Here is a 253,346-nt window from a genome sequence, read left to right as displayed (position 1 = left end):
GGAGATGAAACAGCATACAAGGGAGATGTTCAAAAATTATCCTCATGGTGCCTAGAAAACAACCTGAACCTGAACATCAGCAAGGCATAGGAGATGGTGTTAGACTTCTGGAAGAAGAGAGAGGAACCCGCCCCACTTTACATCGAGGGGGGCTGTGTGGCGAGAATTTCCTTCTTTAAATTCCTAGGAGTCTACCTCAGTGAAGATCTCACCTGGAAAACCAACACAACCCAGGTGGCCAAAAAGGCCCAACAGAGACTCCATTTCCTTAGGGTCTTGCGAAAGAACAAAGTGGAACAATGACTGATGACCTCCTTTTACCGGTCCATAGTAGAAAACGTCTTCTGTGGTGTGGTACGCTGGCTTGACAGCCACAGATAGAAAGACATTACAGAGGGTGGTGAGTACAGCACAAAACATTGTGGGATGTTCCCTGATACCACTAGATGACCTCGCTAGGCCCACAATGTTTTGTGCTGTGCTCACCATCTTAGGGCTCACTGCCTTAGAAGAGTGAGGAAAATCCTCAGGGACGACTCACACCCCGGTGGTCAGCCCTTCTTCACTCTCCTGCCATTGGGTAGGAGATAGGGAAGCATAGCCAACATTTTCAATTTCATATACTTCTTTACTTGCAAAACCTTTGGGTCTCATTCAGAGGTGGCACAAAGTGTGCTAGTCACCTACTAAGAGCTGTTCCTTTTCAGGGTCCTATTAGCGACCGCAGAGGCCAGGAGGTTTTGCCTCTGTTGGTCCTCATCATAATACCTCCTCTTTTGTTTCATAAGAGAAAACCAGCCCATGACTAACAGGTGAAAGAGAATTTCAAGAGTGGGAATAAAAAAAATACCTCACACCCATCTTGCTTCTAGAATGTGGGTGGAAAGAGAAGGTAGCTAACGTAAGTAGGGTGAGTCAAATACTCTTGTCTTTGTATCATCATATTTACCAAGTGGCCAAGACATTTCTGGCTTTTAGCTACAGGGCATTATGATGCCTCTCCTGCAGATGCCAAGCTGCCATTGTTACCCTTGTCTTTGAGAATATCAGTAGAGGGTCAATATGGGCAGGCAATATGAATTTTGATGGATGAAACCAGGAATTCCCACAGGTTAGGGTGCTCTCATAGGAGAGAGAGTGGAGAGCATGCTGGGAGGCTAGGAGTGAGGCTTAACTTATGGTGAATTGATACTTTCCAGACTTGAGAGAGACTTGAATTTGCCTTTGCTCAGCGAAAGGTGCTTTTTCAAGAGGCATTGGCTGCTGTCACCGGAATTAAACCTTTCCACAAATATATCTACAGGAGAACCTTCACGCTAATCACAGACCACAAGCCACTCCTGGGCATAATCACAGAAAACAAAGCTACACCTAATATATTGTCACCATGAATGACAAGGTGGTCAGAATTCCTGGCTCGCTATAACTACAGACTGACCTACCGACCTGGAAAAGATATAAATCATGCTGACGCGCTTAGCCGTTGCCCTCTACCTGAGGTAGAAGACAACCCAGCACCAAGCACATCTACACTACAAATAGAGACATTAGAAAACCTACCCGTGACAGCAGCAGACATTGCTAGGGAAACAGCTGGAGACAAAACCCTGGCTAAGATTTTAAATTGGATAGGAAAAGGATGGCCAGAAACTGAGAGTGACGAGACTGCCAAACCGTTCTGGAATAGACAAACAGAACTCTCAATGCTAAAGAGGTGTGTACTATGGGGGGATCAGGTGGTCATATCAGACGTTTTAAGGAAATGCATACTTGAATTGTTACATGAGGGACAGACACCCGGGTATTGTAAAAATGAAATTCCCGGCAAGAAGTTATGTATGGTGGCCAGGGATGGATATGGAAATAGGGGACTAGGTGGCAATGTGTAAACTCTGCCGGGAATCTAGGCCAACACCCCCCACAGCACCAAAACACGAATGGGAAACACCAAGGGGACCATGGTCAAGACTACACATTGATTTTGCAGGCCCAACCAAAGGACATACATTTTTAATAGTCGTAGACGCTTACTCCAAATGGTTAGAGGTAAGCATCATGCACTCCACCACAACAGAAGCCATCATTAGACAGCTCAGGAAACTTTTTGCAACACATGGCTTGCCAGATCTAATTGTATCTGACAATGGGCCACAATTCACAGCAACAACATTTGAGGAGTTTTCAGCACAACATGGGATAAGGCACGCACTGACCTCACCAGGACACCCAGCCACGAATGGACGGGTGGAATGCATGGTATGTTACATGAAGGAAATGTTACAAAAGCTGGGGCCTGGGGACACACAAGAAAAGATAGATAAGCTACTAAGCATTCAGCACATGACACCCAGTGCCACAACAAATAAAAATCCAGCAGAGTTACTAGTGGGAAGGAAACTAAGATCACACCTAAAGAGACTACACTCCACATATAACCCAGAAAAAACAGCAGACTCCTCCAGTAATTGCTGCACATTTCAAACAGGGGACCCAGTATACACAAAAAATCTCATGGGGGAACATTGTGGATACCAGCAAAAGTGACCCAGATAATCAGATCCTGTTCATACAGGGTAGACACCGAGGATGGGAGGAATTGGAGGAGACACATAGATCAGCTCAGAACTAGAGCCACGAAGGGAAATCTAAACAGACCCATGGAGGAGGGGGGAGACCCCTCAAGCAAGCAAAACACAACCAGAAAAGAGAGGGGAGACCCCTTAAACAGACAAAACACAAGTAGGAAGGGAGGGGGAGACCCTCCATGAACAAGAGAAATAACAGAACAAACCTTCACAACTACACAACAACCACTACTAACACTAGCCCCAGTTGGGAAATAGAAACACGTACCTGAGGCCAGGGAAGAAGGCAGGTTGGGGAGACAGGAACAGGTCCAGAAAGATAATAGGAAAGCAGCCCGTGGTGGGAATGGCCGGGCCGACTGAACCAGCCAGGAAACTCCTGGCGGGAGCGGCATGGCCGACTCCACCTTCCAAGAGCTTCCAAGAAAATGGACAGAAGGAACAACAGATCCGTCCAAACAGTCCAGAGGCCAACCCGTGACTGAGTTGCGCAGGTCCAGTTGAACCATAAAAGCCCCGCCTACCTACATGATTACATACTGTAGGGCAAGATTCAGATTGGTTGGACCAGACCAGGTGGGGAGGGGTGTTATGTATTAGCATACTTACCTGCAATTAGTCGGTCTGTGGCGGGCGGAATTTTGAAGGTCCGTCACTGGCCACAACCGTGAGCAGCCCAACTATAACAAGGGCTGCCGCAGTTTCTTCGGAGCTCAGTTCTATGCAGAAGTAAAACAGATTGGAATCATGCTGGTGTCCTGAGTCTCATTCCTGCGATATAACATATCTCATTTTCATCTATCCCTCTGCCTGGTTCCTCTCTAAGGCAGTGCTCCTAACCTTAACAGGATTAAGACGAGTGGGCTTTAAATTCACAGGATTCCCTACCTGCATGGTTGGCTGAGGAACTCTGGGAACTGAAGTTCACACATCTTTAAGCTGTGGAGGTTGAAAAACCCTACTATAATTTCAGGTGTTCAGTGGCCGGTGCTAGTGGGGGCCATGAACATGCTAACTTGGCAGGAAGAACGTGCAGCCTTCTGAAGATCTCTTTGGAACTTTGCTCCTGTGGTTCTGCTGAAGACAGTTGGATATAATAGTTAAGGGCTAGAAACCTGGAGGCTGTGAGTTCTAGTCCTCCCTTTGTCACAACGTCAGTTGGGTGGCCAGTCATTCTCTCTCATCCCTAGGAAGGACTCTAACATTTACCCTCTCACCACCAACATAAGGTATTTCCCCATGGCACCAGACCAAGTCATAAACATGCCTTCAGAACATGTCTTTGTGATGTTGCCTTCATCACATCTCCTCACTAGATATTTGGGTTTCTAATCTACAAGTGACAGAGCTAATAACAGAACATCCTGTCTACTTTCCACAGATTCCTATCGATGCACAAGATCTTTCTTCCCAGCCTCAGCATAAGCCCTTCATCTAGATTTGTCGAAGAGGAAAACACATGCATAATACTATCAGCTGAGGTCACTGAACCCTGTGTAGGATTTATAAAACTGGTGCATTTTGAGCTGAGTGCATGCATGCAGATGCTTCCGTGCCTGTTTTTTTTTTAACTGTAGCCACTAATTTTTCCATCTTCAAGTACCAACTACTTTCACTTGTTGCTTTTAGCATTTACAGCCCAAAAGGCTCCATCAATATCTATCTCCTCTGCTACTTAATCAATAACGGACAAAAGTTATACTGGGATCCATTAGTAGAACTTGCATTGTGTGCAATTGATTGTTGACTTCCTTATCCTGACTTAAATAAATCTTTCTAAAGTAGGCAGCTGAGATAGAAAACACTTCAGCGAAAGACAGGAGCAAATGTCTGCAAATGAAAAGACTTTTTGGAAATTAAAACCAAACAATCAAGATAAACATATGAGGGACGTTTCGCTCATTTGGAGCAGGAAAAGTATATGATTCTTAACAGGCTTAACAAGAACCCTCAGAGTTGAACTCCCCGAAATCGAAAAGTCTGAAATACACTAGGTGGCAGAACAGCTAGCAATTTCCATAACTCCTTGTTGTCCCCTTATGGTAACCTGTGGTTTTGCAGCCCAAACCTGGTAGTTCTAATTGAATACTCTTCCCCCACACGCACACACACCACAAAACTGAATGATGACACCAGAACAAATTACTGGGAACAGAGCTGTTTTTCTACCACTACAGAATTGGACAACCATTTGTACCTTTGGAGAGCAATGAGTAGGCCCGGTGGAGTACCAGCCTTATTCCATCATAATGTGAATTATAGTAATAATTCAGATACCATTTAAACCTGTTCTCCAACTTCAATTTTTTCTAATTAAACATTTCAGGGAACAAACATCCAAATTATCTAAATGGTGTTTATTTCCTTACTTGAAGAGTAAATGTAGTTGTAGAATTAGAAATTCTGAGAAAACATTACCCCTTCTCAGGATTTTTCAACCATATTCCTTTATATAATTAGATAAAATGTGCTTAAATTGCCAGCCCTCTATTATAAAATCTCTGAAACAGTGACCTATGTAATAGAACATTTTGGTCTGAACAATGAATTAACTGCATAAATGGAAGTAAAACCACACAATACATTACAATACAGCTTAGAACAGTACAGTGCAATGTTATTCCAATAGCAGCCACAGGAAACTCAGCATGTTCTGAATTGTGTATGTGGGGAGTTATATCCTTCCCTCCCTCCCTCCTTCCTTTTCCATACAAATGTTAATGTCAGTGGTGGGATTCAATTTTTTTTTTACTACCGGTTCTGTAGGCGTGGCTTGGTGGGCGTGGCAGATGAAGGATACTGTAAATTCTCCACTCAGAGGTGGTATTTGCCAGTTCTCCAAACTACTCAAAATTTACGCTACCAGTTCTCCAGAACTGGTCAGAACCTGCTGAAGACCGCCTCTGGTTATTATTCTGGAAGTCTTTTGCATTTTAAGGGGACAATAGCAACTCAATGGAGAGATGTATGAATGTCCATGTTTAACAGCATCAACTTCTCTGGGTTGAGTTGCAACTTCTACAGTTGTTAAATCCCAATGGAAATTTTGGGAAGCGGCACTGCCTGTGGATTTTGTTAGTAGTGCCAGTCTCTCTGCCAACACATACTGAAACAAGAAGAGCAACTAAGATGAGTAAGGGCCTGGAGACAAAAACGTATGAAGAATAGTTGCGGGAATTGGAAAAGAAGGACCAGAGGTGACATGATAGCAGTCTTCACAAAGAACAGGAGTTAGGGTTAGGGTCCAGATGATTAGGAAAATAACTCTATGAAGTGCCTTCAAACAAAGGAGAACTGAATCTCTCCTGTTAACAGGCAGGCTAATGAAAAGTGGATTCATTATTAAATATTACTTTTCCTCCCATAGATCCTCCCCTCTCCCTCATTTGTGAGGTCTTATTACCATTTTCTTTTTCTGTGTTTCCTGCACACTTTAAGTATTGTACTGAAAGGATTCCATTTCTCCTGCTCGGTTCCTTCAAGAGGCTATTTAAAAGCTTTTAAAAATATTGGACTTTCTGTTCTTGTGTTCTATTTTACCCTCCACAGAAAATTGCATTCTTGTGTGAAATGCTTTTTTGCTCAAGAGGGAACAGCCAAATAGCAATTTCTTCTTTTTTCCAACCTGAGTCAAAATGGCCTCTTCAGCATCTTCTGCCCTGTTTCATCTACTTGGAGAACGGATGGAAGGACCCTCCAGCCAGAACAAATGCAAGAAGAAGACAGATTTTTCCAGTTGAGACACGCAAATGGGCGAGCACTTCAGGTTTCCTCAGGTACACAATTTCATTTTTTCTGGTTTTGTAATATGGGCATTTGATCTGCGATTAAAAAAAACCCCACATATTCTATATAGCCCGATGCTACTGTTTTATTTTGTTTTCCAAGAGTTGGGTGTTGGTTTTTTTTTTAAATAAAGTTTTATTGAGTTTTAATAAAGCAAATAAAACATCTTATTTGAGTACAGCATGGTTCCGGGTTATCACATTTCCATACAGACACAATTTCATATGCATATTCATCTTATATATTTAACTTCATATCTTATTACTCTTTTTCCATCTTCTCACTATTTCTCCTTTTACTTCTCTTAATTTTCTTTTATGGTTATCTCATTTTCTTCTTATTTAATTGTATTTCTTTTACCTAAATTTCTATATCTTTTTATTCATTGTACTTATACTTTCTTTTTTTAAAAAAACAAATTTTATTAGTTTTTACAAAACAATACACAAACAAACAAAGCATAGAATATAATAACATAAAGGATCTTTTCTGGAAAGACCAATAGAACCTCTTATTTAAAAACAAAATAAATCCAAATTATCACATACAAACACAATTTAATATATATATTTACATTATTTGCTCAACCTCATATCTTATCCCAACTTCTCATTGTTTCTCCCTTTCATTCTATTATTCAAATTATATTTCTTACTAAAAAAAAAAATTAATTGCTTCCCAAGGACAATACACAAACAAAACATAAAACATAAAACATCTTTTCTGAAAGTTGCTTGATCCCGGGTTAAAACTCTTTGTACGGACACAAATTCAAAAATCATATTCATTTTATATACCATTCCATATCTTATTACCATTTTCAATTTTCTATATAGCTTCTTCCCTCTTTTAACTTTCTTAGTTTTATTTTATTTATCTCATCTCAGTTCAAATCATAATACTTGTCATTCTTTGTTCTATTTCCAGCTATCCATTCATCTTTTCTCTTTAAACAAAACTTCTCCTGTACACTGATTGGAGTATGACGCCTTTAACTCTTTCCCCATCCACCTTTCAACTCATTTTTATCTTTTTTGGTGGTTTTTTCAAGTCTTAAAGTCCCCTTTTTCTTTTCCTCTTTCTCCTCCTCCCCAAATAGAATCACTTGTTCATCAAAGATGGCTTCTTCTTTATCCCAATCGTCCTGCTGCGCAATCAATTCTCCATAAGTACATACCGCCATTTCTAGAAATTGAAAAAGAGTGCCCAAAGTATCTTTCCATTCTTGTTCTTCTTTTTTATATTTTTGATATTCAATTTTTAATTCATCCACAAACAATGCCATTATAAAGAGAAAAATTTTTTCCAAAACAACCACCCAAACGCTTTTAATCAAGAATAATTCCCAAAGGTTCCAAAGTCACCAAACAATCCAAATAAACTATTTCTTTTAGCACTTTTTTCTTTCTTCCATTTCCTTTTCTGGGGTTGCTGTTTAATCACAAAGTTCCAATTAAGATATATCTTTTTGAAGTCTTATTAATGTTCAAATAGCTCTTTAGGCAGTCTCCTCCTTGTTTTCAAATTCTACCCCAATTTTTTTCCTCTCCCTTCCCACTTACAGCAAACAAGATTTTTCTTTAAATATTCAGAAATCCATATCCCTTTAGCATTAGCATTTAGCCTTTAGCATTTAGCATACCTCCAATGAGGGTTTTCCGATTTCTCATAAAGTTCTATCGCTGTTACATTTGGAAGGAGAGTGAAAAGAAAAAACGTTTTCCGTTTAATTTCCATTCGCCACTTAGCACCGTCTGGGAACGATGTATCTTTAGTAAATTTTAAATTCCAGAGTACTTTCACTGTTACTTTGTCCCGGTCAGCAAAGATCACTTTCATTTTTCACAGCTCCTCCTGCACTTTCTTTTTTCGGCTGAGCTCTTCTATGTGGCGGCCATTGCTGACCGCCGCTCAGCTGCCTTTGGAAAAGGGGGTTTAGCCGGCTAGGGAAGAGAGGTGCAATGTCTCTCGACCCTGCCAGAGCCCCCCTATCTTCGCCACCTTCTACGGAGGTGGCTTAGCCCCGAAGCCGGATGGCTCGGGACACTCGGGCAGTGAACACAGGCAGAAACCGCGTACAGTCGCAGATTAATGCCTGCTCCGAAGCACTGCAGACCAGAAATCCCCATTGTACTTAAACTTTCGTCTGTCTTGTTTACAATTTCATATGTTCTCTTCCAACATTCTTAAGAAGCAAAATTCCCCCTGTGATTGCCAATCGAAGTGCAACACCTTTAAATCTTATTGTTATTATCAGATGAAATCTCATTAAACATTGAATTTGTGCATTCTAAAATTATAACATTCAAATTTCTAATATCTATTTTATATCATGTAGATCTCATCATTCAGACTCTGCTTGGTACTTCCCCTTGAAAATGTAAAAAGAAAAATTCTAAAAACATAGCAAAAACAATATATATATGTGTGTGTTTTTTCTGAGGTTCTTGCGGGTATTTGTATGTGGATCTTTGGTTGTTCGGGTTTTCTCCCGCGTAAGATTCGAAGTATCTAGGCACAGAGCCGAAGACAGAAGCCTGAAGATGATGAATGAGACTTCATCGAAACGTTGCCTAGATACTTCGAATCTTACGCGGGAGAAAACCCGAACAACCAAAGATAGATAGATAGATAGATAGATATATATATATATATATATATATATATATATATATATATATATATATATATATATCTTTTCAATATCTATCAATCTTTGAGAACAATTGAAATGTTTCCTTCCCTTCTTCATTATTACTTAACTGTTAATAAGCATACCATTGGATAGTCATACAGTTTCATCTTAAGCGCTGCGCCAAATGCCACACCATTGCTCTAAACGCCACGGCAGCACTGGGAGAAGGGAAAGCAACGGTGGAAAGTCTCCTGATACGAAGTGCCCCACCAACGCTAAAGTCAACGCAGGCAGCACCTGGGGATGCAACAAAAGTACTTCCTAACAACAAGCCCCCCTGCCATTCCCCCCCCCCCCCATTTTGCATGTTTAATATAGGCCTTAATTTGGGGGAGGGGCTTAATTTGATTTTATGTTGATAAAACATGCTGGGACTTCCTATTGGGGGAGGCCGTATTGTTGGAGAAACACGGTATATACACAGTGTTTTTCAACCTTAACATTTTTGAATTGTGTGGATATGCCAGAATTCTGGGAGTAAAAGTCCATACATTTTAAGATTGTTGATGTTGAGAAACATTGGTTTTATTTTATTTATTTATTTATTTTGTTTTGTCAAGCAATTATAAGTTAGCAGGTATAAGTATAAACATAGTTTTGAATATATGAAATGGATACATATAAGAAAAAAAAACAATAGGACAGGGACGGTAGGCACATTGGTGCGCTTATGCACGCCCCCTACAGACCTCTTAGGAAAGAGGTGAGGTCAATAGTAGACAGTCTAAGGTTAAAGTTTTTGGGGTTTGGGGAAGAAACCACAGAGTCAGGTAGAGTATTCCAGACATTGACCACTCTGTTGCTGAAGTCGTATTTCCTGCAATCAAGTTTGGTGCAGTTAACCTTAAGTTTGTATCTGTTGTGTGCTCTTGTGTTGTTATGGTTGAAGCTAAAATATTCATTGACAGGTAGGACATTGCAATATATAATTTTATGTACTATACTTAGATTGGACCAAAGGCAGTGTAGTTCTAGGTTGTCTAGGTCTAAAATTTCGAGTCTGGTAGCATAAAGTATTCTGCAAAGAGTACAGGAGTGGAGAACTCTTCTTGTGAAGTATTTCTGGACTTTCTCAACTGTATTAATATCAGATACGTAATGCGGGTTCCAGACTGATGAACTGTATTCAAGTATTGGTCTAACAAATGTTTTGTATGCTCTACTTAGTAGTGTAATATTACCAGAGAAGATGCTACGTAGGATTAGATTAACAACTCTTAATGCCTTTTTGGCTATGTAGTTACAGTGGGCTCTAGCACTTAGATCATTAGAGATGAGTTGTCCAAGGTCCTTGACAGAGTTTGGATCCTCAACAAGGTCTTGATTATTTAGCTTGTATTTTATTTTCTGATTTTTTTTGCCAATGTGCAAAACAGAGCATTTATTTGTTGAGATTTGAAGTTGCCATTTGTTTGACCATTCTGATACATAGTCAAGGTCTTTTTGAAGGGTAACTGTATTGTCTGTGGTGTTGAATAGCTTTACATCATCAGCGAAGAGAACGCAGTAGCTCTTAATATGATCACAGAAAGCGCGGGTGGAATTGGTGCATAGAAGGTTTTCCTCTTGTTTAGTGTGCTAATTAGTGCATTCAGTCTTTATCTGGGGGCATAAATTTTTGTATCGGCTTTTGAAGTTGGCAACATGACCAGATTTGTTTTTCCCCCAAAGTGATCTCTTTTGGGATTGAAGCTTCCTTATTGTTATGGGTAATTTGTTTTTCTGGTTTTTGGAGTTGTTACTGGTTCATATAGTTTGATGACTCTTTTGATTTCAAGTAAAAATATGTTGTACTGGTCTTCAACAGTATTGCATCCAGTCAATAGAAATTGCCAATCAAGGGATGAGAGATCGTTGTCTATAAGATCATAGTTGCCTTTTTTGAAGTTATAATTGGGATCCTGTGATTGTGAGATTTTTGTGTGGACGTATGTTGAGACAAAAGTCAATCATGTTGTGGTTACTGTTCAAAAAGGGTTCTTTAATTTGTATTCCATAAATTGAGTTCAAACTATTGCAGAAGATGAGATTGAGCAGTTGTTAAGTCTCGTATTGTTGGTTACTAGTTGTTCCAGTCCCAGATTTGTTGCAGCATTGTAGAAGGTTGCATGTATGGGTTCCGTTTTACATTCATTTGGGTCGTTAATATGAGGTAGATTGAAGTCACCAAGAAAGATAAAAGCGTGTGAGCAGGATGCTGCCCATGTTAGTAGTGTATTTAGCTTGTTTGTATGTTCGATGTCATAATCAGAGGCTCTGTATCATAGTAAGAACCGAAATGTGATATTTAAGGACAATTCACAGATGATGGTCTCAGGAAGAGCAAGCTCCTGGGTAACTTGAATGTTTTTTAGATGTAGGGACTTTTTATAGAAGATAGCAACACCACCTCCTCTACGGATTTCATGATCTGATCAGTAAACATGATAGTCTCTTACTGTGGTAATGGAGTCAGGGAGAGATGCGTTGAGCCATTTATACTGCTTCAAAGAAAATTTCAACCAGAAACAAACACCTTGGCTTAATCTTTCCTTTTTCCACCAGGAAATCCATTCAATAGTTCAGTTGGCTCCTCTGTGAGCTTTTCTTAAAATTAGACTATCTCTTTCAAAGCTCTCCCCCAATAAATGGAGTGCCTGCACTCTATATAATCTGAGACTAACAGCACTCAGTAATAAAAAGCAGAAATTGAAACCCAGAATGTTCCAGCTGCAGATTTATGGGAAGAGTCTCTTTCATCTTACACTCCACTTGAGAAAGCCTGAGGTTCTTAAAACTATCCTAACTACTTTGAAAGGAGCAGGGCTGGTTCCAGGATTAGATAGATGACCTGAACAAGCTGGATTCTGTTCTTGAAAAATTCACAGGGCCCCTTGGTGGCATTTGGCAGGTTTTGTGAGAAAGCAAGGGAAAGTTTACAACAGATCCCTGGCAGAGGGTTATTTCTCATTTGTTTTCTGTTGCTGCTTGTGCAAATCATATTTGTAAGCAGCCTAAGAGGGCTGGGTATCGATTCTCAACTTTTGCAATGAAAGGACTTTTAGAGACCGGGGTGGGATTCTACTGGTTCGGAGCAGTTCAGGCGAACCAGATGTTAAAGTTAATAGTTGGTTCACCAAACCAGTATTTCAACCGACCGCCTGGCCCTGCCCCTCCGAGGAGTTTCTCTCTTCCTATTTTTTTTGTTTCTTTCTTTCTTTCTTTCTTTCTTTCTTTCTTTCTTTCTTTCTTTCTTTCTTTCTTTCTTTCTTTCTCTCTCTCTCTTACATACACACACACACACACACACAGAGAGAGAGAGAGAGAGAGAAAAACAGAGCACTTAACAGACAAGCATTTTGGAAGCAGCTCCTTTAAATTTTTCCAAGGCCTGATTCACTCCCACCCCCTCTGTCAGACCGCACTCTTTCTCACTCCAGCACTTTAACTCACACGGGGAAAGCGATACTTGCAGCGTCCATGGGGAAATCCTTGGAGAAGTTTTCAAAGGACCTGCTTCCAAAATGCATTTCTTTTACGTTGCAAAAGTGCTCCAAGACTCGATTCACCGCCACCGCCTCTGTCAGACCGCACTCCTTCTCACTCCAGCACTTTAACTCACAAGGGGAAAGCGATACTTGCAGCATCCATGCCTTTCTTCCTTTTCCCCGGGGAGAAAGAGGACGTGGGGAACGGAAAGCTAGGAGAGCGGTCACAAGTGAGTGACCGGGTTGGGGGCGTGGCCAGCCAGGGATTGCCACCGGTTCGGCGACCCATGCCAAGTAACCACTACTGGTTTGCCCGAATAGGTGTGAACCGGTTGAATAGCACCTCTGCTCCTGAGGCCTCTGGACCCTTGGGAGGGCGAGAACAGCCTCCCTGGGCTCTGGAGGCCCACAGGAAGCCGGAAACAGAAAGATCTGGTCAGCCACGCCCACCATGGCCCCACCCACCAGGAACCAGACAGCGAATCCCACCCCTGTTAGAGACATTTCATATCTTTCCTGCATCTTGTAATCACCCTAATGTGGCTGACCTCTTGACTATTTTTAAAATCATATTCTGCAGTCAGCCCTGCATGTATTTGTAGCTCCAGCAGCATAATTTAAAATGAACCCTGGGCTTTTTTAGATGCTTCAATTTTTCTGAGAGGTAGAGATTGGTGGGCTCATAACATGGCTGAATAGATGGAGTTACGTACGGCTGAGTCTCCTTGGGGCCATATCTAGAGTTCTTGGGGCTAACTAAATGATTCCTTTTAGTATTCTCGCCCTCCATCCATTTCATTAATCTAATCATAGACTGTATTCGCTCCAACATCCTCTTTGCAGTCCTGGCTCTCTCTGAGATCAATGTTCCTGATTATTGAGGCATACACCTAGAATACTGCATCCAGTTTTGGTCACCACACTATAAAAAAAGATATTAAAACTCTGGAAAGAGTGCAGAGAATAGCAACAAAAAAGATTAGGGGACTGGAGGCTCAAACATATGAAGAACGGTTGCAGGAACTGGGCCTGGCTAGTCTAGTGAAGAGAAGGATAGCAGTCTTCCAATATTTGAGGGGCTGCCACAGAGAGGAGGAGGGGGTCAAGCTATTTTCTAAGGCACCCAAAGGCCAGACAAGGAACAAAGGATGGAAGCTGACCAAGGAGAGATTCAGCCTGGAAATAAGAAGAAATTTTCTGACAGTGAGAACAATCAGCCGATGGAACAGAAGTTGCCTTCGGAAGTTGTGGGAGCTTCATCCCTGGAGGCTTTCAAGAAAAGACTGGACTGCCATCTCTCAGAAATGGTTAGGGTCTCCTGCTTGGGTGGAGGATTGGGCTAGATGACCTACAAAGTCCCTTCCAACTCTGTTAATCTGTTAATATAAAACAAAAGGGAACACCGCATACTCTTTGTTCTTAAAAAGGACTCATTAGTTTAACCTAGTATGTGTCTTGCCAAGCCTAGAAAACTCTTACAAGATCCATGGTCAGAGGAAATAACTGCTTTTCCTTTATCTGTGATTTGTCAGATCCATAAAAGTGATACTGCCATTCAATTGGGAGAAGGGTGGGGGCTTGATTTTGATTCATTACTATTGCCTGTGATAACTGCTATTTTATAACTTGTATCCTGGCACTGAGATTTTCTCACTTCTTGGGGAATATAATAGAGGGGAGGACTGTGTGGGTTGTTTCACTTTGAAAGCCAGCAGAAGGTGGCCACGAGAATGCCTGCTTACCTGTTTCTCAGAGCCACAGGTAAAATAACATCTTCACACCTGTGGATTGGCTGAATCCGCATCTGGCTGGAGGGAAGGGCCTCTACTGCCTTAATTCTAAATGTCTTGCCTAAAGGGATTCAGACTTCGTTTTGAATGACTTCCTTTCACTTCTGCTCAATAAAAGGTTCCTTTTGAAATACTCAGTTTCAAGAGTCTTCACTTTCTTGAGTTAGGAGAGGCAATCCCTACATACTAGACATTAAAATACAGAGCCTGAAGAATCCTGGAAATTGCTTTTCTGTATCCTGATGATCATGTCCTTTACACATATACTTCGCAGCAGGAACATCTGGTATGAGGCAGAGATGAAAGAAATAACAACAGGAATGTGTTATTTACTTGTCTTTATGTCTTTCTATCTGAAGGAATGTAATACAAGTTACAGACATACCAAAGCAGACAAGGACAATGCAACCACGAACAGTAATCAGTCCCAAATTAATTGCCTCTGATGTTAGCAAAGCATGAATTCTGCAGGCTACAAATGCAAACTTTGTAAGAACTTGTGCCTTTAGGGATTTGCCTGCCAGAAGAGGTTTCATTCTGGATCCCCAGAGAAATGACCACTGAGCTTCTGTGTGTCCGAAACGTCCCTCCTGCTTTTTCATGTATTGCTGGGAGCGCCTTAGAGTGCTGAAGATTGACCCGAAATGGCAAATATTCAAAAGGCAGCAAGTACAATATTACAAATACAGAAGACCCAGTATAGATGGGGAATCAGTCAATGGCAAGCAGTCACATCTTCTAAAGTTTAGGTTTCATGCAGATGGAAAACTTTCTGAAAAAAAGAAAAAGAAGGACCCCTCTGCTGTTTCTGTCTCCTGTCAACCACTGATGATGGCTGGATTTTTATGTGTTTATTTCTTAAACAAATTTATATGTGCACTCAACTCACACACAGGTGACTCCGATCAGCTTACCTCATTAAAAACCACAACGTAACAATCATAACACCATCCCTCTCCGCCCCTTGGCAGCACCAACACAATCAGATCGACCACTTTGTTTTGCCCCATCTCCGATTAAATTTCTTTCTTGCTGTTTTTCGAACCAGGTCCACCCAGCTTCTCTGGCTCCGTCACCTCCGGAGGCTGAATCCCTGCACATATCCAAGCAGTTATGATGCATTAAAGCCCCAATTTATTAGACAAATAGGGAAGACGATGGATCTACTAAAGCCCATTCCATCCAAATAGGCTATTATGCTTGTGTAAATGTACTCGTTTTATGACTGCATAAAATAAGGTTGTAGACATGTCGCAGAAAAATATATGGGCAATTTTGTCTCTGTTTTTTTCCCTGAAGTTTGCTAAGTTTTTTAACTTGGGAATTTGCTATCGCTTTGAAGTGAGGATAAGGATGAACCGTTGTGCTGCCTTCTTCCCACCTACATTTATTAATGGGAACAAATTCTTGAAATACTCTTCAAATGGATGCTGACATTATTTTATGCATACTGCTGTTTATATAATAGCTCTTAGTGTGGCACTAGCATTCTTCTGGTTTTCAAACAAAAGGATGCCCGCACTTTCTCCAGGTTTCATTCTTCCAGCTGAAAAATGCACTGGAAATGAAGCATTTAGGCTGGGCAGGTGAGGATTTCGGAGAGGAGGAATCTGATCTGAGCATGGATGAGTGAAGGAGGTTCTGCAACTAGAGCTGAAAGATTTATTTACAAGACATGCATTTCAGGAATGAGCAAAGCCTGGCAGCTATTAATTACATCTTTCCAGGACAGTGTCTGAAGTCCCTTTGAAGAAATCTCTTAGAGCAGGGGTGTCAAACTTAATTGAACTGAGGCCGCATAAGGGGTGTCTTTGACCTCAGAGGTCCGGGGGCATAGCCATGGTGGGCATGACACAGGACTCGTGTTGGGGGCAAGTGCTAAGGCAGGACTTTCCTGAGACCCTCCCTCACTCTCATTATAATCTCCTTCCTTCCTTCCTTCCTTCCTTCCTTCCTTCCTTCCTTCCTTCCTTCCTTCCTTCCTTCCTTCCCCTTTCTTCTTCCTTCTCCTCTTTCCTTATTTTCCTTCCTTGTTCTCTTCCCATCTTTCTTTCTTTTTCTTTGTCTTTCCTCTTTCCCTTTCTCCTTTCCTATCCCTTCTTGCACACTCAAATGCAAAAGGGGAAACATTTCTCATTTTGTTTTGTTTTTAGTTTCTTTTGATAGCCCCCTGCCAGCAAAACGGAGCTAGAGAAGGCCGCTCTCCATTTTCACTGCAGAGGTACCTTGGGCCGCTCCTTTGCTGTTTCCAGGCAAGGCCTGTGGGCCAGATCTAAGCACCCCCATGGGCTGGATCCGGCCCACGGGCCCTGAGTTTGACACCCCCGTCTTAGAGGGGTGTTTCTCAACCTCAGAAACTTTATGATGGGTGGACTTCAATTCTCAGAATTCCCCAGCCAGCCATTCTGGGAGTTGAAGTCCACCCATCTTAAAGTGGATGAGGCTGAGTAACAGTCTTAGAGAGAGAGAGCAGGCAGAGGGACAGTAGAAGATAGGATGGAGATCCTGCACTCTTCCTTTATAACTTAGCTGTTCTTGTCACTAAGATCCAGAGCACTAACCCTGAAGAGATTGGCTTCCCGTGGGAGTCATGATTGAGTAGGATCCTGGATCTGGCCCAGCACTGTGTTCATAGCCAAGCAAAGGCAACTTCAATTCCCTTTCTAGCTTCTCTGTAAAACTGAAGTAAATTTGGAGGGTGTCTTTCCATCTTCTGTCACACAGTCAGACAAAAGTTGCATGCAGAATTATTAAAGACACACCCTTTCTCTCTGCAAAACCAGCAAGATTATAGGAGTGGCAGAACCCAGGATTGGAGTTAAATGAAGAATCCTTGAAAAAACAGTCAACTAAAGCTATTAGTTTTCTGAGCATATGTTCCTCCTTATTTTCCTGCCTATGTTCTTCTCAGAGATAGCCATTATTTTAATGAGATACATTATGAACCATCCATTGGTCTTAATGGGTTATTTTATTATTGGCCTCTAAAAAACTCTCAGCTGAAGCATAGACCTCAGTCTCTTTTCTCATGGCCAATTTCCAGATACTCTCCATTAATAATATTCATAATCACGAAATAAATGTATTAAAGGAAACCATTATGAGAAGAATTAGAATAAAAATTCTAAGTAGCTCAGCTGCTGGACAAGAGGTAAAAATTAAGCACATTATCTTCTTTCAGTCCTTCTTCAAGTAAGATGTTGACTTTTGATGATGAAAACAATATTTTTGAGGCTTGCGGCCTAAACCTTAACTTCCAAAAGTGGGTGTGATAAACACAAAGCCAAAAGGGAAAGTCAGTAATATCATATCACTCCAGAAGGCATAAAAAGCGTCACCTGGGAATTTTTCCATGAAGACTTTTTCCATCAGTCCCCTTGGTGGAATCCCCTTCACACCTGGATCCACCAGGCACATAACTGGTGGGTTGATGATAAATAAGAAAGCACACGTTCTGCTGTTGCTCTTCCTCTAACTTGAGTTAGAAGCAACATCAGTTTAAAGCAGGGGTCCCCAAACTTGGCAACTTTAAGACTTGTGGACTTCAACTCCCAGAATTCTCCAGCCAGCATAGCTGGGATTTGAAGCCCACGAGTCTTAAAGTTGCCAAGTTTGGAGACCTCTGGTTTAAGAATTTCTTTTTTTAAAAAAAGTTCATTATTTCATCCTTCCACCAGTAAACTGATTTTTAAAAAAAAGATCAGTGTTTCAGTGGTCCAAAAACGAACCTGGTAAAGGTGAATTTGTTTAACAAAAACGAAATGAAGTGAAATTGAAGTGGAATGGAATAAAATTAAGACTAGAAGTAAGAACAGAAGTAAGAATAGAAATTGGAATGGAATGGAATAAATTAAGAATGGAATTAATAAAATGTAGAATGGGATTTGGAATGGAATGGAATTAAGAGTAGAATTTGGAATGGGAGGGGAGGAGAAAGGCGAGGAGAGAACAGAATGTAGGATAGGATAGGATAGGATAGGATAGGATAGGATAGGATAGGATAGGATAGGATAGGATAGGATAGGATAGTCAGGGCCAGTGTTTTACCAGATTGCGGTCATAAGTTTCTTCCAGAAGGGAGCAGCTGCTCAGTAGCCCGTATTTCTCAGCATTGAGGACACCATGATCCAGACGAAATCTCCAACTCCATTTATAGAAATGCAGCCCCAAAATTGCAAGGAATCTCCACCATGTTTCACTGTTGCCTGCAGACACTTGTTGTTGTATTGCTCTTCAGCCCAAAGAACAAGCTGCCTCCTGCTATAGCCAAATATTTCAAATTTTGACTCATCAGTCCAGAGCGCCTGCTGCTATTTTTCTAAGAATTGTTTCTCTCCTTGATTAGTTTCCATTCATTGGTTCTTCTCTTGCCTTCTGGTACTTTGGGAAATAGGTTGACACCCACCCCCTCTTCTTTGTGGCAGCCCAAATTTATCTTACAATTGCTTACCTAAACTTATCTGACAATTAAGTCCCATGAAAACACAGCACTTGAAAAATGTTGACTATTATAACACTGGTAGGCTTAAGGCATCCTGTTGGAATAATGAATGCATTTAATAAAAGACATTACAATAATATAATACAGAAGTTGGGTATTTGGGAACATACAAATGTCATGTCATTTGTTCTGGATCCTTGCAACTGATATCTCTAACAGAAATGAGGCATTGATGAGGAAGGAAGCATAGCAAGGAGCGCTGAAAGCACCAACATCCGTTTATATCGTGGGTCTGACAGCTTTAAGACTTGTGGGCTTCACCTTCCAGAATTCTCACATTTGTAACCAGAGAAACTAAATGATTTTCCCCCAATTTTTTTGCCTTTTCGGATGGGGATTCCGGTTTTCCTACTTTTTTTCCCTGGATTACTTTTGGATTCTCCTTATTCAAATGATTTATTGCCTGCATTCATGAAAGTGTAGTAGGAGATCATGCTATGGTTGTTTGATGTTATCCTGAAGCCTCCTTAGAAACCTCACGGCTGAGGTGGAGAAGCCAAGGAGGCTGCAAAGGTCCCCAGAAAAGAGACTCATTCCATGACAAGTAGCACACTCACATACAAGACTGGCCACCTCTTCGCTAAGTAAGTGCAGAAACACACACATTCATGACAGTTTTATCAAAACTTTTTCCTCCTTTGAACCTTTCTACAGCAGATTGCTTTCATCTGGATTGAAAGTTCAGCAGAGATTTCATCCACATCCTGTATAGTTACTGACCCTAAATCCCACAAGTTTAAATCAAAACATGGTGAGCAAACATCACAAGTAAGTTGAGGTCCTATCACACGTCAGCTAATTTGAGGGTTAGAGAAAACCAAGGCGATCGGCAGAAGGACTGGACTCCAGGTACAACAATCCACTGCCCACTCAAGGGGACTTGGAGGCATCTCCCAGCAAAGGAGTTATGGTTGCTCACCTATTCTTAGTATTCTGGGGTGTGTGTGTTGTGCAAGCTGTTTCAATGGTCTCTACCATCCCCCCGTAGAAAGTTAGCACCCCCCTCTCCTAGAAGTATGAAATATTTTGAGAAATGTTAAAAAGGCAGGCCTTCTCCATCCTGGCCTCCAGTGCTGGTCTGTTGGTCTGCATCTTCATCCCCAAGTGCTAAATTCTCATTCTGAGGTCAGATCTGAATACAAAGGAACTGTTTACAACCAGAAAAAATGTAGAAATATGAAACACAGGAATTTCAACAAACTTTCCAAAACTTACGAAATGGTCCAAACTGTTCTCCATACATGAGTTGGGCTGTTGATTTTGCTTGTAATAATTAACAGATGGCTGAAAAATACTGTCCCGTGTCCTTGTCCAGTAGAATTGCAAGATGGCCACTGAGTTCTTTTGAGCAGTCAAGGCATCATATGATCTGTCCATCTTAGTCTATCTGAGGTCTTAAATTCCCCACCCAGTTATTTGAAACATGACATTTGTGCAGTCTTGTGGATATGCTAGAAATAATTGTAAGGTGTGTATCCAAAAATGTCTTTATTTTAGTTTATTTGTAATTGGGATTGTTTGCAGTATTAGACTTGAGGATAGATAGATAGATAGATAGGTAGATAGATAGATAGATAGATAGATAGATAGATAGATAGATAGATAGATAGATAGATAGATAGACAGATAGATAGAATAATTTATTGGCCAAGCATGATTGGACACAATTTGTCTTGGTGTAAATACTCTCAGTATACATAAAAGATACATTTGTTAAGAATCAAGAATCATAATGTACAACATTTAATGATAGTCATAGGGTACAATCAGCAATCAAATCATACTAGGAAACAGTCGATACAAATCATAAGGATACAAGCAACAAAGTTCTAGTCATACAGTCACAAGTGTGGGGGAATGGGTGATAAGGAGTGATGAGAAGATTAACAGTAATAGTAGTACAGACTTTGTAATAGTTGAACAGGGTTGAGGGAATTATTTGTTTAGCGAAGTGATGGCATTTGGGAAAAAACTCTTCTAGTGTCTAGTTCTGGTGCTCTACAGAGTCGTTTTGAGGGAAGGAGTTGAAACAGTTTATGTCCGGGATGTGAGGGGTCTGTAGATATTTTCACAGCCCTCTTTTTGACTCGTGCAATATATAGGTCCTCAGCTGAAGGCAGGTGGGTAGTAATTGTTTTTTCTGCAGTCCTCTGGAGTCCGTGTCTGTCCTGTTGGGTTGCAGAACCAAACCAGACAGTTATAGAGGTGCAGCTGACAGACTCAGTCATTCCTCTGTAGAACTGGATCAGCAGCTCCTTGGGCAGTTTGAGCTTTCTGAGTTGGAGCAGAAAGAACATTCTTTGTTGTGCTTTTTTGATGACGTTTTTGATGTTAGGTGTCCATTTTAGGTCATGTGATATAGTAGAACTTAGAAATTTGAAGGTCTCTATTGTTGATATTGTGTTGTCTAGTATTGTAAGAGGTGGTAGTATGGGAGGGTTTCTTCTAAAGTCAACCACCATGTCTATGGTTTTGAGTGTGTTCAGTTCCAGATTGTTCTGGTTACACCATGAGGCGAGTTGTACAACCTCCTGTCTGTATGCAGATTCGTCGTTGTCTCGAATGAGACCAATCACCGTTGTGTCATCAGCAAACTTCAGTATTTTAACAGATGGATCATCTGAGATGCAGTCATTGCATCTCAATAGGGAGAAGAGAAGTGGGGAAAGCACACAGCCTTGGGGGGCCCTGTGGTGATTGTACAGGTATCGGATGTGATTCCGCCTGGTTTCACCTGCTGCTTCCTGTCTGTTAGGAAGCTTATGATCCACTTACAAATGTGTTCAGATACCGCCAGTTGGTTTAATTTACTTAGAAGAGTGTCTGGAATGATGGTATTGAATACTGAACTGAAGTCTACAAAGAGGACCCTTGCGTAAGCATTTGGAGATTCAAGGTGTTGTAGGATGTAATTACAGCATCAGCATCACCATATGGAGAGTAGAGAGAGAGCTCTCCTAGCTACATTAGGAAGAAGATCATCTGGATTATCCAACTGGACAAATAATTATTATATGGAAGTTAAACAAGACAGGAACTTAAACATAGCCTCACAAGATTTTTAGAAAATATTTCCTACCAAATGGAATGACTGAGTGTCCCATGGATGTGATGGGAAGGAGAGCCTGAGTATAAACACCTTTGTCAGAAGTTGCAGTAATTCATACATCTGAATCTTCTGGGGGATTATTGGGAGTTGAAGATGGGTCCTGGCATGATCCAACAGTCTGACCCTCTTAAAAAGGATGTTTGCAAGACATCCTATTCACAAAAGGAAGTCAGTTGAAATCATGACATTAGAATTAGCAGAAATATGTGTAGCTGGCTTATCTTCATACTGATGATGTTACCTTGTTTGGTAATGAAATGTCTGCAAGTAAACTACCAAGTTCAGAAAGTACCACTGAACCCACTGTGTTTTTTTGGCCGCATCACGGCTGTATCATTCTAGCATCCAAGAGGTTCTCAGCCTTCCTCATCACCTTCTTCAACCTGGATGACTATGCAGCATTTAAATGACATAGTCCACATCACACAATTAATGAAGTGATCATTCCTGGTCATCCTTCTCTGATCATTTTGTCCAGCCTTCCACTGAAAATTGATGTTTGGAATAAGAAAAAGGAAATGTTTTCTCTACAAATGTTAGAAAAGTAAAGGACCTAAATGTTACTACATTTTATTTTTCCAAAGCAGAGCTGAGCTGGAAAAAAATATGACATTAATAGTGTGATAAAGTGACTCATTTTGTTTCAGAGTAAGACAAGTGTACAATTAGCAAAAAGATGGGTGTTGTTATGAAGAAGCAAATGATTTCTCCTCTTGCAGAAAGAAATCTGGACACAGGAAGCGCTAAGCTCCTATTTTGACATTGGGAAGGAGCTGAAGATCCTGATTGAACTCTTGGGAGATAAAAAGGAGAGGACTTTGCAGTGCCAGGTGGGTGCTTTACTAGTAAAAGCTAATACAAAGTAATTAGAAGACAAAATAAATTAGTAAAGTAAAATAAACTAACACTTAAAAGTGTAATGAAGAAATAAAATAGAAGAGTTAAAAAAACAAGAAAAATGTAAAATATAAAGGGAGTAACTTCCAATATGCTTTACAGCTTTTCTTAGTGTAACTATAGTTGAACCTCCCTCTCTAAAATTACATTGTGACCTTCTTATTTCTGTACTGGCGTGTGTTTTGTGACCTGTTGGCTTTATGACTTTACTATCTTTGGCGCTGGATGGAATTGCCGTGGCCCAGCAGACTGGTACACAATCTGACTCACAACTCTTTCTCGGAGAGCAAGTGGCAGTCATGCTAAGAGAGCCTTTGCAGAGCTTTTGTGCCACGTCCCAGTTGGCATCCATTCCTCCATCCTCTGCTCACAGTCAATCACGCTATAGTCGCATCTTTAATCTATCCTGTCCAATCACCAAAACCATAAATGGCAAGTTCATATTATTGTTTTTTTTGCAGAATTTCCATAAGCGGGTTCCAGTCACAGTAAACAGAAGTCTTTTCTGTAATCAAAGAAATCAGTTTGTGGTGGACAGTGCCGAATCTTTCCATCTTTGTGCATATGGTAATCTCACCATAATATTATTTCACATATTGAAATAATTTTTCAGGGCAGTTTTTTAACTGCTTATCTATCCATCATTTCTAAAAGGAATGTTCTGGCTCCAATTGAACTTCCTAACAGAGAGAACATTTAACCAATGGAGCAGAAATTATGGGTGCTCCTCCATCGCGGAAGGTTTTTAAGAAGAGATTGGACAGTCACTTGTCTGAGATTAGGTATGGGTTCTCCTGCTTGAGCAAGGGGCTGGACTAGAAGACCTCCAAGGTCCCTTCCAGCCTCTCCTCTCAGCTGTAAAAAAGGGGGAGATTGAAGGGTCAGGAGCCAGATCTTCAGTAAAAACAGCTCTTGGGAGCTGTCAGAGGGCTGGGCCAATCCCAGCTCTCTATTTTCCCGCTTCTTTGCTGGACCTGAGTGAAGCCTATGCTTCACTTGCACTATCTAACATCAGCGACTTTAAGGCAAGGCGGACTTCAACTCCCTGAACTCGCCAGTCAGCAGGAGCGTTCTGGGAGTCAATCCACCTGCCTTAAGGTCCCCGAGGTCGAGAAACATTGCTCTAGTCTAGATAGACCCATAATTACTTTGCAAGCTTTAGCTGTCCCTCTCACTGCCTGTAGAAGCAGATTAGAGTCCAGCCTTTATATCCTAGCTAGTTTCGTCAGGCAGTGATATGGACAGCTAAAACTGGAAAAGACCCGACCGTCCTCCATTTTGTGGTTCTTTCCTGAGGTGATCTTTTTTTCTCTCTATTTCAAGGGAAAAAGCCGCAGGGAGGTTTTCTCTCCTTCTGGATTCCGCTCTTCCCCTCTCCAGCCTGGAGTCAGGGAAGGTTTCCCAAAGGGGGAGAGGTTGGAGGGGCAGGGGGGCGGGGGGGGAGAGAAAGACCAGCAGCCCCTTCTGGTGCTTTCAGGGGAGTCCCAGAAACTCCCAGGGCTGGAGGGTCTCCAGAGGCCATCTAGTCTGACCCCTGCCCAAGCAGGAGCCCCTTTGCCCTCCTGAAGGTTTTCCTCTGGGACCTTCTTCCATCCCAGCTTGGGTGCAATTCAAGGACGTTCTGCGTGCTCAGTTTTCATGGTAGCCTGGGAAGGCCTTCCCTACATCTTTCAACACCCACCCCCCCCAACATTTTTTCCCTTCTTTTATTCAACAGACTTTGCCTGAGACTCTCAGGATCTGTCTTGCAACCCTTCCTATTCAAGGGGCACAGTTGCTGTGGGTGACCCAAAAGCGTTTCCTGCCCTCCCTGCCATTTGACTCTGCTCTGCAATATGTCGCCCAAGAGGGTCTCCCCCCTGAGGGTCTTAAGGGGAGGCATCGCCACCCTAGAAGCTCCCTCCTCGTGGAAGGTGATGAGGATCCCGCTGAGGAAACTCCTCTGAAAGGATGACCCGGGCAGGTCGCAGGTCATCTATTGCAGATTTAAAATTAAGTTTATCAACACCCTTCCTTGCCCAGAATGGCTTCTCCCACACCGTTAGTCCTTTTCCCCCTTTTTGGGGGGGGTGGGGAGCAACAGTAAATCTCATGACTAGGTAAGCATTGAGATGGCCTCACCCACCTCATATTTTTAAAAAGACTGGCAGCATCTAGACGTTTTTAATTTTAGTATTTAATTTTTACATTCAAATTGAGTGGCAGGCACCTTGGTGGAAGTCTGTAAAAAACCCCATCATAGAGGCAGGTACATTGTAGGATAAATATAGAAAACTAAGGAGAGCTCAGCTATTCATTGACTTCTCTTGTGATAAAATTTGGGGAGAAAGCTGGAAATAGCAGCTGGTTTTATTATTTGGATTTTAATTGATCAATCACATTTTTCATTTTTTTTAACTATTCCTCTAGTTCCTTTAGAACAGGAACATTATTTATTTGCTTATCTTTAATATCTGTTTTAAATTATAATTTATCCTGGCTGTTCAACAATTGTCCTAAAGTATCATTCAGATAAGTGGGACTGGAGGACAAATACGTTTAGAATATTATATGCTGTTCTGGATATTGTCTCCCAAAACCTATATTCTGATTTTCCAAATAAAATGTTAATTCTATTACTTTATATTCTAACTGTCAATCATCACTATTTAGCAGCCAGCTTCCTGAAATTATTAAATCTCCATGAAAAATATCTGAAAATAGATAGGAGAAAATATTTGTTCATGGGCCATATTAAATGCTATTAATCTTTATCTATGTCAGTACAGTATGTTTGTCTTTTTAAAATAATTTATTTTTTCAATGTTGCAGGAAGAACAATCTCGACTTCCTGAAATAACATCTATAAAACAACAATGGAGACGTATTGAGGAATATATAGTTGTAGTCAGTGTACAACAGAGGTGGTATTCAGCCAGTTCGCAGCTGTTCTGGCAACCCAGTAGCAAGAATTTGGCATGGGTCGCGGAACTGGCAGTGACTTCTGGCTGGCCACGCCCCCAAACTGGTTCCCGGTTGCTCAGTTGCCCCGCCCACCCAATGCCCTTGCAGCTCGCCCACCGGCCACTCGCCCCGCCCAGTTACTCCTCCCTTCCTATGTGGTGTGCTGGGCCCTCGGGGCTTCCCTGACCTGACTTCCCCACGTGGTGCCTGCACCCCAGCTGAGCAGCCCTGATCTGCCTGCTCACAGGTAAGCCTGCGAGTTGCGTTATCCCCCCCCTCATTCCCGGATCTTGACTGGGCCCCCACTGTTCCCGGGCTCAGCTGGCAACTAGGGAGCATGATGCTATGCTGCCCACATCGCCCCTTCCTCTCCCACCCATCGATCTGCGTGCTTTGGGCGAGTGCAGGCAGCCACTGTGAGAATGCTGTGATTGAGCCCTAATGCCGGGGAAGGAAGATCCACACCGGGTCTGCTGCGATCAGCCAAAGCGCTGCCTGGTGGGAGCATGACGAGGGGAGGCTGCCTTTCAGGCCCAGCTTCGGCTTCCATGGGGCCTTCAATGTGGGAGGCCTGAGAGAAAATGCCTCCCCTGAGAGTCGTCTGCTTGCCCATCCGCCGGCCTGGAAGCAGCATGTCCCCTTGTTGTGGGCTGATGCGGGACCCGAGGTGGGGCGGTGGTAGAGCAGGCGGCAGCCCGAGCAGTGCCTGAAAGGCAGTCAAGCCTCACCAGCGCAGATCTTCCTTCCCCGCCTGTACTTCCAGCCCATGGGCCTCTTTTAGCAGCGGCCCGCACTCTGCCAAAACACTCAGCCTGGTAGAATCTCACCCCTGGAGCGGCCCCTTTGTTGGATCCGGAAGCCTTGCCTGAGGGTTTTTCCAGGCAACGCGGGACAGGAGACTGGCCAGGAAGAACCGTCATAAGGAGCGATGCTGCCAGGCACTTGAAAGTTTGTGTGTGTGTGTTTGTTTCAGGTGGGTCTCCTCTCCTAGCTTTAGAAGGAGAGAGGGAAGGAGAGAGAGGAGAGGAGAGAGGGGGGAAGAGAGAGAGGGAAAGAGAAAGAGACGAAAGAAAAGGGAGAAAGAAAAAGAAAGGGATAGGCAAAGACTGGATGAAAGGAAGGGAGAGAAAGAAAGAGAGCAGGAAGGAAGGAGGGAGGAGAGGGGGAAAAAAGGAGAAGAAGGAAGGACACAAACCCTAGCTTCAGAAGACTCTTTGAAATAGGACAGGAATCCAGGGCTGGAACTGGAAGGGATCTTCTAGAGTCCAAGGGTTTTCAAAGTTTGCAAGTTTAAGACTTGTAGACTTCAAGTCCCAGAATTCCTGAGCTAACGTGACTGGAGGAGGAATTCTGGGAGTTGAAGTCCACAAGTCTTAAAGCTGTCAAGTTTGAAGACCCCTGTTCTAGTCCAACTCCCTGCTCCAGCAGGAGATCCTTACAGAATCATAGAACAGCAGAGTTAGAAGGAACATTGGAGGCCACCTAATCCAACCCCTTGCTCCAGCAGGAGACCTTATATCATCTGGAATCTGGATTATTTTGGTGCTGAAGGGGACATTAATAAATAAAGAAATATAGTAAAATATAGCATTAAGTAGAGAGCTACACTATAGGCATTTGTTATCTCGCTGTTGTAAAAAAGATTTCCTTAACCTTTCACTTGTTGTAAAACAATTACAAACACATGCCTGCAATCAGTTATACCCCTCTCCTATTAAGACACATGATTGTCCCATATAAATCAATCTGAATCCATCTGTTTTCCTGGATTGATACATTTCACCCCATGGGAATGAATCGTACCACTGGGAATGTAAAAACATCCATTCTATACCTTTGAAGTGTGCTGTTAATAGCCTACTTGTGGTCAATTGATTAACAAATTCAGTTACTAATAATTGAGTTAGAGTTTTACATTGCAGTTACTCCACTTCTAAGGATCTTAAAGGTACAGGGCATTTTTCTGTATTTTGCAGAATTTTCCTCCCATGTCTCTTGTGATGTGCTAGGAACTTCTTCCCAGATCTTTCACTTTAATCAAAGAATAAAAGTCTGCTTTCTTTGATTTGCAAGCCTCCGTTTAAGTCTATGTTTTGGTTCATTTTTGGCTTAAGCGTGCTGCCAGACCTTACAGTGCCTCTAACAGAGAGGAAAATTGGCAGAGGAGTTTATTAGGACAAGGCTGCCATGCAGAGGAACACAGAGATAGTCCTTCACTTAGGATCACAATTGAGCCCAAAATTTTGGTTGCTAAGCTGGAGCGTTGTTAAGTGAGTTTCACCATATTTTACTCAAGCCATGACATCTGCGGGGTCTAACAGTCATATGCAGGCTAGGGAAGTAAATCTGAAGGCGTGTGCAATGTTCTAATGTACAGAAGTTATAGTTAAATGTGTGGCAGAAAGTGGATTATGGGTGTGTTTTTTCAAACGCAGTGAGGTTGAATGTGTATAATTTTAGAAGAACTCTGTGTGTGGTGTGTGTGTGCATGTGTACATACGGTGTATATAGTAGATAGTGTGTCTTTTTGTGTGCCTATTCAAACACTATACCATGTAATATGTATGTACACATATGACATTTATACATAGGATTAAATAGTGTATTTTGGATGTTCGATAGTAGTAAATAAATAGGGAAATTGTATCTCTGAGGTGAGGAGAGGCCAGGCAAGGTACCCCTTGACGTGAGTGATGTCAGGTTGGCCATTCCCACCCAGTCACATGACCACCCAGCACGCCCACCCAGCCACATAACCACCAAGCCATGCCCACCAAATAAGCCATGCCCACAGAACAGGTAGTAAAAACATTTGAATCCCACCACTGGTATACAAGGCATTATCAGTGACATTAACATTTGGAATATTGCATCCAGCTTTAAGTGTTTTTAGTCACTCAGTAAGTTTGTGTTTTTAAAATATGGTATTTTGTTAATGTTGCAGGAAGAACATTCAAGACTTTCTCCTATGACATCTACAAAAGAAGAATGGAGACATACATAGTTGTAGTCAGGAAATAAAACATTAACATGAAAATAAATACAACTCCTTTCGGTTAGGTTATTTTTATTTCCTTGCAAATTAAAGCAAAGTCTATTCTTAAGATGCTAAAATGGAAAGTACATTTTTAAAAAGTGTGTGGCACTCTTCCCCCAATGTTTTTGTTACTGATCATTGCTAAGGCATGTACAAGTTGGGCATCCTCTTTTGTATAAGCATTTTCCTCTGCTTTTTTGGGAGAAGAATGAAGTCACGTGGTCATTAGCATTCATTCTGAGGCCACCAATGACCACATAACTGCAAGGAATATAATTTTTTCCATCCTCCGCTATTCAGTCAGAACTGAAGAAGCTTCTTGGATGAGAAATAAAACATCTTCATGGAAAAAACAAAGTCCAGTTACCTTTTGAAAAAGTACCTTTGGAATAACCATCACCTGGATGACTGAGAATCTCCATAGACAATAAACTTTGTTATTAGTGTTAAGAAAATAATTTATCGGTCAATGATATTTTCTTTTCTTTTTTTCTTCAATCACAAGGAAAAGTTGGTTGAAGGTGTCACTGGAGCAGCCATTTCTTTTTTACAACATCAGCCAGTCAGGATGTTGAAGAGGCACCCATCTGCGGCAAACAACCTCCCATTAACACCATTATAACCAGCATAGGTGACTTAAGAAGGATGTTGGACTTTCTTCCTCGCTCAACAATGTGATGGTTGGTAAGTATTTGAACTATTTTGGTTGCCAGTTTTTCTTTATTTTTCCATTATATAAAGATATATTATTGTAAATTAATTTTTAGGTAGCTTGGAGGCTACAAAAAGTGAGTGGGCCTCTTCCGGTTTGCCAGGCTTCGGTGACAGCAGAAATTCGCGTTTCTCCGCGATCCCTGCTGTGCTAGCCGTCTTGGTGCCTCCGATCCTGACGGGTCTGGAGGATAAGGCTGCCCTGTTGGGGTAGCTGAAGATAGGGGGGATCCGGACAGGGGGTTGAGGGGTATTGCAGGTAATGGTATATAAGAAGAGCATGAATTTAATTGAACTCCATACAAAAAGAGGAATCTGGGGCCAAGTTACTTTCTAAAAGGAAGTTTTATGGTTTTTTTGTGTTTTATGTGTGTGTGTTTAATTGAGAATTAATAAAATCTCGGAGGAAGGCCAGATAAGAACAACTGTAAACAAGACAGAGGAAAATATAATGCGATGATCGAATAGTAGATAAATTAGAAAAGAAATGTGATTGAATTAAGAGTAAAGAGAAATAATGTGAAATTTGTTAAAGGGAATTTACGTGTCTATATGGAAATGGGATAAATTAGAAGAATGTGATATAAAATAATGTGTTACCTGCCTTATAAAGATTTATAATGGAAAGAGGTTCTATGTTTTTAATGTCTAATGATGTGTTGTTTTGTTTGTTGTTAAAATCAATAAAATTTGCTTAAAAAAAAAAAAAGGCCCACGGGGACTAACGCAAAAAAAAAAAAAAGTTAGTGGGCCAAAGACTTCTCCAAAAGAGAAGTCCTAGTTGAAGGGAGAGGAATTGGGTTATCTTGAGGTTACCTGGTGTCTTCTGTTGATTTGCATTTCCTGCTTTGCGATTTTGGGTCAGGATGGTTGGTCTTGGAAGCTAAAAAGAAAGAAAACTGAGAGCTCGTTAATGTTAACATTAATTCGGTTGCTAAGTTTATTGCTCTTTGTTTCTTGCTAACTTATTCAATAATTGTCCTAAGAATCATTCTGATTAGAGGAAGGCAAATACATTTAGAATATTATATACTGTTCACAATATTAAATTTTCTCTCTGAAAACCAATATTCTCTTTTTCCAAATAAAATGTTAATGTTGTTACTTTATCTTCTAGCTGCCATCACTATTTTGGTGATGACTGGCAATTTCCTAAAAAGAATGAGACTCCATGAAAAATCTCTGGGAAAAACGAAAGAGAGAGAGAGAGAGAGAGAGATTCATTTTTATTTGTATTTGTCCTCAGTTGCTATTATAGGTTTTTGTTCTCTGCTTTATTTTTGAAATATGTTTTTAGCTTGGTATCACTGTTAGGGCATCAGATTAGAAACTGGGAGACCTGGAATTCTCATCCCATTTTAGGCACAACGCCTAAGTTCTTCGATACCACCTTACTACCCACCAGGAAAGTGACAGAGGAAATAAATCTGCTGTGGCAATCCTGAAATGCCTGTGTGTATAGCAACAGTGAGCTAAACAGTGATGAAAATGAAGTAGTTTGTAGGGGCAGAAACCACTTACAAAAGCTGAACTGTTCAGTGTGCTTAATAGCTTATTTTATTAATCCTAATGATTTTGTTTTTAAGCTCTCTACACATCTGCCAAATTAATTGCTTTTAAGCTCTCTAAACAACTGCCCAATTCCCAGGCATCCAAAAAATCCTTTGGTACATGTGGTCCAATCAGGAAAACATTCAGGGCATTTTTACATTTCATGAAATTTCCTGCTGGGGTAAGCAATCTGTTAATCTGAGGAATCTTTTGAGTGTGCATTATCAAAAAATGCAAAATGCGTTGCTCTCATATTCATTGGGTCAATTCTTTAGTTTTGTCCTGTTTCCAGATTCAGTTTTAACTACTAGCCTGGGTATCACTTGTATAAGGTTACTCATATAATTATTTGTCACATTATCATTTTCACATGTGAATGGATCAGGCTGAGGGATCAATTCTCTCATACAACTATTTCCCTTTCAAAAAACCCAGTGTGGATATAGCCTGAAATATATTTCATCTCATTATAAGAGGTAAAGAAGCCCAATGGGAGTTGGGTGGGGTGGGGTTGAGTGTGCTGATATATAAATACATTCCTCATTTGTAATGTATTTTGACTTCTCCAGTTATTTGACAAAAAGAGGGCTAAAAAAAGAAAGTTACGGACCAAGAATTTTGTGTAAGTCTTTGCATGGTACACTTTCTTACTGGAAAGATGTACTTTCAATTGCCCAGAGATCTTCCTTTTTGTGTCGCATTCCTTACCTCCATCAAGTGCCAAAGTTTACCTTGTGGCAGTCACTTATAATCAGATAACTAGATTAAATGCAAGAAAAACTGGACCATTTAATACCACAGGAGTTTTAAGGGAGCTCTTTGAATTAATTGGTCAAAAAGTAAGATGATAACAAAATACCAGATTTTTTAAAATATGTTTTTATTAAGTTTCCGTTACTACAACATAAAACATCATGATTTCAACAGCATTTTTTGACATCTCTACAGGTTTTTATCTTAGATATCTTAACACATTGTATTTACATTTATCTAATGTTGAATGACTTTTTCTATAATTATTATTATTATATATTTTGCATGTTTACATTTTACTTTCTTAAGGCTTCTCACAGTTAAATTTCTTGTCTTATTTCTTGTTTCTGTTTGCTAGCCAATCATACCATTTATTCCAGATTTAAAAATATTCAGCGTTTTCTCTTTCTTTCAGTTTCAGTGTTAACATGTTCATTTCAGCACTTTCCGTTATTTTTTGTAATATTAATTCTTCATTGGGAATACTAGGAGTTTTCCATACTTGTGCAAAAGCTATTCTGGTGGTGGTTGTGATATGTAGCAATAGATATTTTACTTCTTTTGGGATTCGATCTTTGATACTTCCTAGAAGAAAGGTTTCCGGTCTGAGCTCAATCTGATGACCAGGAATCTCTTGTAACCAGTTTTTAATTTGTATCCAGAATGTCCTGGTCTCGGAGCACAGCCACCACATATGGTAAAATGTACCATCAACTTTTTTACATTTCCAACATTTTGGGCTTACATTGGAATATATTTTTGCCAGTCTCGTTGGGGCCAAATACCATCTATAAAACATTTTATACAGATTTTCTTTGTATGCCGAAGATATAGTTAGCTTATAATTTACATTCCATATTTTCTCCCATCCCCCTAATTCTAAGTTATATCCAAAATTCTGCACCCAAGCTATCATTGTACCTTTTACTGTTTCCTCTTCCATTTTACAATCTAATAAATATTTATATATTTTTGTTATAAATTTTTGTTCCGGTCCCATTAAAAATTTGTCTAAGTGGTTTTGCCTTTTATCAAATCGAAAATCTTCTAAAAAATTTTATATTTATTTTGTATTTGCAAATATGGCCACCAATCAATTATAATTCCATTTTCCTTTAGTTCTTGATTTGATTTTAATTTCCCCTGACTATCTAATAATTCCTCATAACTTACCATTTTCCTTAAATCTAATCTATTTGGGTGGATCATGGCCTCCATGGTTGACAGCCAACGTGGTATTTCCATATAATGTTTATTTTTAATTTTCCTCCATGTTGTGATGAGTGTATTAAATGATGATTGAAGTAAGTACACTGCTCAAAAAAATAAAGGGAACACTTAAACAACACAATGGAACTCCAAGTCAATCACACTTCTGTGAAATCAGACTGTCCACTTAGGTAGCAACACTGATTGACAATCAATTTTACATGCTGTTGTGCAAATGGAATAGATAACAGGTGGACAGCATAGGCAGTTAGTAAGACATCCCCAGTAAAGGAGTGGTTCTGCAGGTGGTGACCACCGACCACTTCTCAGTTCCTTTGCTTTCTGGCTGATGGTTTGGTCACTTTTGAATGCTGGCGGTGCTTTCACTCTAGTGGTAGCATGAGACGGAGTCTACAACCCACACATGTGGCTCAGGTAGTGCAGCTCATCCAGGATAGCACATCAACGTGAGCTGTGGCAAGAAGGTTTGCTGTGTCTGTCAGCGTAGTGTCCAGAGCATGGAGGCGCTACCAAGAGACAGGCCAGTATATCAGGAGACGTGGAGGAGGGCAACAACCCAGCATCAGGACCGCTACCCCCACCTTTGTGCAAGGAGGGACAGGAGGAGCACTGCCAGAGCCCTGCAAAATGACCTCCAGTGGGCAACAAATGTGCATGTGGCTGCTCAAATGGTCAGAAAAAGACTCCATGAGGGTGGTATGAGGGCCCGACGTCCACAGGTGGGGGTTGTGCTTACAGCCCAACACCGTGCAGGATGTTTGGCATTTGCCAGAGAACACCAAGATTGGCAAATTCGCCACTGGCCCCCTGTGCTCTTCACATATGAAAGCGGGTTCACACTGAGTACATGTGACAGATGTGACAGGGTTTGGAGACGCCGTGAAGAACGTTCTGCTGCCTGCAACATCCTCCAGCATGACCAGTTTGGCAGTGGGTCAGTAATGGTGTGGGGTGGCATTTCTTTAGGGGGACGAACAGCCCTCCACGTGCTTGCCAGAGGTAGCCTGACTGCCATTAGGTACCGAGATGAGATCCTCAGACCCCTTGTGATACCATATGCTGGTGCGGTTGGCTCTGGGTTCCTCCTAATGCAAGACAGTGCTAGACCTCATGTGGCTGGAGTGTGTCAGCAGTTCCTGCAAGACAAAGGCATTGATGCTATGGACTGGCCTGCCCGTTCCCCAGACCTGAATCCAATTGAGCACATCTGGGACATGTCTCACTCCATCCACCAACGCCATGTTGCACCACAGACTGTCCAGGAGTTGGGAGATGCTTTAGACCAGGTGTGGGAGGAGATCCCTCAGGAGACCATCCGCCACCTCATCAGGAGCATGCCCAGGCATTGTAGGGAGGTCATACAGGCACATGGAGGCCACACACACTACTGAGCCTCACTTTGACTTGTTTTAAGGAGATTGCATCAAAGTTGGATCAGCCTGTAGTGTTTTTTCTCACTTTAATTTTGAGTGTAACTCCAAATCCAGACCTCCATGGGTTGCTCAATTTGATTTCCATTGATAATTTTTGTGTGATTGTGTTGCCAGCACATTCAACTATGTAATGAACGAAGTATTTAATAAGAATATTTCATTCATTCAGATCTAGGATGTCTTATTTTTGTGTTCCCTTTATTTTTTTGAGCAGTGTATATATATTACTTTTTTTCCCCCACAAAAATGCATGCCAACCTATTTGGAGGTCATGGCCTTCTAGTGTTAGAATTCTCTTGCCTTTTAACCTGACCCAGTCCTTAACCCAATTCAGCACCTTTGCTTGATAGTAGAGTTCCCATTCTGGCAGTCCAAGACCACCTCTGCTCCTATTATCTTGAAATAGTTTCATTTTAATATGTGGCTTCCTGCCCAACCAGACAAATTTGGATGTCATTTTATTTAATTCTATGAAAAAAGATTTTCCTAATTTAATCGGGATCATTTGAAACAAGTATACTAATTTCGGTAAGGTGTTCATTTTCAATACCGCTATTCTTCCCAATAAAGACAGTTTGAATTTTGCCTATAAATCCAATTCTTTTCTAATTTACTTTACTAATTTAGTATAATTATCCTCTTTTATTGACAAACATCTGGGAGATAGCCAAATTCCCAAATATTTCACCTTTTTTGCTATCCGCAGTCCCATTTTACTTTCCAATTCTGTTTTCTGTTTTATAGTACAGTTTTTAACTATCATCTTAGTTTTATTTTTGTTTATTTTGAGTCTTGCCACTTCCCCGAATTTTTCTATTTGTTGTAACAATATTTGTCCCGTGTTCATTGGGTCTTCCACTATAAATGCCAGATTGTCTACAAATGCCTGAACTTTAAACTCTTTGTTTCTAATTTTAATCCCTTGTATCTCTGGGTTTTGCCTGGTTGCGGCTAGGAGCACTTCTAGGGACAAGATAAATAGCAGAGGTGATAATGGACACCCTTGTCTCACTCCTTTTGCAATTTCAAAATCATCCGTGCGATCTCCATTTATCACTATGCTCGCTCGCTTTTTGACTTAAATATATTTCTTGTAGTGTTTTTTCTAAGTTAGTACCACAATTCAATTTTTTAATTTGGTGCAGTCTAAATTGCCAATTAAGATTATCTAATGCCTTTTGTGCATCCAAAAAAAATTAAAGCTACCTGTTTTTCCGGATGTACTTCATAATATTCAGTTGAATTTAAGACCATTCTAATGTTATTTTTAATTTGTCTGTTTGGCAAGAAACAGTTCTGGTCTGGATGTATAATTTCACTCAAAATCGGTTTCATTCTTTCTGCCAATATTGTCATAAATATCTTATAATCTGTATTTAGCAACGAGATTGGCCTGTAATTTGAAATTAATTGTTGGTGCCATCTTTGGAGATTAGAGAGATGTATGCCTTGGATAAGGACCTTGGGAGTCTAGCTTCTAATAATGCCTCATTATATAAATCTAGTAGTACTGGTTCGAATATTTCATGCAAATTTTTATATAGTTCACCGGGTAAACCATCCGGGCCTGGGGTTTTATTATTTTTTTGTTTTTTTATCACCTTTTGCAGCTCTACCATGTTATTTCTTTGTTGCGTATTTCTCTTTTTTCTTCAGAGATTGGGCTCAGACCATTTTCCTCTAGGTAATATCTAATATTTTTTTCCATACCAGATATTTTTAATTAGTTTTAATTTTAAACAAGTTTGATGATTGAAGTAAAAGGGGGCTAATTTTAATCTGGTTTTGATATTTTACAAAAGAAATGTTTTAGATGAGCAGATAGACCAGCTCAGAAAGGAGAATCAAGATCGGAGTTGCAGGGTTCAAAAACAAGATTGAGACCAAGCAGAAGTTCTGAGAAAAAATAGCAATATTAAAGAAGAACTTAAAAGGTGAGAAATTTAGACAGCGATCTTATTACAGCTGAGGCCAGATATAAACAACATACAGAATAAAAGTATTACATTTTTGTGTGTGTGCATGTGCATATATAGGAGAAAAGTAATAAATATAATGGAGTATAAACATAATTAAGAGTATAATTATGCTTGGTGCTTCAAATAAAAAAAAGAGGGCTAATTTCTCTCTGTTCTTCATAATTTACAGAAGACATCAGAAATTTCAAAGCTGTTGTCAGAAAAAGACTAGCTGTAAGTGAAGAATAAGAAACTTATGTGAAAAAATTTCCACCTAATTGCACAAAAGGAAGAGCTCTGGAAAGATTTTGAAGAAAGACTAAGCAGGTGAAAACTTTTAGAATTTCCTGAATTTCCATAATTTCATATTAAATTTTGTTAAGTAAGAGAAAAAGGGGAGGAAATTAAACTCTGAAGTGTCGGAAAAATAATTTGGGGTTCCAATTTGATTTTAGACTAAAAGACTCAAGGTCCATCCCACCCCTGAAAGGACCTAATGCAGGGGTGGGATTCTACCAGTTCACACCTATTCTCTAGAACCGGTTGTTAACATTCTTAGCAGTTTGGAGAATCGGTTGTTAGAAGAAATTACTGGCCTAATCCTGTAAGGAAGGCAGGAAGGAAACATTCTGGTGTTGCTTACAGAAACTGCCTCTTCGTTGACCCTTTTTACATTCTTGGCAGGACTAGATTTCCTGTCTAAGGAACTTCTCTGGAGTTTTTTCCCCTCCTTTGCTGGGACTTTGCTTGTGTGGAGTGACCATTCAAAGTTACAATGGCACTGAAAAAAGTGACTTATGTCCATTTTTCACACTTATGACTGTTGCAGCATCCCCACAGTCATGAGAGGCCAGGCAAGGAGATGGGTACCTCAATGTGAGTGATATTGAGTTGGCCATGCCCACCCAATAACATGACCACCAAGCAACGCCCACCAACTTAGCCATGCACACAGAACCGGTTGTTAAAAAATTTGAATCCCACCCCTGACCTAATGGTAAAGACTGCAACGACGACACCATCAAAGCCAACCTCTTTAGCACATTCTTTGACTCAGTATTTGTAAACAGCAATGGATCAAGCCCAGTACTTCCTAGTCGAACCACTGACAACTACAGTGATCTAATACATATCGATTTTACAGAAGACAATGTTGACAAAGCACTGTGCAATCTAAAACCATCTCTATCTATTGGACCGGACGGAATATGTGCCTACTTTTTAAAAAAGCTATCCACTGCAATAGCAAACCTCTAAGCATAATCTTTGAAAAATCCTTCAGGACCAGCTCCTTGCCAAATCTATGGTCACAAGCCACGTTCATCCCCATCTTCTAAAAGGGAGACCCCAGCCTAGTTGAAAATTACAGACCAATCTCTTTACGCTGCATCACCTGTAAAGTCATGGAATCAATTATTAACCAATCCATTATCCTCCATTTACAGACAAACAACCTACTCTCTAATAAACAATTTGGTTTCAGGAAAAAACTCTCCTGCAATCTGCAACTCTTACACTGCAAAAACATATGGACTACACAACTCGATCAGGGCAAAGCAATAAACGCAATCTACATAGACTTCTGTAAAGCCTTTGATTCAGTGGCACATGACAAACCACTCCTAAAACTAAAATCTTATGGTCATCTCTGGACACCTGCATAACTGGATAGAAGCATTCCTGTCAGACAACATATGGTCAAAATTGGGGGTGTCCCATCAAATTATGTACCTGTCAACAGTGGTGTCCCCCAAGGCAGTGTTTTAGGACCAACTCTCTTCATACTCTACATAAATGACCTCTGTGATCATATTAAGAGCAACTGCGTTCTCTTCACTGATGATGTAAAGCTATTCAACACCACAGACAATACTGCTACCCTTCAAAAAGACCTCGACTATGTATCAGAATGGTCAAACAAATGGCAACTTCAAATCTCAACAAACAAATGCTCTGTCTTACATATTGGCAAAAAAAAAATCAGAAAATAAAATACAAGGTGAATAGTCAAGACCTTGTTGAGGATCCAAACTCTGACCTTGGAGTACTCATCTCTAATGATCTGATTGCTAGAGCCCACTGTAACCACATAGCCAAAAAGGTGTCAAGAGTTGTTAACCTAGTCTTATGTAGCTTTTTCTCTGGTAATATTGCACTAATAGCTAGAGCATACAAAACATTTGCTAGACCAATACTCAAATACAGCTCATCAGTCTGGAACCCACATTACGTATCTGATATTAAAACAGTTGAGAAAGCCCAGAAATATTTCACAAGAAGAGTTTTCCACTCCTCTATTTGGTGCAGAATACCTTTTGCCACCAGACTTGAAATTCTATTCCTAGAACTACACTGCCTTCTGTCCGATCTATATAAAATCATACATGGCAATGTCCTACCTGCCAATGAATACTTCAGCTTCAACTATAACAACACAAGAGCAAACAATAGATACAAACTCAAGGTTAACCGCACCAAACTGGATCGCAGGAAATACGACTTCAGCAACAGAGTGGTCAATGTCTGGAATACTCTACCTGACTCTTGTGGTTTCTTCCCCAAACCCCAAAAACCTTAACCTTAGACTGTCTACTATTGACCTCACTCCTTTCCTAAGAAGTCTGTAGGGGGCGTGCATAAGCACACCAATGTGCCTACTGTCCCTGTCCTATTGTTTCTTTTATTTTTCTTATATGTATCCATTTCATGTATTCATAACTATGTTTATACTTATATCTGTTATCGCTTGACAAATCAAATAAATAAACTTGAGTTGGGGTTGCACAAGAATGAATAAAAATGAAATCCAGACAGCTGTGCAGAAAGGATAATTATTCTTCAAAGTGAAGAGGTTTGCCTATCGGAGCAGCTGCAACGAAATGTTTTGTAGGGGACCTTGTCCTGGGTGTGGAAGTGTGTACATGCTGATTGTAGGGTGACACTTGAGGGGCGTGGGTTTGTGTGTGCATGCTGACCTCAGAGAAGGGGTTGATTAAATCAAGTGATACGGATTTGGTCTTTTCATTTGGATTGTGATGTTTACATTGTGTTAATTGAATTTGGTATGTTTGCTTGTGTATGTTTACAATTTGAAATAAGTGTTTAATTAATTTTTATATTTGTGTAAGTTTAAAGGATTTCAGAGGTTGTTAATAAGTTTGTGGAGACCTGGGTCAATTAACATGTGATTTATTTCTAACATAGTTATAAGATTCTTATAACATTCTTCCCACAGGCCCTTTGTCTTCTTCAGCTTCTTCCCCAAAGATTCCATCACCATTTTGGCCAACTTTCCTCCTCCTCCTCCTCTTGTTGCTTCTAGCCCAACAGCATCTTCCCAGCCACGAAGAGAACGGAGAGGTTCCAGGGCTGCTGGGATACAGCAGGACCAGCAGAACTTAAGTGGTCAAATTTCTTCCTCCTGGAAAAAATTTTTTGTACTCAGATAGCAACTCTTTTTGGGCTGGGAAAGGTGGAGAACTCAGATACATAACTGCCTCTTTATACAGCCAAGCAAGCAAAATTCACCATGCTTTAACATTGATAAAGCAACAAAAACAGCTCCCTGCTTGTGTTTGTGTGGAATTTATCACAGCCCTGTAGCGACCTTGAAATTTGTCCTCTTCTCAGCTGGAAGAAAGAAATGGTTCATGTGGAATCCAATTGACAGATAAATAAAACAATGTTCTGCTGCTTACATATGTAACGGCAATTGTCCGGTTATCATTACTTGAGGGCTACAGATTACAGCCTTCCAATATAACAGAACTGTTGCAAGAGACCTTTGAGGTCTTCTAGTCCAGGGGTCCCCAACCCCCAGTCTGGACCAGTGCCAGTCCACAGCCTGTTGGGAACAGGGCCACACAAGTGGCGGGCGAGTACGTGATGCTTCATTTGCGCATGCGTGGGATGGAGCGCCCGCAGATTATAGAGATAAGCCTTTCCATCGATTAATTGTTCTCACTGTCAGAAATTTCTCCTTAGTTCTAGGTTGCTTCTCTCCTTAATTAGTTTCCATCCATTACTTCTTGTTCTCCCCTTTTACAGCTGGCAGCATTTGCATAAATAATAAATTTCACTCCTGAAATCTCTGATCATTCCTGGATTGGCGTCACGGCAACACAGTCGTAGAGAGTGGGGCTAAGTGGCTCTAGGCTGAACTCTCTTTTAAGGGCCCTCTAGGCTGAGGGCCCTTAAAAGGCTAAAAGTCACCTCGCAGGGGTGACAAACAAAGGGATGCCTTGCAGATCGCGGAGAGTGTCAATCCGTCCTGCTTGACCTGAGGCTCACTCACCTATCCAACAACAAGGAAGCAGAGGCAGCCATTGTGACTGCCAGGACTGGATTTGAATATTTTATTGGCAATATCTTGGAAAGGCATTTTAAAACATTGGACTGATTATTGGGAAAAGTGAAAAATTATTTGAAGAAATCAGAACCTTGTTAAAAATTGGTGGCACACTGAAATTTTAGGCGATGATGCCATCTACTGGTGAAAGAAAGGAAATACACTATTTTTACAAGGCTGAGAAGACCTTGAAATAATAATATGTAATGTTGAGTGGAGGTAAACACATCTGGAAGACTGTCTTTTGTGGTAACACTGCTTGATATCTAGTTTCACGACCAAGGAGGGGAAAACGTTGACACTCTTGAAGATTGCCAAGTAGAGTGGTTCACAAACACTGGGTACCATCTGCAGAATTCCAGTTTTATCAAAAATGCTTAGAAATAGTTCAGCAAAAACTGTGTTATGGTCATATAATATGGTGTGTAGGGTTGCAGGTGATCCCCTAGCCCTTTTAGAGAACTGGAGAAGTTTCAGATAAGGTGGATGAGAAGGAAGGTTGCCACCCTCTTCAGCTCCACCAAACCATGCATTGGTCTAGACAATCTAGAACACCACGTATAATATCTAGAAACACTCTCCCCCCATCCCCTTTCCATATCTAGAAAAAAAATCTAGATTGGTGTGCTTGATCTCACACACATTAAGATGTGTGGACTTCAACTCTGCTGGCTGGAGAACTCCAGGATTTGAAGTCTCCACATCTTAAAGCTGTGGGGTCTTTGGTGCTCTCTGAGTTACGTTGTTTTTTTGCAGGCCTTTCATGACCCAACTAGGTAACATCGTCAGTGCTAGAAGGGAGTGGGGTCTCTGTTTATATATAAGTGGCTTGCCCTGTCAGTGTTGGTGAAGGTGTTGTTCTTGTTAGTTCCCATATTAGGCACTTGTTTATAAACAGGGTCATGTGATCCCTTTTGAGACCTTCTGACAAGCAAAGTCCATGGGGACGCCAGTGTTGTGACCTGCTAGTTGCCAATGGAGCTGGTGGCAAATTCGGACAATGTTGAGGCTGGGGAAGAACTTGAGCCAGTTCTGGAGCCGGGGGAAGACTCTGATAGATGCTCAGGGTTGAACACAGAGAGAGAGTCAGGGCCATACGGCGTTCCCAAGCCTGAGAGGCAGCTGCCTTTGGAGTCAGAGATGAGTGAGGAGGAGGAACAGCTGGGGCCCTATTCCAGATGCGTGTATGTGCAGAGCACATAGGAGGGGTGAACAATGGAGGACAATGAGTCATCTCGGGAAGCAAATCAAACATGGACGCTGAATGGCCCCTCCCTGGCTAGGGAATAAATAGGAGGAAAGAGTTTGATTGTAGCAGGCAACCCATTTGCACTTCTAGAAAGTTTACTCCTTATGTGTTTCATGGGACAAAGACTGCCTTGCAAGAACTGAGGTTCGTCTATTTTTTGCAGCCTTCCAGCTGGAGCTCACAGCCTTGCATTTATCATAATGAGCTGATAGGGACCATTGCTTCAGTTAACTCCTTGCAGGACGCTTGCCTGGACTTTCTGTTGGTGAATGCAGTTAATTCCCAATGTATAAATAAAGAGGGTTTTTGGTGTTTTTTTTTTTTTGTGAGGAGTCTGTTTCCTGCTTCTGCAAAGGCTAGGTCTGAACAGCCAGATTCACTTAATAACCCTGCTACTAACTTAACACCTGCAGAGGTTCCCTTAACTGTGGCAAGAAAGGTCATAAAATGGGGCAAAACTCACTTAACAACTGTCCCATAGCAACAGAAATTTTGGTCATAAATCAAGACTACCTGTAGATCTGGGGAGTCAAATTCAAGGCCCACGGGCCAGAACCGGCTTGCGATGTGGTCAGATCCGGCCCGCGTGACCGTCCTGGTCTATCCAATGCAAAGATTCCAGCATAGTGTCAGCCTGGTGTGCCCAGTGCGCAGAGGAAACATGCCAGCAGTGTGGAGTGGTGTCGAGATGGCTACGCCCACCCAGTCAGCCACACCCACTGAGTCGGCCATGCCCATCCAGCCCCGAGGTCAACCACAGCCCTGATGCGGCCTTCAGTGAAATTGAGTTTGACACCCCTGCCGTAGAGAGATTTGGCACCTGGTTAGCTGGTCCATCATCCTGTTGGAGATGTTAAGAGATGTCTCCTTTCAGGACAGAGTTTCTGTGGTCATCACTGAACCCTTGCCCTGCCATACTTTAGTCCTGGGATAGTTTATCAACCTTCCCATATCCTGAGCAAGGAGAAGGGTGGGTTTTGTCTGTAGAACATGGACAAAATCAGAACCAGGTTATCTGACTCCATCTTTTCTCCCTTGGCCCTATAGGCCTCCAGGAACAGCCTCACCTTCTGTGTCTCCTTCATGAACTGGGAGGACGTTCCCAGCAATGTCTTTGATTAGGAAATATATAGCGGTCTCCATAGCTTGGATTTTAACATCTGCTCCGTCATTGTAAGTATGACCCAAGTTGGCTTGTTTTGTTCTGGATTACAGTATACTAACCATTTAAATTTTTTTTTCTCCTGCCTTTATTATAATTTTTATAAATAATTCAAGATGGTGGACATCCCTAATGCTTCTTTTTCTTCACAACAATCCTGTGAGGTGGGTTGAACTCAGAGGGACTGGACCAAAGTCACCGAGCCGGCTTTCATGCCTAAGGCAGGAGTAGAACTCTCAAAGTCATCCAACCAGCTTTCATGCCTAACGGGGGACTAGAACTCACTGTCTCCTGGTGATTGGCCCAAAGTCACCCGGGTGGTTTTCATCCCAAAGCTGGGACTAGAAAGTTGCCTGGTGCTTTAGCCACTAGACTAAACTTACTAGAGGGAGTCTTCTTGGGTTTTTGCGCTCAGGAACAGCAGAGGTTCTATGTAACAATGAGGACTAGAAATCTTGCTGATTTATGGGTTTGAGGATTAGAAATGGCAGTTTGTGGAAAAGGGAAATTATATGTAATTTGAGAGAGGGCAGCAAAATATAAATGAATTTATAAGATCAGAAACCATTTATCATCTTTCCCTTTTTCTATTTTCTTTTTTCACTATGTACTATTTTTCTTTATTTTACTTTATGGTTTTAACTTGGATAAAACTGTCTTTAATAACATAAATGTGTGTGTGTATAATACAATACAATACAATAATACAATGCAATACAATATAATATAATCAATGCAATATAACGTAACGTAGTAATATTGCATTGTGCTGCATTGTATTGTATAATAATATAGTATAGTACAGTACAGTACAGTATAGTATAATATACTATTACTAATAATACTAAAGGATAGTATAGTATAATATAATATAATGTTATAGTTTAGTATAGTACAGTACAATATAATACAATATAATAAAATATATTATTGAAGATTGTTATTGAGGACATGAGGACTAGAAACCGTACCAAGAAAGTGGCCCCTTTGTAAAAAGAAAAGAAAAGGAAGCTATATAGTTCATTGGCTTGTTGCCTTGTTTTCCCCAGATAAATAAACGCAAGCAAATCCTTCCCAAAATGTTAGTTCAGATAGTGGATTTCCTGAAGAGCAAGAATGCCTCCTATCGAGAGGCAGCCACCATGTTAATTGGTAACACAAACGCAAACTCTGGAAGAAGGGCATCCCTCTCTATTGTAAAGGCAACCACGCAGCAGTGGTTTTCTCTCTGGAAATGTTTTCAACGCCCATCCAGCCTCCCATTCAAGTATTAATTGGATTCAACACTGCTTAGATTATGGTTCTTTGCATAGTCATAGAACATAGAATAATAGAGCTGGAAGGGACCTTGGAGGGTCTTGTAGTCCAGCCCCCTGCTCGAGCAGGTGATCCTATACCATTTCAGACAGGTGGTTGTCCAGTCTCTTTTTTTAAAAGCCTCCAGTGATGGAGCACCCACAACTTCCGGAGGCAAGCAGTTCCACTGGTTAATTCTTCTGTTGAGAAATTTCTCCTTAGGTCTAGCTTGCTTCTCTCCTTGACTACTTTCCACCCATCAATTCTTGTTCTGCTTTGGAAAATTGCCTGGCCCCCTCTTTTTTGTGGCAGCGTCTCAAATACAAATTACAAAACACAATTGATTGTATGAACAGAGGCTTATGTGAAGTATCAGTACCGGTTTATGAATTCTTAGTAAGGCCACACCTGGATTATTGCATCCAGTTTTCCTGCTTTTTTAGGAGGCAGCTGGACTTACTTGTTGTTTTTTTCTTTTTGAAGATGTTTCGCTTCTCATCCAAGAAACTTCTTCAACTCTGACAGGATAGTGGGGAATGGAAAGAATATAAATCCTTCCACCCCACCATTCTGACAAGAGTTGAAGAAGTTTCTTGGATGAGAAGCGAAACATCTTCAAAAGAAAAAAAACAAGAAAGTCCAGCTGCCTCTTGAAAAAGCACCTTTGGGACAACCATGATCTGGAGGACTGAGAATCTCCACAGACTTGTATCCAGTTTTGGTCACTACATTACAAATAAGATGTTGAGACTTTTTTTACAAAAAAAAAAGTGCAAAGAAGAGCAACTAAGATGATCAAAGGCCTGGAGACTAAAACATATGAAGAACAGTTGCAAGATTTGGGTTTGGTAGTCTAGAGAAAAGAAGGACCAGAGGTGACATGATAGCAGTGTTCCAATATTTGAGGGGCTGTCACAGAGAGGATGAAGGGGTCAGCTTATTTTCCAAAGCAGGACAAGGAGCAACAGATGGAAATTAATCAAGGAGGAAGCAACCTGGAATGAAGGAAAAACTTCCCAGCAGTGAGGACAATTAACGGGTGGAACGGCTTGCCTTCAGAAGTTGTGGGTGCTCCATCACTGCAGGTTTTTAAGGAAAGGTTGAACAGCCATGTCCAGAATGGTATAGGGTCTCTTGCTTGAGCAAGTGGGTTGAACTAGAAGATCTCCAAGGTCCCTTCCAGCTCTCTTCTGATCGGTTGATTGAAATATTGGAAGACTGCTCTCATATCACCCCCTAGTACTTCCTTTCACTAGATTAAAAATACCCAATTCCTGTAGCCATCCTGTAAAGTCCCAAAATGATTGTTCCAAGTAGAAACAAATCATGTTTTTTTCTTTAATCAAAGCAGTCGATTTAGCCATCTCTGTTAACTCCATCAACATTTTATTTTATTTTATGTATCACTTCCAAGCAAGTAGACGTTTTCCTCAGTGAGTTTAAAAGTTCATTAGCTTGAAGCGGTGATTTTTTCTCCGCAGGCTCTGTAGCTTATAAGAATTGGTTCTCAAGATTGTTCCCAGAAATAATTTGTTTTCTGGATTTGTTTCAGGTCCCCGGGTTCTCCAAGGCGATTGTGAAACCTTTGTTGCTCAGAGTCTATGGAAGACATTTCTCGTCTTCAGTGTGGCCATCGTATCAACCTGGATCTTATCACCAGTCAGTTGCTCCCCAAAGTCATCAAGGACATACCCAGACAGCCCTTTGTAGAGTAACTGGATAGATACGGAGAGCTCAACACTCCCCTGGTGGGAGATCTAATGTCCTCCAAAAAGATTCTCATTATTATCCACATAGAGCATTGAATAAAAACCCTTATGAAAACTTCTGGATCCCAAACGTGTCATTCCAGGGGCCAGGATTGCGCTTGGAAAGCATGAGATGTTTGTCAACTTAGTTTGTTCAGCCAGAAGGAGGCTGAGTACCTGGTCTCCTCCCACCGTCCTAATATCTCTTTCAACTTTCAGCTGTTAATGAGACCGGCGTTATAGGTTGTAAGTTGTTCAGGTAATAAACCAGGTCACCAGGGTCCGTGCCTGATTTTATGACCTTTGAGTGGGTTAAGGGAGTTGTTCAAAAATACACTTTGTAAAAATCATATATTCATGTGCTTCTCATAGGAGAAGTTGTTTTCAAGAATAGAATAGAGCTGGAAGAGACCTTGGAGGTCTTCTAGTCCAGCTCCTGCTCATGCAGGAGAACCTGTACTATTTCAGACAGGTGGCTTTCCAGTCTCCTCTTAGAAACCTCCAGGGATGAAGCACCCACAACTTCTGGTGGCAAGCGGTCCCACTGGTTAGCTGTTCTCATTGTTAGGAAGTTTCTCCTCAATTCCAGGCTGCTTCTCTCCTTGATGAGTTTCCATCCATTATTTTTTGTCCTGCCTTCTGGTGCTTTGGAGAATAATTCGACCCCCTCTTCTTTGTGGCAACCCCTCAAACACTGGAATACTGCTATCATGTTGCCCCTGATGGCATCTAATTTTGGTAGATGCCCAAACGTGGAGAAATGAGGACCAAAAATGCATAGAAATATCAGTACAGGTAGTTCTCAACTTACAACCATTTGTTCAGTGTCCATTCAAAGCTATGTCCTTTTTTCACACTGGTGACCATTGGAGCATCCCTGGGGTTGACTTCCAACAAGCTAAGGTTGTCCTCTACCCTGGAACACTGCGACTGTCGTAAATGTTGAATTTTGATCATGTGAACCTGGAGGTGCTGCAAAAGCCGTAACTGAAATACCGTCGTAAGTCACTTTTTTCTGTGCCGCTGTACCTTTGAACAGTCACTAAATGAACTATTGTAAGTCAAGGACTATCTTACTCCATGCTGGCCTGGGTTTTCCTTTCTTTTTGTTACCTACTTTCTACCAAGTCTTTCCAAAGTGTTCCAGCAGATGGTGTGCATAATCTTACTGATCTTATCTCAGACAAATTCTGTAAAAAATAATCAGAATTTGATTTTACAGTTTTGGAATTACCCGATGCATAAGGTATTCATTTACTTCAGCTCTTAAGTTGCTTCAAACCACCTCCAATTCAAAGGGGTTTATCGCTAGTCCTCAGCTATTCATTTAATGACAGTTCAAAGTTACAATGGCATCGAAAGGAGTGACTTAGGACTAGTTTTCACATAGTAGGGCAGTGGTTAGAATGCAGGCCTGCAGGCCACTTCTACTGGCAGCCTGCAATTTGGCACTTTGAATCCCACCAGGCTCAAGGTTGACTCAGCCTTACATCCTTCCGAGGTGGGTAAAATGAGGACCCAGATTGTTGGGGGCAAGAGGTTGACTTTGTAAACCACTTAGAGAGATGTTCTGACCCAAACCTTGTTCCAAGGAAACAAACACGAAACAGAGGTAACAGCAAAACCTTTCCTTCATGGTTAAAAGGCTGTTTCAGATTAATTGTCCCAGATATGAACAAGCCTGGTCAAGGTTGTGCAAGGCTGCCAAGAACACTAGTGTAAATTGCAAGGAAATAATCAAAACCAAATGTCTCCAAACAAAAACCACAAGACTTGAAGTGCAAGAACTTCTTTGCTTCCTGCAAAGAATCCTACCTCTGAGGGCTGGCTTTTATCCCTTAAGGGAGGGGCCATTACCTTGCAGCCTTGCAGCCTTACTACCGAGTTGCCCGTGTTGCTGCAGGCAGCCCTGTGCGCACATGTACTTGGCACAGGTTCCTCGGGGGCCTCTTCATCACTGCTGCCAGCCTCCGCCATCTCCGAAGGCAGCACTCCACTCCCTGATGGTTCTGGCTTCATCCCTGCCTCACACGCAGGCCCCTCATCTGAGTCCTCGCTTTCTGAGACCTCAGCCGTCTGCACCTGCTGCCAGCAAACCACAACAAGAGGACTGTAAAGTGGCTTTATACAGTGGTATTACTACCTCACTTGATCTTGACTGTATCCCTCTGTTAATGTAACAGGATTGCATTGGCTTTTTTGGCTGCTGCTGCACACCGGTGGCTCATATTTCGCTGGTTGTCCACTCCAAGATCCCTCTCACAGTTACTGCTATTGAACCTGGTTTCACCCAGTCTACATGTGTACTGTATATAAGCCTAAGTGCTATTGTTAAGTTCTATCATCCCTCCTCTATCTATCTATCTATCTATCTATCTATCTATCTATCTATCTATCTATCTATCTATCTATCTATCTATTGATCGTCGTGGTGGTGCAGTAGTCAGAATTCAATATTGCAGACTTATTTAGCTCACTGCTAGCACTTCGATCCCGCCTGGCTCAAGGTTGACTCAGCCTTCCACCCTTCCAAGGTTGATAAAATGAGGAGCCAGATTGTTGTGGGAAAGAGGCTGACTCTGTAAACCGCTTAGAGAGGGATGGAAAGCACTGTGAAGCGGTATATAAGTCTAAGGGCTATTGCTATTGCTGTTATGATTGTTGCAGCATCCCTGTGGTCATGGGATCAAAATTCAGGTGCTTGGCACCTGCACTCATATTTACTACGGTTGCAGCATCCCCTGGTCACGTGATTTAAATCCAGACGCTTGGCATCTGACTCATATTTATGACGGTCACAATACCTCAGGGTCATATGATCCCCTTTTGTGACATTCTAACAAATCAGTGGGGAAACCGGATTCACATAACATCTAAGTATAGTATATAAAATCATACGTTGCAATGTCCTACCTGTCAGTGAATACTTCAGCTTCAACCATAACAATACAAGAGCAAACAATAGATACAAACTCAAGGTTAACCGCACCAAACTTGATTGCAGGAAATACGACTTCAGCAACAGAGGGGTCAATGCCTGGAATACTCTACCTGACTCTGTGGTTTCTTCCCCAAACCCCAAAAACTTTAACATTAGACTGTCTACTATTGACCTCACCCCTTTCCTAAGAGGCCTGTAGGGGGCGTGCATAAGCGCACCAACATGCCTACCGTCCCTGTCCTATTGTTTCTTGTATTTTTCTTATATGTACCCATTTCATGTATTCATAACTATGTTTTTACTTATACCTATTATCTTGTAAGCAATTGGCAAACCAAATAAAATAAAAATAAATAAATAAATAACCGTGTGACTAACAACTGCAGTGATTCACTGAGCAAGTATGTCAAGAAAGGTCATAAAACGGGCCAAAATTCACTTAACCAAGGTCTCACTTTGGGGCACCACTGTTGCTCGTAAACCGAGACGACCCGTCCTTTTTCTCTCTAGCCTTTTCTCCTTTTTGGTCTGCAGAAACGCATCCATTTCTCAGGCCTTTGGCTTTTCTCCCCGGGCTGCCAATCTCAGCTTGGTACCCATATTTTTCTGGCACCCATGTCTGTGAGGAACGCCAGCTCCACGCTTTGAATTTTAAGAGATGTGTATCACCGTGACTCTTTTGTCATTTGCAAAAGGGAAAGTAAAGCACCGTAAACTCACAAATCTTACCTTGCTGGAAGAGTTGGGAACAGCCCTGCAGTGGGGGAGGGAGCGGAGGAAGAAAGAATTCCCAGAACTGGAGAAGCCAGAAAATAAAAAAAATTGCGTTATTTCCAAATTCCTTCATCTCCGATGCAAGGACAAAAGTCACAGTTTGTTTGGTGACGGTTCGGAGTCACAACGGGACTGAAAAAACTGACTTACGGCAGTTTTTCACACTTACAACCGTTGCATTGTCCCCAGGGTCACGTGATCAAAATTCAGAAGCTTGGCAACTGGTTCATATTTATGACAGTAGCTGGGTCCCAAGGTCATGTGATTCCCCCTTTGCGATCTCCTTACAAACCAAGTCAACGGGATTCGCTTAACGACTGTGTGACTAACTTAAGGACTGCTGTGATTCACTTAACCACTGTGGCAAGAAAGGTTGCAAAATTCACTTAACCGAGGGGTCTCTTAGCTACAGAAATTTTGGGCTCAGTTGTAAGTTGAGGACTACCTACAAAGCAGGAATGTTGTCTGTGGAACTCCCTTCCACAAGAGGTCTTCTCACCTTGATGTTTGGAGGCCAAGTAGTCCATACTTCTTTCCTGGTTTGAGGGAGTTGGTTTGGCTGCCAAAAATAAATCAAGATGGCAGCCAAAACTATGTGACCGAAGCCCCACCCACTTTCACATGCTACATATGATTATGGTCAGCACCTTGACTGCAGCCACTAAAAGTCCTTTGATTAATTCATGATCAGTTCTTTAAACTGTAGTTTCTTGAATGGGTATCTAAGATCGGGCATCTCCTCCCAGAACAGTGCAATAGATACCTTGGGGTGTCACCACAAAGAAGGCCCTTTCTATAGGTCCCGCACCATGTCCTTCAAAAGGTGGTAGACCCAAGTTCACAGAAGGATCTCAGATGGGTGCATCTAAGAAAGAAGAAGTGTTTGGATACGGAGGTTTCAAACTGAACCGTGCTTTCTTGGAAGCCGATGGATGAAATGTGGAAGATGGTGGAAGAGCAGTCTTGCCCTGGTGGCCTCGTCTTCAGAAAAACTTGCTCTGATCTCTTCCACGTATCAGTTGATGGACAGGTTCCTCCAAATCTGCTCTGCAAAAAAAGATTACTTGTAGATGGCAACCAAGGTGAGAGAGGAGGCAGACGATGTTATGGATCCCGCTCTCTGAAGGACGTCCATCTGGTGGGACCAAGAAGAAGGGCCTTCTCTGTGGTGGCTCCCTCCCTGTTATTTGGAGGATAGTTCCTCCTCTTCTAAAGCAGGGAATGGATCATCATAAAGTGGTTCATTGCTCTATTCATATAAGAAGTGGAATAGAAGTGGAATTCCAAACTGCAGGCAGCTGTGAGTAAGAATGTCCTGTGTTTTGGAAGTATTTGGAAAACGGGTGTCTTGTCATAGATCTTCTTTTCCACTAGATGGCACCTTTGCAACATGAGAGAAATCTAATTTTTCTCCTTATAACTAACATCAGCAAATTTTTAGACTTTACCAGTAAATAATAATAATAATAATAATAATAATAATAATAATAATAATAATAATAATAATAAGCCTCAATTTACTGGTCTCCAGCAGCTTCATAGAATAGAATAGAATACCTTTATTGTCATTGCATTCCACCAATACAATGAAATTTGAAAGCTACTCCAGCACAGTGCCCCAAACACCACATCACAATCACATTACAGAGTATTTAAAAATTAAAATAATAATAATGATAATAGTCTAAAACCTATCTAAAACATTAAGTAAGTTACATAGTTTAAAAATGCCATTGTATACCTAGGACTAAATCACAAATGCACTGATTCAAGACGGTTACTGCCTTGTAAAAGAAACTGTTTCTCAATCTATTAGTCCTCATTTTAAGACATCTATAAAGTCTCCCTGATGGTAACAGTTTGAAATATGAATGCCCAGCATGAGAATGGTCTGTGGAGATTTTTAGCGTTCTAAAGAGGAGTCTGGTCTTCACAATCTCTTCCAAAGAAGAAAGAGAGCAACCAATAATTTTTTGTGCTGTATTTATAACTCTCTGGAGCATCTTCTTATCTACTACAGAGCATCCAGCATACCACACCATTACATAGTATGGTCATAGTATGGTCTCGATGGTAGACCGGTAAAAATGCTCTCGATGGTAGACCGGTAAAAATGCTCTCGATGGTAGACCGGTAAAAAGTAACCAGCAACTTCTCACCCGGACCGCTCTTTTTCAGCAGCCTCAGAAAGTGCAGTGACCATAGTGTGGATCGACCAAGGAAGGTTGTTGGAAATATGAGTTCCTAGAAATTTAAACCTATGAACTCTTTCCACACAATCTCCATTGATATATAGTGGGAGAGGCTCTGCTTTGCATCTTCTGAAGTCTATAATCAATTCTTTGGTCTTTTTGATGTTCAGGGTGAGGTTATGACTCTTGCACCACAAGACCAGTCTGAGACCAGTCTTCATCTTCTGTAAACTTAAACATAGCCTACTTTATTAACCATTATTCAGAAATGAAAGTCGACAAAGAACCACTTGAAGAGCATAGCTTCTTTCTTTTAAACAAAAAGTAATTTCTTTATGACTTTTCCAGTACATCCATTAGTAGACTATTGTTGCAGATTGTTGAATTTCCTGCTGTTATCAATACAACCAGCTGTTGTGAAAGAGTAAACTGGTAGAGCAAACAGCAATATCCCTTCTATGCAAATTAACTCAAGTTGTTCAATACTGAAGAATATTATTTCTTAACTTGTCCCACTTCTCCATTCTAGCTCTGACCTTTTTGTGGCTTCTTTTATAGTAAAAGGCTCTTTCCTCTCCTCAACATTCCATTCATATGTTTTTGTCTTAAAAGAAGATAGAAATTCAACTTTTCAGGGAAGAAAAATGATTATAACTATATTGACTTCCTTCACCTTCAATTTTAAAGGGGTTTTTTTTGTTCTAATGTTTGTGCCAAGAAAATGTCATTCCAAATTGTTTACCACTTGAATGGAAAATTGCAACCGCTCTTAACTTCATGGCGTGATTTGAAAAAATGTTTCATAACATAAAACATGCTGCAGGCTTGAGAATCTCTACCTGTGGTGGAATGTAGTCTGGAGTCCCAAGAGGGGGGGGGCTGTTTCTCAGAGGGCAAAGAGGTGGTGGAGCTTGGAATGTCTGGTAGACAGGAAGAGGGTAGCTATGCAGATAGTTGCTTGAGTCTGTCAAGATTCTGTCTTTAGGCAAACAACTGCAAAGAAACTACTCAGAATCAATTGCATGTGTCATCCTTGGTTCTTGGGGCCTGACACTCCCTTGCAAAATCCTATTTTAATATTCATCACCATATTTTCTACTCTTTCCCTTTTCCCATTCCTTGTAGGTTCCATTTTTCACAGTAAAGTAACAAAGCAAACTAAAATTCAGAACAACTGGAAGCAGTGGAAAGAACAACTGGCTGGCCAATTATAGAAAACCAGACAAGGTGAGAATAAGAATGATGCTGTAATTTTCCAACTCCTGTCTTTCTGTTGGTGATGTTGACTTAAAGGCTCCAAGTACTGTCAGCAAAATATCTGATTGTGTTGTGTCCCTGACAACTACAGTTCCCAGTCTGGTCTGCCATGTCCCTAGCTAGGGGGAAGGGGTGTTGTGTCCCTGACAGTTTCTGTTATGTCTTTGGAACTGGTTGGAGTCCCCAACCAGGTCCGCTGTTTGAGCGGGAGCACCAGCCGCTCCCATTGGTTGGCTCCGTTTGACAGTCGGCTATAAAAGCCGGCTGTCGAGCAGAGCCCAGTCGAGAAGTCGTCCTCTGGGCTGCCAGCCCAGCCAGGGCAGCCGCGGCAACCTGTTATGCTCCAATAAAGAGATGTTAGCCTTCAGCTCCGTGTCTGCCTCGTGTGTCCTTCCAACTACATAACAGATTGAGTCTCACCAGTCTGATAAAGAAGGAGAGGTAGTGATGGCAATAGAGGACCTAGATGACATCCAAGAAAAGGATGGGCAATGAATAAACGGATCAATTAATGTACATGAGTTATAGAGCCACTCATCTCAAGTGACTCTGTACATCTTACCAGATGAAAACAAATGCACCCACCAAAGATAACCAGCCAGCATTCTAGGGTAGACCGTAGATTTGTCTCACCAACATTGAATCACAGGGTGGAAGGGACTTTGGGGGGAATGGAATAGAATGGAATAGAATGGAATAGAATAGAATAGAATAGAATAGAATAGAATAGAATAGAATAGAATAGAATAGAATAGAATAGAATAGAATAGTTGAAAGGGACTTTGGAGGCCTAATCCCTGACTCAAGCAGAAAAGTCCTCTCAGTCTAACTCTCAGCACATGGCAGGAGACCTTCTATCATTCTGTCCGGTCTATTCCTGAAAATCTCCAGGGATGGAGCATCCTTCTTTAGTTCCAGGCTGGATGACTGCGGCAAGATTATCAACCTCCTGAGTCGAGTGCTTGGGGAAACAGCTATGTCCTAAATGTTTTGTGAAATGCTAATAGCTCTAGCCCAAAGTTGCTTTTTTTTCAAGAGGCAACTTGGACATTCTGGTTTTTCTTTGAAGACATTTTGCTTCTCATCCAAGAAGCTGCTTTAGAACTGAAGAAGATTTGTTAAAATTGAAGAAGCTTCTTGGATGAGAAGGGAAATGTCTTCAAAAAACTCCCAGAAAGTCCAGTTGCCTCTTGAAAAACAACAACTTTGGAACAACCATGACCGGAATGACTGAGAATCTCCATAGACAATAGGCTGGGGAATGCATGAAGGAAGGGACACAGGCATTGAGTATATTCTGGTCTACCCAACTGTCAACCTTCAAGGAAGTTCAGACTAGGAAACCAGAATTATGAATGCAAATACAACTTTTATTATACAGATAGTCCTCGACTCAGAACAATCCATTTAATGATTTATGGCCATTTTTCATACTTACGACTGTTGCAGTCTGTCATGTGATCAAAATTCAGATGCTTGGCAACTGACTCACATTTACAATTGTGACACTATGGTTGCAGTGTCCCAGGGTTATGCAGATCATCTTTTGCGACACTCTGACAAGCAAAGTCAATGAGGAAGCCAGATTCACTTAACAACCATATTACTGACTTAACAACTGCAATGATTCACTTAACAACTGTGGCAAGAAAGATTGTAAAATGGAGCAAAATCCATCTATTTCACGTAGCAACAGAAAGGTTGGGCTCAACTGTGGTCATGATTTGAGGATTACCTGTGAGGAGATGGTGGCAGAATCTTGAAGTCTGAACACGCTCTCCTCCTCCTCCTTTTCTCTTTGCAAGGATGATGAGCAGAGGTGGCATTCAGCAGGTTCTGACCAGTTCGGGAGAACCAGTAGCAGAAATTTTGAGAACCGGCAAATCCCACCTCTGACTGGAGATTTTTACAGTCTCCTTCCCCTGCCACGCCCACCAAGCCACGCCCACAGAACCGGTATTAAAAAAATTTGAAACCCACCACTGATGGGGAGGGTCATGTCTGACCAGACTCCAGTTTCATTGTCTTTATGGAGATTCTTCCTCCCGTTTCTCAGGATGGCTCGTTTTTCTCATGACACCCATGGGCTGAAGTGAAGGTTCTGGTCACTTTAATCAACTAGAGAATCACAGTGAGATCCCTCCGTCTGTTCGTTCTCTCTCTCTCTCTCTCTCTCTCTCCCCCCCCCCCACTCTCTTAATTTTTTGATAACAAGCATAAACAAACATAAACATAAAACAACAAATAAAACCTTCTTTCACTTGTACAGTGTGTTGGTTGGTACATATTTCTTGTGCATAATATCTATAGTCTTTCCCTCTTAGATTTAAATTTATCTTCAAATTATATCAATCAACTTTTCCATGTCATGTTATGTTATTATTACATCTTCATTAGACTTTGATTGCAAGTTCACAATTATCCTTTCAAAGCAAATCTCAGTTTTTACTAATTCTAATTCATATTATAATTTATTCCATAATAATCAATTATAACATATCATTCTTATTGTATTATATTTACTATTGTATTATATTTATATTACAATATATTTCATTTTCCCATTTTTCTATCTAGCCATTGATAAAATAAATCCCATATTTTATAATATTCTTTTTCTTCTTGCTCTCTAATTGCCAGTGTTAATCTACTCATCTCTGCACATTCCATTATTTTCTTAATCACCTCCTCCTCTTTTGGAGTTTCTTCATTTTTCCAATTTTGAGCAAATACAATTCTAGCTGCAGTTAAGACATTAATAATCAAATATGTCAATTCTCTATTGTAACCTTCAGGTGAAAGTCCCAATAAAAATGTCTCTGGTTTCAAATCTATATGCTGTTTTGTCATTTTCTTTCCAGCCATGTATTAATTTTAGTCCAGTATCTTTTGGCTTTCACACACTTCCAGCACATATAATAATATGATCCAGGTATCTGATGACATTTCCAACATTTCGCCGCTTTATCCTTGAACATCCTTGCTATTCTTGCTGGAGGTAGATGCCACTATCTGTTCTCTCTTGATGGCCCTCTGTTTGTACTTTCTGAATAATTACATGTGAGTCATCTGTATTTCTTTCTTTTCTCATAGTTCCATTTTATAAACTAGTCTAAGATCTGCACTACAGAAATCCAGATGGCCACACTAGATGGTTGAGTTAGTTACAAGTAGCTATGAATGGCCACTCAAAGTTACAACAGACCTTCAAAAAGACACATACCACCTAGATATGAACCACCACCACCACCACCCGCAGTCACAGAGTTATATTTTGGGTGCTCAGCAATTGGCCTGCATTTGAATCAGAATCACAGAAGTCTGGAAGGGACCTTGGAGTTCTTCTAGTCCAACCCGCTGCCCAACCCAATTGAACTTATACCATCCCGGACAGTTTGCAGCAGCCCTGCAGTCATCTGACTGCAATTTATAAGGCTCTTTGGCTGAAGGACAGCTTTTGTGTTGGATTTCTGGCAAAAAAAAAATGCCTATTGTGACAATGGGTTCATTTCATGATTGCTGTGCTTGCTTAATGACAGCTGCATTCTGTTTATGACTACCACAAAATAATGTCATAAAATCAGGCCAGTCACATGGGTGACTTGACTTACGACCGTCATGACACAGGACAGAAATTCCTAGGCTCCATTACAATCATAAGTCATAAAGTATAAGTGAATAAGAATGGAGAAGTAATTGATATAATTTTAGACTTTATTAATTAGTGTTAACACCATTATGGAATCATTGTAAAAAGTGGAAATTGTCTTTTTTTAAATGTTGAAATGTTGAATAAATAAATTTAATTAAAAAAAATACAATCACAAGTCAAGGATCACCTGTATCTCTTTTGCTGTCAACCAGTGGCCATTGAGATGGTAACAATTGGTTGCAGCTGTTTGTGTACATGATATTTTAGCAAGAACACAAGACCAGGTTTTAGTTCAAGGATCTCATCACCTTCAGGTTTGACCCAGGCTAAACAACAGCCAGAGAGGATGGAATGGCAATTGTGGAAACATTATATAATTTCCACCTCTTCCACTGGTCCCAAAAGATAAAACTTTCCCAAAATAGAGCTCCACTTCTAGCGGTCCCAGAGACACATCCATACAGGGCTTTTTTTGACTAACATGGAAGGGATTTGTTATTGTCTTCTTCACTGGAGGTTTTAAAGAAAAGACTGGACAGCCAATTATCTGGAATGGTATAAGGTCTCCTGCCATGGGCAGGAAACTAGACTTGTCTGAAATGGTATTAGCTCTCCTGTTTGAGCAGGTGGGTTAACTAGAAGACCCTTCCAGTTCTATTCTGATGGTTACTACTCAGGCTTTTCAATATTAGCCAAAGTCTACCAATTCAGCAAAAGAGCTGGAAAGTGGGAGGCCGACCCAGCGATTTGGTACAAAGGCAAGTTAAAGGAAATCTCATGTTGGCCTCGGTCCCTGTAAGACCCGTCTCTTTGCGTGCATCTAAAATTAACAGACCGGAAGGGGAAAAGGGGTGGGAAACTCATGCATTATTTAAAGATTTTTGTTCTTGTTGGACCTGCAGCACGAGCTAATCCTGGCATGGCCCCCTGGGGGAAATCAGCCCCAGATCCTGCCCTGACCCTTTGGAGTAAGTCTTGAAATAAACAGAAGAACAAAAAGAGTTTAGATAGCTTCTAGACCTAGCTGGGGATAGTCGGGAAGAATCTTCGGTATGCTGTGATGTCAAATATGCACAGCTGTCCTTCCAGGCGCATGGTTTCTGTAGAAGCAGCCAGGACTTTTTTAAAAATAAAACTCTGTGGGTAGGAAGGGGGAAAAAATTAACAACAATAACAAAAACAACCACTGCCTAAACCGTAAACTTTTCTTAAAGCATAAACAGGCTTTTTTTCCTCTTGAAGGCTGCTATCAGCCGGAAATTTCTGCACCCCAGATAGTTGGATTTTAGCAAAGCAAGATTTGCAAGGTGATAAACTTTAATGTCCCTGTGACAAGGTTGGTGCATTTTGTCAAATGTCTTAATCGGGGAAAATAAGTCCTTAATCGTTATATTATGTTCATGGTTTCTCTTATTTCTCTCCTTTTAGGATAGGAAGTGTTCCAAAGTGGCTTAAATATACAGAGGTAAAACCAGAGAGAAGTGGTCTATTGCCAAATGCAGCTACTCCTCACAACAATTCACTTAGTCCCTGTTCAAAGCTACAATGGCACTGAAAAAGCTACAATGGCACTGACCATTTTTCACACTTATGACAGCAATCCTCATGGTCACATGATCAAAATTCAGATCCTAGACAACTGACTCATATTTATGACTTTTGCAATGTCCCAGGATTATGCCATCTGCTTTGGTGACCTTCTGAGAAGCAAAGTCATTGGGGAAGCCAGATTCACTTAACAACAATTTGACTAATTTAACAATGTACAGTGATTCACTTAACAACTGTGGCAAAACAAGTTGTAAAATGGGAGAAAACTTACTTAACCGATGTCTCACTTAGCAACATAAATCTTGGGCTCAATTGTGCTCCTAAGTCAAGAACTGTCTGTATATCAGCATGCATGAATCCATCCCACAGGTAAACCTCCCCCAGGACGTGCACAAATAGGTGTGCTCTTCACGGTTATGTGTGTGCTTGTGTGTGTGAGAGAGAGACTGTGTGTGTGTGCACACGTGCGAAAATTAGTGTCTGCAATTTTTCACTCAAACACCCACCCCTTTTGTAAGCCTGTTATAACTGCATTGCACATGAACACAGGAACAAGAGTTTGATCATGCAGTCATGGCTACCATCTTGATTTATTTATGGAAAAAATCCTGCTTCTCCATAATCTCTTATCTCATGACCCTCCTTCGATCCCCACTGTAATAAGCAGAAGGAATAGCCCTGAAGAACAGAAGGACGAGCTGCAACCAAGACAATGGTCAGATAAAGGAAACTTGAACTGGGGCCAGAAGTTGCGTGTCTGAGGCAAATTCTCACAAAGACAAGAGAAGGGAGGGAGGAAGCACATTCAGACTTGCAAGATTCGGTTACAGTAACCTTATAATGAGAGTCAATTTGGTTTGGTTAAGGCCTCAGGCTAGAAAGTGGGAATCCACCTGTTCTACTCCCGCCTCAGGCACAAACTTAGCTGAATGACCTTGAGCCAGTCCCTTCCTCTAAGCCCTAGAAATCAGGCAATGGCAAACCACTTCAGAAATCTTGCCGAGAAAATTGTGGGAACTTGTTCAGGACTCAACACTGAATTGAAGGCGCGCACACACACACACACAGAAAGCATCACCCCTTATAATAAAAGTTGTATTAACATTCATAACTTTAGTTTTCTAGTCTAGTTGTATTTGATTAAAGCCAGATCTTTATTACAGACACTTACATCTGGAATCTGGTATGGCATTTGAACAGGGCCAACATATACTGAGAACGTCGATGATTTAGAACTAGCTTCTAAATTTTGCCAAAGGGTTTCAGAAGTTCCAGGCTTCTTGGTTGGCCATGCTAGGTATAAACTTCCTTACTACTACCACCTTGTCGGGGTACCAGGATCTCTTGCTGGCTGGGCTGTATTGAAACCGACTGAAGGGTGTATGCACACAAATATGTCCAAACACCCACACTGCGCATCTGGTTCCATTCACTGTCCCTACTCAGTTCCAACAACATTACTGGATTGTGAAGTCACTGTCTGCTGCCTCATCTTCATGGAGTTCAGTGCAGTAGGTCAATGATGTTGGGAAAACAGCTCATAAACTTTACTAATTTGACCTTCCTCAGAACAGCAACTTATGGAGAGAGAAAGAGAGAGAGAAAGAGAGAGAGAAATGGATTTTTTTTTTCAGTTGCTGGCATGGATTTATTGTTTTTTATTCATCTAAAAATAAGTAACCATGCATGTGTGGGATAATGGGAGAAATCACTGTAGGACCAGATTTAACTCATGACTTGAATGCCTATAGTGAGTTGGGGTTCAGGTTTCTTTTTTTAGAACAAGGAGGGAAGAAAAGGAGGAGATGAACTATTCCTGAAGGAGGAAACGCTCAAATCTTGGAGCATGATAAAAACATATTTGCACCCATTTTAACAGTCCTTCACTCTGTCAGATCATGCCCTTGTGTTACGGGAATCACACACCCTGAAACCAGCAGGCAAGTAGAACACACAAATATTTCTGAAGGGCGACGTGCTGAATGGTGTCGATACTCATGTGGTGCGTGTACTTGTTCCTTTCATCTCACGGCCATGGAAGAGATGGCGGGGGTGGGGGCAGGAAAGAGAATGAAAGGATATTGACATCCGGTCTTATTTTTGAACTTCACAAGGCTGTCTTCTGTGGGAGACAACAACCTTTGGTCTAATCTGGCAAAGTTTTCCCTCTGTTCTATGGGGTGTTTACCAATTGAGCTGAGCTTAGTGGGTCCTCCCTGTTCACACAGCTGTCTGCCACTGGTTTTAAAGCTGACTTCCCAACCCTGGAGCCTTCCAGATGTGCTGGACTGTTGTTCCCAGAATTTCCATTGAATACATCTTGGACAAGAGTTGTAAAGCACATTGAGCCCACACTGGCAGTGGATAATGAACAGCCCTGTTTGCATTTAAGTAAATTGAGTTGTCACCTTGGCATGGCAGGTTGAATCTGGACCACAAAATAACCATTTATTTAGTTATTGAAACCTTCTCTTAAGGCTGGCAGGCATTCACAGATGTAGGGTTTCAAATCTTCAGGAATACCAGTCATGAAGAATCAGAACCATGTGTTAAGTTGCAGTTAAGATTTATTGCTCAACCTATACATAGAATCTAGTCAATTAACATTCAGCACTAATTTGGTGCTAGTTAAGAATTAGTGGAATTCAAAAGGAGTTGGACCATTGTGGGAACATAATGATTCTAAATTGATGACTTGCTTAACTCCACCCTCCAACTTTGCCTGCCCTTTGAAATCCCTAGAAATCCTCAGAAATCACTGAAGGTGTCAGTCCTGCTAATACTTGCTCTTGTGATTATTCTTTGAGTGTCGGCTTTTTATATTATGAATTTTATTTTCCACTGGAATGACCAATCTGTGGGAAATATATTGAAAAGATGTGGGTTGTCTCTCAGCTTCGATTGAAAGAAGAAGGAAGAAAAATGATAGCTTCTATCAGATTTTAATAATGGTGTGTTGGAGGCTGTAGTTTTCTTTGCACTCACAGCGCAAAAGCTTCACCGAAAATGGGCAGATGTTCACAGGCAAATAAGTGAGGGAGCAGTGCTGAAGGAAGGCTTTCTGTTTGACTTTTATTCTACATTTTTGTAGCATAGATGGAGGCAAAAACCTAGGATTACACATATTTAACCAAGACCCCTTTAACTAGAGGAGAATGCAGCTCAAAGAGGAATGTCTCAAACTAAAGTGGGAGTATTTGAAGGGGAGTGCAATCAAATGATGGAAGCCCTCACTCTTCCAATGCATTGCTGTGGTCAGCATTTTAATTCTTGCTGACATTTTTTTGACCCAACCCTTGGCCACTTTAAGAGGGGTGGACTTCAACTTCCAGAATTCCACGGCCATCTTTCTTTTTTCCTTCCAGCTGAGTTCCACAATGAGACTCTGATGCACCCACGCAGAACATTTTCTCTTCCAAGATGAGATGATCCATTCTCAAGTGAATCAGTTGCCCCTTGGGGAAATTCAGGTAAAAAAGAACTGTGGACTTGAGTCTGTCTAATTAATCAGCCTGGCCAACCATTTTCCTGGCAGGGAAATCCCCAGGATACGGTTAAAGAATTCAAGACGGTGGCCACAGCAGTATGATTGAAACCCTGCCTATTATTTAAATGTTCTGCATGTGTCATACAAATGAAAAATGGGCGAAGCATTGGTTTCACCATCAAGGTTGCTATCTTCCTGTTTTGTTTTGTTTTAACCATACTTCAGGGACATTGTGTTTTCTAATATCTGGTTGGTTTCAGTTTTTTAAAAAGCTTCCAAGATACCATGGATAGATTATGATATGTGGAAGAACATCTACAGGATTGTTTCGTAGCTTTATGCTTTTCAATCTCAAAAACTTTAAAATGGGTGGACCAATTCCCAGAACTGGCTGGGGAATTCTGGGTGTTGAAATTCATAGAACAGAATCACAGGGCTGGAAGGGATCTTGCAAGTCTTCTACTTCAACCCCCTGCCTAAGGCAGGAATCATTATACCATCCCAGTTAAACCGTTGTCCAGTCTGTTTTTGAAAACCTCCAGTGATGGAGCACTCACAACTTCCAAAGGCAAGCTTTTCCACTGATTAATTTTCCTCACTGTCAGAAAATTTCTCCTTACTTCTAGGTTGCTTCTCTCTTTGATAATTCTTGTCCTTCCCTCAGGTCCTTTGGAGAATAAGTCAATTCCCCTTTCTCTGTGACAGCCCCTCAAGTGCAGGAATACAGTTATCTTTCTAACCCCAATCCTTCTCTTTGATACACTAGACATACCTAGTTCCCTCAAATATTTCTCATTCAATTTAGCCTCCAGACTCCTTATCAGGAGGGACCCAGATTGTTGGGAGGCATAGGCTGACTTTGTAAACCTTTGCAAGGGGGCTGTAAAGCACTGTGAATTGGTATATAAGTCTAAGTGCTATTGCTATCATGCTTCTTGCTCTTCACTGCACATTTTCTATGTCAGCATCTTCTTAAAAATGCCAAGCTTGAGTAACCTTGGTCTAGATGAGAAGACTCACATCTTAACATTGCCAAGGTTGCAAAACATGGATCTGAACCAACTGTTGCGCTTGCTTCAGATGGCTGGGAGTTGTAATCCAACTTCTGGAAACCAGTCATGTTGGATTAGGCTGGGCTAGGCATTTAAGCTGAAATGGAGGCAAAAACGTGGCAGTACGTCACACTCACTCAGAAATAACATTTTCAACACTCCTTTGGGCTGTTGGTATTTGTTATGATTTTTTTTCATCATTCACAGTCATGATAGAAATGTTCTTTGGGCAGCGAGATGTAATTGGTTTTGATACTTGTGCAGGTAACAAGGTTGTGTAGTGCCTAGAGGAGCAGAGCAACAAGAAAATGGAAAGATTTCAAGCCTTCAGTAGATTTAGGTCTGTGCTTTGCTTCCAGCAGGAATTGGCAGGTCTGCAGATCCACGTGAAGGGAGGCTGTGAGGGAACAGAGCATGTGTTATCTTAGGAAATGCCAGGGTTATTCTGTATAATTCTTTCCCCTGAAAACTTTGGGATGAGGCAAAAAGCAATGTTTTGCTACCCTGTTTTCTGCAGAAAAAAACAATTGCAACCAGTTTGCTTTCCATCGAGGACTTGTATACTGTAAGAGTCAGAAGGAGGGCTGAGAAAATATTTACACATCCTGGACATCAACAGTTTCAACTCCTCCCCTCAGGATACTGCTAAGAGGGCATTGCATGACAAAACAACTAGACAAAGAGACAGTTTCTTCTTCCGTTCCATCATGGTGGTGAGCCTTGCTTACTGGCTACAGCACCAGTGTATCGTTCAGCCTCCTGCTTTGTTGCACTGGTGAGCAAGGAAAAGAAGCGTCATCCTGCACCCTCCCATCGCCTCACTTAATGGCTGCGGCACTGGTGAATCAGCTTGTCCTCCCCCCCCACCATCTCGCTTTGTCCTCCACCACGCTGCCTCACCTCCTGCTCCGTTGCATCCACGAAAAAAATAAGACCTCCTCCCCGCCCTGGTGCTTCTTCTGGCAACCCCCCAAAATATAAGACCAGGTCTTATTTTCAGGGAAACATGGTATCCTTCTCATCTTCTCATCCTTCCTACTACCTTCTACTCTTGGTATATTATGATTTATCATTTGTTGTTTGTATCTTACGATTTATGATTGTACCTTATAATCTCTGACCTATGTCCTATCACTTAGTTGTTTGTATGTATACTGACAGCTTCTACACCAGACAAAATTCCTTGTGTGTCTAATTACACTTGGCCAATAAAGAATTCTATATAAAAAAAAAAAAAAGCCTGCAAGATGTTGGGCAGAGCAATTCGACTCCTTCGTGCACAAAAGGAGTTTCAATATTGGGTTCACCATTTTACAGATTTTAAAGCCCATCTGTGGGGTCCCTGCATCACATGTATGTGAAGAAGTGTATGCGTGTTTTCAGGCATCCAGTTGTGTCTTCCATTTTGATGACACTGATCCACTTAGAGAGACCCCCAAGCACCACCATCTACCACCCCAGGTAAAAGTTTCATTCACTCCCCCAAATGCCTCTATTTGTAGTTTTGCTAGAAAGGTTTGAAAAGCTGTTTGTACTGCAGAGTTTATTCATTTATTAGAGTTTTATCCCACCTTTATTATTTTCTCCAAGTAATTCAAGGTGGTGAACATACCTAATACTCTTTCTTCCTCTTATTTTCACCACAGCAACAACCCTGTGAGGTGGATTAGGCTGAGAGTGACTGGCCCAAGGTCACCCAGAGGACTTTCATGGCTAAGGCACAACTAGAACTCGCCATCCCCTGCGGATTGACCCAAAGTCACCCAGCTGGCTTTCATGCTTAAGGTGGGACCAGAACCAATTCTCCTGGTTTCTAGCACTTTCTCCAGTGTACCAAACTGGCTCTGCAGAGACATAGAGGCCACCTTGCTGATAAACTCTTTGGGAATCTGATGTGGCCCAGAACTTTTTTTGTGATGCTTAAGAGGAGGGCATCTGGAAAACAGACTTGGAATTTAATAGAGCAGTAATGTTCCTTGCTGTTTATTAGCTCATAATTGCTAATTTTGTAGATTCCATTTACTGTGACTGGGAGAGATAACATTACATTTTACTGACTCCTTTCTTCAGTTTTGTTTTGCTCTGCTGCTGCTGCTGTTGCTGGACTAAATATGAGCACTTTTTTCCCTACTCCTTCCCTTCAATTCTTTCACTAATAAAACTTCCCCAAAAATTATTTCTGTAAAAAAAAGTGGTGACTGATATATTTTTAAATCCTTTTTTTGTGAGCAACCCAAGATTTTGGTTCAAAATATGGCTGGCTCTTTATTTATTGAATTTATAGGCCATGCTTTTCACTGTTTGGGGTGACTGTAGATGGCTATCCATTTAATATAAAGTCCATTTAATATAAATAAATAAAATTCCAGCTCCATCTTTTCAACGTGAAATTATGTCTCCTTCCACTGCTGCTTAACTGCAGCCAGCCTCAGTCACTTGTTCAGATGTTTGTGGTGGGATAAATGTGGCCCATTCAAAGGACCCCTTGCAAAGAGTTAGTCCTGAGGGCAAAGGAAGACTGTCTCTTGTCCACTCAATGGCTTCATGATTACCTTCATATTAACTCAAGAAATGGGATAATGGAGAACGTTTGGTAATTCTAGCCAAGTCATCTTCCATCTTTTAGGCAGGTGAGATCACTTCACCACTTCCTCATCTCCTCCAGCTGATGTCCCCTGATTTGGTCCTTTTTAGTTCAAATCTGAGACTTAATGTCCGTATCCCAGGTCATCTTCAAGGATTGTCAAAAAGTCAAGACAGTAGAATCCTTGGTGGCCTCTGAGCTTAGTTGTTTTCTTGCAGACATTTCACTCCCCAACTGGGTAACATTATCAGTGCTAGAAAGGAATGGGGTATGTGGAGAGGAGGAGGAGGAGGAGACAACTAAGGCGTTCTTCATACTCTCTGAGCTGGGTAGTTTTCTTGGAGACATTTCATTACCTAGCTAGGTTATATCATCAGTGCTAGAAGGGAGTGGGCTTTACTCTCTGTTTATATACTAGTGGCTTGCCCTATCAGTGTTGGTATGGGTGATCTTGGTGATCTGATGATGTTACCTAGTTGAGCTATGAAACATCTGCAAGAAAATAACAAATAACTCACAGAGCACCAAGGGCCTACAGTTCAGCCGTGAGCTACAAATATTTTCTTCTATTATCATAGTCTCGGTAATTAAATTCCTGCTCCATTTTAGGGGCACTTGGACCACACAGTTGCTTCACCATCTTGAGTTTTTATTCCTCTCTGCAGATGCCCCTGTATCTATGCAGGGAATGGAATGGTGTTGAATAATGCTGGAAGTGGAGCCATGCAGGAGTTATCTTGAGGCCATGTTTGCTAATCAAAATCAACAGGCACCAAAGAGACCATGATTTAATTTGTACATGTTTAAAAAAACCCAACCCATTTGAATTCAATACATTGCAAAAACTAGAAACTCTGCTTATAGAGGTCATCTAGCGTGCTAGTTTTTGCTAGATTCCTGACTGATTCTAGATGTCTGAGTTATCCCATAGCATTTTTCTGAATGTTCCTTTTTAATAAGCTGTGGGAATCTTCTAATTTCCTTCAGCTTTTGAGTGAATCCTGAAGGGGAAGCCAAACAGAGGCCTGCCATCGAATGCCACCATCCTTGCTTTCTCCTCCTCCTCCTCCTCTCACATTTACTCCCTTTGCCTCACACCAGGCTTCATTGTTGGTTGCACTATTGCAAAGATAATTTGTGACACCCTTGCTTGGGGCATCAACAGCACAGGACAAAGTTGGCAAGTAAACAGAGGAAAAGGTCAAAATTCTTTTCAGGGAGGCGGGGTGGAAGGCAGGGGACAATTTAGAAGTGTGTGTTTTATGAAGAGGCAAATTAACCTTTTGGGACTCTGGAAATTTATTCTGACAAAAGTTTTGCTTCGGGATAGAGGTTGCAGCCTAGAGAATAGAATGGGAGAAGACAGTTTTTCTGGCTCTGACCGGCCCCTGAAGAAGGCTGCCCTAGTTGCATTGGGGTCTTGGAGATGTCAAAGTCAGTTGGCTGTAGATGGGGATTTTTGAGTTCCAATGTCCAAGGCAAATTCAAGTCGATAATAGTTTTTCTTCAGGTATCGCCAGCTGCTCTTTCCTTGGAATAATGTCCCAAGGTGCCACTTAAAAGCAAAGGCAGCTGTCCAATGGGCCTCATTGTAGAACTACAACATTGTGTTTGCAACAATTCAGGTGAATTTGCTGAACAGCAGCAAATTGTTAGGTTTGTGTATTTTAACAGAATAACAGAATTGGAAGTGTCCTTAGATATCTTCTAGCCCAAGCCCTTGCTCAGGCACGAAATGCTACACCATTTTCAGACAAATGGCTGTTCAATCTCTTCTTAAAGACCTCCCGTAATAGAGCATCCACAACTTCTGGAAGCAAATCATTCCACTGATCAATTGTTCTGTCAAGAAATTTCTCTAGTTCTATGTTGGTTCTCTTCTTACCTGTTTATTTATGAAGAAAATTTATATGGCCTCCATAAAACTCACTCACAGTGATCCAGATAGCTTACAAAAGTCAGGCTATAAACTAAAGCCACGTTGGGACGTAAAGCCCAGTGAAGCTCAAGACCTGCATAGTTCTATGACTGCCCATGACTGTACTGGATTTGTCCATCCAGGAAACTAATAAAACCTGGAAAAGATCCTTCCACCAATAAATGGCAACTTAAGGAAGAGTAGACTCAGTTCATCTTGTTGATAGAATAACAGAGGTGGCACGAGGTGGCTTGCCCTTGTCCCCTTTTTTGACTTGAGAGAGAGTGACAGGCCCAAAGTCATGATATTGTTCCAATATTGGATAGCTTCCATTTGCAGCAGCTTAGTCCCAGATACCCCCTCCTTACCAGATATTTAGATGATTGTGAAATATTTATCTTCAGAAAGACATCTTGGGATGAATAAGAACCTAGTGAGAACCAGTTTGGTGTATGCACTAAGTTGGGAAATGAGATTTTGAGTTGTTGTCCTTCTCTACACACAAAACCAACTGAATGACTTTGGGCCTCTCACTCTCTCAACTTAAGGAAGAGGGCAAGGGCAAGTCACCTTTTAAAAAAAAGTTTCCAAGGAAATTGCAGGATTTGTCCGGGCAGTTGCTAGAAGTCAAATCCAACTTGATATAAACAAACAAAAAAACAGGTTTCCCTGAATGATGGCAGATCAGATTGATTGATTATTTGATGGAATATAGTTTTCTTGTATATTTATGTAACAACTGCAATAGTATTCCGCCAGTAGATGGCATTGTTTACCAGTTTAGGTCTATGGTGTATACTGTTCTTTTGTTCTAAGAAAAGTTTCCTGTTACAGTTAAGCAGAAAAGCACATGGTAACTGTACTTTTTGGTTGATCTATACCACGGTGCTATATATAAACAGAATTTCTAACATTGTTATTAATCAGTGTTTACTTTTCATTGTATTATATTAATACTCAGTCTTCAGAAATGGAGAACCATAAAAATAGCAGCAATAAATAACGAGCTGGAGAAAGCAGCACTTGCATTTTATTATAGGTGGGTTTAGTAGGTTGGGTTGAACCCAGCCTTAATGGGATTTATTGAGTACTTCATGGGTCTCTTAACTGAAAAATGCTTTGGATGTCCAGAAAAATGAGTTCCAAGTCAGAGTTGCAGAAATTAATCCAGGACATCTCACGTCAACATTTGAATAGCAGGACAAAGAACACAAAGCAGGCTTAGGCTATATAAATATAGAGTCCTTTTAATTTATACTTGGTTAATAATTACAATACATTTTTGACTACAGGAATAGAGCAGGTTCTTTTCAGTGCATACATTCTTCAGAAAGACAGGACTGGTTTTGGCAGAAGTTCTATGGAATTTGGAGAAGAGGATTTTTGCCTAGTTCGTGTTTTTCCCCCCAAATTTTCAGGCTTTTTGGTTAGTGTTTCCGATTGCAACACTTGTCAAGCTGATTTTTCAAGGGCATCTGGGGTGGGGAGGCCCCAAAGGTAGATATAATGGCTGTGACATTGCTATCAAAGACCCACATTCAACCATTGTGAGAGCCGATCGTTAAATTTTCTGGAACGTTGCAAGTCAGTTGGGAGCATAGCCCCGTGTGCCAATTGGCTGTTCAGCCCTTACAGGTAGTCCTCAGCTTACAACTCTCCATTTAGTGACCTTTTGAAGTTATGATGGCACTGCAAAAAGTGACTTACGATTGGTCCTCGCACTTACGACAGTCACAGCATCCTCACAGTCATTTGATCAAAATGTGGACTCTTGGCAGCTGGGACGTATTTATGATGACTACCACATCTGATTTGTCATTTGCACCCTTCTTAGCTGGCTTCTGTCAAGCAGAGTCAATGGGGGAAGCTGGATTCGCTTAATGACTGACACATGCAGTGACTATCAGCCTCAATTGCAGTGATTCACTTAGCAACCTTAGCAAAAAAAGGTGCTAAAACTGGGTGTGACTCACTTAACAGCTGCCTTGCTTAGCAATGAAAATTCTGGTTCCAATTGTGGTCATAACTTGAGGACTATCTGCATAGCAGCGGCAATAGCTGCTTGTTAAGCATTTCCTAGCCTACTAATGGCCCCACATCTTTTTTATGTGCAACATGGGCCTGATAGCTGTGCAAAAAGACCCAGGCTTCAGTTACACAGGCCTGGCTGCCCTCCTTATGCCCTCCCACTGCCTGCGGGCACTCCTGCCAGGGGAGCCAATTCTGTGACTTGTAATTCAACCATATTATAGGAGGGCACCAGCTTGGGGAAGGCTTGAGGAAAGCTGGTCCAGTATATAAAGAAATAACAGCATGAATAAGACAGTAATAACACAAGTTGAATTAATTATCCAGAGTCGTTTTTTAGGAATGCTTTGAAACAAACATAGAGCTGCCTAATCAATTCTGAATATATTTAAACAAAGTTTGCAAAGGCCAGCAGCTGAATGCCTTCTGAAGTCATAAAGAAATCCCTGAGTTGTATTTAATAACATCAAAATATACCTCTTTGGGCATTTGGTTCTGTTTTTTAGACCACAGAAGTATCTTTTGTCCTTCAGTCTGATTCCCAACTTGATTCATGTGAGCCTTTTCACTGTTTTTAGAAAGTGCAGTAACATTCAAACCTGAATTTTGACCATAAAAATCGAAATGCCCAAAAACTTAGGGAGGAGGGGGATGATGGTAAATGTCCTTTTTGTGTAACACCCAGATGGGTGACACTTCTGAAATGGTCCCTGGCCTGCAAATAGAGGTGAGAGGTTCTGAAAAAAAGGTATTTGGGTCGGAATTTCCTGCTCTTTTATAGTTAAAAAAGGGATATACATAGTTAAATAAATGCAATGCATATTTATACTGACTTGGTTCTACCTAATAAACACTATGAACATAGGTTAAAATCCAGCCAAAATTGAGCAGTTTAGCAATCTTTTGTGGGAAGGAGTGACAAAAATTTGCATCTGTTCCAGTGGCAGTCAAAGGACTTGGTTAATGTAATTCCATATGAGCTTACTCAGAAGTAAGCACCAAGGAACACAAAGCAATTGGTTTCCTTTTCAATTTGCACAGGATTGCAGTCCAAAGGGCTTGATTTTGGCTGGGTTTTATTACATCTAGAAATATTTCAACATTATTAGAAAAATACTGTAATTAAATTAAGGGGGCAGGAGAAAGATGAAAAAGAAATGTGAGGATAAAGAATATTAGTAAATAAAATATGAGGATTACAGATCCAATTCTGCTGATTAAAAATAAAATAAAATTAGACATATCTATGCAATTGAAAAATCACACCCATGCAAAGATGCTTGGCAGACAGTCTGAATGGGCCTTTGGTCTTTGGAAAAGGCAGAGAACGTCCCTTTCCCCCAAAAGTCCAGCTCAGAAAAAGCTTATTGAGTTATCTCTGAGCTTTAGATTCAGTGCTTAGAGGTCAGCAAATGCCACCTGCCAACACAAGGATTCTGCTACTGCCCATGGGAATATTTAATATGGGCATCTTTGGTATAGAGAATGAAGTGCAACGAGTAATGGGGGATGTTAGGAAGGAAGGGAGTGAAGGAGGAAGGGAGGAAGGAACAGAGGGGGGAGGAAGGAAGGGAGGGAGGGAGGGAGGAAAAGAAAGAATAGGATGGAAGGAGAAGGAAGAAGAAACAGATGAGGCAAAAGGAAGGAAGAAAGGAAGGAAGGAAGGAAGGAAGGAAGGAAGGAAGGAAGGAAGGAAGGAAGAAAGGAGAAGAAAAAAAGGGACAAAGTAAAAGGAAGGAAAGAAGAGAGGAAGAGGGGAGGAAGGGAGGAAGAAAGGAAAAGAAAGAATAGGATGGAAAGAGAAGAAGAAAGAAACAGATGAAGCAAAAGGAAGGAAGCAAAGAAGGAAGGAGAAGGAAGGAGAATAAAGAAAGGGATGAAGAGGAAGGAAGGAAGGAAGGAAGGAAGGAAGGAAGGAAGGAAGGAAGGAAGGAAGGAAGGAAGGAAAGCCTCTAGGGTTCATGTTTGGGATGACATTAAGTGCCACTGATCTTAACAGATGGAGAAATCACTGAGACTGCCGATGCAAAAGTGCAGCCTAGTCTTCAGCTGCCCATCAGCATCCATTTTGCATTGGGAGGGGTTAAGAAGCCCTTCTCCCCCCTCAAGAGCCTTGGAACCACATTCCAAAGTGACCTCACTCTGATCCTGCCGACTTTGGAAATGTGACCCTTGACATGAAGTTTGAAACCTCTTTTGGCTCTCAAGCTGATTGATCCAAGGAGCAGACTCCTGGCTGAGAAAATGCAGCCATGGCAAGAGTTAGGCATTTCCCCAAGCCACAGTGTGCTTTGGTTTCACCTACGTGTGTGTTGTGATTCCGGTTAAAAGATCCGGGGAGTCACCCGTGTGTGGTTGCGATGCCAATGACTGCCTTCCCCCAAATTTGGAAATGATAAAAAGTGGCTTTCTTTTTTTTAGGATATGACAAATGAAGCAGCAGCTTCACAACCATTTGGTGTCCTTCTGTTTCTTTAAAAGGTCTGATTTTCCAAAATCACCAAAAGAAGCTTTTCAAAGCTACATTGACTGGGGAATTCTGGGACATGAAGTTTACACATCTTAAAGTGGTTCAGGTTGAGAAACACCATTTTAGATCTTTTTAATTTTAAAGCTATGTTTGTTTTTAAAAAGGCACTTGACATATTTGGCTGGCAGCAGTATTTCCCTGTCTTTTTGGTTATATGACTATTGCTTCTACAGTCAACGTTTTTAAGGCACACTCCAGCCACACTTTCTTTGGTCCTAGTAACTTACTCAAAGACTTAGCATATACAAGCAAAACTTTCCCGCGCTTACTTCAGTTCCTGTGCCAGAGAATAAGGCACAGAATCAAGGGTCTGGGAGGAGTTGGAGAGTGATTTAAAAAAAGCTCCAGAAGGTGATCATGTCTACCTGAGCAAAGATGGATCACCTTGATTTTCTTGAATATCATTCTGTCCCCAACAGCTCTGCATAGGATCCAAATTAATTTTCACCCAGGTGAACTTGGAACATCTCAGAAGATGTGAGATGTAGGTTGTACTGTCCTTTTCCCACTGATCCTGTGACTAAATTATCGGCAAATTAAGTGCTTTTCAAAACAAGCCTTTTCCCCCCTCTATTGCTTCTTACAACAGAGAGAGGGAAACAGGCATGCTTAACTGATGCTCGCTGCACTTCCGAAGGGTTTGTCTTGCAATCCATTAAGCAGAAAACATTTCTAGCTTAAGCATAGCAGCTTTAAGGTCTACAGAACAAGCAAGTCTTACACCTCTTTTAAGAAGCTTCTATATTCACAGTTTCACGGGTCTGACTTTCCTGGCCCATTAAAACACCTGAGGCTTTTTTCTCTCCTGTGCTGTATTTTTTTCATTATTATTGCATTTAGTTGTTTACACTGTTGTACAACAAGCAAAATTATCTACAGAGAATTTTTCTCAGCCTTGTTCTGCAAGTTGGTTGTGGCTAAATACAACACGCAGTTTGACGGGGTGTCTCTGTAGGTGTGTTCTGGCAGATTGCTTTTAGGTTCTACAATAAATTTGAGTTTCAGGCTAGGTTTTGATCTCTATGCACAAAATATTGAGGATCATTATCCCTGGATAACAACCTCGGTATTAAGAATGGAATTTCCCTAGCAACTTTTAAAAGGGACAAAACTGGAAAATTGGTGTGCAGTTCAGAGTGTTAGAGAGCAAACCCCACCGAATAAAAGATAGACTGCAACAACCACAGCATTCAAAACATAATTTCATGGGGAAGGTTAGGAAATAAAAGCCAGAGAGCTTGAAAGACACAGCCTTCAGAGAATTGCTCTTAAAAGAATTCCCACTTGCACTTGCACACTGGGGCTCATGTACATTTGACTTCAAGGGCGAATAAGCCACGGTCTGGCTTCTCTACTTAGGACAGGATTTCTGTTAAGCAAGAAGAAAACCAGTAAGCTGGCTTAGAACACTGCATGGTCAGAGATGCAAAACCTGCCGGTCCCCCCAGGGCTGGTTGGCTACACTGGAGGAGCTGAGTACTGGATCACAGAGTTATAATCAGGAGGTGGGCTGTGGCATTCCAGGCTGGCATCCATTGGCAGAAGAATGGAGTCTTCCATCAGGTCATCCTCCACCGGAACGGTTGGACGGTACTTCACGGATTCTCGCTCGTGCTCGTTGAACACGGATTCCTTGCTTTTGTTGATTGCTTTCCTCCTGTGAGAAGATCCAGAAGAAAGTCATTAAAATTGGATTTCAACCCCACAGTAAATCACAATGCGGTTTGCTGGAGGTTGGCTGAATGGGTCGTGTGAATCTAGTCACTGAAGTTCATAAATCATGGTTTATATAGCAGGGCTGTCCAGAACCGAGTTTCTCAATCTTGGCAAACTGAAGATGGGATGGACTTCGATTCCTAGAATTCCCCAGCCAGCCAAGGCTGGAAAGCCCTGGTTTATGGGGGTCAGTGTTATGTAAACCCAACTAACATTGAATCACTCAGTCAACTGGAGCCTATTAGTGCAAAGTGCAAACGCAGGGACAACAAGCAACAAGTGTAGCTGTCTATAGCCGTGGACGGATCACATGCCTTTATATGCCTTTCTAAGGGGGCTTGAGTGTGTGTACACACACTCACCATCCTCCGTTTTACCACCTTGAACCTAGACATGACAGCTCCTGTCAGTTCATGTTTAAAGAGAACCTTTTAAACAAAGGCATTGACTATTTACTCTCCAGTCAAAGGGATGACAAGCTTGATCAAAAGCAAGTCCTGTGATTGACCACCCCCGGCAGACATGAAATGCAATTAGTTCCTAAAAAATATTCCTTTCTCCAGAGATGCATCCTCTGAAATTAAAACCCTCCAGCAACTCTTTAACTTTCTGTATTTGCTGACATTTCATTCCGTTCTCGCCTTTCTGAGCAGTTGACCCAACATTGTATCTCTCAGCGTTCTTTCCGTGGCAACAAGTCTTTTCTTCTGCAGTTCTCGAGCTCTTCGGATTCAGAGCCTTAAATGGCTGGTTTCTGTGTGCAAGAATCACAATCATTCCAACACATCTGGAAGAGCCTAGATTAGGGAAAGCTGTCAATGGTTTTAATTCAATAAGTGATTGCAATTAGGGTTTTTTTTTTGTTTTCTAATGTTTGTAAACAATGAAGGGGAGGGGAACTTTGCCCTGCCCAATTTTTATTTGATTTTACTACTGTCAGCCTCTAAGAATCCTCCTTCTGCTTGTTCTCTTTCCGGCTGCCATAGAAATGGGGGGGAGGGAAGAATAATTGGGCTTCGGGGGGGGGGAGCTGGAGGATGAAGTTGGTGAAATGTAAAAGTTGGGATGCTTTGTTGATTATGCTTACTTGCTTACTGCACAGATGTAGCCTCTTATCTGTCCAGGCCAAGGTCAACCGTCTTGTCATACCAGATGTCTGAAACATCACTTGAAGATGCCACACACGACATGATACACACCTCAGATTGGATGGCCAGTTTGAACTTTTGGGAGTGGGGACATGAGGTAACTTTCTATTTGTGATTTTCGCACCTCTTGTCTCGGACCTTGCATTTCTTCTGATGCTACCATTTCAAATTCAGTAAAAGTCCTTTTCTCTATAACCATGGAGCCTAAGGCTTTCTTGCTTGGATTTTGAATGGAGCTACACCTGACAACCATGCTCTGGCATTTCTGTAAGCAGCAGGCAAGTGGATGAATTACACCTGAATGTTTTAAAAATCCCTTACTTATACGACACAGAGGACATATGTGCAGTATGTAGCACCCCTTGGATTTCATGTATAAATGAACCAAGAATATACTATCCATTATATTTGACTGATTGGGCAATTTGTAATTATAACAAGCAAATCTATGGCAGAATTTTTGTAATTCAATTTCCTTAAAGGTTACAGCATGCCATTTGCAAAACGAGTTCTCGGAGATAGATATGCTAATGTTAGGAAACAGCCTGGCAGGGAGGAGGGAGCAAGCAGAGAGACACTCCGGAGTCACTGTGCAACTGTAAAAGGGCCAAAAATGGCCTCCCCTGAATTCATTGGAGTCTCATCTAATTGTTCCCAAGAGAAGGCTGCCAGACTGGGGAGATTCCTGTATTATAGGCAGGGCATAATAAAGTAGTTAGCTTGAATTCTGCAGGTATGGGCCTGGCTGACAGAATAACAGAGTTGGCAGGGTCCATGGAGGTCTTCTAGTCCAACCCCAGGAAACATTATACCACTCCACACAAATGCTGTCCAATGCCTTCTTAAAAACCTCCAGTGTTGGAACAAGCACAACTTCTGAAGGCAACACATTACAACTGGTTAATTGTTCCCACTTTCAGGAAATTACTCCTTGTTTGGTTCTCTCCTTCATTAGTTTCCACCCATTGCTTCTTGTCCTGCCTTCTCACCAGAAGCATAGCTTTGGAGACTAGCTTGACTCTCTCTTCTTTGTGGCCACCCTGAGACACCAGAACCCTGCTATCATGTCACCCTGAGTCCTTCTTTCCATTAAACTAGACATGCCCAATTTGTGCAAGTATTCTTCATATGCTTTAGCTTCGTTGCTCTTTTCTGCACTCTTTTCAAAGTCTCTATATCTTGTTTATAATATGGTGACCAAAACTGGATGCAGTGAGACAACTTCATTATGGTCACAAAAAGTGGCCATAATAAAATAGTTAGCTTGAACTCTGCAGACATGGGTGGAGTCTGGTTATGTGCAACTAACAGCTGACTAGTTCGAGGAGGGTGTAAGGAGGATGAGTTTTCACTCTTGTCACTTCTTCTTCCCAATTTTCATAGCGGGCATTTCCATTCCACCAGCATCACATGCCACAGCTGGTTTATATCCCTCCAAAAATTCATATGCTTGGCAACTGGTTCATACTTATGACCGTTGTTGTATCCCTGGGGTCATGTGATCCCCTTTTGTGATCTTCTGACAAGCAAAGTCAATGGGGGAAGCAGATTTATTTAATAACCGTGTTACTAATTTAACAACTGCAGTGTTTTATTTAACAACTGTGGCAAGAAAAGTCATAAAATGAGGCAAAACTCACTTAACAAATTTCTCACTTAGCAACATCAATTTGGGGCTCAAATGTGGTCATAAGTTGAGGACTACTTGTATTTAAGTTGATTACTATCTGTACCTGTGTTTAATGAGGTGCTTGGGGAAGTTTTCTTTGCAACAGAAAGGGATTTAAATGCAGTACTAATTACGAGTATAAACTGGAATTTGCTAATGTGAATGGGGCTGCTTAAATCACTGCCACCATCATCTGTAACTCAGAACAAATAACAGGATACAGAAATTGACCGGAATGGATTTCTAAAAGTACTAGTGTTAATATATAAAATGATCAGAATGTTGTATGGTAGTTGGATAATTTTTTAATCTGTTAATTTCAGCTTTCTTCCAGGTTGGAATTATGTGAAAACCTTTAGTACAGATTGTCCTCAAGTTACCATTCATTTAGGGACCACTCAGAATTAAAGGGCACTGAAAAAAGTGACTTTTGACTATTTTTCACACAACTGTTGCAGCTTCCCAATGGTTACATGATCAAAATTTTGATTCCTGGCAACTGGCATGTATTTGTGACAGTTGCAGTGTCCTGGGGATCACGTGACTACAGGACATAGCAATGGTCATAAATATGAACCAGTTGACAAGCAACTGAATTTTGCTGCAAAGGTCATAACTGTGAAAGATGGTCATAAGTCACATTTTTCAGTGCTGTTGTAACTTTGAACGGTCACCAAACAAACTGTTGTAAGTTGAAGATTACTGTAGTTACACTGAGATAACGTATGAGGATCCAGGAATGACAGTGCCTCTTGAATTCTAGTTCAGTGGTTCCCAAATTTGGCAACTTTAAGCCTTGTGGATTTCAATTCCCAGAATTCCCCAGCCAGAGTGGGACTGGGTTGGATGGCAATGTCATTCTTTTTTCCTTTTATGTTGACCCACATACTTTCTACAAGGCTTTCATCCTTTGTCCTGTGCATCTCTGTAGAGAGGCAGTGGTGTTTTACATATAATGCAACTCCATCTCCCTTTTTGTACATCCTAAATATGTATGTACATTGTAAATTTTATGTATTTATGTACAGTCTAGATACTTGGAAAATTAGAGATTAAGATGCTGGAATATAAAGAGGTAGACTTTGCTTAGCAATGGAAGATTATAGAATGACTTTAGGCTAGTGGGAAGGTGCCTAATAGGAAGACCTGAGAATACTGGTTTTGTAAGAGGTTTATGAAATATTCAGGCAACCACTAGATGGTAGCAAAGGAGTAGAAAGAACTATGTGATCTCATCACTAGAGCAGAACAAAAAAGATTATTACACACTAATGATATATTATGTCTGATTGATAAATCTGAAAGTTCACTCTTACAATACCAGTTTTCTCAGGTCTTCCTATTAGGCACCTTCCCACTAGCCTAAAGTCATTCTATAATCTTCCATTGCTAAGCAAAGTCTACCTCTTTATATTCCAGCATCTTAAGCTCTAATTTTCCAAGTATTTAGAATGTACATAAATACATAAAATTTACAATGTACATACATATTTAGAATGTACAATCTGAAAGTAATTGATGCACTTCAACAGAGGTAAATTATCAGATTCCTTGAAAAGTCTAATGTATTTTTCCCTGAGGCTCTTGTGTACCTGTGAAATTTGAAAACTTGGCTTTCATTGGTGTTTGAATTCTTTTAAATCTTGGAATAAATGTTTCTGTTTCTTTCAGAATAATTATAATTATCATTATTATCATTTTATATTCAATTATAAAGTATCGCTTTATAAAGCCTTTGTAAGACCACACAGAATACCGCATCCAATTTTGGTCACCACAATATAAAAAAGATTTTGATATTCTGGAAAGAGTGCAGAGAAGATTAGGGGACTGGAGGCTAAAACATACAAAGAACGGTTGCTGGGATTGGGCATGTCTTGTATAGTGAAAAGAAGGACTAGGGGAGACATGAGAGCAGTGTTCCAGTATTTGAGGGGCTGCCATACAGATGAAAGGGTCAAACTATTTTCTAAAGCACCAGAAGGCAAGACAAGAAACAATGGAGGGAAACTAATCAAGGAGAGAAGCAACCTAGAACTAAGGAGAAATTTCCCAACAGTGAGGACAATTAACCAGTGGAACGTCTTGCCTTCAGAAGTTGTACTTGCTTCATCACTGCAGGCTTTCAAAAAGAAACTGGACAACCACTTTGTCTGGAATAGCATAGAGTTTCCTGCTTGAGCAGTGGGTTGGACTAGAAGACCTTCAAGATCCCTTTCAACACTGTTATTCTGTTCCCCATTGCTTCTTGTCCTGTCCTCAGGTGTTTTGGAGAAAGTCAACCCCCTCTTCTCTGTGGCAGCCCCTCAAGTACTGGAAGATGCTATCATATCACTCCTAGTCCTTCTCTTTGTTAGACTAGACATACCTAGTTCCCTCAATCATTCATCATCATATGGTTGAGCCTCCAGTTCCCTTATCAACTTCTGCATGATCCTCACCATTCATTAGGGTTACCAATCTGCAGTTTGTCCCCTGGCAGCTGTGGCAATTGTCCCTAATTGCTCCTGGTCTCCTACTGAGACAAAAAGCTGAAGTCATTGGGGGCCTTCAAGGAGGCCTTAAAATGCATTTTGGTGCTCTTTTAGCTGATGTTTTAATTCAGAGATGTAGTCCTTTGAAGGGTGTTTGTCCTTTCCTTTGGCTGTGCTGAGAAGGGTAGTTCTGTGATGTACAGAAGTCCATAGATGTCCCCACTTCGATTTATAATGCAGCACTTAACGGTTTCAATTGTTTTAATTGTTTCATTGGTTTCTGACTATTTTTAATTGGTACTGAATTTTTTGATTTAGCAGTTTTAATATATACATATAATTATTTAATGTAACTTTTCATGAGGAGTGAAGGCCACACATCTTATATTGGCAAGTTTGAGAAACAATGTAGTGTAATTATATATTTTAAATTATATATATATAATTTATATATATCAGGTATTTTCCCATGTCATTATTGTTGTGCTTTTAAAATTGTAGCAACGTTTCAACAGAATCTCATCTGCCATCATCAGGCTTCTATATAGTGTTCGTCCGTGAGTCAGACTTTCACAGCCATTTCAGTTTTAAATTTGGGGCTAGCCTACTGCTGTGCCCGAATGGTTTTTTTCTTCATCCTGAATGGTTGGGAGTCTTGGTCTGTGTTTATTGGTCTTGGAGTTTGCTGTGTTCTGCTTGATTGGTGTTTCTAATATCTTCTGTCTATTTTGTGGCTTTTTTTGTCTTGATTGGCGGGCAACATTGTGTTTCCTGTATTGGAGGCTTTTGGTATGGCTTGGCTCCGAGTAAACGGATGGCTATCATTTATTAGGAAGCTAGCTGGGTGCCTGGTTGGGGTGTGTTTGAGCTGGAGGCATCAGGGGGATCTGTTTGTGCCCAGGTGTTTGCCTGGCTTGTGGTGTGGAGATTTTTTGTTTGAGAGTGTGGGCTTCCAAACGATTGACAGTCTGGTGGAATCATCTCTTCTATTCATGCTTTCAGGTCTTTTTTCAATCTCTATGGCTTCTCTGATAATTCTGTAGCTGGGGTTTTCTATAGTGGCTTGGGTTTTGGTGCCATTGAAGTTGATGCTATGACCTATTGCTTTCATGTGTTGGACTAGTGAAGAAGTGTGTTCCAGCTTTTTGACTGCATTTTTGTGTTCATCCATTATTCATTATTCTTCTATTGGTCTGTCCAATGTATGTGGCAGGGCATGATGCACAGGGGACTTCATATATGCCTTGGTTTTCCAGGTCAATTTTATCTTTGGGGTTTCTTAGGATGGCTGCTATTTTTCTGTCTGTTTTGAAGGCAGTCTTGATGTGATGGCTGTGTAGTATCTTGCTGATTTTGTCTGTAGTACCTCTTATGTAGGGCAGGACAGCTGTTCCATAGGTCTGTTCATCTTCTAGGTCTCCATTATGTCAGTCAATTGCAAAAGGCAGCTTTATTTAGACCATAAAACATGGAATAACAGGGTTGGAAGGGACCTTAGAGGTCTTCCAGTCCAAGAACCTGCTTAAAAAAGGAGACCCTCTACCATTCCGATACAGGTACCTGTAGTCCTCGACTTACAACTTTGCTTAGTGAACATTCAAAGTTATAACAGCTGAGAAACAGTGACTTATGACCATTTTTCACACTTGTGACCGTTGCAGCATCCCTATCGCACACCATCAAAATTTTCAGGTGCTTGGCAATTGACTCATATTTATGACAGTTGCAGTGTCCTGGGGTCATGTGATTCCCTTTTGTGACTTTCTGACAAACAAAGTCAATGAGGAAGCCAGATTCACTTAACAACTGTGTTGCTAACTTAACAAATACAATGATTCACTTAACAACTGTGTCAAGAAAAGTCATAAAATGAGGCAAAATCCATTTAAGAAAACTCAACAACATAAATTGCGGGTTCAGTTTAATATTATTAAACAACACCTGTCTACCCCAGGTCCTTGGAAGGACTTGACAGGGAGACAAAAATGCCAAATTTAGCCTAAACATCGGGCTAGTTATGTGATCAACTATAATTATCAATAATGCTCAGATGTGGAAGGAAGAGAAAAAGGAATGACTCTAGGAATCTAAAGTGTATGGTTATTTCATGTCTCTTTGTTGGTTTGTGTCCTTTCTGGGCAGATGACTAGAGCAGGGATCTCCAACCTTGGCAACTTTAAGACTTGTGGACTTTGCTTTCCTGACTGAGGAATTCTGGGAGTTGAAGTCCACAAGTCTTAAAGTTGCCAAGGTTGGAGACCCCTGGACTAGACCACATGGAAGTCATGAAGAAATCAGGGAGTATCAATACTTAGAAACGATAGAAAATATTTGTAGCTTGAGTGGTAGATTTGGTGGTGGTTTGTTATCCGTGCTTGCTGCTTAGCTTCCAAACATTTTGCACCACCCTAGGTGATATCCTCACTTTGGCTGAAGGGTCTTGTTTCAGTTCTTCTCTGCTTTGATTGATCTCATATGTGGTCATGTGCTTGGTGGGTCTCATGTGGTCATGTGGTTGATTTGACATGTGATGACCTTCACACAATATGACCAGCCAATCGTACGACCCATCAACCACATTATCACATATGAGATCAATAAAAGAACTTCAACTGAAAGACTCGCTAAGGAGGTCATTTAGCTTGATGACTATTTAGTTCAGAAGCTAGACAGCAAGCCTGGAGAACAAATCACTGCCAACAGTATCAATACTTACGCAAGAGCCATGATTCCATAAGGCCAAGATCGGATCTCCAGCCTCTTCCGGCTCTTGATTTCATCCAGGGTCAACACCATCCCACTGTCTGATTCACCGTCCTGCAGAAGAGGAGGAAGAAGAGACTCAAGATATCCTTAGGAAGGCTTCTCATTCAAAGAAAAAGGCTAGACTGGCCCCCATGCAAGGATCATTTTAGCTCCAGAAAAAGTCCTCTTCCCTTTCCCAGGTTTTTCACTGGCTTTTCGTTGCCTTTTAATTGTATTTATAATCACAGAGCTTTAATTTTTTGGAAACCTGCCTAACACTGGCTAGATTACATAATGAGTTTTTATTTTGCACAACCATATTCTGTGTTTCTCCTGGATAATAGAGGTTGATGTTCTCCTTTTCCATCTCCCCAGATTTGCTTACTTGACTGGCAAATTTACCAACCTATTATATTTTATTGAAATAGCACTTGGACTTATATACAGCTTCATAGAGCTTTACAGCCCTAAGTGGTTTACAGACTCAGCATATTGCCCTCCAAAATCTGGGTTCTCATTTTACTGACCTCTGAAGGATGGAAGGATGAGTCAACCTTGAGCTGGTCAGGACTGAACTCTTGGCAATGGGCAGAGTTAGCCTGCAACAATGCATTCAAATCACTGCACCACCATGGCTCACTATGGCAGGATAAATCATAACTGATAATGCAAAATATTAGGTACATTATGCGCCCATTGGATAACTTCAATTATGTGTTACTTTTCAGGTAGTTATTTACATTCAGGGATGGATTTCCTAGCTGCTTCCTGTTTGCAAATTTTTCCCTTAACAGTAACCACTTCCAGGTGGGCAGTGAAAAACACGTGTTTGGTTCAAGCTCACCTCATGTATCATCTTCTCCTTCTCTACGGGCACTTCATCAAAGGTTTTCACACTGAGTGGCCGGTTCTTGGAGTTAATGCTGAAAATAAAGAGGAGACAAGACTTTGAGTTGCCCACACATGGCCATTAAGCAGGGGGTGTAGTTGACACAAGCATTAATTTTGCTGTCCGCATGTTGTTAGGAATGATAGTCACCTAACAGTTGGGTTGGCAATATATAGTCATTTAATACTGTTGTATCTTTAAGAGAATGCTGTAACTGTGATTGGCTGAGGTTCCTCCAGTGGCCATAAGATGGAGCCAGAAACCTGGTTCCTTTTTGCATTTCGTTTGCTTTCCTTTTGCTTTTTGCCTGATCGTCATTCTGCTTGAATTGCTGTGAGTCTTGCAACTATTCACAAACTCTATTTACTGAGCTTTGTTTATGATACTGGTAAAGAAAAGGACTCTGTTTTGGGATTATCCCTGGACTGATTGTTTTGAATACTAACTGCTTTAACCATGTATGATTTGGACTGTTTGTTGGACTTTGTCTACCTGTTTACTGGAAGTAAAACTTACATTTTATTATTCAGTGTATCTGTGTGCTGGTTGTGTATTATTCATCACCACTCTCACTATGTTTCCCTGAGTGCACTCATTCTCCTAACGGGGAATACCTCAACACATGTGAAAGCAAGATACCAGAAAAAAAGCATTTTGATCAGTCCCCTAATCATCATTTTTTGTTCTTCTTTGCACTCTTTCTAGAGTCTCAACACCTTTTTTTGTATCCTGATGAACAAAACTGGACACAGGATTCTAAGTGCAGTATGTAAAGCGATACTAACACTTCTCACGATTTTGATACTATCTCTCTGTTGATGCAGCCTAGGACTGCGTTGGTTCTTTTGGTACTGCAGCATATGGCTGGATCATATTTAAGCCACCTGTATATTCTTCGGAATAAAGGAAATAGTCAGTTAAAGGTCAGACTGTTAGAGAAGCTTCAGAAATACAGTGGATAGACAATTTAGATTCCACTGCTATCTACCTTTCCTTTCAGGTACTTACTTTACACTATGAAAACATTGATTTCCATTAATTCCTTTGGAGATGCTGCAAAAAAGAGAGGTATTGCTACTTCTATCACATCCAGAACTTTTAGGGCTTCTCTGATCCCTTGTTCCAATGAGATCAATGGCTGTGCCTCAGTATTGATTAAACAAGGCAATTTTGAGGTTTTACAGGGTATCCTAGACTTTTTAGTAGACATATTTTCACAGTCTACAAATCTGGGCTTTCACATCTATTAGCACCAGTCAAGGAAAAATAACAGACTCTTTCAAAACAGAAGAAAAAGAGGAAACAAATGAAGAACAGAATGAATCAGTCAGATGGCCGTTCCTGCTTGGGAAAAGGTTTTTCACTGCTCAAAATGGCTTCCTCACCTGGCTTCTATAGCACTCCAGCGGTGAATGAAGTTGCTCACATTCTCTTCCAAGATGCAGATCTTGGGGTTGGACTCCCCATCAGGACACAAAGTAATGTTCAGTGGGATATAGTCTTTCCCATCCTTGGGAAAAGAAAACAGGAGAAGCTCAGGCTTATTATTTTTACTTACACTTCAGAAATCATTAACTCTCATATTCCTCTAATTCTCTTAGGACAGGGGTCCCCAAACTTGGCCACTTTAAGACTTGTGGTCTTCAACTCCCAGAATTCCTCTGCCAGCAAAGCAGGACTTGAAGTCCACAAGTCTTAAAGTGGCCCAGTTTGGAGACCTCTGTCTTAGGAGATCACTTTACCTGAAGCCTCCAGGAGATGAAATTTTTCATTTTCTGGGACCCAGCTGTAATATTTTGGCAGTGCACCAGCAATGACATTTTGTCCAACATGCACTTATCTCTGAGTATTTCTAAGGTTATCAAGAAAGTTTCCAACTGGCCCATTGGCCCAAGATCACCTAGCTGGCTTTATACCTAGGGCAATTCTAGAACTCATGACCTCCCACTTTCTAGCCTGAAGCCTTACCTGAAGTGGCTGAGATTTCATATTTGGAGCCTTAATCCAGATGTTCGAAATTTCAGTTCACAATTAGAGGTGATGGGAGTTATAATCCAAGAATGTCTCAAGGGCCACGGTTTCTGTATTCTGCCTAAGCTACTAAATTTTTTTGCTTCCTTTCCCTTGTGGTTCTTTGATTAACACTTATCTGTGTACCAAAGTCTGTTAATCTTCCAAGCAATTGAATGCAGAGAAATAAAGCTTAGACCAGTGAGCAGAGAACTTAGAATCATATGACTGGAAGGTACCTTGGAGGTCTGCTAGACTAACCCTCTTCTCAAGGCAGGAGACCTTATGACATCCCAGTCAAATTGTTGTCCAGTCTATTCTTGGAAACTTCCAGGATGGAGCACCCGCAACTCCGGGAGGCAAGCTATTTATCTGATTAATGATCCTTACTGTCAGAACTTTTCTCCATACTTCTAGGATGAATCTCTTCTTAAGAAGCATCCACCCATTGCTTCTTGCCCCGCCCTTAGGTGCGTTGGAGAATAAACCAATCACCTTCTCTCTGTAACAGTCTCTCAAATACTGGAAGACAATTATCCTGTCCTCCCTGATCCTTCTCTTCGATAGGCTACACCTTCCTAGTTCGCTCAACTGTTCAATGATCTTGAGATCAGACTGAAGAAGTAGAAGAGCATCATGGTCACTTGGGGACACTGAAGCCCACCCTACATAATCCCCATATTGGCCCATGGAGAAGAAATCCAGAACATTAGGTCACAAACCAATTATTATTTGCTATGTTTCTTTCATATTATTTAGCTAGAAGCATTTCTTTACCTGTTGCAACACTCCTAAGAATCCACATGTGGCCTTCCATATTTACACAATTATAAAACTTATCCTTTTAAAGTCTAGCTTTCAGGAAGAACTCTTGCTTGCATTTAGTTGAAGTGAAATGGGACAATTCTTCTCTATTTTACCTGCTGTACATTTGCCTGGAGCAGATCCCCTAAACGTTCCACAAGGTTGGTAAAAGTGGGTCTCTCTGTTGGGATACTGTGCCAGCAATCCAGCATGGTCTGGTAGCTACAGGGGATTAAAAACATGGTGATTAAATTTTAAAGTTGACAAAGAGCTATTGATTTATTCTTCTACTAGGTAATCCTGTTGGGCCATAAGAATTTAATTTTTTAAGACGAAGGAGAGGCAGTAGATAACATTTCAGTCAAAATGTCCACTCGGTGTGGCACAAAGGCCTTTCTTAACAAGCACGGCTTTGATTAATTAACTCAGGTAGGCAGTTCTGTAGTTCAGATGTGGCACTGGGAAGGCCCTTAAAAAGGAATTATTATTATTATTATTATTATTATTATTATTATTATTATTATTATTATTATTATTATTATTATTATTATTCAGCAATCCAATTCCCCAAGAACCCTGGAGTCCCTCCGGATTTTACTCCGCTAGTTGCTGACTATAGGGGTAGCTGCTCAGTTCCATTTCAAGGCCATTGAGCCAGTGCTATCTGAAGATATTTCACTTGACCAGCATGACATCAAAGAGCGCTGTTACCTTTCCACCAAAGTGATACATGTTTATCTACTTGCATTTGCATGTTTTCAAACTGCTAGGTTGGCAGGAGCTGGGGCAAAAAACAGGAGCTCACTCCATCGCATGTGCTCGGGTCTTGAACTTGGGCTGCCGGTTTTCTAGCCAAGAAGCCCACTATCTCAACTGCTGAGCCATCATGACACCCCCCCCCCCAAACTGGGCAGCCTATTATTAAATATAGAGGAAAGCTTGTTATTAAATATTGAATGAAATTTGTATCCAGTATATCCAAATGTTTTCAGGAGATTATTTAAAAGAAAAAAGTATTGCCCCTTGTGTTTGATATGGACTGAGAAATCCCAAAGCTGACCTAGAATAGGGAGAATGAAACTAGATACAAAGAATGAGCACTTAGTTCCTAACTATAGATTCTGGAGTTGCTTCATGCACACAGCATTTTGTGGGTACTGAATCTCTAGGATGAGATTTATCATGAAACGGAATGAGAAGTGACAGAAAAGTAAGATATCAGACCAACCTCAGAAGAAATAAAGGCTCTTGAAGAAGTAAAGGCACACTTGTTGTTCTGGACTTGTGGGGATTATGAGGGAATAGAGAAAGGCTCTTGCTACAATATGAAGACATCTAGAAATGGATGGGGAAGCTTACATTTCTGGAGTGGAATACTCTGGAGATCTCATCCGTGTTCCTTCTTTGAGACGTCGACAAAAGTCCTCATCAATATGGACCCCTGGATATGGAGAAGCCCCTGTGTGGGTAAATATGGAGCAATGAGGTCCATTCACAAATATAGTTTCATTGTGTCTCTTCCAGAGGTTCTATAACTGTAAGGGAAAGGAGTGTGTATACCAGGAGTATATGGGTATGCAATACAGTCCATGGAGTAGATGACCTACAAGGTCCCTTTCAACTCTGTTAATCTGTATTTGTCTGGAATAACTTATTGCACATCCTATTTTGGCTTTCATTAGTTGTAGAAAAAAAGAAGAATCTCAGAACAGGCTTCCTTTAGCTGCATTTCTGTCAGACGAAATGAAATGTTTGCTCTGGAGAAGATTAAGGTATTTCCTGAAAATCTTCTGCTGTGAAGTCAGGGACAACTGCAGAAGAGGCAGCCACTAAAAAAGTCAAGAGGCCCTCTTCACTATGTTGACTTTATGGCCCCCTTGTGAATGCTCTAGATCGAGGGTCTCCAACCTTGGCAACTTTAAGCCTGGCGGACTTCAACTCCCAGAATTCTCCAACCAGCTGGCTGGGGAATTCTGGGAGTTGAAGTCCGCCAGGCTTAAAGTTGCCAAGGTTGGAGACCCTGCTCTAGATGGAGGGAGAGATTGATTCCCCCATAGATCAGGAGCATGTATTATTTTTGCAAGTGATGGGATACACATAAACACTGGAGTGAAAAGACAGGGGCTATACACTCAAAAATGGGGTAGTTTTAGAAAACTAAATTTCACTTATATCTAAATGTAGTTACAAAGTTTACTCTGGAGTATGTCTAATACCATCTCTTGTTTCGGTCTCTTTTTTTTTATTTGCACTTGTGTCAGAAGCACTGAGGTGCTTCAGGGTTGAGAGGATCAGCTGGTGGCATCACTGTTGCCTGGGGGACACCCAGTTGGGGGCTCCATTCATGTCCCCTGGCAGGAGCTGGAGCAAAGACCCTGTCCCAACAGTAGCACCTGGGTCTCGAACATGGGCTTGCTAACCTCCACGCCAGCCGGTGTCCTAGCCATGAGAGGCACCGTGCTCTCCTTGGGGCTCATTGAAATAACTGCTTGTAAATGCAAACAGAACCAAGGTACCTTCTATCATATGTGGTAGACATGCCCGGAAGCCCAAAAATACTGGACTAAAATATGGAGAAATAGTGGAAGATCAGATAGAGTTTAAACCCAAATTGTTCTTGCTGGGAATAATTAAAAGGAAATATAGGAAAAAGATTAAATATATTTTACTACATATATTGACAGCAACAAGGATAGCATTCGCACAATGCTGGAAACAAAATAATATGCGCTCAGAGGATTAGTAATTCAAACTTTTTTAGATTGTGTTGAAATGGATAAACTGACATTAAAATTAAAAGATAAAGAAGAGTCAGAGTATTATGAAATTTGGGACAATTGGTATGAATGGTTGAACAATAGAAGTAAGGATAATGGAGATAAGAAAATTATAGATAAATGTATATGAATGTATATAAACCTATATAAATGTAGATATTTATATGAGATTGATTTATATAATAATGATGACACAGTGCTATTATTATTAAGATTTAAATGTGTAAAAGGTGAAAAAGAATAATAACAATTATTGAATTAAAAAAAAAGACTACTTGTTAGGTTTGAGGACTTTCTGAATTTAACCCCAAGATTTTGGGAAGTTGTCATGCTTTCTTGTTTGCAACAGGCAGACAAAATGGCCACCTTTCCCCCTTTTTTCTTCGATAGGATATGCTCAGGAGCAAAACTCCAGCGCAGATTGTCCCAGAAACTTTTGAAATGCCAAATCAATAATGACGAATCAATAAGAAGTTCTGAAAAATGGTCCAGACAGAAAAGCTGCGGCAAGATAAACTCCGTGTCGGCTGTCAGCACCTTGTTATTTGAAGTCTCGCGGAAGAGAGATTCCTGCTGTTACGATGCTGAAGAAAGATGACAAGAAAACTGGAAAGCATACTGATATATTAGCCTAATACAAATATCAAGGGGAAAAAAACCACACACACACTTTGAAGGAGCTGAGCAAATTTTAATTCAGCTTGAGTTCCTTGAAAAGTACAAGGAAGAAAGAAAAAGCAAAGAGTTGTTAATCCAGATCTCAGTTCGAATGTCATGTTATAGTTAGGAAAATTTCCATAGGAATCCTGCGGTTAATTTCATTGTCCAGATTTTCTACCATTTATAAATTGATGGTGCTGACATGTCTCAGGCCAGCTTTTGCTCAATTTTCATCAGATGTTCCTGTGTCCATTGGCAAATATTTCATTAAAAAAATTACACACCAGTTGGGCATGTTCATTTTAGTACAAATTGGCCTTGACCTATGTCTGTAATGGAGCCTGCCCCTTATGGGTGTAAGTCCTGGCTGTCTTAGATTGGGTCACCCTATGTGATTGATCCAATTTTACAACCCTTTTTTTGTGATAGTTGTTAAGCAAATGCCATGGTTGTGAAGTGTTAATCAGTGGTTTGCTATGGGCTTTTTTTACGGAAATAAATGGGAAGAAATGCCTGTTTTCTGCAAAACCGCCGTAAAACATGGTCATGTGGGATGCTGCAAGTGGCCATACAATGCAGTCCAGTTGCCGAGCACCCAAAATGCAGTCACAGGACTGTGGAATGTATGTGGCCATCAGAATGAGTGACTAGTCAAGGACTATATGTATGCATTTTATACTTTTTTGGGGGGTGGGGGGAGTGCAAAAGTTTTTAAAATGGCCTTCTGAGTGATGCAATTATGCTCAGAAACATGATCTAGGTTACCTGACTTGGAAAATCTACAGTTTGTACAGGAGGAGAGCCTTAGTGGGAAGTCACCCAATTAGAAAATAAGAGGTGGTGAGTTCAAATTCCGCCTTAGCCATGAGAATGGGCTGGGTGACCTTGGGTCAATCACAAGAGGACAGTGAGTTCTAGTTCCACCTTATGCCTGAAAGCTGGTTCTCTTTAGGTTCCCCCCCCCCCCCCGTCCCCTCACCCACAGGGCTGTTGTTGTGGGAAAAATAGGAGGAGGAAGATGTCTTCTATATGTTTGTCACCTTGAGTTATTTTTCAAAATAATAATAGCAGGAAATTATAGATAGATAGATAGATAGATAGATAGATAGATAGATAGATAGATAGATAGATAGATAGATAGATAGATAGACAGACAGACGAATGGACAGAGAGATAGAATCAAACATCGTTATTGGGATTTCTAATTTCCAGGAGACAATTGTTGTGGGGGATAAAAGAATCCCCTCCTGCTTGTTCACACTTCTACATTCACCCAGCTGTCCTCAGTGGCAATACATTGTTGGGCTACAGGGACTCTGGATGTTTTCTACTACAATATCCATATGCCTTGAGTATCAGCCCTATGGGCAGTGGAAACCTCTATAGGGAGACAGATGTGGAAAGGAGTCTGTTTCACTTCCCTCTGCATCCAACACAAGTTGGCATCCTTAATCTTGATACTTTTCAAATTTACTCCTCGATGGTGTTATATTTATCTCATTTGTAGCCCGGTTGAAACGAAAGGCAACTGGTGAATAATCCTAACTACCACGTGCATCATGTAGTGCTTTTAAAAGTTGTTTCTTTTTATTTTCTAAAGTAAAAATGTCAAAAATCACGCATACAATGTACATGGGGAAATATATATTATTTGACGTTTGCAAATTCTTATATCTGTAACCAAGATGCACATACAAACACACATATACAGCACATGTGTTGTGTGTGTGTAACTTTTGCCACTGTAAATACTTTGGCATTATTTATTTTCCTATTTTGAGAACTTAGCTACTATTTAGAGTAAAGATTATGCAGCACAAAAAAAAGAGAAAAAGAAAAAAGAGAGAGAAAAAAAATCCACCTTTGGATTGTAACCATTCCATATGACATCAGTTGTTGCTGTGCCTGGTATTTAAGATTTTTTGAAAAGGGCTCTGTTAATTTAAAGTCTGTGTTAAATCTGGCTTTATCCATCCCCGGTGAATTTTCCATTGGCCGGACAGCTTTAGATGTTGGCCACTTCAACTGCCTTTTGAATTCACAGAAAAGCTGATTATAATACTATAAACGAACAGCCATGGTGTGTTTAATTGCTTGACTGCATCCATGCAACCAATATTACAAAAAACCTCAATCCCAAATGCTTTGTGGGATAGCAAAATAATGATAAAATAACAGTCAATTTAAGGGAACAGAAGCTACTGTTGTGTACTTCACTTTTCTATTTCACAGTTGGAAATCTGTCTCCTGATAGCTAGCTTCCTCATCAAAAGTTCATAACTAGCTGATTAAGCTCAAGCTTTGTAATTGTCTCAATTCCTCCATCACCCCCCAAGGTCCTTAAGAATGCCATTCTTTCATAATCTGGGCTCCCTGAAGCTAATGAAGAAACTGGAAGAAGATTTAATCTGGTTTTAATGCAAATGGAATCTCAGTTGAGGGAACTTGGTATGTCTAGTTTAATCTGATCTTGACATATAAGCAATATTGATTTTTGGAAGGGAGCTAGGTTAAGATTCAGACGGAAAACCGCCAGTAAATCTGAGGAATGCAGGCTAGATTGCAAAATTAAAAAATAAATAAAAACCACAGATGGCAGCAATGGCAAAACTCTGACACGAGGAAACTTAATATCAGGTGCAAAAAATTAGGAGCCATGGTGGTTTAAATGACTACAGGTTTATTGCATGCTAACACTCAAAAAGAATCCGAACTACTAACGGTCAAAGGTAATAGATAAGAGTCAACAGACTTCAAGGGAGGGCTGAACTTAGATTTCTTACGGGGGTGTAGAGGCTAATGATGTGAATAGGATATGATATGATATATGATATGATGTGATATGGTGTGATATAATTAGAATAGAATACAATAGAATAGAATAGTTGGAAGGATCTTGGAGGTCATCTAGTCCAATTCCCCGATTGAGTAGGAGAGTCTATACCATTTCAGACAAGTGGATCTCCAATCTCTTCTTGAAAGCCTATACAGTGATGGGACACCCACAACCTCTGAAGGCAATGCCTTCCACGGATTGACCGTTTGATTCCCATTGTTTGACCATTTCACCACTGGCTGATCCTGCCCCAGTTGTCTCCTACAAGTGCTTTGCAAAAGCAACATTTCTCCAGCTAATATTTGCTGATGCTCCTTTCTCACCTTTCTTCCATCAATCAGAGCTGGGCTAGTTCATGAAGTGCTTGTCCTTCCTTTCCATTTTGCACTTTAGCCTTGAGGGGGGGTCCCAAGCAGAGCTCTCTGTCATTCCTCCCCCCCCCTGCACTTCCTTATTCCTACTTGCACCATTGCGCAGCGCATTGCTTAGGATCAACGGAAGGCAAACAATCTCTCTAATTAGGATAAATCATCAAATTCACCCCAGGGCTCTTTATGCAAGTTGGATGCAAAATTAACAGCAAGAGGCAAGCAGGAAGGAAAGAACTGAAACTGGACTAGGAAAATTTGCTGCTGGTGTGAAAATATAATAGGCAGAAGAGATGTTTGTTTGGGTGTTTTGGGAGAAAACAGATAGAAACAGACATCCACTGCTTTCCATCACTCGACTTTGTGGCCATCCTGCGTCCATTTTTCTCTCCAGCAAAAAACTAAAAGCTCCTACTCTATTTTCCAAAGCACCAGAAGGCAAGACAAGAAGCAACGGGACTGCACGCAGGTGAAACCAAAGCAATGCAAACCATGTTCACATGTTATGTAATACTGTATATAAAGTGAGCAAGTGCGTTGTAGAGACACATATGCAAACAAGGAAGGTGGAAGGATTGGATTCATATAACAGGGTTGAGGGAGGTCAATGAAAGAGCAATGGTTATACAGGTAAAGTCCTCGTCTTACGACCATTTGTTTAATGACCATTCAAAGTTACAATGACACTGACTAAAGTAACTTATTATCGTTTTTCACAATTACAGCCATGGCTTGGCAACTAGCATGTATTTATGACAATTGCAGAGTCCTGGGGTCACGCGATCACATTTGGTGACCTTCTGACAAGCAAAGTCAATGGGGAAAGCAGATTCACTTAACGACCGTGTTCCTAACTTAATAACTGCAGTGATTTTCATAAAACTGTGGCAAGATTGGTTGAGAAATAGGGCAAAACTCACTTAACCATTGTCTTGCTTAGTAACAGGAATTTGGGGCTCAGTTGTAAGGTGAGGACTCCCCGTACATTCATTTCGCGGCCATTTGAAGTCACTTACAAAGCAGAAACTTGGGTTCCCACCACTGTCACATGTCCTTTTCCTGTTGTTTGTTCTGCCACCTTCCCTTTTCTTCCTGTGTTTTCCCCCTATTTTTAGACTGTGACCCGGAGGGAGGCAGGAAGCCCAGCCTCATATTTATTTATTACTTTCCTTCCCCAATCTGCCCAAACTTGTATATCAAACTCCCTTCCAGATGATTATCACCTCCGGTCTGTGAATACATTGGATGGGGAATGGGAATAGACGGCCTTCATTGCTTCCAGTCTGTTGAAGGATTAAATCCATTGCTCTGACTTGCTAGATATTTGCAAATGTTTGTGAACAGGACTCCCTGAATTGCCCAACCTTGCTTCGGGGGGAGGCTAAATAAGGGTGGTCTGCAGGGAGGGGAATGGAAGGGTAAAGATGGTGCCACCTGAAGGCAGGACAAGAAGCAACACATGGAAATTAGTCGAGGAGAGAAGCAACCAAGGAGAAACTTCCAGACAGTGAGAACAATTAACCAGGGGAAGGCCTTATCTCCAGAAGTTGTAGGTACTCCATCCTGGAGGTTTTAAAGAAGAGACTGAACAACCCTTTGTCTGGAGCGGAGCAGTGGGTTGGACTAGAAGACCTCCAAGGCCCCTTCCCACTCTGTTATTCTGTTATTGAAGCTTTGGCCCTTTTTTTATTAGGACCAAATTTGTAAAAGGGGGCGGGACTTCAATTGTACAATCACACCTGCCATCTTTACTTTTGGGGAGGGGGATTGGTGGAGACTTTTCTGATGCCCCGGTGGGCTAGGAGGGAAGAATCAGGTCACTTTACCAACCGTCAGTCTAGAGAAGAATCGTCAAAGACAATATCTACATTTATTGCTGCTTGGAAAACTCTTAGGGATTTTTGGAGTAAAAATAAAACTAATATTAATTTGTGATTTATGATTTTGATGATTAGATAGGATGTATTATAGAAAAAAGAGAGCCAGGATGAAACATTAGAGACAGCAGTTAAAATATAATTGTACTTTTAACTGCTGTGAAGAATATCAGAAGCTACTTCTTTATAGCTTTCTATCTCTTTTTTCCTACTTCCTTCTATTTTTTCCTTATTGCACTAGTTTTTTCTTTCCTTTTCCTTTTTTTTTTTTCCTCTATTCTATTTTAGTTTAGATTAGTTCTTATTATGTCAAAAATTTCCATGAATTATTAAAAAGTGAGAAGAAGAGCCAAAGATTTTTTTTTTTTTTTACAGAACTCTGAGGGAAGAAAGGGTTGAAAGGAAAATACAAGAATTCTGGCAAATAACTGCTTTCAAATGTGAACTGCTATAGAAGTAACGCCCAGCCATTCGATTCTGGGATTTCTCCTCCTGCACATCTCTAATCCCAATGTTCTGGGAAGGCAGGTCAGCCTGCACCTGGGTTTCATTGCTTGATGGTCACCAGTTGGTTACCAGCACGCATGATCAGCATGAGAATCCTCCTTGACCCCAAACCAAATGGTGTCCTCCAAGTCCTCATCAATACTAGAGCCACAAAAGTGGCTTTGAAATTGATGGGATGCAAAATTCTGGATTCAAAAAGCTCAACCTCTTTGCGGTCATCTTAACAGAATAACAGACTTGGAAGGGACCTTGGAGGTCTTCAAGTCCACCCCACTGCTCAAACAGGAGACCCTAGACCATTCCAGACAAGTGGCTGTCCAGTCTCTTCTTAAAAGCCTCCAGTGATGGAGCCCCCACAACTTCTGAAGGCAAGCTCTCCCACCGGTTAATTTTTCTCTCCATTGGGATATTTCTCCTTAGTTTCTAAGTTGCTTCTCTCCTTGATTAGTCACCATCCATTGCTTCTTGTCTTACCTCGTGGTGCTTTGGAGAATAGGTTGACCCCGTCTTTTTTGTGGTGGCCCCTCAAATATTGGAACACTGCTATCCTGTCAGTACTGGACACTTGCAGCTCAGATCAGGTAGTCCCACAACTACAGCTGTAAAGACTGGTTTAAGAAAACCTCCAGGGACTAAAGTGACTGTTATGGTTTTCAATTTCTTTTTCCTTTTTTAAATCATCACAAAAACTTTCACCTTTTATGAGGGTCTGGCTACTTAAAACTGCCCACCAATGTGACAAAAAAATCCCATTTCAAGTTCAGTGGCTTGCATGTCTTCTCCCTCCCCTTCTTTGATCTCTGTCCTGCCAAAAGGACATGCAGAGCTTGGCCTGGATTCCTATTTTCCGTAGCGAGAGCATCAGCTAGTAGGTGGTCTTGTTGGTGTTTCGTTTTTCAGAGGGTCAGCATTTTGGGGAGAAATGTCGGGGGAGAGATGATGCCAGAAAAATTAGCCTAATGCAGAATAAGGCAGAGTCTTCTCTCCTGCTTCCCTCCGTCTTTCTACAGGAGAAAAATCTTTGGGGCTGAGATCCATGGCAAGCCGTGAATTAGGAGAGGGCAGACAGCTGCGCCCCCTTGACAACCCTGCACACTTCAACTCCCAGAATCCCCGAGCCAAGAATCAAGAGGGAACCTCTGAGAGTCCAGCCAGGCAACTCTTGACCTTGGCCAGAATGTCGGTTCATCCAACTCAGGAGTCGGTGCTCAGGGTGTTACTAGACTTTCCATCTCATGCTAAAAGGTAGGTCTGGGAAACGCCTTCTGAAGTAAGCAGCCAACAGGATGGGCGGCGGCTGCATTTTCTCACATAGTATACTTCTAACTTACGTAGTGTTGCTGACAGGAAAAACGTCTCTTGGAGACGTTGATGAAAATGTCCATGCCAGGTTTAGTCCTAGGGCAGAGGAATTCCCTACAATTGCTGTTCTAAACTTCATTTATTTGCAGGCGGTCCTCAAGTTAAGACTGTAATGGAGATTGCCCATTATGGTCATAAGTTGTGGCAGTTGTCAAGCAGATGACAGAACTGAATTGATCACCTTTTTTGTGATGGTCATTAAGTCAACCAATTGTTCTCTGTGGGTTCACTTTACTGGAAATTGGAACTAAATGCTAGTTTCTGGCAAAAAATATTGTAAAATGCAGTCATGTGACCATGGGACGCAACGAATGGCTGTAAACAAGCTGTAGTAGTGCATTGGTTAGAATGCAGCATTGAAGGCCAACTCTGCCTTCCACTGCCAGGAGTTCGATCCTGACCTGCTCAAGGTTGACTCAGCCTTCCATCCTTCCGAGGTGGGTGAAATGTTGTTGGGGGCAACAGTCTGACTCTGTAAACTGCTTAGAGAGGGCTGTGAAAGCTCTTTCAAATAGTATATAAATCTAAGCGCTATTGCCATTTTCTTTCCTTCTTTCCTTCCTTCCTTCCTTCCTTCCTTCCTTCCTTCCTTCCTTTCCTCCCTCCCTCCCTCCCTCCCTCCCTGCCTGTTAGAATGCAATATTGCAGTCTGACTCTGCCCACAGCCAGGAATTCCATCCTGACCAGCTCAAGATCGACTCAGCCTTCCATCCTTCCAAGGTGGGTAAAATGAGGACCCAGATTGTTGGCGGGGGGGGCAAGAGGCCGACTCTGTAGATCCCTTAGAGAGGGCTGTAAAGCTCTATGAAGCGGTATATAAGTCCAAATGCTATTGCTATTGCTAAATGCGAGCTGCTTGCTAAGCACACAAAACGGGGTCATAAGTGTGGGGAGGAGGGGCAACCCTCAAAACTTTGGAATGGGGTTGTAAGTGCTCCTGGGGAGATCCATCATAAATTGAAGAGTTGCTAAGCAAACAGTCGTAAGTCAAGGACTACCTGTATTAGATATCTAATGAAGAGTCTGTCATCCAGGTCTTGGTTGTCCAAAAGGTTTTTTGCGTTTGTCCCCCAAAACACTTTTTATTGTTGTTGTTGTTTTGAAGATGTTTCGCTTCTCATTCAAGAAGCGTCTTCAGTTCTGACTGAATGGTGGAAAATGGAAGGATTTGTCCTTCCATTCTCCACCATTCAGTCAGAACTGAAGACACTTCTTGAATGAGAAGTGAAACGCCTTCAAGCAAAAACAAAGAAAACCCAGTTGCTTTTTTAAAAGGCACCTTGGGGAACTACCTGTATTAGAATCGTGTCCTTTTTCCAGGGAGACATCCACCTTTTACCTCCTTGGCCACGCCCACCCTTGCAGCCTTTGAAGATTTTATCAACCAGTTCCAGACAGTCTTAAACTTTGATTGCTGCAAAACTCTTGGTGCCAGAAGTAATAGTTATTGCGAGCCTGCGTCTCAGTTTAATTGTCTTTGACTGCACTGTTTTGCATCGGTTGTGCTGCTATGGTTCCCTGTACAGTAATCAGGGCCCTTTGCCTGAAGTGGTTTATACATTTCATAAATAAATAACAATTCTTTGGTTAAAAGATTACCCCCGACCCCAAGTCAGCTCCATAGCTGAGGCCGGACTCAACTTAGGTTTCTCTGCTGCTAGTCCAGCACCAGCCCACATGGGAATTGTAATGGGTGGGGTGTCCACAGCAGTTCACCCTCATCCAGTGCTCCAGATCAGGAATGAATGAATGAAACAGGCTGTTGACAGCAGATTGGCTGCAACACAGATTTTGTTGCTCTTTTAAGGGAAAAATGCCTTCCTTCTAGAAAAGGTTCCCCTCCAAATAAATGTGGTTTAGGATCCAATCTGGGTCGGATTAGCCTTCTGAGCTTTCGGACTTGTGCTGGAGCCCATCCCCAGGGAACCCCTCTCTCTCACCAGAATGTCTGCTTTGGGCTATTCTGAGCTGAGGACTTGACAGCACAAGGAAACAAGAGCCAGCGACTTAATAATCGGCCATCAACACCCCAATCAACAACTGAAAAGCCACATACAAAACCAGGCACCGCATAAATACTACGCACGGAATAGCTCAGAGCACATGTCTTCTGCTAGAGAGAAGTTCCCTGAGGATGGGCTGAAAGCTCGGAAGACGAAACATATGACTGACCCAGATTGGATCCTGCAACATTATCCTGGGACATGCATATGGGCCTTCTTTTGTCGTTTGGTCTGGTTAATTTCCAGCAGCAAATGTCCCCCTCAGATAGCCTTTTATGATATTAAGTGCAAGTACTTCTTCTACTTAAAATCCAAGCAAGGAAAAAACAATCTTACCTAGGGAAAATATTTCCCAAAGCAGCACGCCGAAGGACCAGACATCACTCTGAGTTGTGTAGATTTTGTCAAAAATTGCTTCTGGAGCCATCCATTTCAGGGGCAGCCTGGCCTGGGAAAGGAAAGAAGGACAAGGTTGCTGTGTGTATCCAAGATGGGCCAGTGTCCATTGTGGTGTGTTACAGTGCAGACTTTTGTACTTGCTTGTGACATTGTGATGCAAGTAAAAAAAGGTGGAGCTTATGTTGCAATGCTGTGGGATGCACATCGTGCCATTTTAGGTGGTATCCTTGTGGTTAGGAAAGAAGACCTAGTTGTGTTACCAATTTTAATTGGATATTAAATACATCGATCAAAGCATGCGTACCCTATTCAATATCCCAGGGACGAGGGAGGTGGGGAGCAGGGATGAATGACATTTGTGATTAATGCTGTCAAAAGGAGGTCAGATGTCAGGGTCGAAGAATCAAGAACGACACAGGGAGTTATTATTTCTGAGTAGTTTCCCTTAGTGTTCTCCACCTATAGACAGACTCTTGCCAGACTAAAGCAACTATCTGCATAACTACGCTCTAGAGTTGCTAGAGAGGAACCATTTCAAACCTCTTCCTGATGATCAAAATTTCCAGGCTCCTCTGCCTCTTTGTTCCATGGAAATCAGCCCCTCCCTCCTGGGAATCCAGACCATGTTCCACCGCATAAAGGGCACAACTGGGAAAAGGATTTTACGGCACCCAGCCCCATACTTACATCTCCTTTCCGCACATAATCAGGATCTTTGTATATATCTCTGGCCAATCCAAAATCACAAATCTTCACCACGTTGTTTTGAGAAAGAAGAATGTTCCTGGCTGCCAAATCTCTATGAATGCACTGGAATGAAACAAGAAACAAAAGGAAATCAGGAAAAAAATATGACTTTCATCACTAAGAAGATTTCTTGTGTGGGGTGATGGTCTAAAAAACCTGAATAGGGTGTCTCTGACTGTTCAATTGGAGCCCTGGTCATTTTTTCATGGGTGCCAGAGATAAAACTGTCATGTACCACCTGACACTTGGATATCATCTTGACCTTTTAGTCTCCACCTCCCTGGATGTCCCTGGATGTTTCTGCAGTTTAAAGTTCTCCAGTATCTTATGACATCTTAGAGAACTTCAGGAGGACCATCAGGTCATTGTCAAATTTTGACAATGAGTTTGTGGAATATCACGTGCTCTATGTATGAAACATTCCAGATTTAATTGTGGAATACATTGACTCTTAATGGGTTGGTTGGATACTGTGGAACAAGTTGGTTAGGATCAGGCCTACCTACATTTGGGTGTTATTTTTTGTGTAACTTTGAAATCAACTTCCTTGATTTCTGAACCCCTATGAAGCACCCCTTTCCAAGCAATGCACACTTTCAAGGGCTCCTATGATACTTCCATATAAAACAGGATTGCATTTTGCTAATTAAATTGTTGTCACAACTTCTGAATCTCATTCCATTACTTCCGCCTGATGGTTATACAATTATGTTTTCCCAATACTTATTAGTTCTTGTCTGAATCTAAAGAATAGAACTCCATTAGTTCTACGGATGCTTTGTTGAAATGTTGGGTGGCATTTAAAAAAGATTACTCATGATGATAAAGCACTAGAAATTACAAGAGGAAAACCAGGATCATGTCCAAAACGATTCTGGATGATGACTGGCTGGATTGATATGTAATATCCCAATAAATGAATGTAGTGACTGAGATGAGGTCCCAACCCGTTTTAGTTTAGGCTGGTACAGTGTTTCTCAACTTGGCATCTTTCAAGATGTATAGATTTCAAAGTCCTGGACTTCTTGTCAGCATTCCTGTTGCGTGGAATTGAGAGTTGAGATCCATACATCTTGGAATTTTGTGATGTTCGGAAAATACCAATTTAACCTGTTATGTGAATCCAGCCATAATTTTGGACGCCTCTTGCAACCAGACTTACTTTTCTTGAAGCCAGGAATTCCATTCCTTTAGCTACCTGGAAGCTGTAGCAAATCAAGTCCTCCAAAGTCAGAGGTCGCTTATAAAGATCTTCCGCATCTAGGAGAAAGCAAGGGATGATCTGAGCCAGAGGTGCAAAGGGGTATTTTCACAGTGAAGGCTCACCTAGATAGGATGGCCAGAGTTCTGCACTGAGGTTCCTTCCAGCCGGATGATTGCGTGTGTCCACAAACAGGCTAAGGTAGCAAGATCAAAAGCTACAAAATCAGAAGGCCAACCTTTGCTAAGAACATTGCTAAAAGGGAGGTTTTTAATTTCCCCCAAACTGTATTTGCAGGTGGATTTTCCCCTTTCTGGTGTAGACCAGAAGGGGGAAACTGGAAATCCAAAGAGACCAGAAACTGGGCAAACTTTCTGGAAATGGGAAAGAGCGAAGAGAAGAGCAACAGAGATGATTAGGGGGCTGGAGGCTAAAACATATGAACAACAGTTACAAGAATTGGATATGACTAATCTAATGAAAATAAGGGCTAACAAGGGCTGACATAATAGCAATCTTCCAATATTTGAAGGACTTCTAGAAAGACAAGGGGGTCCAACTATTTTCTAAAGCATCAGAAGGCAAGACTAGAAACAATGGATGGAAACTAATCAAGGAGAGAACCAACCTAGAACTAAGGAGAAGCTTTCTTTTTTTAAAAAAAAAGTTTTTTATTTTAACAACAAACAAGACAACATAAGACATACAACATAAAACTTAAAAACATAATCCTTCTTCATAAATTTACAAACAGTGTATCGGTTGGTTTATCACTTTTTTTTTTTGTGCATCCATTTCCTAAACGCTAATATAATTATATTACATAATAACTCATATTATCAATCAATAATTGTATAACCCAATATCATCACTAAGAAATTGTTTATCTATAATTTTATTCTCATACTTTAATGAGATAACTATAATTTACTTAATTTATTTTGCAATAAATCATAAGATCATACCAAATCTAACTTAATAAAGTTTTATAAAGATAATATAAAAAATATATATATCCTAAATCTAAATGTTCTATTATTATGTTTTATTATCTAACCATTGATAAAAAAGATCCCAAACTTCATAAAATTGTTTATCTTCTTGTTCTCTGATTTCAAATGTCAATTTACTCATTTCAGCACAATCCAATATTTTAGGAGAAGCTTTCGAACAGTGAGAACAATTAACCAGTGGAATGGCTGGCCTCCAGAAGTTGTGGTTCTCCCACTACTGGAGGCTTTTAAGAAGAGACTGGACAATTGATAAGGCCTCCTGCTCCAGGGTGGGACTGGACCTCCAAGATCCATCCCTTCCAATGTTATTATTCTATGTTCGATGAACCAGTAGATGTTCACTGACCTTCTTCTTCTGAATCGGAATCTGTGTAACTCTTGTCTTCAATGAATCCAGAGCTGGCAGAGCTACCTGTGCTGGCCACACTTTCCAGGCGCCTCTTAATTAGCTCTGTTAAGTCACTGATAGAGTCTTTCAATCCTTTCTCTGAGCAGTCTGGATTTTCTGGTGGCTAGAGAAGAAAAAGAACTCTTAAAGGAGCCCGTTATTATTCTTTGGCCAGGTTCAAACAACATGCTAAAGAGGAGACTTGGGTTTACAAAAGAGAGTGGTTGTTTTTGCATAACATGCTACTTCCATTTAAGTGAATCATGGTTTGCTTATGGCTCATAAATCAAGCTAGCACCCTATCTTGAAACTACACTATCCATTTCAGTTGATAGGAATGTTTTCATTTGTTAGCTACAACTTAATTAGGCATGAGGGCAATATAAAAACAATGATTAATTTTCCATTTTGAGTAAAAGTCTTCCTAGTGTCTAAAAAATGACATACATGGTTAGCTTTGGCCCCTGTAACACCCCTGGTTCTATGAGATGCATTGGTTGCCAGTCTGTTTCTGGGTGCAATTCAGGGTGTTCGTGATCTCCTTTAAAGCCCTTTGTGGCATCGGTCCAGGCTATAGAGCATGCTTCCTCTGGGATCCATCAGCCCAATTATTCCAGCTGGTGGATTCCTTCTCTCCCTTGCTGCTCTTCTGAGCTTGCGTGTTTTCTTGCAAACGTTTCATTACCCAGCATCATCAGTGCAAGGAAGGAGTGCTGTTTGTTTCTATTCTGGTGTCTTGCCAGTCTGTGTGGGAGGGGGAAGATTTTGGGATTCTTTGGTTAGGCTGTTTACTGATGGCTCTTCGGCAGTTTTTGTTAGTTGGGGTGTTGCTTACTTGATGGTCCTGTGAAGTTGACAGTGGAGTTAATCTGTGCTGATCTGGGTGCTGATTCCTAGTGGGAGGTGCTGGGGTCCTTTTTTTCTCTTTTGGGCTGGTTGATTGTCTGTTTTTTACAGTCTATAGAGGTTGTTAATGTCTCTGTGTCTATTGGCAGCTGATTTGTCAGAGTGCCAGGCTTCTAGAAATTCCCTGGCATTTTTGGACTTGGCCTGGTCTAGGAGGGTCCCATTTTCCCAATTGAAACTAGGGTTAAATCTGTCCCTGTGCTGTGAAATCAAAGAATTTTCGTCATACTTTCTGACTGCCAGTTGGTGTTCGTGGATGTGTCTGTCCCTTTGCGCCTGCCCTACAGAACATCTCGCACTCCCCAGTGTGAGGTTGATGCTGACCCTCATAACTTTGCATAAGAGCCTAAAGACCAGGCTCTGCCAGTTAGATTGGGGCTCCAATGGGGAAGCATCACAATGGGGATGGTTGTGTCAAGTGCCAGGGAAATCAGCTCAAATGGGTATAAAAATGTATTGCAAACTTAAGGTCTCTAAAAGAATCTGAACTACTAACAGCCCGTGAAAATCAACAGTAGATAAGAATCAAGGGAATTCAAGGTGAGTTCTCATGGTCAAGAAGGGACTCAAGACTCATGGCATGTTTGAACCCTCCCTCGGGCTCAGCCCAGTCATCTCCTACATGTTGATCGATTAACATCAGATCCCAAATCCCACTTCTGCCCCAAAGTGTTTGACTTTTGGTACTAACTTATTTATGTTTTTAGTTTATGTACAGGTAATCCTCAATTTAAACCACAATTGAGCCCTAAATTTATGTTAAGTGAGAAATTTTCTAAGTGAGATTTGCCTCATTTTACTGCTTTTCTCACCACATTTGTTAAGTGAATCACTGCAGTTCTTAAATTAGTAACACGGCTGTTAAGTGAATTTAGTTTCCCCATTGACCCACTGTGGTGCAGTGGTTAGAGTGCAATACTGCAGGCTACTTTTGCTGACTGCCAGCTGCCTGCAACTTGGCACTTCAAATCTCACCAGGCTCAAAGTTGACTCAGCCTTCCCTCATTCTGAGGTTGGTCAAATGAGGACCCAAATTGCTTGGGGCAACATGCTGACTTTGTAAAACACTTAGAGAGGGCAGTAAAAGCACTGTAAAGCAGTATATAAGGGCTATTGCTATTGCTCTTCCTTTTCTTCCTCCCTCCCTCCCTCCCTCCCTCTTTCCCTCCACCCATCCATCCATGGTGCACAGTGGTTAGAATGTAGTATTGCAGACTAACTCTGCCCACTGTCAGCAGTTCAATCTTAACCAGCTCAGAGTTAACTGAGGCTTCCATCCTTCTGAGGTGGGTAAAATGAGGACCCAGATTGTTGGGGGCAAGAGGCCGACTCTGTAAACCACTTAGAGTGAAGCACTATAAAGCGGTATATAAGTCTAAGTGCTAAGAGCGATTGCTGTTGACTTTGCTTGTCAGAAGATCACAAAAGGGGATCGTAGGATCTTGGGACACTGCAATTGTCATAAATGTGAATTGTCAAGCATCTGAATGTAAATCGCATGACCAAGGGGATGCTGCAATGGTCATAAATGTGAAAAATGGTCATAAGTCACTTTTTTTCAGTGCTGTTGTAACTTTGAACGGTCACTATATGAACTGTTGTAAGTTGAGGACTACCTATAGTGTTTATCTTTCACGATTGTGAGCCGCCCAGAGTTACCTTGAGGTAAGAGGGGTGACCAAAAGTTTTTACAAATAAATAAATTTACTCAAACCCAATCCATGAAGCTTCTCTCCGCCTGAAGTTTTTAAAAGATCAAGAAACTGGGGCAGGTATCTTACCTTGCATACAATGAAATCACCTCGCTTTCCCCGCAGGTAATTAGAGAGGTTTCCATACTTGCAATATTCTACAATGACCATCAGAGGACCTGCAGACAGGATCAAAGCAACGTTTACGAAATGATAACACATGGGAACATCATAGGGATAAGCAAAAGCTAGTAAACATCTCTCTTGCAAACACAGAAGGAAATGGGCAATGGATAAAAGAAGAACGAATCCAAGATCAGAAAACTGCGGCCAGGAAGTGAGAAACACACACTGGCTACTGGCCATAATTTCTGTTGAATGGCAGTTTTTACTTGCTGATGGGTGTTTGTGCAGATGTTACACCCCTCCCTGCTCTCCCTATTAGCGATCAAAGGTCTTACAGTTTGTCTCTCCCTCCTTCTGAACATGCCTCCTTGCCCCACGAACAGCAGTTACACGATTAATCAGCACCATTAGTTGCCATCAAAGACATCATCGTTTCCATTAATCAAGAGACTAACGTTAGAACTTGGCCCAGATAGGAGAGCTGTTTAGCTTCAGCCATTACGGACGATGCTGGGTAAATCTGAAGAATCAACACTATCAGAATATTTCTCCTTATTTCTAGGCTGAAGCTCTCCTTGATCAGTTTCCATCCATTATTCCTTATCTGGCCTTCAGGTGCTTTGGAAAATAGCTTGACCCCCTTCCTCCTCCCTGTGGCAGACCCTCCAATATTGATTGCTCTCATATCTCCCCTGGTCCTTCTCTTCCCTAGACTAGCCAAGCCCAGTTCCTGCAACCATTCATTGTATGTTTTAGCCTCCAGTCCCCAATCATCTTGGTTCCAACAATGGAATGTTATGTAGAAAGATGCCCTAGTTAAGGATCATGGGTTCTTGAAATGAGGTGGTCAATGAGGTGGTCAAAAAGAACAAGCCTCATTGGGGCACACCTGCAACATCACAACGCGCATACAGAAGGATTGATGCTTGCATTGAACTGGCACAATGGCGAATATTTATAGTTCACGGTTGAAACGGGTCCTTGGTGATCTCTAAGCTTGACTGTTTTCTTGCAGGGATTTCATTACCCAAGTTAGGTAACATCATCAGTGCTAGAAGGGAGTGGAGTTTGCAGAATGGATGAGAAGGAGAGAAGGAAAAGAAGGAGAAGGAGAAGATTTGTGAGATCTTTGGTGCTTTTTGAGCAAAGCTATTTTCTTGCAGACATTTCATTTCCTACATTAGGTAATAGCATCAGTGCAAATCCCATTCCTTACTAGCACTGATGATATTGCCTAATTAGGGTAATGAAACATATGCATGAAAACAACCAAGCTCCAAGGATGAAGGTGTGTGATGATGCTGACTTTCCCCCCTCAGATGCTATTGCCAAAGATGAAATCTGCTCCCAGACACTTTGAATCCAGCACCAACCTTCAGCTGTGGTCAAGCTGTTTGCTTATTTGTGATGGAAAGAGCAATTCATTAAATATGTAGAGAATGATATCAAATGAATATAATCTATTTTGGTTTCTGTTTTAGTTCCCTTTTTAATTGCTCTTGACTTGTCAAAGTGTTAAAAATATTGTCCATCCTGGCTCTGAATGTTGGAACTTGGGCAACTTAGCTCTGACTTTGGGCTAGTCACTTCTCACACCTCAACTTATTATGTAGGAATATGGTGACGGTAAAATGAATGAAGGAAGGAAAGGAGCATGCTGAGCTCTTGGGAAGCAACTGAGATATAAATATAATTTCTCTCTTCTCCTCTCGATAAGAACTTGCTTTTTCAACAGCGGTCAGCAGAGATCCAGAAATGAGCCCTTGGTGATGCCAAGATCAAAGCTAACGACATGTATTCCTTCTTTCATTTATTTATTTCTGTTCTGCCTCGGAACATTGTGACTCAGGCTGGTTTACATAATAAATCAATGCAAATGCAACTAGAGTCACAAAGGCAACCCAGGTTTACTATCTGCCCCACAATCCTTTTTGAGGGAGACGGTTTTTCCTCTATAGAAAGCAAGCAAAGTGAGTCACCTCTATTCTAATGGTAAAATAAACTTCTAGAATGGGGTCATCAGGGCTAAGAATCTCCCCATCCTTGCCCTATCACCAAAACTGAAATGTCCTTTTTGGGTGTTTTCAAGTCAGTCTTGATTCCTGATGTTTTCTTGCCAAGTTTTCAGAGGAGACTTTCTATTGTCTCCTTCTTAGGGTTGAGAGAAACTGACTGGAGCCATGTCCCCCAACTGGCTTTGTATCTAAGAGAGGAAAAAGCACGGAGTCTCCTGGTTTCTAGCCCAATGCCTCAAGCTCTATACTAAATTCAATCCTCAAATTATAGCTGTCATTAACTATATGAAAATGAAAGAAATGACAGCAGGTAGCAGCCAGGAAATCCTCCTACGTGCCTTAGGTTAGGAGGTCCAAAGGAGGTTGATGGCAAATCCTGTCCGTAGGGTTGCCAACAAACTAACATGGTCATGTCCATCTCTTCAAAATGATTGTTCAACTGCAGAGTTAACTATTTATTTACTAAATTCGTGCAATGCCCAAATCCCAGCAAATTGTTTTTTTCCTATGATATCCTCTCTGTATCCTATCCAATCAATATTGCAAAGGGGAATCTGGAGTCACCCTGTAGTTGTATGGGAATGGATCGATCATAGTAGAGCTGGAAGGGGCTTTGGAGGTCTTCTAATCCAACCCCCTGCTCAATCAGGAGGCCCAAGACCATTCCAGACAAGAGACTGTCCAGTCTCTTCTGAAAAGCCTTCGGTGATGGAGCAGCCACAACTCCTGAAGGCAAGTCGTTCCACTGGTTAATTGTTCCCACAGTCAGGAAGTTTCTCCTTAGTTCTAGGTTGCTTCTCTCCTTGATTAGTTTATGTCCATTGCTTCTTCTCCTGTCCGCTGGTGCTTTGGAGATTGGCTTGACTCCCTCTTCTTTGTGGCAGGCCCTGAGATATTGGAAGACTGCTAACAGCCCACCTGTCACAAAGTTTTCTTCTTATAGGAGAAAAAAAAAACTCAACTTCCTTAAATTATGTGATTTTTTTTGTTTGTTTGTTTGTTTTTTTGCCACTAGCAAGTTGTCCATTATCATGGACATCCGAGGTGTGTGGCCTGAGCCCTAAGGCTGCACATGAACCCTGAACCTGCAAAGTCTGTGGCCAAATTGGAATTTAAAATGTGATAGGAAGGGAAATGATTAAATGCCCGGAGAATCATTTCCCCATAACCATTAAATCTCCCTTTTGTTCCTTTCCTATTGACTCTTGCAGAATGCATCTTGCATTGCATAAGCCAAGTGCAGCCCAAGGCATGGAAAAACCCTTGCTTACCTTAACTACCTCATGTTTTGATTCTTATTTCTTTGGTTCACTCCATTTCCTCCCTTGCATTTACCCTATTTTGGTTTTTGAATGTAACTTATATAAAACTGAATGCCAATTGTTTCCTAATGTAGTGATTTTAGTAGAACTGCATTTCGTACTAATCTTCAGGGCTTACTTTCTCCTATTTTGGCCAATCAAAATATTTTCCTGCTCTTCTAATTGTTGTGCATGACCATTAAGTAATTTTCTTCCATTCTAAATCTTCTGAATGAAACTCACTGTGAGAACAACATCATGACTTTAATTAAACATACCCTGCAGAGGTTTTGGGAATGCCCCAAAGGATTCTTGTTTGTGATGGCAAGAAGCAGGAGAAAGGAGAGATTTTGGAAACACCTCCCCCAGGAGTTTCAGCTGAGGTTTCTCAAAATAAAGTGTCTTGGTTCCATGTCTTATCGTATCTTGGTGTGCAGAGAAGAGCAACCAAGAGGAAGAGGGGTCTGGAGGATAAACCAGGGGTGGGATTCACAAAAATTGTACTACCAGTTCTGTTGATGTGGCCTGGAGGGCATGGCTTGGAGGGCGTGTGACTGGGTGGGTTAAAAGAGAGAATCCCCTCTTGGAGCAGGGGGTTGGACTAGGTGACCTCCAAGGTCCCTTCTAGCCCTGGATTGCAGTGCTGTTTCAAAGCATCTTCTAAAGCTATGTCTAGTGCCAGGATTTGTGGTCCTCCCCTCCCTCCCTCCCTTCCTCCCTCCCCCCTCCCTCTCTCCCTCTCTTTCTTTCTTTCTTTCTTTCTTTCTTTCTTTCTTTCTTTCTGAGAAATTTTCTGAGAGTGAGAACAATTAATCAGTGGAAAGGCTTGCCTGCACAAGTGGTGGGTGCTCCAACAATGGAAGTCTTTAAGAAGAGACTGGAGAGCTGTTTGTGTGGAATATCTCTTGCATGAGCCATGGGTTGGGCTAGAAGACCTCCAAAGTCCCTTCCGGTCCTATGACTCTACGTTCTATGCCCTACCTTTCTTCTCTTCTAGAGTTACCAGCTTTGAACAAGACAAAGGGATCAATTATAGCTATGCATACAATCCACGACTCCTTTTCTTGATAGAGGGTAATTCGAGGAACTCCCCCTCCCAAGAAAAAACACTGTTGGAAAAACAAATCAGCCCTCCAACTTGGGACATTTCTCCTGCTTACTTCCACCCCCACAATGCCATTGCCTGCCGCAGTTGTCTTAACTCTATCATTTTCAACAGGAAAATCATATTGGGAAGAAAAAGAAGTATTATTATTACACACCTCCGTTCTAGTCTAACTGTGGGGATCCCAGTTTGGTCTATTTATGAAAGTTGCTATGTATTTAAAGAAATTGCGTTTCAAAAAATCTGCTGTATAGAATGCAATTGTCCTACGCCTCTTTCTCTGCAGCAATACCTATTCAGCTAGATCTTGGCTGCATTGTGAGATATATTCATTCAGGTACAATGGGCCTCATAAATACTTTATGAATGCTTTATAAACAGCGGGGGCTGCCTTTTTATGGGCTTCTCTGACAGAAAGGTTGGTATGTATGTGCAGGACCCCACCTTAATGTTGTTTAATTCATCACCTATCGGGAGAATCCTCCTTTCAGTACAGGTTTGTGGACTGATTTCTAAGTCCTGCATTAGTCATTTGCAGAAATTGGGTTTGGCTAGTCTTGAGAAAAAGGGGATTAGAAGGCAATAATGATAGCAATATTCCAGTATTTGAGAGGTTGCCATAAAGAAGAGGGGGGTCAACTTATGATCAGCTCTGAAGTGAAGGTGGCTTTGCTGCCTCATAATTGCCACAAACCCTGAGAGGGGAAAAAGAGGGGAAAGTAGATAGACTGGCTGACAGTCAAAACAAAAAGTTTTCTTGTGGGAACCAAGGTCATCCCAACAAGTGACAGTTGAAGGAGGAGAAGAGTGGCCAATCAGTCTGACAGCTACCTTCATTGACAATATGACTGGTGATATCTGGGAAGGGAAATATTTACTCTTTTGATTAGGGGGAAAACTGTGGGAAGTTTTAGAGTTGGTTTTCACTAGCTGTACTGATATGATGTATCCAATAAACATGTTCTTTGAGGAATTTACCTGCCTTGGAGTTCTGTTTTTGTTATTTGGACTGCTGACACTTATTTTCCAGAAGGCAGGACAAGAAATAATGGATGGAAACGAATCAAGGAGAAAAGCAACCTGGAATTAAAGAGAAACCTCTTAACAGTGAGGACAATTAACCAGTGGAACAGCTTGCCACAAGAAGTTATGGGTGCTTCATCACTGGAGGACTTTACGAAGAGACTGGACAGCCATTTGTCTGAAATGGTATTGGGTATCCTGCTTGAACAGGGGGTTGGACTAGAAGAACTTCAAGGTCCCTTCCAACTCTATTGTGATTCTGGTTCTGATTCTCAGCCCAACCCAACCCACAGTTGGGGGGAAAATTGTAGGAGGAAGGTGCTTTGGATACATTCACTGACTTATTTGTAAAAATAAAGGCAGGATAGAAATAAAAATCAATAAAAATAATATGAAAGTTTGGGGTTTTGTTTCAAGTGACAGAACCAAGGAATGAGCTAACACTCACCTCCAGGCTTGGTACAAGCCCCCAGTAGGTTGACCACATTTAGATGATGTCCAATGTGGATCAGGATCTTCAGTTCCGACATCAGGGCCTTGCACTCATTGGTCGTTGCACACTCTGCTTGAGAAAGAGGACACAAGCATGTTTATACCACAGGATATCAGCAATGGGAAGAGTCGAATCCTGTTTATGTTTGAAAGGGAAGCAAACATCGCCATGGGAAAAAACAAAGTACGCCCTGATCTCTTTTAGGTCTCTGTGTATTATTTCTCATCTGATAAGGCACAATTTCCTGCCTTGATCTTCTCAAAGGTTCTTATCTGCAAGGAGAAGTTGAGCTATTTTGGAAAACCTTTTCTGCTCCCAATTTCCTGCTAGAACAGCACAACAGAATGTTGACCATTCGTCAACTACGGAAGTTCTACAAGCTAAAAACTTTTTGTCCTCTAGAGGTCTACATACCATTGGAAATAATCTGGATGGCTGGAGATACCCAAAACATTTAGAGTCTTGGTTTTAGAGGCTGTTTTGAAGATCAGGATGATTTCCAGGACAGCCTAGATCTCCCCAGGAGATCAGAGTGTTCAACCATTCACAAGGTGGATTGAGTCAATCTTGGTGGAAAGAAACACCAACTTCATTCATTGCTTGAATTTTATTCATTATTGCTAATTCAGTCCCATAATGGTTTACATTATAATTTGGCTTCTCTTCATTTACTCTTGAATTAAATCTCCTTCACTGCATACCATTGACATGATTAATTTCCATTCAAGTTTACAGTTCAGTACGACCATCCAGAACAACTTTGAGGGTCCACTCAAGACTTTGAGAGTCTTCAAGAACTGAAGTTGGGTAGGTCTACTAGCAAAATATGGCCATAATTAGTGAAACTTAATTAAGCAAAGGCAGGAGCCCATTTCAAAATGGAAGCATATGAACAGCAATTGTGGGAATTGAGTATGTCTAGTCTAGTGAAAAGAAGGACTAGAGGTGACATGATAGCAGTCTTTCAATATCCAAGGAGTTGACACAAGGAAAAGGGGGTCAACCTATTCTCCAAAGCACCAGAAGGCAAGACAAGAGACAATGGATGGAGATTAATCAAGGAGAGAAGCCACTTAAAATTAAGAGAAACTTCCTAGCAGTGAGAACAATTAACCAGTGAAACAGAAGTTGTGGGTGTTCCATCACTGGAGCCTTTTAAGAAGAAACTAGACAGCCATTTGTTTGGAGTGGTGGAGGTCTCCTGTTGTAAAAGTCCTCCAAGGTCCTTTTCTACTTTGTTATTCTGTTTTACTCCCTTGGTTTCTGGCACATTTCTTTAGCTCTGTCTCTCATCCTCTTTCTCTCTTTAGATGTTTCTCCTTGTCTCTCTCCTTCTCTCCATGCAGAAAGCTTAAACAAATTGTTCCTTATTTCACTCGTAGAGAAAATTGCTTTCTTGAAAGTGGCCTTTTAAATTAGACCAAAAGCAGGCTGAGGAGTGCACCAATTATACACCTGTTCTTGGATTTGAAATATTAACAATAATTCTGGCAACATAATCCCATAATAGCTCAGTTTCTCACAATAAAGGTTGTTCATACCGATGACTTCCAAGAAAGAGCTAGAGATGGCGGCTGCTGAGAACTTTTCCTTAGAAACATTTATACTTTTCAAACAATTCATTCATTTGGCAAGTTGTAGGACGACTTTTTCCAGAATGTTCTTCCATATGGGATGATTCCAAATCATGGAGAAAAATGTGGGAAGGACCGTTGAAAATAGTGCTAAATAGAGAATAATGGCTATTCCTGATCCTCTTGGAAAGAAAATCGGAATGTTCGAAAAAAAATTGGATTATACATAAAAGGACAACAGAATAACAGAGGGCTGAAAAGAGACTTTGGAGGACTTCTAGTCCAATACTCTGCTCAGGCAGTGAACCCTATGCCATTCCAAGCAACTAGTGATCCAGACTCTTCTTAAAAGCTTCTACAACTTCTGAAGGCAAGGCGTTCCACTGATGAATTGTTCTGACTGTCAGGAAATTTTGCCTTATTTCTAGATTGCTTCTCTCCTTGGTTATTTTCCATCCGTTGCTTCTTGTCCTGCCTTCAGGTGCTTTGGAGAATAGCTTGACTCCTCTTCTTTGTGACAACCTCTTAGTTATTGGATATTAGATAAGGATGAGCAGATGATTGACCAAAAGTTATGCTAACATCTAGAGGTTTTGTATTGTGAAGCAACAGAGGCTTCACAACAAAATGTAATTAATTGCAGCGATGAAAGAAATCAGTCCATCCCTCATCTAGGTTGACAAAAACCCACAATATATTTTAAAACCTACTATTCCAAGCAATTAATATGCTAAACAGTGTATTTATTCATCAAATATCTGTAGAGAGACCTGGTATGTAAATGTCATTAGTTGATTCCAGATGGCTCAAATCTTGTCACCGGAAAGAAAATAAATTTGTTTAATGTTGGCAAGGTTTGTGCTCCTCGTCCTTAACATACTTCCTTTCTTATTTCTTTAAATACGTAAGGGTTAAGGTATTTAGACTACTAGAAATTCATCCATATGAGTAGAAAAGATACATACCTTTGACTGATCATCTACCATTCATTGTTTGGGCTGCTTCCATGCTAAGCTAGATTTCTTTACAAGATCTTCTGCCTTGGGCAGGATTTGGACTAGAAGATCTCCAAGATCTCTTCCAGCCCTGTGATTCTGTGATTTGCCTCTAATTGCTTTAACTTGGTTAATCTCTCTAACACTGAACCCCTTTCAGTCATTAAGAAACAAGAGGATTTTTATTCCAGCTTCACTCAGTTTGCCGAATCTCTCTGTATGTTTGTTAATGCAGTATGTTGGAAACGAGGGAATAACTCTGATTGGCTGGACATATTTACAGCATCTAACCTAGTGTTTCTCAAATTTGGCAGCTTGAAGACCTGTGGACATCAACGTCCAGAATTCCCCAGCCAACCGATTCTGGGAGTTGCAGTCTGCACGCCTTCAAGTTACCAAGGTTGAAAAACACTGATCTAACCTCTGGCATGCTAGAAGCTAAACTTGGATCTTGTGCATGCAGAACCTGCTCCTGTCCATTAGCTCAGGCCAACACTCATGTGCTTTGGGCAGAGAGTGTCCTTGTGAGCTTTCTAGAGAAGCTCTACACATAGGCATCCCTAGTGGCCAACTCAACAAGGTACTTCGTGTTGCCCCTTTGGAGGCTGACCTGTACGGGACATCACTGACAAGGAACCATGGCAATAGACTTTCATCATGTCAGGAATTCAAAGCTAGAGGTTTCAGAGTCATCAATGGACTCAGGATCAGTTTCCATACAGATGCCCTGGAAGTTTCAGCATCTGGCTGAGAGCAATAAAATCAGTCTTGAATCCAAGTCTGCAGGGATGCCATTATGGTACCTGGCATTATATCACCTGCCATCACACATTATTTACATGTTGGGTTGGGAAGAGGCAAAGAGCCATGAGTTGCAGCCCTAGAAGGGGAAAACTATACCAATGGGTGCTCTTAAATGGAGACCATGCTTAGAATGCTTTCTTGGCGTGGTTATCATGATGGAGAGCTAGTTGTTTCTAGGAAGGTTAGAGGGTGGATGTGTCCAGTCTCAAAATATCTGAGAGCAAACTACCTCTTCTGTCTCCCTGGAATGATGTCTTCCTGACCCACCTTTTTTCTGTGTATGGTCCTTCAATTGAAGCAGCAAACCTAACAGAATAATCGAGTGGGAAGGGACCTTTGAGGTCTTCTAGTCCAACTCAAACAGGACACCTTATATCATTCCAGACAAATGGCTGTCCAGTCTCTTCTTAAAAGCCTCCAGTGATGGAGCATCCACAGCTTCTGAAGGCAAGGTTGGTTAATTGTTTTGGTTAATTGTTTTCACTGTTAGGAAATGTTTAAATATCTTCTTAGTTCTACGTTGCTTCTCTACTTTCCATCCATTGTTCCTTGCCTTGCCTTCTGTTGCTTTGGAGAATAGGCTGACCCCTCATCTTTGTGGCAGCCCTTCAAATATTGGAACACTGCTAACATGTCAGCCCTTCAGTCACCTAGTATTTTTATTTATGAGAAAGTCTTGTGTAGGTTCCAAAAACACAACTGTAAATTCTTTTTAAAATGTGGCAAGGCTGACGTTAGTTTCCTACATTTACCCCCCACTAAAAGCTACTGAAAATCTGGGATGAAGAGATTTTTGGGGCATAAATGTGAGAGAAGGTGATAAGCTACTGAAATTGCTTTGTACTTTTCTCGATGAAGGAGGAAGTCATTTCTTCGTATATCTTTTTTTCCCTTTATATGACTTTTCCTTTCCCTCTTTTTTCTTTCTGTACTTTTTATTTTTTTCTTAGTTTGGATTAATTTTTTACCTTTGCATTTTTATGTTGCAACAAAAATTCCAGTAAAAGAGAAAATATTTGTAGCTCAGGGTTGAAATGAGGGGTCCTTGGTGCTTCTGAGTTGTTTGTTGCAGATGTTTCATGACCCAATTAGGTAACAACATAATCAGTTCTAAGGCTGACTAGCTGACTAGCACGAATGAAGTTAACTAATAATGAAATGTCTGCAAGAAAACAACCCAGCTCAGAATGCAATAGAAGTTATTATTAAAAAATGAAAGCTACTGAAAAACAATACAGCCAAATCAGGCAGGATACTCAAGGACATAACGGTAGGCACCAAAGTGCCAGAGGCCATATTGCCCATTCCACTCCAGAGTTACCGTAAGGAAGAGAGAGGGAAGAATAATAAAACAGACACCATCCTTCCTTATTCTATTTTCAACTGCAATGTTTCTGTGACACAAGCGACACAATCGGCTTTGGGTTTTCGAAGGAACGGTTGAGGAGTCTGAGAGAAGTGTACCTTTAAGCATTTTAACAGCCACTGTTTTGCAGGTTGACGATTTATCTATGCCAAAAGCAGATGCTTCCACCACTTTGCCAAAAGCACCATGACCCAGAGTTTTACCTAGAGAAGCAAGAGGAAAGAGTAAGCCCGGGCAGCACCCACAACCCCAGGCACTGAAGAGAAGGAAGCCGGCCTGGGACAAACACTCACTGAGACCCCTCACCATGGCCAACTCGCCGCAGAGCAAGAGTTACACTAAGGTTGAAGAAGTGATGGAATATAACCATTAAAGAAAGGATGCCAAAGGAGGGACAAAATGAAATGTGAATGACAAACATTTTTAAAAAATTAAATCATTAAACTGAATAATTGAATTGTCCTGTGGTGAGTTATCGCTCAGTGAGTTGTCCCATTCCGAAGCAAGTTTGGGTGTAGCAAAACCAACGGAGGATCCTGCTTTGCAGCATTCCAGTTCTAGCATAAAAGAAGCTTGTTCTGCAAAAACAGATTTACAAAGTGAAAAAGATTCCTCTAATTCCACTTGTTTTGCACTATTTATTGCTTCTTCCACCCCCCTCTGTTTCGCAGCATTGATTCTTGCTTTTGCAAAAATAACCCTTGACATTTTTTTTCTGAAGATGTCTCACTTTCAAATATAAATCTCTAATCATGCTGGGGAAAAGAAAATCATCCTTGTTTATTCAAAGATGGAAGGAAGGAAACATTGTGATATAAACATCATTAAGATGTAAACATCATAATATCCAGGCATGACTTGCCTTTGTTCCTTTTTTCCTTATTTTTCATTACTCTATATTTTAATTTTGAGATTGTGTTGATCATTCCCTGCTGTTGTATGCATTTTTAATAGGTTGCATAATAAAATGGATTTTTTTAAAAAAATTCAGATGATTATTAGATTGTGGAAGCCAACAACATGGCAGAATGCTCTCCCCAAAATTTCTTAGGTTTTTTGCCTTTGAATATTTCTTTTTGAAGGTTCATCGGTATATTTTGTAACCAAACAGTCAATATTTTCCAGAAAAGGAAGGGAGGAAGGAAGCTCAGAAAGATGGGTTCTGCTCCCAACAGCCCAGCCTGTACTTTCTTTGAATTTGCAAAGAAAATTGATGTAAAAAATGCATGCAAGAGAATCCATTCCATTTGGGTTTTTTTGCGAACTATTAGAGTCCCGATAACATGCAGCAGAAACTCTGCGCCACATGTTAGAACATATGTATAAACTGAATTTATAAACATATGAAGTAATACAAAACACAGAGAGAAAAAGACACACAATCAAAGGTTCGTAAATTTCAGGGAACATAAAAACCAGAATCATTTCCAAAATTCAGAAAAGCTTGCAAAATTGTGCATTGCTGAAAAGCTTTGCATGCACCCCCCAACCTTTATTATTCAGTGAAATAATTTTGTTTTTAGTCCTCCTCTTCTTCCTCCTACCAAAGATTGGTAATCAGGTAGATCTAAACTGTTTTTACATCCATTGGGAATAGTAAATTCGTGGGCCAAGTATTAACATATTAAGGACGCTTAACAATGGGAAAGTATTATAGCAAGCTGACATTTCATTGAGAAGAAGTGGTGTTTTTGAAAAAGAGAGACTGCTGGATTGGATAAAATCCCAGGATTAATCTTTGTGTTACAATTAGTGAACCATAAATGACTGAAAAATTATTCTTAGCCTTTTGCACTCTGCAGAATATTATGGGATTTGGAGATACTTCATAAAAACTTTATGACCCATATCAGGTTCACTCTGGCTGGAAAGAATGACTTTCGATTTATGAATACATGAATTGTTCACCAAAGTAAGAGACTGAATTTGTGCTTGAAATAGAAAACACATCACTAAAATTTCATTTAAAAAAAGAAAAGTGGGCAACGAGGCCAGGTAGTCTTCGACTTTTGACTTATGACCAAAATTAAACCCAGAATTATGGTCGTCAATCATGGTGGTCATTAAGCAGGTCATCACATGAGCATGCCTGATTAATTTTGCAGAAGCCATTAAGCAATTGCCACAGTGAATGTGGATGTTAGTTTTCCTCAACGGATGCGTTTTACCTGAAAGTAAATGCTCAAAACTGGCAAAAAAAAAAGAAAGAAACCCTTGGTCATGTGACCATGGGATGCTGCAAACAACCATAAATGAGAGTTGGTTGCCAAGCACCCAAAATGTAATCACATGACCGTTGTGATCTGTCATAACTTTGAACGGTCACTAAGCATCTGGTTGTTAAGTGAGGACTATCTATATGAAATAGATATAGGTAGTCCTTGACTTACAAAAATTTGTTTAGTGACAGTTCAAAGCTCCAATGGCGCTGAAAAAAAGTGACTTACAACTGTTTTTCACACTTACGACCATCCCCATGGTCACATGAACAAAATTTGGATGCCTGGCAATTGGTTCATATTTATGACGATTGCAGTGTCCTGGGATCATGTGATCAGCTTTTGTGACTTTCTGATAAGCAAAGTCAATAAAGGAAGCCAGATTCACTCAACAACCATGTTACTAACTTTAACAATTGCAGTGATTCACTTAATAACTGTGGCAAGTAAAGTCGTAAAATGGGGCAAAATTCACTTAACAAATATCTCACTTAACCACAGAACTCTTGGGCTTAACTGTGGTTGTATGTCGAGGACTACCTGTACCTTGTCATCTCTATCTCAGTCTCCCTGCCAATCTTCAGCTCTAGCAGGGAAAGGAATTTTATTCAATGTCCTTCAAGACAGAGATGAGGTCTAACAAATCTATTCTGCATGAAGCTGAAGACATCCCTTAGACAGAGACAGATGACACGGTCTCTTTCAAATGTTTTGGGATGACAATTCCCATCATCATTCATGCAAAACATCTGGAAATCATCTGGCTGACCACCTCTCCTGTAAACAATGGATCCAAGTCTTTATCATTGTGCTGAATCCAATGACGTACAGATAGACTATTAGTTGTCAAATCAATCCCAGATGTGTTCAACTACAACTGCAAATTGCCAGCCAGCAGAGTTGCTAGGAATTCTTGGAAGGGAGACTTAGGCAGCAATCCAGCACTATTCAAGGTCAAGTCAAAGAGAACTTGGCACAGCCAACTCATTGTGGCCAAGTTACTCTCTCTGGGACAACTTGCCACAGAACTAGAGTTATGCTAATACCAAGGAAATGGTGGAACGGAATCATTAAAGAAAGGATGCAAAAGGAGGGAACAAAATGAAATGTGAATGACAAAAGCTAAAGTAACGTTTGAATTATTTTAAATACTTAAATTGAATTGTTGAATTGTCCCACAGGGAGTTCTCCAGGGGTGAGTTGGCTGCGGCGAGTTGGTCATGCCAAGTTGTCTCATTCCATTCAAGGTCACACACACACCCCCCAACTCAGAAGCTTCCCAAGATCCCACATACCCAGCCTCAGCCGATCCCTTGGGAACTCCCATTTGTTGCTGTCGTAAGGTAGACGTTCGCACTGCTCATCCAGGGGCATCTCCTCTGGGTCCATTATGATGGACAAATATCCAGTTTTAATATCGGTGGCATCCGGCTGAAAGAAAAAAAGAAACTCCCTAAGATCAGAATTGGAAGAAGATGGATGGAGCCGATGAACAGAGAATGAGGTCAATCAAAAGGCAGGAGCTTCATCCCCTCCAAAGGTTTGGAGAGATGGCTCTTCTTCCTCCCAAGAAGCATGAAGACCATGTTCCACTCCTTTTCATTCACCATCATTCTTTTTACAATTACATGATGCGCAAGGACTGTATAGGCTTGCCTTGTCATCTATAGCAAGTTCAATGGATTTCCAGCCAACTGGACATGTTGGCATTCTATTCCAGCCTTGCTTGGACTTTCACTTTCACCCTGCTGTTGACAGAGTCAGGAACTGATTAACCCACCGAACAAGGGTTAGCAGAAGGATGTGTTCGGGAAATGAATCCCTGCAAGTAGAGCTCAGAAATGACAGAGATGTAGAATTTGCACTTGGGAGACAATTCTCTTCCCAAAAAGACTTCCAAAACTTTCAGAAGTGGTACAGGTAGTCCCTGACTTACAGCCACAACTGAACACTACATTTCTGTTGCTAAGTGAAATATATGTTAAGTGAATTTTGCCCCATTTTTGCCCCATGACCTTTCTTAACACAGTTATTAAGTGAATCACCGTAACTGTTAAAGTTAGTAATATGGTTGTTAAGTGAATCTGGCTTCCCTTATTGACTTTGCTGGTCAGAAAGTCACAAAGGGGAATCATATAATCCCAGGACAGTGCAATTGTCATAACTATGAGTCAGTTGCCAAGCGGCCAAATTTTGATCTTGTCATCATGGGGATTCTGTAATAGTTGTAAGCGTGAAAAATGATCATGTCACTTTTTTCAGTGCTGTTTTAACTTTGAAGGGCCACAAAATGAACTGTCTACAGGACTACCTGTATTTTCAAAAATGTGAGAGATGGACAAACTGCCTCTGTTTGAATCATCAAAGTAGCCATCTCACCCCCGCCCCCGAATCACATGATTTCGAAGCTGCCTTCAGCTGGTTCTGCAGGACTAAACAGCTGTAGGTGAAGGAAGATTTTTCTCTGTCATTCGTGGCACTATAGAAATTGACTACGGAATGGCTTTAGTTCTTTCAGCATCTAGATTCATTTCTAAGCCTAAAACATGAGGATCAAACTTACTTTTCTGAGTTTTCGTATGAAGAGGGTCAGAAGGAGCCAAAAGAGAGTGGCTGCTAAACCAGTGCAAACCAAGATGATAACTTCTATGTTGGATTTTTCTTCGGAGCCTGAAAAAGACACACATGAGAAGATTTTGACTCCAGATCCATTAAGCCACTCCATCAAGCTTCCTTTGCAATGAACCATCCCTGGATTTGATAGCTTTGGGCTGTTTAACAACAGTTAAAAGTCATGAGGTATTCCTTCTCCACCCCACTAACCTGCTTTCCAGCTCCATTCTCCTGTGCAAGGCAACAAAAGAAGACCCAGCCGATCAGTTGGGAGTTGGTAGGCAAAGAATAGATGGGGGCTGCCACCAGTCAGAGGTGGGATTGGCCGATTCTACGAACTACTCAACATTCCCGCTACTGGTTCTGCAGAACTGGTCAGAACCTGCTGAATACCCACCTCTGCGTTTGTAGTCCCAGCATAAACTGTTCGAGACAAAACGTTTCGTCTTGCACCTCTCACCTTCTATTTTAATAAATGCTCGAGTGCTGTCTTGGCCCATCTCGTTGATCGCTTGGCATTCATAATGACCCTCATCATCCTTCTTCACTCGTTCAATCACCAAAGTGTTGTTTTCCATGGAAATTCCTGGAAGAAGGAAGGGGATGCGGGACAGAGGGGAGAAGGGAGCTTTATTTTCAGTGCATCGTGTATTAGAGCAGGGGTCCCCAAACTTGGCAAGTTTAAGACTCGTGGACTTCCACTCCTAGAAAGAAAGAAGCAAGACTAGAAGCATCCGCCTCGGGAGGCTCACCTGAAGCAGGGGCGATGCGGTGGCCATTTTTCAGCCAAGCAATAGCAGGTTTGGGGATGCCATTGACTTTGCACTCCAGAACTATGGTCCCACTCACATTAACCTCCAAGTCGGTAAAGTTCTCCATAATGTAAGGCACCGTCTTAACTGCAAACAAAGGGAAAATGACAGATTTCAACACCAAAAGCTTTGCACTCCTGTGGTCACCGAGGCAACCCTGAACAAAAGAAAATAAGAAAATTATAAAGATCAAATCAACTCTGCTTGGACACCACAGATATTTAAAAGTAAATGTTGCCTAGAAAAAAAAATTAAATTGTTACTATGAAAATGAACAAGCTCCTCCTCTTCCTCTACCATAAAATGTTCCAAAAGTTATTAGTCCTCAAGATTCCAAAGCTAAATACCAATTCAATTTATAATATCTGCTCAACATCTATGCTTTTTCCTTTTCTCCCCATTAAGGAATGAAATCTGGGACCCCATTCCCCTCTCCAATCCTGACCCCAAAAATAACGTGTGGTGAGTAAAAATTGTGGGTTTTTTAAAAAATAATGACTCATCTCAGTTTAATTATGAACTTTCAGAATGAAAGTAACTTTACAAGGCAGGTTTTGCTTCTCCCAATTGTGTCTCTTCTCAAATGTCCGTGGTTCCCTGGGCCTTCTGATGAGATATTTTGTTCACCAAATTAATCCTGTTCTATCTGATTTTTTAAAACTAACATAACTGACTTACATCGTTTCTTTCTAGAAAATTTTCCTTTTATTTCTTTGTTCTTCACAAGTTGAAGAAATTCTATCATTTCTACTGATTTGATTCCATCTCTAGTACTAATTGCATCTGACTTCCTACCAGAAATTAATGATGGTAAATTTGCTTGATTGGTATGTTTCTGCCTAATTATCCAAACACATGGAGATAGCTAGAATTTGAGGATCAATTTTGCAAAGGCTGTCCCGTTATGTAAATAGGAATATTGCCAAAATAATAGCTGCATATAAGTTGGAATATTGCCGAAATTGCCTTGTTTGGAATTTTGCAATGCTGTAACTCAAAACTGCTCATAAATAAGTCCGTATGATGGAAATGTTAGAAAAAAACAGCATTCTCTTAGAGCAGAGGTCTTCAAATCTGGCAACTTTATGGACGTCAAATCCCAGAATTCCTCACCCAGCATGGCTGTCTCAGGATTTCTGGGGATTGAAGTCCACAAGTCTTAAAAGTTGCCATGTTTGGAGCCCATATATTAAAGCAGAGATTCTCAGTTTCAGCAACTTTTTAAGATGTGCAGACTTCAGCTCCCAGAATTCCCCGGCCAGAATTCTGGGAGTTAAAGTCCATACATCTTAAGAGTTGCCCAGGCTGAAAAATACTATAATAGAGAAAATATAGGCCACATGCCGGCCAAGAGCACGATGGGGCAGGTTTTGGCATTCTTACATTTTATGCTGAGCATGGTGCTTTTCTCCAGCTGCTTAGTGCGGTTGTGGTAGCTTGAGGCTCGGCACTTGTAAAGCCCTGCATGAGCCTGGGAGACATTATGGATGTTCAGCACTAAGGAGATGGTATAGTTGTCCACCTTCTCCTGGGTGAGAGAGGTGGGGACTTCCTGCAAGGTGGGGTCATACCAGGTGAGGTGATCGTAAAGGTACTTCGAGCACTTGCAGGTCATCTGGACGTGACTGGTCACAATAGCTGTCATTTGGGAGTTGGCCTCTAGGCTGGATTGCATGTCTGCAAGAAACAGCAGAGAGAAGGAGGCCAATCATTTGGACCCAGGTGGAGCTGAGTCAGCGGTGGGATTAAAAAAAAAAAACTACCATCGGTTCTGTGGGCGTGGCATGGCGGGCGTGGCAGGAGGAAGGATACTGCAAAATCCCCATTCCCTCCCCATGCCACTAACCTGCTTTCCAGCTCTGTTCTCCTGTGCAGGGCAACAAAAGGAGAGCCAGCCAATCAGCTGGGACTCGGGAGGCAGAGGAGAGATATTGATATTTTCTGGTTCTCCGAACTACTCAAAATTTCTGCTACTGGTTCTCCAGAACTGGTCAGAATCTACTGAATACCACCTCTGAGCTGAGTAGATGGGGGACTTCCTTGTTTCCACCCCTGAGAAGGAGGCTTCAAAATACAGGTAGTCCTCGACTTATAACCACAATGGAGCCCAAAGTGTCTGTTATGCAGTGAAACATTTGCTAAGTGAGTTTTGCCCCATTTTATGACCTTTCTTGCCACAGTTGTTAAGCAAATCTCTGCAGTAGTTAAGTTAGCTGTTAAGTGAATCTGTCTTCCTCAAGGACTTTGCTTGTCAGAAAGTCACCCCAGGGGATCATATGAACCAGTTGCCAAGCATCTGAATTTTGATCACGTGATCAAAGGATGCTGCAAAGACGTAACTGTGAAAAAATGGCCGTAAGACAAATTTTTCAGTGCTGTCGTAACTTTAACCAGTCACCAAATAAACTATTGTAAGTCGAGGAGTACCTGAACAGTGGAGAACAGTTGGAGAACATGTCGTGGGCACTTCCACAAAATGGTGACAAATAAGGAAGTGGTTTAGCAGAAGGCTCTTCTGCGTGGTAGATACAACTTCCAAAGTAAGTGTTGTTGAGCTAGAGCAGCCCATTGCGTGGCCTGCAGTGGGCCTCAAGGGCTGGCTTTCAAGAGCCCCCAAACCAGAAGGGGAGCCCCTGAGCAAAGAGTCTTTCCCACCCCGCCCTCTACAGAAGGGAGGCACGGAGAGCAGCATTAGAGGATTGGAAAGACCTAGTTAACTCGCTTCTGCTCACATCAGAAATGCAAAAGCAGTTGTAAAATATGGAGTGCTCTTTGGTGTGGAGGGCAGAGAGGAGGAGGAGGAGGAGGAGAGGCAAAGGAAAGAAGAGGAGAAGAAGAGGAGGGGAGAGAAAGAGGAAAAGAAGAGGAAAAGAAAGGAAGGAGGAGAGGAGGAGGAGGAGAAAAAGGAGAGGAGAGCATTTCTTATCTGTTTACAGTATCTATCTCTCTATCTCTCTATCTTGAGTGGCACAGTAACCTAGAGGTGAAGCTCTTGCCTCACAAATAGGAGGCTGTGAGGTTTAATCCTAGTAGCGGCAGGTATTTCTCTCATTGGATTCAAATTAATATTGTCTGCTGCGAACTCCAAATAGGCATCAGGAAGGGCATCCGGCCAATAAAATACTCAAGCTTCATTTGGTCTCCCCAACTGCACCCCGATGCAAGAGATCGCGGGGGCATTAAAAGAAAAAAAAACTATCTATCTGTTTGTAAAGGAGTTTTGATTTCATGATGATAGCCACCATCTTGCCTTTTTTGACCTGCTCCCCATGAAAATCATTGCAGGCTGCATTTTCTGTGCTTCCACCAGATATTTCTGGGCCTCGGGGGGTGATGCACATTCTTTACCTGTGATATAGAACCTGATGCTTCTCTTCTCGATGCCCAACTTGTTGGAAGCCACACAGTAATAGATTCCGGAGATGTTGCTTGATGTCATGGTCAGAGTGCTTAAAACCTTCCAAAGGAAAAAGAAAAAAAAAAGAGGTTACTTTCTGATGAAACATTTCCCTGTATCCACAAAACACTGCAGGGACTTTGCTTGGTGATGTGGAACAAAACAGAGTTGGCTCTTCCCTTTGCTTGCAGTCAAGACCGATTCTAAAAAAGAACATTTCAAGCACTGCAGATTATTCATGAATGAAAAGTACATGTTGGACTTGAAACAGTTAACGGTATAAAGAGGGCATCAAATGGTTTATATGAGCCATGGTGGCACAGTGGTTAGAAAGCAGTACTGCAGGCTGACTCTGCCCGCTGCCAAGAGTTCAATCCTGACTGGCTCAAGGTTGATTCAGCTTTCTGTCCTTCCAAGGTCGGTAAAATGAGGAGCCAGATTGTTGGGGGGCAAGAGACTGACTCTGTTATCTGTTTAAAGAGGGCTGTAAAATATTGTGAAGCGGTATATAAGTCCAATTTGCTATTGCTATTGTATAAACCTTAGTGATTTATTGAGGTAATTGCTAGACATAGCTAAACTAACATTCTTTTTGACCTTCTGGTGTTTACTAGTATTTTGTTGTTTTCCCTTCTTACAGAATTTAGCTATATGTCCCCTAGCCCCACAAGAAAAATATTTCCTAACAGTATAGGCAGTTGAAGACAAATCCTCTTCTTGTGGTTGTTTCTTTCTCAGTTGGTTGTTTCTCACTCAGTTGGTGAGTCAGGCAAACACCTGGGCACCTGGCCAGGCAAACACCCAGGCACAAACAGACACCCCCCCCCCGATACCTCCAGCTCAAACACACCCCAACCAAGCACCCAGATGAAACCTAGCTTCCTAATAAATGATAGCTGTCCATTTACTCGGAGCCAAGCTGCACTAAAAGCCTCCAATACAGGAAACATCAGCCAATCAAGACAAAAAAAGCTACAAAACAGAGAGAAGGTATTAGAAACACCAATCAAGCAGAACACAGCAAACTCCAAGACCAATAAACACAGACCAAGACTCCCAACCAATCAGGAGGAAGAAAAAACCATTCTGGCACAGCAGTAGGCTAGCCCCAAATTTAAAACTGAAACGGCTGTGAAAGTCTGACTCACAGATGAACACAATACAGAAGCCTGATGATGGCAGATGAGATTCTGCTGAAACGCTGCTACAACTTTGAAAGCACAACTATAATGACGTGGGAAAATACCCGAACAAAGCTGAATACCATACATGCAAGTACCCACGAAAACTTAAGAAAGCATATATATGTATGTATATGTATATATATATGTGTGTGTGTGTGTGTGTGTATGTATATGTATATGTATATGTATGTCTGCATGTGGATTAATGAGGATTAGCAATGATTCTGTTTTAGCTTCATAAACTTCTCTCAGGAGTTTTGAGTGCGGTTCTGGCAGTGTTTTTCTGCTAGGTTTAACTTGTAAAATGAACTAACCCAAGGCAAAATACTGACCTGAATCATATTGATGGGCTGAAATATTAGATCCTCAAAAATTTTTATCTCACAATCTGTTACGCTCATCTAAAAGTCTTCACTTCCATTTGGCTTTCGGATTTTAACTCTGCTGTTATTTTTTGGAGTGATAACAGAGCCTACCTCCATTTAGTATTAACATTGTTAATGCTAAAGCCAAATGAGGTTAACTTCTAGATCAAAGCATTCTACCTTTAGTAGCTGGCAATGATTCTTCCTTAAAAAAAAAATCAGAAATATTTGATAGGGATTGCCTTGGAAAATTTTCTGTACCCCATGCTCCTACTTGTGGAGTTCCTGGAAGAGAAGAGCTGGTTTTTTCAGGCTCTTATTGTCATCCAAACATCAAAGCAATTACACTAATGAGGAAAAAAACTTTCTTTTTTAGAGTTCTGATGAAAAATGCAAAATGAGGACAAATTCACATTGTAATGATTGATTCTGGCATGAGACCATTATTTGTGGAAGCGTTTTCAATCTGGGACGGCAAATTCCAGTAATTCTCACTGTGAAAAGGACAATCTGATTTGTACCTGTCTCCATTTTGTAGAAAGAGTTGGGGCAGGTTTTTGTCAATTCTATACAGCAAGATTGTTGAAGTAGCAGCAGATGCCCAGAGAACTAAGGCAAGAGAATGATCCTTGGCATCCTCTGAATGAACATATACCCCAAACCCACCGACTCAGATGCAGGAACAGCTTTTTGGCAAGAACAAACTTTTTTGAGGGTACACAAAATCAAAATCAAATGAAAAGGTGGAGGAAGGAGGTCATCGAACAAGGAGTAATTTTAAAGGAGGATATGTCTGAAGGATCTGACTTCCCGTATGCTACCTGGTGGACCCTGAATAGCTTGGGAGTCAGAGTGCCTAAATGTAAAACCAGGATGCTGAAGTGGAGATTCTTGGCAGACAACAGGACACAGAGCCTGGCCCATCTTCTGGTATATTGACTACTATCAAAAACATGTACCAATAATGATCTATTTTTCTCCAATGACAAAGCCAAAAAGATGGCTTCATTCTGGAAGTTTAAAGTTTGAGAAGGAAGGAAGGAAGGAAGGAAGGAAGGAAGGAAGGAAGGAAGGAAGGAAGGAAGGAAGGAAGGAAGGAAGGAAGGAAGAGGATTGTTGGGGGTCAAGGTTAAACCAGGATTGTTGGGGGTCAAGTTTAAACCAGCCACAAAATTTGGCTATTTGTCCAGGTTATTTCAGCACAAACTGTTTTTCTTTTAGAGAATCCAGTTGATTTATTACATTTGGCGGCCTAACGTTTCCTACAGAATCTTGGACCGTATCTAAGACTCTCCCTTTCCTCGATTTTATCTTCATAGTGATCCTGTGAAGATTAGAGGAAAAGGAGTTGACTTCTAGATCCCCTTTTAATTTCACATCCAAGAAGAGAGTGGGAGTTGGTCCTGGTCCAACATTCTAAACATTTAGTAATGCTGATGGTCAACTTTTGTTTTAGTTTGGGAGAGCATTTTTTATTATTTTATTTTGTCGAGCAGGGTGAAACTCTTAAAATTAGAATACCGTGCAAAAGTTCACTTATTTCAGTAATGCAACTTAAAAGGTGAAACTAATATATGAGATAGACTCATTACATGCAAAACAAGATAGTTCAAGCCATGATTTGTCATAATTGAGATGATTATGGCTTACAGCTCATGAAAACCCCAAATCCACAATCTCATAAAATTAGAATATTACGTGCAATCAATAAAACAAGGATTGTACATAGAACAATATTGGACCTCTAAAAAGTATAAGCATGCATATGTACTCAGTACTTGGTTTGGGCCCCTTTTGCAGCAATGACTGCCTTAATGCGGTGTGGCATGGAAGCTATCAGCCTGTGGCACTGCTGAGGTGTTATGGGAGACCAGGATGTTTCAATAGCGGCCTTCAGCTCTTCTGCATTGTTGGGTCTCATGTCTCTCATCTTTCTCTTGGCAATGCCCCATAGATTATCTATGGGATTCAGGTCAGGCAAGTTTGCTGGCCAATCAAGCACAGTAATCCCACGGTCATTGAACCAGGTTTTGGGGCTTTTGGCAGTGTGGGCAGATGCTATGTCCTGCTGGAAAATGAAGTCAGCATCCCATAAAGCTCATCTGCGGAAGGAAGCATGAAGTGCTCCAAAATCTCCTGGTAGACGGCTGCATTGACCCTGGGCTTACTGAAGCACAGTGGACCAACACCAGCAGATGACATGGCTCCCCAAATCAACACAGACTGTGGACACTTCACATTGGACTTCAAGCATCTTGCAGTGTGTGCTTCTCCATTCTTCCTCCAGACTCTGAGTCCTTGGTTTCCAAATGAGATGCAAAAGTTGCTCTCATCAGAAAAGAGGACTTTGGACCACTGAGCAACAGACCAGTTCTGTTTTTCTTTAGCCCAGATAAGATGCTTCTGATGTTGTTTGTTGTTCAGGAGTGGTTTGACAAGAGGAATGTGACATTTGAAGCCCATGTCCAGGATCCATCTGTGTTGGTGGCTCTTGATGCACTGACTCCAGCCTCAGTGCACTCCTTGTGAAAGTCCCCAACACTTTTGAATGGCCTTTTCCTGACAATCCTCTCCAGGCTGCGGTCATCCCTGATGCTTGTGCACCTTTTTCTTCCACACTTTTCCCTTCCACATAACTTTCTCTTAATGTGCTTTGTTACAGCACTTTGGGAACATCCAACTTCTTTTGCAATTACCTTTTGAGGCTTTCCCTCCTTATGTCAATGTCAATGATGGTTTTCTGCACAACTGTCAAGTCAGCAGTCTTTCCCATGATTGTGATTCCTACTGAACCAGACTGAGAGACCATTTAAAGGCTCAGGAACCCTTTGCAGGTGTTATGGATTAATTAGCTGATTAGAGTGGGACATTTTGAGCCTAGAATATTGAACCTTTTCACAATATTCTAATTTTCTGAGATTGTGGATTTGGGGTTTTCATGAGCTGTAAGCCATAATCAACTCAATTATGACAAATCATGGCTTGAACTATCTTGCTTTGCATGTAATGAGTCTATCTCACATATTAGGTTCACCTTTTAAGTTGCATTACTGAAATAAATGAACTTTTGCATGATATTCTAATTTTCTGAGTTTCACCTGTATTAGTTAATAGATATAAGTATAAACATGAAATGGATATGAATAAAAGGGAATATTAGGACAGACGATAGGCATGTTGGTGTGCTTATGCATGTCCCTTAGGAATGGGATGATGTCAACAGTAGAAAGTCTAAGGTTAAAATTTTGGGGGTTTGGGGAAGAAACCACAGAGTCAGGTAGACTATTCCAGACATTGACCATTCTGTTGCTGAAGTTGTATTTCCTACCATTGAGTTTTGTGTGGTTTACTCTGAGTTTGTATCTATTGTGTGCTCATATATTGTTGTGGTTGAAGTTGAAGTAGTCATTGGTGGGTAGGACATTGCAATAGATAATTTTATGTATTACTTTTAGGTCGGACTAAAGGCAGAGTAGTTCTAAGTTGTCTGAGGCTAAAATTTCAAGTCTGGTGGCATAAGGTATTCTGTTATGAGTAGAAGAGTGGAGGACTCTTCTTGTGAAATATCTCTGGACTCTCTCGATTGTGTTAATGTCTGATATGCACTGCAGGTTCCAGACAGATGAGCTATATTTGAGAATTGGTCTAGCAAATGTTTTGTATATTTGACTTGTTTTCCTGTTCTTGGAGCTACAATTGATACCATTATGCCCAGAAGGTGTATGAGAATGAGATCTTTAGCAATTAACCTTCTCATGGGTTCTGGCAGCTACAACTGTGCTCCTTGGCTTACAACCACAAAGCAGATTGCCAATCGTGTGTTCTCATGTGGTAGTTTTCCATTCAAGCTCCTTGTGTTCAACCAGACTTACATCCAAGTAAGTGCACAAGGGTTTCCTTCGTCAAAGGAATTATTTTTGTTCATCTGTGTATCTATGTGATATTATAAACTACCAACTTTGTTTATTACAAATGTCTCGGGAGTCCCTGACGGACTAGGATGTGTATGATGTACACATAATGCTAGTCGTGTCACTAGAAGGCAAAATCACAAAACTGCATCTCATATAATTTGGCCATGTCATGCAAGGAAATTCCTGGAGGAAGCAATTACAATATGTTTAGAAAAGTTAGCAATGAAAGGAAACCAGGCCGTCAAAGAACATGGTGGCTGGACACCATCAAAGCTGACACCAGCCAGAAAAACTCAAAGAAGCAGTGCAAGATTGGAGGATGTGGGGAGACCTGGCCCATATAATTGCCAAGAGTTGGACATGACTGAATGGATAATGCTCTTGTGAATAAGGGACTGTGAACACAGCAACTCCCTGTAAAATCTGACAGCAGCCATGTCTCTTTCTGGGGTTATATAAAGACATGGCTGCTTTGAGCTGTCCTCCACTTGCACGCCCATATGCAAATAACTATTTTGAAGCTCCACTTCAAAGAGCTGCACAGCCCTAGTAAGTACATAAATAAAAATTTAAGTCATGTCACAGTGCAAAAATTCCCAGGAGATCAATTACTTCACAGCACTTAAATCTGTACAGATAAGGAATTTGAAAGCATGCCGTATAAATAAGAAACAGCCATGTCTCTGTTTACTCCCAGGGTGACTTTATGATTAAAAAGAAAATAATTAATTATTGAAATGAGTGTGTGGGCCAGTGTTATTTAATTTTGGCTTAGATTATTATTTCCTTGCCTCTTTGATAGTTCAAACTAACTACAGCTATATAGAGATAAATAAAGGCAAAACAACTATCTGATTATGGATTTTCTGAGGCTATGAAATGTTTAAATGGCTTATTTCAAATTTATCTGGACACTTAGATCATTTGTAACTTTCTAAAATCAAAGTTTAATTATCCTTTTACTGTTTATTCCAAAAAGATGTTTTTAATTTCTAGTTGAAACTTTCTTTCGCTAAGGACTGAAGGAAACTCACCCGCAGTAGTCAGACTTTTTGTTTTAAAGTTTTCTAATAGCTGAAAAGCAGTTCACAAGCACATTTCCAAAAGTATCTAGAAAAGGAAATACAGTGGTACCTCAATACTCAACCGCTTTGAAACTAATCAAATTTGGTACTAAGTGCATTTGGATGTGAACATTTTGTCCCAGTAGTCATCATTTATTTGGTACTCAATGCACAAACTAGAACTTGTCAGTGTTGGTTGCCTTGTGACTCACTATATTATTTCTTATGGGAAAAATTAGTTTGGAGCTTATTGTATTTGGTACTCATTGTGTGCCTTCTGGAACCAATTAAGGATGAGTACTGAGGTACAACTGTGGGTTCAACAAGATGCCTGCTCTCTCATCTCCCAGAGCTCTAAAACTGCCAGAGACACTGTCTTGCAAGCAAAGCAGCTGTGTGGAGCATTTGTGGGCAATCTCAAGTCCTGTCCTTGTCCAGAGAGGAATTATCAAAGAAACATTCTACTTGCTGGTTTTTTATTCCACGTGGTTGTTGATTCCACTTTTTCAAGCCATCTTCGGCCTCTCGTTTCTTCCTCCATATTTTGAAATTAATTATAAGGAATTCTTCCCATGGTGAAATGCTTTTGTTTTGATTTAAAGAAAAACATAAGCTTTGAAAACTTGGACACTAGAGGGAACTAAAGATTATAATTAAAGGAGAAGAGCATATAAATTTGATTTACAATTACTGAATGAAACAAAATATTTTAACATTAAATATGCTGAAGGATATTTTTGAACAATGGACTCAAAAGTTAATTTTAATAGTGTCCACAGAGACCTTCCTCTATGGAGAGATAAAAGAGTCTAAAAAGCAAGAGGAACATGTTCTACCTGGCAAGATTGAGACTAAGTTGAAAGTGGATGTACAAATAACAGGCTACAAGAATGACATGGAAAAAGATGCTACACTGGAATACAGAAATGCTGTAGAATGGTTGCAGGAATTGGATATGTCTAGTGTGGCAAAGAGAAGGACTAGAGATGACATGTTAGCAGTCTTCCAATACCTGAGGGGCCATCATAGAGATTTGATTTAATAATAGAACTATATTTAATGTATAATATTAGAAAGTATTGTCCATTTAGGTAAACATTATAAGTGTCCTGCTGAACATTTCTGGCAATTACTGCCATAATTCCTAAAACAAAAGCAGGCTGAAAATAGAATTTTGTACAGGTAGTTCTCAACTTGCAACCATCATTTAGTGATGGTTCAAAGTTTCATCAGTGCTGAAAGGTATGGCTGGTCCTCATACTTACAACTGTTCTGACACCTCTACAGTCATGGAAATATAATTCGGACAGCTAGCAGTCATCATGCATTTACAATGGTTGCAGCATCCCAGGGTCACATGGTTGCTATTTGCAATCTTCCCAGTAGCCAAGTCAATGGGGAAGCCAGCAGGAAATCACAAGACATAGTTACATGATATCTCGCTTAATGACTGTAGCAAAATAGGGTCATAAGTCATGTGATTCCTCACTTAATGACCACACCACTTAACAACAAATTTTGCAGTCCCTATTGTGGTTATGAGTTGAGGACCACCCAGAAAAGCTTTCACATATCATTTGGGGGCCATAAAGGTTTATTTCCAAATGTAAGAGAAGTAACACTGTTCTTAGTCATCTACTGTACATATCATTTTGAAAAGAAAATATTAGGAAACATTTCAGTTTTGATTCCCATTATTTAAAGCATGGGGGGGGGAGGGTAGAAGATTCCCTTCCTTTTCAAATCCTCACTTTCTTTCTCTGCATCTTCTTCTTCTTAGTCAGAGGAACCCATGAGTTGGAACGAAGTGACCGATTACAGATATGTTTGTTTTCCGCCCACCGCCCTTCCTGGCAATTGGGCCTCCTTCCAAATAAAGTCTTATACTACAGCTACATTTTATTTTTAAGTAAGTTGAAAGGACCTTTGAGGGACCCAGAGACATTTTTGTAAATAAAGTTATTTCTAGGGATCAGTGTTTGTGCTGTGGAATGAGCCGGTTTCCCATGGACAATTGGTTTTAATTAGGAGGGTCAGACTAAATTCAAGTAGGCAGATGGCCTGGCCGCGCAGGGGAGATCTCTTGGAGAGTCCCTGTCAATCGCGTGAGAAAGCAATGGAGACTGTAGCTCAAAAAGACCCAAGTTTAGACCCAACTGGAAGCCAAAGCTGAGAACCTGGAGGCTAAAGCATACGATGAATTGTTGTGGGAACTGGTTACGTCTAGTCTAATGAAGAGAAGGATTAGGGGGTGACATTATAACAGTCTTCCAATATTTGTGAGGCTGTCACAAAAAAGAGGGACTCTAGTCCCCAAAACACCTGAAGGCAGGACAAATAGCAACAGATGGCTTATCAAAAAAAGATCCAACCTAGAACTAAGGAGAAATTTCCTGACCGTGAGAACAATTCACCAGTGGAATGGCTCACCACCAGAAGTTGTGGGTGCTCCCCACAACTTTTTGAAGAAGAGACTAGATAGACATTTTTCTTGAAAGGTACAGGGTCTCTTGTTTGAGCAGTGAATTGGACTAGAAGACCTCCAAAGTCCCTTCCAATTCTATTATTCTTACTCTATTCTCCTGGGTGCCTGTATCAGCCTCAAAGGTAAGACAACATGCCTAGAAGCCTTTTGGAAGAATAACCTACATCATAACATTTACAAGGAACTGAACTGCTCTTTAGCATTATTTTATTCTCAGTTTTGGTGAATCTGATGCCTGCAAAGTGGAGTCCTAGCCAGGAACAAGAAACAGGGAATTTGAAGAGTCACCTAAGGGTTTTTCCTTCCTTGTGATGGATGAAAGCAGCAAAAGCAGCATTTGCATCTGTTAATCTCAGCTGTAGAAGTTGTGATCAGCTCACTAAATTATAGGGGTTTTAATAAAGGATTCAAAGTATTCAGGATTTAGCCTTTTAAAGTGGAGTTAGTTCTAAAACTTTAGCTCTTTTAATGAGATGATTATTATTGGCTGGATATAAATTGATGATGATGATGATGATCTCACTGGCAACATTACAATGTGCCCTGCCTTTTGTATGATTATATTCCCATGACATGTTAAAACTGAATTAGTGGAAGGGTTAGCATGTTGTGAGAACTCTTAAAGGAGGTCAACTGACCCAACCGGTTAACTCCTAAAGTGGCAGATTTAACATCTTACAGCCAACTAGGAGCCATCTGGATTTTGCTTCCAGATCTGATAACTCGTAGCTGAATGGGCCTACAAGAGCTGTGGTGGTGCGGTGGTTAGAGCCAGTGAGGATTGAAGTGATGGCAATCTGCTGACTGCCAGCAGTTCAATCATCACTGGCTCAAACTTGTGTTTTCACCGCCCATGTGGAACTGGTGTTAAGGGGAAAATCTGCAAACAGGAACAGCTAGAAATCCACCCCGAATGTAAATAACTATCTGAAAAGGAACAAATAATTGAAGTTATCCAATAGTCGCATACTGTACCCACTATGTTGCATTATCATTTACGGATTTCCTCTGCCATAATGACCTGTGGTGGTGCACTGGTTAGAATGCAGTATTGCAGGCTAATTCAGCTCACTGCCAGCAGTTCAATTCTCACCAGCTCAAGGTTGACTCAGACTTCTATCCTTCTGAGGTCAGTAAAATGAGGACCCAGATTGTTGGGGGCAAGAGGCTGACTCTGTAAACCAGTTGGAGACCAGGGCTGTAAAGCACTATGAAGCAGTATATAAGTCTAAGTGCTGTTGCTATTGCTACAAGGATTGTTATTGCTACATTGGCAACCAGCAGAATCTTCTATTCCCCCATGCTTTAAATAATGGGAACCCAAACTGAAATATTTAGCAGTTGCTTTGTTTTGTTTTTGTTTTGTTTTTTTTGTTTTGCTTTTGAAGTATGTATATTCCTACCAGCTGAAATCGATGAGACCATAACATAAGCTAAGTGATACACTGGGAATTGCTCTCCGGCAGCTCTGCGATGCAAGAGGACGGGACAGTTGAAGGAATGGAAAACGCATGAGAAAGTGTCCGAGTCTGAGCTAATTCCAACTCCATACCACATTCCATTCAAGACTGGCTGTCAGAGCTCTGACATTTTTACTATTTTATTTGGCTAACCAAACACCAATAAAAGTACTTTTTAGGATATGATGAGAATTGGTCTGGTTGCTGAAAGATCTATTTTTGATGGGAATGTGGACTGTAAATGATAAACTTAGGTTGCCTCTTTCATCACTAAATTGCTTGTAAAGTTGTAGAACATCATCAGAAACGTCTGGTTTCTCCAGATAGCTACAAATTCGATTATAGCTTTATTAAAAGGCTGGCTTCCCTAAAGGGACTTAGTGGGAAGAAATTCAGAATACAGGCCTAGGATAACTTGGCTGTATTCATCTTCACTGAGAGATAAAATCAACAGTGTTCGTGCAGTGGTTAAAACCTGCAAGATGATGGGTGCAGCTGTACAATTGAAATTTTTCCCCTTTTATACCTGCATGCCAAGAAACTGGGTATTAGTTGTGATGCTGGGCCAGTCATCTTGCAGACACTGGCACACACACCTGCCCATGAAGGTGTTTATGGACACAACGATTAAAAAAAATTCTTTAAAAACGAACAGGACAGTGTTAAAATCTGAAAATCTAAAAGGGTGCAGTCTCTGCACCAGTTAAATGATGGTCTATTGCTAAAGACCATTTTAGTGCAGTGAATATGATCTTACAAAGAATACAGCAGTATTAAAACCAGAATCATGCCAAAAACCTGCTGAAGGGTACTCAGCTAAATGCCTTAAAATGTATTTTGGAGAGTGCGATGCCCAGCTGGTTTGTGTGTGTGTGTGTGTGTGTGTGTGTGTGTGTGAGTGTGTATCAAAAATGTCAAGACTGTGATGTGATAGTGTGATTGAAGCTCCTCTGCTTTTAGAATAGAGTAGAGTAGAGGCAAAGAGAAGAGAAGGGAAGAGAAGAGAAGAGAAGAGAAGAGAAGAGAAGAGAAGAGAAGAGAAGAGAAGAGAAGAGAAGAGAAAAGTTGGAAGGGATCTTGGAGGTTTTCTAGTCCAACCGCTGGCTCCAACAGGAGACCCTCTACCATTATGGACAAATGGTTGGCCAACCTCTTCTTTGAAACCTCCAGTGATGGAGCACCCACAACTTCTGATGGCAAATGGACACCCTCTTCCCTGAGACAGTCCTTCAAGTATTCTTGGACTGCTATCATGCCACCCCTGGTCCTTCTCTTCCATAGACTTTTTTATATGCATTACTGTCAGAGAAGGAAACGTTCACTTTCCACTTTCCAGGTGACAAGATGTACTTTCTTTTTCAAGTTCAGAAATGGTGAAATTGCCAATTGAAAATTAACTTTCACAGGTCACAGAAATTGTATATGCCTATAGTTCTCTCTCTGTTAATTTTGTGACTTTTGTGTGATTGTGACTTTCACCTTCTCATTTTCCCTTGTTTTAGTCATGGCCACCTTGGACTTAGAAAAGGGCAACTCTACCTTCCCCAGTTCTCCATTATTGCCTATGAATTCTCCTCCCTGCTCTTCCATTGTTACTTCAAGGCATCCACAGCCTTGCTAGGTGTTTCTACCACCAGGGAAGAGATCAAGATTCTCAGATGAAACTAAACTAAAACTGGCCTTCACCTGACCTCAAGTGTACATTGTTCGAAATTCTACATGTTCTACAAGAATCGCTTGCTTTCAGAAGTTGTGGGTGCTCCATCACCGGAGATTTTTAAGACAAGACTGGACAGTCTGAAATGGTACAGGGTTTCCTACTTGAGCAGGGAATTGGACTAGAAGACCTCTAAGGTTCCTTCCAACTCTCATTCTGTTATAACCTTCCTTGAGCCTTTTCTCCATTGTACGTAGGTCAGGAATTTCTGGAAATCACTTTACCTGGCCCAATTCCAGGTGGCTATTAACTATCTCTTGACTTAAAATCCCACCAAAATATTTCTTCTATCCTCGTTTCTATAAATTCATCTCTTTTTCTTTGCATTCTCCTATTGATTTAAAGTTTCCCTAAATATAATAAATATTTAAAAACTTGTATCTGTATCCTGCAGGGGGAGATGCTACCATTCTCCCAAATTCCTATGTAGGTCAAGTCTTCCTTGGGTTGATCTCTAGGCCTGGTGATTTAATAGACCCAATTGTGTTGTTTTCTTGGCAACAAATACCAAACTGGTTTGCTCTCAGCTTCTCTGACAAGCTTTACTTCTCTCTTGTAGCAAAAGTCTTTGGTGATTGGTTGAATGAATGTACTTGCCACCAACCCTCAGCAACTCCATATTGGATGGTTCCATATCTCCCCTCCAAAATACTATCTTGGCCTGACCTGCTTAGCTTCTAGTGAAGCAGATCAGCCAGGAGCTAAGTGAAATGGGTTAAAGGTTAAGTGGTTTGGTTTTAGTTCTGCTTAACACAAAAGGAATGCATATTTTGATGAGTTCTTCCTTCTCTTATCTTTTACTGATGAAGAAAAAGAAAAGAAAGTATAAAAAGAGACTAAAAATGGAAAATGATGCAAAGTCATTCCTATTTTAATCAGGATAACTCTTAATATTATTCTGAAGGAAGAAAGGGAGGGAGGGAGCAAGAAAGAAAAGAAAAGGTGGATGGATGGATGGAAGGATGGATGGATGGAAGGAAGAAAGGGAGGGAGGAGGGGAGGGAGGGAGGGAGGGAGGGAGGAAATAAAGAATGAATGAAAAAAGAAAGAAAAAGGGAGGCTGGGAAAGAAGAAAGGAAAGATTTGCATCCTTCACTCCTTCCCTAAAAAGGACATTTTCCCAAGTTAGAGAAAAAGAGATTTCATTTAGTATTTATCCAGCCTCAGTTTTATCTGGGACTGTGCCACATATGTCATACCAAACATGGGTGAAAAAACTCTGTGAGGGGAGATTGGAGGTTCTGAGGCGAGCTGCCCTTTCAAATCTTCAGAGGCCGTCCGAAGGACCCTTCGCTGGGAGAAAACTCATGGCAAAAATGCTCCGTGCACATTCTCAGGCTCGAGGCCAAAAGGGCTGTGAATGAGTCATGCATTTTTGGAGTTTTTGGACCGTGAGGGGGAAATGAGTGATGTCATGGTTCAGAATCCAGCATTCCCCCAAAGCCAGAAGAGAGCAGCCATGGATCCCAGGGCGGAAAAATTCCAGGCATGGGAAGAATTTGGTCCTGGGAAGGAGTTTGTTCCTGGGAAATTCAAGAAAGGAGAACTAGGCACATCCCATATGGTTTAAGTTTACCTTTAACATATTGCCATGAACAAGCTGCATATTTCTGATGTCCTTGATCCTGTTGGTTAAATAGGGAGTGTCGTGCCTGGCAGTTTTCTGGACTCTGATTTTCTCTCCACGTTGGTTGCACCTAGGGGGGAAGAAAAGGAAAAAGAACGTTCAAATGGCTGTATCTACTCTGACTGGCTTGCCGTATGATTTCTGGAGACTTCAGGAGCCTTCCGCAACCTCTCATCTCCCAGCTGTAGGATTGCAACTCCCATGATCCTTGGCTTTGAGGTCATTCTTCTGAAGGTGTCAGCAGTCCTATAAGGTCAGGGACATCTTGAAAAGCTCGCTCAAAAGGATTCCTTCCAGTGGTGGGATTCAATTTTTTTTTACTACCAGTTCTGTGGGTGTGGCTTGGTGGGCATAGCTTGGTGGGCGTGGCAGGGGAAGGATACTGTACAATCCCCCTTCCCTTCCCTCCCCACCCCACTAACCTGCTTTCCAGCTCCGTTCTCCTATGCAGGGCAACCCAAGAAGGTCCAGCCGATCAGCTGGGACTCAGTGGGAGGCAGAGAATAGATGGGGTTGGCGGGGCCAGTCAGAGGAGGTATTTACCAGTTTTCTGAACTACTCAAAATTCCTGCTACCGGTTCTCCAGAACTGGTCACAACCTACTGAATTCCACACCCATTTCAGGTGATCCTCAGGTGGCCTCAACAAATCTCAGGGAGTTAAGGACCAACTTCAGAGTACTAATGACCAGATGACTGCGAAGATTATAAATCCTTCCAATCCTCACCATTCAGACAGAACCGAGGAACTTCTTGGATGGGAAGTGAAATGCTTTCAAGAAAAAAAACCAAAGAAAGTCCATTTGCCTTTTGAAAAGCACCTTTGAGACAGCCATGACTTGCATGGTGAGGAATCTTCATGGACACTTAGGAAAGAGCCTTAGTATTTCCTAGATTTCCAAATGGCAGCGCAGATCATGGACCAGATTCTTCGGCAGTTGCCTAAAACCAAAGGTTATTTTCCTTCATGATTTTCACACAGTTCTCTTTAGAACAGTATTTGTTGAGAAAAATACAATGGAGGTACAAGAATTCCAGCAACTGAGCTATTTCCCATTTAAAACTAATCTCTAAAATACTTTTGGAGAGTTTACATTTCTTTTAAAAAAAATCCTTCCTATGATTTAGCAAAAAAGAGTACTGCTGATGGAGAAATTCACAACTGGTTGTTTACATAATCGTTTTCTGAATCCTTATCAGCCTGGGAACCAATTATTACATCAAGAGGCTATTTTCATAGCTTCATGGCTACTCATAACTGGCATTAACTTATTCATTCTTGGTTTAGATCACCACTAGCTAATCCCAAGGAGCATACAATGCAGCCATTCTTGAAGAGTTTTCAAAAGTTTACAGTAATGTGAACTATGTCCACCAAGTGACTAACACATAGCAAGAACGTGAGCATATCTGTGAAAGCTATTTTTTACATATAGTCACAAGTAAACAGCTAGAAGTAGATTAAGTTGTACTAAAACAAGGAATAGAAGGAAATTTCACATAGAGCAGGGAGAAGAAAAAGGCACAATTCAACGTGAAAATAACACCAGAGTTGGAAGGGACCTTGCAGGTTTTCTAGTCCAACCAGGAGGTGACTCTATACCATTCCAGTCAAATGGCTGTCCAGTCTCTTCTTAAAACTTGCTTCCTTCATTTCATTTTATTAAAAATGATTAGTTTTTCAACAATAAGATCTACTTTTCAGAAACTTCTGGATTCTGGTGGGCCTATTTAATTGTTTTAAGTTCAAACGTCATGAGATAAGTCTGAATCTTTCATGAGATAAGTCTGAATCTTTTGAACTGCAACTTAACGTATGGTCCTGATCCTTTGTCCTGATATTAATCTTTGTCCTGGCATTAATTAACTTGAGATTAATACCAGGTGCAAAGGATCAGGACCATTCAGTTGCAGTTCAGAAGACTCAGTGCTCAAGCCTGTACAGAGGAATCTAGGCAACTAAAGTTCAGTATTAACATGGCACCAGATAATAATGGTCAATGGAATCCAAAAGGGATGGGACTTGGACCGTTTGTGGCAATGCAATAACTCTAAGCTGATGACATGCTTAACTTTGCCTCGCAGCTCTGCCTGCTCTTCTCCCACAATTGCAATTTTATTGCAATTTTGCATTTCCATTGCTTACAAATGAAAATGTATTTTATGTATGTATTTATTTAATTTATATGCCATTTATCTCATTCTGGGCAGCTCACAACAGCTTAATAATAGTTAATACTTTATTAACAAGTATTACAGTGCATAACATCAGACATGTTGCGGGAAGGAAAAATCACAAAACTGGATCTCACTTATTTTGACCATGTCATGCAGAGGAAATTCACTGCAGAGAGCAATTATGTTTGGAAGAGTTAGTGGTAAAAGGAAACCAGGCTGACAAAGAACACAATGGCTGGACACCATCAAAGCTGACAACATCCAGATCATAGAACAACTCAAAGAAGCAGTGGAAGATTGAAGAGGCTTGGCCCATAGAACCACCAAGCGTTGGACACAACTGAATGGATATCATCATCAACAACAACAACATCATCATCTTCATCATCTTCATCATTATCATCATTATCATTATATGATATATACATTTTATTTCTATCTTTGAATTTTGGCAGTGAGACTGAATAAGAATAATTTTTGAACATTATCTTCACAGGTATAAGCTTTATGATCCATGCTTCTTCTTCCTACAATGTACTTTTTTCAAGATCTTTCTGAATTGGGAAACTGTCCTGAAAAATTCAGATTTGTTTTATCCATTGCCTTTGGAATGGCAAATCAGGTCAGCTTGTATTAAAACGTAGACCAGATATCTCCCTAAGCCCAAGTACACGTGCAAATGATAATACCATTTTAAAATGACATCACTGGCAACTTTCTCCAAGAGAGAGACATGTTATCAGGGTCAAGCAAAAATGGAGCATTTCTCAGAAAAAGAGGTTCTAGGAAGCTGTGATGATACTATGTGTTTCTCAGCCTACGCATAATGCAGTATACATCCAGTATACATTGACCTCTCAATTTTCATGCTACAGCTGAAACTTTTTTTCAGATCATGGATTTGCCAATTACGTTGAAATAAAACCACCACCCTTACAGAATGGCGTTTTGCTGGGAGGTGTCCAGAGATTTCCCATTGTGTGAAAATGCTCTAGGGAATCAGATATTTTATATTACTGAAATCAAAGAGGATGGGGAAGGAGATACATGATCCAGAACATCTCAAAGAGGAATTCCCATCTCTTCTCTGACTTTGGGGAAATTTATTTTGCTACTAATCCAAAGATCTATCAATGGGCGAGTCTTTGAGACACTGAAGAAGCTGCAGCTGCAATGTTAGACAGTGAAAAGAAGCACTAGGGGTGACATGATAGCAATGTTTCAATATTTGAGGGGCTGCCACAAAGAAGAAGGGATCCACCTATTTTCCAAAGTACCAAAAGGCAAAACAAGAAGCAATGGATAGAAACTAACCAAGGTGGGAAGCAACTAAGGAGAAATTTCCTGACAAAACAATTAACCAGTGGAACAACTTGCCTCCAGAAGTTGTGGGTGCTCTAAGGCTGGAGGTTTTTAAGAAGAGAGTGGACACTGTCTTGTCTGGAATGGTATAGGCCGGGTCTCCTGTTTCAGAAGGGAGTTGGCCTGGAAGACCTCCAACTCTGTTGTTATTCTGTTATTTTTCTACAGATGTTATTTCTGTGATAGTAACTCTCCACCACCAAGAAAAACTTGTTAAAGAACATAGTTTAGTTCTTTAATGTTCCTCCTTCTGTCCTTTATTGTTTTGTGTGGAAAACCAGACTCCTTCCAAAATTTCTTCCTTCAGCAGAGAAGGGTTAAAGTGCAGGAAGATTGTTACCTTTGGCTCCAACTGGCATTCACCAAGAGAAGTATTTTCCATTCAGGCCTGAGCCAAAGGTCTCCTATGGTTGCTCTGCTAATATTTCAGCAGGAACAAAGGAAATTGCCTGTTTGTCTACAAGCAACAGGCAAGATTGCATGCTTAACTCAACAAAATTCCTGTTTAGCACATTTGAGCTTCACCAGCCACCCCTTCTCTGCTCCTACAAGGTTGTCTCTTGTTAGAACCTACCAACTTATGTTTGTGTGCTGAGTGTAGGATGAAACTAAAGACAGATAGCTGCTTTGAACATCACCACAAAGAGCAGAAGAGATAAAGAATCTTGACCAAATTGTCTTTGGGACAGATCTGTGAAATGTGATGTTCAAAAGCAATGAAAACATATCTTATTGGATTCTGAGCCTGGTTATTTTCCAGCAGACATTTCTTGCAAGCTCAAAGAACACCAAGAACCTAACAGTCCCAACTTGAGTTATGTATGTTCTGTATTCTTCAAAGAATATGCTGAAAGAACATGCTGAAAGTCAGACTTCAGCTTCTTCAATTACAAGAATCTCAGGCAAGATACCTGCCCGAGCCATAGGAAGATGAAAGTGGCTAAGATGTCTTCTAATCCAGTATCATGATACCCACAGTGGAAATTACTTAGATGCCTCTGAGAAAGGCAAAGTAGGGCCTGAAGCCAATAGTTTGCTCTAACTGGAAATAAAAGGTATTCAGTGAAAACTATATCTGTCTCTGGAGGCTTCCAGGACCATCATGATGAATATCTTTGATAGTCTTCTTCATGAATTTGTCTCATCAGAAGTTGTCTAAAGAAGAGGACCATACTACATCAAGTCTGTATTCCCCAATCCCTTGTGTCAATTGTGTGTTGTGGGGAAGAAGAGGTTGTCCACTTTAAGTCCAAGTCAACATTGGTAGCCCTTTATTGGCCTCCATATTAGATACTTCTATATTTTATCATGGTGCCCAATTCTTGCAGGTCCTGGAGAAGCTACATCTTGGAGGACTCATTCTCTCCATGTTTCTTGACTCTGCAGATTGCTACATACTAATAGTGCCACTGCCAGTCTCGAAATTCACCTTTCTGAGACAATACATCCTGTGATCTGCTCTTTCCCCAGTGGAAATCATGAAAACTCTGCTAGTTCTCATCTGTTTCTCTTGCCCTTCATATAGCACAGGCTGCATCCATTTGTTCACACTCACAAAGGGTAATAGTGTAATAATGCCTAGGCTGCTAATCTTTGTAATCCCAGAATTATAAGCTTCATAATAGATGGAGTATATCTTTTTAGAGTGGAGGGGGAAATGTGGCTATTATCCTGGGCTCACAGATGTGGGCGGAGGAGTCATTTCAAAAGACAGCTCATTATGGGAGCTGATTAAAGAGATTTATACATGTTATTCATGGCACTACAATTAACAAACTAGATCCCTATATCTTTTTTAGCATGTTTGGAGAGAACAGAAATGCACTGTCATTGGATTGAGGGAGAAGAAAGGACATATTAAGGTCATATTAGGCTCCTCTCTATTTTTTTGCCCATAATCCTCTGGGCCATAGATGTCTATGGGTGGACAGGATCAAAAAAAGTCAAGATGCATAATAAAAAGTGATGGGGTTCCAATCATGTGATTGCAACCACCATTTTGGCTTTATGCTGATCACACTGGATTCCACTGGCCAAAAGAGAAAGTAACTGTCACCAAAGCTTCCCAGTTGTCTCCTGTCTGAATGAAGAGTTCATACTTTGGTCCCCCTAATCCAAGTCCAACACACGAACTTGCTGCACTAAAATTCTCATTTCAGCTCCATCAAGCAGGATTTAACAACTCAGAGACCATATCTGTTCTCAAAACACCACTCGCTGTTTGCTGTTTGGACCTTGTTCTTTGCTTCTCAACTCAGAGTGGACAAAGCCAACTTGGTCTCTGAACCAGCTGAGGACTCCATGAGATACTTCCAGCCGGGGCCTGTTTATTTCCTTTGAAGCAGCTGTTTCAATTGGAATCTTTAAAGAACCTCAAGACTTCCCACTGAGCTGTCAATGTTTTTTGGTAGTTGTTTATGTGGAAGAAGTTTAACTCCTTGCAGGCAGATTAGCTGGGGTAATGCCTCATTCAAATCTGGCTGTAGTTCTCGGATTTTGGTCAGCTGATGTGAGACTAGGGCTTTGTGAACTTCTGTCATTGAATGGGGAAAGCCCAAAAGTTCAAGGGCAGGTTCTGTTGAGGGGGTGGGGCTTTGCAGTCACCTGATAATGTCCTTTGGTTGCTGAACTACTTCCCCTCAATTCAGTAAATGCAACCTATCCTGTCTTTACGGACATTTTCAACATGGCCAGTGAAGAATTTGCTTACAATATTCATCAGTTCCAGAAGTTTGAAAAAATGAAGTCAAATCCATACAGGAAACATGCTTCATTATTTTCATAACTAAATGAAACCTTCATGTTTGATCAAATTCTGGGAACAACCCACAGTTATGGAATGTTTTTTTTTTATGTTGTGCTGATGGATAAATGTCTGCAACAGAAGACAAACGTCATCCTAGATGGCTCTCTGGTGTAATGAAGGATTGTTCTTATTATTTTGACTCACACTTTGTCTTTTATAACTTCTTCCATAGCTTAAGAGCTGAAGTAATACTATTCTATCTGAAAGCCTAAAGCTGATAGAAGAGAAAATTTGTAGCTCAGGACTGAACCGTGGGGCTCTTGTTGTTCTCTGAGCTTGGTTGTTTTCTTGCAGACATTTCATGACCTAACTAAGTAGCATCATCAGTAGTAGATGAGAATGGAGTTTGAAGAATGGAGGAGGAATTGGAGTTGGAGTTGGAATTGGAGGAGGAGGAGGAGACCTGCAGGGTTCCTGATGCTCTATGAGCTTGGTGGGGAGTTTTTTGGAGTCATTTCCTTACCAAACTAGGCAACGTTAAAAATGCTTGAAGGGAGTAGGGTTTGCTCTTATTTTAATATACTAGTGGCTTGCTCTGTCAGTGTTGGTGGAAGTGTTCCTTGATTAGGCTGTTATTTACTGTTAGCTTGTTTGTCTGGTAGTTCCTTGATTGGGGTATTATTTACTTCTTGACTGTTGCTCTAGTGCTAATCTTGGTGTTAATTTCTGCTCATATGGGTGTTGATTGCTGGTGGATTTGGGTCTTTTTTCTTGGGGAGGAAGGATTATAATGTGCTTCATATTCCAAAGCCTAAAGTCTTTGATTGTCAAGAATGCCTGACCCACTTCTGTAAAATCTCAAGATTCTCTCCATTACATAGTAAGTAGCATTTCTTATATGGTTTTCTAAACCTTGAGAAGCCATAAACACTATTTTGGAATAAGAGAGGATATAAGCAACTCTAAAGAGCAAGTAACATCATCCCACATTGTTTCAATCCATGCAATTCACTCTATTTGTGCAATCATGCCATGATGCATATGACACTACTGTGGCTTTTGCTGGATATTCCGCCATAGGGAAGATAAACATACAATATATATCTGACTACTTACTGGTTGTCTGCATGGTTGCAGGGCTCCCATTCCCAGTGTATGGAGGGAAGAGGCCATCCACTTGCTGTGCATTGAAGGCTGTGTTCTCTTCCTTTAGTGACCAGCTCAGTATTGGAAAAATCAATCTCCTTTTCATAAATGTGAGGTTTCTCTGAAGAGGAAGAAATTAATACAGCTAGGTCAGCTTTCTTGAGAAAGAAGTCATAACTATATGTGAAGCAATAAAAGGCAAATGTCACACCTGCTACAACTTAAACTCCTAATTAGAAACTATCCTTGGTTCCATTTGTTGAGAAAGATATAGTTTTATTAGAAGTCAAGTGTGTTGCAATAATGCAGAGCCAGAACTGAGAAACCCCCAAGTTCAACATTTCGCTCCCTTAACTTTCTCCCATCGCTGATCAATCAGGTTCAAGCAAGACATTTTCAGAACGGTCAGTACAAGTGTAGGCTGGTATGCAGCCGGCTTCTTCTCCCAGCTGGGTGACCTTGAGGCAGCATCATGGGGAAATTCAGCGGTTACTTTCGCTTTCTCCCATCCACCCTCCCCAGTGTTCGTGGCAGATTGTCAGTGCATGGTAGCAAAACACAAGGAAGCATAAGGTGGCAGCTGACAACAAGGATCTTCTTAAAAATCTATTCTTTAAGACCTGTGAACTTCAACTCCCCAGCCAATTCTATGAGTTGGTCCATGAGTCTTAGAGATGCCAAGGTTGGGTACCCTTGGTCTAGATTATAAGATGGCCTTTTTCATGTGAGATCTTCAATATTTTTCCTCTGCGTGGGCACAATCTGCATCTCCCCTTCCCCAAATTTAAGGGCTGATTCCTGCCCTCTTTTCATCTGCTACTGATTTCGAATAAAAACTATCCTCAACCTGTAGATTCAATATAGCCACCCATCTTAGTGGACTCTGGCCAGTTTACAAAACATAATTTTGTTAAGTGGTTAGATGGCCTAGAATATTGGTATTTGAACATCAATCTTTGTAACATTTATATTCTATTGTATGTTATTAATCTAGGTGAAATCTCAAAGGTGTTTTTTTCTCTAAAAGGCAACTGGACTGTTTTTTCCACGAGGAAGTTTTTCTCTTTCTTCCACAAGGAAAAAAAAAGGAAAAAAAAACCCCGGCCCAGTTGCCTTTTGAAGAAAAAAGCACCTTTGAGACAATCATGTCCTGAATGACTGAGAATTTCCACAAACATCTAGTTGAAATGTGAATATATATTGCTAGTCCTTGTATGATTTGCTATACACTAAATAAAGAACAAAATATAAACTAATCCTAATGATATTATTATGGTCATACTAATGATATCAATACTAAATTAAAGCAATTAAAAACATAAACAAGACAGAAGGAAGACAGCTCAGACTAAACAATAATTAAAATAAAGCAGGATACACACACACCCTTAAACAACACAAATGCAAAACATGTTGGCCCTCCAGATGAGTTGAATTATAAACATAGATGCACACATCTGAGCAGACCTGGTCTGCACTAAAATTTGCTCAGTATGTCTTTTGTGTGTGTTACAGATTCTGTTCTACAGAGAGTTGGAAAAAATAATCTGCATTCTTTCCTTTTTTGTGTGTGATTTGCATACTCTTTCCCCAAATCTGGGCTGTATTAAAACAAGTGACTCAAAATCCTTTTTGTAATGGATCAACAGGGTCATTTAAAAAAAATATAAACTTAAAACTCGAACTTCTGTCACTAAGCAATGCCATCATTAATTGAGTTGCTTCTAATTTGATAACCCTTTTGGTCACGGTCATTAAATGAATCACACAGTAGATAAGCGAATCCAGCTCTCCCCATTAACTTTGCTTGCCGGAAGCCAGATGGAAAATTTGAAAATGGCGCCCACAGGACCCTGGGATGCTGCAACCAACATAAACACAATCCCCTTACCAAGGGCCCAGATGTTAAGGGATGTTGCAACTGTTGTAAGTGGGAGGACCAATAAGAGGTTACATTTTCAGTGCCACCATAGTTGAACTGGGAGTGGACATCAGTCAAGAAGTACCTGTATTCTTTGTCAGCAGCTCTTTTGCAAGTTTGATAATAAAGAAAAAGATGAATTTTGGTGAGTGAATGAGTAAAATGCTGAACATTTTTGAGAGTGTTTCAGGCGATGATCAAAAATGTCCACTGCTCAGTAAAGAAACCCATGCAAGTAGTCCTCAACTTATAACAGTTCACTTAGGGATTGTTTGAAGTTTCAACAGTACTGAAAAAAGTGACTCATGACCATTCTTTACACTTATGGCCGTTGCAGCATTCCTGTAGACATATGATCAAAATCCAGATGCTTGGCAATTGGTTCATATTTATGACGGTTGCAGTGTCAGGTGTTCATATTTTGCGATCTTCTGACTACTGAAGTCAATGGGGAAGTCAGATTCATTTAACAACTGTTACCAGTTTAACTACTGCAGTGATTCACTTTAAAGATGTTGTAAAATGGGGCAAAACTCACTTAACAAATGTCTTACTTTGCAACATAAATTCTGGGCTCAATTGTGGTCGTAAGTCGAGGACTACCTATACTTTGCACACCAAAAGTGCAACTTGGAGCAACCTTGCTCAAAAGGTCACAAAGAGAAGAGTTTGATACGGAGAGGCAGTTTCTCTGCTCTTGCCTCTCAACTCCCTTAGCCAGTCTGGAGGGACGTGAAGGTTTTGTCAAGATAATCTCATTCCAACTGCTTAGCACTACAAGCTTAGAAGGAGAGATTAAACATATCTAGCAAAGAGAAAATATCTTTTTTATTTGGTGGTAGGAGTGAACAGATAAATTCTCTGATTGTAATAATGGATTTTTGAATTCTTTGATTGTAATAATGGATTTTTCCACTTAGCACTCAATTAAAACAATGGCTTATATGAATTGCAGATGTGCTTTTCATTACCCAATTAATTTTTTTAAATGTAGATTGCATTATTAAATATTATGTGAAACCTGAAATCAGACCTAATGAATTAGGGAATAAAGTAATCACTGCTGGAGAAACAAAAGAGCAATTATTTACTTTAACCTGGAAAGATAAAGCTATCAAATACACTGTTTTCTTTAAACATACACACACATTTGCACACATAGTTGCATGACTACACGATGATGGAGGAAGTTATAAAGACAGTCTAGGAACAAGCGATGAAAGGCAGGTCTTTGGGTCAAGAAAAGAAAGTTCTCTTTGGATGATTGTTATTCAGAACAGATTGTCTGCAATAAATCTGCAATAAAAAAGGTTACTATGGCAACCAAGTTTTCTAGCTACTTAGGTCTAATGTGCAATTAAATAGTAGCTTCCACAAAAAGGAACATTTTCAAAGTTGTCCACCCTCTGCATAGATTACTGCAAAAAATATGAAGTGACATTATCTGGCATAGCTTAACCATGTTTAAGACTGAATTCTGCTGTTCCTTCCTAAGCACTCCTTCAAACATAGTTGTTCATCATTGCCACTCACTAGCCAACTTGTCAACTGGCTATCTGTGGCATAATTTCTTACATTTCATTCCAGTGAGGATGTTCCAGCAGCCTTAAGCACCATGAAGCAACTATTTTGCAAGAAACGTTTAAAAAAGACAATTAACCGCCCTTTTAGACCCATCACCCGAAAGTTCTGGCTTTCTTCTGTTTGATGACCCTGAGTGAAACAAATTGTCATCGTTCCTTTTTGCCCAGTACAGCCCATAAAGGTATAGCATGATGGAAAACCTCAAGTGAAGAGAGGAATGCAATCTTTCCGTTCTTAATTCAGCTCAAGACCCTTTGTATACATTCCAAGTCAACATACTTCTAAGCATGATGATTTTGCTGCCCCAATATATCTGAGGGACACCCATTTGAAGAAGTTGGCTTAGATGTTTACCAGGATGAGGAGTAAAGACTGAGTTGTTTGATTAAATCACGTCTTGTGATGGAATCGAGTGAAGAGGCAAAAACCAGAGCAGTAAGAGGCAACTCAGCCCAGAGATCATGTGAGAGAAAGAGGATGAAGACAGCTCCTTCCTAATGGTTCCCAGGATATATTGTTGATGCAAATTTTGTCTATAGGTGTGAAACAAGAAAGGGCTCAGCTTGAAAGAATTAACAGAACAGAAGAACAGAATTGGAAGGACCTTGGAGGTCTTCTAGTCCAACCCCCTACTCAGGCAGGAAACCCTACATCATTTCAGACAAATAGCTGTCTCTTCTTTAACAATTCCAGTGTTGAAACAACAACAACTTCTGGAGGCCAGTCGTTCCACTGATTAATTGTTCTAAATGTAAGAAAATTTCTCCTAGGTTCTCTCAAGGTTCTCTCCTTGATTAGTTTCCATTCATTGCTTCTTGTTCTGCTTTCAGGTGCTTTGGAGAATAGCTTTTTTGTGGCAACACCTTAAATATTGGTACATTGCTATCATGTCACTCCTAGTCCTTTTTAAAATTAAACTAGACATACCCAATTCCTGCAATTGTTCTTTGTATGTTTTAGCTTCCAACCTCCTCATTATCTTTGGTGCTCTTCTCTGCGCTCTTTCCAGAGTCTCAACATCTTTTTTACATTGTGATGACCACTGGATGCAGTATTCTTGGTTTTACCGAAGCATTATAAAATGGTATTAACACTTCACCACATGTCATTCTTGCTTTTAAGCCTGACGCACCTCACGAGACAGCTTCTTCTATCTAAATCAAAGCCCTGAACGTTTTGGAAGCCCTGTTCCTAAGGCCCCATTTCACAGAATCACAGACTACAAGGGCTGAAAGGGACCTTGGAGATCTTCTAGTCCAACCCCGTCCAAGGCAGGAGACCTTACATCATCCTGATCAAATGGTTGTCCGATCTTTTCTTGGAAATCTCCAGCGCTAGAGATCCCACAACCCCTGGAGGCAAGCTGTCCCACTGATTAATTTCAAACTTCTTTCAGAATCAGCTATGAATTATTAGAAAAAAGCAGAGGAGGAACAGTTGTCCCAGGGTGGCGTTCAAATGTGAGCTGAATCGACGGTTCTCACAAGAGTCAGAATGCAGAGAGTTGGGGGAGGGAGCTTGCTATTTTGGTCCACTTGGATTTGCATAAGAATTTGCATAAGCAGCCTTTCATGTTGCTTTTCTTAGCGTTTGTCCCCATTGTTGCAGCATCCACTTGTTTTGCCCTGTACCCTGTTCTTTCAGCCAAACTCACTAGCAGATGATGTGACAAGGAGTTTTGTTTTTCAGCTGGATGCTGATCTAGGCTAAAATTTGGGAAAGTCTGGTCCAAAGTCACCCAGGTCCTTTCGGGGTCTAAGAGAGGCCTGAATCACGGATCTCTTTGCTCCTGACCTGATCACTTAACCATTTCAACACACTTGCTCTCTAAAAAACACCTTCCGATCCATGGAAGTTTGAACTGGAGACTTTGGTTAAACACATCTTTGTTATAACAAGTGAATAAAACCAGTAGAATGGCTTGCTTGAAAAAAGAGGTTTCTTTTCTGGTGGAATTCAACCAGTGGAACTTCAGAAGTTGTGGGAGCTCCATCACTGGAGGCTTTTAAGAAGAGACTGGACAGCCATTTGTCTGGAATGGTCTAGGCTTAAAGACCCCTAAGGAGTCTTCCAACTCATGATGTTGATGATGATGAAAATATCCTTTTCTCTAGTAGTCTGCATGTTCTCCTGGCTTTGCCAGGTAGAGAAATTCTTCCCTATTTCTAACTGTTTCTCATTCTACTCAATGAAAGAGAATTTTGAAGATTCTTCTAAAATGCCTTTCAAAGGAGGAGAGAATTTTTCTTCTCATCACAAATTCGTGCAAAAGGTTGAAAAACTGTTTCTGTCCTGCATTGTGTCAGATCTGCAGGTGACCCACGCTGAAATGTACAATTTTTCTCTCTGCTTTCCAGCTCATTGCCTTTGTATAAAGAACAAAAGAAACTGGGTTTTTAAGCAGCTCCTTTTCAGTATGCACAATTGCACATGTGGCCACAATCCATGCCAAAATTTCTATATAACTTGAGTCAGACTTGAAATTAAGCATCTCTTGATGAATTTAATGAGACAAGGACTTCAAAACAAAGTTGTTGTTTTTTTAAAATAAAAGCTTCTGTCTCGCCTAGACAAACATTCCTACCTAATTGGAAGGATCTGGAACTTACTAAAATGACACTCTTGGAAAAAAAAAACTAATGAGAGGTGAATTGGCAGGGAAGCTTCTGTTGACACCAGAGTCACACATTGCTACAAATAACCTGCTTTGTTTTTAGATACACAACTTTAATTGCTCTGAAGTCTCACCCAGCCATTTAGTTCAAGCCCAATCTCTGAATTTCAAGCTTAGCAAAACAAATTTCAGAGCCACTTGATGAAATTCTGTTGACAGGCTCAAATGGTTGACTTGTTCCAATGCAATGTTTCCAATTGATTCAAAAAGTCAAGTTGATTATGTATGTTAGTTCAGCCCTGAATTGACTTGACAAAATGATCTTTTTGCCTTCCAAACTGCACCATTAATTTGAAGCATCCAATTCAGTAATTGATCTGAAACATCGTTCCAATTCAGAAAGATGATCTGATCTGATTAAATCACTTTAGAAGCTTGAACCAGTTCGAATATCAAATTGACCTCTGGTGTCATAATGATGCACAGCTTGTTTTTTTAGATGTAGGTCATCTGATAACTGCAATAGGGGTGGATTCGCACATAGGAAAGAACAGCTACCGGATACATTGCAATTTGGAGAGAAATAGAGTAGAATTACAGCTACTTCCATGACAGAGGCATAACGGAAAACTTTCCTGTCCAGCATTGCAAGTCTGTGTGACTCAGTTCCTATTTCTTGATCCACCCATGCAAATCTTTTATTAAATACATACAAGAAATATGTGCAGCCCATGTTCATGTGTAACAATAACTCTAAATCAGTTTTTTTTACAAAGTGTATGATGGTTTAATAAAAAGGCTCAATTCTGATTGTTAAGACAATGATAGTCCACCTGCATTGCAAACTTCACAACCCATTTCACTTAGCTAAAAGCTTGGGTGCAAATTGTCTCATGGTCTAATGAGCTGACTTCATGGACATCCACTTGTTTGGTTGTGTATGGAATGGTATAGCAATAGCACTTAGATTTAGTGCTGTGCAGCCCTGTCTAAGCAGTTTAAACATGTTGCTCCCAACAATTGCCAAGTTTGGAAGGAAGGAAGGCTGAGTCAACTTTGAGCTGGTCAGGATTGAACTGAATTAGCCTGCAATGCTGCATTCTAACCACTCCTCTCAGGGTCTCCTGCTTGAGCAGGGGGGGTGGACTAGAAGATCTTGAAAGTCACTTCCAGCCATGTCATTCTAGTTCTATGAAATTCAACTCCCAGAATTTCCCCGATAAAATCTTTGCCTTATGGTAAAAGAAGAATGTTTGCTAAAAGGTTGACTCAGCCTTCCATCCTTCTGAGGTGGGTAAAATGAGGGCCCAGATTGTTGGGGGCCAGAGGCCGACTCTGTACACCGCTTAGAGACCAGGGATGGAAAGCACTGTGAAGAAACATATAAGTCTAAGTGCTGTTGCTATATTTAAAGCTTGGAGAATGGACAAGTTTCACTATGTGGATAATTTGCATGGTTAAAGCAGACTTGAGTGGCATTTCCTAACTCCAGTTAAGCAGAGCATTATTTGCAAAAATATACACCCCTGTATTGGGAATTTCTTTTTTTAGTTTAATCCTAAAATGACTACTAGAACCTATATTTTTTCTGCCTTGATACTCTGCTTTCTCAGGCAAAGAAATCCTAACCATAACAGCAATTAATATTGCCTGAAGCTTCACAGCACTACAGATCCTCACGACCAACATAGATAAGAGCCTTTTACAACTGAAGTGATTAAAAAGAAGGGGAAAACTAATAAAAGGAAAGAGGCGGCTCTGAAATAGAGATGCTGGATTCCAAATGCAGGGTGGAAGTAAGGAAGAATGCTGTTCACTGCTCTTCTGGTTTGTAATTCCTTCCCAATGCAAACTAAATTTAATTTCATCAGAGTTTGATTAAATTTAATCATGACAGGCCAGGAAAGTGGAGATTCAAGAGAAACATAGTTTGGGACCAGAAATTGGCAATTCCCCCAAGCAGCTGGCGAGTTTGGAGGGGAACAGAATTTTGGCACTCTGTTGATCAAATCAGTTAAGAGATAAATCATTAGAAGGTCTGGGGTTTATAATGACCACTTCAACATCTATCTTAAACAATATAAGTAGTCCTCAACTTATGACCCCATTTGGAAACAGAATGCACAACTGTTGTGATGCACTTGGCATGGGATCCATGCTCATTTTCCAACCCAAAATTATGAAATGCATCACTTACATGCTCCTAGGTGTGGTGTATTGGTTGAAAAGCATGCAAGTAGAACTGAAAACAGTACTCGAGACTGGTGCGTGAGTTCCTTAAATCAGGAGACATTAGCTTTTGCTGGTTTAGCTGGGAGGTTCACTTTCAGGTACAATGTTATGGCAACATAAAGGGAGGAGGTCAACCTATTCTCTAAAGCAGAGGTCCCCAAACTTGGCAACTTAAAAGACTTGTAGACTTCAACTCCCAGAATTCTCCAGCCAGCTAGGCTAGTCTTAAAGTTGCCAAGTTTGGGGACCCCTAATCTAAAGAGTCAACCTATTTTCCAAAGCAGCTGAAGGCAGGACAAGAAGCAATGGACGAAAACTAATCAAGGAGAGAAGCAACACAGAACTAAGGAGACATTTCCTAACAGTGAAAACAATTAACCAGTGGAACAGCTTGCCTCCAGAAGTTGTGGGTGTGCTCCAACACTAGAAGTTTTTAAGAAGAGAATGGACAACCATTTGTCTGAAATGGTATAGGATTTCCTGCCTAAGCAGGGGGTTGGGCTAGAAGACCTCCTAGGCCCCTTCCAACTCTGTTATTCTGAATTTCCATTGCCAAGCAAGCTTGTTCTTAAGTGAGTCGTGTCCAATTTTACTACCTTTTGGCCATGGTTATTAAGCAAAGCGCTACAGTTGAATCTCATCATTAAGTGCATCCAGCTTCCCCCACTGGACTTTGCTTGTCAGAAGTCAGCTGGCAAAATTGCAAAGAGTGATCACACAACCCTGCAACTGTCATAAGTGCAAGTCAGTTGCCAAGCCCCAGAATTTTAACCATGTGATCATGGAGATGCTGTGACAGCTGTAAGTGGGATGACCAGTTCTAAGTAACTTTTTTCAGTGCCATTATTAACTTGAAACAGTCACTCTTTTGTACGTCAAGGACTTTATCTGTATAGCAGTAACTCTGATGATTAAAGTAATAATAACTCCAAGTACAGAATCCTGTAAAAATGATAAAACAAAAACAACAATTTCACCTAGCATAACTACATATGCTTCAGTATCTGAAAACTCTTCCATGGAACCCTAAGACTGCATCCCGGTGGTTTTATAGCATTTTATATGTACCCATGTTAAGAAATAATTTGTTACGCTTGGATAAATGCAGCAGTCTTTCACTACTCAGCTGCTTTGAAATTCATCCAATTTGGTATTCAATGCATTTTGATGTGAAAATTTTGTCCTGGTTCTCATCACTTGTTTGGTACTTAACACACAAGCAAGCCAGAACTTGCTGGTATCAGCTGCCTTATGGAAAAAAACTGTTTGGTGCTCACTGCACCTCCCAGAACCAATGAATGATGAGTACCAAGATACCACTGTGTTATACTTTTTTCTGTTGGGACTGTAAATATGGGCAAATCTTACCTTTTCCCTCCTTTTTTTACTTTCAGGGGGACGTAGGTACAGGTAGTCCTCGGCTTACAACAGTTTATTTAGTGACCCTTCAAAGTTACAACGGCACTGAAAAAAGTGACCCATGACCACTGTAGCATCCCCACATGGTCACATGATTAAAATTTAAAGGCAAATGACTCATGTTCTGGGGTCACATGATCCCCTTTTGCAACCTTCTGACAAGCAAAGTCAATGGAAAAGCCAGATTCAGTTTACAATAGTATTACTAGCTTAACAAGTGCAGTGATTTACTTAACGACTGTGTCAGGTTGTAAAATGGAGCCAAATTCATTTAACACTTTGCCACAGAAATTCTGGCCTCAACTACTTGTACTAGGAAAAGTTCCTTCTGTTCACCCAGACTTATTATTTTTCATTTGCTCTCTTAGCATATTGGATATAAATTGAAATCCAGTCAATTCAGTTTGCTGAATTCATTAAATTTAACTAATAATCTTTATTAACCATTGCAGAAGTTCATAATCTTAAATGACCATTGTGTTCTGACCAAGGCTTCCTAGACCATAACTACGCACACACTTATTTTAAATACAAGTCTTGTTTTATTGTAACACTGGGAATTATTTTCATTCCCAGCCAGTAATGAATCTCACAGTTCCTCGAGATAAGCACCCACCTTTCTTTCCTGTGAAGTGCTGCCAATAGCAGAAGTATCAAATGAACAAGAAAAAAACCCGACCAAAGTAAAAAGAGCTTCAAGAATGAATCTGAATTGAACAAATGACTTTGCTTCCTGCAAAGGTTTCATCATCTTTGCCTATCCTTTATACTTTACAGGAGGGGCAATCACCTCCCAGCCTTACTCCTGAGTCACCCTTTTTGTTTCAGGTGCTCTCGCCTTCTAGCAGCTCTGTGCACACACTCACTGGGAACAGACTCCCCTGGGTCCTCTGCCTTGCTGCTGCTGGACTCCAAAGGCTCCAGAGGCAGCTCCCCGCTCCCAGATGGTACTGGCCCCATTTCTGCATCGGACACAGGACCTTCATCTGAGTCCTCTCCAGACTCCTGGACTCATCCCCTTTCTTTCTCACTGTCCAATTCCACTGCCGTCTGCACAGGCTGCTGGTGAATCACAGCACATTGGAGAAATTTCAACAGGGAAAAGAATTGCTCAATGAAAAGAGAAATTTAAAAATCACGCTAAACCTGGACAAGGAGTGAATTGGAGCTAAGAAAAAAAATAAGAAAACAATTAAAACTAATTAAAACTAATTAAAACAATTAAAACATTTGACCATTCATATCTCATGCTTTGGATGTTTCCTCACTTAGTCAAATAACTAAACCTTAGAAAATCATTTTTAAAAAAAAACAAAAATAAAGCTAGCTTCTAGATCTCTCCAAAGGGAGGTTTCTGGGCTGAGAAATTAGTTTGTCGCTAAAATTACCAGATTTTATTACATTAACTTCCGAAAGCTGTGAAGTGCCTCCTATGAGTCTTATGACTATCACATTGTTGTTTGTTTCTTATTATTTATGCTGATTCCTTATTTAGTATATAATAACTAATCACCGTGTTGTATTATGATTTACGATGATTGTATTTTATGATTATGATCATGATTTATCAGCTTCTACACCGGAAACAAGTTCCTTGGGTGTCTAATCACACTCGGACAAATAAAGTATTCAGTTCCCTTCCCTTCCAGTCCAGTCCAACAAAATTTGCCATGTTTAGGGCCAAACCCTGTGCTTTGTTAGAGCCAATCCTAAGAACAGGAAAAGGCCACTGAATAGCTAAAATCAGTTTGTATCATTTCATAAAATGGCCTAATAAATTTTCCAGACAGCTTTGTTGGAAATGCTGTTGCAGCATAAAAAGTCCCTGGAAAGATCTTTATACAATTTCAGTTTATTTGTTTTAGGGTGAGAAGAAAATTTTCCTTGCTTCACTGTAAGTAGCTTTAAAGTCCCCCTGTACTTGCTTTGTACTCTGGCCGGAATAACTATGTTCTCTCACGTTTCTCATTCTTGACTCCCCAGGCTATGGAGTCGCCAGCTGTTTGTTAAGATCACCTTTTGCTCTCTGTCTCTCTCTCACTCTCTCTTTCTCCACCCATCTCAAATACTTCAAGACATTTGCTCCATGAAGCTCTGGCTCTCCTCAGAAATCTCCTCCAAGAAAACACAAACAGTGCAAACCACCAACTTCTTGGAGGCTCTTGATGTGCAAATATGTAAAGGAAGAAGATATATATATTCTAACCAGTGGATTACTGCTTGGAGCTTCACGAGGTCTCTACAGAAAACCAACAGGAGAAGCTGCTCTTGCCAGATTCAATACCACCAGTCTCCAGAGCAGGCTGGGAGTATGGGTGGCCCAGACAGAAAGCTTCTATGAGTGAGGAATAATTCTTGCAGTTTAATTCCTGAAAGGTCCAGAGGTTAGGTGGGAAAGGCATTGCTGGACTCTTCTGGTGGTAAAAGGATCACCTGGATCTGCTCACACAACCTAAGTCTGATCAAGTATGAACAGGGCAGTACATTTCAGCCCTACATGTCCTTTTTAAAATGTCCTTCTTTTCTTTCACAAGTTATCATGTCTCTACCAACTCCTAACCCTAATCCTAATGCTAATCTATCTGTAACCTTAATCCTTGCTCTTGTGGATCAGGATCAGGTCAAAATGGTTGGGTCTCTCCTGTTATTCTGCTATTTTTATGGTTAGTTGCTCAACCAGCTACATGTTTAGACTGAATTTTCATCCACATCCAGAGAACATAGAATAATAGGCTTGGAAAGGACCTTAGAGGTCCAATGCTCTGCTTGAACAGGAGACCCTATACCAGGGGAACCCAAACTTGGCCACTTTAAGTCTTGTGGACTTCAACTCCCAGAATTCTGGCTGGAGAATTCTGGGAGTTGAAGTCCACAGGTCTTAAAGTGGACAAGTTTGGAGACCTCTGCCCTATATTATTCCAGACAAATGGTTGTCCAGTCTCTTCTTAAGAGTCTCCAGTGAGGGAGTGCCTACAACTTCTGGAGGGAAGCAGTTCCACTGGTTCATTGTTCTGTCAGGAAATTTCTCCTTACTTCTAGGTTGGATCTCTCTTGAATGATCTTAGACTAGATATACCTAGTTCCCTCAATTATTCATCAATATTAATAATATTGTAATAATATTGTGATGAAAAATTGTTCATCAATAATAACAATATTACTGTTATCAATTTGTCACACAGTCAGCCAAATGTTTATTTGGATTTGGCATTCTTATTATTATCATTACGGGTAATCTACAAAAACTTAATTAGAATGCAGTATGGTAGGCAAACTCTGCCCACAGCCAGGCGTTTGATCCTGATGGACTCAAGGCATAGCCTTCCATCCTTCTGAGTTCAGTAAAATGAGGATGCTGATTGTTGGGGACAAGATGCCAACTCTGTAAACTGCTTAGAGAGGGCTATGAAGCACTATGAAGCAAAATATAAGTAAGTGTTATTGCTGTTGCTATAAGATCTTAACCTTTCCATTTTCCAAAACTTTCTCAATTTGATTATTATAGTCAGTTTGGGAAATTTTGCTGCAGCCATTGACCGAATGGTCAATTGTTTCATCTTTTGCACTACAAAAGTGACATTTGTTAATTATGAATTAGTTGACAAAGCTTGTTTCTGACCTTATTATTATTAGATGTTTCTGAGTTAGTGTTGACTCCTGACAACTGCCCAGACACATCTTTGCAATTTTCTTTGCAAGTTTTCAGAAGGTTTTCAGAACTGCCATCTTCCCAGGGCTGAGAAAGGAGAACTACTCAAGGCCACCTGTAGGTGACTTCATGCCTAAGGTGAGAACAAAACTCAAAGTCTCCTGCTTTCTAGTCTGGTGCCTTTCACCACAGCACTAAACTGGCAGCAAATTTGTTTGGACCTATTGGCAAACTTTCTTGAACATCCTGATTAAGTATTGCTCATCTTATCTCATCTTACGCATGGTTTATAGTCTGGATATTTAACATGATATTTGCACAATATCTGTAAATATTATTTGCATGATATTTGCATGACATTTCAAATTGATGGCCCTTAGCCATGGTGAAGTATGAATGAAATTGTTTCTGGCAGTTAGCATACAGAAACAATTAGTTTCTAGTTTATTATATGCAACTGCAATCAATATATGTCAGCTTTTGCTATATAAGATAAGGAGGCTTTGGACAATGATCAAATTATCATTATTATAATAAAAAGGCTCATCCAATGAAGCTGACTGGAAGGAGCTGTAGAACAAACATTCTTTCTAAATTACAGAATCGACCTGTGGGGTTTGTTGTCACAAGTTGCTATATTGGCTACTTACTTTTCATGGCTTTAAAGGGGAGTGGAAATTTTTTAAAGAGGATGGTTCTATCAAGGGAGCCCCTTTGATGTAGTGGTTAAGGCATCAGGCTAGAAACCAGGAAATTCTAGATCCACCCAGGAAGCTGACTGGGTGATCCTGGTCCAGTTATTTTCTCTCAGCCCTAAGAAGGAGGCATTGCCAGTATCTAGGTGGGCCATGAATCATCATCATTTTATTGATATCGCTGTACCAGGAGATACCAGACTCAAACAAAAAGAACTGGATAAAATCACTTAGGACGCTGGCAGCAACCCCTATCAACCATTAGCACCAGTCACTGGTATTCGTGACAATTTGTAAATGTTCAGTTGACTGAGTTTCATGTTTAATGAATAAAAGAGAAATAATAACAACAATAATAGTAGTAGAAGAAGAAGAAGAAGAAGAAGAAGAAGAAGAAGAAGAAGAAGAAGAAGAAGAAGAAGAAGAAGAAGAAGAAGAAGAAGAAGAAGAAGAAGAAGAAGAAGAAGAAGAAGAAGAAGAAGAAGAAGAAGAAGAAGGAAGAAGAAATGAAAAAAAGACCTACAAATAGAAATAGAACAACTATGCCAAAGACAAGCAAGGGTATTACCAATAGTCATAGGCGCCTTGGGTGCAAAATAACTGGAGCATCACTTGAACACCACAGGCACTGACAAATTTGCCATCAATCAATTGCAGAAGGTAGTTTTACTTGGAACAGCTTCCATCCTGTGGCGATAGCTGTAACACCATCAAACATCCAGATTTGCCTATCCCAGATCCTTGATAAGGACTCAGTTAGTAGACAAAAATGCCAAACCCAGTCTGAACACCTGGCTGACTATGCAAATAATAATATAAAATATATAATAATAATAATAATATAATTGCTCAGACTGACTACAAACAACATCACAACACAGTCGCTCAGATGGTCCACTGGAACTTGTGTCACAACTACCATCTACCTGTAGCAAAGAACTGGTAGGATCATAAGCCTGAAAAAGTGGTCAGAAATGAGCATTCAAAACTACTGTGGGACTTCTGAATACAGACTGATAAAGTTTTGGAATACAACACCCAAGATATCACAACTGTGGAGAAGAGAAAAGTGTGGATCGTCGACATTGCCATACCTGGTGACAGCAGAATCGACGAGAAACAACTTGAAAAAATCACCAGATATCAGGACTTGAGAACTGATCTACAGAGACTCTGGCATAAACCAGTACAGGTGATTCCAGTCGTCCTCGGCACACTGGGTGCTGTGCTTAAAGACCTAGGCAAGCACTTGAAAACAATTGGCACTGACAAAAGCACCCTTGGTCAGCTGCAGAAGGCCACCGCCGATACATCACACAGTTCTAAATGCTTGGGAAGTGTTCGACTAGTGATTTGTGATATGAAACCCAGCATAGTTATCTCGTTTGCTGTGTACACTGTTGTTTTTTGTGTATAATAATAATAGAAAGAACAATAACAACAACAAGATGGTGGCCTTGGTTTGATTGGTTGACCCCAGGAAGCCATAGGTTTATATCAGGGTATTAGTAAATTGGCAGTTTGATTTTCAGTCCCTTCCTAATTATTCCTATCATAGAATTGACTTGTGTTTTACAAAATTAACACACACTGGTGTTTAGAAAACTGAGAGTGTGCTGACAAGGAGGGAAAGTTAAATATATAGCAATTGTTGAAGTTCAGCCATGTGCTAACCATTAATAATAACAATCCTAATAAATAATCACCTAATAAAACTGATGTTCTATCACTCTGACATAGAACTCACTATCCCCATATTCATTTATATTAAAGCCAGTCAAATCTTTGGCAGAAAAACAAACGATCTCTGGACGTTTTTTTTTACATGCAGGAAGGGTTTTTTTTTAGAATAATCTGCTACCAAAAATGAAACATCTGTTCTTTATTATCTCTCACTTGTCCTCTTTGCAAAGTAATATTTCTCCACAGTGCACATTATCAGCATTTCTTGAGCCAGTCATGTTTTCGATAAGTGACATCTTTACAATAATTGCAATAATGGTTCCCTAATTAATTCACCCTGCCAGAATGATGCATGACAGAAGAACAATAGGGAGTACTTGTGTGTGAAATTTCACACAAATTTGGAAACAGCAAGCTGACAAAATCATTAAGGCCCCTGGGCTGGCTGGACCTGAGACAACACACAACCAATGTTTGTGTTGGCTGCTGGAGTTCCATGCCAAGTGTGTTTAGTTGGTCCTGTTATTTAGGAACGGTCTTATTCTTATGCTAAAGCAAACAAGCAATGATTGTGATATTTGCATTGGAGAAGTTACATTAACCATATTTTATATGCCACTGACTGATCCAAGCAACTGTTATATTGCCTAAATTGGTCCTGTAGCTAGTCAAATGGGTTTACTTGCCCACTAGCTGGTCACATTTGATGATTACGTTTCAAAACACACACCTACGCTTACATGTAAGAACAGACATTTTGTACAGACAAAAGGCTGCTGTTGTTGTTGGGCACTAAATCTATTCATTTAACAGAATAACAGAATAACAGAGTTGCAAGGGACCTTTGAGGTCTTCTAGTCCAATCCCCTGATCAGGCAGAAAACCCTATACCATACCAGACAAATGGTTGTCCAATCTCATCTTAAAAGCAATCATTGTTGGAGCACCCACAAAGTCATTCGACTGATTGTTCTAACTGTCAGAAAATTTCTCCTTTGTTCCAGGTTGCTTCTCTCCTTGATTTAGTTTGCATCCATTGCTTCTTGTCCTGCCCTCAGGTGTTTTGGAGAATAGCTTGACTCCCTCTTCTTTGGGGCAGCCCTTCAAATACTGGAACACTGCTCTCATGTCTCCCCTAGTCTTTCTTTTCACTAGACAAGACATACTCAATTCCTTCAACCATTTTTCATACGTTTCAGCCTCCAGCCCCCTAATCATCTTTGTTGGTCTTCTTTGCACTCTTTCTAGAGTTTCGGCATATATTTTTCTGTTGTGGCAACCAAATCTGGATGTAATATTGCTGGATTAACACTTCACATGATCTGGATTCTATCCCTCTGTTAATGCAGCCTAGGATTGTGTTGGCTTTTTTGGCTGCTGCAACACACTGCTGGCTCATATTTAAGTGCCAGCAGTGTACTGCAACTGCTAATTTCATCAATGTAGCAATTGATGAATTGCTTTACACAACCATCTCTCTTTCTCTGTGTCTCTTTTCCCACATGTAAGTGCAAGCACACAAACTGACATATTTTTTTGCATTTCTTGAATTCTTTGTCAGTGGTTAACCACTTCTTTTTGCTTGCTTTATTGGCACCTGAGGTGTCTGCAAAATAAGTTAAAGTGGCCCCCAGACCCTTAGAATTGGGCTCTTTTTAACTGCATTTGGAGGGCTTCAATCACTATATGTGAGTTCCATTTTGATGTTTATTAACACCCCAAGCAGATGCCCTGGTTCTACTCACACAGATGCCTGGTACAAAACTGAAACAGAGAAACCAGACTGATTCGTCATCTCATCTCTTGGTAAAAAAAGAATATCTCTCTAAATAGCTCTTGAATAAGAAGAGAAAGTTGGTGGCATCCTCAGCACAGGATCCTGCTGTTCCAGCACTTGGAAGGGATGCCAGGGTCAAGGCAGAGTTGAAGTGACTGACTTCAATCTCATTGCACAATCTTCCCACCAGCAGTCTGAAGCCCTCACAGCTCCTGGTGCTTCCATGAAAATATAAGAAAAGCCTCAGGCGGGAACTCATAAAGCATAGACTCATGGGGCTGGAAAGAACCTCCGAGAGCTTCTAGTCCAACCCCCTGTTCAAAGCAGAAGACCTTATACCATCTCGGTCAATGGTTGTCCAGTTTATTTTTGAAATTTTCCAGCAATGGAGCACTCACAACTCCAGGAGGCAAGCTATTCCATGGATTAATTGTTTTCACTCTCAGAAAATTTCTCCTTACTTCTAGGTTGGATCTCTCTTTAATGATCTTCCGCCCATTACATCTTCTCCTGCCCTCTAGTTCTTTGGAGAGTAAGTCCCTTTTCTCTGTAATATCCCTTCCAGTATTGGAAGACAGTTATCACGTTCCCCCTTAATCCTTTCTAAGATCTTTCCAGAAGTGGTTCTCTACTGAAAGGAATTCTGCCTTTTCAAAGTTGGAGAATTCCTTTTGCAGAAACTGTCCATACAATCTGTCTATATGCACATTTGGTGGAAAATTCTGAAAGGTCAAGAATGGACTTGCTGATGTGAGGAGCTTTCTGCTTCCAACTCACACTATTTCTGCTATTCCCATCACAGATGGTCCTTCAAATGCCCCCTTTCCTGTGATAGCATCATAGGCTATCAATGGGATGCTATTTTTGCAGTGATCTGACAGTTCTCAATTTTGTTGATGATCCAGCCTGGCGCTAGAATAGTAATGGTAGGAGTGGCAATTGTGGTAGAAACAGTGATAGAAGTTATGTTCTTATAGTACCAACCATAAGAGCATCAACCTTGAATATTAGTTCTCAGTCCATAGGCCAACTCAATGTGTGGCCCTTCTGCTTCACACTTTGTACCCAAGAAGAAATGGAAGAAGCTGGAGACTTACCGAGGACAACAAATTGGAGGGTGAGATTTTTATAGAGACCATGCTTCGGGCTCCTCAAATGCAGTGTAAAATTCCCAGCATGCTTCGGTCTCACATCCCTGATGATTATCCTGTATCTCTCCGGATCTAAGTCATAGCAGTCATTGGCTTTGATCAGTTGGCCATCTTTGTACCTTTTGGTCCAGAAAAAATGGGAATGAAAAACAGCTGAGACAAAGGGATAGAGGGCATCACGTTTCAGAGCAAATTTATTTTTTAAATTTTAATTTAGAGTTAGATATTTAGATATGTTCAGGCCAGTTCAGGCCTCTCTGCCCAAGTGGAATGTTCCCCACTCATCCATCAATTGGATTGGCTCCACAGTATAATTTTCAGTACAGGTAGTCCTTGACGTACAATGATTTGTTTAGTGATGGTACAAAGTTACAACAGCATTGAAAAAGTGACTTCTGACCATTTTTCACATTTATGACGTTTGCCACTTCCCCATGGTCACATGATCAATATTTGGATGCTTGGCAACTGACTCACATTTATGACAGTTGCAATGAATTAAGAGTTAAACTACTGTGTTAATTGCAATGCAGGCATGGATAGGGAAGAGAAACCGATCAACGTTACAGCATAAGCCATTTTTCTTTCTGCTCCTGTTGGCAGGGATTGAAAACTGTGCTGGCCATTTAGGGGAAAGGAGGTTTTTAAAAGCTGCTTTTCCATCCTTGGAGTTAGAGAGTTGGAGAGGGGAGGCAATGATTAGTGTCAATTGCAGGATTTGGAAGACGTTGCCATTTTGTGGGTCTGGCGCAGGCATGGGAGAGCCACGGAATGTCCTCCTGAAAATCCTACGCCTGGCTCGTCGGTCACTTTCTCTGTTGGTTCTATCAAATTCAGAACTCTATTCTTAGGGAGATAAGGCCTGGAGTTTGGATATAGAAAAGCAGAGTTGGAAGGGACCTTGGAGGTCTTCTAGTCCAATCCCCTGCTCAAGTAGGAAAACCTATACCATTCTAGACAAGTGGCCATCCAGTCTTTTCTTAAGAGCCTCCAGTGATGGAGGCACCCACGATTTTTGGAGACAAGCTGTTCCACTGGTTAATCGTTCTCACTGTCAAAAATTCCTCCTTAGTTCTAGGTGGCTTCTCTCCTTGATTAGTTTATTTTCATTATTTCTTGTCTTGCCTTCTGGTACATTGGAGGAAAACCCTCTTCTTTGTGGCAGCAATGGTATCATGTCTCCCCTTTTCACTAGACTAGACATACCCAATTCCTGCAATCATTCTTCATATGTTTTAGCCTCCAGTCCCCTAATCATCTTTGTTGCTCTTCTCTGCATTCTTTCTAGAGTCTCTATGTTTTTCTTATAATATGGTGGCTGAAACTGGATGCAATATTCCAAGTGCGAAGGCATTGCAAATGGCGTCTTTGCAGTTATTTCTTTACATCTCGGTAGTCTTATGATAGTCCTATGCTTATCACCACAATTCGAACCAGGATTTTCTTTGCTAAGCAAGGCGGTTTTTAAGAGACTCACACAGTCATTAAGCAAATCTGGCTTCCCCCAATAACTTTCCTTGACTTTGCTGGAGGTCGACAAACGACCCTGGATTGCTGCAAACGTTGTAAACACGTGCCAGTTGACAAAAGCCAAAATTTTGATCACATGACTGTGGGGATGCTGTGATGGTCATAAGTGTGAGAATTCTCCATAAGCCAATTTCTTCACTACCACTGTAACTTTGAACCATCATTATTGAACAATTGTAAGTTGAGGACAACCTATACATAAAATGGCTAACAGATTGAATGAAAAGCTACAGTTGTAAAAAGTGACTATAGAAGATTAGTTCCTGGAAACTGTTTTCTAAGTAGCGAAGAGTTCACGCAGAAGTAGCTCAGTCTGCCAAACTGATTTCTTCCAGGCTGTGGCCCTGCACATTTCATGTGATGGAAAAGAAACCGCTTTTAAAATGTTTTGCAAAGGAGAAGAACATTTTGTGAAATGGCTGAGATGAGTCATTGGCTACTTGCGCTGAAGATAGTTCTAAGCGATCTAAGACAAAAGAGGTTGCATGCATATCCTGTCTTGTATTGATTTATAACCTGCAGGTTTATTGATTTATTTGTATCCCACCTTTCCCTGTTCCATTCCAAGGAAAATCCTCCAGAAGAACCATCTTAAGTCAGGAAGCAAATACAGCCAGAGAGAAAGGACTGTAAAAGAATAGCACGGAAACAGAAGGAAGGCAACAAATAACCTCATGAACTTGATCCTCATGAAACAATAAAGTAAACTCAAGAACAAACAAATCCTCTGGCACCCCAAATGAGTTAAGAGAAAGAAAAGCTTGTCTTGTCTTGGCAAATAGATAGATTTTGGTATGAAGGTACACAAGGAGAGGCCTTATTGAAGAAAATCCAGATTGAGACCTTTATTCAATTATTAGCCCTCCCAGGGCAACTTTCCTCATAGGTCAAATTATTTATTTATTTATTTTATTTTTATTTATTTATTTTATTTTTATTTATTTATTTTATCAAATGATTATAATACAACAGGTATACGTATAAACATAGTTATGAATACATGAAATGAATACATATAAGAAAAATAGAAGAAACAATAGGGCAGGGACAGTAGGCACAATTGGTGCGCTTATGCACGCCTCCTACAGACCTCTTAGGAAAGGGGTGAGGTCAATAGTAGACAGTCTGAGGTTAAAGTTTTTGGGGTTTGGGGAAGAAACCACAGAGTGAGGTAGAGTATTCCAGACATTGACCACTCTGTTGCTGAAGTTGTATTTCCTGCAATCAAGTTTGGTGTGGTTAACCTTGAGTTTGTATCTATTGTGTTCTCTTGTATTGTTATAGTTGAAGCTGAAGTATTCATTGACAGGTAGGACATTGCAATGTATAATTGTATATACTATACTTAGATCGGACCGAAGGCGGCTTAGTTCTTGGTTTCCTAGGTCTAGAATTTCAAGTCTGGTGGCATAAGGTATTCTGCAATGAGTAGAGGAGTGGAGAACTCTTCTTGTGAAATATTTCTGGACTTTTTCAACTGTGTTAATATCAGATACATAATGCGGGTTCCAGATTGATGAGCTGTATTCAAGTATTGGTCTAGCAAATGTTTTGTATGCTCTAGTTAGTAGTGTGATATTACCAGAGAAAAAGCTACGTAGGATTAGGTTAACATCTCTTAATGCTTTTTTGGCTATGTAGTTACAATAGGCTCTAGCACTAATTAGAGGAAATTATGTACAAATGATGAAAAAAGAAAGAAGGAAGGAAGGAAGGAAGGAAGGAAGGAAGGAAGGAAGGAAGGAAGGAAGGAAAGAAAGAAAGAAAGAAAGAAAGAAAGAAAGAAAGAAAGAAAGAAAGAAAGAAAGAAAGAAGAGAAGGAAAAGGAGAAGAAGACGAAGAAGAAGAGGAGGAGGGGGAGGGGAAGAAGAAGAAGAAGAAGAAGAAGAAGAAGAAGAAGAAGAAGAAGAAGAAGAAGAAGAAGAAGAAGAAGAAGAAGAAGAAGAAGAAGAAGAAGAAACAACAACAATTGCAATTATACTGCTTCCCCAAATCTGATTTTACTGCAGTTTAGGAGCTCCCCCTTAGTCCTTACCAAGCCACATCCGGAGGAGGGAAAGCATCCACCTTCCAAGCCAGCTTCTGTACTTTTTGTCCTGCATGGGCCTCATAATACAGTTGTTGCCTCTTTTTGACAAAATTAATGAAAGCTTGTTCTTCAATAAATGAGAAAAAGAATAGAGTTAATTCCTTTTCAAAACCATCAGATTTTTTTTTTTTGCTGGACATCAAAATAACACATGTAAAAGAACAAATCAGAAAAGAAGACAACCAGGCAGATGTGAAATGGGAAAAACAAGAAACTGACTGGCCACAGTTACAGATTTAAAGCATGTGGTATTTATTTTGCATATGTGCAGTGAAATTTTATTAATTTGAGTCTGAGGTACGGTTTGATCTGAAGACAATTGTGAAGAAGATCCAATGTATGAAAGCAATAGGGACATTTTGGAAACATCCATTCTAAAGTGAAGGCAATAATAATATACAGGCACTATCTTTTCTGGACAGTATTTCTTTTAACCCTTGAATTAATGGGTTTTTTCATAGCACACACTCCATTTTTTTCCTGACCCACAATTGGGTAATTATTAAAATATATCAGCCACACACAGCAGCAGATGGTCCATGACCAGGAAGTGTGATTTCTGTTTGACTTCAGCTGTGAACATGATATTTTTCAAAATGACAAGACATTATGAAACATTTCTGGAATTTCTTGAAGATATTACAAGAATGAAAAGGTCTATCATTCCTTGGGTGATCTGGTACTCGTAGTCCTCAACTTACGACAGTTCATTTGGAGACTGTTCAAAGTTACAACAGCCCTGAAAAAAGGGACTAATGATCATTGTTCATATTTATGACTGCTGCAGCAATGCCAGGGTCATGAGATCAAAATTCAGACCCTTGGCCACTGATTCATATTAACAGCCATGTTGCTAACTTAACAACTGCAATGCTTCATTTAACAACTGCAGTAAGAAATGTCGTAAAAGGAGGCAAAACTCACTTAACAAACAGAAATTTTGTACTCAATTGCGGTCGTAAGTCAAGGACCACCTGTACTTTCAAGTCATACATAGGTGTAACTTTGGAATATTGTGTGATATTTTCCCTGGATGGACCCCCTGACTAGATTAGGATCTAAAACTGACGATACCATGATGAATGGCGACGCTAAACCACAGAGAAAGTGATATAAGCCAGAGTTTCTCCACCTTGGTAACTTTAAGGTGTATGGACTTCAACTCCCAGAATTCCCCAGGCAGCTCTGTTGGTTGAGGAATTCTGGCAGTTGCAGTCCATACACCTTAAAGTTGCCCAGGTTGAGAAACACCTATATCAGCAATTAAGAAGTTGATGGAACAGAGGACACCACTTATTTTTATCCATCAACGTTGACAATATTTGTTAAAAAAAATAAATAAACACCTCTCAACATCAAGCAAACAACTTCAGGGTAAGTTAACTGAGTTGCGGAAGTTGGAAATGCTGAATCTGCTGCCTCTGGTGATGAATGAGTATTTTAAGTCATCCCTGAGTTGAAAGGATTGAGAAGGGAGCTATGTTGGCTTGGCCAGGGTCTTATCAGCGAGGAAGGCTCTCCTAAAACAGTTGTACCAGCAGCCTATCAATATACCAGCTTGTAGAAAAATGGCATGTTCTGACTGCATCTCTTTTGACATCTCAGTTTTCCCATTTTTGTGGTCGTTCTTACTGAATATTGTGACCGTGGTATTGACTTCTATGCCTCCTTTGCCCATATTGAACACTTTGCAGATGTAATGCCCTTTGTCTTCCATTGTGACATTCGTGATAGTCACGTTGCTAGAGCTTTCATAGAAGTCCTGGTCAAACGTCTTTCCTGGCCTTAGTTCCTAGAAAAGAACAAGAGAGAGGCATAGAAAAATGTCCACCAAACTCACTTTAAAAGGATCTCAAAAAAGAAGCTATAGAGGGGAGTATCACGGTATCTTTCGCTAGGATTGATGGGAGTAGACTTCAAGAGCTGTGGTGGTTATATTGCAGTATTGAAGACTAACTGTGCCCACTGCCAGCAGTTCGATCCTGACCAGCTCAAGGTTAACTCAGCCTTCCATCCTTCTGAGGTTAGTAAAATGACCTAGTTTGCTGAAGGCAATGCTGACTCTGTAAACAGTAATGAAGCGGTATATAAGTGCTAGTGCTAGCTAAGGGTTTTAGAAGGTGACTAGGGATTTCCTTCTTTCTGTTTTAAGGTTTAAAAGACTGTACTGTACCACCAGGTGTTTCAAGGAGTAATTTCCTTGTCTGGTTTCAAAAAGAGATCCAATCCTTTAAAGTGTTTTAATATCTTTTTAACATATTTATGTAGGGGTTATTAATCATTCTTTCCATGCTTATTTATATGGACCCAAGGATTTTCAGTAGACCTGCCCTGATGTTGAAGTCGTCCTCAACTTACAACAGTTCATTTAGTGACCATTTGAAGTTACAATGAAGTTACAATGGCACTGAAAAAAGTGACATGATCGTTTTTCACAATGGTCATTTTTGACCATTGCAGCATCCCCATGGCCACGTGATCAAAATTCAGACACTTGGCAATTGGTTCATATTTATGATGGTTGCATCTCCTGGGGTCATGTGATCACCTTTTTCAACCTTCTGACAAGCAAACTCAATGAAGAAGCTGGATTCACTTAACAACCGTGTTGCTAACTTAATAACTGCAGTGATCCACTTAACAACTCTGGCAAGGGTGGTCATAAACCCTTGGACAACAAAGGGGTAAAACTCACTTCAAAAATGTCACAAATCTGGTGCTCAGTTGTGCTCATAATTCGAGGGCTACCTATAGTGAAAGCCCCTTGGTCAACAAAGGACAGCTGAATAGTTACTTAAGAAAGCTAACCAACATTCAGCAGATTCATTTCGGAAGAACCAAGGAAACAGATCTTCAGAAAAGAGAAAACACACTTGGAGCAGGCCAAGGTCTTCCGTCAACTAAGAGACTCACCCTGTTTCCTGGAAATTTCCAAAGAAATTGTAACCGTCCATTCCAGTACACCTGCCCTTTGCATTCCAAACGAAGGGTCTCTCCAACCAGGAGTTTTTGGGGAGTTGCTTTCAGAACCACGTTCCGAATCCGCATCTCTAAAAGAAATAAGAAAGTCAATGATGAAGCATCTCCTCCAGCAACATCGAGTATCACATACAGAATCAACATATTTGATGGGCCTTCAGTCGTATCTTTTAATGGAGAGCATCTAGCTTTGAGGAGTGTTTATGGAGACAAATGCATTTGATTTCCATAACTGGAATCAGGCTTAGTGCAGAATATATAGGTAGTCCTTGGCTTACAACAGTTTGTTTAGCGATCATTTGAAGTTACAATGGCATTGAAGTGACTTATGACCATTTTTCGTACTTATAACCGTTGCAGCATCCCCATGGTCAGGTGATTTACATTCAGATGCTTGACAACTGTTTTATATTTATGACAGTTGCAATGCCCTGGGGTCCCTTTTGTGACTTTTTAACAAGCAAACTCAATGGGGTTGGGGTTTGGGTGGGATTCACTTAACAAATGCGACAAGGAAAAAAATGGGGGCAAAACTAGCTTAACAAATGTCTTATCTAGCACCATCAATTTTGGGCTCAATGTGGTCATAAGTCGAGGACTACTGGTAGTCCAGCAATGGGAAATTATGTCCAAAAAGGACATTTTCAGCACCTGGAGCAAAAGCAGTCATCCACTCACCCACTTTCGAAGTCAAATAACGTGTCTCATATTGGGCCCCGTTGACTGTAGCAACACATTTGATCACTCTATTAAAGAACTCAGTGGAGGGTGAAGTGATTGTGAATCCTTTCTTTGGGTCCCATTCCTTCCTCTCATAGGTGAGAGGATAGGGAGATTGATGCTAAAGAAGAAAAAGCAAATATAAAGATAGTAGTTTTTGTCTGAGATAAAACTACTGTCAAGACTTTCACCTACATTCAGCTTCGCTCACAGTTTGACAGAGAATAGGCATATGGTGGTTGGAATGCAAGGGTGAAGGGAATGGCATCCAAGCATCCTCGGTTCCCATGAGACATTGCTCTCCCCTCAAGGATAACCCGAGCAGATATCCCAGTGTGACCATCTGGTTCCCATAACAAAATGAACAGAAAGAACAGAACAGAACAGAATAGAATAGAATTCTTTATTGGTCAAGTGTGATTGGACCCACAAGGAATTTGTCTTGGTGCAAATGCTCTCAGTGCACATAAAAGAAAAGATACAACCGTCAAGAGTCAAGAATCATCAGGTACAACACTTAATAATAGTCATAAGGTACAATAAGCAATCAAATCGATTTGGTGGATGTAATGGACTTTGGGTGGTCTGTGGGGAAAGGAGGAATGAATTATGCATGCTTTTGTGTGGGTAGCTCCAAGTAAGTGCTAACTCATGAATGAAGGCAAATATATGTGTCCCTATTGTCTACTATTGACCTCACCCCTTTCCTAAGAGGTCTGTAATGGGGCGTGCATAAGCGCACCAATGTGCCTACCATCCCTGTCCTATTGAATCTTTTATTTTTCTTATATGTATCCATGTATTCATAACTATGTTTATACTTATACCTATTATCTTATAAGCGATTGACAAACCAAATCAAATCAATAAAATAAAATATGTGTCCCAGGATAATGTTTCAGGACCCAATCTGGCTCGGTCACCAGGGCCAGAGGTTTACTCCTCCAAGCTTTTGGACTCATGATGGAGCCCATCCTCAAGGAACTTCTCTTTACCAGAATGTCTTCATGAGCTCCAGCATGAATCCAAAAGTTTGGAAGAGTAAACCTCTAGTCCTAATGACCAACCCAGATTGGAACCTACGAGTGTTAGCCATTAGTTGAGAATATTCCTGTGCATAGGCATGAGTAGCAATAAATCAGTTTAACTCGACCTTCACATGTGGACCTGGTCCTTTGTGCTTGACACGAGTTCAGTTCTGTTCAGACCCATCTCTTGTCTCTATTTCTTCACTTAAGGAGCAATGAATCACTCATTGTAATTCTCCAATTCAATCACTGTCACCTTCAAATACAACCTCAGAGATTCTGCCTGAGATTCTGGATTAACTCTAGATTGCTGCCAATCAAGCCAAGAACACTGAATTATACTGATTAATAGATCATATCAGTGGTGGGATTCATTTTCTTTTTACTACCAGTTCTGTGGGTGTGGCTTGGTGGGTGTGGCAGAGGAAGGATACTGAAAAATCTCCAGTCAGAGGTGGCATTTGCCAGTTTTATTTTATTTTATTTATTTTTATTTGTCAATTGCTTACAAGATAATAGGTATAAGTAAAAACATAGTTATGAATACATGGCTACATATAAGAACAATTAAAAAAATATAAAAGAACTATTCAAAATTTCCGCTACCAGTTCTCCAGAATTGGTCAGAACCTGCTGAATGCCACCTCTGGATTGAATCAGTTGTTCTGTCCAATATACCATAACCTAACCCAGGGCTGCTCAACCTTGACCAGTTTAAGATGGGTGGACTTCAGCTGCTAGAATTCTCCAGCCCTACATGTTGCACAAAGCCAACCACATGGCTAGTTTCTGGATCAATATACCCTAACACCTAGAAATTGGGAATAGTTAAGTGAGTCATAATTTTCTTAACATGGTTAAGTACAGTGGGCAGTTATACAGTTATCATAAGCTAGCTTTCTATGATCTGAATTTATATTACTTTATTTTGGGCATCATGTGTTATTTCAAGAGAGAGTCTTAAAGGTGTATGCAGTGTAGCTAAGTAAAAAAATAAATTTAAGCAGCCAAGCAATAGTATGATAGTTTTTTTTTAACAGCAAAAAAGGACAAAAGAAAGAACTTCTGGGTGGGACCTGCATGCTAGATGTCTGAACCATCTTCATCATCCTTATTGATTCTGGTTGGTGGTATGATGAACAGACATTAGTCACTCCTCTAGTTAATCACGAGAACCTAGCCCCTATGGTTTGTAAACCATGATTTTTACCTTAGTGCAGGAGTCTCCAAACTTCGCAATTTAAGACTTGTAGAGTTCAGCTCCCAGAATTCTGGAAGTTGAAGTCCACAAGTCTTAAAGTTGCCAAGTTTGGAAGGCTCTGGCTTTGTGTAACAACTGTTATTTCCTTTTCCAGGATGACAATCTGCCCTGAACTACAACTTGCATGTGTATCTGGACCTTGTACAAGCTTCCCAAGTGCATCTTGCAAAAACTTGCCTACTGTAGAGGGACAAGCATTCTATGTTCCTGGAACAAAAAGCTGAGTTCCTCCTCAACCATAAGGGCTATCATCAGTCAGTTTCCTGTCCCAACTGATTTGGGCTGGAACAACAAGGATATCTGGAATCCTGCTATGTCCCTCTGTAGTTTGGTGTGCTTCACTTTCTCACCTCCAGGGTCTTCCTCCATCCTAACTTATCCTTCACGCCCTATTATGAACTTTGTCTCGCATACCTACAAGGTCCAATCACTGCTGTCCCCAAACTATGGATGTCATCATCACTGGCCACTGAGACCTGTTCTTCCAACTTGTGTCCTTATAATCCCCTGGAAAAGATGACCTGGGACAGCGCTTCATGTTAAGCCAAGCTATTCATTCTTCTACGTTGGCTGCAGCTTGAAGAGGACTTTGGATTAAAAGTCGGGGCCTTGAAGCTGCAGAAGAACAACCGAGCAAGCAGTGTAGTCACAAAAGTTTAATTTTTAGTCTTACAAATCTTTTCTCTTCCGAACCCTACAATAGTACTATATTTCAAGGGAATAAGGGTGGAACTCCTATTTCTTTCTCTTGTAGGGGGTGGGGATAAGGTGGTGGTCTCTTGCCTTTTATGCAAGTTGACATAGAAACCCATTTGTCTTCTGGGTATTTCTATCTATAGGTGAGGAAAGGAAACTGTTTAGAAGCAACAGTGTGTTTTTCTTGGTTATTGGAGCTCGACTCTCTCTCTCTCTCTCTCTCTCTCTCTCTCTCTCTCTCTCTCTCTCCCTCCCTCCTCTATTTCTCATCTGTCTCCTTCTCTCTCACCAGCCAGCTATCTAGTTATGTGGTATTTATTTCTCTATCACTAATATTTGTCTGTCTTTCTCTCTGTCTCTCTCCCCTTCATATTTTTCTTTTGCTATAAAAATATTTTTCCTGCTTTTAGATGGTAATTTCATTGTAAAATGCAAAGAAGAGAAAATTTAATTGGCCTCATCTACATTTTAGGATGAAGGTTATTCCTAGTTTGCAGTCAAAATGAAGATTTAGTGGATCATGCTAAAAATGATTAGTTAAGGTATCCCAAAGTGGCTGGAGTTGGCAGCATTAAACCGGAACACATTTTTGAAAAGGAAAAAAATCCTATAATCTCATGACTGAAGGAGCCCTTTCTATATGCAACCCACGTAGAAATTGGGGAAGGGCTTTGATACTGTGAGCCTCCTTGATTTTTTTGACTCTCTCCCCATGGATGACCCAGCTCCAATAGATCCCTTTCCTATATTAATAGCATTTTTGGCAAAGTGTCGTGGCAGTTTAGGGCAAACTTGAGTGATTCCGAGCAGGCTTAATTTCCTTTCTGAGGTTTTCGCAGGCCCCCTGGGGAAGAGGAACAGCCTACATGGTTTTGTTCGACATTAATTTTAGATACATATTATGTGTGTATTGTGTGTATATTCAAAAGCCTGAATTTCAAGCGCAGCTCAAGCATTAATCACAATCAGCTGACACAAAGAATGAGCTGCTTTCTAGCATTAGCAACCTCTCCAATTCCCCATAAATATCTAAGGAGGATAGAGGGCAGCCGTTTTAAAGGATAATGGAAACACCAGAATTGTAATTTACAAGGGGCAAACTATGTTGTTTCAGAAATTGTGAAACTGAATGGTGCTGAATATTTAAAACTCTGCATTTGAGGATCTCCTGATGATCAGATTTAAAATATATATGTACAGAAACATTGCATATATATATATATATATATATATATATATATATATATATATATATATATATATATATATATATATATATGATGGATAGACATACACCCCATATTTCACATATTAAATGAAATTGCTTGTGCAATATTCAAAAGTTGTTATGAAAGGAGAAAAGGAGTCGCAGCTGATTTTACCCCAACCTTCAAAAGACCCTGGTTGCTATTTTTCCTCCCTCTCTTTCCTGCCGTTTTATCTGTGAATAGTTATTAAATTTGGAGGAGGATGTTCTAAATTTGTCAAACCGTCAGGCTCCTTCCTTCCCTACCCCCACTTCAGTTTCCTGTGAGTAAAGGAAGCCGCCAACCTGGCTCCACACGTAGTATTTCCAGACAAGGCCAAAATAACAAGGCAGCTTTCCTTAAATGGGAACAGAAGGATGGGCGCCCAAGGTAAACACACCTCTACAGAAAGCCTTATCCGCTTTCCTGGAGATGTCTCTCAAGCCAGCAGAAGAGACCCCTTCCTTTTGGGATCTGAATGTCAGCCCCCACCCCACCCCTCCTGTCTCTTTCAAAGGAGGAAGAACAGTCTTTGGCCCAGACGTCCCAGCAGCCTGAAATGGAAATATCTGCCCATCCTTCTGAAGGTCTAGGACAAGGTCCCAGTTCAAGACTGAGCAACAAATGAAAAAGGTTTGACTCGGTTCCAAAGATGGGGAAGATCAGAAACCAGGCTTCTGAACTCCTTTCCCTTTCCTTAAGGAGATGTTACCTTCAGGTTTCAGAGTGGCTGCTAAGCTGGTATTAATTCTCCATATATTTTGACAAAAGTCAATAGAGATGTTAAGCCAAGGCTTTCAGGAAGCCAAAGCTCTTGCTACACCAGCCAAGAAGGAGAGAGAAGAAAAAAGTCAAGAAGGGGTTTAATTTCAAGATTATGAAAATGTGTGTACTTCTGTGTGTGTGTGTGTATGTTTTGAACTGAGTACTTTGAGAAGGAAAATTGCTCTCTTTGTAAGAAAGTACTGTTTCATTAAAATTAAAGAAGTTTCTCATTCTTGCCAATTTTTATTACTTTGGCAGCTACCAAATATTATGAGTAACATGCTGCTACTGTTAACCATCAAAGATTGCCAGCTCCCGTTGCCTGTTTAGTTATACAGAGCATCAAACACCACCCCACAACTACTCTAAAACCCATGGTAAATACCAACAATCAAACACAGATGAAATGGCCATTATTAGTCTGTATTCAAGACTTTGAGATTGGCTGAAGATCATTCTATATAAAAAAACAGCTTTTAAGAAGCAAGGGGTGACTTCTGGAAAAAAATTGCCTCATGAGAAGAGTATGAAGCAACTTAATACACATAATTATACTCTTGGAAGTACAGTGGTATTCTGCTTATTTGTCAGCTTCTTTACTCCACAGAAAGAGTGACTGTGAGTTAAATCTACATGATAGCAAACTCAGCTATGGTAGGACAAATTTTATGGTGGTCTTCCTAAAGCTGTTTCATAACTGGAGGCAGAGAAAGTGCTAGTGCAGTACAGCAGTATTTTTTGGTATGCATATCTGCTTCACTTTAAAACTTCCAAGGCTGCCCATGTATCTAATCTGAGAAAGCCTCATGAGGGCTTCTCTTGAGGTTGGAGGAAAGACAGGGAAACCAGGGAGGCTGTAGGCTACTGAGAGGACAATAATACAACAAAAGCACAACACTCACACACAATCCTTAGAATCATAGGGCTGGAAGGAACCTTAGAGGTCTTCTAGTACAACTCCCTTCCCAAGGCAGGAGTCCTATCCCAGAAAAATGGTTGTCCAATCTTTTTTTAAAAACCACCAGTGATGGAGACCACAAGGAGGCAAGCTTCTTGGACTTCCAGTTGTTCTTCTGTCGTGGTCGAAGCGGAATCTGTGATCGTGCATGGTTTCACTTCAAGCTCTCTTGTTGGAGAGTTCCAATTGGTATCGGAACCACCCTGGGGTGGTGGTGAAGAAAGGGGGAATCAGTTGGAGAGTTGAGGGGATCTCCCCTCCCTGACAAGAAAACCTCCCTCCAAAGACAAGTTGCAGAGGTGGTCAGAAATGAAAACAGGAAGCAGTCCAGGAAATAAGACTGTGCTGGAGAGGTGAAGTTGAGAGTGGAATGTGAACCAGGCTAAACATTTGGATATTAAGGGATCCCAGAATTAAGAAATAAAGGAACTTTTTGGATCAAAGTGTGTAGAAGCGGTGACCAGAGAGAGAAAGAAGGAAATTGGAACTCATAAAACTGGCTTTGAATGTTGAAAAGAATTAATTTGGAAGTGAAAATTTAGAGGAAAATATTTGATCACAAAAGGCTTGGAAATTAAATTGGATAATTATTGGATTTTTGGCACTAAATAGGCATAAGTAAATGCTGGAATTGAATGTCAGGAAAATAAATAATAGCTAATAACTGGAATAGTGAAATTAATAAAAGTTTTATTTTAAAAAAGAAGGAAGAAGTGAAAGAAAAGGTGGAACATGGAAATAGAATTAAGAGCACCAACTAATGGCACAGGAAAAATTTCAGTGACTTTTTAAAGTGTTTAGTCTTTTTGAAATTGACTTGGAACTTAAAAGAAAATAAGAGGAACTTCATTATAATAAAATTAAAACTCTGAAAACTGAAACAATAGAATACTACAAAGGATAAGACTTTTGAAGAAATTGCTTTGGACATTTGGACAATTGGACAATTGGACAATGGACAATTGCTACCCGGTGACATTGGAAAAAATCTGGGAAAGAAACCAATCAAAGACTCATGGACATTGATTGTTGAAATTAAATATAAAAAATGCTGGTTGAAATAATTTACTGGAGATTAGGATTGGATATAATTATTAAGGAATGGGAAAAAGGAGCATCCTAAAAAATGGAAGAATTATTCGTGGAAATGAGACTGGATTTACAAGATAGGAAAGAAATGATGAAAGCAAATCTGGAAAAGTGCAGCGATATATTACAAAAATTAGAAATGGCGATTCAAATGGAAGAAGAACGAAGAGAACCAGAGAGGGAGAAATAAAGAGGAAACCAGCTTTGAAGATCAAATGGAACAATGAGCATTCAAACGTGGGGAAATTAAAATTAAAAATTTGTGGTTAGAGGTGATAGTGAAAGGGGGAATGGTTCAGAAATCTAAACAAAGGAAAGGGAAAAAGCAGAAGAGGGAATTACGGAAAAAATATCGAGAGAGGGAGGGGGATAAAATAGATGATTGCAATAAGAAATGGAGGGAAATAATAATGGGAAAAGGGGGAATTAAGAGAAAGGACCAGAAAATAAAGAGAAACAGGAAGCAATCAATAATGAAAAGAAATTGCATTGTTAGGAAGATGAGAGACAATGGGTAAAAGAATAATAGGGAAGAAGATTCTGCAAGGTAAGGTCTTGTGATATATAAGAATAAGGATTTAAAAATGGATAAGATAGGAACTGATTTTTTTTCTTTTTTCTTTTCTTTAAGGATTATTGTAATACCAGATATAAATTTTATTGAAATAGACATTTGATAATCAGCAATGTATAAAATTAAAATAAAATAATATGATAAAATATTCCAAAGTGTGGCCTCACTGGTGCGGTATTAAGCAGTGCTATTACCTCCCGTGATCTTGATGCTATTTCTCTGTTAATACAGTCTTGAACCACATTGACTTTTTTGGCAGCTGCACCACACTGCTGGCTCATACTTAAGCAGTGTTCCATCTAGATCCATTTCACAGGCATTACTTAGTTGCTTTATAACTGAAACAATATTATTCTCCACTCTCAAGAATGTCATCCAAAGTCTATTCTTTTCCAAAGAAAATTGGAAAGCAGGTTCTATTAAGTGAGAACCAATAGGGAAAAAGGGAGAGAGAAAAATTCCACGTGGCATAAAATTAAAGCACCCTCTTCTTAGGGCTGGTGCCCTGTATTACCTTGCCATAAAACAGTTCTGCTTCTCCTTCTGTCTTTCAGAAAGGGAACAAGAATCAGGGAACAAGAATCATATTCTACCTCCTTCTTTTCAAGAGTACCCAGAAAATTTTCAAGAGCACCCAAAGCCATCTTGAAATCCTAATTTGGAGAAATTTTGGATTTTGCTTCAAGCAAAATCGTGGTTGAAGACCAGGATTCTGGTTGAGAATAATGGATTATTTCTGAGGTGGATCCTTTCTGGAATAGATTCCAGCAAATGTTCTTCCAGGGGGAAAAAAAGGAGCCCAGAATAAAACACAAATAGAAATTGCACTTACCTAAGAAACTCTTCAAGATATGCCCAAAATACATAATCTTCCTTTTGCTATCATGCTTAAAATGTTTGAAAATCAACAGCTAAAAGGTGCCCATTACTAAGTAAATTAATCTCCCTTTGTCCATTTATTAATAGTTACCCTTGAAAGCTAACCTATTTGATGAAGGTTGTGAGAAGATTCGGAAATAAACGAAGACAATGTAATGCTTACCAGCAGCAGCTCCGGTTTGATCTCTGGGGAAGTGACACGGCATGGCACATTGATAGCTTCTGTATTGTTGTGCACATTGATGAGGTCCGGAATTTTTGGGTGGGGTTGCACAAAAGGCTGTGACTGATCTGCAGGGACACAAAAATGGAACATCACAAGTGTGCAGAGAAGCAAGCCTGTTGGGTTGCTTGAAAGAAATTACCTGCTATTCATCCTTAATTTTTACATCCAAAGTAGAATAGATTATGAGATTGTGATTCTGACTGAGATCAGCTGTTGAGGCTTAGTTAATCATTTTGGGGAGAAAACCTTGGCAAAGCCAGATTCACTCTTTCTCAACTCACATATGACACTATATTCTAACATTTGCCAGCTGAAAATAGCATCTGAAACCGTGGAGATATCTTATGCTAGGAAACTGATAAATGCAACCAGCTTACAACTTAGGTCTTCAAGGAATGTTACTTTCCTTGCTTATTTCAATTCAATTGTTTATTATAATCATACATAGAAACCATAACAAATAAAAAGTAAATATACAGTTAAAAATTCTAGTATAAAATAATAACAACTAAAATCTATGATAAAATCCAGTCTGTCAATTATACATGGTCTAACTATACTAAAATTACAATCCATAAAATGTGTGGCCTGTTGTCAGTTTAATACTGAAAGGGAAAGGAATAAGCAGTGCAAAGGATTTGCCACATTTGTTGTATAACATAACTATAGTGGATTAGACACGTGTTTCCGATGAATCCCCAGTGCTGCTCACAGAATCTGGCCACCTGTGCTGTAGTTATGGACTCTTCTTCCTTAAGCAGCCACTGGAGATACCTAGCAATTATTGGCAGAATATGTTTTTTCCAAATCTCTCAGGTCTTCAAGGAATGTTACTTTCTTTGCTTATTTCCAATTTTTCTTGGAGAAGAGAAGGACACAATGACCCTTTCTTTGCAGGCCCCTGGAACTCTTTCTCAATGTTAAAGAAAAAAAAGCAGTGATGGAATGAGTAGATCAGCACAATAAGACTTGTTTTTCCAAATAGGTGTTATTGCAAAGATACAATCATGTTTTCAGCATCTACATTGCTGGACAGTTCCCTGATGCAACTCTACAGACAGCTTCATCTGTCAGGGCGGAAACTACATTGAGGGGTCCTTGGTGTTCTCTGAGCTTTGATTGTTTTCTTTTTTAATTATTTATTTATCTTGATTTGTCAATTGCTTACAAGATAATAGGTATAAGTATATACATAGTTATGAATACGTGAAATGAATACATATAAGAAAAATAAAAGAAACAATAGGACAGGGACGGTAGGCATGTTGGGGCGCTTATGCACGCCCCCTACAGACCTCTTCGGAAAGGGGTGAGGTCAATAGTAGACAGTCTAAGGTTAAAGTTTTTGGGGTTTGGGGAAGAAACCACAGAGTGAGGTAGAGTATTCCAGACATTGACCACTCTGTGGCTGAAGTTGTATTTCCTGCAATAAAGTTTGGTGTGGTTAACCTTGAGTTTGTATCTATTGTGTGCTCTTGTGTTGTTATAGTTGAAGCTGACGTATTCATTGACAGGTAAGTCATTGCAATGTATGATTTTGTATACCATACTTAGATCAGACCGAAGACGGCGTAATTCAAGGTTTTCTAGGTCTAGAATTTCAAGTCTGGTGGCATAAGGTATTCTACAATGAGTAGAGGAGTGGAGAACTCTTCTTGTGAAATATTTCTGGACTTTCTCAACTGTGCTAATATCAGGTACGTAATGTGGGTTCCAGACTGATGAGCTGTATTCGAGTATTGGTCTAGCAAATGTTTTGTATGCTCTAGTTAGTAGTGTGATATTACCAGAGAAAAGGCTATGTAAGATTAGGTTAACAACTCTTAATGCCTTTTTCACTATGTAGTTACAGTGAGCTCTAGCACTTAGATCATTAGAGATGAGTACTCCAAGGTCCTTTACAGAGCTTGGATCATCAACAAGGTCTTGACTATTCAGCTTGTATTTTATTTTCTGATTTTTTTTGCCAATATGTAAGACAGAGCATTTATTTGTTGAGATTTGAAGTTGCCATTTGATTGACCATTCTGATACATAGTCAAGGTCTTTTTGGAGGGTAGCTGTATTGTTTGTGGTGTTGAATAGCTTTACATCATCAGCGAAGAGAATGCAATTGCTCTTAATGTGATCACAGAGGTCTTTTATGTAGAGTATGAAGAGAGTTGGTCCTAGAACACTGCCTTGGGGAACACCCAGTTATGCAGTTATCCAGAGATTCTTGCAGATGTTTCATTACCCAAACTAGGTAACATCATCAGATGATATTCCCTAGTGGTAATGAAATGTCTGCAAGGAAACAACCAAGCTCAGAGAGCACCAAGGACCCCTCATTTCCACCCTGAGTTACAAATTACTTTATTTAGCCAAATGTGATTAGACACACAAGGAATTTGTCTCCAATGCAGAAGCTCTCAATGTACATGCAAAGCAAGAGAGTATAATAATTATAATAATGATACTAATAAGAGGGGGTAGTAGAAAAGATGAGAAGGATAATGGTAATACAGTCCTACCACATGGGTAAATATCCTTAGGCATAAGAAAGTTCTGTGGGAATTAGGTATTCAGCAGAGTGATGGCCCGGGGAAAAATACTGTCCCTTATTCAGTTATTTTGGCATGCAACGCCCTATAGCAATGCCTCAAGGGGAGGAATTGTGAAGGTTCTGTAGATATTTTCTCAGCCCTCTTTCTGACCCGTGCAGTATACAGGCCCTCAGTGGAAGACAGGCTGGTTGCAATTGTTTTTTCTGCAGTCCTAACTATCCACTGAAGTTTGTACCTGTCCTGTTGGGTTGCTGCATCAAACTAGACAGTTATAGAGATACAAAAAACAGACTTTGTAGAACTGTATCAGCAGCTCCTTGGGCAATCTGAGCTTTATGAGTTGATGCAGGAAGAACATTTTTGTTGTGCCTTTTAATGATGGTTCTAATGTTAAGCACTCATTTCAGCTCCTGGGAGATTATAGAACCAGAAACCTGAAGGATTCTATTGCTGATACTGTGCTATATATAGTATAATACAGTAAGAGGTGGTAGGATAGGAGGGCTCTTTCTAAATATTCTTCTTAATTAAAAAAAAGTACATTCCATCCCAGCTTCTCTCAACTTGTGCCTTCCGGATATGTAGACATCAACTCTCATCAGCCATAGCCAATGCAGCCAAGCTGAGAAATACACGTTGTTGTTATTGTTTTGGTCACAAGGTATTGCATTTCTCATGGGTGAGGATTGAGAATTACAGTGGGTGGACTGACAAGGACACCCCATTATTGCAACCCCTTCGTTTTTAAAACTGGATTAGCTGACTTAATGGCTTACACAATATCTTACTGTCTCCCTCCTTAAAATGGAGCAATTTTTGGCAATTTCACTAATGAAATTCATTTTTGGAGTTAAAAGAGTTTGCAGAGCTAAAAAAAAAAAAAGAAGGCAGTCTGTGCTTGGATTGTGCTATTCTTTAGTTTGGCTTTCTGCCTAGCAAGATAATCCATTATTATGGGTTGGTAAAGATAGAAACAGTTTTGATGGATGTCAATTATTCTAGGCCAGTGTTTTCTTAATCTTAGCCATTTTAAGATGAGTGGACTTCAGCTCCCAAAATCCCCCAGCCAGCTATGCTGGGAGTTGATGTCCACCCCATACTGGATGGGGGATTCTTTAAGATTCTACCCATCTTAAAGTGCCTAAGCCCTAAGACAGGGGTGTCCAACCTTGGCAACTTTAAGACTTGTGGACTTCAACTTCCAGAATTCCTCAGCCAGCAAAGCTGGCTGAGGAATTCTGGAAGTTGAAGTCCACAAGTCTTAAAGTTGCCAAGGTTGGACACCCCTGCCCTAAGACGTTTGGTTTGGCATTCCCATATGAGACTCCTTATAATTAGCACACAGTGACAATGGTTTTGCTATAGTTTGTACTTTTAAAATTAGTACTTGATGATGGAAGACAGATATCAAACAAACTGGGGAAATCATTGAGGCTGATCAGCATCACAAAAATTATCCTTCTCACCACTTGAGGGTGCAGTTAAGGTGACTTTACAACATTCAAGTATTGTACTTCTCTTGCTAATGGAACTCTACAAATGGTCTGTTCACTTTTACATCCAGGTTAGGGGAAATGAGGCGGGAGAAGACAAAACTGGAGGTCCAAAAGAGGGGGTGTGGCTTCACCTTTATTGTTTACTGAAAAAAAGGTGAAGCCATCCCCTCCCCACTCCTTTTCATTTAATTCATGGGTGCACATCCTACCACTGTATATAATGAGCAAGAAAGGGAAAAGGAAAGGAAAAAAGAGAGGGGAAAAAGGAAAGGAAAGAAAGTGATGTAGGAAGAGGAGGAGAAACACTATGGAGATCTGCATGAAAGAAAGCCGAATTTTGAAAGTTGAATAAACAATGCAGTTTTCACAATTGCCTTCCTTCCTGATGTTGTGGTGCGCGTGAAATAATGTGCTTTGTAGGCACTCTGGAGATTGTTCAGAGAAATAAGGTTTAATATTGTTTTTGTGCCCTCAACCTTTAGAGACATTAACAGGAAGGGGTCCGCATTGTTGCAAGGCTGAAGGCCCAGGCTGATTTTTACAGATGTAGCCAGTTCTTTAAATTAACTAAGTCTTAAGTCATTGTTTTTAGCTGGAGGTAGAACAGGGCAGGATATCTGAGTGGAAGAAGGAGGAGAGATAAGGAGAGGCAGCTTAATGGTTTCCTGACATTTTTAGCTCAAAATTACCCGCTTGGTGCTGATTTCTCACAGCAACGGGAGAGGGGTGATGAATGGCCAAGGTTTATCAGGACACCACATAAACCAAAGCATAGAAAAGCAAATAATCTGGTTTATTGTCTTTCTTCAGAATAAGTCTCTCATACTCTTTTTTTTTCCTATGGGAAATTTATCAACTCCTTCATGGAATTCACATAATGAGTCACAAAACTGAAATCTTAGTCTAGAAACAAAATCTCTTGCTTCTGGATCTAGAACTGGCTTTAGTTAGTTACTCAAACTGCTGAACCGCAATCTTTTGAAAAGATTATGATGGATCCCAAACAGAAAAAAGAATAAGAGATTTGGAAAAGACCTTGGAGGTCTTCTAGTCCAACCCCTTATTCAAGCAGGAGTCCTTAGACCATTCCAGGCAAACGGCTGTCCAGTCTCTTCTTAGAAACCTCCAGTGTTGGAGCACCCGCAACTTCTGGAGGCAACTTCTGTTTGATTGATCAGGAAACTTCTCCTTAAGTTGGATCACTCCTTGATTAGTTTCCATCTATTATTTCTTCTCTTGTATTCATTATTTCTTTTGGAAAATATGCTAATGCCTTCTTCTTTATGGCAGCCCCTCAAATATTGGAACAATGCTATCATGTCCCCAGCCCTTCTTTTCACTAGACTAGACATACCCAATTTCTGCAACTGTTCTTTATATTTTTTTTATCCTTCGGCCCCCAATCATCTCTGTCAGTTTTCTCTGCACTCTTTCCAAAGTCTTAATATCTTTTTTATATTGTGGCGACCAAAACTGGATGCAGTATTCCAGGTGTGGTCTTACTCAGGCATTATAAGCAGTAGTATCACTTCTCGTGATATTGATTCCATCCCTCTGTTTATGCAGCCAAGGAATGTTTTGGCTTTTTTTTTTGGCAGCTGCAGCACATTCCTGGCCCTTTTTAAGTATGAGTATAAACAATTTCTAACCTTCTAGCTCAGTGGTCCCCAAACTTGGTAACTTTAAGACGTGTGGACTTCAACTCCCAGAAAGCTATGCTAGCTGGAGAATTCTGGGAGTTGAAGTCCACAAGTCTTAAAGTTACCAAGTTTGGAGAGCTCTGTTCTAGCTCTTCCTTTTTGATACACTACTTTAAAAATGCTCTTGAAGATCATGTTAGCTATTTTCTGTCCCCCACTAGCAAGTCATGTTAGCCATGCTTGTGATTGGTCACATAATCCAAACCACCAAGAAGTCCCAAGCCAACTGCATTTGGACTGCAAAACTCCAGATGATGGCAGCTAGATGACATCCAACCAAGTTTCCAGCATCTCCTTACTGCCCTTGTGGTTTTTGTAATAGCTGTTGCTTTGGAACTATTATAGCCTATATGATTATAATTATAGCAATTAGGCTCTGCCACCTTGGCAAAAGTCTGGAACCAAATAATGTTTTGGGGAAATCTCAGCGGGGCCCATTTCAGATTCAGTGTGATACAACAACTCATGCCACTCCCAGTAGGTAAAATGGTGGCATGCAGTAGCGATGGCATAGAATAGAACAGAATTCTTTTATGGGCCAAGTGTGATTGTACACACAAGGAATTTGACTTTGGTGCATATGCTCTTGGTGTACATAAAAGAAAAGATACATTTGTCGAGATTCAAGAATCATCAGATACAACACTTAATAATAGTCATTGGGTACAATAAGCAATCAAATCAGACTAGGAAACAGTCCAGGCATCCGTGGCACCTAGCAATTTCACCCGTTAGGGGACGTGTGCAATGTCAAGATTCATAAACAAAAGGGGTGGAGTTTGCCTCATGAGATCATGATGCTTGTCACGTTATTGGCCTCCTCTGTTCCCCAACTCCCCTCTCTTGTCTCTGACAAGTTTAATTTAAGGTGTCATGCAGGGGGATCTGCAGGGAATGGGCAAAAAGTCCAGACATCCTGTACATAAAACAGGCAGAGATTCAACCCTACCATTGTGGCCACCCTCTTCTCTTAGAATAATAGGGCTGGAAGGGACCAGAGTTTTTCTAGTCCAATCCCTTGACCAAGGCAGGACACATTACACTATCTTGGTGTATCTTCTTTAACCATACTCTGTGCCAGGGGTAGCTCCTCTTTACTTGCGGACTTCAACTCTCAGAATTCCTGAGCCAGCCATGCTCGGGAATTCTAGGAGTTGAAGTCCGTCGGTCATAAAGGGTCCATAGCTGCCCACCCCTGCCTTTTGGACACCCCATATAACACCCAAATGCATCCTAAGGAATGGAAAATGCAATAAAGCTTGTGGCAGAAGCAAATGGAGAAAAACGAAATCTTCTTCTGGTCTATTTCTTTGCCCTGAAGCTGGAGAAGAAGTAACTTAAGTGTTTCACAATCTTTGATGAGTCATAAGTACTATTGTCCAGCTGCCACCTTGCATCGAAGCAGAAGGCCAGGCTGATTCATGCTCACTTCCTACCCATTACCTTGTGATTCATTGACCCATTTGCTTCTGTCGCTTTCCTCTGAAGGAACCATGGGAGCTCCTTCCTGCAGGAGTCCCTTTCCTGGGATGCCTTTCAAAATTTCCCACCCGAGATGAAATGGCAACTCGGGGAGTATAACTGACGAATGAAATTTAGGGGGCCTACAGAAATAAAGGAAAGGATACCGACATCCTGCTTTGTGTGTCACTGAATCATGAAACTCAGTTAGTGTGTCATGCTTAACTATGATTTATGGATCAAGCCACAAGGGATGGGCTGCAAATTGAGCCAAAGAATCAAGTTGATATGCTAGGATGGACAGAGGGCGAGGATGAGGAGGGTGATTTGGATTTCCTAAGGCTGTCCAGCTCCCCTAAGACTCCCAGCAGCTTATAATATGTGCCAAAACACAACTCAAAACCACAGAACAGCCTGGAGTAAAACAGCTCTCCCCAACATGTAAGAAAGATTTGTGTGATCTGCTCAGCAACAACCAAATAAATCCCATTGTGGTTTAATGGGGTGCACACATCAAGCCTATGTAGCGTATGTAGATCCCAGTAGTAAGCTTCATTAGTTCATCTTTCCATCACATTTGAAATTTCTCCATGTCACCACATTATAAAAGAAATGTTGAGACTCAAGAAAGAGTGCAGAGAACAGCAACTAAGATAATTAAGGAACTGGAGGCTAAAACATATAAAGAACTGGAATTGGATATGTCTAGTTTAATAAAAAGGACTAACATTCTTCTTGACATGATAGCATCTTTGAATATTTGAGGGGCTGCCACAAAGAAGAGGGAGGGATCAACCTATTCTCCAAAGCACCTGAAGGCAGGACAAGAAACAACAGACGGAAACAAGTCAAGGAGAGAAGCAACCTAGAACTAAGGAGAAATTTCCTCACATGAAAGCAATCAACCAATGGAACAAGTTGTCTTCAGAAGTTTTAGTCTCCAGTCCCCTAATCATCCTGGTTGCTCTTCTTTTCTAAATTCTCAATATCTTTTTTATAATGTGGTGAACAAAACTGGATGCAATACTCTAGGTGTGGTCTTACTAAGGCTTTATAGAGTGGTATTTGTACCTCACTTGATCTTAATTGTATCCCTCTGCTAATGCAATTTAGGATTGCATTGGCTTTTTTGCTGCCATCGCACACTCTTGGCTCCTATTTAGCTGGTTGTCCACTAAGACTCCAAGATCCCTCTCACAGTTCCTGCTATTGAGCCTGGTTTCATCCCGTCTATATCTGTACTTTGGGTTTTTCTTTTCTCTATGTTGAATTTCATTTTCTTAGATAGGGCCCAGTGTTCAAGTCTGTCAAGATCCATCTGGATCTTCAGCCTATCTTCTAGGCTTTTGGCTGTTCCTACCAGCTTAATATCACCCACAGATTTGGTAAATTCCCTTTCTATTCCCTCATCTAAGTCGCTTACGAAGATATTGAAGAGTACTGGGCCTAAGATGCTGTTATTCTGTGATATCTGGACAAATAGCACCAGGTATCTTTTGTTGAAATCTGTGGTGTTGAGGGGAGCAAAGTCAGGATAGCAGCAATGGCCTCTTAACTGAAGCGCTGCCCCTTTTGTGAGATGCGCAAAACAAAGGGGTGGGGCCTTGAGGATGCCCCTAGGGCATCATTGTGGACTTTCTAAAATCCCCCCGAGCACTTTTGACTTGCACCTTTCCTCCCCCCACTTCAAATCAATGGAAATTCTGCTGAGTGGAATTTTATCGCGTTGCTGTTTCTCTCTCCCTTTGCAGCCGGCTTTTATCAGCCCTCTTAGAGGAATTCAAGTCAATCTGGCATTCCTGTTTCAGGACTGGCTTCGTTGGAGGAGTCTGCTTATTTATGGGCCTCACACAGGTGGGGTGGGAAAGAAAATGCTTTCCCATGAGAGTCCCAGTGGCAGCGTGTGAGAACGATAACAAGCTGCGTCTCACCGCAACCGTGCATTTTTCGCCTGATGCTCAGATGTCCCCCGATGTGCAGGCTTCAGAAGGAAGCTCTGTCACAATGAACGGCTTTTGTTTCTGTGTAGTTTTCTTGATCCGCTCAGGGGGGTGATACGGAATCAGGAACCAGCCCAGAATAGGGAATTTTATTTTCCGTGCCCCAACTCGTAAATAGCGTGGCAATTTTTCTTTGAAAAGCTGCATATTTTTTTAACCTGGCCATTTGCAAACCCCCAGGGTATAACTGCAAGGCCTCTACATAATTAGGTTAATTTGGAATACATTTAAAATTAAATCAATCTTGTTCCGGATCTGTCCACATTTTTGAATCATTGGAATCCAGTAAGCAACTCGTTGTTTTGGTGGCATGTTCTGAGAGCAAATTGGGGCTGAAGGCAACATAAGTCACCCAAAGGAAGGAAACCTATGTGCATGGATACACAACAGACAGGATGGGGCTTTGCATCACCCGTCACTTTGGACTTGAGTGAACACACTTTTTCATGCTGCAAGAAAATGGAATGTGTTTGCACAACATGCCATAAGCATCTGCAGGACAGCAAAGAGGAGAGTGACTCCTCACATGCCCTGATGCCATTGTGCAATTCACACAAATTATGTTGTTTGAGCAATGACAGTGTGTCTTCAGAAGTTGTGGGTGCTCCAACACTGGAGGCTTCTAAGAAGAAACTGGACAACCATTTGTCTAAAATGGTATAGGATCTCCTGCTCGAGCAGGGGGTGGACTAGAAGACCTCCAAGGCCCCTTTGAACTCTATTACTCTGTTAGTATCTACACAACACACATCCTTCAGCCTCCTTTGTTTGTTTGTTTTCCTTTGGGCTACAGGCTGATTTTATTTCTCCAGCTTTGCTCTACCCAATGATGACAAGGACGGCTGTCTCTCTCTCTCTCTCTCTCTCACACACACACACACACACACATGCACATCATCCCCATTTCTTCTCCTTCAGCCCTTCCAGATGGAGCAACCTTCTTGACCCGTGCTGGGTTTTAAAGTGAAGACCTCCACCTGGCCTGCCTTCCTGCAAACTCCCCTTGACCTGCTAAGCCAGACAGTCTGCCTGCAAAGGCTACAGAAAAGAAGGCGATCTCCATCTCCTTGGACTTTCCTGACATTCCACAGAGCCCGTCCGTCCCGGGCTGGGACATGCCAGGGTGTGTGTGTGTGTGTGTGTGTGTGTGGCTTGCCGTGGTTTTCTTTCCTTGAAGGAGCCGTGTATGGCTTGAAAGAGGCTAGAAGGGGAAGGAAGCAGCTTGCCTTCACGGCTCAAATATCCCACCCTGCCTTGGCAATCTCCCCTTTTACAAGCTGAGGGTGCTGAATGGCCTGTCCCAGGTTGCACTGTCTCCAGTAGACTTTTTGATCTGTTGCTATGCAGTGTGTGATACCTGGGAAATGACTGGCAAGATCATCAGGTGGATAATATTTCAACAAGGGAGTTCATTGGGGCTTCAGGTTCAAAAGTTGGCATTGACTAGCGCAGTAAAATCCTCAGGGACTCCTTTACCTGTCATCTTTTCAGATTCAAAGACCAGCAGGGGATCTGGAGCCTTTAAGGTAGCATCTGTCTGCACCTGGGGTTACCAGAATCGGGTTTTGATTGTATGCTACCCTTCTCTTGCTGTTATTCTAACTATGTTGTTCACTGTCTCAGTGGATTGGAGCAGTCCGTAAATACTCTTACTAAAGTAAAAGAGCAACTAAGATGATCAAAGGCCTGGAGACTAAAACATACGAAGAACGGCTGGAGGATTTGGGTTTGGCAACTCTAAGAAAAAAGAAGAACTAGAGGTGAAATGAGAGCAGTCTTCCAATATTTGGGGGGCTGCCACAAAGAGGAGGGGATCGAATCATTTTTCCAAAGCACCAAAAGGCAGGACAAGAAACAATGAATGGAAAACTAATCAAGGAGAGGAGCATCCTAGAAATAATGAGAAACTCCCTAAAGTGAGAACAAATAATTAATGGAACAGCTTGCCTTCAGAAATCATGGGTGCTCCATCCCTGGAAGTTTGAAGAAGAGACTGGGCAGCCGCTTGTCTGAAAGGGTCTAGGCTCCCTGCTTGAGCAGGGGGTGGACTAGAAGACCTGCAAGGTGCCTGCAAGCTCTATTCTTTTCATATTCAAGCTGTCCAGCCCTTTCTTGGATTTGCATGGCTCTCCTTTGCAGAGGATCCTGGGGGACAGAACATAACTGGCACCGTTTGTGCCTCTTTGTGGTGCAAGGCCTTTGAATGGGAAGTGCTCCCCCCACACAGTTTAATAGACATAATTGATGCTTTTCTCTAGATGAAGTTTCCCTTGACTCTTGAGGCCATCAAAAGCCATGGAGTTTTCAGAAGAGATTGGCTTCTGGAATGTTTTGATATCCCAGGCTAGCCTACATTTTCCAGGGATTTCTGGATGAACTACAACTTCCATTATCCCTTCATCGTACCAACTGGGTATGGTAGAAGGCACTGTTTAACCCTTTAGTAGGATGGCAGACTGAAGAAAGTTGAACAAAGCAATGTTGTCTCAAAACAGGGACTGGCAACTCCAAGACTTTTTGGGATTCCTCTGGATTTGTAGACTCCAGAGCCCCATAAAACCTTAGCTTTTATAAATATGTCCCTTAAATTTATTTTAAATATATTTAGTATGACTTTTATAGCCTAATTAGGAGCAGGAGGAAAAAAAGCCTTCCTATCCCTTCACATGACCATCAGGGGAAAAGATAGCAATGCTTGGTTTTCTTTTCAAAGAAAAACTAAAAAAAAGAAAATGTTAATTCAAAAATCCAAACCACATTAAAAAAAAAAGTATGCTGGTTGTTAAAACTTTTCAAAATCAACTAAATTCAGGCAGAAAAGCTAAGAGAGATGAGCAGACAAAAATGTCAAACTCCTGATATTCAAACCAAGGAGGAGAAAACTTACTAGATAATTGATCTATTGACAAATCCATTAAATGTCTCTAAATTCTGTTCAAATGTAGTTGCCACCAGGAAGCACTGCTTCTGAATTTCTCCTCCTCCTCCTCCATTATTTGATTCATGGACTTCAATTGGTTTCTTTGCTCTTTGACTATAAATAAAAGTATTGATATGACTTATCATCAATAAGCTGAGTTGGACTATCACAGAAGTGTTCTAATCTAAACTGTTGAGTCCTTCCTTCACACTGGATCTGCCTAGACTTTATCCCAAAACTGCGGGCACTAGCTATCTCCAATTGCAGGAGCCGAATTACTCAAGAGTAATGGCTACTCCTGAGGAGGCTGTCCTTTAATGGTACCTCTCCATATAACTTCCTGCTTCATTGCTTCCTTGCTTTTTCAATAGAAAGGCGTCAACTCTCTTGTGGGCTACATAGACACAGCTTGAGAATGAAGTTAGAGTTTACAGATCAGGACTTAGGAACATGGAGTTATTAGTGCCTCATCACTGATCTGGGAGTCTAATCAGAACTTCTTGGTGGTTGCATCTTCAATGAGATCTCATCTCTGTAAGACCTGACTCATAGTTGGAGTAAAAGGTTGAATCACATGCTTATTTCCAAGCTTAACTAGAGGAAAGATTATACTCAGACGTGTATTAAAAACCAGAGATTCTCTTCTGCTTGTTCCATTATCCTAAGGCTGCTGTGGTGATTTTTAGAAAGCAGTGGTCACTTTACCAGGACAAGCTAGATGTTTTTAAGAATTCAAGATAGTATGCTTTCTGTTTCAAGAGCTCCTTCCCTCCTAGCCTCTGGCTAGATGGTCACAAAAGAATGGCTGGTTGAGTAGAGTCCCTGATATAAAAAGGAACAATTACAACACAGCTGCAATTTTGCATCCCAGGTTTGGAAGGATTACGTATGTTGTTTTGTCTTTTAATGTTATCCCTTAAATCCAAGGACAAGATATTTATGAACACTGAAGGAAGGCTTACATAATAAGATCAGTACAGCTTTACTCTTCAGATGCCACCAGAAGTAATTGGATTGGCCAACAACTGCCAGGGAATTTGGTTCTAATTCTTTGTTCCTTAGGTCTACCATTCTCCATAACTCAGCCTTTCCTGTTTGCTGCTGTGCTTTCATCCTGACCACATTAGCGAGGTGCCCAACATAATCAGCAAACTAAAGGTGCTTTTCAAAAGGCAAACTAGACTTTCTTGGCTTTTTTCCATGAAAACATTTCATTTCTCATCCAAGAAGCTTCTTCAGTTCTAACTGAATGGTGTGAAATGGAAGGATTTACATTATTGCAATCATCCGATCATTAGCACTCTGAAGGCCAGTCCTTAGCTCTCTGAGAGTCATTGAGGCCATTTGGGTGTTTAGATGTACCCTCGGCATCACCTGAACCAGAGTGCAAGTGGCTGTGGAACCTTCTTAGGACTGCTGAAAGGACTGTATTGTAGACTAGAGGTAGACAATGTTGTATCCCTCCCCTTCTATTGTGAGAGGGCTGCTCAATTTTAACATGGATCTTTGACCCCTCTTTCAAACCAGTGTTCCTTTCTGTCCAGAGTGTGACAAGTTCACATCAGTTCTGAGCATTGAAGTCCACAGATCTTCAAGTTGCCAAGGTTGAGAAATTCTGGTCCAGATGCCGGGAAGGTGGGCTGACCCCAACAAAGTTGGACGTAAAGAGGTTGAGATAAGACAAGAATAGTATCGAACACTCCTGTAGATGTTCTCAGCCACCATGGCTGAGTTTACCCTCAGAGAAAAGGATGCAGAGTTTAAATCCTGGAGTAGACACATAAGCATGACTACAGCCTTAGATCCTGCAGTTGCAGATCAATGTCACTTTCACAGCATCTTCCATTAAAGCTACTTATCTGAGTCTAGCCCATGAAATTTTCACTACTAAGCTCCTCAATGCGTGTTGGTATTCCTAAAAAGCCATGGTGGTGAAGTGGTTAGAATGCAGGATTGCAGATGATTCTGCAGACCGCCAGAAATTTGATCCTGACCGGCTGAAGGATGACTCGGCCTTCCATCCTTCTGATGTCAGTAAAATGAGGATCTAGATTGTTGGGGCAAGAGGGTGACTCTGTAAACTGCTTAGAGAGAGCTGGAAAGCATTATAAAGTGCTATACAAGTCTGTGCATTTGCTAGTGTTAGAGACAGGTTGTTTGTTCTTTGTGGGATGGAGCTCTGACACTTCAGATTTCAACTTTCACAACCTTTGCCTTTGCCAAGGGCTTGGGGGGGAAGGGGGGATACAAAAATTCAAGTGACAATGGTCTAATTGAAGCCCTGATCTCTTCTTTACATGAGATGCATATCAAAAAGGCCTGGGACTCCCAGGCAGCTGCCATATTCATTTTTTTTCACCCAAACGTATCTCTCCTTGACTATGCTATTAATAGGATTGATTGGAATTGGATATCTGCTTTGATCCTCCATGTGGTCTCCATAAGAACCCGGTGATAGCACATCACACCAACCTCCATAACCATTCTGATTTCTTTAATGGAACATAGAATAAGGGACTTTGGATGCCTTCTAGAGACATTGCAGCACCACCAATGGCAGAAAATCTTGACTATAAAGCCGAAACTGGAGCCCTATGGAAATTGTTCTAGCCATGACATGGCCACCCAAATTGAGATCTGAATTACAGAAGACAGAATAGCAGAGCTTTAAGGGTCCTTGAAGGTCTTCTAACCCTATACCATTCCGGACAAATGGATCACCAAAACCTTCGGTGATGAGCACTCACAACACATGAAGGCAAGCCATTTTAATGATTAATTGTCCTCCCTGTCAGGAAATTTCTCCAAATCATCTGGGCTCCAATTCCATCTTTTCCTTTCTCCTCTGCCTCCTCCTTATCTTTCCTATGTTATCTGAATCAACGAATCAATAGCATTACCTTTAACAAAGACATATAACTTGGCTGTCAGTTCCTCCGTGAAGGGCAGGTGGTCATAAAAGCAGATGAAATAGCCGGTGTCATTGGCCATGGCTCGGTTAACTCCAATTGTGCTGCAGGAAGGCCATGGTTTCTCTGAACATTTCTGCTTGTGAATATGCCACCGCTTGCTGTGGGTGATCTGTGCCTCTTCAGCTTGCCAGGTCAAGCCATGCGAGCCCCTAGCGAGAGAAAGTACCATTCCATCAGTTTCAGGCGTAACATAAGATGCTGCCAGGCAACTGGCCACAACCACATGGGCTGTTTGCTGCCTGTCCAACAACAACCTTGGCCTATATGGAAATCATTAAGGAGACTACACACCAGGGTAGGAAGATCAAAGGACAATCTAAGAAAATGGGACTCCCTTACAGAAAATAATTCTGTTAATATGGAGAACAACCCATATCACACATGCTATGGTACAGACTGTGTCCTTCAGCACACACAGAGGAAGACCTCATGCTGGGAAAGAAAACATGGCCCGATACTGGGCAAATGTCATTTAGTTTTAATCCTATTTGTTCTTTTTTATATATAAAAATTTTATTTGGGTTTTCACAAAACATAATACAAGTAAAATTTCTTTTTTTGAGAATAGCATGGCCCCGAGTTATCACTTCTCCATGCAGACACAAATTCAATTCCATATTCATCTTTGTGTTCTATTCCATATCTTATTACTATTTTAACATTTTCTCAATAATTTTCCCTTCCCTTAATTTTCTCAATCTTGCTTTTAATTATCTTATTCCTTTCTAAATCCAATTATACATATCTTTTTCTAAGTTTCAATATCTTTCTAATCATTATATTTATACTTTTGTCTGACCTGTTTCAATTTCATATTTTCTTTTCTCATTACACAAAATTTTCCCCTGTAGTTACTGATTGGAGTATGACACCTTTGCATCTTTTAATTCTTATCCATTCAACTCTTATTTAAATTTCAATTTATGCCTTTACAATTATAACATTCAATATAACACATAACTTCCAGTGGAATTCTGCTTGGTGCATTCTTAAAATATGCACTAAGTTCTTGAAGAGAAAGTATATATATTACAAGAATAAATAAAATACTTATTCTATTCCAATTCAGCTCTATCATTAATGTTAGTTATAATCTTTAACATCTTTAACATTTCTTTACAATAGGATATCATACTTCTAGGAACACTTATAATATTTCCATAATTTTTTTCATATTTCTTTCATATTCCTCTTCACTTAAATTTTTATAACACATTAATAATAATTAAAATGTTCCCCTCCTTTCCTAATTTCATTCTCTCTTTCTCTTTATTTCATTTATTTATTAAACATTCCATTACAGTACAATGAGTATTTTATCTATCATTTTAATCACACTTGTTTCGCATTTTCAAAGTTCATTTCTATTTCTAATATAACAATACTATCTTATGTACCCTTACAGAATCCCCCTTTCAATTAAATTTTCACCCATTATCTCTGTGTCTTCTAAATAGGCTTATACCTTTAATCCTTGTACGTTTTCCCTGTTTCTCTTTATCCTGTTTCTGTCCTTTATAATTTCTTTTCCTTTCCCTCTTCCCCCTCTTCTTCTCCCTTCCCTTTTTGACCCCTTCTCTCTCTAATTCTGATTCTCTCTTCTGCAATCCTCTCTTCTGTTTCTTCCTAATATTGTAATTACTTTTCAAACTATTCTTTTTTTGAGTTGTTTTTTCAGATCTTAAATTTTTCACTCTCTTTCCCCCCTTTCCTTTCTTTTCCCCACATAGAAATACTTGGTCATTGAAGATGGCTTCTTCTTTGTCTCACCCTTCTTGTTCAACAGGCATTTCTTATCGTTTCTCATAGTTCAGGATCTCCATTTCTAAAAATTGAAATACGAAGCCAAAAGAACTTCTTCCTTCTTGTGCATCTTCTTTTTGTTTTTTAAGTTCCATTCTCAATTCTTCCAAAAGTGATACCATTTTAAAAACTTTTAAACAACCACCCGATTAATTTTAGTCCTTTAGATCCAATAGCCAAAAATCCAAAAATCAATAAGTAATCCAAATAATCCAAAGCTGTTTCTTCTTGCTTCTTTTTTCCACTTTCTCTTCCTGGGCTTCTATTATCTTGTTACAAAGTTTCAGCTAAAATGTATCTTTTAGGAATCTTGTTAAAGTTTCACTATTAATTCCTTTCACTTCCAGGTGGTCTCCTCCATTTTTCCAGATCCCACCCTTTTGCTTTTTTTCCCTTCTTTTAAAAGTTTTTGAGAATCCAGAAATCTTTATTATCCCTTTGACATTTCATTTCCAGCTTAAATGCCTGTTAATGTCAAAGTGGATTTTTGCTGATTTCTTGCTTAAATCTCTTAGCTGTCAGTATCAGGAAGGGAAGGAAAAAAAACCTAATCCTTTCCCTTCTCTCTCTCCTTCGCAGCTTCAAAATCTTCTTTGGGAAAATGTTATTAAATTTAAATTCCAGGGTACCTTATTTGTTGCTTTTGCTGTTTGACCCGGTCAGCCAAAACTTTCTCTTCTTATCTTCCTCCTGCACATTCTTTTCCGGTCAAGTTCTTCTTTGAGGTGGCCATTTCTGACCACTGCTGCAACCGCCTTCGGGAAAGGGAGTAATGGCCAGCTGGGGAGGAGAGATGTGACTCTCTTTGACCCTGCTGGCAGTCTCCCCACTCTTCACCACCTCTACGGGGTGGCTTAGCCCTGAAACCAGCCAGCTCGGAGTGCTCCAGCGGCGAGCACAGATCAAAAATGCGCACAATCGCGGATCGAAGAAGCTCAGACCAGACTCCCCGTTTTAATCCTATTTATTCTACATGCTTTTGCATATGCTACATTTTCTATGAATTATACCTATTTTATTTGCTCAGTTTTGAATGTTATATAGCTATAATTTGTAGGTGCTTCTGACATGAATAAAGAAGGGCAACATGGAAACTTAGTTTGGTGAAGACTAGGAATCAGGAAACCTCCCTTATTTGCAGAAATTGGCTGGGTGACCTTGGGCCAGTCATCCCCTCTATCTAAGCCCAACCAACCCGGGGGACAAAACAAGAAGAGATAAAATACACATATTTTACATATTCTGTACATAAGTACAGAGCAAGCAAATTCAGTGCAGACTCACGGCAAGCAAATTTCAGAGATTGAGCTAGCCGATGGCAGATAGACAGATCACTGAATGATTCTGTGAGCAACTCAATCTGCCTGCCTGCTTTGCCTGATTTGGGGTAAAAGTTGCTCTTTTTTCATAAAAAAATCAATATTTATATAAATATTTATAATATTTACATACAAGCCATGTCCAGCCACATGACCACCAAGCCACACCCACAAATTAGGCTACGACCACAGTTAGCGATCCCTGGGATCTAAAATTATGAGTTTGGTGGTCCCTGAGGTCCAAAAGGTTGGCCACCCCTGGTTTAGAAGACTGCCAAAGTCCCTTACAACTCTGTCTTTCTATGTTCTACATCAGGGAGAACTGTGTATGCCACTTTGAATTGAACATAGTAAAGTTGGGATGTGAACTCTAATACAAATAAATAAGCAAGTGTTGAAATTCCACATTAAAGGAAATCTGATTAAGCAGTGGAGTAAAGTTTGTGTTTGGCCATGCTTCATAGCAGGGGTATCCAACCTTGGCAACTTTAAGACCTGTGGATTTCAACTCCCAGAATTCCCCAGCCATGCTGGGTATTTCTGGGAGTTGAAGTCCACAAGTTTTAAAATTGCCAAGATTGGACATCCCTGCTTTACAGCACAGTGATGTGTTTTCTATGTCCAGTGGAGGTTTATTGGCCACAATAGAGCCTATGCTCCCAGACATAAAACTACCTGGTGCAGAGAATTGTTTTCAGTGTTTCTCCTTCTTTCTGGAGCCCCAGGAATCAAACAAAGGTAAGAGATTATAAGGCAAGGAGGCAGGCTGTTAGGCCTGTGCAACCTTTTGGAAAACATTAGGAGAAAGTAATTCAGAGTATCAATGTTGCACTACCTGTCTTTAGAGCATTTCCTTTGCTTTCTTTTGACCAATATTTAAATGTTCCCCACTTGTATGATTCTAGAATCTTTCCCTGGCTCATCTGCTTGTCCTCTGTTCCTGTCATTTGGTCCCTGGAAAAGACACGACTGCTTTTAAGAATGAAACACACCTGCACGCTTTGAAGCCCTTGGGGGAAATGAAATGTGAACATTCCCTAGAGAATATTTTAGATCTCCCATTCCTCCTATCCCTCTTCTGTGGACCATCAAGATATATCAGTATTAGTAACAATTCTGCTAACCAGCTAGGAGCCATTTTTAGCCTCTCCTGGCTTTCCTCCTCTGTCTTTGTAATGCTAATCACAAGTTTTCCAATAGTGTTAGTTCTGACTATGCAAGGGCAAAAGAACAATTCATACTTTAAATTTAAGAATAGATACCATCTTTCAGAGGAAGACTTTTTCTATCTTGGTCCTGACCATGCCAAATTTTCCTCCTCCTCCTCCTTCTTCCCCCCATCCCTTTCCTTCTCCTTCAAAGCAACTGGCCAAGATGGGGATAGATACCACCGGCTGCTGTCTTTCACTGAATTTTCAACCTACAGAGGTCACAAAACACTTATGACTCACATTGTTTGCAAAATTGATTTATTTGGCATCCAGTTGCATAATTGCATTACCCACTATCATGTTCTTTCATGCTGAAGAAGATCCTGTAAACCACCTATTTTGCTGCCACTAAATCCTGCAATCTTGTCTTCATTCAGCAAGGCTGTCACAGGTCAGCAATTTCTCAAGCTGCTTCGGGAGATAAATTAACCTGTTCAAAGGTTCTGAGGGATTAAAGTGTGGAGTGCAATCTTTCTTTTCTGCAATGCAACGGGCTGTGGGGAAAGATAACCACAGCAATAATAATGCCATTGTATGGTGTTGGGTTGTGTGTGTGTGTCATAAAAGCCAGGGTGGTGGCTATCACCATGCAAAATAGAATGGGACAACTTGCCATGGCGATCTTGCTGTGGTCGATTTGCTACAGCCAAATGGCCAAGGCCAACTCGCTGTGGGACAATTCGCCACAGGACAATTCAACAATTCCATTTAATTGTTTCAAATAATTAAAACATTACTTTAATTTTTGTCATTACATTTCATTTCGGCATCCTTTGGCATCCTTTCTTTATTCCATCATTTCATCCTTTTTACTCCATCATCCCTTCGATATTACTGTAGCTCTCGTCCCACAGTGAGTTGTCTCCAACAATTTGGCCGTGGCAAGTTGGCTGCAGCGAATTGTAGCTCTCCCCAGTTTGTATATATGCATTGCCAGGATTTATTTGTGGGGCCCTGACCGCCATCCTGGCTTTTTTAGACTGTCCTTATTCTGGACCCCCCTGCGCTATTAACTCTAGAGGGAAATCATGATTGCTGTCCATTGTATTGCAACAAGTTGGCTTGTTTGACTTTGCTGGCAATGTTGCTATACAACATGGAAAGACGCTGCAGGAAAAGAAATGCAGTTAGTTCCTGACTTATGACAACAAGTGGTATTAGAATTTCCTTGCTAATCAAGATGGTTGTTAAATGAATCACATCTGATTTTACAACCTCTTTTCCCCGCAGTTGTTAATTGGATCGCGGCAACGGTTAAATGAATTATGCAGTTGCTAAGTGACTCTGGTTTCTGCATTGATTTTACTGACAGTTAGGAAGGTTGCAGATAGTGATCATGTTATAAATATATGACGGTTGCCAAGTCACCAAATTTTGATCCCGTGGATGCGGAGACGATCGTAAATATGAATACCAGTTGTAGGTCATTGTAAGTCACCTAGACTAGTCCCTGAAGTTTTCTTGGCAGATTTCCAATAGTGGTTAGCCTTCTTCCCAGGTCAGAAAGAAAATGACTAACTCAGGATCACCCTGACAGCTTTGACTAAGACAGGACTAAAACTCATGGTTTCCGGTTTCTAGCATGAGGCCTTCACCACACACCAAACTGACAATCACAATATTATATCTATCTTATCCCAAAGTCTGTTTCAGCACTTCTTGCAAACCTTCCACCCTGCATAGACATTCTTTCATGGACTATTTTTTTTTGAAGGTCGGTCTGGAACTACACTTATTTTTCCCTCTGCTCAAGACGTTTAGGGAAACTGTGAGTTTTAGGCTGATGCCTCAGATCCTAGAAGGTATTTCAGAATAACAGAATAATAGAGTTGGAAAGGACCTTGGAGGTCTTCTAGTCCAACCCACTGCTTGAACAGGAGGCACTATCCCATTTCAGACAAGTGGCTGTCCAGTCTTTTCTTAAAAGCTTCCAGGGATGGAGCACCCACCACTTCTGAAGGCAAGCCATCCCACTGGTTCATCTCACTAACTGAATTAACTGATCTCACCGTCAGGAAATTTCTCCTTAGTTCTACCGTGTTTCTCATATAATAAGGCCGAGTCTTTTTTTTTTTTTGAGCCCTGAAAAAATGGCTAGGGCGTCTTTTCGGGGGTGACTTAATTCCCCCCCACTTGCATCTTTGGGTGGGCGGCGACGGCTTGGATGTTGACCTCGGCGTTGGTGGGGCACTTCGTATCGGGGTCAACGCAGGCAGCACCATATCCGGGTGTGCAACAAAAGTACTTCCTAATGGCAAGGCCCCACCACCACCATTCCCCCCATTTTGCATGTTTTAATATAGGCCTTAATTTGGGGGGAGGGGCTTAATTTCATTTCATGCCTATAAAACAGGCTGGGACTTCCTCTTGGGGGAGGCCATATTGTTGGAGAAACAGGGTAGGTTGCTTCTCTCCTTGATTAATTTCCAAATACTGTTTCTTGTCCTGCCTTCAGGTGCTTTGGAAAACAGGTTGACCACCTCTTTGTGGCAACACCTCAGATACTGGAATCCTGCTGCCATCTCCCCCCTCCCCAGTCCTTCCTTTTCTCAAGATTAGCCATACCTAATTTCTGTAATATTCCAGGACAACATCTCCTGGAAATCTAAATTTCCACTTGGTTTGGAATGCCATGTATTTACCTGCAAGTTATGCTGAAGGAATCTCCGGTTTCCACTATAATATAGTCACGATTGATGTTCAGTTCAGGTTTCATAAGCCTTTCTTGCTTCGCCAGAGCTGAGCCGGATGGAGGGAGAGAGAGGAGAGACAGGGATTAAATGAGAACAGTTCTATTTCAACAATTTTTGTTCCTTATTTTTCATGCTAAATAATAGTAATTGCATAGTCCCATGGCTTAGTGTTTTTCTTAAAAAAATATAAAATAGAAAGTTATCCTATTTTATTGCTTGTTTATGAAAACAAAAGTAACCTTTAACATTCCTTAGTCATTCCATCCTAATTTATAGTGCGTTTCTCCAAGATAAACATCTAAAAGAATGAAATCAAAAGAATAACCTCTTCACACACTACCCTGTTTTAAAATGTCCAATCTTAGCATTGGAATATGAATTTTCCCTTTAGTTATGTAAATTTTGGGTCGGCAATATTCCTATTGGTTAGTAACTATGGATACACGTTAGGCAATCAGATGTAGTAAATGTCATTTCACCTCACCTCACAAAAATACTAGGTGTATAATTATTATTTTTTAAAAAGTAAAACAACCTATTCTTTGTCAGTCGATTTTGACCCTAGCTTTCCATTTATAGAACATTCGAGGGGGCTGAGATTTGAAAAATGAAAGAATTGCAGAAAGAGGAATACAGGATGGGAAAACCTGACAATTAAATATTTAGAGACAAATGTCATTCACAGGGGACAGTAATGAACACTGTAAACTGTTCTCATCCATTGTTTTCTGGTGGAGAATTATCTTGCCAAATAAAGCTGCGAAGTAGCATAAATTACTTCCTATTTCTTTATGTGTTCAATTTCTGTCTCATTGTTTCCTTCAAAAGTTCACAATGACATATGTAATGCTACCTTTTCCTATAATGTCACAAGCAACCTTGTGCATGGAGGGAGGGAGGGAGAGAGGGAGGGAGAGAGAGAGAAAGAGGGAGAGGGAGAGTGGGAAAGAGGGAGGGAGAGAAAGAGAGAAGAGAGAGAGAGTTTGTTCAATGTCCTAATTCATGTTTTGCTGATTATTACATCCTCCTCCAAACTCATTTCTGGTTCTCTACATTTATAAAACCATAATGAATGGTTCGGCATTATGTGAAAATGCAGCCACATTAGCTCATTCAGTGAATCACAATTGTCAGGTACCCCAAGGCATCAGAATGATACTGTGAATTGATCAGAGAAGTATCTTTATTGCGACTCGTCAATTCATAAGAATCTCACCAGACTAGCCACACTTTCTTGAGAACAACCAGGTAAGTACTCTGGTGATTTAGGAGGGGTCAGGTCGTCTATGGATGAATCACACCTCAATAAAGATGACCACACTTGAAGCAGTACAGCTATTGAAATGGAACTAGCGGGTTAAGAAGCCAGTTGTAAATCATCTCAAACACTTTGCAATGCATTGCCAACCATGTGCACCATGACTTCATCAGATGCAAATGTTCTGATTTGCATCAGTTGCCACTACTGTCCTGACAGGTGTGAAATATTGACTGGCTGAATCAAACAGCCCTGACAAAGTGCAAATTTAGAGTGGCATTGAATTGCTGTCCAAATATATAATCTGGACAGGGGTTTTTTTTTTAATGAACATGTGAAAGTGAAACAAATTGGAAAATAGAGTAAAACTCCTATGTCCTATGTCAGTTGAAATACCTGTGGTGCAAATCCATATTTATTTTGCAATAAAAGTAGTCCTTCAGAAGAAAAAGAAGTTGGGTGGTAGAATAGGTTGGATTAAGGAAGAATCTTATCTATGGTTTCCACCAAGGTCCCCACAGTCCTCCTCCTCCTCTTCTTCCCAAACCCTACTCCCTTCTAACACTGATGATGTTCTCTAGTGGGTCATAAAATGCCTGCAAGAAAAGTTAAGAGTGCACCAAAGATTCCACAGTTCAACCCTGGCCTGCAAATGTTCTCTTCTCTCAGTACCTTTTAAACATGCATTGCAGGTACGCAAAACAGTGTATGGTGTTGATTCCCTCAGTGACCTCTCTCATGGATAAACATAACATCTAGGTTTGTGTCCAGCATTGTAATCAGTGGTGGGATTCAAATAATTTCACCACCGGTTCTCTGCCCCAGTGATTTCTTCCAACAACCAGTTCACCAAACTGCTCAGCAAGTTAACAACCGGTTCTCCCGAAGTGGTGTGAACTGGCTGAATCCCACCACAGATTGGAATGCATCTGAACCCTCCTCCCAGCTAAATTTCCTTTTAGGGGCAAGCCAGCAGACTTTCTCTACCTTATCTGAGGTCCTCAATTTATTTCCAACTAAGCTTATTTACATTCAATGTACAAAAACATAGCCTGTTTCATGCACCATTAAAATGAGAATGCCCCTCTTGTGTGGCTCGTCCTTGCTCTGTAGAGCCACCAGCACTGGAGATGGGAGCTCCACTCTGAAAATATTTGCTTTTACTAGCATCGTTACACGGCAGCGCTGGGCCTCCCACATGGCCCCCTCTTTGCAGTCCTAACAAACCTAACGGCCCTATTTAAATGAGGTCAGGGTGGATCAGAAATATGCTGTGTTTCCCCGGATGGCTTTGAAAGGGCCATTATGGGGACTGTAAAAATCATTTTAGGTGTTCTATCTCAGCCAGGATAATTATGACCAGTAATAAAGACTCAGCTGTACAAATGCAAGTCATAATTCTGTGGGAATGCAGGAAAAACACCCTTTGAGCAGGACTTTGATGTGCACATACACTCATTTGCCGTGTGATCAGAAATGTTTTTAAAAGACTTTACAAGAGAACCGAAAAAGGAGGTGAGCAGGGCTAAGATTTTCTCCAGCAGGAGGTGTGGAAGGAGTGTAAAGCATTAGTACCCCTTTACAAAGCCTTAGTAGGGCCACCCTTGGAATGCTGCATCCAGTTTCAGCCACCATATTATAAGAAAAACGTAGAGACTCTGGAAAGAGTGCAGAGAAGAGCAACAAAGATGATTAGGGGTCCTGGAGGCTAAAACATACGAAAAAAAGGGTTTCAGGGATTGGGTCGGGGTGGGATGCAGATATTTTTACTACCGGTTCTGTGGGCATGGCTAGGTGGGAGTGGCTAGGTGGGCATGGCCATGTGACTGGGTAGGGGCGGCTTCTTCTTTTTTTTGCAGCACACACACACAGAGACACACACAGAGAGAGACACACAGACACACAGACACACACACACAGGCTCCGTTTTTTTGCCTCCTGGGCCTCAGGGAAGCCTCTTGGGCAAAGCAGTAAGACAGCGAGGAAGATCATCAGAACAGCTGATCGTTGGGAGGGGAAAAAAAAAAGAAAGACCAGTTCTGCCGAACCAGTAGAATCCCACCACTGGGTTGGGTTTGTCTAGACTGGTGAAAACAAGGACTGGGGGGAGACAGGATAGCAGTTTTCCAATATTTGAGGGGCAGGTTCAACCTATTCTCCAAAGCCCCTGAGGGCAGGACAAGAAGCAACAGATGGAAACTAACCGAGGAGAGAAGCAATCTGGAATTAAGGAGGAATTTCCCGACAGTGAGAACAATTCATCAGGGGAACAGCTTCCCTCCAGTGCTCAAACATTAGAGACTTTCAAGAAGAGCCTGGACAGCTATTTGTCTGGAGTGGTATAGGACAGTGGTGGGATTCAATTTGTTTTCCTACCGGTTCTGTGGCCGTGGCTTGGTGGGCGTGGCAGGGGAAGGAGACTGTAAAATCTCCAGTCAGAGGCGGGATTGGCCGGTTCTCTGAACTACTCAAAATTTCCGCTACTGGTTCTCCAGCACTGGTCAGGACCTGCTGAATACCATACAAGCAGTGTTATAAATCATGATCATAATCATAAAATATAATCATGATAAATCATAAGATACAACACCCAAATGAAAACTGGAAGAAGTGCATCTGTCTTGTATCACTGGGGATGGAAAGATTCCCCTTATTGTGATTGTGGAGCTGATGTGCAAACTAGTAAACATATTGTGCAAGATTGCCCCATGATCTCTGCTTTCTGGTTCCCTGGAAGATCTGCATGAAGCAATGCCAGAGGCAATAGCCTAAACAGCTGAACTGGACATCTAGCTAGGAAGCCCCTACAATACCCCCATAACTTATAATTACATGGACTGTGTATATATGTTTACTTCTATCATGTTCTCATCATACATTAAATAAATAAGTAATAAGCACAACTCACAAACCCTACCGGTATTAGAGAGGAAACTTCAGCAGACACTCCCAGGACCAGATATTCCTCACAAATGCTTATAATCCTGACAAAAATAAACTCAAGATCGCTCATAAGAGGTGGAACTTCTTGGCCAAAAGAATATACATCGGGTATAGTTGTAAAGAAGGATCTGTGTCCTTGGAGAAACTTGAACCAAACTGCAACCAGAGTTTAATGTGTGTGTGTGTGTGTGTGTGTGTGTGTGTGCGTGCGTGCGTGCGTGTTTTCCTTACTCCCCATTCCACCCTGCCAAAAAGTTGAACAAAACCATTCTGGATAAATCCTCAAAAATGGTGTGTGTGTGTGTGTGTGTGTGTGTGTGAAGTAGACTGGTTTGCTCATTCTCATTTCACAATCCTAGAAAGCAGATCAGCTGGCTGTGCTTCACAAAGCAGATGATGATATACGACACATTGAAGGAAACCATCCGGCTTTTTGTCTGACTCTCCTCTGTTGTGGTCTGATAGCAGTATTGTTCACCAAAGGGAAATTTGGCCTCAGAATAGCAATAACAGTAGCAATAACAATAGCACTTATATGCCACCTCCTAGTGCTTTAAGCACTCTGTGAGTGGTTGACTGGGTTGCTCGCAACAATCTCGCTCCAACCTCAGAAGGAGGGAATGCTGGGTCAACCCTGAGCCCATACTGCACTCTAACCATTATGCCAACAGAACTCCTCCCTTTCCCTAGAGATGTGGGAAGGAAGGAAGGAAGGAAGGAAGGACCCTGAGTTTTTTCAGAGTCCTAACAAGTAGTGTTTGTTTGTTTGTTTATTCCATTTCTATAGGCCCCATATGACTCTGGGTGGCTTAGAAGTGTTTTTCAACAGGGTGTCCACAGCCGATTGACTGACAAAATGAGCATTACCACCCAGGCTCCCCATCAACCCTCTAATCCAAGAACAAAAGGGGAGGCATTTGTCTCACAACCTCACATTACAGGCTCTGTCACCACTCTTACTCTATGGCAGTGGTAGTCAACCTGGTCCCTACCGCCCACTAGTGGGCATTCCCGCTTTCATGGCGGGTGGTAGGGGTTTTGTCCCCTACTTTAAAATTATATAATTATAATTATATAATTACTGTGGAACCAGTGGGTGGTTAGAAAAATTTACTACTAACAGAGATACAAAAGTGGGCGGTAGGTATAAAAAGGTTGACTACCCCTGCTCTATGGATTGCTGTAACTTCCCAGCCTGGCCTAGGCTCTGAGACTGAGATGTTCAGGCCTCCTGATTTTCCCGTGAGCATCCAAGTGGTTCTGCACCCAAGTCCTAGCCAAGCCTAACTTGTTTAGCATGCTTGCCCAGCCGAGGTCAGCCAGGGGCTGGTGCCTGCAGAGACCTCAATCTGTGAGCTATAATCTTCTCCCTTCCTGTATGTCATCTAAAAGGCACTTTGGCTTCACAGCCCCCTCCAGACCAATCCTGGCTAGTGAGAATATCCTGGTAATGCTTCTCAGAAAGTCTGTGCCAACAGATTCATCACTGTGGGCTTCTGTGATGTACCAGCAGTGTGAAGAAAGGATCAGTCCCCATGAATAAATCCCACTGTAAATTTTCTGCAGCCCAACAATTGCTCTGGTGCTATCTTCACCAAAATTAATTTCCCTTTGAAAACCGAGCTCTGCCTTGTAACCCCAGACTTTATCCAAGCATGTTCAAAAAGAAAGAGAAGACATTCCCATTGACATGATAATTACACAAAGACCGCTCTTCTGAGAGCCACTTAGCATCAACCACCCAAGCCATAAGTCTACAGGAGATAGTTCCAGCACACGTGCTTTTCAGAAACTTTAAACAGCCACTTGATGCCAAGCACAACACAAGCGAGGCAGATGTTTATCCCTCCTCCCAAATTGCTAGATTTCAAATAACATCTTGTGGAGAAAGCAGCCCAGGAACATGTGCGATGGAAACACGGCAATAGTGGCTCACCCTGGAAGCACCTCAGCTGAATCTTGTTGATGATGATGAATGACCTGGGAAGATGGACATTGCGGCTTGGTGATCAATAACAGCAGGAGGGAAAAAAAGAGTCCCGGGCAGAGGTGGGATGCTACCAGTTCTGCCCGGCTCTATAGACCCAGTAGCTCTGAAGAGCAGCAGACACCAAACCGATTCTGTGTTTGCTGCTGTGTAGCCCACCTGCCTGCCTGGGCTCTTACCTGTCCTTTATTTCCTGCTTTTTCAACCTCAGCTGCTTTGCACAGCACAGCACAGCTGAGGTTGAAAAAGCAGGGGAAAAGAGGCTTTTCAAACTCTGCGCACCTGCGCGCTGCGCTTTTCAGCTGTCTGGGCGGCACAGTTTAAGGTTTTTTTACACGTGCGTGCAGCAAAACGTAATCCAAACGTAATCGGTTCATGGTAGTAATGCCGGTTGAATCCCACCCCTGGTCCCAGGACATTGACCACTGGGGTTTGGTGGTATCTGTCTTCTGAATTGGCCAGGGTTGGTATAAATAAATCAAGCTGCATCTTGGAGCTTTTGGTACTCTCTGAACTTACTTGTTTGCTTGCAGGAATATCATTACCATACTAGGTAATAGCAATAGCCCTTAGACTTATACACACTGCTTTGCAGCTACGTGGTTTACAGAGTCAGCCTCTGGCCCCCAACAATCCGGGTCCTCATTTTACTGACCTTGGAAGGATGGAAGGCTGAGTCAACCTTGTGACTTGATCACTTGATAAAAAAACATCCACAAAAGAGACATAAAATGGGATGGATCAATGACATCAGCAAGTATGGTGGGCCTAATTGGCAAAAGAAAGCTTGAGACCATATTGGTTGGAAACATGCAGAAGAAACCTTCATCCCGCAGTGGATAAACCATGATGACACTAGAATGATGATGATAATGACTAGGTAACACCAACAGTGAAAGGGAATGTGGGGTTTGCTCCCTGTTAAGAGTCAGTAGCTTGTCCTGCCAGCATTGGTGAGGGTAAAGCATATTCAAGAAGGCTGGAGAATTCTTGGAAGCGTGGCATTCAGACAAATCAGTCATCAGTAGACAGAAAAAACTAAACCACAATAAAGAGCTAAGAAGGTAACAAAAAGACCACAACACATCCTCATCAACGCACAGATAAGCAGGGATTAATACCAGACAAACAAGTAAGAAACAATATCCTAATCCCACCAAGGAGAAAGCCTCACCCTATCAACTCTTGCTAGGGAATTCTGGGAGTTGAAGTCCACTTATCTTGCCAGAGTTGAAAAACATTGATTTAGATCAGGGGTCTCCAACCTCGGCCACTTCAACACTTGTGGACTTCAACTCCCAGAATTCCTCGCCCAGTTTTGCTTTGCTTTCCTGGCTGAGGAATTCTGGGAGCTGAAGTCCACAAGTCTTAAAGTGGCCGAGGTTGGAGACCCCTGATTTAGATGGTCAATAAATATATTGGGCGGGGGGAGTGGGGAGGAAGGGGGCTGGTTTTTGTTAAACTATCTTCCCTATTATTGCCTGTTATTTGTCTCTGGACTCAACTGGAATCTGGTGTGTCCTCTGCTCCTTTGTAAAACGCTATGCCTTTTACAAATGCATCTTGTTATCCATTATAAATTTCAAGCTGGAGACAGCCAGACACTTGAAAATATGCAGCACCATGTTTAAATATTTATGTCTAAACATATTAGAGCCTCTTAATTTGCATCCTGCAATTAGAAAAAGATACTCTTGCCAATACAGGTCTGCACCCTCTTCTTTTCCACCTGTTCCATTCCAAACGAAATGGCAAAGCATCCAAACCACTAAGTTTAATAGTTCTGCTGCTTTTAGAAAACATTTGTTTTCCATTACCCTGGACTTTTCTTCACTGCGTTTGCAAGACTTAATTGTCTGTGAGAATTTTGTTTGGCTCCAAACGACCCCAGTGGCTTTGGAGGACTAAAAGGAACCCTTTCTCATTCTGCACTGCCTGGCTTACAGTGTTCAGACCTCATTGCCTTTAGTATAAGAGGTCTGTGCTATACCATGTAAGACCGATGGCCGTAGTTTTAAAAAATTGTGTCTTGGATCCTGTATAGAACCGGACTCAGGTGGTCTTTCAAAACTCCTTTCCAAATGGATAGGCAGAGAACTGTGCAAGGCAGAACTGTGAAAGATAGAAAGAGTGCCTAGAAGAGCAATAAAGATGATTAGGGGACAAGAAACTAAACCGTACGATGGACAGTTGAAGGAACTAGGTATAGCTAGTCTAAAAAAAAGAAGAAGGCTCGGGGGAAACCTGATAGCCATCTTCCCATACTTCAAGGGCTGTCACAGAGAAGAGAGGGTCAAACTATTATCCAAAACTATTCTGGGCCTGAGGGCATGACAAGAAATAATGGGTAGAATATCATAAAAGAAAGATCTAAGTAGAGATTTCCCATCAATACGAACAATTAACCAAGGGAACCGCCTGCCTTCAGAAGTGATGGATGAGCCATCAATAGAGGTTTTTAAGTAGAGATTGGATAGGCCTTTGTCTGGAATGGCATAAGGTCTCCTACCTTGAGAAAGGAGTTGGACTAGAAGGCCTTTAAGGCCCCTTCTGATCCTTTTATTCTATGTTCAAGCTAGGTCAGCACTAACTTCTGCAGGAAAACAAGCCCTTACTCATGCCTGGATCCCTGATTAACTGCAAGGGCAGCCTCAAGGTTAGAAAATATTTTTTTAAATCACTGAAACATATGAGGAATGATTGCAGGAATTGGGTATGGCCAGCTAGAGAGAAGAAGGACTGGGGGGACGTGATAGCAGCAGTCCAATATTTGAGGGGCTGCCATTAGAAAAGGAGGTCAACCTATTCTCCAAAGCACCTGAGAAGGCAGGACAAGAACCAACGGATGGAGACTCATCAAGGAGAGAAGCAACCTAGAACTAGAGACATTTCCCAACAGTGAGAACAATTAATCAATGGAACAACTTGCCACCAGAAGTTGTGGGTGCTTCTTTCTGGGGTTTTAAAAGAAAATACTGGACAGCCACTTGTCTGCAATTGTATAGGGTCTCCTGCTTGAGCAAGGGGTTGGATTAGAAGATTTCAAAGATTCCTTCCAACTCTGTTATTCAAAGGCATTTGAACTTGAAAGTTGCCATCTTGCAAACACTTTATATTTTCTTCAGGAATTGACATGGAAAGCAGAATCATCATGCTGGAAAACACACGTCAACAGTCCCCATCCCTCGGCTCCAGGCACCATGTTTGCTAACACATTGTGAGGAATGCGGCCTATTTTTTGTACACCCATTTGCTTTGTGCTGTTGTGGACCAAAGGAGCCACCTTTGCCTCTGCTTCTGATCCAATTAAGCTTCTGCATGTTCCTGGTAGGTTGCAGAAGAAACATGGATTATGGAACGGGAAGCCAGCTGGGATCATACACGGATGTTCCATCTGCCAAGAGGATGATTTGTAACCCATTTCCCAATATTTCTTTTTTAAAAAAATCTATTGGATTTTCCACCTTAAACAGAGCCATGGCTTTAGGCAGGTCAAAGAACAGCCACGGCTAAAGAGAAAATTTAAAAAAAGTTTTCTCTGGTAAATAACACTCAGAACAAACATCTTCCTCAACCCCAGGCTCTCCAGATGTGCTGGAGTTCAAAACTTCATCATCTCTAGCCAAGGATTCAGGGGATGATAAGAGTTCAAATCCAGCACCGCGGAAGCCAACATGGATTAAGAAAGGCCTGTATGGAAAGCTTTGGGTTTTCCAACTTTGCCTCGAGATGAGCAAGAAATCAGATGCCTGGAAAAATAAAGCAATGATTCCCAACTTGAATGATAATGGTGGGAAATCTGTGTCTGTAGTTTTATTCAAATATTTTGAATGCTCTCAGGACTAGAGCGACATGATAGCAGTTTTCCAATGTTTTAGAGGCTGTCACAAAGAAGAGGACTTGTCAACTTGTCGCCAGAGGACAGGAGAAGAAACAATGGATGGAAACTAATCGAGGAGCGAAGCAACCTAGAACTAAGGAGAAATTTCCTGACAGGGAGGAGAATTAACCGGTGGAACTGCTTGCCTTCAGGAATCGTGGCTGCTCCATCACGGGAGGCTTTTAAGAAGAGACTGGACAGTCACCTGTCTAACATGGCATAGGTTCTCCTGCTGGAGCAGGGGGCTGGACTAGAAGACCTCCAAGGTCCCTTCCAACTCATTCTGTATTCTGCATTCTTTTTCATTTCCAAAAGCTTCCCTGTTGCTATTCTCCCATCCTGTCCTCTCCCTCTCCCTCCCCTCCCCGCTCGTAAACACACTTTTTCAAAAAAAACCCATCAAGAATGTGCACTCTCTCTGATTACAGATAGTCCTCAACTTACGGCCACAACTGGGACTGGAATTTCCTTTTTATGATCTTTTTGTCCTGGTTGCTAAGTGGACCACTGCATGTGTGAATCCCATGGTGGTTAAGAGAATCTGCCTTCAAGGTGATGCTGGGTGGCCTATCAAGACAAACTCCACCTTGCGTTTTTTTTCTACTTTTAAAAAGAGAAATACACTGCCTTGGCACTCTTCAGTGAGGAAAATTAAAACCATCTCGCACAACCGAGTTCAAAGACCACTCGCAAAGCACTCACAATAAACAGTACTTTCTCTCTCTCTCTCTCTCTGGCCATGTGAATCTGTCCCCAGTGCCAAGAATTACAAGCACCAAAGTTGGGTGCAGTTGAGATTTGCAAAAGAGGCTAAACGAAACATATAAATGACCCTATAAAAATGGTGCCAGGCTTTGAACTACCGTGTCAGCAATGGACAAGAGGATTTGCACCTCACACAGCATCTGCAGAGACTCCCTGCATAAATGGGGCATAGTAGCCTCCCCTCAGTGGGACTGCGCAGTCCCCTGTCAAACTGTAGACCATATAGTGACCGGCTGTAAGCCGAGGGCACTATACTGGACTATATACCAGTCCAGTAACTATTTTTAATATAAACAATGCTGCGTTTCAATGGTTAGATGGCCTGGAGTCTAGACCAGGGGTCCCCAATCCCCAGGCTATGACCCGGAACTGGACACTGCAGCCCATTCAGAACTGGACCGCACAAGCAGCAAGCGAGCGCATGCACACCCCTCCATTTGCCTGAGTGGCGGGCACTCATATGCCTGCGTCCCTACCACTCGCGCAAATGGAGCTGCACCTGCCGCTTGCGTGGAACAATTTCCTCTCCCCGCCCCACCAGTCTGTAAGGTGGGAAAGTGTGGGGACCAATGGCTTAGACCTTGACACTAGAACATAGGTAAAACACATTTTATTGTGTTTTACCAGTCTAGGTGAAAGGTTAACGTGCTAGTCCATGTATGATATGCCCAGGGGTGGGATTCAAATTTTTTAACAACTGGCTCTATGGGCGTGGCTTAGTTGGTGGGTGTGGCTTTGTGGTCATGTGACTGGCTGGACATAGCCAACTCAACATCACTCACATTGAGGCATGCATCTCCTCGCCTGGCCTCTCATGACTGTGGGGATGCTGCAACAGTCGTAAGTGTGAAAAATGGTCATAAGTCACTTTTTTCAGTGCCATTGTAACTTTGAAGGGTCACTCCACACAAGCAAAGTACCAACAAAGGAGGGGAAAAAACTCCAGAGACATTCCTGAGACAGGAAGTCTAGTCCTGCCAAGAATGGAATAAGGGTTAACGAAGAGGCAGTTTCTGTAAGCAACACCAGAATGTTTCCTTCCTGCCTTCCTCACAGGATTAGCCCAGTAATTTCTTCTAACAACCGGTTCTCTGAACTGCTTAGAATGTTAACAACCGGTTCTAGCGAATAGGTGCGAACCTGTAGAATCCCACCCCTGAATATGCCATACGCTAAATAAATACATGCAAGAAGTGTTCAAGACATGCTAATAATGCAGAAAGAAAACCGCAACAGAACTACGGTGGCCTAGGTCCATTTGGGGAGAACAGAGGCCAGCCTTTTAGAAGCATATCGGCGACAATTAGATTAAGTGCTACAAGGTACTACGCTCTGCTGGGTTCTGACACAGAACTTAGCGTGGCTCAAGTTCAGCCACCGGGCGTTGCACTGAGCCTGCTAAGCAGACCTGCTCAGGCCAATGCTCAGCAGGCTCAACTTCTGAGGCTTGAAATGCTGACAACAGGCAGGCGCTCTTCAGGCCTCCAGACCAAAGCCGCCTCTCCAAATGTTCTTTGGGAACACCAGGATGCATTTTGTGCCACGCATGTTGTCCAGCTTGGGCTTTGGGGTGCTGGATTCTGCCCCAGGGATCCTCTGTGGATCCCCCTGGTGCTTTCAGCAAAGGACTTGAGCAGGGGAGCCTGGCTGGAAGAGACCCAGGGACAGCCTGGGTGGGGCAGCGGCAGGCGCAGAAGAGAGAAGGGAATAATTTTGGTTTTTTTGCTGCGCATGGGCTAATTATTGCTCCATAAATAAGTGGCGTGTGTGGTTAATGCAAAACAGATTTTCCTCCCCAGTGTGGCCACCAGCGAAATTCTTCCCGCGCAAGTTATCAAAAACATTATGTCACAGCTGCAGAGGAGCTGAACAAACAGGGCAGAAAGCAGGGTTGTATAAGGAGACTGCAGGAAAGCTCATTTTGCAAGGGGGGGGAGGAAGGGGGAAATGGTGGGTTGGAAATTGCTACCAAATCCAATTTCCTAAAGTATTTGCTTTGCATGCGCATCCAACTGTCATGCTTGGGAGGCATTCTGAGGACAGAGCATTAAAACAACCTGCAACATGAGAGACAGCCTTTGCTCATCAACTCCCAACAGCTACTATTTTCTTCTTGTTTCAAAGTCCGGCTGCAGCACACACGTTAGCAGGCTTCAGAGTGGTTCTTTCCTCAACTAGGATTCTACCTGTGGATGAGTGCGTAACAGAGAGCAATTGCAAGGGGAAGGTTAGACTGCCTGTTGCAAAACTTTAATAATGTTCACGTGCACCCAGTTCTGATGAGGAACTCCGAATATTAGGAGATGGAAACCGTGGAATAACTACGACTTTTACTTCTGTGTCGGAAGCCCAGTGTCAAAGTGCTTCCGAGGAGAAAATATTTGCCGGTGACGTTATCATTGCCCAGGGGACAATGGAGTTGGAGGCTCATTTTATGCTTCTTTCGTGACCCCATGAGTGGAATAACTGGATTTATGTATGGTATATGATTTAGGGTATGGCCAGTCTAGAGAAAAGAATGCTAGCTTTATTCCAGGATTCGAGAGGCTGCCACGCAGAAGAGGAGGGGTCAAAGAACTAGAAAGTAAGACAAGAAGCAATGGACGGAAACTAATCAAGGGGAGAAGCCACCCGGAACTAAGGAGAAATTCCCTGACAGTGAGGACAATTAATCAGTGGAACAGAAGTTGCCTCCAGAAGTTATGGATGCTCCAACACTGAAGATGTTTAAAAAGAGACTGGACAGTCATTTGTCTCAAACTGTTTGGGTTCCCCTGCTTGAGGAGGGGGCTGGACTAAGACTCCTCCAAGGTCCCTTTCAGCTGTACTCTGGTTGAAGGATTTGACTGGGTTGGTACAAGATCTCCTGGCTTGATCAATGTTGGAAGAGATCTAGGTCCCTTCCAACACGGTGGTTCTATGTTCTATCTTTTTTTTGGGGGGGGGGGGTTGTAACGTCTGCACTTGTTCGCCAGATACAAAACATTGTGCGCACTCTCTATAAATATGCTGTAGTGATCCTATTTTCTTAAATGAAATAAAATAAATGACAACTCTGAAAAAGGGATAAGTCTGAAAGAGGTTCCTAAGGATATAAAAACACAATTTTTGATGTTTATTATTTTGTTTTACCAAAGAAAATTCAAGATTGAATCCAAGAAACACCCCCCCAAAAAACCCCGCTTTAATGCGTATCCTAATAAAACTATCTAAAATCAAACAGTGTGGGGGAAATTATTTTAAGGAAGATAATTTAATTTCCATCGTCTTTCCACATGAATGTGAGAGACTGGACGTGAAGGGGTATCATCTGTATCCTAAAAGTTAAATGGCCAAAATGAAGAGCCAAAGTGAGCTTGTGAAAAAACAGTCAACCTGGAGGGCAGCTTGCTGAAATAAGGGACTGCCCTTTACAATAATAAGGACCCACCTGAGGGTGCAGTTGGGAATCTTTACTTCAAAGGGGCACTACTTCTCCTTAACGAAGAGCATCTTATTGATTGACCGATTGATATTTTCAATCATCCAGGTCAGCATTGCCCCAAAAGCACTTTTTCAAAAAGACATTTGGATCTTCTTGGTTTGTTTTTTTCTTTGAAAACCTTTCACTTCTCATGCAAGAAGAACTGAAAAAACTTCTTGGATGAGAAATAAAACATTCTCAAAGAAAAAAAACTCAAGAAAGTTCAATTATCTTTTTTTTGGGGGGGGGAAACCATGTTTGGTATTCTTATTTATTTACTTACTTACTTATATGCTGCCTTTATTACTTCTACAGATACCTCAAGGCAGTGAACATATACAACATATCTTTCTCCTCCTATTTTCTCTACAACAACCCTGTGAGGTGGGTTGGGCTGAGAGAGAGAGAGGGAGGAAGGGACTGGTCCGAAGTCACCTCAATGCCTTTCATGGCTAAGGCAGGATTTGGACTGCTTTCTAGCCTGGTGCCTTAACCACTAGACCAAACTGTCTCAAACTGTCTGAGTGTCATTCTCTTCTCTGAAGCAAAAAGGGCATAGAGTTTGCCTTGACAAACCACTTAGCAATACCCTTAATAAGCATCTTTTGGGTTTTCCTGTGCTGGAAAATGCTGAGCAAAGGCTTCAATAAATTTCCGGCCCCAAGAAGCCCTACTCCATTCTCTCTAATACGCAGCCACTGTGGGATGGAATGTTTTTATTCTGACAAACTTGTGGCTTTTAAATTGAGTGCGGTTACTGATGCAGAGTTCAGCAGGAGGGTAGTTTTGAAAATGGGTCTGCTTTTCTCTCCCATGATGCAAGGGTATCCAAGAGGGGGTGGGGTGGTCAGAAAAGAAAATGGCAGACATGACCTCATGATCAAACAACTTTACACGCAGTGCCATGTATGAAGCATGTTATATATAGGCAGGACATAATTGTGGGGCCCTGGCTGCCTTTTTGAACTCTGCAGTAGATGTTCCTACTATGACATTTAAAAAGTAAGATAATAGTTGAAGAGATTATATTTGGCTCATAGTTGAACTGTGGGTTCATTGAGATTATTAATCTAAAATAATCTGAGATTATTTTCTTGCATACATTTCATTACCCAGTTTGCAATGTGATGTTGGTGGGGTTGTTCTGGGTCATTGCTTTATTGAGCTGTTGTTTTAAATATATAAGCAGAGAATAAACCCCACTCTCTTCTAGCACAGATATTATTATCTAGTTAGGTAATGAAATGTCTGTGAGAAAGCAACAAAGCTCAGAGAGCACCAGGGACCTCGAAAGGTAAGGAACTACCTGAAGGGAAGAAAAACAAATAATTCTTCTGGCCTGCGGGCCAAACCCTGTCCTATCCCTCCTTGCAATATTGTAGGGGGCCATTAATCAATTACTTCAAATTATTCACATCCCCAACTAAATGCACTAAAACATCTCTAGGGATTCATCTGCATGAGGCTTCCACAACCAGAAGTGTTGCTAAATATTGGAAGGCAATTCCTATTTTCTCAAGCTGGTGCCCCACCTTAGAACAGAGATCAGCCGTATATGGCTGACGGCACCCTGTAAGACATTAATGGAGAACAACTAGAATAAACTACTACAACGGGTAAAAAAAGATCTAGAATTATGGCTTAAGCTGCAACTCTCTTTATTGGGAAGGATCGCCGCTATTAAAATGACTATCTTGCCAAAATTTATATATCTATTTCCAGGGGTGGGATTCAAATATTTTAACAACCGGTTCTGTGGGCGTGGCTTAGTTGGTGGACATGGCTTGGTGGTCATGTTATTAGCTGGGCGTGGTCAACTCAATATCACTCACATCGAGGCACGCATCTTCTCACCTGGCCTCTCATGACTGTGGGGATGCTGCAACAGTTGTGAGTGTGAAAAATGGTCATAAGTCACTTTTTTCAGTGCCATTGTAACTTTGAATGGTCACTCCACACTAGCAAAGTACCAGCAAAGGAGGGGAAAAATACTCCAGAGATGTTCCAGAGACAGGAAGTCTAGTCCTACCAAGAATGTAATAAGGGTTAACGGAGAGGCAGTTTCTGTCAGCAACACCAGAATGTTTCCTTCCTGCCATCCTTACAGGATTAGGCCAGTAATTTCTTCTAGCAACCGGTTCTCCGAACTGCTTAGAATGTTAACAGCCGGTTCTAGCAAATAGGTGCGAACTGGTAGAATCCCACCCCTATCTATTTCAGACAATAGTGATTAGAATACAGAAAAATTATTTTGTAGAACTTAACAGGACTATTGCAAAATTTATCTGGCAAGGCAAAAAACCTAGAATAAATCTAAAAGCATTACAAGATATGAAGAGCAGAGATGGTATGGGACTCCTGAATTGGGAATTATACCACAGTGTAGCTTCTCTGGTATTGTTGAAAGAATGAGTGAACTTAACCAATAAAAGAATATTAGTATTAGAAGGCCACGACCTACAAAAGGGGTTGCATGGCTTCCGGGGGATACAGGGACTACTAAACAGAAATATTTTCATAGACATTTAATCAGAGATTCCTTATTGTGTAATTGGATCAAAATTAGGAAAAAACATTATGTAAAGATTCCGATTTGGATATCAGCAATGTAAACAATGATTCACCCCAATAATTTGGACATGAATAAGATGATAAAATATAAAGATTTGCTAGATATGCAAGGAAATTTGAAAACATGGCAGGACCTCCAGGAACAAGGGCTACAAATTGATTGGTGGGTTTAACTCCAAGTGCAGAATAGGTATAGACAAGACATGAAAGAATATGGAATTCATGTGAAACTACAACAATTAGATGAAATTTTACTAGGTTCAGACAAAATAATAACTAATTTTTATAATTACTTATTGGATATAGAATTAGAGGAAGAAACAGTCAAGGGTAAAGGAGTCAAGGAGTCAAAACATAGGCCGTAATATCAGTTTAATAGAATGGGAGAGCCTCTGGAACAGGAATAATAAAATCACAAAATCAGCAACATACAAGGAAAATAGCAATAATATATTCTATAGATGGCACCTGCCCCCTTTGGGGCTGGCAAAGATGTACCCCAACATGAGCCTGAAATGTTGGAAGTGCAAAAAAAAAAAAAGGATGGTACATATTACCACATGTGGTGGTCCTGCATAGAATCTCAAAAATATTGGCTGAGAATTAAAAAATGGTTGGAAGAAATCACGAATGAACAAATTGAACTAAAACCAGAATTGTTCTTATTAGGGATATTTAGGGAAAAATATGCCAAAAATGTTAAATACATAATACTATATATACTGACTGCAGCCTATGCTCAATGTTGGAAACAGTCTTACACTCCACCAGAGGAATTTTTATTTGTCTGTGAAATATGGCTCAATGCATCCCTCCCTGACTCCATTACCTCAGTAAGAGACTATCATGTTTACCAATTGGATCGTGAAATCTGTAGAGGAGGTAGTGATGCTATCTTCTATAAAAAGTCCTTACATCTAAAAAATATCCAAGTTACCCAAGAGCTTGCTCTTCCTGAGACCATTATCTGTGAACTGTCCTTAAACATCACATTTTGGTTCTTATTATGTTACAGAGCCCCTAATTATGACATCGAACATGTAAACAAGCTAAATCCACTACTAACATGGGCAGCATCCTGCCCACACACTTTTATCTTTCTTGGTGACTTCAATCTACCTCATATTGACTGGACCCTTAATGAATGTACAACTGAACCCATACATGCAACCTTCTACTTCTGTAACAAATCTGGGACTGGAACAACTAGTAACCAACAATACTAGACTTAACAACTGCCTCGATCTCATCTTCTGCAATAGTTTGAACTCAATTTACAGAATACAAATTAAAGAAGACTTTTCCAACAGTGACCACAACATGATTGACTTTTGTCTCAACATACATCCACACAAAAATCATCACAATGACAAAATCCCCAATTATAACTTCAAAAAGGCAACTATGATCTTATAATCAACGATCTCTCTTCCCTTGATTGGCATTTTCTATTCACTGGATGCAATACTGTTGAAGACCATTACAACATATTCTTACTAGAAATCAAAATATATGTACCAATAACAACTCCCCAAACCAGGAAAAACAGATTACCTATAACAATAAGGAAGTTTCAATCCAAAAAGAGATCACTTTGGCGAAAAAACAAATCTAGTCACATTGCCAACTTCAAAAGCCAATACAAAAATCTATGCCACCAGATAAAAACTGAATGCACTAATTATCACATTAAACAAGAGGAAAACCTATGCACAAATTCCACCCATGCTTACTACAATTTTGTAAACAGCAAACTAAAAGACTCAAGGTCCATCCCACCCCTGAAAGGACCTAATGGCAAAGACTGCAACGACGACACCATCAAAGCAAACCTCTTTAACACATTTTTTGGTTCAGTATTTGGAAACAGCAATGGATCAAGCCCAGTATTTCCTAGTCAAACCACAGACAACTACAATGATCTAATACATATCGATTTTACAGAAGATATAGTTGAAAAAGCACCGCACAATCTAAAACCATCCCTATCTATTGGACCCGACGGAATATGTGCCTACTTCTTTAAAAAGCTATCCACTGCCATTGCCAAACCTCTAAGCATAATCTTTGAAAAATCTTTCAGGACCAGCTCCTTGCCTAACCTATGGTCACAAGCCACAGTCATCCCCAACTTCAAAAAGGGAGCCTAGTTGAAAATTACAGACCAATCTCTTTACGCTGCATCACCTGTAAAGAATGGAATCAATTATTAACCAATCCATCATCCTCCACTTAGAGACAAACAACCTACTCTCTAATAAACAATTTGGTTTCAGAAAAAAAACAACTATCCTGCAATCTGCAACTCTTACACTGGAAAAACATATGGACTACACACAGACAATACTGCTACCCTCCAAAAAGACCTTGACTATGTATCAGAATGGTTAATCAAATGGCAACTTCAAATCTCAACAAATAAATGCTCTGTCTTACATATTGGCAGAAAAAAAATCAGAAAATAAAATACAAGCTAAATAGTCAAGACCTTGTTGAGGATCCAGACTTTGTCAAGGACCTTGAAGTACTCATCTCAAATGATCTAAGTGCTACAGCCCACTGTAACTACATAGACAAAAAGGCATTAAGAGTTGTTAATCTAAGCCTACATAGCTTCTTCTCTGGTAATATCACACTACTAACTAGAGCATACAAAACATTTGCTAGACCAATACTCGAATACAGCTCATCTGTCTGTAACCCACATTACATATCTGATATTAACACAGTTGAGAAAGTCCAGAAATATTTCACAAGATGAGTTCTCCACTCCTCTACTCATTGCAGAATGCCTTATGCCACCAGACTCGAAATTCTAGACTTAGAAAACTTAGAACTACGCTGCCTTCTGTCTGATCTAAGTATAGTATATAAAATCATACATTGCAATGTCCTACCTGTCAATGAATACTTCAGCTTCAACCATAACAACACAAGAGCAAACAATAAATACAAACTCAAGGTCAATTGCACCAAACTTGACTGCAGGAAATATGACTTCAGCAACAGAATGGTCAATGTCTGGAATACTCTACCTGATTCTGTGGTTTCTTCCCCAAACCCCAAAAACTTTAACCTTAGACTGTCTACTATTGACCTCACCCACTTCTTAAGAGGCCTGTAGGGAGTGTGCATAAGCACACCAATGTGCCTACCGTCCCTGTCCTATTGTTTTTATTTTTCTTATAAGTATCTATCTTATGTATTCAAGACTATATTTATTCTTATATCTGTATCCTGTAAGCAATTGACAAATCAAATAAATACTAAATACTAAATTGACAATTCAAAAAATAATGAGTTGTGCAGAAATGGATAAATTAACCCTAGCCCTAAAAGATATAGAATCATCAGAGTGTTATATGATTTGGGATTATTGGTATGAATGCATTGAGTGAAGACAGACTATATAATAAACAGTAAAGGAAGATAAGCAGTAGTCGTAGTGAATATATATTCGCATAAGATACCAATTGTAAATAATGTACAAAATGTTACAAATAGAAAACCACAATCTGTCGTTGTTGAAACTTTTTAATTTTTCTTTTATGTTGTTTGTTTTGTTTTAATTGTAAAAATCAATAAAGTTTATTTAAAAAAAAAGAACAGAGATCAGCCATGACCATGATATCAAAGCTCTGCCCCTTTGTGTATTTATGCATATTAAAAATCCTTTGATTGCAAAGCTATGGCCACTATTTTCATCGTTTGACACACACACACCCTCCCTATGGACACTCTGGTCTTAAATCAACAAATCCATTGGATGTCCATTTGAAAAGTGCAAGTTGACATGTATAACCATCACAAGGACTTCATTTAGCAGAAATATACTTGGACAATCTATGACAAGAGACCACACTAGAAGCTTCTCTGCTTTGCTTGTCTTTGACTTAGTGTGCAAATGCAACCACTGGTAGTTTGTAAATCCCAAATTGTGGTTAAAGGATTGCGTGCAACCTGGTAATTTATTCAAGAAAACATAGTTTTGCAAACCACAGTATTAGAAAAATACTTGTTATCTACTGTGGTCCTGAAAGACTTCGTGCAGTGGGCAATGGGACAAAGAAAGGATGTTCCACAGAGCACAGATGCCAAATATGACTCTCAATTTCTTTTTTTAAGTGAAACATGGAAGTGAAGAATTATATATAAGGATTCCATCAAAGTCTTTTCAGATTTCTGCAATAGGAATATATTGAAGAATGATTCAGAAACAGTTCCTTTGAGCACTTTGAGGGGGGGGGGATCGACCTATTCTCCAAAGCACATGAGGCAAGACAAGAAGATCACTAAAGGTGGAAGATCATTAAAGAGAGATCCAACCTACCACTAAGGAGAAATTTCCTGACAGTGAGAACAAAGAACCAGTGGAACGGCTTGCCTTCAGAAGTTGTGGGTGCTCCACCACTGGAGGTTTTCAAGAAGAGACCGGACAGCCATTTATTTGTTCAGAATTGTATAGGAACTTCTGCTTGATTGGGGAGTTGGACTAGACCAGGGGTGTCCAACCTTGACAACTTTAAGACTTGTGGACTTCAACTCCCAGAATTCCTCAGCCAGCAAAGCTGGCTGAGGAATTCTGGGAGTTGAAGTCCACAAGTCTTAAAGTTGTCAAGGTTGGACACCCCTGGACTAGACCTTGACTTCTGTATTCTGCATTCTAATAGCAATCTCAGTTGCTGAGTGATCATAGCACCAGACCCCAAAAGAAAAAGGGGGAGATATTTCTTCATGATTATCTTCTCTGTTTTAGGCAATCCTATTATCTAATTCTTTAAAACCACTTTAAAAACTCTTGTTTTATTTTTAGAAACAAGTTTGTGGTAGAAAATTTATGCATGGTTTGAAGAAATGCTGTAATTGCTTACCAAAGCAATCTGGAAGCTTTGCTTTGGGATGGAGAGAGAAATTTGGAGACGCAAAGACACAGAGATTCTTTAAAAAGCTTCTAGTGCTACTCTCAAATATCCACAATGGTTGCAAAAATCATCTGGTCTAGTCTGAAAGAGCTGTGGTGGTGCTGTAGTTAGAATGCAGTATCACAGGCTAACTCAGCTCACTCCAGGAGTTCAATCCTGACCAGCTCAAGGTTGACTCAGCCTTCCATCCTTCTGAAGTCAGTAAAATGAGGACCCAGATTGTTGGGGGCTGACTCTATAAACTGCTTAGAGACCAGGGCTGCAAAGTACTGTGAAATGGTATATAAGTCTATAAGTCTAAGTCCTATTCTTAATGCTATTGCTAATCCTGATAACCAAATCCAGAATTTAACTATGATTTGCAGAGTACTTGAGTTTATTCCGTTATCTTTATCTTGAGTTTATTCCATTAAAAAAAAAAAAACCTCAACCCATAGTTTTGCCTACTTTTTGATTAATCAGGAATTCCCTTGGCTTGGGAAATGTGACTTTTTAGTCAGAGGAAAAACTGTTTTTCTTATCTGAGAACATCACAAGCTCAGCACTATGTCTATGAACCAAGTGGAGAACAAAGATTTTCCTAGCTAGGTTTTGCAGATGAAGGCTTTAAAAAATATCAAGGAATGGTTGGACATACTTTAGACAGAATTTTAAAGTTAGGGGCCAGAATGTAAGAGCAATGGCTTCAGAAAGGGGACACCAACTGGGGTAAGATTTAGTTAAGTTTCAGAAGCAACATTCATAATATAATACTCTCCCTTTTCTATTTCTGCCTAAACCAACCACAAATTAAAGCTGGGTGCAGATGGTGTTTCAAAATCATCTCTCATATTTGTGGGCAGAAATATTGGAAGGATCCTTTTACTGAATCTTTCCAAGAGAAAGAAAAGAAATTGTGGTTTATGTTTGTATGAATCCAACCTGTTATGGTGTATCCAACCATTTGCAATGAAGCCAAGGAAAAAGTATATCCTTAGTGTTGGAGCTCACGTTGCCTTAGAACATAGAATAATAAGGTTGAAAGGGGTAAGTATTTCCACTGTCAGAACTTTTCTCCTTAATACTATGCAGCAATACTCACGCAATGAGTCTACAAAATGAGTAGGGCTTTGTTCAACACAGTTGCCTCCTCCCTCTCGATCTTTCTGTCACCCACTTCCTGACAGAGGAGCCTGCAGCAGGCCTTCAGATGATACACAACCATCTTGGAAGAAACACCAATTTGAGATCTTGTCTTTATTGGTGTTACCACCTGTCCTTAAGTTACAACCATAATTGAGTCTTGCAATTATGGTCACAAGTCGTGATGGTCATAAAGCAAATCACCACATAACCAGACATGTTGTTATGATCTTTTGGGGGGCAGTTGCTAAGTGAACCCATTGTTTGCTATGGGGTGCTTTTTTTTTTTTTTTTGCAAGAAACTGGAAATAAATGCCAGATTCTAGTAAAAATCTAAATGGTGGTTATGTCACCACATAATACTGTAAAAAGTCATAAATGTGGGGCAGCAGTTGAGTACGCAAAATACAGCCCCGTGACCATGGGTTGGCTGGACATTTGAACTCTGAAACCAGGTTGTAAATCCCTGGGGAGGGGGACTCCATTGTAATTTCAAATGGTCATTAAACATCTGGTAATAAATTGAGGACTGCCTGGATCTGGATCGCATCATTTCTGACTATAAATCTAAAGGAGTGCTTCTCAAGCTCTGCAACTTTAAGCCGCGTGGATTTTAACTCCCAGAATTCTAATGCAATCCTAAGTTTCATTAACAGAGGGATACAATCAAGATCAAGTGAGATACTAATACCACTGTATAAAGCCTTAATAAGACCACACCTAGAGTACTGTGTCCAGTTTTGGTCACCACACTATAAAAAAGATGTTGAGGCTCTAGAAAAAGTGCAGAGAAGAGCAACCAGGATGATGAGGGGACTGGAGGCTAAAACATACGATGAACGGTTGCAGGAACTGGGCATGGCTAGTCTAGGGAAGAGAAGGACCAGGGGAGACAGGATAGCATCGTCCAATATTAGAGGGACTGCCACAGAGAGGAAGGGATCAAGGTATTTTCTAAGGACAGACAAGGAATAATGGATGGACACTGAACAAGGAGAGATTCAACCTGGAAATAAGGAGAAACTTTCTGACAGTGAGGACAATCAACCCATGGAAGAGAAGTTGCCCTTGGAAGTTGTGGGAGCTTAAGACTTTCAAGAAGAGATTGGACTCCCATCTGTCAGAAATGGTGTAGGGTCTCCCATTTGGGCAGGGGGTTGGACTAAATGACTTACAAGGTCCCTTCCAACTCTGATTATCTGTTAATTCCCCTGGCCAGTCAGCTGGCTGGCTGGAGGAATTCTGGGAGTTGAAGTCCACACAGCTTAAAGCTGCAGAACTTGTGAAACTCTGCTCTAAAGCATTCTGGGTTTTATTGTCATTCTTTGACAAGAATATCCTAAAATGGAATTTCCAAACCCCAAAGCCTTTTAGCACAGAAAAAGAAAATGGGACTTGATTCCCTTAGTTGCATGAGGAAGATTTATTGATACTAGACAAATGAATTCCTACTCTGAAGACTGCCCCTTGGCGGTTGGTAACAGGATGGGTCCAATTGTGATTTGTGATATCTGCTGCGTTGCTCTATAGTTCAGTGAGTTGTTAAAGGGTTTCCTTCAGAAAAACCAAGATTAGATGCCAGCCAGACTTTAATCTGCATTGAGTCAGTATTGCCAAAATAAATTCAATCTCATTATTTTGAAATGGGAAAGTGGTTCCTTTAAAGACATTCCTGAAGGCAAAAAAAATAAAGCACTTTATACAGGTTTTGCCCACCTACCAGCACCGAAATCTCATTTAAAAGTCATTCTCTTTTCCTCATTTCAACAGCTTTCTTGATAATTTCCCCATCCAGGTCATGCTTGGAAGTTGCAAAATCTCTTATTGCTGCGAATGTTTTCTCATACACAACCTGAATGCAAGAAGCATTGCATGCAAAGAATCGGCTACAGCAACCCTGCAAGAGTCTGATGTGACTTTAGACCACCTCTTCTCCCTAATTTGACAAGAGGGCCATTCTGCTGAGGCCAGACTGTGAGAGTGATGGATTTTATAACACCCTGGGGTATAGGTATGCAGCAAAACACAACTTGAGCAGAAAAAAGCAACAGCAATTGGATTTATATACTGCTTCACAGTGCTTTACAGCCCTCTCTAAATGGGTTGTAGAGTCAGCCTTTCCCCCGCCAACAATCTGGGTCCTCATTTTACCGACCTCGGAAGGACAGAAGGCTGAGTCAAACTTGAGCTGGTGAGACTCAAACTGCCAAACTATTTGCAGTGGGCAGTCAGCAGAAGGAGCCTGTAATATTGCATTCTAGAGGCAAGGAAATTCCTATGCCTCCAACATCCAGAGTTTTCAGAGTTCTGTTCTGTTCTGATACAGGTAATCCTCGTCTTAAAACCACTGGTTTAGTGACCAAAGTTATAACAGCACTGAAAAAAAGAGACTTAGTATCACCGTTTTTCACACAAACAACTGTTGCAGCTCTCCCATGAAAGTCATGCGGCCAAAATTCAGACACTTAGCAACTGGTTCATATTTATGATGGTTGCCGTGCTCATAGGATCCCCTTGTCTGAACTTCTAACAAAGTCAAGTTGCTAGGAGATTATTGTTATTAATTTTAAGGTGATAATTAAAAAGTTAAATGATTATTGGGATTTAAAGGGGAATTAATCAAATGATATTCAAGGTACAGGGGTGGCACACTCTAATTGGTAATCATAGGGGAAACTTTTTTGAAACGTTTGAACTGAGATGCAATTTTTGAAATGGTGAAATAAGAATATGCGATGAAATTGCAAACTTGGCAGATAAAAGTATAAAGCACAACGAATATGCAGCTATGAGAAATACTTAAAAGAAATAGGTTAAGAAATGAATTGAAAATGTATAAAATAAGCTTGAGGAAAGTATTTGAGAAAATGAATAGAAAATATGTAAAGTAATGGTAAAATATGCAACTAACTGTCAAAAATGAATAATTCAAGTCAAGTTTGTATAGAAATGTGGAAACCTGGAATCATGCTGTTCACTAAATTGTGTTACTAATTTGGCCACTGCAGGGATTCACTTAACAACTGTGGCAAGAAAGGTCATAAAATGGGGCAAAACTCACTTAACAAATGTCTTGGTTAGCAATATAAATTTTGGGCTCAATTGTGGTCATAAGCCGAGGACTGCTTGTACTTCCAAAATCCAGAGAGTTTTCAAAGTGTTCTGTGTCTGATACTCAACTTCCAGAAGTGAAAGCCAACACTTTGATCCTTTGTAGACATGAAACTCAGCAAAAGTACGGCAGGGTGTCTTCTGAGTTTTGGTTTAGAGCTCAGTTGTCCTTTTTTATTACTATTTTGCTTTTTCTAACCATTTATCTCGGCTGAGTTTGTCTTGGTATTGCCATCTACCTAAGAACATTTCACAGAGACAATAATGTCTCTTTCTGATCTACAGAAGACACTTGATGCTACCTTATTTTACTTTTTTTTCTTCTCAACTTCTAAGTCTAAGCTATAGGCCTCGATTTCCTAGTGGACACTCACTTAAATATGAGCCAGCAGTGTGCTGCAGCTGCCAAAAAAGCCAACACAGTCCTAGGCTGAACTAAAAGAGGGATAGAAGCAAGATCACATGAAGTGTTAATACCATTTTATAATGCCTTGCTAAGACCACATTTGGAATACTGCGTTCAGTTTTCATCACCATGATATAAAAAGATGTTGAGATGCTACAAAGAGTCCAGAGAAGAGTAGCAAAGGGGACTGGAGGCTAAAACATGCAAAGAAAAGTTGCAGGAATTTGGTATGTCTAGCTTAGTGAAATGAAGGACTAGGGGTGACATGATAGCAGTGCTCCAATATCTAAGGAGGTGCCACAAAGAAGAGGGGGTCACTCTGTTTGATCAAAGCACCTGAGGGAAGGACAAGAATCAATGAATATCAGCTAATCAAGGAGAAAAGCAAACTAGAACTAAGGAGAAATTTCCTGACAGTGAGAACAATTAACGGTTTCCCTCCAGAAGTTGTGGATTCTCCAACACTGGAGGTTTAAAAGAAGAGTTTGGACAATTATTTGTCTGAAATGACACAGGGTTTCCTAGGGGGTTGCACTAGAAGACCTCCAAGGTCCCTTCCACCTCTGTTTTTCTGTTTCCTCCTGATCTCTCCTCTCCTTATTAACTACCTCTGTCGCTGTTTAGCTTTCTGAGATTAGCCAAAGTTGGCTAGATGTGAGAAGAGAAGGAACTCATAACGATACCTCATGGGATAATTCATTGGTTCAGCTTTAAAGTCTTATGTTGGCTTTGCTGCAAAAGGCTAAGGCAGTTACTTCTTGCAAAATTGGAGCTACCAATACGACTGAGACATACCTAATCCTTCCAGAATATTTGCTTAATCTTTGTAACCAAGTGTGTGAAGGAGAGGGAATATTTGGGGGTGGGGGGGTGGGGGTAACAGTTTTGTCCTACAAAGTTGCATTAACAGAATAATAGAGTTAGAAGGGTTGTTGGAGATCTTTTAATCCAATCCCCTGACCATGGCAAGAGCATTTATATCATCCTGAACAAATGGTTGTCCAATCTTTTCTTGAAAATCTCCAGGGTTGGAGTACCCGCAACTTCTGGGAGCAAGCCGTTCCACTGGTTAATTGTTCTCAATGTTTGGAAATTTCTCCTCAGTTCTAGGTTGCTTCTCTCCTTGATTAGTTTCCATCTGCTGTTTCTTGTCTGCCTTTAAGTACTTCTTTGAGGCAGCCCCACAAATATCGGAACACTGCTATCATGTCTCCTCCAGTCCTTCTTTTCACTAGACTAGACATACCAAATTCCTGTAACCATTCTTCATATATTTTAGCTCCAGCCCTTTAATAACCTTTGTTGCTCTTCTCTGCACTCTTTCCAGAGTTGCAACATCTTTTTTTATGTTGTGGTGACCAAAACTGGATGCAGGATTCCAAGTGTGGGCTTACCAAGGCCTTATAAAGTGATAGGGTTGGGGTTTATTTTAGTAGAAGCAGGGTAACATCTACCCTCAGCCCCAAGATCACTTTTTGCATAACAAGAGCAGGCCTACTGCCTTCTTTCCAAAGGAAGTTTGGAATTCAAAGGAATAATGGCCGGAATTCCTCTATCTGGGACGCCTCCTGGGCAGCTCTGAGCCCTTCCCGAACTCATCATGTTCAATCTGGGCCTCCCTTTCCTTTTGTGGAAGCAGCACTCCAGCCTTTAAAGGTGCAGAATTATTTAAGATCTTGCCCTGACAGGATGCAAGTCAACCTTCCCTTTCTCCCCCTTTGCTTTCCAATTCTTTGGTGCTCAAGGAGAAACATTAACAATAAAGAATAAGGAAAATGAATCACTGCTTCTTGCCCTACATAGTAAATTTGACCTCCATGTTTTTTAGTGTTTTTAAAAAAACAAACAACACTCAGGTTTCTAATCTAAGAAAGGAAGTGCATCCATGAGTTGATTATTCCTCTGAGGTTAATCCAATAGCTACTATTTTGAAGCTGGTTGGCTTCATTTTCCTTCCTTTCTTTACCAGAAAGAGAGGCGGAGGGGGAGGGGGGAAGAAAGAAAGAAAGAAAGAAAGAAAGAAAGAAAGAAAGAAAGAAAGAAAGAAAGAAAGAAAGAAAGAAAGAAAGAAAGAAAGAAAGAAAGGAGGGTATTCAATTTCTTCTTGGCAAGATGCAAGCTTTGGTGTGATTGGTTAAACCACAAGATTTGGGCTACATGTAGCTTGACACCTGTGAAAACTGAATTCTGCATTCACATCTTACTGGCTGAAGATCTGGAGATGACATGAGGCAATGATGGGAAGATTCATTGGGTAGCTGAGCCTGGCATTATGCACTCTCCAAAGATATTCTTTCAGGCTCAGTGACACTGAAATTTAGAAATGCCGGTAACTTCTATTTTTCAGATCCTATCAAACATCAAACCCACTCTAAAGCCAAAGGGAGCCTATGGCTGTTGATGTTCCCAAACAATCTTTGCAAAAAAATTGAGTAGATACTTTCAAGAAACAAAAAGCAAGGGGACTGAGAGGAATCCAAGGAGCATGAAATAATAATTTTACCCCAAATTATTGAAACTCCCCCACATCTTCCACTGAAGACTTCTAACAAAGTGGTTTCCACATACCCCCTGTAACTGCAAATTTGTCTTCTCTAAGTCACTTCTCTCTTATAGTCAGTCTCTCATGCCAAGATTTAACTGCTCTTTATCAGTTTCAGAAAGTAGCCTGGCTTCCTTTGAGTAACAGCTGGGTAGCTCTATTTTTTTTCAATATCCTGAAAATTAGGCACCAGAAGTTGGCTGAGAGCCCACTGTCAAGAAGAGCTAATTTTCTTGTACTCCTGTTCCTCCTCCTCATTGTTTCCAGTGCTTTGCTCATCTAACCTCCAGTAAATGGTGGTGCTAAGGGTGAGGAATCAGCCTACTCACTGATTTCCTCCTTGGCACAAGAACAGCTGGCAGAAATGGGTATGAGGAAGAAGATTTAGTGAGGAAAGAGGGTGGGACAGTGAAAGGATCTTGGCCAAGAACCTTCTAAAACTTGGAGTCAACACAATTTCTAGTCAGGCAAATCCATACTCTCATTTACTGACAGAGAGAAATATAATCAAGCCTTATCAGAATGGCTTAATTTTTCAAGAGACAGATAAGATATCTCTGTTGTAGTGAAGACGTTATCAAGAATCACCATGTAAAAGTGCCTGAAAGAAGAGCTGGCACTTTGAGAACATCTACCTGACTAGTAACGCTGAACCACCATTTTGAATTTCCAGAAGGTAAGGTTCGGCATCAGTACAAGGCATTATGGGAAATTGATAATGGTGCTCATAATCGCAAGGTGCCAAAAATGTAGTGTACCTGAAACTCAGGAGCTAGCATTCAGCCTGCCCAGAAATGGTCAGCTTGCCCCTGAAATGAGATGTTTTTCATTGGAGATATTCCTGGTAGGGGCCACAAAGATGCCTTTTCAAGGGGCAATTGGGGCTTCTTTCATTTCCTTGAAAGCATTCCACTTCTCACCCCGATTGAATGGTGGCGGATGGAAGGATTCTCCACCATTCAGTCAGACCTGAAGAAGCTTCTCAGATGAGAAGCAGAACACCTTCAAGGAAAAAGAAAGGAACTCTTGAAAAAAACAAGCACCATTGGGACAACCATGGCCTGGATGACTGAGAATCTCCATAGACATTCCTGATAGGGAAGTAAGAAAGTTTGTATGTGTTCTGGCAGGCCATCCTGGGAAGAAAGTTTGGGAGGAACAATCGCAATGATAAGGCCGCAAGAGTTACAATTCCTTTCAAAAACAAATGACTCCATATTCAAAAGCATTCTAAGATGTGGCGTGATAACAGCAGCACAGAGATTAATTTGCAGTCTGGTCCAAAGTAGGTGTTTACAGATATAGCATGGAAAACAGAAGAGGTCTGCTGATTTCCAGGTTTTAAATGCTTCGTTAGTAGAAGGAAGCTTGAGGAATTGGTTGGTGTCCACTCTCCCCTTTCGTGATGGCCTTCCTGCTTGCACAGAAGGCATATGCCCCACCTCAAGCACTCCAATTACCCAAGAAAACAAAATAGAAGAACTGAAATTGCATCCAATCCAGAACTGGCATTTCTTATTAAATTGAGAATGGGCATTGAAAACAGGTTCACCAAACAGTCATTCTCCATGTAGTAGTTAAAGCTGTCCATGATCTTCAAAATACACAGAGTGCTTGAAGGATGAGGTCAACTGGTTTAAAATTATTACAACATTATGTTCAGGGATGTAGCTGAAATCAGTTTGGGGAAGTAACTTAAAAACTGGGCTATTTGAATAGACTAGGAATAGCTACTGGTATTACATTAAGAAATTTGAACTAGATGTTAAGTATCTTTTTGAGAGCTTTTATTCACTTGCAATTAGCAAAAATACAAGTCCTTGACTTACAACAGTTCATTAAGTCCAAAGTTGCAACGAAGGAGGATATTTGTACCTCAGGATTGAAATGAGGGGTCTCTGGTGCTCTCTGAACTTACTTGTTTCTTGCAGACATTTCATTACCCTAGCTAGATAACATCATCAGCGCTAGAAGGGAGAGGGACTTGTGGAGAGAAAGAGAAGGAGAAGAACTGTGAGGTCCTTGGTGCTCTCTGAACTAGCTTGTTTTCTTGCAAATGTTTCATTACCCAAACAAGGTAACGGTGCTAGTAAAGAGGTGATATTTGGCAGGTTCTGACCAGTTCTGGAGAACCGGTAGCGGAAATTTTGAGTAGTTTGGAGAACCGGCAAATACCACGTCTGACTGGAGATTTTACAGTCTCCTTCCCCTGCCACGCCCACCAAACCACACCGCACCCACCACAGAACTCGTAGTAAAAAAGAATTGAATCCCACCACTGGCTAGAATGGAATGCAGTTTGCCGTCAGTTTATATGACTTCTCATCAGAAGAAAAACTGACAGCAAACTGCACTCTTTACTGATGATGTTAGGGTAATGAAATGTCTGCAAAAAAACCAAGCAAGCTCAGAGAGCACCAAGGACCCCTCAAAGTTCCAATGGCATTGAAAAAAGTGACTTATGGCCATTTTTCACACTTATTACTGCAGCATCCCTGTGGTCACCTGATCAAAATTCTGAGACTTGGCTACTGACTCATATTTATGACAGGTGCTGTAATCCGGGGGTCATGTGATCTCCTTTTGCGACCCTCTGACAAGCAAAGTCAATGGGGAAGCCAGATTCACTTAACAACCCAGTTACTAACTTAAAAATTGCAATGATTCATTTAACAACTGTATCAAGAAAGACTACAAAATGAAGCAAAATTCACTTAAGCGTCTCGCTTAGCAACAGAAATGTTGGGCTCAATTGTGGTCATAAGTCCAGGACTACCTGCATGGCCTGCTAATCTGTGTTTTTCCTTGGGTCCTTATGACATTGCCATCATCTGATCCCCAGCCTAGACCAGAGGCTGGTTGTAGTCAGCCATATCGGGATGAGTTGTCCTTTGGGCCGCTTACGAATACGGGCTTAGCAGCCTTCTGGAAAAGTTCTAAATCCATGTCCCAAAAGGGGTCTGGGACAACTCGGCACAGCCATCTCACTATGGCCAACTCGCCACGAGACAGGAGTTACACTAATATCCAAGAAATGGTGGAACAAAACCATTAAAGAGAAGATGCCAAATGAGGGGCAAAATGAAAAGTGAATGACAAAAATTAAACTGTTTTAATTATTTTAAATAATTGAATTGCTGAGTTGGCCCAAGGTGAATTGGCCGTGGCAAGTTGGCCGCAAAGAGTTGTCCCGTTCCAACTCATAGGAGCTGGCTGTTAGCTGAAATCAGTCAGTCCTTCCAAATTCTATAATGAAGATATTGGACAAGCACAAAGGAGATCCCATTCTAGAGGCCTTCTCCTCCCCACCCCCCACCCAATCATGGAAACTCCTTCCGTGACTTTGAACCCACCATTGCCTCTCTCTGCCTTACCTACCTGATCGTGACATTCTTCCTCGGTGAAAGGGAATGAGGAAGAAGAATTATTAATATGCCTTGAGCTTCTGAAGGAAAGGTAGAATATAAATCCAAGTAACAATAACTAAATCTTTCCTAGCTGGTAATGCTTAGAAGGAAGGGAGAGGAATAAAACCAGGGGAATCGCTGTCTTAATATACTATCAATGCTGTAAATAAGGACCTTGGCATTTTTGTAGTAAGATAGGGATTGCTGGCAAATGATACGCTGATGGAATTTCCTCTTGGCTGAAGGACATCCAGGCAGCACTTCAACTGGGCTTTGAAGAAGAGCCCTGAATGGCAGTAGATCTTTTGCTGACTGATCTCTGGTTGGAAAGATCCAACTTAGAACTGATGGTGAGAATAATTAACCAGTGGAACAACTTGCTTTCAGAAGCTGAAGGTGCTCCGTCACTGGAGGTTTTCAAGAAGAGATTGGACAGCCGTTTGTTCAGAATTGTATAAGGTCTCTTGCTTGAGCAGGGAATCGGATTGGAAGGCCTCCAAGGCCCTCCCAACTCTGTTATTTTGTTCTGTTGTTCTTTCAATAATCAATGTATCCCTCCCATCAAGTCCAAAGAAAGTCCAGATTGCTATAGGATCTCCGGCCATGGACAGGGAGTTTATTTATTTGTTTATTTACTGAATTTAAATTGCCTCCTTTTCGCCCATGGCGACTCAAGGCGGCTTACAGAATATAAAACTACATTTAAAACAATAAAAACTAACAAAAAGAACCAAATAAATTAATAAAGTACAATATAACAAAACCACCCCCAAACTCCCACCCACCCCAACCCAATGACAGCAGATCATTTAATGGGTTCCATCCCGCTCTGGGTTCCCCAGGCCCGCTGGCAGAACCAGGCCTTCAGCGCCTTCCGGAAGAGTGCTAGAGTGGGGGCCATTCTAATCTCTGGGGGGGTGATGTTCCAGAGAGAGGGAGCCACCACGGAGAAGGCCCTTCTTCTGGGTCCCACCAGGTGTATCTCCCTAGGAGATGGGACCCGCAACATTCCCTGCCTCCCCGCTCTAATGGGTCGGAGAGATGTGACCGGTAAGAGACCGTCCCTCAGATAACCTGGTCCTGAGTTCTACTAGAAGACATCCAATGTCCATTTCAACTCTATTATTCTATGTTCTTGAGCCCAATTTTTGCTACATACTCAGGTGAGAGGACCAAATAACCAGACACAACTGCCTTTTGCTTTTAACCCAATTGCAGATGGCCTGGAGAGAGTCGAGCCTCAGCAAGAGCGTAATGGTCAGATAGAAGAACAAGACAACAGTGAGACAAAAGGTATCGGAGTCCGGACCTGAGAAAGTGCCTCATCCTGGACCCTCCCTAGATCTCATGGGGATAAAAGAAGGGAGGGAGAAGCACTTTCAGACTTGCAAGATCTTGTAACTGTAACCCCATAATAAAAGGAGCATTCTTAACTTTAATTTCCTCATTGGTCCATCTTAGGTTGTGTTCCATCGAAACACTCACCATGCCTGAACCTGTGTAATTTTCAAGTCCAGGCAAAGTTTACTAGTGTGGACATCCCTAAATCAGGATGGTCAATAAATTGCAGAAATCAGCAGGAGCCATCATGTATTTTATATTCCCAAATCAGGAATCATTGCTGTAGTTTTTGAGAACTACCTTCAATACATGAACTGATAAATTTCAGGTAGTCCTCAACTTGAAACCATTTGTTTAGTGGCCATTCAAAGTTACAACAGCACTGAAAAAGAGACTTATGGCCACTTTTCACACTTACAGCTAATCTGCATACCTGAATGCCTGGTTATTTTTTTAAAAAATAAGCAAGAACGGCCTTTGCAGAAGTCCTTATTTGTATTGCAGAACTCCTTCTGACTACTGAATCCACACCAGGGATGTGGTAAACCAAGATAAAAGCTTTTGTTCAGGTCTGGAAATGGAAGGCACATTTTTGCGAACAACTTTCACAGGATGCTTTGCTTCAACCCTGGATGCTTTTGACTAGGTACACCTTTTGTCTCACTATGGCCACAAGCAGCAACTGGTGCCCATCACTGCACTCTGATACCATCACACTGCACACGTCCTGTCTCTGCCTGTGTTCTGCTTCCTTGGTTATTTTCCGCACGTACCACAAGTGTGTGTGATTATGAGATGCCCTCAAGCCAATGCCTAAACCCACGTTCTGGAGGTACAGTTTTGCATGCAAAATATGAGAAGTAAAATAATTCAGAAACTCCACTGGGGATGGAAAAAAATAATCCACCCAACTTCAAGTATCTATTGCATCTGAAGATCCTTTTTCTTCTTCTTTCAATGGTATCTTCTCCTTCCTGAAATATCCACAGTGAGAAAGCAGTCTTTGAAGAGACCCTTAAAAGAAATCTTTACTTTTGTGAAGAGGAATGAAGGCCGTGAGGTGCTATTTTCAAGTTGCTGCTGTGGTTTGGTAAAATAAATCCCCTTAGAATTCAGACTCCCTCTGTTCCTTCTAACATCTCCAAAACTTCGGAAAACAGACTCCCAAAATAAGCGTTTGATAAATAATCTATCATTGGCATTTTTACTTTACTTTGAATTATCTCAATATGTTTAATTGTTTATGCTATCTTAGGTTTGCATTTGGCTTTTTTACAATTTTGTTCTATCTACTTCTCAGCTTTATAACTCTAATTCACAAAGGGGGTTGTTTTAAATTTAAATTTACTCACTGCAGATGTTTTAACAATTGATGGGTTTTATTTTATCTACTTAATAAACCACTAGAAATCTATATCAATTCAGCAGTATACAAGTAAAATTAATTATTTAATCAATTAAGAAATCACTTCCAAGTTTCCTCCTTCTACACCTCTGAACATAACCTAGTTGAACATAATGGGAAATTCAGACTTGGAAAGATTATTTTTCCTTTAAAAGGGCATGATGTAGTAGGAAAATAATAGGTAGAGAATGGAACAATCTCTTCCTGGAGATATGCAACTCTGTGGCAGTGAAAAAAGAGTGGATCTACTTCCAGCAGTATGGTTGGATTCATACAACATGCATGGGCAGATCAGGAAAAGTCTTGGCAAATTTAATGTTTCTCTTGCTAAGAACATTGCTGGCTTAGCAGGCAGGATTTGCATCCAGGCCATCTGGCTAGCTTAAGATTCCTGAATTTGGGGAACCCAGAAAAGGGGTGAATTCTATAACTAAGTTAAGCAGGTCATCTCAAGAGCAACTGAAGGCAGGACAAGAAGCAATGGATGGAAACTAATCAAGGAGAGAAGCAATCTAGAACTAAGAAGAAATTTCCTGACAGTGAAAAGAATTAACCAGCGGAACTGCTTGCCTCCAAAAGTTCTGGGTGTTTTAATTTTTTTAAAAACTTGAGGTTTTTAAAAAGGGATTGGACAACCATTTTCTGAAATGGTATATAGGGAATTGAGCAGGGAGTTGGACTAGAAGACTTCCAAGGTCCCAATTCTATTATTCTGTTCTCTTAACAAAATTCATTAATAACAAACCTCAGTGGTTGGTTCACATAATATGCTTGGCCAGCCAAACAAGCTACAAGCACATCTCAGTCTGCACATTGGACTTGTAGAAGGCTACAATGGTGGAGCCTGTTGAGCTTCAGGGGGCAGAGAGGTCTATGGGGTAAGGGCTGCCATAGAAAAGGCCTCCTTCCTAGCTCTCAATAGATGGCAATATTGAGGGGCTAGGAGCATGCCCACCCTATCTGAATTGATAGGACACAGACCTTGAGATGGCAGCACGAGCTTCAGAAAATGCTTTGTGCCCTTTAAGAGATTTATGGATTTATGCAGCCAGATATGATTGCATTGAATTGTGGGCACAGTATAGGAGCATCCCTCTTCCTCAATCTGGTACCCTTCAGTTGAGGGTTGGCCTTGGAGACCAAGAGCCATTCTTCAAGCTCTAGTGACCCAAGTAATGATCCGGCTGTTAAAAGGGCTGGGAAGGAAACGGGGATTCATTACAGATTCTGTCAGCAGATGAAATCATGACTGTGGCCTCCATCCTTGAGTCTCAAATGAGCAGCTTTCAGAAGCCAACCTTTTGGTTAAAGGGCATTTTGGTCCTCAACTTCATGACTCCTGAGGTTGCTATAATTCTACCCTTTAGTTGAGAGAGATCAACCACAGGAATCAGACTGAAACCTAGATGCTCTCCTCCTGGAAAGAAATCTCTAAGAAAAGGGTCTAACGTTGTGTCCACTCTACTGGAAGGAAAGCCTGTTAAATTCAGCAAGGTTTATTTTTGAGCAGGCAGGGCTGGGTCATAAGGAAAGCATTGATGCTTCCAAATTGTGATGAAGAGCAGACTCCTGAGAATCCCTTGGACATCAAATCAGTCGATCCTAAAGGAAATCAACTCTGTTCATGCTGGCCAGGAAATTCTGGGAGTAGAAGTCCACAAGTCTTAAAGTTATCAAGTTTGGAGAGCTCTGTGTTAGAAAAATGTGGCTAATGCCAACAAATTATCATTCCCTTTTGTACATTTGGTGCATGCTTCTGCCTGGGGCCAAGTGGTTGCCCTACTTAATCCTTTCAGTCAGCTTCTATGCATATTCACACAGAAATAAATCTGCCCGAGATCAGTTTATTGCTCTGTGGGCATGTAATTAAAGCTTTGCTGGCTGACAGATATTCTCTGCTCTGAAATAATTCCACAACCTGCAAACCTCTCCAGTTTGCGAGCCAAAGTCTCATTTGAAATGTCCCTGGGATAGAAGTTCAGATTTATGGATTTCTTTTAACCTGCTAAAAAAAATTAGATAGGTGGTAAGTGGTGACTGTCCCTTCCATATCGATCATAACATGGTTAGTTCCTCCTCATCAGTGTGAACGGTTTTTCACACTTGGGCAAAAACAAGACTACAGCTGGTGCCTTCACTTACTGAATCTCAATGCTGAAAAAGTTTCAGTGCACAATTACAACTTGATCTAGACAACATCATTAGATCTACAATGGAATGGAATGGAAAGGCATAGGGCTGGAAGGGACTTGAAGGTCTTCTAGTCCAACCCCTATATCATCTCAAAAAAGTGGCTGTCCAGTCTCTTCTTAAAAATTTCCAGTGACAGAGCACTCACAACTACTGAAGGCAAAAGCTGTCACACTGGTGAATTGTTCTCACTGTTAGGAAGGTTCTCCTTGATCCGTTGTTTCTTGTCATGCCTTCTGGTGCTTCGAAGAAGAGGTTGACTCCCCCTCTTCTTTCTGGCAGATCCTCAAAATTGGAAAGCTGCTATCATGTCGCCCCTATTCCTTCTTTTCTCTAGATTAGCCATACCCAATTCCTGCAACCGTTCTTCATATCTTTTAGTCTCCAGGCCCTTAATCCTGTTAAACATCATATAGTCCTGACCATTTTTTTCGACCTAGAAGAACATGGGACCATCCAAACTGGCCAGTTTTTGCTCAGTGACAACAATGGCCAAACCAACATTTTTAACATTGATTAACAACTTCCTTTATCTACCGTTCTTTGTTGGCCAGTCAGATTTGTTGAAATGCTACAGGCAGAATCTTGATGAATCATTATTTTAGAAGATTCCTCCTTATCATTCTTTTCAGAATGAAGAAAGTATGGAATGTTTTGATAGTCCTAACATGCTGATCAATCTCCTGAGACTGCAGAGCACTCAAAATAAAAATAAAAAACGATCAGCACAAGTGATTCATTTCAAAGCTATTCCTCCATCACCAAGCCAAGGCTGAAATCAGAATTTTAGGTTTTCTAATCATCCTGAAAAATAACATTCTTGACCCTATTTCTGATGCATGTGAAATTACACACATATCTATCTGTGCTCTTCAACAGTCAACACATAAAAAACAACATTTAGAAAAAATAAACCTGTTAGTGATATAACATGCATTGCAAATGCAGTTGTTTATTAATCCAGTCTAGATGTGCTGGATATGATAGGAGTGTCACAACACTACACAAGAGTTCTAGCCTGCAGAAGATCGTCTTTTCAAATTCTGTTTGAGTTCAAAATGATCACCCTACCACCACCGATTATATCAGTGCTAATAAGCAGTGGTATGAAATATGACAAGTCGTGTGTGTGTGGTGTGTGAAAAACATTAAGAGGGCAGCTATATATTGTTCTCAATTTATGACCACAAATTTCTATTGCTAAAGAAGACATTAAGTGTGTTTTGCCCTGTTTTATGAAGTTATTAGATTAGTAACACAGCCATTAAATCAGTATGACTTCCCCATTGACTTTGCTTGTCAGAAGATCACAAAAAAGTGATCACATGACCCTAGGACACTGCAACTGTCATAAATGTTATCCAGTTGCCAAGCATCTGAATTTTGATTAAGTGACCACGGGCATACTGCAACTATCATATGTGAAAAATGGTCATAAGTCACTTTTTTCAGTGCAGTTATAATTTTGAACGGTCACTAAACAAATGCTTGTAAGTCAAGGTCTACCTGTATAACCACACAATTGAAGACTTTGTAACCTTGATTGGTTGTGAGCTATGTTTCAAAAATGGGTGGAGCTTCAATCATCTATTTGTAGCCATTGTCTTGATATTTTGACTACTCTTGAAGCTGGATATGTACAATTAGAACCATGTTTCTCAACCTCTGGAAATTTAAGATGGGTGGACTTCAACTCCCAGAATTCCCCAGCCAGATTTGCTAGTTGGGGAATTCTGGATATTGAAGTCCACCCATCTTAACATTCCAGAAGTTGAGGAACACTGAATTAGAGAATTCATACGGTCCATTTCAGTTCACTTTGGATTGGGTCCTTGATTCTCCATAGAGTGAATGGATGAGGATCGGTCCATTGCAACCTGCAGATATTCCCAGCTTTCCATTTGTCAAACTTAATGAGGCAAGAGGACTCGAAGACAAGAGGCCAACTGAAAGCTGGGTTTTTGGAAGATGATTCTAACTTGGACCAGATGAATATTCCTGCTGCTGTTCTTATTTATTTGCACAAAAGGGAAACTTGATTCCAAAGATGATTTCAAAGGAGAAGAATTTTCGTGAAATCCTCATGGGACGGACATGCTGTTCTTGCACTGATTTAGGGATGAGGCCTCTCTTTTGTAATTCTTTTCCCTGCACCTACCAGAAACCCTCCCTGCCTTTCTCCACTTCCATCAAATCCCAAGGGAAAGTCAAGGTCAAGAAACACAAAGTGAAGTTGGAAAATGTAGGTTATCAGAGAGGCTTCAGAGTGACAGAAAGAGGAACCCAAGAATGCCTCTCCCCAGACTGGAAGGTTTTCACATATCCCTTCCATGATGGGTCCTCTCTATACTTGGATGATAACCAATTATTTTCTCTGTACAACAGTTGAGAATCCGCCTGATGGGGTTGTCTAATGAGGAAGGGATGTCATTCTCATAAATTTGGTGTTTAAGGAGGTTCCAGGTATCATTCTTGGCACCTCCAAACAAACATGCGAGGGACATGCTTGAAATTCTAGAGCAAAGACCACCCAATCCAAGTGACTTCCAAATATGTAGGTTTCAGTTTGCAGCATTCTCCATATGACCATGACTATAACATCTAAGAGTTAAAGTCCAACATCTAGAAGGTTACTACAGACAATTCTGAACAGAGATTGGGTAGGAATCCAAATAACATGGATTGTGCTTCGGGGAAGAATCCTTTTCTCCTGTGGGATCCAGGTTGGGACAAGCCATGGTTCTTTACTTTTTATGAAATGTCTGGCTTGACTTAAAGGTTCTTCTTTTTTGATGACCTTTCAACTTATCTCAGGAAACCTTCCCCAACCTCCAGAATTGAGTCCCCACCCCACCCCAAAACTGCCAGTCCCTCTGGACAATGAGAATTTTGTAATCCGCAATCCTGCACAACTGGAAGGAGGCAAATGCATGCAATTTATTGGTAGCTTTTTCATGCCATCTCTAAATTGCAGCGTTTTGCAAATTTATAAAATTTGTTTATCTTTTCTTGGGTGGTTTAATTGCTGTTGTCATTGTCATAAGCTGCCTGGAGCACATTTTCTTTGTGAGTAAAAAGGGCTATGGGTCTCCTAATAAACAAATTAACTAACAAACAACACATAAAGCAACTCTTATAATCAAGGAAAGAGGATTTCAAGCAAAACTGAGAGCGATGGCTCTTAACTGAAAATGTTTTTTTAATCCCAGCATTGTTTGTTGTTTGCTTTAAATCTTTCTTTTCTTCCTCCGCTCGAGAAAACAAATTATTTTAAGCAACAATATTAACCCCGCACTGCCTCAAAAAAAAAGAGAGGTCCAAATACAGACTAGAAATGCAAGGGATTCCTTAGTCGTCTGAGACCAAATAAACTCAACAGGTAGTCCTGGGTCAGATTTCCTTGACCTTTCAATCTAGAACAATCCCCGTTATCCTGCAATTCCTGCTCCCCACTTCCTCCGCAAGGCTGTTCCCACACTTAAGAAAAACACAGGAAGATCTAAGGAAACTTATGGGGAAACAGAGAAGACAAAGCACAGGATCTGAAAATAGAAGTGGAGCCCATACATTTCCTTTACATATGGCAGCTGACTCCAGATTTCTACAAAATCTTTGGGGTCATATGCTTTTTCCATTCCCTACACACACACACACACACACACACACACACACACACACACACACACGGAAATGGAACTTGGGACTGTTTCATTATCAGCAAACAGCTCCAAGCCCTCTTGTTTTCATTTCCCCTTAACAAATGCTTGAAAAATTATAAAGCCTCCTTTGCAAAACTGAAAGCTATGCTGCTTTAGCTACACAAGACCTCTTCACATCCCTTTTGTTCCATCAAGGAATTGGGTGTTGTTTGGCCTAGTGTGAGAGGCAGCAGAGGAATTAAAACAAAAACAAAACTTACAATTGGATTGCATGGAGGAAGAAATGGATGGGCTGTACCCACTGCACGAAAAAATAAGAAATTCCGAGCCAGCCACCATTTTGACTTCCCACTTCCCATTGTTTTGAACAATGTGTGTAGTTTCCACCCCACTCCACGCTGAGATTCATTCAAAGCCATTCCCCCGAGGCTTGGACTGATCCGTTAGCAATTGTATTCGCAAAAGGAACATGGACAGGACAAACATAAAATCTATCCTGTTTTATGACCCTTAAAACTTCATTAAAATAATACTGATTTAACCCAGGATAGTTAAGATGATTAACCTCTCCATATTTCTCTCACTTTAAACATTGCGATTTTGAAAGAGATATTGGACTCAGAACTGCAGCCTGGGGAAGTGACATTATGCTGCTCAATGCATAAGGCATCATTTCCATTTGAAAATGTCTTCAGTGAAGCCATTCCGGATGTCTCGACAGTTCTCATACGGACCCCTAACTCTTACAAAAATGTCTGATCTAGTAAAATCAGAGCCATTGAATCAAACACAATGCTAGTGACTTGGGATGATCTCCATAGAAGTGAGTTGCTGTTGTCTTTCCTTGGGGATTTTTGTCAAAGTTTGGTCAAATTCATTCAAGATTTTCAGGATCAGGCAAGTGCTGAGGTCTCCTCTATGTTGAACTTAACTGAAGGTGACTCCATCAGCACATTCAAGAACTTTTCTCAGCAACACTACAGAAGTTTGCCACTGGGTTCTCCCAAGACGGAACCTCCAGATAGCTCCTAACCCTATTTAGCACCCAAATCCAAACAAACTCAGTGAAGATCTGCCAGCTGCTAAAAACTTTGACGAATCTCCCACAAGAGTTTGGAGAATGTTTGGATTAGATGGAAAGAGCTTTTGACTTTGTATTATTTGATGGAAGTGTTTTATGTCTCTTCATAATCTCATGTCAATGGGCATTCAGGTCTACTTCTATTCAAAAGATGGGCCCTGTTGTTCAAGGATTTAGGATAACGGAAACAAAAGATGCTTCAGACATTTGTAGCCAAATACAAAGTATGACTTTGGACAAGTAGAGTAACTATCCAGTGGTGGGATTCAAATTTTTTTACTACTGGTTCTGTGGGCGTGGCTTGGTGGGTGGGTGTGCCTTGGTGTGGGCATGGCAGGGGAAGGATACTGTAAAATCCCCATTCCCTCCCCACCCCACTAACCTGCTTTCCAGCTCCGTTCTCCTGTGCAGGGCAACTAAAGAAGACCCAGCTGATCGAGAGGCAGAGATGATGGGAGTGAGGCCAGTCAGAGGTGGTATTTGCTGGTTCTCTAAACTACTCAAAATTTCTGCTACTGGTTCCACAGAACTGGTCAGAACCAGAACCAGAACCAGAACCTCCATCTCTGTAGCTATCCCGCAAAGGCACAAAGCAGGGGTCTTCAAGCAAGCAGAGTCAATGGCATTGAAAGCCTCGCCCTGTACAGGATACACACAAGGGACAGGGCTTCTATTATGTAGTCAGGGTCACCATCTTGAATTTTTTCATCCTTCCATGGATCCCCCTGACTCATTTTGCATCCTCATCCTCATCCTCCTCATCATCCTCCTCCACACTTTCATGAAAACAGAATGATAACCATCAAAAGAGAATGAAAGTAACCTATATTCTTCTCATTTTCTTTGCAACTTCATTCAGCTTTACTTAGTAATTAAACAAAGTTTAGTTAACAAGGCTCTGCCATGCCACAGGAATCATTAAAACATTACCCGAAAGAATATCCTTAACACAACAAAAAGAAAAGCACAGTAAAAGAAAACATTCAGAAGAAGCAAACAACCAAACAGAATTAAGATGATGAAGTGGTGATGGGGAGTGAAGTTTCATACATCCAATCCACTCCACTCCACTCCAATCCAATCTAATCCACCCATCCACCCACTCAATGACTTCTAACCTACATCTTCTGAAAGTCGGACCACGAGGAGAGAATTACTAGATTTAATTCAATATTTTCCCTGCAATAGCAATCCCGCAATTTAGGCTGAGCTAATAGCAGCAGGGCCAGAGTCACCTGGTAAATTTCCCAGGCTGAGAAAGGATTCGAAAACACTCCCTTTTCAATAACTCCAAACCTCAGCCGTTCAACCTACACTACTCACTAAAAATCTAAGTGCAGATTAAGGAAATTCTCTGAATCTCCCCTATCTATATTACAAGTTTCTCTTTCAGTACTGCATTTCAAAAATATTCGTGCTGCACAACATTACCACAAATGCAAACATTATAGAGTTGTTCCTAGAATCCCATGCCTATAAAAAGCTCTTTAATAAATATTTCTGAAACAAACACTGATTTTATCTCTAATAACTTAATACATCTAGCTCTGGGGGGTTCCTCCTTTCACGAAACGTAATTTTCCAGCTGCCTATTTAACTTTAATAACTGGCACCTCTGATTGTTTGTTTTTCCTCCCTTTCTTCCCTCCGTTCCTTCTTCATTTCATGTTGTGTGTTTCACACTGTATGCCTGCCTTGATTTCACAGATTACACATACGTTACTGTGTGTGACTTTTAGCTAAGAGCAGAGATAAAAATATCTTGAGTTTGGAATCATCCAGCCTGCCTGACTTGACTTTGACATCTTGTCTTTTCATTATAGTAAAAAAAAAAAAAAGAGAGAGCTAGATTGGAGATTTCGTCCCATATGAAAATATCTCCAGATGATTCATTCTGTCGTTGCCTGATCCTGTTCTGGTTGGCGCAGTCTCCTATTTCAGCAAAGCTTCCTCAGTCAACATGTACTGATGCGAAGTGGCATTTGCCGATTATAATCTGACCTGGCAAATTGTTTCTTTTCTCTGTTTGCTTAGCAGATGAATAAATAAGTAAGGAGAATATAATAGGGTTGTGCAAAGCAGTGCGAAGCACATTAGTCTGAGCAGGTTTCATTTCAGTTTTGTCCTGTGTCCTCCCCTTGTCCAGGTCCTATTATTTATTGGTTTACCTTATTGTATCCTATTTATTGTGTTTATAAATAACTCAAGGTGATGAAAATATCCACCTTGGACAACAACAACCCTGTCAGGTAGGCTGGGCCAATAGAGAGTGACTAGCCCAAGGTCGCACAGCTGGCTTTCTTGCCTAAGGCAGGACTGGAACTCATCACCCCCTGGTGATTGGCCCAAAGTCACCCAGCCAGTGTTCATGGCTAAGGCAGGACTAGAATTCACTGTCTCTTGTTTCTCACCTGGTGGCTTAACCGCTAGACTAAAATGGCCCCTTACTAGATATGGATATGGAACAGTAACTGGTGTCTTTTCTGATGCTCACAAGACAGTATTTGCTTTTTTTGTGGCCCACTTGGTAAGTGCCACAGCCCCATTGCATGTTTTTCACCTTCTACCCCTTTGCATTGGTGGCTGGGGATTAGGGAATTCTGGGAGTTGAAGTCCACGTGTCTTAAAATTGCCAAACTTGCGAAGCACTAATCTGGTGCAATCCTTTGCAATGTGGGAAACCAATTAAACTATTTTTGAAGGGTATCTATCCATTCTATTCATAACATTTCCAGAAATGGAATATCTATTTATCACTGCTGCAATAATCTGTGTTTTATGACAGTTTTGCCAAAAATTGGCAATTACTTCCAATTTTTGGCAAAACTGCACCTATAGCGAAGGATTGGTCCACTGCAGCTCATAAAATTGGGTTTGTTGACTAACTTGCTTTATGACCATCACAACTGACAATTGTGATGGGCAGACTGTTTTATGGTCATAAGGCATAAAATATTCATGCTGTGACTAAAGAATCCGTCTGCAAGGAAAGTGTTTTAGTTACAGCCCAGCAGTTCAAACCGCTGGCAAAATCTTTTTTCTTTGATGAACTGCATCCCACAAACTCTCTTTATATAAACAAAGTTCTTCCACTGCTTCTAGTTACCGATGAAGGGTTACTTTTGTATTGACGGGGCAAATTTCATTGTTTTAGGCAAATTCCATTTTTCCCTCTAATGAATTGCATAATTAAATTCCAGAGGGACAAGTTGTACAAAGCAGTTATGTGAATTGACCACACAAGTTGGAAAGAGCTTATGGCTGATCTTCAAACATACTTTATTACCTTATTTCAAAATGAAGAAAAGCCCAGCCAAGACTATCTGTTCTCCATCCTCAAATGCCCTCTGGACAGAAATATGGGATATAAATCATAATAAAACTTTAAATAACCCTCTCACTGAATTCAAGCTGAATCAATGGGGAGTTAAATCAGGCTACGGGGAAAAAACAGTTCTTCTTCCATCTGAAATCCTGGAAAACTTTTGCTCTTGTGAAGGACTAATGTTCAGTTCATATCCCAGTATGCCAAGTCAAAGAACCAGGAAAAAATAAATAACTGTGGTTCCAAGCTGGTTTGCTCAGGCAACCATAGCTGACTGCAGTTTCATCTAGTGGTTAAAATGCTAAGAAGAGGTGAATTCTAGTCCTGCCTTAGACATGAAAACCATCTATCTGGCTGGGTCAATCACCAGGAGATGCTGAGTTCTAGTCCTGCCTTAGTTGTGAAAGCTGGCTGGGTGACTTTGGGCCATTCAACTTATCTCAAAGAGTTGTTTTTATCAGGAAAACAGGAGGAAGAAGTCCCCGACTTACAACTGTTCATTTAATGACTGTTCAAAGTTGCAAAATTGAAAAAAGTGATCTATGACCATTTTTCACACTTATGACCGTTGCAATATCCCCACAGTCACAGGATTTACATTCAGTTGCTTGACATCTGACTCACATTTATGACAGTTGCAGTGTCCCAGAGTCCTTTGATCCCCTTTTGTGACCTTGTGACAAGCAAAGCACTTGGGGAAGGCAGATTCCGGGGTACCGATTTAACAACTGCAGCGATTCACTTAACAAATGTGGTGAGTTGTTAAATGGGACAAAATACACTGAACAAATTTCTCACTTAGCAACATAAATTTTGAGCTCAATTGTGGTCGTAAACTGAGGACTACCTATATTATGTGTGTTCACTGCTTTGAATTAATAAATAACCAAATACATAAATAAATGATCTGGTTATTCAGATATTTGGTTTGCTAGTTAGAATCAGAGCAAAGCAACCCAAATTCCTTAGAAGAAACAAAACATGCAATGCTTGTGATCTGATCTGATCAGGGACTGGGAAAAAGATAGATTTGAGCTTTGTCTTGCAGACCTCACTGGTGAACAAAACCACGCAGGTCTTCTTGGGGTTTCTCCTCCAACTCTCCCGAAGCAACATCTGGGGAAAAAAAGGTTTCTGGGAGGAATTGCCATCTAGTGGAGTCCTCGGGCATTGACTTGTACACGGCCCGCTCTATTCCCCTTGGCATCCAAAAATGGAGGGGGGGGGATGGTAATTGGAACCATCCCTAGAAAAATCCCACCCAATTAAGTTGACAGCATTTTTGAAATAGTTCTGTCTCCAAAGGAAACCGAACTGAACTCTGCAGCAGTTCAACTCTAGGCAGAAGGATTCCCGCTTAGACCCTCACCCCACCCCAGCCAAGGGAAGCAGCTTCTCTGCTCTGGGTTCCTTGGACTTTGTGGCTTAATGGGCAGCATGCATGTCTACAGACCAAGATGTGACCAGTTAGGCAGGTTGTCAGCACCTCGGTTGAACGTGGTCTCGCTTGTGTTTTACTCCACGTTGTTGAAGTGCCAGGAGCTCATCAACCAAAGAAGGTTCCCCTTCAGCAGTGTTCCTCAAGCGTGGCAACTTTAAGATGTGTGGACATAAAGTTGTCAAGCCTGAGAAATATCGTCCTTTCGGAAGACATTTAACAAAAAAATCCTTTCCCAGCAACATTATTCATGATCTAGACATACATGGAGAACATGCATCCCAAGCCTGTTCAACAGTTTCCATATCCGAAAGAGCCCAGATTAACCTCCAGAGACCTATTCCCTTCTTGGCTTCAAAGCAGCTTTCCAGAGAAGTTCACTGGCATGTTCTGGCTGGGAACCATTGCATGTTAATGATTTATCGTGAAGTAGAAATTGAGCTATGTGGGTCATTCGCAGTACATTTGCTCTCCCTGCCATATCATGGCCCCATCATCTTCCACCGAAGAACCTGGTGGTCCCATGCACACCACATACTGTTGAGGTCTCGCCTTGGCTTGGTTGTCTTGCGCTGGAGGGTAGTTGGTGGACGAGGCCTACTCAATTTCAGTTCTGATGGACTGTGCAAATTTAGGAAATGGGGTTGCTTCCATAGCCGAACGTTGACAAAGCTGATGTGCACTGCAAGGCAGTAGCCACCGTTTAGGGCTTCTCAAGCAGGTCCACAAGGAGAAGAAAGAAAGAAGTGCCCAGCATGGTGATGGAGGGAGATGTGAAAAACAGATGGACTTTGAAAATACTGTTGTGGGCACCAGTACTTTGACTTTTTTGCCATACCTTACAGACACACCTACCTATCTGGGGGGAAGGTGGACTTTACCCCCAGTATATATGAATGGAAAAACAGTAATATGGTATATTAGCATGGATTCTTCTGTGTCTTGACAAGGTCCATCTCTCCTCCTCCCTATCTCTTTCTCTCATACCTGACATTCCTTCCTCATCCAATTTTCTCCACAACAATAATCCTGTCAAGTGATTTGGATGGAGAGAGAGTGGTTGGCTCAAAGTCATTCAGATGCCTTTCATCACTACAGCAGGACTAGAACTCACCATCTCCTGATTCCCAGCCTGATACACCAAATCATCTATACCATTTTAAATTATAATATAATATATAATTTACAATAATAATATAATTAATGTAATACAATGTAATATAATATAATAATGTTATACAGTATTACATTACATATAAAATTGATATATGTAGTCATACCTAGCGATACAAATTATGACTAGAGAGACAATATGTGCCAGTCTGTTAAACCCACAAAAGGTCCATATTTCCAGCTGAAAGGAACAGAGAGCAGGAGGGGCATCTCCTGGCTGGCATCACCAGCCTAAGAACTTATAAGCACAATATTAGGAGAAGGAAGAAAGTCCAACTTCTAAACCCAAATGTTGGGATTGATCATTCTGTTTGAGTGGCATGCATTTTTTTTAAAAGAGTAGACTGACAGTCAATCCCGTAACACAACCTTTTTCAGGAACCAATGGAAGGAATAGGATAGCGTAAAGAGAAATTTTCATATGAGTTTAAAAGAGAGAGTGCAAGTGAGCAGCAATAGATAGTATATTTTTTGGAGAGAGAGAAAAGAAGAGTTTGGAGTTGCAACAAACAACCAAACTAGGAATCCTTACTTTCTTTTGCAGCACAAGAAAACTGCCCTACATCAAGAATAGAATTCATCTCGGCCAAGATATCAATTGACAACATCTTTCAAATTTTTAGGTTCACTGGATTGGTCTCCTATGAAGTCAAATCTAGGTCCTTCCAGCTTTGTATTTAGCACAATTTTCAAAATTATAGGCAGAGTTTCAGCATCAGAGCACAGCAGATGCCACAAGCTGGACCTTGAACCTTGATTCCTCAGCTGCTCATATGTGAAAGCTACTTCTATAGCTTTCATTATCCTATGATAGTGGACTCTTCTCATTGACAAATATCTCTCCAAAGTTCCAGGTAGAGCCAGGTCCTAACAAATTTCCAAATGTCTCCACTCAGTTTGTGCAAAGATTCTTGAATGGCCAATTCCTGTTGGAGATCTTCTCTTGAGATTGAAGGAAAGTAGAAGACCACCAGTCTTGAGACTGTTCCCAATTCTGCTAAGTAACTGTCAGGTGACTCTGCGCCATACACGAAGTGCCTTTTAGTCAGATTGAATGAGAATGAGCAAGGAAAAATAAAACATCTTTCCTTTACCCAATCTCTATTTTTTATGCTTAAACAAGTATGCCAAGGATTACCATGGTCCCTTCTTTGGGCAAAGGAATGCTCTATAAGTGGACTTATTCGTGCATTTGTGAACAGATCCCAAAACTGGGATTCATAAAAGCATGAACAACAGTAAGGAAAGACAAAGATACTGAAGTCACTAGTTTTATCTAGTAATCTCACCAATGACATATAGCAAGGGTGTCCAACCTTAGCAACTTTAGGACTTTATGGTCTTCAACTCCTAGAATTCCCCAGCCAGCATGGATGACTGGGGCATTCTGGTAGTTGAAGTCCTCAAGTCTTCAAGTTGCCAAGGTTGGTCATCCTTGCTATATAGTTTGATTCCTGGGCATGCTTGAAGTCAAGCTAACATCCAGAGCTGGAAAATAAGAGGCCATTCACCTTCAGCAAGGCGCTCGGTGTGGCTGGTGAGGTTTTGCACTCTGACTGCTCCAAAAAAGTTCTTGAAGTCCAGAGCTTCTTCATTCTCCGCTCCTGTCAGGACGGAGTGCCCAAAAGGATACTGAGCGACTCAGGTGAGCGGCAGACAGGAAAAAACTAGAGCCCTTCCAAGCTGCAGCAAAGGGCCCTGGGAACTGCAGTCCACATTGGCCCCAAAATCTGGAAGGCTTCCAGGCAATTTGCAAGACCAAGCGGGCACGCACTTACCTTGAAGCGCCAGCATTAGGCAAAGGGCCGTGGCTATCTCCAACCTGACAGTCATGTTCTGATGTGGCTGAGATGGGTCCTTTGGCAGCAGGAGGTGCCCAGCCCAGGATGCCCTCTTGGGCACCAGGAAAGCTGCCAAGGTAGCAACCTCGCTGGCTGGGGTGGAAATCGTCCAGAAGATGTCGGAGCTGGCTGGAAAGGAAAACGGGGGGGTCCTCTCCTTCTCTCCCGATGCTGCCAAAATCGCCCCGGCCCTTCCCTCCCAGTCTCCGGCGATCTCGCTCTCTCTCTCCGGCGAGGAGGGGAGCCGAGGCTTCGAAGTTGGCAGAACCGGCGGGGCTCCCGATCTTCGCGGGGTCCCGGGCTCCTCCCGGTTAGCAGGTGTTCCCGGGACCGGCGAAGGCAGCTCACGCCCGGAGCGGCTCGGGGCGGGGGCGGGGAGGCAGGGAGGTCGGGCGCCAACTTCTCCGCAACTCGCGAAAGTCTCCGGATTGGGCTTTTAAGCGGGGCGGGGGAAGCGGAGGAGTCGCCCGCCTGCCAGAGGCGACCGGGGTCTGCGGCGCCTTCCAAGGTCCGGGGCTGGTCCAAGGGAGACCGGGGACTGTCATTTCCCCCTCGCCCCCCTCCCAGCCGGAATATCGCCTTTTCCTGGGATGTTGGGCTGCTTGAGCGGGGAAGGAGTGGAGGAAGGCGAGACGTCAGCAGCCAACGGCCCAGAGAGAGGAGCCCCCAGCCCCCCGTCCCCAACTCTCTCTCCCCCTTTGCTTCTGGCTGCGAAGAAACCCCGCGGCTACTTCCGGTTGCTTTACTTGGGGCCACTTTGCGCCCCCCCGGCCCGCAAAGGCATTCACTTGTTCGCGTGCAAGCCAGCTTTTGCACAGGTTTGGCCAGCGATGCCTGAGCGGCGATTAGAAGCGGGGAGGAGGAGGAGGAGGAGGAGGTCTAGCCGTTCCGGATTTGGAAAACGTCTCTCTCTAGAACATAAGACAACAGAGTTGGAAGGGACCTTGGGGGTCATCTAGTCCGACTCCCTGCACAAGCAGGAGAGCCTACAGGTAGCCCTCGACTTACAATAGTTCACTTAGTGACCTTTCAGAGTTACACCATCCGGCACTGAAAAAAAGGTGACTTATGACCATTGTAGCATCCCCACAATCCCGTGGTTTCCATTTGGATGCTTGAGGTGCGGTTCACATT

General features: G+C 41.0%; 1 protein-coding gene and 1 long non-coding RNA gene across 7 annotated transcripts; one reads left to right on the top strand and one right to left on the bottom strand.

The window, feature by feature from the left end:
- The first annotated feature begins 24,081 nt into the window (after positions 1–24,081).
- Positions 24,082–46,333, top strand: LOC148124753 (uncharacterized). 5 transcript variants are annotated; one of them, XR_015745027.1, is made up of 8 exons: positions 24,082–24,126; positions 25,642–26,020; positions 29,316–29,494; positions 31,143–31,253; positions 36,291–36,422; positions 36,637–36,773; positions 43,091–43,216; positions 46,054–46,333. It is a non-coding gene; the product is annotated as an uncharacterized LOC148124753 (long non-coding RNA). The 5 variants fall into 5 exon arrangements; XR_015745026.1 differs by lacking the exons at positions 24,082–24,126; positions 25,642–26,020 and adding an exon at positions 27,611–28,828; XR_015745025.1 differs by lacking the exons at positions 24,082–24,126; positions 25,642–26,020 and having other exon boundaries at positions 27,611–29,494; positions 31,108–31,253.
- Positions 46,334–68,884: 22,551 nt separating this feature from the next.
- LOC113437917 (vascular endothelial growth factor receptor kdr-like) lies at positions 68,885–252,641 on the bottom strand. 2 transcript variants are annotated; one of them, XM_026703127.2, is made up of 30 exons: positions 252,150–252,641; positions 202,332–202,428; positions 195,285–195,505; positions 180,199–180,326; positions 171,497–171,659; positions 170,753–170,889; positions 169,472–169,631; positions 167,786–167,906; positions 164,167–164,339; positions 145,466–145,616; positions 138,014–138,134; positions 124,200–124,308; positions 122,235–122,528; positions 120,792–120,938; positions 120,500–120,625; positions 119,990–120,096; positions 118,722–118,857; positions 115,306–115,410; positions 110,424–110,540; positions 104,496–104,584; positions 101,767–101,932; positions 100,369–100,466; positions 99,147–99,269; positions 98,397–98,508; positions 87,030–87,129; positions 85,787–85,892; positions 84,242–84,366; positions 82,812–82,890; positions 81,939–82,039; positions 68,885–73,872 (listed from the first exon to the last, which is right to left on the bottom strand). In XM_026703127.2, the coding sequence occupies exons 1-30, from the start codon at positions 252,202–252,204 to the stop codon at positions 73,674–73,676; spliced, it is 3,966 nt and encodes a 1,321-aa protein (XP_026558912.1). In that variant the 5' UTR covers positions 252,205–252,641; the 3' UTR covers positions 68,885–73,673. The 2 variants fall into 2 exon arrangements, with proteins under 2 accessions (XP_026558912.1, XP_026558913.1); XM_026703128.2 differs by having other exon boundaries at positions 110,424–110,537; positions 252,150–252,631.
- Positions 252,642–253,346: the final 705 nt, after the last annotated feature.

Source organism: Pseudonaja textilis, chromosome 12 (genome assembly GCF_049901715.1).
Source record: "Pseudonaja textilis isolate UNSWEBS1 chromosome 12, rPseTex1.2, whole genome shotgun sequence".
Lineage (NCBI taxonomy): Eukaryota > Metazoa > Chordata > Lepidosauria > Squamata > Elapidae > Pseudonaja > Pseudonaja textilis.
This window is presented reverse-complemented; position numbering and strand designations above follow the sequence as displayed.

Excerpts from the sequence above, each read along its gene's own strand:
- LOC113437917 (XM_026703127.2), bottom strand. The coding sequence starts at position 252,204 with ATGACTGTCAGGTTGGAGATAGCCACGGCCCTTTGCCTAATGCTGGCG. Across the intron at positions 180,327-195,284 it reads GTTATATGTCTTTGTTAAAG|ATCAGTCACAGCCTTTTGTG; the intron begins GTAATGCTATTG and ends GTGTCCCTGCAG. Across the intron at positions 122,529-124,199 it reads CATCAGGTTCTATATCACAG|ACATGCAATCCAGCCTAGAG; the intron begins GTAAAGAATGTG and ends TGTTTCTTGCAG.